Source organism: Somniosus microcephalus, chromosome 7 (assembly GCF_052327205.1).
Source record: "Somniosus microcephalus isolate GS21.2 chromosome 7, FLI_Smic_1.0, whole genome shotgun sequence".
In the NCBI taxonomy this organism is placed as follows: domain Eukaryota; kingdom Metazoa; phylum Chordata; class Chondrichthyes; order Squaliformes; family Somniosidae; genus Somniosus; species Somniosus microcephalus.
The window spans coordinates 77,139,500-77,427,857 of record NC_140993.1 but is presented as its reverse complement, the minus strand read 5'-3'; the positions used below and the strand labels follow the sequence as shown (position 1 = coordinate 77,427,857).

Sequence of the window (288,358 nt, the reverse complement as noted above, 5' to 3'; positions counted from 1 at the left end):
GTGAAGTAAAAAAGCCTGATAGACTTAATCTTTGAGTACAATGTAAAGCTTTGAAAATGTGTTGACTGTTTTGAAAATGTTTATGTTTATAGAGCACTAACAAATGTGTTACTGATATTATCTTTATTGTTTTCTTGAAAGTTGATTGATATTGATTTTGTTAAACCTCAAAGAAAGGGGGATGTAACGATCAATAACATGTCATTCTATAGTGGACACTAGGTGGAGCCGTAGAGCTGTGTATAGTTGTATGTATAAGACTACACTACCCAGCTGTATATATATTAAGATTACATTACCCATGAGGCACTAGGCTACCCAGAAGGCAACAGTCAAGATGGCAGCCTGCACACAGGAGCACACATGCTGCATCTCTACAGATACTGTACCTAGAGAACGTGTACTGAATAAATGACTAGCTAGAAGCTAGCTGTGTTCATAATAAGAATGTCTAGTTATTAATGAACATAATACATCTGATGTAAGATTTGCTACTGGTACTCTACTTGTAACAAGACTATCTGACTCATCAGAATAAATTGAATCATCCCAGCTTTCAACTCCTTCCACATCTGTAGGTAAGATATGATCAATGTGAACAAACCTAACCTTTCCATGATCAAACATCTTGACCAAATATGTGCGAGGGCCACATATCTTCACTACTCTTCCTGGTAACCACTTTAACCATTTATAGTGATGGTTCTTCCCTCTAACCTTCTGGTTCAACTTCACACTTCTCTCTCTAACTCTACCTTTATCATGACTCTCTTTCTGCCTCGATTGTTTCTCTTCTACGGACTGTGCCAAGTTTGGCTTTAACAATGAGAACCTGGTTCGTGGCTGTCGTCTGAGAAACAACTCTGCTGGTTTTCTACCAGTAGTGGCATGAGGAGTATTCCAATAGATAATCAGAAAATTTGCCAGTTTGTGGTCCAATGACAGCTGACGTTTCTTTGGATTTGGATCCAACATTTACTTGATGAGGGCACGTTTGACAATTGTACTGTGTGCTCTGCTGCACCATTTGAAGCAGGGTGGTACATTGGAACTTTGGTATGTTTCACACTGGTTCTGCTCATGAACTGTGTGAACTCTTCTGAATAAAATTGCAGCCCATTATCAGACACAATTTCTTCTGGAAGGCCGTATGAAGAAAACAATCTTCGCAAATTGTCTAGGCTTTTGCTTGTTGTTATTATCCACGTCGGAAACACCTCTACCCACTTCGAGTGACTATTTATCATTATGAACAATTGCTGTCCTTCTAGCTCAGCAAAGTCTACATGTACCCTTTGCCATACTCTGGGAGGCCATTTCCATGGCTGTAATGGTACTGATTGTGGTTTCTTGCTCACCAATTGACATGTTGTACACTGACTGACTATGTACTCTATCTCTTTATCTAAACCTGGCCACCATAAGTAACTGCGTGTAAAACTCTCGGTCAAGCACATTCCCAGGTGCTGGTCATGAAGATCTCCTAACAATTTAGACCTGAACCTATTTGGGATAACCACGCTTGCTCTCCACATGATACAATCATTATCCACTGACAATTCATTCATACAAATGAAGTTTGGATGGATATCTTCCCCGATACCTGGTTTGGCCATTCATTTGCTATGTAATCATACACCTTTGACATCATTGGGTCACGTTTGGTTGCCCTACCAATCTCTTCAACTGTGACTGGCAGTTCATCCATGTGTGAGAAATAGAACACTTCTTCCTTCTTGGGTGTAACTTGTGATGGGGATGGCAACCTGGACATAGCATCTGCATTACTGTGATCAGCTGATCATCTCTACTCAATGTCATACATATACATGGACAAAGTCAAAGCCCATCTCTGCATTCGGGCTGCAGCTAAGGTTGGAACTGGGGACTTTGGATGGAGGATTCCTGTCAGGGGCTTATGGTCAGTAGTTATGGTAAACTTACAACCAAACAAGTATTTGTGAAACTTCTTCTCCCCAAAAATCAATGACAAAGATTCTCTTTCGATCTGCGCATAATTCCGCTCACTGGCACTGAGAGTACGTGAAGCAAAAGCAATTAGTCTCTCCTCCCCAATATCTAGTACATGAGAGATCACTGCTCCAACTCTGTACGGAGAGGCATCACATGCTAGCTTGATCTCCTTAGATACATCATAGTGAACTAACATGGTACTCTCTACTAACTGACTTTTACGCTCTTTGAATGCTGTGTCACATTCTTTTGACCACTTCCAAGGGACCTGTTTTCTCAACAGCTCATTCAGTGGATGTAACAATGTAGCCAAGTTTGGGAGGAACTTTCTATAATAATTCAAAAGACCCAAAAATGATCGAAGTTCAGAGACATTCTTGGGAGTGGGTGCATTTCTGATTGCATCCAGCTTTCCCTTGGTTGGATGTAAACCATCTTTGTCTACTCTGTGCCCTAAGTACTCCACTGAGTTTTGAAACAACTCACACTTGTGAGCTGTCACTCGTACTCCGTGCTTCTCTAGTTGTTTGAACACTTAATTCAACACCTCATCATGGATTTGCCTGTTTGGTGCTGAAATGAGTATGCCATCCAAATAGCACACTACCCCTTCAATCCCTTGCAAAATTTGGCTCATCACCCCCTGGAATATGTCAGGGCAGAAGACACTCCAAATGGTAACCAATTGAACTGATATAGGCCTTGGTGAATATTTATAGTCAAACATGACTTGGACTCTTCATCTAACTCAAGTTGTAGGTAGGCATTTGTAAGATCGAACTTCGAAAAGATCTGGCCACCTGTCAGTGTTGTGAACAAATCTTCCACATTTGGCAATGTATTGGGTAGATTACACTCTAGAACCTGGTTTATGGTTACCTTATAATCACCATACAACCTTACCTTACCATCTGACTTAGGTACAACAACAATGGGTGTAGCCCAATTACTCAGGTCTACCTTAGAGATAATGTTCTCAGTTTCTAGTCTTTTGAGTTCTTGCTCAACTTTTTCCTTGAGTGCGTATGGTACGGGACGTGGCTTGCAGTAAACTGGTCTTGTGTGCTTCTGCATTCTGACACTCGCCTTGAAGTCTTGGATCGGACTGCCCATTTCACTGAACACCTTCGGATACTGCTTAATGACATCATCTTTTGATGCAAGTTTCGCTTCCACATGAAAAATCTCATTCCAATCCAGCTTCAGTGATCCCAATCAATTTCTACCTATTAAGGCAGGCTTGTCTCCTGCCACTACTACGAGAGGCAAGCTCTGACACTGACCCTTGTATTTCACTGGTATGGTGACACTTCCTACTACAGGGATTTGCTCTCCTGAGTAGCCTTGCAGCTCTACCTTCGATTTCTCTAGTTGATAATCACGCAACTTGTCGCGATATAGTGATTCCGGTACTACGCTCACAGATGCACCAGTGTCGATTTCCATGGGTATCCTGGTTCCTGCGACATCTACTTGGATAATGATACCTTGCGAATCGCTGTTAGATACCTTCATGCTCCTGATGACGTGAATCTCCAGAAACTCCTTGTCCTGCTGCTTCTCTTCAATGGTATGTAGTGTCTGGCGATTTCTACTTCTAGCATTGCCAGTCGGTTTACTCTTCTGTCGGCACGCTTTCGCAAGGTGCCCAGTTTTCTTGCAGTAGAAACACTCTGCCATCACATATGGACAGCTTTGAACGATGTGTTGTCCCAGGCACCGATAGCAGGACTTCAATGCACTGTTACCTTGGCCAGTTGCTGAGGCTTTGGGGCCCAACTGCCTTTTACTTTTAGTCTGCAGCCGATTCACCTCAGTTGTCTGATGACTGGAAATGATGCGGAATTCTCGGGAGTATCGGTCGGCCATATCCATCAACATAGCTGTCTGACAAGCTAAGTCAAAAGTCAAGTTAGAGGTTGTCAACAATGTACTTCTGATCTGTTCATTTTTCAACCCACAAGCAAAGCTATCACGCAAAGCTCGGTCCTGACAGTTTCCAAAATGACAATGACTGGATAGCTTTTTTTAAAGCTACAATGTACTCACTGATACCCTTGTCATTTAATTGATCATGTGTTCCAAAACGATAACTTTCAGCAATTTCCAGGGGCTCAGGACTGTAATGCAGTTCTAATTTGGTTAGGATCTCCTTCAGTGGTGTGTCCTTCGGATTGGCGGGAACAAGCAAATTTTTCAGGGTTTCATACACCTCGGGGCCTGCTTCAGTCAAAGAAATAGCCTGTTTCCTTTCTCCTTTCTAAAACCGCCTGGTTACGGTTTACATCATCGGGGACTTCGACGATACTATTTGCAGTGAAAAACATTTCTAGCCACTCCACATATGCTCCGAAAGTCTTTCGAACATGATGGAACTCACCCAAGCGCCCTATTATTCTCATAGGCACGGCCATCTGGACTCTGGCAACATTGACAGTTCAGCTACGTGTGCTCGAAATTTACCTCTGATTTTAAAGTTTTTCTGCAAAACGAAGAACCTCTAACAGTCCCTCCGTCAGTTGGCTGGATTATCCTCCAACAAAAATTTCAGCTAGGGAATCTGGAATCCCATCCTCATCGCCAGTTCTGTGATATCTTGAGACACAGCATATATATACAACAGCATAACATGGCTTCCGGTAAGAACTGTACTGCATATGGCTTTATTATTATATACATCAGTTGTCCACTAGGTGGCTCTATTACAATCAGGCAGGTTAAATATGATGATCATACACGCTGAGAGGATGTAGCTTGTCCTATACATTTCCTATCAGGATTGCTGCATCTGCAGTTCTGGTTGCACTTTTCTGTTTGAAGTTCCATGAAGAGAGAAGGTAAGAAAAGAGATACACACTAAAAAGGTTAAAAAGTACAACATTCTCTTATTGTGACCCAATTAACTTATTTTCACAAGGTAGCGTTAATACATCTTAGTTTCTGCTTGGGTGAATAACTAAAGGTCATAGATTCAAAATCATTGGCTAAAGATCTAGAGGGGAGATGGGCGAAATCTTTTCACTCCGATGTCGGGATCTGGAACGCTGTACCTGAAAAGGTGGTGGAAGCTGATTCCATAAATAATTCTAAAAGGGAGTGGGACAGGTCCTTGAGTATGAGGAACTTACAGGGTTATGGACAAAAAGCGGGGATGTGCGATTAAGTACGACTGCTCTTTCAAAAAGCCAGCACAGGCACGACGGGCCAAATGGCCTCCTTCTGTGCTGTAAGTTTCTATGATTTTATGATGACATTTACTGTTGTCAGGGTATCTTTTGAGAGAACTGTAAACAAGTAAAGGATAACTGGGTAGTTTTTCGTTACAATGACTGTGGAGTCGGGGAGAGCAGTCTTGCTCCTTGTGGCTCCACATAAAGGTTTTTCTAAAAAAAAATAATAACTTAGCTTTAGTGGTGGGCCGCTGACGAATTCTGAGTGGGGCATGCCTGTCTCACTCACCAGGAACAATTTTTGTAGAGGGGTCCTTCAACGGACTTAACATGTTCCTAATTAACATATTCAAGGGGTCCAGCGCCTGTTTTAGGAGGCTGCTGGGACACCTTAACAATTGGCCTGACAAATTTAGCCGTGGGCCCAACGCCTGTGCAGATTGGGCGCAGGCCATCCCATTGATAAATTGGTGTGACTTGCATCTGTTTTACACCCAAAGAAATGGGCACAATGCAAACCAACTTCTATGCCAACATGTCCATCCACAATGGTAGCATTCTCCTAGCCTGCCACCTTGTCAGCAGTGAGAGTCAACTCTGAAGAGTTAAAACACTTTGATCACTGGAGAGAAACTTTTGTTTGAAGATTATACTGTCTAAATTCTGCAACTGTTGAAAAGATCGTATGAGGGTCACAGTCCATCATCAGCTTGTGCTGCTTGTTTTCAATCAGGAGCTTCTGTTATCTAAATACACTCTTTCTCGCAAGAATATAGTGTAGTAAAGTAACTCCATCCAACCCACTCAGAAGACAAATAGTTGCTTTGAGTAACTGTGAGTTCAAATAATTGGGACTTGCAGGTTAAAATTTAATTTGAATAAGGAGTAGAACAATTCACAAAATGCTTGGTTGCTAGGTTAATTTTTTTTAAATTCCTTTGCAGGATCTATTACCACAACCCAGAGTTTTGATAGAGAGAATCAGCGAGAATACACTGTGTCAGTGACAGCAACGGACCAGGCTCAGGAGCCACTAATCGGCATTTGTCAGATGATCATACTCGTAGCTGATGAAAATGACAATGATCCAAAATTTGAGAACAGCCGTTACCAATGTAAGGATCAAACACTGGATGCTACCCACCAATAAATGGCTCCGTGATGTTTAATCTGATTTCTTTGATGTTATAGCGATGTTGAACTTCTGTGCAATAACCAGTGTTATGGTACTGTAATTTCCTATCCCCTGGTCCATATTTTCCTAGCAAGTGAACAACCTCTAATTCTTATCCCCTATGACTCACACTTGGCAAAATTAATTCAGGATCTGAAAACAAAACAGCCTTTTCATGCTGTCTCTCCTGTTTATGCAGTGAAGTAAATATTGACTGCCTTCAATAATTTTTAAAATTCCAAAAAAGGCATGTTATTGGCAAGAGTGCTGTCATTTCTCAATAGACAATGCTTTTCTCCCCTGCTGTACTGAAGGAGCTGACTCGTGCCGGGCTATGGGTCAACATGTACTGTCCCCTCCAGCATCTTCCCCAGGTGACTATTCTTCACGTGTGTGTGTGTAGACAGTGAATTTTTCCTCTCTGTGAGTCAGTGGTACTGAGCTAAATTGTTGCATCCCAACTGCTGCTCCGGTTGAGATCAGCACCTGCTTGGGATTGAACCGAGGACTTCCCTGGTCTGTGTGTTTCGGTTCGATGCTGGGAGATGCACCTACTCTTGGTCCTCTAGCAGCCCTTTTCTGTACTGACTGCCCAGAGGTTAGGAGAGTGGCCTTTTCCTCCCAATTTTTCCACCTTCCCTGTGGGGAATTACCTGGCCTCCACTTGGTGCCTTGGCAGCTTTTCAGAAATCTGGCACTCTCGCGTCAGGGAATCTTGCAACGGTTTATATTTTACAAATCCATCACGCAGCTCACTGCAGCCGTAACTCGCCATCTTATCACTACACTGCACTAGGGCATCTGTGTTGAAATGAATATAACCTAAGGATGTAATTATAAGTGAGACGAGGAGGAGCGATCAAGTTTAAAATACAATTTTAAAACATCAGCAAACAAATAAGTTGGATGAAATAATTTTCTTCTGTACTTAGACTATTTGCGTGAAGACACACCAGTTGGCACGAGTTTCCTACGAGCAGCAGCTCATGATGATGACCATGGAATCAATGCAGTCATCACTTACTCTATATCACGGCAGCAGCCAGAGTACTTCCAGATCAGTCCCAGTACAGGCTGGATTTATGTCAACCATCCCATTTCTCAGGTAAGGGTATAAGACCTGTAGTGTTAATAGTGGAATCAGACAGAAAATCTTAAGTCCTGCCAGTTGTAACACAGTCCCAAATGCATAACTGCACAGCCCTGAACTAGTCTAAATTTAACACATAATTTGAAAAGTCCATAGCTGACCGTGTTTATTTCTTGCATTTGCACTTTAGAAAGGATACTATGAATTCTAAATATATTGGCCTCAAAATCAGATTGCATTGCACTCATCTAAGAGTCCATATAATAGCAAAATACTGCGGATGCTGGAAATCTGAAATAACAACAGAAAATGCTGGAAATACTCAGCAGGCCAGGCAGCATCCGTGGAGAGAGAAACAGAGTTAACGTTTCAGGTCTGGGACCCTTCATCAGAACTGGAAAAAGCCTAACCCCCCTCCCTGTCTCTGCACCTGCTTAATATGTTGCATCTCCAGCTTTTTCCAGTTCTCATGAAGGGTCCCAGACCTGAAACGTTAACCCTGTTTCTCTCTCCACGGATGCTGCCTGGCCTGCTGAGTATTTCCAGCATTTTCTGTTGTTATCTAAGAGTCCATGTTGGTTAGGGCTCCTCCTGGGCATGTGCTTAAAAATAGGGGGCCTAATGCCTATGTGAGGTTCCCTTTGCAAAATTTGATTGCACATGATATGCGCTCTGCATGATGCAGTCAGATTCTTCAAGTCCTTAATGGGACCATTGGAGACTGCCACCGGAAAGGTAAATTTTAACTTTTTTTACTTGTGGAGCTGGGAGAAGCGGGACATTATACTGCTTGCCCACCTCCCCCCCCCTGATTGCCTCCTGGGCGCTCTCCAGAGACCCAATATTGGGTAGGGCCTACCAGCTAGGTGCATGGTTCGTGAGGTTCCCGTCATTCTAGGGCAAGAGACTGGTGAACCCCCAGGCAAATGATGGAGGGGGTCTCCACTGGTTCTGGGGAATTTCCCATGTCTTGTAAAAGATGGAACTTCTGTTTGCCCCTCACAAGGCAAATAACGGGCTGGGGGGCAGGGCCAAGGGTGAGGACTCAAGCACCCAACAATTCACTGTTGGTAGTTATGACCAGTCAGTGAGGCATACTGACCTCCACAAGGGTGCACGTGTGCCCCTTCAGTGGAGTCCAAACCAGGAAAGTGGCCTGGACCCAGAAGAATTTTTAAAAAATGTTTAAATAAAAATGCACCCAGATTGACCTCTTTGCTCAGGGGACCAAAAGGGCTATTGCCGACGTTGGGGGTGAGTGGGCGCCTCCATAGGGTGGAACAAGGTCAGAGTTTTGGGCTACATTGGGCAGGCAGGTGGCCACCAGAGATGTAACCAAAGTGGCACTTGCTCCTGCCTGACCTGTGCCAAAGAGGTGCCCTCTCATTGACCGTGCAGACTCCACAACCTGAGCAATGTCTAGGCCTATATTACAAGCTGGATAGCTGCAACATCGTACAATGTTCAGCTTAGTGCTTGGACTTTAATTTTAAGTAATTATTATAACTTTTTTTTAACAATACAGTCACTTTACAATGTCTTCACAATAAAAGGGAATAAAATCAGTTGTTTTCAGAATTATCAATGTGGGTTATTCATTTTACTTTTATTACATTTTCAATTTATGGGGCAATGGAGCTCCATTTTACACTTTTGAATGCATTTTTGTTGCTAATGTTATTTCTGCTGATTACACAGCAATAGCTAAATAAAATGTAAATGGATGAGTGAAATTGTGTCTCTGCCAAGGATTTTACAACTATTCCTATCAATCAGAAGATGCCTTCAGGCCTGCCCATAATAATATATATAATTTATTGGCATGTTTGGGGAACTGATTACATTTCCCAAGCTAAATAAAAAGAATCTCGGATTTGATCAAATCGTTGTCAGTTCTTGATATGTCTGTGTTCTAGATCGCTCATATCAGGCGTCAAATTATAGCAACTGACGGAGGCAATCGAAGCAGCAGCGTAGAACTAACAGTTACCATCACTAATATACATAACCAACCACCCCAGTGGGAGCAAGAAGAATATCGAATAACAATCCCAGAGAACACTACTCGAGACTTGAGGATTGTGGTATGTAATACATGTCAAATTATCTAGCTTAATGGGACTTCCAAGAATTGGTTCTGAGGATTTTAGTGAAAATAATCTCAGTACTGAAATGCGATACACTTTAAATTTTAATTAAAAACAAGTTACATTCAAGTTAAATTATATTAATTAACACTCCAAATTCTGCCCTGGCTGAGATCAACACAGACCTGGGATCAAACCCGGATTCCTCCTGGTACGTATTGCTCAGCTGTTGCCCTCTATGATATGAAAAAATGATCTTGTTGGAATTTTGGTCTAATTCTAACAAGATCATCTCGAGGGAATAATAGAGGACAAATCTAATAAACATCTTTCATTGGATGAGCATAAATTTGCTCCAGTTAAATATTGGGTTGACCGGAACCATTGTCTTTGGCCCCCGCCACAAACTCAGTTCCCTAGCCACCGACTCCGTCACTCTCCCTGGCCACTGTCTGGGGCTGAGCCGCACTGTTCACAATGTTGCTGTCCTATTTGACCCTGAGCTGAGCTTCCAACCCTATATCCTCTCCATTACCAAGAACCCCTACTTCCACCTCCGTAACATCGTCCGTCTCCACCCTTGCCTCAATTCATCTGCTGAAACCCTCATCCATTCCTTTGTTACCCCTAGACTTGACTATTCCAATGCTGGCCAGCTTTCCACCTTGCATCCTCTCTAAACTTGAGATTATCCACAACTCTGCTTCCCATATCCAAACTCGCACCAAGTCCAGTTCAACCATCATTACTGTGCTCGCTGACCTACAATGGCTCCTGATCTGGCAACAGCTCGATTTTAAAATTCTCATTCTTGTTTACAAATCTCTCCATGGTCTCGCCCCTCCCTATCTCTGTAACCTCCTCCAGCCCTACAGGCCTTTTGAGATCTCTGTGCTCTTCCAATTCTGGCCTTTTGCGCATCCCCGATTTTCTTCGCTTCTCCATTGGTTGCCATGCCTTCAGCTGCCTACTCTGGAATTCCCTCCCGAAACCTCTCTGCCTCGATACCTCTCTTTCCTCCTTTAAGTCGCTCCTTAAAACCTACCTCTTTTACCAAGCTTTTGTTCATCCGTCCTAATAGCGCCTTTTGTGGCTCGGTGTCTAATCTTGTTTGATAATCGCTCCTGTGAAAGGCCTAGGGACTTTTTAACTATGTTAAAGGCGCTATATAAATGCAAGTTGTTGTCCGCTTCTACCAGTTTTTGCTCCTCCTTTCCTCTGGCGTATAGTTCCACATGCACTCTTTGCCTGTCAGTACCTTGCCCAAATGGCAATTCTTCATATGTCAACCTTCACAGTGAGGATTAGCAGGCTATTCAACTAAAGCGACAGACACCACAATTGAGGCTGATCCTCATCTCAGCCAATGCCCATATCCTTTCAGCTGAGGATAGCAGCCAGGAATAGGAAATCTAGGAGATTTTCCATTCCCTAGCCCAGAGGGCTGAGGCCAATTGTAATGCTCCAATTTCTGCCTTGGTTGAGACCAATACAGCCCAGGAATCAAATCTGGGCTCTTCCTGGTCTCTACGGCTTATCTACTCATTGTTTAACTAGTTAAGACATCTGTTTATATAGATAACAGTTTCTATTTTGCTTTCCCTCCTCCTCTTCCAAATCTTCCCAGGCCATGAATGAAACACTTTGCCAAGAAGGCAGACATGTTCCTCTTTCTCTGCTAATGTTATTCTGTGTTATGTAAGGGTGACCTGAGATGACAACCTTTTCAAAAAATGTTATCCTCCTTTGGGAATATTCCTGGCGTCTCCTCGACACCTGCAACCAGTGCAAATGTAAAATGGAAGGCAAACATTCTTCACATGGCGTGCATGAGAATCAAACTCACCCTCGACTGTGTTAACATATCCTCTAGTGGCTGGCTGAAAAACAGCATTGACAGAGACAACATTCCTCTCCAGGAATCCAGGGAAAGGGAACGTAAGGGTACATGTGAATTTCAGATTTGCGGTATTACGATTAGGAGATCTTTCTGTGATGAAATATGCCTTCATCAGACCTGCTTGTATTTTACCTGCTTGTATTGTGTGAACCACACCCTTTTGTTCCTATTGTGTGTATTGGCTACGCCCCTGTCTTTTGCCATATAAAGGTCTCAGGAGCTGTATGAGTCACTCACTACCAGATGAACCCGATGTGGGAAGACCTGCTATGCTGCTATGTTCTTAGTGATTAAAAGCCTTCAGTTGAATCCTTGTCTTTGAGTCATTGATGGCATATCAATTTTAATCACTAAAACACCAAGATGGATCGACTCCTGAAACCAGAGCGCTTGGATCTGGACCCCCATGCCTCAGACGCAGCCACACAGTTTGGACACTGGTTCCAATGCTTCGAATTTTTCATTGCAAACTCATCCACTGCCATAGCCGCAGCCGAAACCGCTACCGGAGACATGAAACTGGGAATCCTGCGAAACTGGGTGAGCCATCGGGTCTCCCCTCTCATCCAAGATGCCACCAGCTACGAGGAGGCCTGCACCATCCTGAAGGCCCACTACGCGCGGCCAATAAACGTGGTGTACGCCAGGCATCTTCTGACTACTCGCACGCAGCGGCATGGTGAGTCACTAGAGGACTTTATACTAAACCTAAAAGTACTGGGCAGAGACTGTAACTGTAAGGCCATGTCTGCCATCATGTACACGGAGGAGCTGATTCGAGACTCCCTTATTGCGGGCCTCAGTTCAAATTATATTCGGCAGAAACTGTTTGAAAAGGAGGGACTGGACTTAAAACAGGCTATAGATATAGCGCGATCGCTGGATATGGCCCAGAGGAACTCTGAATCCTGTTCCCCAGGCCACGCGGCCCACTCCGCCTCGTGCGCGCCATGGGGGCCGCCATCTTGGAAGCCATCTTCACCTCCCAGGTCTCAGGCCAGCCCAGCACCATCGGAGCCCCAGCCTCCACCCAGGAGCCCCACAACTGCCGCGATGCATCGGGGCCCGAAATGCTACTTCTGCGGTCAGGACAAACACTCCAGGCATCTGTGCCCAGCGAAGGGCACCACCTGTTTTAAATGTGGGAAGAAAGGACATTTCAGCAAAGTCTGCAGAGGGAACCCCGCCTCCAACTCCACCACTGCCGCATGCGCGCCGTGGGAGCGGCCATCTTGGAAGCCATCTTGTCCATCCTCATGGAGTCCACCATCTTGCCCCGACTACACGGACCTCCAGGACCCACTGGTGGCCTCGATCACAGTGGATCAATCCAGGCCACATCCATTGTCTAAATCGATGATGGACATAGAGGTAAACGGGAACAAGGTTAAATGCTTGATTGACTGCAGGAGCACCGAAAGCTTTATTCATCCTAGCCTGGTAAAACGACTTTCTCTAACGATAGTCCCCACACAGGGCAAAATCGCCATGGCCGATAAGACTCATACCTCAAAAATTACAGGTTTCTGCACGGTTATGTTGTCGGTAAAAGGCAATGATTACAGAGATTTTAAACTACTGATAATGCCAGATCTCTGTGTGAGCGTGATCTTGGGTCTGGACTTCCAGTGCCACCACCAAAGTATCACGCTTACCTACGGTGGGTCCCAGCCGCCCCTCACAGTGTGCGGTCTGGCTACCCTGAAGGTCAAGCCGCCCTCTCTGTTCGCCAACCTCGCACCCAACTGTCGACCCATAGTGACCAAGAGTAGGCGGTACAGCTGGGAGGATAGACGGTTCATTGCGTCGGAAGTAGAAAGACTCAAGCGGGAGGGTATCATCGAATGCAGTACCAGCCCGTGGCGCGCCCAGGTAGTAGTAGTTAAGGGTAGCGAAAAGAAGCGGATGGTGATAGATTATAGCCAGACGGTTAATCTATACACCCAGCTAGACGCCTACCCTCTGCCCCGCATAGCGGATATGGTTAACCAAATCGCGCAATACCGGGTGTTTTCCACCATCGACCTAAAATCGGCATACCACCAGCTCCCCATTAGGCCGGGGGACCGTCCATACACCGCCTTCGAGGCGAACGGACGTCTCTACCACTTCCTCAGAGTCCCATTTGGGGTAACGAACGGGGTCTCGGTCTTCCAGCGGGAGATGGACCGCATGGTCGATGAGAACCAGTTAATAGCCACCTACCCATACCTAGACAACGTCACCATCTGCGGCCATGACCAGCAAGACCACGACTCGAACCTCGCGAGATTTCTGAAAACCGCCCTCAGACTCAATCTCACCTACAACGAGGATAAGTGTGTCTTTAGCACCACGCGCCTCTGTATCCTGGGCTGCGTGGTGGAAAACGGGGAAATCGGTCCGGACCCCGACCGATTGCGCCCCCTATGGGAGCTACCCCTACCAAACACTCCCAAGGCCCTGAAAAGGTGCCTGGGGTTCTTCTCCTATTACGCCCAATGGGTCCCCAATTATTCCGACAAGGCCCGTCCCCTCCTGAAATCAACGTCCTTCCCGCTCACAGCCGAGGCCCACGCCGCCTTCAACAGCATTAAACATGACATTGAGAAGGCCGCGCTGCGGGCAGTGGACGAAAACATCCCTTTCCAGGTCGAAAGCGATGCACCCGACTTCGCTTTAGCAGCCACCCTCAACCAGGATGGGCGGCCCGTAGCCTTTTTCTCAAGAACCCTCCAAGGGCCCGAGATCAGGCACTCCTCGGTAGAGAAGGAGGCCCAGGCCATAGTGGAGGCAGTGCGGCACTGGAGGCACTACCTAGCCGGCAAACGCTTCACCCTGCTTACCGACCAGCGGTCGGTAGCCTTCTTGTTTAACAACAAACAGAGGGGGAAGATCAAGAATGACAAAATTCTCAGGTGGCGGATCGAACTCTCCATGTTTGAGTATGACATAATATATAGGCCGGGGGCCCTCAACGAATCCCCCGACGCCCTATCATGAGGGATGTGTGCCAGCATCCAGGGGGACAGGCTACAGGGCCTCCACAATGACCTCTGCCACCCGGGGGTCACCCGGCTATTCCACTTTATAAAATCCCGTAACCTGCCCTATTCCATCGAGGAGGTCCGGTCTATGACCAGGGACTGCCGCACCTGTGCGGAATGCAAGCCCCGTTTTTTCAGACCCGACCGAGCCCACCTGATCAAAGCTACACGGCCATTCGAGCGCCTGAGCTTAGATTTCAAGGGACCACTCCCCTCCACCGACCGCAATGTGTACTTTCTCAACATTGTGGATGAGTACTCCCGCTTCCCATTCGCCTACCCCTGCCCAGATATGACCAGTGCCACGGTCATCAAGTGCCTCGGCAACCTGTTTTGCACGTTCGGCATGCCTAACTACATCCACACTGACAGGGGGGCGTCGTTCATGAGCGATGAACTGCGCCAATACCTGCTGTCGAAGGGGATAGCCACGAGTCGGACCACTAGTTATAACCCCCGGGGTAATGGGCAAGTGGAGAGGGAGAACGCGACAGTGTGGAAGGCGGTCACCTTAGCACTAAGGTCTAAAGGCCTCCCCACCTCCCGCTGGCAGGAGGTCCTCCCAGACGTACTCCACTCGTTAAGGTCGCTACTGTGTACTGCTACTAACGCCACTCCTCACGAGAAGATGTTCGTTTTTCCCCGCAAATCAACCTCAGGAGTATCCCTACCCTCGTGGCTCTCCACCCCAGGGACAGTCCTGTTATGGAAGCATGTGAGGGGCCACAAAACGGATCCCCTCGTGGAGGCAGTACACCTACTCCACGCAAACCCACAGTACGCGTACGTCAAGCACGCTGACGGGCGTGAAGACACCGTGTCCATAAAGGACCTCACCTCGGCAGGAAGCGACGACGACGACCCATCACCACCACCCCCAGAAGAACCTCCACCATCCCCAGAGGTATCCTCACCACCCCCAGAAGTACCTGCAACACCCCCGGCACATGGGTATGCCCAGGAGGGCACCACGGACTCCCGGTCGGAACCCAAGGTACTGTTGCGACGTTCAGGAAGGACTATCACACCCCCGGACAGACTAAATCTGTAGAAGGGGTGAATGTGATGAAATATGCCTTCATCAGACCTGCTTGTATTTTACCTGCTTGTATTGTGTGAACCACACCCTTTTGTTCCTATTGTGTGTATTGGCTACGCCCCTGTCTTTTGCCATATAAAGGTCTCAGGAGCTGTATGAGTCACTCACTACCAGATGAACCCGATGTGGGAAGACCTGCTATGCTGCTATGTTCTTAGTGATTAAAAGCCTTCAGTTGAATCCTTGTCTTTGAGTCATTGATAGCATATCACTTTCTATCACATTTAGCCCTGTAATCAGTCCATTTCCGTCACTACTTTCTTGTCTTTCTCTCTTTTATCGGTATTATGGTTTTGAACATCCCTCAATTATTCATTCTAAGCTGAAAATATACTATCATACACACTCTTCCTCCTTTCTGTATTCTCACTGTGTTGAAATCTAGATTCAGTACACTTTCTCCTACCTCAATGTATCCTTTCTCTGGACCTCAAAACTGTGGAACTCTGCCTTTCTATCCTTCCTTCTACAAATTTCGGACGTTTAAAACGTAGGTTTGGCTTCACCTCAGCATGACATAGTTTACCCCGTCTTCTCTCCCATTCTTTTCAACTCTTGTTGGCATCCTGCACTATGGATCTTAGGCCGCCACCCAGGTTGCTCAAAAAATCTTTTAAAATCTTCTAAATCTTGAATGTTCTGTGAGATTGGACTTGATTTGGGAAAGCAAGTTTCTCATTTCCGATTCCCCTTGGGTTGTAACCTGAAGTTAGACTTTTTGACAAAGGATCAAACGGTTCTTAACTTTGAAATTCTAGGTGCAGTCTTCAATCTGTACTTTTTGGTGTTCCAGCAAACCTTCCTGATTAGTGTTTTCCTCTTTTTTTTTGCTGTTCAGTTTAAATCACACTGTTTGTATATAATTTTTTTTGTCCAGAAATTAACCTCCAGAATTACAGCTGAGAATCTATGGCTATGTTTCTGATTTGACTTTTGCCTATTCTGTAATTTACAAAAGCGGTTTTCCCATGTAGGTTTGTCTGCATTGAAGCAATTTGGTTGCAAATTGTTACCAGCCTTGAAACTTAAGGAACAAAACAAACTGCACATTTTTGAAAGTGCTGAACCAGCCGTGCTCCTGTTTCGCAGTTGCCACGCACCCTGCAATATCTCTTGCAAGTAACCATTCTTCATCTGTGAACCAAGATTGTCAGCAGGCTACTTGACCATGAAGGAACATCCTAGCCAATCCCAACCTTATCCTCATCCAACCCTCACACAAGTGCACTTTCCAGCAGAAGACACTTGATAGCAAGAAGGAGTGGGGACTTTGGCTGAATTTTCTTCTAACTGAGTTATCTGGAGAGCTTGATTAACATTTTATTGAGTTTTGAAATAAAATGCATTAAGAATAATAAATTCCTGCAATCAAATAATGTAACACAGTGGGGGAAAAAAGACAATAAAAAATGTTAGCATACAAATTCTAGCAGTACCCTGCAGCTATAAAAAGCAGATGAGTACTTCAATCACCAAACTACATGTATATAAAAGCTATCACATTCCCTGAAAAAAGACAAGAGGAGCAGAGGAAAGAGAAATAACTGCAGGTTCATGCCCTGACTTAAGTGCCAGAACATAAGCTTTTAAAAATCCCAGTGGGAATGCTGATTGGAAAACCATTTGCATTAATGTATTTTTCACTTTTTTTCTGTCCCATATTTCATTGGGGGTAATTTTCACTTTGTCTGGGTAATAGCAAATCGGCAGCCCATTTTACATCTCTCCTGATTTTTTATTTCTATTGATATCGATGGAAGTTTATTTCCGTTTTGCACTATCGCACAGTCAAAATTTACCCCCCTTGTCTGTTCTGACTTTGGGAACTGTTTGCCCAAATAACCTGGTGGAATTTAGCTGTGTGTACAATGAATTCTCACGGGATTGTAGGAGTTTACTTCCACTTATTGAATAAATCCAAATATTGGGAATTTCTACCCTTGATAAGAAATTCTTTGATTTGGGAATAATGTGTTTATAGAATTCACCTCGCAAGTAGTTTCTGAATGGCAGGGTCTACTCAAACACTCTTTCCTTGTACTTTCAGACCTTTTGGCCTTGAAATTACTTTGTATAAATATTGGCCAAGATTTTGCGGTCAGTGGTGAATGAACAGCCCCAGCTGTTCATTACACTTACACTAGCCCACAGACTTTGGGCTTTTGCACTGGAACTTGTGGTAATTAGAAATCTATTTCATTGTGGCGCCCTCTACAGGAGATCTGGGACCTATGTGAATAGTCAAGCAACTGTGTATCTCCTTAACCAATCAGATTCAAGAATTTTTAATAAGCAGTGCAGAGTCCGAACCAAGAAGTGCAAGTTAGAATATTGAATTCAATGCCAAATCATGTATAGAAAGTGAAATAAAGAGAGGGAAAAAAGATAGGATTAAGAGAGATAAGAGACAGAGAGAAAAAGAAAAAGAAAATAATTTTTATTTAATTTTTTTTCTTTTTTTAAATCTCCAATAATTAAAATCTAAAGGAATGAGACTCCACACTTGTAAAAGTTAATTTTCAGTGCCACAGAGATTGTTTGGCAGTAATTAAGACTTATCACACTGTTAAAAATCCACCTACACTAGAATGGACAAGTCTTAACCTTTTCTGGCGAGTTTAGTGGGTATCGAGTGGGTAAGTACAGCAACTTCACGTGTTTCAGTGGTGAGTCTCTGGGCGAGTATAAACGTCTGGAGGAGCTGGGCAACTCAGACAGCACCTTCTGATTTCCACGTTTAACTCCGCACATGTGGTCGCCAAAGTTGCTTTCTGAGTTACTCTTTAGTAGCAGTGAGCACTGTTAGCCTCCCCATTATTTTTATCATATGAACACTTGGATAACCATCTTTTTTAATTGAGGTGTTAACCTGGTTATTTTAAGGCCTACATTTGAAAATTATTTTTTCCACCCTCACATTAGGTTATCATTTCTCCCACTTTGCACTTACCCTTCATGGACCGCACACTATTTTGTGGCTGTGAAGGTAAGCAGGCAACTTTCTTCCAATTGCCTTTAAGTTGCCTGGGGATGACTCTGATCTTTCTCCTCCATTTTTTGTGAGGACTGCATATCCCGAATATCCCAGTACTTTGGAAAGTTGGAAATCCTTATGGAATTACGGGGGATGTGGATGCCTCTGCTCTGAGGCACAGAACACTGAAGCACAAAACATCTGTATATTTAAATAGGGTAGTGGAAAAATCTTCCTCCTCCATATTTACAGGCAATCAGATTATGGCATACTTTACAAGAATTCAGAAGGTATGATGTTATTTCTTTTCATAATTACACCCCTGGAGGATTCACCTGTATGAAGTGTATCTTACTAAATAGCGATTTGAGCAGCATTTTAAAATTACAATTACTGTATTGTCTTAATGATCTACTAATCATGTGATTGGAGCACAGGCTCATCAATCTGCATAGAAATTAGTTTTTAAACATCTAAAATATTCCTTGTTAAAACTAATGAGGTACTTAGGGTGCTTCATGAATCTAATTAGACCATATCATGGCCGCATTTTAAATGAATCATTCATGACATATGTAAAGGTCAGAGTGCAGCATGAAACTCCCAAAAGTGAAGAGGAACGTGAGGAAACGATGAACAGCTTGAGAGATTATTTATTAATTCAAGGCAAAATTAGACTGTAGTTGTTAATATGCTGATGGCCTTCCCATATTTTTCATGTTTTTGCAATGACTGTAATTTTTCATTGTGAACATAATTAAAACAGTTGCAGCTGGGGCCTGTGGATGTCATCAAAGGTCGATGAGTTTAATTTTCAAAAAAATATGGAACTTCTAGATTGCAGGGTTTTCGCCTTTCAATTTTCTCTGCTCCTCCCCTGAAGGCACTGACTGATGTTGGGATGCAGTCTCCCAGGTGCAGGCTGCTCTCCATTACCTTGGCCAACTGGTTGTTCTCCATTTGTGAGCTTAGATAGTGAGTGTTAGTTGGCTATTCTCCAGCAAGGGCACCACAGCCAAGCCTGCTGCTGTCCTTACCTGACACCTCCAGAACATGCATGCTTTCCAGCACGGGTCACTAGGTCGCGATGAGGAGCAACAACCCTAGATAACTTTCGCAAGTCCAAGGGAGCTCAGTCCAATCATAGTATCCTAACCTCTGCCCCAGCTAACTCTGCACAGAATAGGGATTGAGTTTGTGATCTTCGTGAACTGTATGCGTCAGTTACAATCTAGGCAGAGATCAGGCTTTTGCCCAGAGGGAAGGGATCATCAGAAGATGAGTGGCTGCACATTGTTCTTGTTAACTTCCTAGCAGTTGGTTACAGAGTATCATTGAAAGGGACTAGGAGCAAGCTACCCGTCTTCCAACTCAACAGAAAAAGTGTGCTTGGACTCAGGGGAACCTGTAGGAAGGATGGCAAGAAAATATAAATATCGTACAATGCCACCTCCCCACCCCCCACCCCCCAACATATTAGGTGTAGCACTGTTGATGTTGCGTGTATTTTACTTTATTCAGAGTGAGATATGTAATTGTTTTCAATGCAGCCTGTTCTGATTAGTGATTATAGTGGGTTTAATGTTGAGTTTTCACCTTTTGTGATTTTAGACTATCAAGGCAACATCTCCTCTTGGGGATCCAAGAGTTACATACAACCTGGAAGAAGGTCAGGTTCCAGAAACAAACATGCCGGTCCGATTCTACCTGAAACCCAATCGTGCCGATGGATCTGCCTCAATTTTAGTGGCAGAACCACTGGATTTTGAGGGAACAAAGTTTTTCACACTTAGAGTCAGGGCTCAGAATGTGGCTGCAGTTCCGTTAGCCTCCTTCGCCACCATCTATGTCAACGTGACAGGTATGTTTAAGATATCCCAAATTTAGATGCTGTTTCCCAGGGCATCTGCCCATGTTCTTGGCCTCTTAGAAGGTTCCCCTCTATTGCTGAGGTGAGGTTCCCCTCAATATTGTTTTCCCAGTTTCCAGGAAAATAGAGAAAAAACTTATTGGAAGTAAGTGGGATAGAGTCTTCGATATGGCATATTGTACAGGACCTATGGGAGAAGCAGGCTTGGTTGGCAAAATGTTCTTTCCTCATTCTGCACTTTCATTTGAAATTATGTTTCTAAGCTCATTGTGCGGCCTGTGCTGGATGATTCTTTTAAAACTTAAAAAAAAAATACAACAAACAATGTTAATGATGACATTGGCCCTTTAACTGTGCAAGGTTCCTTCTTTTGTTGTGGTTCAAGATGAAGTACCCTTTGATCTTTTTGGTTGTTCAATTTTTCAGATGTGAACGACAATGTTCCTTTCTTTACCTCGTCCACATATGAGGCCATGGTCCCTGAAGGTGCTGCAGTCGGCATGTCAGTTGTGCAGGTATCAGCTACTGATCTGGATTCAGGATGGCATGGAAAGGTCAGAAATTGCTGCGGTTCTCCAAGTATTTCTATTTACATTGGGCTTATTCATGTAATTTTTTGAAGCATGTTGGATAACCAGCTTCCTCTCGTGATTCATGCTCATGGACTTGGGTGGGTAGGGGCACAGTGCGGGTCACAGAGGTAACACAAGGATTGTAGACATTTTTGCTGAATGATTCAAATATCATTAGATTCTTTATGTTGAAAGTTCACAGCCTGATATGTTTTTATATGCCAAATAAATGCTTTAAAAAAAAAGAATATATTGCAACTGAAAAAAGTGAGTGACTCACTGGAGTGAATTTTTATTTTTGGTCAGCTCGGTGTCTGACATGTACAGATCACATTGCTTATAGCTGTTTTAATATTGCACTTTGTGGGATGCTATGGTGCAGATCCTGACATGCGGATGTCGCATAGCCTGCAGTAACCTCAGATTCGCTAAGGGCAGCTACTGGGGAGACCTAGTACAAAATGCGTCTTCCCAGTAGTCAGGCTTAGCAAATCTGACAAGTTTACTTTGGGATTGCTGCTGGCTGCATAAGACCTGGACATCAAGAATCACTGGCCCCGAGCATCCGAGTAACACAATGTACTACTAACAAACAAGCCCACAATAAAGGCCTGTGACCAAGGACACTGCTTCAAGGCAACGGAATAAATTGCATTCTGTTTTATCACATTGGATTTCAGTATTTCAGTTGATGTTTTGGGATCACAGTTCCAATTCAGTTTGTTTTTCTGTGAAATCTGAAACCTTATAGCCTCCTTTATGACATACAAAAATCAAAAATAAATAGTTGCAGTGGGACTTGAACTTGTCATGACTGAAGCTGTAGCTTTATCCAATATTGCATCAGTTGTATTATAGGAAATTCTGGTTCATTTCCTACCACTAAATGGAACCTTTTAAGCTCCAGGAGCTGTAGGTCATCACATATCTATACCAACAGCATCACTAGAACATTGAGGGTAAACGTTACTGATTTCCAGAGATCCATGTTTTTGACATTTTTGAATACTCTTTGTTTCTTACAAATGCAACATTTGTTTCATATTCTATTGTGCAACCTAATACCTCGTAAATCCATAATATTGTGGTTCCATGATGCTGAAAACGAACATAACAAAATAGACATTACCTGACACAGAAAGCAGCAATTACAATGTGTAATACACCACCTCAACCTTAGTTGGGTCATGACGTTCTGTTGTAGACAGTGTTCAGACAGCTGCTGCAAAGATTGCAAATATTATCAAACAAGTGTCTTAGCTACATGGTAGAGGTAGAAAGGAACCTAGAAGAGTGTATTCAGTGGACTGTAAAACCTTTATCTGGATGTGCTTTGTATTATTGGGTTTGTCACTGTACAAAAGGGTATTGTAAAAATGGATATCCATCCCTGCAGTAAAATCTAATTGAATCAAAACCTTGTTTTCAATTCTGTGTGCAGTCAGCACCCTGCCGTACAAATCCTAAAACAACACTACAGGGAAGGGGGTGGTCTGACATTGAGGGTATGGAGGCAAACATCAGGTTGCACTTCAAACTATAGAAATCTACAGTACAGAAGAAGTCCATTTGGCCCATCGTGTCTGTGCTGGCTCTTTGCTAGAACAATCCAAAATGAATCCCACTGCCCTGCTATCTCCCAATAGCCTTCTAGACTTGCATGCATTAAGTCCTCGGTTAAGGTGCCTTAAATTCATTTCATATAATATCTTTACAGTTGACTGATGGAATAAAAGGAATATCATCTGTCTGTGCTGGTTTCAAGCCTCGTATTTAGAGGTCAAAGGATGATGTGCTAACTCATAACTCCTGGCTGCATCTCATTTCTGAACAAATTCTGCACATTGATATCAAATCAATTTGTAGATTTCAGAGAATGAGGTTATTGGAATATTGCCATAGTATATTTCTCTGTTATAGAGTAATACAGACCATATTTGTCAGACAAATAATTGAGTGCCTTGGTTGTCATACTGGACTCTAGAGGTAATTACTGCTAGTGCAGCACTGTGATACAAAGGACATTGCAAAATGTGATAAAGTACACACAATTATTTTGAATTTATTTCGAAGGAACCCATATGCCGTGATATAAAGTAACTGTCACTCTAAGCCTCACAGGGTGGAAAGATCTCATTCAAAGTTGAGGACTCACTTGCTTTACTTCCTTTCCAATCACAGACAAATTATGCTATCGTGAAGGACCTCAGTGGAGACTACCATTACTTCAGCATTGATTATGAAACGGGAGTAATATTCACTCAGACATCCTTTGACAGAGAGGTGAAAGGGTCCTACCTGATCGAGGTTCAGTCTCAAGACAACTCAGAGTCTGCTCGGCCTGGCATGCATGGACAGCCCAACACAGGTATAGACATCAGAATTATCATCTCTTCAAACAAAATGGGAAAATGAGTGGATGTGTTTGCCCACACATAAGCATGTACATTGTTTGGACGTTTAATTGGCTAAGATTAGTTTCAAATTATGCAACAGAACAAAATAATATCAGCAAGTAATATCAAAAATACATTTGCTTTCCATTCTGAGTTCTCATTCATTTCATGTGACTCACTTCGCTCTGAGTGATTTGTTTCACTCCATATGACTTGCTTCACTCCAGGTCATAGTTCTGCTCAATAATCACAGTAGCAGAGCTGAACCCTAAAGAACTGATCTACCAGGCCGTACCATACAGAAACATCCCAGCAGCAAATGCTGTCTGCTTGGCATTGAAAGCATACTTCAGCACTGTCCTGGGTTGACACGGGCTTCCTATTGTGATGTTTTTTACCCCTGAATTAATCCAGGATTCAACCTTCAGTAGGGCACAAATAATGGCCACATGTTTACATATGGCATACACTCTGAGTGATATTTCTATCAGCAGGAGTATGTTTCCACATTGCGGTATAGTTACTCTTTAACAGTGAGTGTACAATTTTTCTTTCTGTTCACAGACACAGCATATGTGAGGATTTTTGTCAGTGATGTGAATGACAACGCACCAGTCTTCCCACAGGAAACCTATACGATAAGTGTAGATGAAGACAAGGACGTTGGGTTTGTTGTTATCACAGTTTCTGCAAATGATGGAGATGAAGGTATGTCTTTATGTATCCTGCTTCTATTCTTTCACATGCAATTTCACAGAAAAAAAGGCGCTTACAATTGATCTTGGTGTTCCTGAATAAAATCAGTCAGGGATTGTGCTGCTGATTGCTGTCTAGTGACCCACACATGAACTAGACAAGAACAGGGTTGATCTTGCCAATAATCCCCCCTACACACCCTCACTCACCCACTTACTCTCTCTCTCGCTCCCTGTATGTATGTATGTATGTATGTATAGATGGAATGTATGTATGGGATGTATGTATGTGTTTCTTTCAGGAAAAAAAGAGGACATTTGTGAGTGGGAATTTAAAAATAATCAGGCAAGATGGGTATTGTTCAATCAACAAATGAATCCCTAATGATCTCTTAAAGAAGTTTGATTCCGCAATGTGGTGAAGCTGCAGATGTGCAAAGTGATTCCCAATTCATCATTTGCTCATCATGAATAAATGGACTGGTTACTAATATGCTACAGAGTAATCAATGTCAGAAAGTGAAACAGTACTGGGATAAACAGTCTGGAGAGAAACCAGAGGTGACTGTGTATCAAACATGACCTTAAAGTTGCTACAATGTATTTTGGGTTGTAACTAGTAATAAAGCCTCACTCACCAATTCTGCCTGTGGACCTCTCTCCTACAATTACCTTGAACTCTCTCACCCTTATATCCAGAAGTTCAAATGCAGATAATTTGCTGAGCCATAGGTGCTGGAGCATTTACTGGGTTAAGGGACATCTGTGACTCCCCTGTTTGTATCATAGCAGGTTTTTCTGTGCAGTTTCTTTGTTACAGTTGTCTTCCACTGTAACATGTTTTATGTCATAAACACAAAGGAATAAAATGACTGACCCTGATTTTTTTCATGCTTAAGCAAAAGTATTTTTTGCACACTTATAGGTGTACACAGTTAAAAATACATATGGACATATATAAGCCACATCTTCACTCAGTTTTTTTCACCTGAAAACTTGGGTACTGGAGCAAATTATCTTTTGCAACTTACTTTTCTGGCATAAATCATATTTGCACCTTTTATACCACATTTATGCACCTTTGACCCTTCAGTGAGCACATCATCATGTGTCATCGACATAGAGTCAGAATGGCACTCACCAGTGGAATAGAAAATTACCCAAAAGCCAAATAAAACTGTCCCTGCCAATGTTGCTTTGTTGCCTCTAGACTTGACTATTCCACTGTTCTCCTGCTGGCCGCCTTTCTTCCACCCTTCACAAATTTGAGCTCATCCAAAACTTTGCTGCCTGTATCCTAACTCGCACCAAGTCCCGTTCACCCATCGCCCCTGTGCTCGCTGATCAAATTGCCTAGCAGTCTGGCAACACCTCAATTTTAAAATGTTCATCCTTGTCTTCATATCTCTCCATGGCCTTGCCCCTCTCTATCTCTGTAACCTCCTCCAGCCCTACAACCCTTCCAGGTCTTTGTGCTCCTCCAATTCTGGCCTCTTGCGTATCCCTGATTTCACCAGTGGCAGCCATGCCTTCAGCTGCCTAGGCCCAAAGCTCTGGAATTCCTTCCCTAAAGCTCTCCGCCTCTTTACTTCTCTTTCCTCCTTTAAGGCGCTCCTTAAAAAAGGTTTTGGTCATCTGTCCTAATATTTCCATATGTTGCTCGGTATCCCCTTTTGTTTGATAACGCTCCTGTGAAGCACCTTGGGATGTTTTACTATGATAAAGGTGCTACATAAATGCAAGTTGTTGTTGCAGTACATCTATTAATATATTAAAAGTCTTGCATATAACATACATTTCCTGTATCACTTTCCTGTCACACGTTTGTCATCACTTGTCTACTGTGCCTGCCTGAAATGTATTTCTCTTGCACTTAAGCTTATTTACTTTCAATTATTTTTCTTCTACTGACACCCTCGTGATTTGCTCTGACCTCTAATTCTCCCAGCTACAAAATTCCGGTGTGATTATGCTGTTGTCATTCAGGTAAGGCCGAGGAATGTCAGATCTCAGGAGTATGGTTTGAAATTTTTCATGCCATTTTTAGCTCACCCTTTTCCTCAAATTCCTCACCTTGAGCTGGGAACAGCTTCTGTCTCTGATCATTAACTGACCTGCAGCAGAATTTGCCACCAAAATTGTTTAAAGCACATGAAAGCTGTGTAAATAGCATCTTACGATCACTGCTTCAATGTTCCAATATTGAGGTGCAGAGGTAAAGTGAATTGAATTTAGTTTTTACCCAGGTAGATTCACTTGTAGTTGTGCTGTAAATTTTAGCTTGTTTAAATATTCTTTAATAAAAATAAAATGACGATTTAACGGTGGAGTGTGTTAGTTCATAAAATAGGGAAAGAATACATGAAAACTGGAGCACATCAAAAAGAAAATCCTAATTAAAATTACTATATCATAACAAATGAACAAGTATCAAAGGAAGGTTGCATTTCATTGTCTTCATCTCATTACAGGGGCAAATGCTAAACTGAGATACCAGATCACCTCAGGGAATGTTAAAGGAATGTTTGATGTGGAGCCAGAAGTTGGAACAATCTTTATAGCTCAGCGGCTAAATTATGAACAAGAGCAACACTATGAGCTGCGGCTTGTGGCGTCAGATGGCAAGTGGGAAAACCAAACATTGGTGACTGTCAACGTCATCAACAAGAATGACGAGGCACCGATCTTCACACAGAATGAGTATCATGACAGCGTCACCGAGGAGCTGTTGGACCTGCCAGTTCTTGTCCTACAGGTGCGTGAATTCTTGCATAAACATGTAAATAATAACTCTTTTAATTCTAACAATATTTAAGTGAAAGTTATTTTATTTTTAAAAAGTGACCCATGGAGCTGGATGATGCGGTAGATTAAAACTTTGTTCTTTCATCTTTTTGAGTCCTGATTTGAATTTAGCCCGAATTCATGAAATAAAGAATTCTTGTCTGTCTGAGGTTCCCTCTACTCTCCCCATTCTCTTTTTCTCGCTCTATCTCATACAACCTTGCACATGCATTCTCTCCCTCGTGGCTGACAGGTGAAATGAGGTTGAGGATCCTCAGTTTTGTTTCAAGTGGGCAATTCAACAGAGAATAGTTTTCACAATTGGAATAATTTTAAAAAATAACAGTCAGAAAATCTTTCAGAAAGAGAGCAGTCAGAGAAGAGGGGAGAACAATGAAAGATGCAAATAGACTCAGAACAAATAATAGGCACAAGATAGTAAATACTCTGAATGATTACTTCCTCCAAATATTCACAAGGGAAGATATGAACAACATCCCTATCTCAAATAATTAAAATCAATAACAAATATAAATGAGATGGATTTCCTCAGACAGGATAAAAGTGATCAAAATGAATAAATGCTGAGGGATTGTTGATTTTTATTCCAAAATGTGGAGAGACTAGGAAAACGATTTGTGAGGCATCGACAAACTTCAAGTGGGAGCAGCTGGACATTGGGTAATACCAGTGGATTGGAGACAGATTAACATGATGCCTTATTCAAAAAGAGTAATAAAAATAGACACAGGCAACTACAGACTCATTAGTCTTACTTCAGTCCCATGTAAGCTGAACAACAAAGGAGAGATATTGGAGAAAGATAGTGTGGTCAAAATGTCAAAAGCTGCAGAAAGGAAAAGCATGGATAATGTACCGCAAACAAAATCACAATGTCATTCATGACTTTGGTTAGGGACATTTTGGTGCTGTGGGATGGGTGGAAAACTGATTGGAGGGATTCAAATAGGAAGATACAGAAGAGATTGACATAAAGCTGGGATGCAACAACATGTTCGCAGACCCTGGAGAGGAAAGATCATTTGAAGATGGGGTGGTGGTTAGTGAGGGCAGAGGGGTTGAGGATCAGGGGTGAATAGCATTACATTGTACTTTGGTTGTATAGGTTGTCTATCCAATATGACCTGACAAGAGGTAAAATATAATTTTTTAAATGGGAGCAACATAAGAACATGTCCAAATAATCCTCCAAATAAAAACATCTCCTAAACTTTCCCTTTGTTCATTTAGTGATGATCTTAAATGTATGCCTTCTAGTTACCAACTCACCAACCAACAGAAATTGTTTTTCTCTCACTACTTTATTAAAACCCTTCATAACTTTGAGCACCTTTATGAGATCTACTATTAACTTTTGGTGATTTAGTGAAAAGTGCTCCATTTTCTTTTTTTTATTCGTTCCTGGGATGTGGGCGTTGCCGGCAAGGCCAGGATTTATTGCCCATCCCTAATTGCCCTTGAGAAGGTGGTGATGAGCTGCAGTCCTTGTGGTGAAGGTACTCCCACAATGCAGGGAGTTCCAGGATTTTGACCCAGCGACGATGAAGGAACGATGTCATATTTCCAAGTCAGGATGGTGTGTAGCTTGGAGGGGAACTTGGAGGTGGTGGTGTTCCCATGTGCCTGCTGCCCTTGTCCTTCTAGGTGGTAGAGGTCGCGGGTTTGGCCGGTGCTGCCGAAGAAGCCTTGGCGTGTTGGTGCAGTGTATCTTGTAGATGGTACACACAGCAGCCACGGTGCGCCGGTGGTGGAGGGAGTGAATGTTTAAGGTGGTAGATGGGGTGGCAATGTAGTGGGCTGCTTTGTCCTGGATGGTGTCAAGTTTCTTGAGTGTTGTTGGAGCTGCACTCATCCAGGCAAGTGAATAGTATTCCATCACACTCTTGACTCGTGCCTTGTGGATGGTAGAAAGGCTTTGGGGAGTCAGGAGGTGAGACACTCGCCGCAGAATACCCAGCCTCTGACTCGCTCTTGTTACCACAGTATTTATGTGGCTGGTCCAGTCAAGTTTCTGGTCAATGGTGACCCTCAGGATGTAGATGGTGGGGGATTCAGCGATGGTCATGCCATTGAATGTCAAGGGATGGTGGTTAGACTCTCGCTTGTTGGAGATAGTCATTGACTGGCACTTGTGTGGCGCGAATGTTACTTGCCACTTTTCAGCCCAAGCCTGAATGCCGTCCAGGTCTTGTTGCATGGAATGCTTCATGATCTGAAGAGTTGCGAATGGAACTGAACACTGTGCAATCATCAGCGAACATCCCCACTTCTGACCTTATGATGGAGGGAAGGTCATTGATGAGGCAGCTGAAGATGGTTAGACCTAGGACACTGCTCTGAGGAACTCCTGCAGTGATGTCCTGGGGCTGAGATGAGTGACCTCCAACAACCACAGCCATCTTCCTATGTGCTAGGTATGACTCCAGCCAGTGGAGAGTTTTCCCCCTCATTCCCATTGACTTCAATTTTACTGGGGCTCCTTGATGCCACACTTGGTCAAATGCTGCCTTGATGTCAAGGGCAGTTACTCTCACCTCACCTCTGGAATTCAGCTCTTTTGTCAATGTTTGGACCAAGGCTGTAATGAGGTCTGGAGCTGAGTGGTCCTGGCGGAACCCAACTGGGCATCAGTGAGCAGGTTATTGGTGAGTAAGTGCTGCTTGATAGCGCTGTCAATGACACCTTCCATCACTTTGTTGATGATTGAGAGTAGACTGCTGGGGCGGTAATTGGCCGGATTGGATTTGTCCTGTTTTTTGTGGACAGGATATACCTGGGCAGTTTTCCACATTGTCGAGTAGATGCCAGTGTTGTAGCTGTACTGGAACAGCTTGGCTAGAGGCGCAGCTAGATCTGGAGCACAAGTCTTCAGCAGGACAGCCGAGATGCTGTCGAGGCCCATAGCCTTTGTTGTATCCAATGCGCTAAGCCATTGCTTGATATCACATGGAGTGAATCGAATTGGCTGAAGACTGGCTTCTGTGATGGTCGGGACCTCAGGAGGAGGCCATGATGGATCATCCACTCGGCACTTCTGCCTGAAGATGGTTGTAAACATTTCAGCCTTGTCTTTTGCACTCAGGTGCTGGGCTCCGCCATCATTGAGGATGGGGGTATTCATGGAGCCTCCTCCTCCAGTTAGTTTAATTGTCCACTGTGGCGTTGCCACATTGGGGAAACACTGTGTATGTAGATAAACCTGTATAATCCCCTTTTAACTGCTGTATTCCCCTCACCCCGCAAGACAGTTGCAAGCTGAGAGGAATAAGGCACGTTCAGACTTGCCTGCTGCTGAGAGAAGGAAAACCAATCAGGTTCCAGCAGGTGACCAATCCGTGAGTCATCACAGGTTTGCGGGCTTCACGAATTCAGTACTGTATTGTGAGAGTTGGAGTAAAGACCTATTTCTTGTAGCTCGCTGTGTTGCCTATTTCTTTACGCGGGAGACCGTAGTCCCCCACATTGGTGACCCCGAATGTCGCCGGCCGAAGCCCCCGACTCACGCAGCCCTACAGAGGCCAGCAATGACCCGATGGCAACCAGCAGCAGCCTGATGTCGGCCGGCGCCGCGTCCTTGAAGCTCCCCACCTTCTGGGAACACCAAGCACCAGCTTGGTTCGTGCACTCGGAGGCCCAATTCACCCTTCGCAGGGTTCAAGATGATGAAGAAAGGTACCTCCACATAGTCTCAGCACTAGCAAGCTCTACCGCCGCCGAAGTTCTCGACCTGCTGGGGAACCCACCACAGACCGGCAAGTACTCAACCATTAAGGGCCGCTTGCTGCAGGCTTACGGCCTGTCCAAGGAGGAGAGGGCCCGCAGGCTTCTCTCACTACCAGGCCTCGGCGATTCTACCCCGACCCAGTTGATGAGCCGGATGCTTGCGCTCCTGGGCTCTGAACCGCAGTGCTTCTTGTTTCGGGCCCTTTTCCTCAGCCTGCTTCCTCAGCAGGTACAGACTGCCCTCGCGGGGTCCCCGATCACGGACTGCGTACAACTGGCAGCCGCCGTGGACAAAGTTTTCGCTGTCGCCCAACTCGGCTGTGCAGCCGCGAGGCTCCCCGACACCACCGAGCGCGCGCCGCCACGCCAGGCCGCAGAGCTATGCTACTACCACGCGCGTTTCGGCCACAAGGCCCAACGCTGCAGAGCACCCTGCTCTTTCGATCAAACCAAGATGGCCGCCCGGCCCAACGCACCAGCCCCGCGCCGCCGCCTAGGCCCGCTCGACCGCACCCCCGCCGCCACGATGGCCATCGGCACCGCAGGTAAACTGCTGTATATAACCGACTCTTTCAGGGCGCAGATTCCTTTGCGACACCGGAGCCCAATGCAGCATAATTCCTGCCTCCCAGCTCGACATCCAGGCAGGCTGCAGCGGCCCACCCCTCGTGGCGGCAAATGGCGCAGCCATCGCTACTTTCGGAAAGCGACGGGCCGAGGTTTGTTTCAACGGCCAGCGATTTACGTGGGATTTCGTGACGGCCTCGGTGGCACATCCTTTGCTGGGCGCCGATTTTCTTTGCGCCCACTGACTCCTGGTCGACGTCCGCGACAGGCGCCTGATCGACGCAGCAACTTTCGCTTCACTGGCCTGCCAGCAGAGCAACAGCCCGGCCCTCGTCGGGTCCTGCTCCGCCCCGGCGCATGACGACTACGCCCGCCTACTCGCAGATTTCCCGAGGCTCACACAACCGACCTTCTCAGCTGCGGCTGCCAAGCATGGGGTCGAGCATCACATCGCCACTACGGGACCACCAGTGTTCGCTCGAGCCAGACGCCTGGACCCAGCCAAGATGACGGTGGCCAAGGAAGAATTCGCCACGATGGAAAAACTGGGCATCATCCGCCGCTCGAACAGCCCTTGGTCGTCCCCCCTCCACATTGTGCCCAAGCCAGGCGGTGGCTGGCGCCCCTGCGGCGACTACAGACGGCTCAACGACGCCACCATGCCCGATAGATACCCCATTCCGCACATCCAAGACTTCTCGGCACACCTAGCAGGAAAGTCCATCTTTTCCAAGGTCGACCTGATTCGCGGCTACCATCAGGTCCCCGTCCACCACGCAGACGTCCAGAAGACGGCGGTCATCACCCCCTTCGGACTGTTTGAGTTCCTGCGCATGCCCTTCGGGCTTAAGAACGCCGCACATGCCTTCCAACGGCTCATGCTACGGGACCTGAGCTTCCTGTTCGTCTATCTGGACGATATCCTCGTGGCCAGCACCAGCAAGGCCGAGCACATCGCGCATTTGCGCTCCCTTTTCCAGCACCTCAGCCAACACGGGCTAATCGTCAACCAGGCCAAATACCAGTTCGGAGCAGCCCAAATTGACTTTCTCGGCCACAGAATCTCGCCAAGGGGAGCCATTCCCCTACCTTCCAAGGTGCAGGCGGTGGCGGACTTTCCCCAGCCCACCTCGGTTAAGGCGCTGCAGCAATTTTTGGGGATGGTCAATTTCTATCGCCGGTTTGTGCCCAAGGCCGCCGCACTCATGCGCCCCCTCTACGAAGCCACCAGGGGCAAAACGGGCAAAAAGCAACTCACCTGGTCCAGCGAGATGGCGACAGCCTTTCACCAGACCAAAAGCGCCTTGGCCAACGCCACACTACTGGCCCACCCCATCCCGGGTGCCAAGACCGCCCTCACCATGGACGCCTCGGATGGCGCCGTCCAGCAACAGTGGGTCGAAGGCGCGTGGCAGCCACTGGCATTTTTCAGCCGACAGCTGCGCAAGAATGAGCAGGCCTACAGCACGTTCGACAGAGAGCTCCTGGCCCTGTTCCTGGCAATCCGGCACTTCCGTTTCCTTCTGGAAGGCCGGCCGTTCACCGCATTCGTGGACCACAAGCCGCTCACTTTCGCCATGGCCAAAGTAACCGAACCCTGGTCCGCGCGCCAACAGCGCCAACTCAATTTCATCTCGGAGTTCACCACGGACATCCGCCACGTCATCGGCAAGGGCAATTTGGTGGCTGACTGCGCCTCAAGACCCTCGCTCCACGCAGTGCACCTGGGCGTCGACTACGCCAGCATGGCGAGAGACCAGGCTGCCGACGCGGAGATCCAGGCCCTCAGGACGTCAACTACCAGCCTCACCCTGGCCGACATCCACTTCCACGCAGCCGGCACAACCCTCCTGTGCGACGTCTCAGTCCCCTCGCCTAGGCCGGTCGTTCCATCCGCCTGGCGCAAGCGAGTTTTCAACATCATCCACGGCCTCTCACATCCAGGGATGCGTGCGTCTCAGAAACTTATGTCCGCCAAGTTCGTCTGGCCTGGACTCCACAAGGATGTGAGAGACTGGACCAACACATGCGTGCCGTGTCAGCGCGCTAAGGTCCAGCAGCACACCAAGGCGCCATTGGAGTGTTTCCCGGTGCCCGAGAGGCGTTTCGACCACGTCCACGTCGATCTGGTAGGCCCCTTGCTGCCGTCGCACGGTTTTACACACCTGCTCACGATCGTCGACTGCACCACCAGATGGCCCGAGGTGGTTCCCCTCGCCTCCACCACCACGACCGACGTCGCGTGAGCATTTGTCTCGACATGGGTGGCCCGGTTCGGCGTGCCGACCGACATATCCTTGGACAGAGGCCCCCAGTTCACCTCCCACTTGTGGAATGCCATCATCGCCGGCCTCGGCACCAAGTTGCACAGGACAACAGCCTACCACCCGCAGGCCAACGGGCTCTGCGAGCGCTTTCATCGTTCTTTGAAAGCCTCCCTTCGCGCCAGCCTGGCCGACACCAGCTGGATCGACAAACTACCCTGGGTTCTCCTGGGATTGCGTACCGTGCCCAAAGAGGACCTCCGCGCCTCCGCGGCCGAGATGGTCTACGGCCAACCGCTCAGAGTACCAGGCGACTTCCTCCCCCTGACAACGGAGCCGTGGTCGGCCGCCAGACAGCTTTCCCTGCACCAGGACGCGGCCCAGCAATTCCGTCCAGTGCCCACTTCGCAACACGGCCTGCAGCCGTCCTACATGCCTCGAGACTTACGACATGCGGAGTTCGTCTTCGTGCGCCGGAACGCGCACAGAGGCCCGCTGCAGGCACCATACACTGGCCCCTTCCCAGTATTGGAGACGGGGGACAAAGCTTTTCTTATCGACGTCGGCGGGAAGCCGGACCTTATTTCAGTAGACCGCCTCAAACCGGTGCACCTGGACCTCAGCTTCCCGTTTTGGCCGGCTCTTCCCCCACGGTGGGGCAGACCTCCCGCGTTGGCGGCGGCCCCACAAGAGGACCAAGACACGCCAGAACCTTACTTCCCGGCTGCCGCCCCACCTTCGCCGGCAGCCCGTCCAACCAGCCCACCGGCAGACCAGCCGCCAGACCAGCCGACGAACCAACCGGCCGACCTCCCAGACAGCCCTCCTCACACGCCAGATGGCTACTACAGCCGCTACGGCCGCTTGGTCAAACCTCCGCAGAGACTGACTTTTACAGTTAACGAGGATTCTGGGGGGGCGTATGTGGCGTTGCCACATTGCGGAAACACTGTGTGTATGTAGATAAACCTGTATAATCCCCTTTTAACTGCTGTATTCCCCTCCCCCCGCAAGACAGTTGCAAGCTGAGAGGAATAAGGCGCGTTCAGACTTGCCTGCTGCTGAGAGAAGGAAAACCAATCATGTTCCAGCAGGTGACCAATCCGTGAGTCATCACAGGTTTGCGGGCTTCACGAATTCAGTACTGTATTGTGAGAGTTGGAGTAAAGACCTATTTCTTGTAGCTCGCTGTGTTGCCTATTTCTTTACGCAGGAGACCGTAGTCCCCCACACCACCACCATTCAAGACTGGATGTGGCAGAACTGCAGAGCTTTGATCTGATCCGTTGATTGTGGGATCGCTTAGCTCTGTCTAAAGCATGCTGCTTCCACTGTCTAGCATGCATATAGTCCTGTGTTGCAGCTTCCCCAGGTTGGCTCTTCATTTTTAGGTACACCTGGTGCTGCTCCTGGCATGCTCTTCTGCACTCCTGGCTTGATGGTCATGGTAGAGTGAGGGATATGCCGGGCCATGAGGTTACAGATTGTGGTGGAATATAATTCTGCTGCTGATGGCCCACAGTGTCTCATGGATGCCCAGTTTTGAGCTGCTAGATCTGTTCTGAATCTATCCCATTTAGCACGGTGGTAGTGCCTGACTGGATTGCTCTACAGAGAGCTGGCACGGACTCGATGGGCCAAATGGCCTCCTTCTGTGCCATTATGACAACATGATGGAGGGTGTCCTCAGTGTGAAGACAGGATTTTGTCTCCACAAGGACTGTGCGGTGGTCACTGCTACCAATGCTGTCATGGACAGATGCATCTGCGGCAGGTAGATTGGTGAGGACGAGGTTTTTCCCTCATGTTGGGACATTGGCTGAAAGGTATCATTCAGTGGGTGTGAATATGTCAGACAGCTCTGCCACTTTTGGCACAAATCCCCAGATGTTAGTGAGGAGGACTTTGCAGGGTTGAAGCCGGTGTCTAGGTTGTATTCTTATTATTGTTTCTTACAGCTGAATGGCTTACCCGGCCATTTCAGAGGGCAGTTAAGAGTCAACTAACGCTGTAGGTCTGGAGTCACATATAGGCCAGACCAGGTAAGGATGGCAGATTAGTGAAGCAGATGGGTTTTTATGGCAATCCGATAGTTTCGTGGTCAATATTACTGATACTAGCTTTTTGTTCCAGATTTTTATTTAATTATCTGAATTCCTCAGCTGTCGTGGTGGGATTTGAACTTGCGTCCCTGGATTACTAGTCTAGTAACATAACCACTATGCTACCGTCTCTCTTCATAAGTAAAGCCTCTCGTTCCTGATATCATCAGTGAATCTCTCTGCACCAGCTCCATGGTATTTACATCCATAAAGTAAATCCAAAACAGTCTATTTAACAGCCACCAAACCAATAATTTATAAAGGTTTAACATTATTTATTTGTTTTAGTTCACGATGCTACTATTTATAAAACACAGAATCCATATAAAGATAATCACTATCTAATTTAAATGTTACTTTCCACTAATTTAAATTTATGTCCTGTGGTCCTACCTTGGCTTAATTTAATCTTGTAAATCTAGGATTAATTGGGTGTTAATTTCCAATAAATAAAAATTGATCAGAAAGACTCATTTAGGAATACAGAAGCAAAATACTGTGGATGCTGGAAATCTGAAATAAAAACAGAAAATGCTGGAAATACTCAGCAGGTCAGGCCTTGCACCATCTCTTAATCTCTCCTGCCTTCCATCCTATCACAGACCTTCCCTTTTGTTCTTTCCTCCCCTCCCCCCTTTCCCCGACCCTTGCACTTGCTTAAAAACCTGTTCGATCTCCAGCTTTTTCCAGTTCTGACGAAGGGTCATCGACCTGAAACGTTAACTCTGTTTCTCTCTCCACAGATGCTGCCTGATCTGCTGAGTATTTCCAGCATTTTCTGTTTTTAGGACTAATTTAGGAAACCTGTCAGTACCACAATTTGTCACGAACAATGGAACCACATGTTAAAGGGAGAGCATAGTAAAGTTGCAAAACAAATGAAACTCTGAGGTTGAGGGATGCATCCATCTGATGAGATTGCTGTCAGCATATTGAAGTTCAAGCTGATATCCAAATTAGAACATTTATGATTTTTCAAAAAATGTTTCAGAGACTTTTACAAATGTCAGTAGCTGATTATTTAAAGCTAATGAGCAAAATGACAGAACATATGTGTGCCGGTGAGGAATCTATCAAGTTGTTGACATAATAGAAATGCCTTTGCACCCCATTTAATAAGTCACTGGTGGCAGTACAATGTTTTAGTGGTTACATCAAAAGCACTGGAAGCAACAAACTGTTAGAAAGCCCACAGTTCCCCACCCGGTGATTCCACAGCATTGCCATTATGAAGCACTGAGCAGAGAACAGATGTTTCCCTACAGAAGGGAAGTGAAATCAGTGGGCGAATTGCATCTTACACATGTCCTAGTAGGCAGGGTGGCTTTTGCAGAAGCCTGGAGTGATGTGTCCGCTTGCCTTTTCCTCTGGGGTCCAGTGGGTGGTGAGGAAGACCTAACAGGGAAAGGAAGTTGGAGAAAATAAAATAAAATGAACAAAAAACACTCTGAGATTTAAAAAAAACTTTTCCACATTTTGAACTGTTGGCTTTCTTCGGGAGATGATGCAAAAGATGGTTAGCAAGGATCGGGAACATATCTTTTTCTGTCACCAGTGTTTAAATAGCACTACACTGTAGTTTAGCTAAAAACATTACCAGATTTAATGAGTTCTGGGACTAATCTATATAGAAAGTGATCCTTATATTTTTCTTCCATTTCTTCAGGTCTCAGCTACTGACCCAGACCAGGAAGCAGACCAGAGCGCCTTACGTTACTCTCTCCATGGGCAGGGGGCTAACAGTGAATTTACCATTGATGAGCTCACTGGCAAAATCTACACAAGAAAAAAATTAGACCGCGAGGAACGATCCATCTGGCGCTTCCTCGTTCTCGCCACTGATGAAAATGGTGAAGGACTCACGGGTTTTTCTGATGTAATTGTTGAGGTGCATGATGTGAATGACAACCTGCCCTTGTTTCTATGTGCTTCTGATGGCTGCTTCATGGGATATGTTCCAGAAAATTCCCCAGCAGACACTTCTGTTATGGAAATGACTGCGACAGATTTGGACGACCCTAAGACTGGAAAAAATGCAGTATTGACATATAGAATTATCCAGAATGTTCGAAACGAAATCAATCTCAACCTGTTTTCCATCAGTTCTTCTACTGGCACTATATACACTGTGCTGGGTTCTCTGGACAGAGAGAAAGAAGATAAGTATCTAGTTGTGGTAGAAGCTCGAGATGGAGGTGGGTTGACAGGGACGGGGACAGCCACCATTTTTGTTTCAGATGTGAACGATCATGCTCCAGTCTTCACGCAAAGTGTCTTCAGAGCAAAGATTTCTGAAAATACTGAGATCAACAATGAGATTCTTGTTGTGTCTGCCGCTGATGTTGATGAGGGAGAAAATGCCCTGATAACATTCAGTATCATGGATGGTGACGAAGATCATAAATTTTTCATTGAAACAAATCAAATCAAGAAGTGTGGCACGATCAAGTTGAAGAAAAAACTCGATTATGAGAAGTCTCATGAGAGGAGGTTCAATTTAACTATTAAAGCAGAAGATGTGGACTTTTTCAGCTTCGCCACCTGTATCATTGATGTGGAGGATTACAATGACCATGCTCCAGTCTTCTACCCACAATTTTACGACGCTGATCCATTGCTGGAAGATGTCTTCATTGGAACTAGAGTTGTCCAGGTATCGGCGGTCGATTTGGATTCTGCCCAGAATGGAAAGTTTACCTACAACATCACAAAGGATTCAGATCCACTCGGGCAGTTCTCTGTTGATAGCAATGGTTGGGTTACAATAGCCAGTGCTCTGGATCGCGAGTTAATGCCACAGCACCGCCTGGTGGTGCTGGCCACCGACCTGGGAAATCCAGCTCTGACGGGGAGTGCGGCCGTCATTTTAACTGTGCGTGATGTCAATGACAATGGGCCAGAATTTGAGGTTCCTTATACACCGATTGTCTGGGAAAACACAGCTGCGCCCCAAGTAATCCAGTTAAATCAGACCTCAGCATTGATTTACGCTAAAGACAAAGATAGCCCAGTGAATGGAGCTCCCTTCTCATTCACATTAACTCAACACAGTAATTCTACTGGCTTTGCTTTGAAAGATTTTGGCAATGGCAGCGCTGGTCTCACAGCTCTCCGCATGTTTGACAGAGAGGACCAAAAGATCTTCTATCTGCTGATGATTATTACTGACAGCGGATCCCCATCCATGAGTTCCACAAACACTTTAACTGTCACCATTGGAGATGTGAATGACCATCCCCACTCAGCTGGCTGTATGGAATTTCTGGTTTATAATTACAATGGTAAGGAGTTATTCCATAAAAATGCAATGTGATCTCCAGAGAGGCAATATCCAGCATTCTTAAACAAAATATAGTTTATAAACCATTAGTGACACCAGGATGGACCCACTAATAGCTACAACTGCCATTTGGCTACTAATGCCTTTAATTGACCTTCACAGCCAAAATATGCTCGTGTGGAGCATAAACACTGGCATGGACCTGTTGGGCCGAATGGCCTGTTTCTGTGCTATAAATACTTGGTAATACTTTGTAAAATGCTTAACTCTGTTTTAAATAAGTTGCACCCAACTTCCCTCATGCCCCTTAATATCAATATTAAGATCCTCATCATGCTGCCAGTCCCTCCACAGACTCCGCACATCACTCCTGATCACTATCTGTGTGTCTTACTGTAAAGTTTGCATCTGGACATTAACAGCGGTGACAGTTATGTTACAATTTCATGACCACATTCTAAGTCCAGACTCTCACATGCAGAATAACCATTTTGGTGAGGTTCCAAAGGGCAACAGCCACCCATGCAATAGTATCCCAGCATGTGTTGGTCCCTTGAGGAGAGGAGGGTTAAGGGAAGAAAATCAGAGGGCGAATATATCAAATAATGCAGTTTTCCAAGAATGGTGGATGTGCAATGTCATGTCACTGATTCATTGGTTAACTTTTATTTATTTTGTACAGCTAACATTCCAAAGCTCTGGAAATTGAGACATGGTACATTAAATCACTGAATGTTCATCTTTTTGAAAACTATGTTATCTAAGTCATGAGCATATTTGAAATGCAGTATCTGTGATCTGCCAAGAGTTGTTATTGTAGAACACAAGTGATCATTGAAGACTGTGCTGTGTTGATTGTATTAGGTCTACTTGCTACCACTGAGCTAGGAAAGGTACAAGCTCCTGATCTCGATGACTGGGACGATAAAAGATACAGATTTGAAGGAGCATCTCCAAGGTAAGCAAATCTGGATAGTATTAGAAAAGAATGTGTACAGTGTGAATGTGTGTACGTAAGAAGATAAGAAATAGGAGCAGGATTAGGCCATTTGGCCCTTCGAGCCTGCTCCGCCATTCAATAAGATCATGGCTGATCTTCTACCTCATCTCCACTTTCCTGAACTATCCCCATATCCCTTGATTCCCTTAATATTCAAAAATCTATAGATCACTGTCTTGAATATACCCAATGACTGAGCCTCCACAGCCCTCTGGGGTAGAGAATTCCAAAGATTCACCACCCTCTGAGTGAAGAAATTTCTCCTCATCCCAGTCCTAAGTGGCTGATCCCTTATTCTGAGACTGTGACCCCTGGTTCTAGACTCCCCAGCCAGGGGAAACATCCTCCCTGCATCTACCCTGTCAAGCCCTGTAAGAATTTTGTATGTTTCAATGAGATCACCTCTCATTCTTCTAAACTCTAGAGGATATAGGCCTAGTCTACTCAATCTCTCCTCATAGGACAATCCCCCCATCCTAGGAACCAGTCTGGTGAACCTTCGTTGCACTCCCTCTATGGCAAGTATATCCTTCCTTGGGTAAGGAGACCAAAACTGTAGGTGTGATCTCACCAGGGCCCTATATAATTGCAGTAAGACATCTTTACTCTTGCTGTACCTGCATGTTAACTTTCAGTGTAGTCTTCTGCTGTTCTGTCAAGCACATAAAAAAATTGAACAAAGAAAAGTACTAATGGAGTGAAATCATAGCGTAGTATTACCATAAAAATGTGTTAGTGTTAGTGTGCTAATATCCCACAGTAGATTTCACACCACAAATACGAGAATATGTTACTGTTAAACTTATAGGGGGGCAATTTTTCCCTGAAAAAATGGGTGGGTTTGGACTGTGGGCGTAGTTAAATTGTTAAAGATCGGAATCACAATCTGAACCCCCTCCAACCCACCCACTTCCGGTTTTAACGGTGGTGGGGTTGGGGGGGGGGGTGGTTGCGGGACGTCAATTTAAATATGTCCACAGTAAACTGAGCAAATCTGTTAATGGGTAAAATGACAGAAGATCAGTGGGAGATGTTTTAAAAAGAATTTAAGGTGATACAGAACCAGTTTATACCCCTGAGGGGCAAGAGCTCGACTTGCCAAAAAAACCCAACCATGGACAACTAAAGAGGTAAAGGACAGTATAAAACTAAAGTCAAGGGCACACAAAAATACAAAAAATAGCACAGATCCTGGCGAATGGGAAAGATACAAAACAGCCAAAGGTCACAAAACAGAGAGTAAGAGCTACAAAAAGGGAGTATGAAAAGAAAATCGAAAGGGATATCAAAACCAATACGAAGAATTTTTACAGTTACATTAGGAAAAAGAGGGTGGTCAGGAGCAATGTTGGCCCCTTAAAAACTGAAAGTGATGATATTGTCAATGACAATGGGGAAATGGCAGACGTGTTGAGTAATTACTTTGCGCCAGAAGAAGAGGATAGCATACTGGAAATCCCAAAGAAACTAATATTGAATCGGGGACAGGGACTAACGTAAGAAAAATAACAGTAATGAAGAAAATAATGGCACTAAAGAGTGACAAATCCCGAGGGCCAGATGGTTTCCATCCCAGGGTTTTAAAGGAAATAGGTGAGCACATTGCAGATGCCCTAACTATAATCTTCCGAAGTTCTCTAGATTCAGGAACTGTCTTTGTAGATTGGAAAATTGTGCATGCCACTCCACTTTTTAAGAATGGCAAGAGAGGGAAACCAGGGAATTATAGAACAGTTAGCCTAACAACTGTTGTCGGGAATTTGCTAGAGTCTGTAATTAAGGGTGACTGAACAGCTCGAAAATGTTCAGTTGATCAGAGAGAGCCAGCATGGATTTGTGAAAGGTAGGTCATGCCTGACAAACCTGATTGAATTTTTTGAAGAGGTGACTGAAGTAGTGGACAGGGGAACGTCTATGGATGTTATTTATATAGACTTCCAGAAGGCATTTGATAAAGTGTCACATAAGAGACTGCTATCTAAGGTAGAAGCCCACAGAATTGAGGGCAAATTATTGACCTGGTTAGAAAATTGGCTGAGCGGCAGGAGACAGAGAGTAGGGATAATGGGTAGGTACTCAAATTGGCGGGATATGACTAGTGGTGTCCCGCAGGGATCTGTGTTGGGGCCTCAACTATTCAGAATATTTATTAACGGCTTAGATGATGGCATAGAAGGTCATATATCCAAATTTGTTGATGACACAAAGATAGACATAGACATAGACATAGAAGATAGGAGCAGGAGTAGGCCATTCAGCCCTTCGAGCCTGCTCCGCCATTCAACGAGATCATGGCTGATCATCCAAACCCTAGCACCCAGTCCCTACACCGACAGCCATCCCACCCAAGCCCTATCCCCGTAACCCCATAACCCCACGTATTTAATCCCCCCTAACACTAAGGGCCAATTTTTTTATCATGGCCAATCAACCTAACCCGCACATCTTTGGACTGTGGGAGGAAACCGGTGCACCCGGAGAAAACCCATGCAAACACGGGGAGAATGTGCAAACTCCACACAGACAGTCACCCGAGGCCGGATTTGAACCCGGGTCCCTGGCGCTGTGAGGCAACAGTGCTAACCACTATGCCACTGTGCAACATTGTGGGCAGAAAGCATAAAATTACAAAGGGATATTGATGGATTAAGTGAATGGGCAAAACTGTGGCAAATGGATATCAATGTAGGCAAATGTGAGGTCATCCACTCTGGACCTAAAAAGGATAGAACAGGGTACTTCCTAAATGGCGAAGAGCTAAAAACAGTGGAGGTCCAAAGAGACTTGGGGGTTCAGGTACATAGATCATTAAAATGTCATGAGCAGGCTAATGGAATGCTGGCCTTTATATCTAGAGGACTAGAATACGAGGGGGTAGAAGTTATGCTGCAGCTATACAAAACCCTGGTTCGACCACACCTGGAGTACTGTGAGCAGTTCTGGGCACCACACCTTAGGAAGGATATAGAAACATAGAAACATAGAAGATAGGAGCAGGAGTAGGCCATTCAGCCCCTCAAGCCTGTTCCGCCATTTAATGAGATCATGGCTGATCATCCAAATTCAGTACCCTGTCCTTGCTTTCTCCCCATATCTCTTGATCCCTTTAGCCTTAAGAAACATATCTAACTCCTTGAATATATTTAATGAATTGGCCTCAACTGCGTTCTGTGATAGAGAATTCCACAGGTTCACCACTCTCTGGGTGAAGAAATTCCTCCTCATCTCAGTCCTAAATGGCTTACCCCTTATCCTTAGACTGTGACCCCTGGTTCTGGACTCCCCCGCCATCAGAAACATCTTCCTGCATCTAGTCTGTCTAGTCCTGTTAGAATTTTATAAGTTTCAATGAGATCCCCTCTCATTCTTCTAAACTCTAGCGAATACAAGCCCAATCGACCCAATCTCTCCTCATACGTCATTCCTGCCATCCCAGGTATCAGTCTGGTGAATCTTCGCTGCACTCCCTCCATGGCAAGAACATCCTTCCTCAGATAAGGCGACCAAAACTGCACACAATACTCAAGGTGTGGTCTCGCCAAGGCCCAGTACAACTGCAGCAAGACATCCTTGCTCCTGTACTCAACCTCTCGCTATGAAGGCCAACATACCATTTGCCTTCTTAACTGCCTGCTGCACCTGCATGCTTACCTTCAGCGACTGGTGCACAGGACATATATTGGCCTTGGAGGGAGTGCAGCGTAGGTTTACCGCAATGATACCCGGACTTCAAGGGTTAAGTTACAAGGAGTGATTACACAAATTAGGGTGGTATTCCCTAGAATTTAGAAGGTTAAGGGGTGATCTGATCGAAGTTTTCAGGATATTAAGGGGAAACAGATAGGATCGCCTTCCTGGATCCCCACTCCCCCACTGATGATGCTGAGTCCAGCCCCGATCCTCCGATGGCCAGCCCTGATCTGCTCTTCCCTCTCACAATCCTCAGGACCACCCCGATCTTCATTTCCAACCCCCCCCCCCAAATCATCCAGAGTCCACGATCTTCATTGTTTCCCCCACCCCCCATGATCATCCGGAGTCTTCGATCTTCATTATCCACCCCCCCGCCCCCCCCCGCAGATCCACTGAAGGCCGGCCACCGGACCCCACTTGATCCCCCCTTCCTCTGTGCCGCAGGCCTACCTGCCCAGAGCCATTCAGCCTCTCCATCTGGCTGGCAGTGGGTGGGAAACAAAGGCTTCAGATGCAAATCAGGCTCTGCCATTAAAGTCGGCAGGGCCTGCGGGGAACCCATTCTCCCGGGTTTCCTGTCCACATCGGCGCCCCCAACCCACCTTCCCCATGAAAATCCAGACCATACTCTCTGTTTCTTCTGATTTGAAAAAAATATTTTTTCTCAACTCCCCCTATTTTTAGGCTACTATGCAACATTCTATAGAGGGCATCTATGCCACAAGCCTGTTTGAGGCCTTTTCCATTTTATGCTTGAGCCGGAAGTCGGATGGACACTCATCCAGTTTTGACCTGACATTCCAGTTTTAGGGGTGTTGGTCCAGTAACTAACTAAAATCCGCAGTTTTGCTGTCCAGTTTTCAATCATTGCATTTTGAAAATTGCTTGGACTCCGTCTGTGTCTCCGTGAATTCATGGGTGTTTCCATAGGTCCATGCACGTGCAAGCAAGGTTGTCCATAGCTTTGTACATGTGTGAGTAACACCTTCCAAGACACACAGAAACATAGAAGATAGGAGCAGGAGTAGGCCATTCGGCCCTTCGAGCCTGCTCCGCCATTCAATGAGATCATGGCTGATCATCCAAATTCAGTACCCTGTCCCTGCCTTCGCCCCATATCCCTTGATCCCTTTAGCCTCAAGAAATATATCCAACTCTTTCTTGAATATATTTAATGAACTGGCCTCCACCGCCCTCTGTGGCAGAGAATTCCACAGGTTCACCACTCTCTGGGTGAAGAAATTCCTCCTCATTTCAGTCCTAAATGGCTTACCCCTTATCTTTAGACTATGACCCCTGGTTCTGGACTCCTCGGCCATCAGAAACATCCTTCCTGCATCTAGTCTGTCCAGACCTGACAGAATTTTATAGGTTTCGATGAGATCCCCTCTCAATCTTCTAAACTCCAGTGAGTATAAGCCCAATCGACACAATCTCTCCTCATACGTCATTCCTGCCATCCCAGGTATCAGCCTGGTGAATCTTCGCTGCACTCCCTCCATGGCAAGAACATCCTTCCTCAGGTAAGGTGACCAAAACTGCACACAATACTCAAGGTGTGGTCTCACCAAGGCCCTGTACAACTGTAGCAAGACATCCTTGTTCCTGTACTCGAACCCTCTTGCTACGAAGGCCAACATACCATTTGCCTTCTTAACTGCCTGCTGCACCTGCATGCTTACCTTCAGCGACTGGTGCAAAAGGACACCCAGGTCTCTTTGCACTTCCCCTTCTCCCAATCTATTGCCATTCAAATAATAATCTGCCTTCCTGTTTTTGCCACCAAAGTGGATAACCTCACATTTATCCACATTATAGTGCATTTGCCATGTTTCTGCCCAATCACCCAACCTGTCCAAATCGTACTGGAGTTTCACAACATCCTCCTCACAGCTTACCCTCCCACCCAGCTTTGTGTCATCTGCAAATTTGGAGATATTACATCCAATTCCCTCGTCCAGATCATTAATATATATTGGGCCAGAAATTCGTGACCAAATGCGTGAGTACGGTCTGGGTACTCACGCATCTGGCCGTTGGAAATGCCGGCGTTCAGCATGCACAGCGCATGCGGGGAACGCCGGCATTTCCAGACCTCGGAACGAAGGGGTTCATAGGCACAGCGCATGCGACTGCACAGGCAGCGCTTGCGCAGTGAACTTCGTCGATTTCATTCATGGATTCAGTGAGGGTAAGTCCTTACAAGTTACACTTGAAAAAAGCATGTGTAAAGTTGTTCCAAGGCTGCGGAGGAAGATATATTTTATCGTGGAGCTTCTGAAAGGCAATATTTTTGTTTGGGAAAGGGAGGGAAGTTATTTTAAGAAATTTTAAGTAAGTTTTAAAGTTTAAATTTTTTTTTTTTTTAAACGGGTTTTCAGAACGGTAGGTAGAAGGAGCAATTGTGGCTGTGTGAATTGAATGTGAAAATGAGTGTTCTAAAATGAGTAATGTAACATTTCCAGCACTTTTAAGAAAGAAACTTTTCATCAGTAATAAGTAATTATGTATGTATGTCCGCATATATTCCTTTACGTATATGTATGTATGTTTTATAGTCCTTTACTTATGTGTATGAATGTATGTTTTTAATTATGATTTTCCAATAAGTTACTTTCTCTGAAAGTCATAATTAAATAATACATTCATACACATAAGTAAAGGAATATATACAGACATACATACTTTCAGAAGCTCCACGATAAGAAATATCTTCCTCCGCAGCCTCTGGAGCAACTGTACCCATGCTTTTTTCATGTGTAAGTTGTAAGGACTTGACCTCACTGAAAGCATGAATGAAAGCGGCGAATTTTACTGCGCACGCGCTGCCTGTGCAGTCGCACGCGTTCTGCCTCTGAACCCCTTCGTTCAGAGGACAGGAAATGCCGGTTTTCCCCACATGCACTGTGCATGCTGAAAACCGGCATTTCCTCCGGCCAGACGCGTAAGTACCCCGACCGTACTCGCGCATTTGGAAGGGAATTACTGGGCCAACATTTTACATGTCAATAAAATGAAAAATTTAACAATTGCACGATTTGCCCCCTCGCATCTGCGACTGAGGGTCCAAGGAGGTGCATTGCGCAAGAGGTCATCGTCGTACGTATCCTCACACTGTTCCCTTTCGGGAACTGTATGAAGTGGTGGAAGGATTTATGGCCGTGATTAACGCTCATTCCGTGACCGTAACCATCTTTGAACCAGCCATTAGGGTGGTTAGTCCTATGGTGTGAGGGTTTTACGGGCTCCCACAACCCATCTGAGAGGGGGGGGCCACCCACACCCACGGACGCAAGTATCCCGCTGGATGTCCACCCAGAATTTATAGTTGGAGCTCCGACTCCACTTGCCGGGACTGTCTGGAGTGGGGTTCGAAACCCTACTCCTTCTGGCCCAGCGGCGGGGATGCTTACTGCTATGCAAAAGGCCCACTCCGCACAAAAGGTGACACCCATACGTTTCCTGCGCCTTTTCCCTCCCCGTGACTGGAGCCCTATGCTGCCACTTGAAAGACCAAGCTATCATCTGCCCTTTTTGCGGCGCCTTTGACTTCTCATTACCAATGATGAGCAGGCGCTGCGCCTCCACCTCCTTGAGGAGATTGCTGAGGTCATCATCAGTTCAATTGTGAGTTCTTTTAATGCCGTGAATTGTGCTCATTCCAGCCATTTCACGTTGCTAATCGGATTGGGCCTTTGGCATAGCGGTAGGATCCCCGCCGCTGGGCCAGATCAGGGTAGGGTTTCGAACCCCGCTCCAGACAGTCCCGGCAAGTGGAGTCGGAGCTCCAACTCTAAATTCTGGGTTGACATCCAGTGGGATATTTGCGTCCGTGGGTGTGGGTGGCCCCCCCTCCTTGTATAGCTTGTGGGAGCCCGTAAAACCCTCCCACCATAGGACTAACCGCCCTAATGGCTGGTTCAAAGATGGTTACGGTCACGGAATGAGCGTTAATCATGGCCATAAATCCTTCCACCACTTCATACAGTTCCCCAAAGGGAACAGTGTGAAGACACGTATGACGACGACATTGCTAAATAAATAAATGTAATTTAAAAAAATCTTTTAGGGCTTTTAAAAGTCTTTAAATTGCTTTAATTCTGTTTAAAACTACTTCAGATTCTTCAAAATAATGTAAACGTTTTTAAAAGTTTATAAAAGTTACCAAAAGCTTCAAAAAACTTCCAAAAACCTATTTAAACTGCTGCTTTGCATGTAAAAATGCTTAGCAGCTTGGCAGAAACATTGGGGGCATGTCCTGTTAAACTGAGACCTCAAGGGGCGTGTCTCAGTTGCACAGCGCGCTCCAGGCTTCGCGCTGGCTGCACTCCTGGGCGGCGTGACGTCAAACGCTGCCCGGGATTCTTCAGATTCAAAATGGAATTCCAGGCGTCCCTGGAGGTGATCGGCAGGCGCGTCGGGTAAGTGCAAATCGGGACCTTGCACGCGCGGCAAGCCCCGTTCACGAATTTCTGGCCCAATGTGAACAGCTGGGGTCCTAGGACCGATCATTGCGGTACCCCACTAGTCACTGCCTGCCACTCGGAAAACGACCCGTTTATTCCAACCCTACGTGATTTTAGACTGGACAGTCCTACCTGGAGGTTGTGCAAGAGTCGTCTAGAGTGACTTATCTGACAATTTTCTCTCTTTTCCTATGGAGAAATGTCTAACCTCCGCTTGCTTTGAAACTCGGTCAAATCTGGTAACTCACCATATTGCACGAGACAACTTGAAGGCACAACCTGAGGCAATAAACGCCAGCTCAGAGTGGAGAAAGGGGAGAATACATGATGCTAAATTCTTTTGTTTTATTAATTAATCAATTATGCATGTTTGTTTCAGACATTTTGTCCTCAATGAAAGTTCCGGCTTACTGAGTATTATTGAAGGTGCACCCTCTGGTGTGTATAGCTTCCAGGTCAAAGTGGCAGATGGCACCTGGCCAGATGTAGTTTCAACAGTAAATGTTGTTGTCAAAGAATTGGAGGAGGCTGCCATATACAATGCTGGCTCTCTTAGACTGAATGGTGAGCATCTAACCATTTCCTTATACTATAGATTTCATTAGAACATTAATACAATTTTCTACACATTTCTTAAGAATGTAGGAATGCCAGGACAACATATATGCATCCATTAAATGTATAAGAAAGGGTGAAATGAGAAAAGGCCATTTGTCCCACCAAGTCCATTCCTTCCACAGATCATGTACAAACTATTGTATCGTGGCATCTACCCAACCTATTCAATCTCCTAAGGAAATATTCTGCAGAGATTTTCCTCCCCTCTTCCCAAAGATAAATCAAGCAAAATACATACAACACAATACATTATTGATAATTACTTTCTGACAGTACCACGGTCCTCAAAGCTCAATAACCATAATGTATTCAATTATCTCTGTATTTCGCCATGTACAGTCACCCTCCCCCCATCCTGTATCTTAGCAGATATTCACCCAGCTCATATTAAAGCAATTAATTAGCACTGAACTAATTGCTTCAGCTGGGAGTTTATTCCTCATATCTGTAGGGAAACATTAATTCATACAAATCTCAGATCTTACATGAGGTTCATTATTTAGAAGCATTGTGGTGCAGCAAGCCAATCCACTGTATCACAGACTTGGACACCAAAATCCAGCCCCTAGTTTCAAGTGACACTCACACCTGGATATTCCCCTAGACCATAGGCACAACCACCAGGGAGAAATGTGTCTTCGCAATTTTTTTTGGCGTTGCTTATGTTCCTTTTTCCCCCTGCTCAGAATGCAGAATTGCTCCCAATGTTCACCTCCAGCCCTTTACAACTGGTTCAGCCTCTGCCCTAAACAGATGGTTCTCAAATTTGTTTGGGCCGGGCCTACCAAAAAACACTCTTAGCCTCTCACGTCCAATAGCAGTGGATATAATGTTGGCAAATCAGACAAACCATAATAATCTGAGAGAATACAGAATTCCAAATTCTTCTATTACTGAATCAAGTATGAATACCCTATCATGTTGTCTTTTTATAATTTACAATCTATTGAAACCTATCCTGTGGCTTTTCAGTTAAAACAGAATAAAGTTTGTATTGAATCCTTCACTTGCTTGAATGAGATGAATGCCTGGCCAAGAATGAGCCATTTCAAGACCAGCTATGGAGCACTTAAGTTCTGAGGCTGACTACTGCTGATGTTTATTCAGCGATACTGTGAACGAGAAAATATTCTACGGCTCTTTGTTGCCTTAGCATCACTTTCAAAAAATTTTCAGCAGGAAATAACATTTGTAGTTATTATGGAATTATTGCACAAGTTTCAAAAGCCACGATGTTCAAAGAGTTAAGAAAGGTTCATGTTGTGGCACACTGGACAGGTTAACATATAAATGCACTCTTCAAGTAAAATGGATTTTTTTCCAAACAGATATCACAGCAGAAGAGTTTATCTCCCAGTCTGCTGCTGAAGAAAGCAAATACACCAAGCTAAAGAGGTTCTTAGCAGAAATTATTCCAGCACAGCTGGATAACATTGATATTTTCAGTGTTGTGAACGTCAACGGTCGAGTTAGAGAAGTAGATGTCTGGTATGCGGCACAAGGGTCTCTATTCTACAAGGCTGAGAAAATGAATGGCAACGTGGCAACTTCCAAAGCTAAGGTATGTACCTCTTGGAGCTTATGATGTGTTTCACTAAAAGTTGCACAGTTACTTTCCATAAAGGTTTCTCAAGATTAACACTTACAAAGCTAATCATTTTAGAGGATGAGTATATTCTACTGAATTGCCCTGTAAAACCTAAATATAATAAAGGGAGATATCAGTATACATATCAAAGCCTTTCAGTCACCTTTTGTTGACATATTCTATACTTTAAAGACATCTTGCTGGAGGAAGTCTCAGCAGACAACTATGGAGGTAATTTTCCGAGTTATTGCTGTCAATGGGGAACCTCGCCTACTGATAGCTCATACTGGGAAACAGCAATGCCCACAATTTTCCATCCATTAATTTTAATGGCACTCACCACGTTTTTCCTGTATGTGCTGCTAGTGGGTGTGGTTTCCTGCTAACACTGTAAATTTGGAAAATTGCCCCCTCTGTGTAGAACTCTCCATATATGATATCATAAGGTTCCAAACTACTAATATTATGAATGAGGACAATACACTGTGAGGCAATTCAGCAAAACATACTTTCCAATTTAATATTTTACATTCTGAATCAGATGATACCAATACAGCAGGCTCTCTAACTAAATGCTATTCATGGGGGTCATACAAAAGCAAGTTTTAAAAAGGAAGTGGGATGACTTTGTTTCTTTAGTGATAAAGAATTATGAAACTAATAATGCAGTCATTATTTATTGACTGGCTACTGCGTGTTAGTGGTAGTACAATTTCACAAGTAGCTCATTTTAAAGCCAGATTTTCATTTTCATTTCTACTGATGTCACTGCAGAATAATTGTGTTTGTGCAATACTGTCAGTTCTCCAATATGAAATGATCTCCACAAAACTTGGAAAACATATTCACGGAGATGTTTATTCATGTTTCATGGATGATACAAACAATATTCGTGAACAACTCTAACCTGAGAGAATTTGAAAACAAAGTTGCAACAAAATTCTAACGTGTTTGCCTCGCATTAATTTTTCCAATTTGTAAGACATTTTCTGCTCCTCCTTAAGGTCTCCTCCAATCATACATCGGTTCCTAACTTATAGGGAAACCAGGGGCTCTGTTCCTCGGCTCTTGCCAATGCTGTTCTGCAGCTGGTCACTAGGAGGTGCAGGAGAGCAGTGTGAGTTGATCCTCTCTCATCTTCATTATGAAAAACTGCCTCACCTCCACTTAACATCCCCCCACCTCCAACAGGGCCTCTCTCAAGACAGGGAGACAAAGGACGGAGACTAGTGGGTTAAAACCCATATCCTATCCTTCTGTGGTGCACAATTAGTGATAACAAAATTTCTTGAATTTTATATTTTGTGATGACTTGTGTCCATTTTGAATTCATTATATATTTGCATCATTTATTTCTGCCAAATGTTACATAAAACATACATTTAGCATCATGATTTTTTTTTGTTTACTTGCAGCTGGAAGTTACCTTAAATATAAGCGTATCTCAGGTTGCTGTGGACGAGTGTGTGAATGCAGACTGTGGGACGGGGACTGGCTGTACAAGCAGCACTGCTTTTAGCCCAATTCCAACAGTGCTGAATGCGGGAAATATTTCCTTAGTTTCCATAACAACATCTACCACTGCTCAGTGTATCTGTACAGCTCGGGAAGGGCGACATTTGACCTGTTCCTCATATCCAGTTAATCCATGTCTAAACGGTGGCACTTGTGTTGATGCTGATTTGGGCTACAGGTAATTCAGCAGCATGTTGCATATTAGCTTCTTTATTGGTTTAACCTCTGATCAGTTTACTTCCCTGTTTAAGCTATTTTACTGTCTACAAGTGCTGAAAATGCCTCAAATAAATCTACTACCGGAGGCAGTACTGACTGTGACAGCAGCACTGTGACATAAATGAGGACAACCTCAAGAAGTGTTTAGCCCCCCCATATTGCTGAAGGCAAACACTGTCAAAGTAAAATATAAATGGTTAACTTTGATGGCGCTGGACACTGCGGGCTGCCATTTCTCTGGCCACAGGTGTGCTGTAAGCTCGGGTTTTGTATTGCTGGCCTCTACAGAGCTCCCCTTAATATCAAGGAAGGTGCAGTGCCAGAAAATTAACGTTGGCATCACAACTTGTCAATAACTAAGTGCAACAAGTTTGCACCTGTGCAGTTGTTTCTCTGTTACAACTGCTGTCAGAGATCTCCCCTGCAGTGTAACTGGGGTGAGATTCAACAGCATATTGCATAGTTCAGGTAGTACCGATGAGGTAATATACCAGCCATTAGTTAAGGAAACAAACTGAAAACTTCAGAATGTTTTGGAAAGTTCTATATGACTTAAATCATTTCTGCTAGGACTGTGTACAGTAATGCTTTCATATTCTTACTGCTTACATCCTTTGGCATCAATCACTTTTAGCAAGTCTGATCCTTGTGCACAAAACAAACTCGGTTGTGAAATATTCATAGAGGAAGGCTTAAGCCCCAATTAAACCATTTGTTAAGGCATAATAACACTGAGCTAACCAGTCATTTGGCGCATTTAATACCCTTATTTGAATACAGTCACTTTAAAAGCTGTTGCATTTACTCACTTTTAGCCAATGTATTTAGTTCAGCATATGAGTGGAGTGTTCACCAATGGTTTACAATAGCAGAATGAGAAAGAATAAAACAAGGAGACAGTAGGAGATGTTATCCCTTCCAATGGGTCTACAAGCCAGAATCCAATTACGTGGCATTGACAGAGGAGCAGTATCTGCGTTGCTGCATCCCAGCAGATAGATGCGCATTGACGTCATCACCATGAATCACCTTCTGTTATGTCTTACCTGTGCCTGTGAATTTCTACAACAGATTTCCCTTTTGTAAACTTTCCTACCTTCTAAACTCCCATGTCATTCAAAATGCAATAATAAGCCTATGCATTTTTTGCTTTTGAGTTATGCAATTATTAATCTGTTCCTTCTTTGCACGGATAGGTGTCAATGCAATCCAATGTTTGATGGGCCAGAATGTCAGCAGACAAGGTACACATTTAAAGGTCATGGTTATGCCTGGTTTCCTCCCATCAAGCCTTGCTTCAAGAGCCTAATTTCTCTCGAGTTCCTCACTGAAACTGCCAATGGGCTTATGCTCTACGATGGACCACTCACGCATGTGCATTCTGGAGAGCTTGAAGACTTCATCGCATTAGGTATGTGATGTAAGAAAAAGGAGGCTTACCATCAAGTAACTTTAAAGTAAGCTTTAAGTAACTTATAAACACACTATATACAAGAGAGGTCTTTACCATGCCTCTGGTAGAAGCCTCTTACAATACTGAACAGACCAGTATTTATACCAGTCCAACAGGAAGTGACATGACAGGAAGTGAGGTATGTACACAGTTCATAGTTCACAGTTCACAGTTCACAGGAAGTGATGACATAACTTCCCGGAAGTTATTATTTTTATCACATTCTTCCCTCCTGCAGGTTTAGGAGGCTGTGGTCTACCTTTTGGTCCGCAGCCGCCGAACAAGGAAGAGTCGCACCCGTTTGGATTCCCGTCGTAGAGGGTCGCTGGTCCGCTTACATGCGGTTGGCCATTGGCCAGAGTCCGTGTGGCCTGGATTGCCCTGTGAAGGGTCGGGGAGATCATGGCTTCGAGTACGAGCCCCAATAGGTTCAAAGTCAGACTGCCTCTGTTCAGAGGGAGGTGCAGAGCTGGTCTGTGGCAGACCAGTACTTTCATGCGTGGTACTGGGAGGGTCGCAACCTTGAGCACGGGGTTCTACCGGCACCAAGCTAGTTGGTGTCCGATCAGGATCCTGGAGAGGGGTACCCGATAGGTCCCAAGAGTTTCCTGGTGAAATGCCATCACCCGATGTCCCACTAGGTCCTGGTGGGCAGGGAGCCAGATCCCGTAATGATACGGTAGATTCTCGGCCGTCGGAATATCGTATGTTTGCATAGGTGGGGTTGGCATCGGTTAGTTCGACCTCGTCTACAAGAGGGTCATTTTTAGACGTCCGAACGTATCTTCGGAGTAATACAGGTCCAGGAGTAGTTAGCCATGACGGGAGTGATGTCCCATGAGATGAGCGACGCTGGAATCCAAAGAACCGCTCATGAGGTGTAGTATTTGTGGCTGTAGAAAGCAGGGACCGTATAGAGTGCAATGCATCCGGAAGCACTGTTTCCCATTGCTGGTCTGGTAGGCCCCGAGATCTTAAAGCGAGACGTATGGAATTCCAGATGATACCGTTATACCTCTCTACCTGCCCATTTCCGATGGGATGGTATGGTGTTGTTTTGCTTGTAGCAATTCCCCGTTCTGAGAGGTAGTCCTTGAGTTCCCTCGACATAAAGGATGGACCCCGATCTGAGTGAATATAAGCCGGCATGCCACAGAGAGAAAATACCTGCTCAAGGCAGCAGATTACGGTGGACGCCAGCATATTGGAGCAGGGGAAGGCAAACGGAAAACGTGAATATTCGTCGATCATGGCGAGCAAATATGTGTTCCGAGTTGAAGAGGGCACTGGGCCCTTAAAATCGATGCTAAGTCGTTGCATCGGTTGGGTTGCATGTATGAGTATACCATCTGAGGGGCGGAAGAACTGAGGTTTTAATTCCGCACAAAGCCGGCATTCTGAGCATATTTTCTTTACATCTCCAGTGGAAAAAGGGAGATTCCGTGATCGTACGAAATGTAGCATGCGCGTAACGCCAGGATGGCACAAACCATTGTGGACATCCATGAGGGTGGAGGATGACATAGTGGAGCAGAATGCCCGTGTGAGGGTGTCCGGGGCCACATTCTCCTTGCCAGGCCGATAGAGAATGGTATAACCAAAAGAGGCCAGTTCCATCCTCCAAAGTTGTATTTTATTATTCTTAATTTTGGTTCGTTTTCGATTATCGAGCATGAAGGCGACTGATCGTTGGTCCGTGATCAATGTAAAGTGCTGGCGAGCTAGAAAATGGTTCCACTTCCGTACTGCGTCTATGATGGCTGTGGCTTCTTTCTCAACCGGAGGATAATGTAGCTCGGCACCTTGTAAGGTCCTGGACATAAATGCTACAGGACGACCTTCCTGATTCAGAGTAGCCGAGATCGCCACCTCCGAGGCATCACATTCAACCACGAAAGGGAGATTCTCATCAATGGAGTGAAGAGCCGCTTTCTCCAACTGTTTTTTGAGAAGGTTAAAGGCTGCAACAGCCGTTGTTCCCAGTGGAAATGATCTAGCATGCAGCAAGGGTTGGATTTTGTCCGAAAAATGAGGAATCCATTTAGCGTAGTATGCAAACAGACCGAGAGCCCGACGTAAAGAAGCCGGATTCTTAGGTGACGGGAGCTCTTGGAGCGGGCGAAGTCTTTCTGGGTCTGGCTTAATGATACCATTGCCTACGCAGTAGCCAAGGATGTTGATGGTCGGTTGCGACTCAACAGATTTGGATTCATTCAGGGTCAAATTACGGCGATGGAGGGCATCCCGAAATTTTTGGAGGTTGGAGTCGTGTTCCTGTTGATCGTGACCTGCAATGGTAATGTTATCAAGATAGGGAAAAGTGTCCCTTAGGTTTTCCTGCTTAACCAGGCCATCCATTGCCCGTTGAAAGACAGCCACTCCATTAGTAACCCCGAATGGGAGGCGACGAAATTGGTACAGCCGTCCATTAGCCTCAAAGGCTGTGTACTGCTTATCTGAGACCTTCAAGGGTAACTGATGATAGGCACTTTTTAAATCGTAAGTTGAGAACACTTTGTATTCGGCCAGTTTATTAACCATATCATCAATGCGTGGCAATGGGTAGGCGTCCAAGTCGGTATATTGATTGATGGTTTGCGAATAATCGATGCATAGTCGCTGTTTGTGAGGTTTTAGAGGGTTCTTGACAATGACGACTTGAGCCCGCCAGGGCGACGAACATGGTTCAATGATATCCTCTGCTAGAAGTCGAGAGATTTCAGCCGCAATAAAAGATTGGTCTTCCTGATTAAAGCGCCGCGATTTCGTTATTATCGGTTGGCATTGAGGCGGAATACTGGCAAATAATGAGGGTTCATCAAGTGAAGCTGCTGATAATGCACAAAATGGTAATTTAGACGGTATATTAGAAATAGTAAGTCCGGGTTTGGATCCACCAAACTCAATGGTGAGTTTCTTATGCTGTTTTTGGAAGTCCAGTCCTAAGAGGAGATCACTACATAAGTCCTTGAGCACCGAAAGTCGGGTGGAGGGATACATACGACCATGAAGTGTCATATCAACAACACAAAAGCCGGAGATTCTGGTATTAAGTGATGACTGGGCCATCGCAATTGCCTGGTCCGATGGGAAGACATGTAGTTTCAATTTCGCAACAATCTGTTCCTTAATGAAACTATCAGTACTTCCTGAGTCAATTAAGGCATCTAAGGTATGCCCTTTAATTGAAATTTTTGTGGCAGCATGAGACAGGTTCTGTGGGCAAGCAGCTGTAATTGGTGTCGTTGCACAGAGAGTGGCTAAAACTCTCGGTGTGCTTCTTCGGGAGAGAGCTCGAGAGGAAGCTTGATAGGTCCTAGCTGGAGCATCTTGATAGGCCCTAATTGGGGCAGTTCGGTAGGCCTTAGCTGGATTGGCCCTCGTAGAGGCCCTTGATAGGCAAACTTTAGCAAAGTGTCCTTTTTTCCCGCAATAACTGCAGATTGCATTGCGAGCAGGGCAGGTTTTCCTAGGGTGAAAAGCATCTCCACAAAAGAAGCATTCCTTCCTAGATTGCCAAGAGGCTGCTAAAGTGGGGTCGTCCTCCTCTTCTTCATCAGAATTATCAGAATTAGATTCCCCCATGATAGGGTTCACCTGAGACCGCTTGAATTGTCTGGTTGCAGCTACAGCAGCAGATCGAGATCTGGGCAGCTGATAGAGGTCTGCATTTCTCTTTGCCAAATCCAGTGAACAAGCTAGGTCAAAAGCTTTTTGTAGCTCAAGTGTTTTACTTTCTAGTAGACGCTGGCGTATAAATGGAGAGGCAATCCCGCAGATGAAAGCATCACGAATCATTTCTTGGCGGTACAGCTCAGCTGAGGCTGCCTGGAAGTTACAATCTATGCTGAGCCTGCGAAGTTCTTGCAGGAATTCGTCAATTGATTCCCCTGGCCCTTGTCGGGCTGTGGCCAGTAGATGTCTAGCATAGACCTCATTTGGGGTCTTGGCATACAGTTTCTTAAGTGCCCGAATCACCTCATCGTAATTATCCCATTCATCAACATATTCGAACACTTTTGGGGTCACATAATTGATAAGTATCTTCAATCTAGCAGGAGCATCCACTTCACATTCATCCAGAAAATTCTCAAAAGTACGGTACCAATGCTTCCATACCCTGCCAGCTGCTGGTGCATTCGGGTCCAAGTCCAGACGAATAGGTCTAAGGATTTTCTCCATGATGGGTGGTTCCCTGGATCCTTAATTCCGAGTTTGTCCGAAGGTCTTGTATTCGTGAGTGTAAATACTAAGTTACTTAAATTGATGTAAGAAAAAGGAGGCTTACCATCAAGTAACTTTAAAGTAAGCTTTAAGTAACTTATAAACACACTATATACAAGAGAGGTCTTTACCATGCCTCTGGTAGAAGCCTCTTCCAATACTGAACAGACCAGTATTTATACCAGTCCAACAGGAAGTGACACATGACAGGAAGTGAGGTATGTACACAGTTCATAGTTCACAGTTCACAGTTCACAGGAAGTGATGACATAACTTCCCGGAAGTTATTATTTTTATCACAGTATGAATGTCGGGCACAGAAGGAATATGAAATTCCATTTTATGAATATTTTATAATTATAGAACATAATTCAACCAGATTTTTTTTTTTACTAGCCTTAAACTTGATAACTTTTTAATATTTGGTTTCATTCTGAATTTCTCCCCATGCCTTTTCCTCCGAAAAGTTGTGAATCTTGATGGGTTATAGTTCCTTGGACAGCAGTGGTCCTCTAATTTCTGTTGTGTCATCCTGGACAGTGAATATTGAGGATCATTAAAGCCAAACCTGGCTCCCATCCTCACCTAGTGCCCTTTCATGCAGGCTTTCAGCAGCAATAATTGGCCAGTGATCGAGTGGGAGCCCTTTTTGCGCTCCCTAATACACAAGACATTTAGCAATGACTAAGCAATAGGGTTGGAGAACTGGACAAATTCTCCATTATTCATATAGTTGGAATAAACAAGAAAAGTTCATTTACCACTCGAACCTCAATGTCCAATTTAAAAACACGTCTCAATAGTTTAGGGATTTTATCTTTTATATTTACTCTTTAGCACCATTCTTATATTTTGAGTAAACTGAATATCTCCATTTTTAATTGAGGGTAAAGCTTTTGAGCAATCAGTATTTTCTTTTCAAAATCTGAGTTTTTAAGATCTATGTCCACTCACGTTCTAAGTTGTCACTTTTTCGCCCACAGAGCTCAGGAATGGAGTTCCTTCACTCAGCATTAGCCATGGTTCAGGATCACTCCATCTCCAGTTGCCACCTGATGTCTTTGTTGCAGACCAGCATTGGCACAGGCTGGACATAATAAGTGACGGAAAGGTATGTTTGATTGTACAGGAATATTTAGAAGCAGAATTTGCTTAGGCACCAACTGATTCCTTAAATATTCATCAGTGTTTGCTTATATGAGAAGGTATTCCTGGAATTATTACTACGATGCTGAACCTGAGAGAATATCAAGCGGCAACCCAAAATTTGTAGCAAGTGCTTTTGTCCTATCTTTGTTTGGAGAGGGTGTATTGCCTACATCTTACCTTCAGAATATTTGGAAGAAGTAATTATTCAGAATATTTACTGTTTTGTGCTCATATTCAGTTTCAAACCTGACTTCATCTTTTATGGTTTTCACCTCCTCTCTGACTGCCCTCTTACTGTTGTCATACTGAGAGAAAGTTTTACTGTTGTGTTTAGCATCTGCTGCTGCTCCTTTTATCTAGAACTCCTTTTGCCTCTGATCACCCTTTCAATGTGTTTCTACATTTGCTTCATCCTGGTGAACCCTTTTCCCATTTTCCCTGCAGAATTTGTAGAGGTAATTTTTCCTCCTTAAATTTGTTTGTGAATTTATTTGTCATTCCATTTAGGGTCACACTCGTTTAGTGTAAGTTTATTGATTTTAGGTATATAGGGGGCTAAATTCGGTTGATTTGTGTCTCCCGTTAGCACCCTAAGAGGGAGGTTAGCGGTGCCGCTAACCGTTAGTGGCACTGTGCCGCCGGCGATGACGTCATCGTCGTGCGCAGCGCCCTGCTCGCACCCCAGCTGTAATATTGGGTGGCGCCCCCGACTTACCGCCAGACGCTATGTCCGCCGGGGTCAGGGCGGCGCTAGTTAAAGGAGAGGTGGCGGGCAGCCATTTTTGTTGCTGGCCGCCTGCCAGCACCTGTCCCCGTTGCTGTCCCCGGCCCCCGTGAAGCCCCCCCGCGGGGTGCCGGCTGCTCTCCGTGAGCCCGGCACTTCTCTTGAGTGCTGGGCTCATTTGCCGGCACACTCGATTCCCTGGTGGTCCAACTGGGCGCCGGGACATGCTGCACCAGGCCCCTCCCCTTTAGGTTCGCAGCACCCCAAGAGGGACGCGGGGCACTTCCAGTAGCGCCCCTCTTCCCTCTCGGGGCGCTACCTGGGAAAATCGGCCACGGGGGCACTAAAATTAGCACCCTGGCGAGGGTAGCGCCCAATTTTTACCCCATATTTATCCTATATGGTCAGCATTACTCCTTTAAAGGTGTTCCACTTGTCTTCTACTGATGTGTTGTTAAACAACCTGCCCCAAAACAAATAAATCCTTCATTTCAGTGAAATTAGCCCCTTTCAATTTATATACTTGCCTCCAGGTCTTGGGTATTCCGGATTCCCAGATAACCTTTATCATTCTGTGGTTACTGACTCCCAAGGATGACATTGTTCCCATCAAAGACTATGTGCTATACAGTAGAACATTATTCAAATAAATCTTAATTTTGAATACCGTTATAGAGAGTGAAAATGATCCTTGACCATTGCACTGGTGCTGCTGTGAACGAGAAGGAAGGCACTGGCAGAGGCTTGTCAGAAATGGACCGCAATGTCTGTGAAGTTTCTGGAGAAACCCCTGGAGAAGCGAGGTAAACAATATGATCACGTATTTTGAAGTATAATAATCCTTGGTCTGTTAAATTAGCAAACACCCCTGGATACTAGATTGCAGCATTGTACATTCAATTATTATTACATATGATTCATTTCACAGTGAAATGTCAGTGGGCCGCACTGTTCTCCATTCTCTTGCTGGAACCTTTCAGAATATCTTTGTTTCTGACTAGGAGTTACTCACCAAATGAAGCCCCAAGTATGGAGAAGTTCATTTATCATTTTTAAGATATAAATATTATATCAAATTATTCCCTCTCTACACTTTTGTTATGTAATCACATAAAGGAGTGTTGTTGCAGTTTCATGCATCCAGACAAGTGATGAATATTCCATCATACTCCTGATTTGAGCCTCATAAATGGTGGAGAGGCTTTGATGGTCTGCATCTGAGCTGCTCATTGCAGAGTACTCACCCTGCTGTTATAGCCACGGTACTGATATAACTGGTCCAGTTAAGCTTCTCTGCTCTAAGGAAAACAACCCCAGCTTCTCTAGTCTTGCCATATAACTGAAGTCCCTCATCCCTGGTAACATTCTAGTACATCATCTCTACACCCCTCTCCAAGGTCTTGACATCTTTCCTGCAGTGCAGTGCCCAGAATTGGGCACGATACTCCAGTTGAGGCTTAACCAGTGATTTATAAAAGTATTCTAATGGAGAAAAAAAGGAAAAGTGGAAAACAGAAGGGAGCCAAGGAGAGTGAGGCAGCATCAAAGGAAACATGAGGCCAACTCACTATTACCCCTTCACAACAAGTATCCAGACACAGCAAATCTTATGGGGAACTGAGTGAGGTGCTCTGCCTTCTGTGACTTTGTTTCACTAAATAAGCCGTGGATGAGCTATACCACCATATGCACAATGACCTGATCAAGTAATAGAACAGCTCTGCACATGGTTGTAGGTAACTGTGGGCACCTTCCAAACAGCACAATGTGCACCACTTATCTGCTGTACCTCCAAAAAACTTGCTGCTATCTTAAGTTGCTTCATGCTTTTAAACTCTGCAGCAACAAGTTTCCTTCCATTCCGCCCCCCACCTCCCCACCAATAGTGCCCGCCCCCCGGCCCACAGTGATTTACTCCTGTGTTGCACAGGAGTTGCATTCTTCTCCCACTAATGCATATTAAAATGAGCTGACCCCGCGATTTTCAGCACAATTCACCAGCAAACACAGTCCTGCCTAGCTGGCATAATGGGGACACAATCCACAATGCAGAATTGTGTGGCCATTATCTTCATGGCATCATCTTTCTTAAAAGTCAAACTATTTTTTGCACTTGGAATTGTGCACAGCAGTATATAGTGGTGGCCCTACATAAAGGAAAATGGTCAAGCAGATGTACCATCTTCAGGACAATGATTTAAACACAAAGTTATGTTTGAACTGTCAAGCGAGTCAAAGGCTGGACAAGGTTGATTTGAATGTGGCATCAATTTTTTTTTTTAATGATTTTGAAACAAGGATTTTCTGTCCTGGTTTGCTTTATCCTTTCAATTTTTGTACTGTTGTTCAGATTTGCTGAGGAAACATCCTGAGCTGCTTTTTTCTCTGTCAGGTTTCTAAATGTTTACCAACCCCTTCAGTTGGGTGGACTCAAGGAGTCCGTGCCATATCGCAATGACCAAATGCGTTTCACAGGATTCATGGGCTGTATAAGGAATCTGATTGTTGATAGTAAGGTAAGCACTCTCTGCTGTGAATAGTTGCTGCTATCTCGTAACTTATTGAGGCAATGTTGGCTGAGGATTGAGACTTTCCACTTCCCTTAGGATCCTAAAAAATGTTGTGCTTTATTTGTATTTATATAAAATCAGTAATAATCTACCTTCATCCCTTTGAAAGGTACTTTTATATTACTATATATAAGGGTAGATTTTTATCTTGCCCTCCAGTCCTAAAACTGCTGTTGCGGATTAGCTGCCCATTATCGAAACTGCCTGATTTTCATTTAATTGATTTCAATGGAAATAAAATGCAGGTGGTTTGTATAAGAGGTGGACAATATGCAAGTTTAACACTCAGCTGGCAAATTGAAAATCTACCCCTGGAACACAAGAATTTTTGTGAAAAGGCCCAACAAACCCTGTCCCTTTTCCATAGATCTTCCCATCTGCTCATCTTCCCACTACACCACTGTAACTTTTTTCACTTCTCACACTAGTCATCCCAGTAACCTTTCTGAGTAAGATTGCTAATTTGCTACTGAATTGTGGACAGTTATTTTTCACTGTGGTTCAGTACTCACCAGGCATTGGATTATTGATTGCCCAAACTAACGTCAGCACTCAAACTCAAATGAGCCAATAAACAAAGGAGCTCTTTATCCCATCGGCATAAACTTGATAGGAACTTAAGCTCCAGAGATGAAAGGCGAGTGTGTTAAATTACTGGCAGCTAGCCCCTATTTTTCAAAATTGCTCTCATGCACGCTTAACCCAGCTGTTCCTAACCCCCTTCATATCAGTTTGAGTGACAGAGGTGATATTGAATCTGTCAGCTCTATCACTATACGAGCAATGGAGTCAGGCTGCAGGAGGGTGTGAGCATGTAGCTGCACTCTGCTCCGGCTGACCACACTTCACCTAGTGCTATTGTACTTGAAATTATTTTCCTTTTTAATTAGATTAGACGCTGTTCTCATTCACTCCCTCACAGGCAGTTCCAGGGTATCACTGGCAGAGACCTGGCAACAGGTCACATCCCTGCCCTCCGACTTGATGGAGAGATTGAAAGAGGGACAAGGGAGGAAAATCTAAGTTACAAAAAATTTAAATAATACCAACATCCTTGTTGGTATTCTAGAAATTCTACATGCTTGAGAGGTGAAATATTCAATCCTCGTCAATATTCATTCATGCTTATTGTAAGTGTCAATTACAATTATTTAAGATTAGATGATTTAATTTGTACCCTAAATAGTAACTGTGTTTTTAATTTGAAAAGTTTCCCATTTATATGGTGCTACAATAACATTCAAGCTTCATGTGAAAATCCTAAAGTGGCAATTTCTCTCTGACGCTAGGTGTACGACCTGGGAAATCCTGCAGAGTTCCTAAACAGCGCCCCAGGCTGCGCCGTGACTGATGGAGTCTGCCACAGCGCTGGAACATTCTCCTGTGGCATTCATGGGAAGTGTTTAGGAGAATGGGGTTCTTTCAGCTGTGACTGCAAACCAGGCTACGCTGGATACAAGTGCGACAAAGGTAACGACAGCGCTGGGAACAGCACAATGAATTATGCCATCCCTTTGTTCCTTGGGTATTGTTCCTGCTACCTGTTTCCTTTGCTTCAGTAATTTCTTCTGAAACTGATGGCCCAATTTTCAAACTGGGTGTGGATTTTTGGAGTGAGAGAAAGCAAGCAAATAATGTTGTTTTTCCAGTGCACTGTATATTAAAACACTATGCACAAAGCCTGATAATGGCACAATGCCTGGGCATCTGAAATGTTCAAGTGTGTTGCAAATCCAAACACCACCATGCAGTTTTTCTGACATCAGATTTGTTTTTGTGTATATGTGTGTGTTAGTTTATGATTTTTGTTGGAGCAGTTTAATTTTTGTGTGGATGTGTGTGTTATTTTATTATTTCTCCCCATCCCTACTCTTTAGGTCTTCCTGTATCGTACTGTGCCCAACATGACCTGTTCCCAAGTCTCTACCTGTAGCTGCCTGCTAGGAGGTGTATCAGAGCAGCTGAAATAATAGAATAATAGAAGTTTATGCACAAAAGGAGGACATACTACTCTATAGTTCTTGCACCTCTCTGTAATTTCTCTGCAAATTTGCTCCTCCATATCTATCCCGCTATTTGGTAGTCTATAAAATACACCTAGTAGTGTAATGGCACCTCTATTATTTCTTAACTCTAGCCATATAGATTCTGTCCTTGACCCCTCCAGGACATCCTCCCTCACCAGCACTGTAACATTCTCCTTAACCAATACTGCCACACCACCTCCTATCTTTCCTTCCCTATCTTTCCTGAACACCTTATAACCAGGAATATTTAATACCCAATCCTGTCCTTTTTTGAGCCAGGTCTCAGTTATTACCATATCATATTCCCATGTGGCTATTTGTGCCTGTAGCTCATTTACCTTGTTTACTACGCTTCGTGTGTTCACATACATACACTGTAAACCCATCTTAGACCATCCTGTATTCTCTCTTAGTTGTGAAAGGATAATTACTAGTCCTAGCCCCTTTAGGGCTACCCCGGATCAGGCGTATTCCTCAGATATTCACTTTCAACTAACGTTTGAGGTAGCCGAATCCTAAAGATGCTTAATTGGGTCTAAAGGTCCGGACTTTCTCTCCCTAAAGGAAAGGAACAACCTGAAAATGTTACCATCCTCCAGATAGCACTTTTAATAAGTTTAGCTAGACTGTAACATTCCGGATATTATGAGGGTCTGGAAAACTCCCCCAGAATTCTACAACTCCTCACCAAAGAGTGTACAGAGATTGAGTTTGTGAGTTTGATACAGAAGTATTATGTGAGACAATTCTAAAAATATATAGATTTATTAAAGAATCGGCATATAATTTACAGTCGGTGAGTCAATCGCAACATTAACAGTTCCAAAAAGAGAAAGCTTTACAATCTTATCAGAGATCCTTACTCTCAAATCTTAACTTTGCTACAGTTTTACAGTTCTTAAAGTTTATTCAGGATATCCACCAAAATCAAATACAGTACCTTGATCCCCGAGGTACAAAGAGTTGTAGACTTACAGAGCTAGCTCTGAAGCTGAGAATCGCTTTGCCCCTTTAAGCAAGTCTATTATCCCACTTGAGAGTTCAATATTTATACCCTTTTCCAGTAGTATTTCCTTTAAGGTTTTCTGCTGATGTAAGCTAATTATCTCTAGTCATTTTTCTGCTGACCCCTGCAGTTCTTAGTCACCTCAGCTGTAGCACTACGGAACCATGTCTCTTTGCTAGGTGTTCTAAATTTATCATAAAAAATGGTGTAATCAGCAGGTGCGCTTTACTTGGTATCATTTTTATGAAGGCAGATGTTTGTTACTTTTATGTGCTCCTTTACGAGGTGTAAATTAGAACACCTTGTACCGGGTAACTATTGTCTTGTTCCCAAAGGTTCAGACTTCAGGAGCCTTTAACCTTCTGTTTCAATAAGGTTATTGATTCAGTGTCAACAACTTATCTTATCTCAATAGTCAGAATGCTATCACAGCTATTTCATCGTTAGGTTTCTAGATTTCCAAACCCAGTTTGTCATGTTTTAATAAGGCCAGAATTCTTTCATAGAATGGTGTCTTTTTCTGAATAGGTTATATGGCTTATTCCTTCACCGTTGGACCTCACCTAATACCTTATTATTTCTTACTTTAGTGCTCTCTGCCTCTCCCAATTCTTTGAGCACTTTATTTCCCCTTTCTAATGTTACAGCATGGTGCCCATCCCCTGCCAAATGAGTTAATCCCTCCCCAACAGCATTAGCAAACCGTCCCGTGAGGATATTGGTTCCGGCCCTGTTGAGGTGCAACCTGTCCGGCCTATACAGGTCCCACCTCCCCCAGAATCCGCCTCAATGCCCCAGGAATCTGAAGCCCTCCCTCCTGCACCATCTCTCCAGCCACACATTCATCTACTCTATCCTCCTATTTCTATACTCACTTGCACGTGGCACCGGGAGTAATCCGGAAATTACTACCTTTTGAGGTCCTGCTTTTTAAATCTGCCTGCAGGACCGCATTGTTCTTTCTACCTATGTCGTTGGTACCAATATGGACCACGACCTCTGGCTGTTCACCCTTCCCCCTCCAAATGTTCTGCAGCCGCTCAGTTACATCCTTGACCCTGGCAACTGGGAGGCAACATATCATCCTGGAGTCATGTCTGCAGCCGCAGTAACGCCTGTTTGCTCCCCTAACTATCGAATCCCCTACCACTATTGCTCTCCCACTCTTCTTCCTCCCCCCCGTACAGCTGAGACATCCGTGGTGCCGCGGACTTGGCTTTGGCTGTACTCCCCAGAGGAACCATTGCCCTCACCAGTACTCTGAACCGAATACTGGTTGGAGAGCGAGATACACTCAGGGGACTCCTGTACTACCTGTCTAGTCCTCCTTCTCTGTCTGGCGGTCACCCATTCCCTCTCTGCCTGCGCACTCCTTATCTGTGGGGTGACCACCTCTTGAAACGTGCTAGCCACGAAGCTCTCAGCCTCATGGATACACTGCAGTGATGCCAACTTCTGCTCAAGCTCCAAAACCCGGAGCTCGAGCTCCTCCAGCAGACGATACCTCTTGCACATGTGGTTGTCCAGGACACGGGAAGTGTCCTGGATTTCCCACATGGCACAGGATGTGCATTCCGTGGGACTGAGCTGCCCTGCCATGCCTCTATTTAATAGACTATTAACTAACTTACAGAAACTTAAGACTAAGATGCATCTGATTCAAGTTATTAATATAATATAACAGTAACTAATTTAATATACTATTAACTGTTACTAATCTTCAAGTTCCTGCTTAATTCCTCGCCAGCTATTTAACCCCGGCCCCTAACTTGAAGAGCAAAAAAATCCGATGTGACCTTTACCAACCAATCAGTTACCAGCTATCCTGTGATGTCACTCCTGGATTTTATTTTTCTCTCTCCTCTCTGTTCCCGACCAGGTTCGCTGCTCTGCGAGTCTGGGGCTTCTCCCCGCCACTCCTTATATCTGCCTCTCCCATTAAAGAGGTTGTTTGGCGAACTGACCTCTACCATGCGGAGGCTGAATGCCAACTCTTTGACACCTCTTCTTACCTCCCCCTGGACCATGACCCCACTACCAAACATCAAGCCATTGTTTCCAAGACTGTCACTGACCTCATCTCCTCTGGAGATCTTCCCTCCATGGCTGTCAACCTCATAGTCTACCTCCTTCCCAAGATCCACAAACAGGGCTGCCCTGGTAGACCCATCATTTCAGCCTGTTCTTGCCCCATGGAACTGATTTCTTCCTATCTCGACTAATTTTTCTCTTCCCATCTACATTTGCGACTCTTCCGACGCCCGATGCCACTTTAACAGTTTCCAGGCCCCAACCGTCTTCTTTTCATTATGGATGTCCAATCCCTCTACACCTCCATCCCCCACCAGGATGGCCTGAGGGCGCTCTGATTCTTCCTTGAACAGGGGCCCAACTAGTCCCCATCCACCACCACTCTCCTCCGCCTGGCTGAACTTGTTCTCACATTGAACAACTTCTCCTTTGATTCCACTCACATCCTCCAAATTAAAGGTGTTGCTATGGGAACCCGCATTGGTCCGAGCTATGCCTGCCTTTTTGTGGGATATGTGGAACATTCTTTGTTCCAGTCCTACTTGGGTCCCCTCCCTCACCTCTTTTTCCGGTACAGTGATGACTGTATCGGTGCCGTTTCCTGCTCTCGCCCTGGACTGGAAATTTTAATTCACTTCCAATTTCCACCCTTCACATCGTCCATCTCCGACTCTTCCCTTCCCTTCCTTGACTTATCTGTCTACATTTCTGGGGATAGGCTATTGACAAACATTCACTATAAGCCCACTGACTCCCCACAGCTACCTGGACTACACTTCCTCCCACCCCGCTTCCTGTAAGGACTCTATGCCATTCTCCCAGTTTTTCCATCGCCGCCGCATCTGTTCTGACAATGCCACCTTTCACACGAGTGCTTCCGATATGTCTTCCTTTTTCTTCAACTGAGGATTCCTCTCTACCATGGTTGACACGACCCTTGACCGTGTCCATTCTATTTCCCGCACTTCTGCTTTCACCCCTTCCTCTCCCTCCTGGAACCACGATAGGGTTCCCCTTGTCCTCACCTTTCACCCCATCAGCCTCCACATTCAATGGATCATCCTCCGCCATTTCCACAACCTCCAGTGTGATCCTACCACCAAACAGATCTTCCCCTCCCCTCTCCTTTCGGCATTCCGAAGGGAGCACTCCCTCCACGACACCCTTGTCCACTCCTCTATCGCCCCCAACACCCCTTCTCTCAGCACCTTCCCGTGTAAGTGCAGGAGATACAACACTTGCCCTTTTCCCTCCTCCCTTTCCACTGTCCAGGGCCCCAAACCCTCCTTCCAGGTGAAACAGCGATTTACTTGTACTTCTTGCAATTTAATATACAGTATTCGCTGCTCACGATGCGGTCTCCTCTACATTGGGGAGACCAAACGCAGGTTGGGTGACCGCTTTGTGGAACACCTCTGTTCTGTCCGTAAGTGTGACCCCAAGCTTCTGGTCGCCTATCACTTTAATTCTCCGCTTCACTCCCACTCTGATCTCTCCATCCTCTGCCTCTTACACTGTTCCAATGAAGCTCAGTGTAAGCTCGAGGAACAGCACCTTATCTTTCGATTCGGCACTTTACAGCCTCCTGGACTCAACATCGAGTTCAACAATTTCAGATCATAACCTCTGCCCTTATATTTTTTTAAATATTTTTTTTTTCTCTCATGTTTTTCTCTCAGCTGTTGATGATTCTGCCATTGCCATTTACACCTCATCTAGAGTCATCTTTTGTGTCTTAACTTGTCCCATTACATCTCCTTTTGCCTTGCACCATCATCCCTTTTGTCTTTTAATCTCTCCTGCCTTCCATCCTATCACAGACCTTCCCTTTTGTTCTTCCCTCCCCTCCCCCCTCTCCCTGCCCCTACACCTGCTTAAAAATCTGTTACATCTCCAACTTTTTCCAGTTCTGACGAAGGGTCGTTGACCTGAAACATTAACTCTGTTTTTCTCTCTCCGCGGATGCTGCCTGACTTGCTGAGTGTTGCCAGCATTGTCTGTTGTTATTCTGGCTCTCCTCTCTGTTCCCAACTAGGTTTGCTGCTCTGCAGGTGATGGGCTCGATTCACCCCTTGCTGGCGGAGTAGTAGCAGGAAGGCACTTCTGCCCGCCACCCTGACCCCACCATAATCCCGACCCGTTCTTCTGGGTCAGGGCTCATTTGTCATGTGGGGTGGGCCCCCAGCAGGATCCACACCACCAAGAGCGAACACGCTGCTACCAACCCTGAAAATTCTGCTGACACCACCACTACAGCACCTGTAGAGGCAGCCGGGGACTTAAAGGGGTGGAGGAGCACCGAGAGGAAATTATTTTAGGCCTTGGCTGAGATCGAGGCCCCAAAAAGAGTTGGTGGTTAGGGTTGTTATGAAGGGGAAGTGTTGTGTATGTACCTTTAAGGGAATAACTGGTCTCAGACTGCAGTACCGGCAGTGACCACCCCTGTATATAAGGCGCTAGCAACCTTCTGTAGTTTCAGTTTCCCGATTATAACAAGTCTTTACTGAATGGAGACAATCAACTCCTGCTGTCCGTGTCTCAATTATACACGGACATAATATTGGCGACGAGCAGATACGAACTTACCTACAGTCTGCACCACCTCTTGGGATCCATTCCTGAAGCGAAGTGAGCAGAGGTCGAGGCCAGAAGGAAGAAAGAAGCAGTAGAAACGGACGTCGACCGTGGGCATCCGCCCCTGAGTCAGCGGAGTTGAAGATTGCAGGAGAAGCTGTCGAGAGCGGGGCTTGGTTCCTGTTGACGGTGCTTCAGCTAATCGGGCTGGTGGCAGGTAGTACACTGATCCTTCCTGGGCTGCGGCGGTCTAGAACTCGAGCGGGTGGCTTGCAACGGGGCCGAGCAGCGTTGTCGGGAAGAGGAGAGAGAGAGAGGGTGGAGCACACAGGGCGCGGCTGGTGCTACGAAGCCGGGCAGCATACGGACCCGAGAAGAGGGAGGCAAGAGTCCCACAGGGTTGTTCCACGACGGGAAAATAATTTAAAAAATATATATATATTAAACGCGCAGAAAACCGCGAGGAGCTGCAGGTTGCAATGGAAACCGCGGAAAGCAGCGCTAGCAACAGCGGAGAAGAAGGCAAAGCGCGGGAGGCGCCATCTTAATCCAGCGGGTAAGAAGGCAAAGCGCGGGAGGCGCCATCTTAATCCAGCGGGGAAGAAGGCAAAGCGCGGGAGGCGCCATTTTGTTAAATCGGGGAAGAAGGCAAAGCGCGGGAGGCGCCATTTTAGATTTCCAAGATGCCGAAGACTGGCTGTATCACTGCCTTTGATAATGCAATAGAGGACTGGACCACGTATGTGGAAAGAGTCGAGGTATATTGCGAGGCAAACGAAATAGCCGATGAAAAAAAGGCATCGGTACTGTTAAACTTAATGGGCGCAAGAACGTACGGCCTATTGCGGGACCTGATTACTCCAGCCAAACCGAAGACGAAGAGTTTTAACGAAATTGTTGCTATCCTACAGGAACACCTAAACCCTGCACCGCTACTGATAGCAGAAAGATTTAAATTCCACAGGAGTACTCAGCATAAAGATGAGAGCAATGCTGAGTACCTTACGGAACTACGCAAGCTATCAAAGCACTGCCAGTTCGGAGCAGGACTGGCAGATACCCTATGGGACAAATTTGTCTGTGGACTCCTGAATGAAGGAACACAGAAGAAGTTACTCTCCGAGAAAGAGCTCACGCTAGATAGGGCTTTCAGCGTGGCAGTATCGTATGAAGCAGCAGCCAGGGGAGCTGCGGAAATACAACAAAAGCCACAGGAATACGGCACCCACGAAATGACACGGGGATTTGCAAAATGTTATCGCTGCGGCAGAACTAACCATGACCAGAAGGACTGCTGGTCCAAGGACAAAATATGCAGGCAATGCGGAAAGATGGGACACATTGCACGAGTTTGCAGGTCTGGGAAGAAGACCAACAACAACAAAAAGGCTACTAAGGAACCATACAAGAAAGTACAAAAGATGACGGACAGTAGTTCCGAAGACCAGATGAGCGATAGTGAATCCGGGAACAAGAGACTAAGCTGTCTCAAACTTCACAGTGTAATCGCAAAAGAGGATCACCGAACCATTTGGGTCACCCTCACGATAGCAGGGTCCCAAGTTAAAATGGAATTGGATACAGGATCGGCGCTAACCGTCATGAATCGACGAGACTATGAGCGGCTATTCTCACACATACCCTTGAGAGAGACATCCATCGTCTTGACGATGTATACGGGGCAAAAAGTATACCCCAGAGGAAAAATAAGGGTGCCTGTCGAATACAACGGTAAGACAATACGGAAATTGTATCTCTACATACTGCAAGATGGTGGACCACCGTTATTGGGATGTGAATGGATCAGAAAGATAAGCTTAGATTGGCACTCCATTCAGGCAATGACGGTGGATGGTAAAATAGATGATGACGTCACTCCTGGACGATTGTCAACAATCTTAGCTAACGCCAAAGAGGTATTTCAACAAGAACTGGGCACTCTTAAAGGCGTAACCGCCTCGATAAAAATAGAAGAGAATGGAATTCCCAAGTTTTTCAAAGCAAGACCGGTACCATATGCAATTCGCCCAGCTGTCGAGGCAGAGCTGGAGAATCTGGAGAATGCAGGCGTGTTGTCTAAGGTAGACTGGAGCGAGTGGGCGACACCCATCGTTCCTGTCACGAAGAAAACGTTAAAACAATAAGTCTGAGGAGCCAAGGAAGGTTCGCATCTGTGGGGACTTCAAGGTGACGGTGAACCCAGTCCTTCACACAGTACAATATCCTCTTCCGAGGATAGAAGACATCTTCGCCTCACTATCTGGAGGGAAGCGTTTTACAAAAATTGACCTAGCACAAGCGTATTTGCAGATGGAGGTTGAAGAATCCTCTAGGAAGTATCTCACGATAAACACTCACAAAGGTCTTTACCAGTATAATCGACTGGTATTCGGAGTAGCATCAGCGATGGAACAAGTCCTGCAAGGGATTCCGGGGACTCAGTGTTACTTGGATGACATCCTAGTGACAGGTGAAGATGACAGTGAACACCTTAACAACCTAGAACAGGTGCTCACTAGACTACGGGAACATGGGCTACGAGCCAACCGCCCCAAGTGCGAGTTTTTTAAGAAACAGATATCGTATTGTGGCCACGTGATTGATGAAGAGGGGTTACATAAGTCCCCTGACAAAATTGAAGCGGTTGTTCAGGCCCCAGCGCCTGAAAATGTGTCGCAACTGAGGTCATTCCTCGGATTGGTGAATTACTACCATAAGTTTTTACCGAATTTGTCCACAATTCTGCACCCACTGAACGCCCTACTACGAACGGGAGTAGCATGGAAATGGAGCAATGACTGTAAGCGGGCCTTTCAGAAGAGTAAGGACTTAATCACTTCAAGAGAAGTATTGGCTCACTGCAACCCGTCGCTACCGATAAGACTGGCGTGTGATGCGTCTCCCTATGGCATTGGGGCGGTACTGTCACATAAGTTCCTTGATGGTTTAGAGAGGCCGATAGCTTTTGCGTCACGCTCGTTAACTTCAGCCGAGCGTAACTACGCCCAGATTGACAGTGAGGCCCTCAGCCTAGTGTGGGGGGTGAAGAAGTTCAATCACTACTTGCACGGTCAAAAATTTACTCTACTAACTGATCATCAATCTCTTGTCTCCATTTTCAACCCTCAGAAGGGCGTACTGATAATGACAGCACAACGGCTACAGAGGTGGTCCCTTTTCCTAGGGGCACACCAATATGACATTGAGTACAAAGGAACTAAACAGCATGGGAATGCTGATGGATTGTCGCGCCTACCGTTGCCGACGGTGGAAGAAGAACTTGCAGTGGATCCAATGGAGATATTCCACTTGACCATAGTCGAATGTCTCCCTGTGACGAATGCAAACATAGAAAAGGAAACATGAAATGACCCGACACTATCCCGGGTCTATGATTTAACGGTGAAGGGATGGCCAGCACATGGCGAACCACTGCTGCCAGCATTCTCGCCGAGAAGAGAACAGCTGTCAGTGTGCAGAGGAACCTTGATGTGTGGATCCAGAGTAGTAATTCCACCCAAATTGAAGGATAGAGTGCTCAATGAGCTTCATGAGGGTCATCTGGGAGGGGTAAAAATGAAGAACTTAGCCAGAGCGTTTGTGTGGTGGCTGGGAATCGATAGAGAAATCGAAGAGATGACCAAGAGCTGTACAGGATGCCAGAAGGTCCAAAACGCCCCACCACAAGCCCCTCTACATCCATGGGAGTGGCCCTCATCTCCATGGCAAAGGGTACACATTGATTTTGCTGGTCCCTTCATGGACTCGATGTTTTTAATTGCGGTGGATGCACATTCAAAGTGGCCAGAGGTAATAAAAATGTCCTCAACCACCACAGAAAAAACTATCTTACGAACCATATTCGCCAGGAATGGGCTGCCTGAACAGATTTGCTCTGACAATGGACCACAGTTTGTGTCTGAAGAGTTCCGGAGGTTCTTAAAGAACAATGGTGTTAAGCATTACACATCTGCCCCATATCATCCAGCCACTAATGGATTGGCCGAGAGGTTTGTTCAAACATTCAAGAAGGCTATCAAGGCAATGTGTAATGAAGATATACCCCTACAACACAAGGTGGACAACTTCTTGTTTGCCTACCGGAATGCGACACATGCGGTTACCAACCAAACTCCAGCCATGATGTTCTTCAATCGAAGACTATGATGCCGCTTGGATTTGGTTAAGCCAAACGTCCGAAGAGATGTGGAGAACAGGCAGTTTCAGAATATGAATGAAAGGCCGACCAGGAGTTTTAAGATAGGTCAACCAGTTTTGGCCCGGGACTACCGCACAGAGAAATGGCAGCCAGGAACGATTTGTACATGGCAAGGACCTCTCATGTATACCGTGGACGTTGGAGAGAGCATTGTAAGACGCTATGCTGACCAGATTCTAGAGTCACTGGAAAACGTCAACTCCACACCACGATCTGATACACCTGGCGATGAAACCGACGTACCAATTGCATCTACTGCAGAATCGGTGATATTGGACGCAGATGAACCAAACAACGACATTGATCCCGACTCAACCTTGCCAGAAGAACCTGATACCCCAAAGAGGCGTTATCCAGACAGAATCAGGAAGCCTCCTCAAAGACTGAACTTATAATTGCTTAACCTCAACCAATGTATCTAGCAACTGTAATTGTGATTGTAATTAGTTATCATTTAGTTGTTAAATGAATGTTATGTACTGTTTATCTAAAAGAGGAGGAATTGTTGTGTATGTACCTTTAAGTGAATAACTGGTCTCAGACTGCAGTACCGGCAGTGACCACCCCTGTATAAAAGGCGCTAGCAACCTTCTGTAGTTTCAGTTTCCCGATTGTCTCCATTCAGTAAAGACTTGTTATAATCAACTCCTGCTGTCCGTGTCTCAATTATACACGGACATAATAGGAAGGAGCCCACGACTATGTCCTCTCCCTCTGTGCAGTGACTTGGAGGCTTACTGCAGCTACCCCTGGGATCTTTTACCGCCACCTTTCTCCTAGTGTTCATGGAGATAATGGCAGTACACAGGGAAATGGAGTGGCTTGCAAGGACCTGCCTCCAAGCTGGCACTTTCATACAGCAAGCAGGAAAGAGGCAGCCGGCAGCCATCCTGGCAGAAGCGAGGGAGGAGATTGAGGTTGGGGCAGGGATATGGCATTCGGCCTCGCTGCCTAATTTTGCCCTGTTTTCCGTCCCTTTCCTGTCCGATTTCAGGCAGGGTGGCAGAGGAGAATTGAGGCCAAGTATCTATTCCATCTGTGTTTGTTGTATCAGGCTGACAGAGGTTACAGTGTCATCTCTGCAGCAAACATGAATAACAGCAGTTCTTGTACTGCTATTTGGAAACAGTGCCACCCTATGGAAAAAACTTGGAATAACAAGTTTTACAGCCGAACCTCTTTTAGAATAGGAAAGGGTAATGGGAACAAAAAAAATTAAGAAATGAGTAACAGGGCAGAAATTCCTGTTGACGGCAACGACAGCATAACTTAGGCAGGATGTAATGTTCACTTGCTCTAGACCTCCACCCCTGATCCCATCTGGTTTCCTGGGGTCAGCATAATTAGAATAAATTTGGTACTGTTTTCAGTGAGGCTTGGTCACCTTTGGGGGAAGTGGGGAGGGGGGAAATGGCTGTGGCATCTGTCAGTGTACTATGGCCCACGACACCAACAAAATATATAAGAAAAAAAGTGAAATACTTTTTCAAATCTCCTGCCTTGGTGGCCCTTTAATTTTTAAATCGCCCCCCCTGCAGTCCATAACAACTCTGGATGCCCGGAACACACAGTGTTCTAGCGCCCATTGTTACTAAGGTGCAAATGACAGGAAATTTGTTGTATAATGTATTGCTATCATTTGCGTATAATTACAATACACCCACAAATACTTGGGTGGATCCATTGAATGCCTGAAGTCACACGACACCAGGTTATAGTCCAACAGCTTTATTTGAAATCACAAGCTTTCGGAGCGCTGCTCCTTCTTCAGGTGAAGTGGAGAAATGCATAAAGACACAGCTTATATAGTCAGAGAATCATGTCAGATGTTTACAGGTAACCTTTCCAACTGCTATTTATCACACCTCGGCAGAGAGATAATCACAGCAGTCAAAGGTGTGAATGGTGTCCAAACAGGTCAGTCAGGGAAACATTACATCAAAGAACAATGAGGTGGGGTCACAAGGGGTCAAATATTGCAGATGCTGGGGTCTGTATGAAAAACAAAAAAACAGACAAAAAAAAATTTTTTTGGCTGGAAATCACAGCAGGAGAATCAGTCTCATTCCTGGACACACGAATCTCCATCAAAGACGGACACCTCAGCACTTCACTCTACCGCAAGCCCACGGACAACCTCGCGATGCTTCACTTCTCCAGCTTCCACCCTAACCACGTTAAAGAAGCCATCCCCTATGGACAAGCCCTTTCGAATACACAGGATCTGCTCAGACGAGGAGGAACGCGATGGACACCTACAGACACTGAAAGACGCCCTTGTAAGAACGGGATATGACGCTCGACTCGTCAATCGACAGTTCCGACAGGCCACAGCAAAAAATCGCATAGACCTCCTCAGAAGACAAACACGGGACACAACCAACAGAGTACCCTTCGTCGTCCAGTACTTCCCCGGAGCGGAGAAACTACGCCATGTTCTTCGCAGCCTTCAACATGTCATCGATGACGACGAACACCTCGCTAAGGCCATCCCCACGCCTCCACTACTCGCTTTCAAACAGCCGCCTAACCTCAAACAGACCATCGTTCGCAGCAAATTACCCAGCTTTCAGGTGAACAGCGACCACGACACCACACAACCCTGCCACAGCAACCTCTGCAAGACAGATACCATCATCACACGTGAGGACACCACCCACCAGGTACATGGTACATACTCATGTGACTCGGCCAACGTTGTCTACCTCATACGTTGCAGGAAAGGATGCCCCGGAGCATGGTACATCGGCGAGACCATGCAGACACTGCGACAACAGATGAATGGACACCGCGCAACAATCACCAGGCAGGAGTGTTCCCTCCCAGTCGGGGAACACTTCAGCAGTCAAGGACATTCAGCCTCCGATCTTCAGGTAAGCATTCTCCAAGGTGGCCTTCGAGACACACGACAACGCAAAATCGTCGAGCAGAAACTGATAGCCAAGTTCTGCACCCATGAGGACGGCCTTAACCGAGATCTTGGGTTCATGTCACGCTACATGTAACCCCACCTGATGCAGGGTCATCCAGACTCGAGTCGACATTGGCTTGTTCTCTCTACACTAATGCGGCCGGACCTGCTGTGATTTCCAGCCAAAAAAAATGTTTTTTGTCTGTTTTTTTGTTTTTCATACAGACCCCAGCATCTGCAATATTTGACCCCTTGTGACCCCACCTCATTGTTCTTTGATGTAATGTTTCCCTGACTGACCTGTTTGGACACCATTCACACCTTTGACTGCTGTGATTATCTCTCTGCCGAGGTGTGATAAATGGCAGTTGGAAAGGTTACCTGTAAACATCTGACATGATTCTCTGACTATATAAGCTGTGTCTTTATGCATTTCTCCACTTCACCTGAAGAAGGAGCAGCGCTCCGAAAGCTTGTGATTTCAAATAAAGCTGTTGGACTATAACCTGGTGTCGTGTGACTTCTTACATTTGTCCACCCCAGTCCAACTCCGGCATCTCCACACCATTGAATGCCTGACATCATTGCTGGTGAGAAATCCTGGAAGTGGTGTCTGAGAGCTCAAGGAATGGCTTCCCATCCAATTTTCGGTTCTTGCATAACTAAAGAGGAAATTTGGCCCTAACATCTTGACAACATCTAAACCCATATGGCCTTGCTAACTAGTGGTTCTATGAGGTGCCAGAGTGATTGTATGTGGGTTGATGCCAGTGATTTCCCAGCACCTTTGAATTTGAATTTTCAATCTCATTGTATCACTGTTAACAAATGCCAAGTGGAGACCCGGTGCTTTCCCATGGAAAGGGAAGGAACCTTGGTGGTAAGCCATCTCCAGATCACCATCTTCTATCTTCTAATTTCAGAACTGCAAAGGCTGCATTAAAATTTTAATGAGTGGAAAACTGGGAGCACCGCAAATTGAGCACAGTGACCACTGCACCCAGTTCTCTGATCTGCACTCTCATCAGCTTGCCACCATCTAGAAAGAAAGACTTGTATTTCTATACCACCTTTCATGACCACCGGACGTCCCAAACTGCTTTACAGTCAATTAAATACTTTTTGAAGTGTAGTCACTGTTGTAATGTAGGAACCACGGCAGCCAATTTGCATACAGCAATGTGATGATGACCAGATAATCTGTTTATAGTGATATTGATTGAGGAATAAATATCAGCCAGGACACCAAGGATAACTCCCCTGCTCTTCTTCAGAATAGTGCCATGGGATCTTTTACGTCGGCCTGAGGTAGGAGACGGGGCCTCGGTTTAACGTCTCATCTGAGAGATGGCACCTCCAACAGTGCAGCACTCCCTCAGTACTGCACTGGAGTGTCAGCCTAGATTTTTGTGTTCAAGTCTCTCGAGTGGGACTTGAATCCACAACCTTTTGACTCGGAGGTGAGAGTGCTACTCACTGAGCCACGACTGACACACAAAGCTGATGAAGTGAAGTGAGGTGCTGGGGGAAAAAAGCAGGAAGAGTAAATGTTAAAATATGTTTGCTTTATCTGAATTTTCCCCCCTCCCTGATCTTTGGGCGGCACTGACTAGGATACTGTTATCAAGTACCAGCACCCCTCTGTTACCTCACTCCAGCGGCCATTCTTCATGTGTGAGTTCAGACAGTGAGTGTCGGCAGGTTCTTGGACCACGGAGGTTTCGCAACCAATATTTTTCATGTGCTCACGTCCACATATGCGCACTTTCCAGCAGAGACCACTAGCTGATTTTGCTCTCCCTAGTCCAATTGAGGCCAATTAGCTTAACTTTACTGCTGCTCAGGCAGAGATCAATTAACTCTGCACAGACCAGGAATCAACCTTATTGGTTTGGATGACTGAATGCTACATCGGACAATACCTATTCCCATGAAGCCATCGGGGGAGCTTTTGTAAAAATGCTTTTAACTTAAAAATAAATGTAAAAATACAAAAAATGCTATTTAATGTTTCATTAGGTTTATTCTTTGTGCTGTATTTACTTATTGTGTTTTTTTTTTGCCTGCAGCTCTGCCTGAATGGTCCTTTGAAAAGGACAGTCTGATTCAGTACCAGCAAAAAGGAGCTCTTAGCATTCGCACAACACAAGTGCAGCTGATGCTTCGTACCCGGAATCCTAACTCTTCTCTCTTCAGCCTAGCATCCAAGGACACAAACGAATACATTATACTGGAGGTGGCAACCAAAACCTTTTGTTAAAAACTGCTAAGTGCATGAATAGAGTATACACTGGCCGTAGATATTCCCAGGAATTAACTGCAAAACTATCAGAGATTGTGATGCATCTAGAACCCTTCAGCGAGCATGTTAGTATGTCATAATTCCCAAGTATCCACGTAAATGAGTGCATTCACTCAGGGATGTATGTGGACCATTCTGTCACATAATTTATTGGAAACTGTAAAGAGAGACCAAAAATGACAGATGGGGGGGAAAAATTTAGTTGCTTTGCACCTCCTGTTAGTGCCCTAAGAGGGCGCTAACGGGGCGCAAAGCAACTAGCGCCCGGGCACGGCGCCGCCAACGCCTCCTGGAAAATTCAGCAGGTGGTTAGCAGCGGTGCTAACCATTAGTGCCCCGTGGCGCTGCACCGCCGGCGATGACGTCATCGTCGTGCACAGCACCCTGGCCGCGATCTTCAGTAGCGCCCCCTGACTTACTGCCCGACGCTATGTCCGATGGGATCAGGGGGGCCTATCTGCGGCCAGGGCGGCGCTATTTAAAGGCAAAGTGCCGGGCTGCCAATTTTGTTGCTGGCCGTCTGCCAGCACCTGCCTCTGCTCCCATCCCCAGCCTCATGACCCGCTCCCCCCCCCCGTGGAGTGCCGGTTGTGCTCCATGAGCCCAGCACTTCTCTTGAGTACTGGGCTCTTTTGCCGGCACTCTGATCCCCGGTGGCCCAGCATGGGCGCCGGGTCGCGCTGCGCAAGGCCCTTCCCCTTTAAGAAGAGGAAGGCCTGCAATACCGCAGCACGTCGCGCCGCGATATTCCCTCGCAGCACTCCAAGAGGGAGGCGGGGCGCTTCCTGTAGCACCGCGCTTCCCTCTTGGGCGCTACCACTCAATTTCAGCTGCGGGGGTGCTAATTTTTCGGCGGCGCTAAAAGGTTAGCGCCCCAAATGGGGCACAACTCAATTTCTCCCCCATGGGGAGCGTGAGGTCATACACGTTGGATCTGAGAAAGACAAATTGGAATACTTTTTTAATGGTGGGAGACTGAGAGCTGTGGAGGAGCAAAGGGATTTAGGTGTCCAGATACACACACAAGTAAAAGCTAGTGCACAGGTACAAAAATTAATCAAAAAGGATAATGGAATGTTGGCCTTTATCTCAAGGAGGCTGGAATACAAAGAGGTGGAAGTGATGCTTCTGTTGTAGAGGCTTGGTTAGACCCCATCTGGGGTGCTGGGTTCAGTTTTGGGCACCAAACCTCAGGAAATATATACTAGCTTTGGAGGGGCTATGGTGCAGATTCTCTAGAATGATGCCAGAGTTTAAAGGGTTAAATTATGAAGCCAGGTTGTATAAACTTGGTTTGTATTCACTTGAGTTCACAAGGTTTGAGGGGTGATCGAATTGACGCCTTTAAAATGATAAAGGGATTTGATAGGTTTGATACAGAGAAATTATTTCCTCTGGTGGGGGGAATTCAGAACAAGGGGGCATAATCTTCAAATTAGAGCTAGGCCATTGAGGAGTGAAATGAGGAAGATTAGTAGATTTTTGTTAGGTAAGGGTATCAAGAGATATGGAGCAAACGTGGGTAAATGGAGTTGAGGTACAGTTTAGCCATGATCTAATTGCCCTTCTCCTGCTCCTATGTCTCCATGGTAGGGATAATGACTCATGAAATCAAAGATATTCCCTATTGGGTAGGAGGCACATTTCTCTTTTTTTTTTAAAATGAGCATGTGGGACTTACTTGGGCATGAAGGTATCCCCTTAGATGTTTCTTCTCCTTTAAATTTGCATTTATTGTTTTCTAAAATGCTTTTAGATCATTATTAAAAGTTTCCATTTTTTTTTCTTTTCTGTTTTGTTTTGCTGCTGTGAAATAGATTGCCAGTGGATATTTTGGGATCCGTGTCAACCTTGGTGATTGGGAACATTTGTTGAAACTGCAAACAATGCGTGTGGACAACGGCCAGTGGACTCTCGTAAACATGGACCGTCACGACAATGAATTTACACTGCGCCTCAACAATGGAGGAGGAGCCCATGAGGTGACAGCTACTCTCGGCACCCACAGAGAAATCCTAATAGATCCTTCAAGTCTGGTGTTGGGAAAGAACCTTCCTGAGCGTCCACCAAGTGATTTCCAAGGTATGATGTAACACCTGGCACTGGATCAGGATAGCAAATTATTTAAAAGCTGCTGGGATGGACTAGGTGATGTTTGTAGTTGCAGCAATCTCCACGCATGGGCTTACCCTGAAAGCTGAAAAATAAATGAGCCAGACCCATTGTTATGAAGTGTTTGGCTTTTGCAAACTCAATTAGTGTTGGCATATTTGTTTAAATATCAGTGTGTATATTTCCCTTTAGACACTAATATGATTGGAAAAAGTCCTGCAAGTGTAAAACAGGAAAGCTTGTTTCATACTCGCACTGACATTAATTACTGAAAGAATATACCCACAGTTGAAGGGCCGGGGAATTGGATGTATGATGGGTTAGCATATAGTTCTTTCAGGGGGTATGGTGGTGTAGTGGTTATGTTACTAGACTAGTAATCCAGAGACCTGGACTAATGACCTAGCATACAGGAGTTCAAATCCCACCACAATAATTCAATTAAATAAATCTGGAATAAAAAGCTAGTAATGGTGACCATGAAACTGCTGGATTGTTGTACAAACCCATCTGGTTCACTAATGTCATTTAGGGAAGGCCATCCTTACCTGGTATGGTCTATATGTGACTCCTAATTGCCCTTTGAAATGGCCTAGCAAGCCACTCAGTTGTATTCAAGAAGGTGGCTCATCACCGCCTTCTCAAGGGCAATTGGGGATGGGCAATAAATTGGGGCCTTGCCAACAAAGTCCACAACCAGTGAATGAATAAAAAGATGAAAGCCAAATCTCCCTGAGAGCTTTCCTGTGTGAAGCAAGTTTATGTAATCTTAGTCCTGTTCCTACCTAGGAGGCACAATCCACAGTAAGAAACTGTCCGTCAATCTCACTCAATTGGTTGGTATAGGAAATGGAAACTTCACACTGCTGCAGGAGTTTGAGGGTGAAGCAGGTTGTTGGGGGAGGGTAGAGAAAGTATTATTTTTGTACTTGGTTCTGCTTTAATGCTGTCACTGGGTAGCTGATTTTTCAAATGTGGTCTCCTGACACAGCCTCACCCATGGGAACGTGCATTCAGGCAATTAGCCTTCAGATGCAAACAGTAAAAAATCGGTTCATTCTCCAAGATTGACAACTCTTACCCTCCTAAGCTCAGAAATTTATCACAAAAGATAGTGGCAACAAATTGATTAAAGGGGAGATCGCCCTAGGGGTACATACCAGAAATGATAAGTAACCAGAAATATCCATGGTATTCAGCTGTTTTACATTGATTACTTTTTAAATTTCAATTCACAGCATTCATTTACTGTCCTCCATTTCAGAGTGCAAAGAAGAAATAAGGCTTCCTAACAACGTCATCTGTGTAATTTTGGTTTGTCTGCCAACTGTCTTTTTTCTTCAGTTTTTATTTTTATAATTAACTGCTGGCCAGTGTTTTTGCTAGCTTAAAACATCCTGAGCCGTTTTTCATTGGGATGAATAGAACATAAGTGGTTGACTCACCTTGGACCACTCTTGCAGTTAAGCTAAAAATTAGCACAGAGGCAGAGCCCCAGCAATAGGAAACTCTCCCCCTCACTAACCAGAAAAGTGGAGCAATACAAGTTGGAAAATTAGCTGATTGGAGCACGAAGGCAATTGATCGTGAAGTGTTTTTTTTACTGAATATGTATTCAGAAGTAGTTGAAAGGCTGGAGTGATATGAGAGTTAAACAAGCTGTGTCTTTGCTTGAATTTAGGCTGCATGCGTGATGTTCGATTAAATGGTCATCTCTTGCCAATGGATGGAAAGAATACAATGTTAACTGCTACTCTGGAACGAAGGAGTGTGACAATTGGCTGCCGCTCGGATGCCTGTAGCAGCAGGCCCTGTTATATCCCATTTTATTGTATAGATTTATGGAGAAAACATGAGTGCAGGTACAGGATTATTAACACTTCATAAATACTTTGTATAATGTAACATGTTATGCAATGAATCGCTAGTTACTAGGGTTGCCAACTGTGGTTGGATTATTCCTGGCGGTTTCATTACCTGACGTCCCGCCCCCACACTCCCGCTATTGGCACACCATCTTCCCACGCCAATTGGAAAGCAAACGGCCTCTTCATGACTCAATTGGATGACCCTTGACAGACAAACAGCTCCCCCCCCATTCCTATATTTTTATAATTAATAAACAAAAGTGTTCAAAGAAAATATTTAAAAAACACAATTTTTTTAATGCCCCAATGATCTTTCTCCTGGATTTGCTCACAGCAGTGTCCTAGAGATTAATCTTCAATTCCGGGAGACTCCATATCAATCCTGGAGGGCTGGCAACCCTACTAGTTACAAATAGCATTCAGGAAACAGTGAATGTCAGTATATAGATCTGGATTTGCACTGTCTAAAATCCAGTCAAGTGTTTAGTTATTTATATCTATTACTGTGTAGTGTATATTGCCCAGTAACTGACTGCTGGAAAAATGTACTAATGCTGTGTTGTGATTTTACTATAGCAATGTTTTATGCCTTCATTCATGTTGCACCTACAATGCTCAATGCAATTGCCATATAAAGCACTTAAAAAAAAACCTGCATAATACAAAAAGCAACAAATGCCAGCTGCACGTTAGTGTCCCAACATGTATGATGACAATCTGCACACTCAATTTCCCAGCTGGCAACCTTCTGATTTCATACTTACCATCAAGAAAGTTGAGATCAGGCTCTTTCCCATAGGAAGCAAAAATTGGGGGTAGAATTGCTTTCTAGCGTATGATTCAAAATGAGCACGCTCAGTATAGCTTTGTGGAAGAAGTAGGAAAAATGTGGGGGGGGGGGACAAATGTAACTAATTCTGTTCTGGCAGGTTGTCATTTCTGTTCATTTCTAACGCAGGTGTCCAGCTGGTCAGGTGTCAGTGATAAGTAATCAGACAGGCCTCGAGCACTGTGCGATGTCACCATGTGGAGCGTGGACGTGTCGGAATGGGGGCACTTGTGTCGCACAAACACTGGACGTGTTTGCCTGCCATTGCGCAGAAGGTTACAAAGGACAGCATTGTGAGATCAGCATGGTGACTTCAGGAATCCCAGCAGGGCTGAACATCATCTCCATCCTGGGCATCAGCATGTGCCTCCTCCTTTTATTAGGTAGCTCATTAATTTTTTGCCAGCCTCTTCCTGCTCTGACCTGATCCGTCTCGTTTGGCATCTCTGCCGATGTCACTTTCCAACAGCGCGCTAATTCTTTGCCTGTCTGCTCTCTCCTTTTGTGTTAAACTTTCAAGAACCAGATTCTTTGTGTTGTTTCAAGTGTTTCAGTATCGGTCTTTCACCCCACTCTGATTTCCTTGTACTGCACCCAATTAGGGCAAGTGATTTGGTGCAAGCATCCCACAAGTTTCCACACTTGCCATACGTGGTATGATTTGCTGCCCCAGTACTGCCATTTTGTAGAGAAATGTTCCGGAGGCAATGAAAATGCTAACGTTTGAGCAGATGTTAAATCACTTACCACAATAACTCACTTCTCCTGCATGTAATCTTGGTTGGGAGGACAGGCAGGTGATCGACTCTCAGACGCCTGCTGATGTTACTCTGTAACCAGCCACCAGGATGAACACGGAAATGAGAATTTCTTCTGTTGCATTACAACAACATCGCCAAAGATTTTATAGGCTGGTTTTCCTGGTAGTGGAGACTGTCAAATTGTTAGAATCACAGATGCTTACAGCACAGAAGGAGGCCATTCAGCCCATTGTGGCTGTATTGGCTCTTTGTTAACACAATCCAAAATTAATTTCATTGCCCTACCCTAATCAAATATGTTGATGCACTGGTGGGTTATCTACTCTTCCACCCCAAGATTACGATGCATTGTTTCTTTAATGTATTTAAAGGAAACTGCAGTGTTACATTGTTTGTGAACTAAGTATTTATACTAAACAAGATCACCTGCATACGGTGATTTTCCATCCCACCCTTTTCCCCCCAAGAAAAGAAAAACCTCCCTACAAATGGAGTTATACCAACTGCACTTGTAAATTATTTTTTGCTTTAACTGGTTTTCATACAAAAATTACCCCCAAAATTGGTCACTGTTCTAGCATCTGCTTGCTTTACTATAAAGCGGTTGTATCTGTCTTCATCTATTGAGTAATTCGTTTGCACTGGTACTGCCTCATAGATGCTAGCCTAGATTTTGTAACTGGCATTATTTTAACACTGGCATTCACCCAATTATTTTAAAGGGGTTAATGCCGCTGTTTAAAATAATGGTGATTGGATAATGTAATGAAATCTGTTTGTCTTGATCCTGTATTCATTTTGCACTCATGTATATTACCCTCCCCCACTGTGTATAGTTTCACTTCCTCTTTCCCGACTAACCTGGGAGGTTCCAGGTCTTGGCTCTTGGCTCCGCCCCTGACTTCTCTTACATAAAGATCCCAGGATCTGTATGACTCATTCCTGTGAACCAGTCGGCGTGTTGAGATGTTAGCTCTGATCTTAGTGATTAAAAGCCAACTTGTTTAAGTCTATAACTTCTAGTTTTGTGGTTATTGAAGGCCCATCAGATAATCTCGGATGCTGTGTCCTTTTCACTGAGTAGTGGAATATCATTTACAGCCATAGAGCTAATTTTATGAACTTAGACTCCAGGTTACTGCTGGTGACTGAAGTCCTCTTGTACCTTTTGATGTTTCAGTTCTGGTGATTGGCTTCAGTATATGGGGTTTAAGTGGAAAAACCAAGTTCCAGAAAGGGGGAGTTTACCACATACCTGTCGAGCATGAGAGCTGGGAGGATGTACGGGAAAACATCCTAAATTATGATGAAGAAGGGGGTGGAGAAGAAGACCAGGTATGCAGCGTTGTTTCAGATTCCTTCTGTAAACTATAGAATTAAATGTATGTGCTGCTTTTATTTGATGATGATTCAAATCGTTTTCTCTGCTTTGCATAACATTACTGGAGAAGGTGGGTGCGCCGCTCTTTCACCCTCGGAGCTGAATTATAATCCAGCCCAGACTGATGGAATAAAAGTTTCCTCTGTGAGCTGGAAGTAAGCATCTTGTATAAACTGAATGTGGCCAGTTTCAATCCAGTTGGAGATAGGCCACAATACAAATACTTCCCAAACCTGCGGCTGAGAGGACAAGGGCAGCAGGCGCATGGGAACACCACCACCTCCAAGTTCCTTTCCAAGTCTCTCACCATCACGAGTTGGACATATATCACCGTTCCTTCATCGTCGCTGGGTCAAAATCCTGGAACTTCCTAACTAACAGCACTGTGGGAGTACCTTCACCACCTGGAATGTGGCTCGAGAAGGCTCACTGCCATCTTCTCAAGGGTAGCAAACAATGGGCAATAAATGCTGGGTTTGCTGGTGATGCCCATATCCCGCGAATGATTTTTTTTAAACTATTCATTTATTGGCAAAATTGGAAATCTCAATCAGAGGTCAAAAGAATGGTTAATAAGGGAAGTGTAAAAGTTTCACATTTGTGGAGTCTGGTTGTTTTCCGATGTTAGAGTGAAAGTACAGTGTTCGACAGAAAAATTAGAACTTTGCTGTGTGTTTTGCCCTTGCTCTACCTGACTGTGTGCTGAGAATGGATCATATTCCATTGCCCAGTACTAATAGGCTCCACCTCAATATGCAGAAAAGTCACCTAGAAAACATAAATTTAACCTTTTAAAAATGCAGTACAATTTTACCTTGTAAGAACACCTGTTCACCTTATGACCCTCTAATCATGTTTTGAAGTCCTAGGGCTGCCTGATGTGCTGCCCTTACCTATGCTGCTGGATAGCAGGATGCCTAGTTACCTTTACCGGTGTACTTCATGTCAAAGGTGCATTTTGTATTACACTCAGGGCTGGAAGATCTTAACTATGCCACTCGAGTCTGGCGCTATTAGCAATGAGGAAGCAGAGAAGTTGGGGGCAGGGAGGCCTACCACTGGATCCCCGCCCCTAAAAACACTGTTAGATGCTTTCATCCTCCCCCATTACTACTAGATATCTTGGCTGTCCGCCCCTTGACTGACCCGCTGCATTTAAAGGATGACGGGGCGGGGCTTGGGAAACAGGTCGATTTCACTGCCTTCTCACTGCGGGACCTCCAACCCCAGGTAAGACCAGAAAAAGGGCAGGGGGTGGCAGAACTGATTCTGGAAGTGGCAAGAAGGCCAGTAAAGGCCTTGAATGAGGGGGGGAGGACCAATAGCCACCACTCCTTCTCTTCTGCCCTCATTCTGCCTGCAGTGTCTGTTGCGGCTCATTCCAAGCTATTTGCCAAGATTTCAGGGGGCCTGTGCTCATTTTAATGTTCACTCTTTCCCTTTCAGGTTGTCCTGCTGAAGCACCACTTAATTTTTCTTCTGTTGACTGGAGGGCTCTCTCTGTCAGGCAGAGATAACACCATAGGCCGGCTCTGCATCTTTAACAAGGCCTCATTCTGGGAAAATGGGTCAGGGTTGGTGTGGTAGGTGTTATTCCTGCCACACCCATCACTGGCAGCAAAACTGTCCTGGAGGAAAATCTGGTCTTCAGTCTCTACAGGCTGCTGCATAGAAAATAAAGACTTGTATTATATAGTGCCTTACACGTCCTCCGGACATCCCAAAGTGTTTTACAGCCAATTAAGTACTTTAGAAGTGTAGTCACTGTTGTAGGAAGCGCAGCAGCCAATTTGCACACAGCAAGGTCCCACAAACAGCAATGTGACAATCAGCTGATAATCTGTTTTTAGTGATGGTGGTTGAAAGATAAATATTGGCCAGGGCACCAGGGAGATTTCCCTTGCTAGTCTTCAAAAAATGCCACGGGATCTTTCACGTCCACCTGCGAGGGCAGATGGGGCCTTGGTTTAACATCTTATCCGAAAGACAGCGCCTCCAACAGTGCAGCACTGTCTCAGTACTACACCGGAGTGTCAGCCGAGATTTTGTGCTCCATTCTCTGGAGTGGGTGAAGAGCTTCTAAAAGGGGGAAGTATTTGTCTGTGCCTGTGTGTATTTGTATATATGTGTATATACATGTGGCGAATAAGGGAAAACTAAAGAAACGGAGAAAATGTATTTGTTTTGATACTATAATGGTATGCAGCAGGTTGGATTACCAATGTGCAGCATCACAGAGTGGACACACTCAGCACCTCTCACACCAATGGCTTCTAAGATGTCGGGGAACATAGGGTCTAATGAAAGGGGGGAACTGATAGAAATCAGTATTTGTAGGGAAATGGTGTTAGGGAAATTGATGGGATTGAGGGCCGATAAATCCCCAGGGCCTGATAATCTACATCCTAGGGTACTTAAGGAAGTGGCCCCAGAAATAGTAGATGCATTGCTGGTCATCTTCCAAAATTCGATAGACTCTGGAACAGTACCCATGGATTGGCGGGTAGCTAATGTTACCCCACTGTTCAAAAAGGGTGGTTGAGAGAAAACGGGGAATTACAGACCGGTAAGCCTGACATTGGTAGTGGGGAAAATGCTAGAGTCCATTATAAAGGATGTAATAGCAGAGCACTTGGGAAAAAAGTGACCGGATCGGACAAAGTCAACATGGCTTTACAAAAGGTAAATCGTGCTTGACTAATCTACTGGAATTTTTTGAGGATGTAACTGGTAAAATAGATAAGGGAGAACCAGTGGATGTGGTGTATTTGGATTTTCAAAAGGCTTTCGATAAGGTCCCACATAAGAGATTAGCGTGTAAAATTAAGGCACATGGGATTGGGGGCAAGGTATTGACTTGGATAGAGAACTGGTTGGCAGACAGAAAGCAAAGAGTTGGAATAAACGGCTCTTTTTCCGAGTGGCAGGCAGTGACTAGTGGGGTACCGCAGGGATCGGTCCTTGGACCCCAGCTATTCACAATATATATCAATGATCTGGACAAGGGAACTAGATGTAATATCTCCAAGTTTGCAGATGACACAAAGCTGGGTGGGCGTGTGTGCTGTGAGGAGGATGCCGAGAAACTCCAGTATGATTTGGACAGGTTGGGTGATTGGGCAGAAGCATGGCAGATGCAATATAACGTGGATAAATGCGAGGTTATCCACTTTGGTGTCAAAAACAGGAAGGCAGATTATTATCTAAATGGCAATAGATTGGGAGAAGGGGAAGTGCAACGAGACCTGGGCGTCCTTGTGTACCAGTCGCTGAAAGTAAGCATGCAGGTGCAGCAGGCGGTTAAGAAGGCAAATGGTATGTTGGCCTTCGTAGCGAGAGGGTTTGAGTACAGGAACAAGGATGTCTTGCTGCAGTTGTACAGGGCCTTGGTGAGACCACACCTTGAGTATTGTGTGTAGTTTTGGTCGCCTTATCTGAGGAAGGATGTTCTTGCCATGGAGGGAGTGCAGCGAAGATTCACCAGGCTGATACCTGGGATGGCAGGAATGACGTATGAGGAGAGATTGGGTCGATTGGGCTTATACTCACTGGAGTTTAGAAGAATGAGAGGGGATCTCATCGAAACTTATAAAATTCTAACAGGACTGGACAGACTAGATGCTGGAAGGATGTTCCCGATGGTCGGGGAGTCCAGAACCAGGGGTCACAGTCTAAGGATAAGGGGTAAGCCATTTAGGACAGAGATGAGGAGGAATTTCTTCACCCAGAGAGTGGTGAACCTGTGGAATTCACTCATTAAATATATTCAAGAAGGAGTTGGATATATTTCTTAAGGCTAAAGGGATCAAGGGTTATGGAGAGAAGGCAGGGACAGGGTACTGAATTTGGATGATCAGCCATGATCTCATTGAATGGCGGAGCAGGCTCGAGGGGCCGAACGGCCTACTGCTGCTCCTATCTTCTATGTTTCTATATGTAATCACAGCTGCATTACTGTGAGGAAGGAATGTTGTGCTCACATTGGTCTCCTGGTAAACAACTCATTGGCAGTATTGGCAGTTGCCTTTCCTATCGCCCTATGTGGCTTGGGAGACTACAACAATAACATGCATTTATATAGAACCTTTAACATAGTAAAACATCCCAAGGTGCTTCACAGGAGCGTTATCACACAAAATTTGACACTGAACCACATAAGGAGATATGAGGATAAGTGACCAAAAGCTAGGTAGGTTTTAAGGTGTGTCTTAAAGGATGAGAGAGCGAGGTAGACAGGCGGAGAGATTTAGGGAAGGAATTCCAGAGCTTAAGAACTAGGAAAAAGACAAGAAAAAAACTGGAAGACAAGAAGAATCATAAAGGATAATCTTATGGCTATGTTCTGAATGGGGAACCTCATCGACCAGTATTGTAAATAAGAAATTCGGGCATGTGATGCCCATAATTTTCTGACCATTAAGCGACTGTTTGGAAAATTGCAGAGAGTGTTCACCCGAATTTCCAATTTTCATTGCTGTCTGGCAAGGCTCCTCCTGACAGTGCAGACTCATATAATTACTCCATACTTTCCACAAAAAAAAATCTGAAACAGGAAGGTTTCCTACTTATTTTGGATTTTATTTAAGGGAGGCGCAAAGCAGCCAAATTTCTAGCCCTTTGTCTTAAGTTTATTTCTGTAAGTTAGTTAATAGTTGAATAAATACAGACATGGCAAGGCACCTCAGTCCCGCGGAATGCACATCCTATGCCACGTGGGAAATCCAGGACGCTTCCCGTGTCCTGGACAACCATATGTGCAGGAAGTGTTGTCGGCTAGAGAAGCTCGAGTTCCAGGTTTTGGAGCTTGAGCAGCAGCTGGCGTCACTGTGGTGCATCCGTGAGGCTGAGAGCTACGTGGACAGCACATTTCAGGAGGTGGTCACCCCGCAGCATAAGAGTGTACAGGCAGAAAGGGAATGGGTGACTGACAGACAGACAAGGAGGACCAGGCAGGTAGTGCAGGAGTCCCCTGAATGCATCTTGCTCTCCAACCAGTATTCAGTGGTGAGGGTGCTGGCTCCTCTAGGGAGTACAGCCAGAGCCAATTCCACGGCACCACGGGTGGCTCAGCTGTACCGGGGGGAGGAGGAAGATCAGGAAGGCAATAGTGGTAAGGGATTCGCTAGGGGAAACCAGACAGGCGTTTTTGCGACCGCAGACATGATTCCAGGATGGTAAGTTGCCTCCCTGGTGCCAGGGTCAAAGATGTCACTAAGCAGTTGCAGAACATTCCGAGGGGGAAGGCTGAACAGCCAGAGGTCATGGTCCATATTGGTACCAACGACATTGGTAGAAAAAGGGGTGAGGTCCTGCAGGCAGATTTTAGGGAGCTAGGAAAGAGATTTAAAAGCAGGACCTCAAAGGTAGTAATCTCTGGATTACTTCCTATACCATGAGCTAGTGAGTATAGAAGTAGGAGGATAGAGCAGATGAATCTGTGGCTGGAGAGATAGTGCAGGAGGGAGGGCTTTAGATTCCTGGGACATTGGGACCAGTTCTGGGGGAGGTGGGACCTGTACAGGTCAGACGGGTTGCACCTCAACAGAGCTGGAAACAATATCCTCACGCGGGGTGGGGGGGTTAAACTAATTTGGCAGGGGGATGGGCACCAGGATGTAGCATTAGAAACAAAGCACACAAAGGATGGGGCAAGACAGACAGCACTAGAGTAAGAATAACTCCAGGTGGGGTCAGATTAAGAGAGAATACAAGAAGGTCTAACACAGGTTTACAGTGCATGTGTGTAAATGCACGTAGCATGGTAAATAAGGTAAGTGAGCTGCAGGTGCAAATAGCCACGTGGGAATATAATGTTGTGACAATAATGGAGACCTCGCTCAAAAAAGGGCAGGATTGTGTTTTAAATATTCCTGGATATAAGGTGTTCAGGAAAGATAGGGAAGGAAAGAAAGGAGGTGGGGTGGCAGTATTGGTTAAGGAGAATATTACAGTGCTGGAGAGAGAGGATGTCCTGGAGGAGATGACGTCATCGCGGTGGCGCAGCACCGCGGGGCGCTAACGGTTACCGCCGCTGCTAACCTCCTGCTGAATTTTGTGGGAGGCGTTGGCGGCGCCGCGTCTGGGCGCTAGTTGCTTTGCGCCTCGTTAGTGCCCTCTTAGGGCGCTAATGGGAGGCGCAAAGCAACCGACGTTTTCCCCCCAAAACTGTACACAATACTCCAGGTGTGGTCTCACCAGGGCCCTATATAATTGCAGTAAGATGAGTACTTTGCATCTGTCTTTACCAAGGAAGAAGATGCTGCCAAAGTCATAGTGAAAGAGGAGGTAGTGGAGTTACTGGATGAGATAAAAATTGATAAAGAGGAGGTACTAGAAAAGCTGTCTGAACTTAAAACTGGTTAGTCACCAGGACCGGATGGGATGCATCCTAGGATGCTGAGGGAGGTTAAGGAGGAAATCGCAGCGGTACTGGCGATAATCTTTCAATCCTCCTTAGATACTTGAGTGGTGTCAGAGGACTGGAGAATTGCAAATGTTACACCCTTGTTCAAAAAAGGGTGTAAGGATAAACCCAGCAACTACAGGCCAGTCAGTTTAACCTCTGTAGTGGAGAAACCTTTGGAAATGATAATCAGGGACAAAGTTAACAGTCACTTGGACAAGTGTGGCTTAATTAAGGAAAGCCAGCACAGATTTGTTAAAGGCAAATCGTGTTTAACTAACTTGATCGAGTTTTTTGATGAGGTAACAGAGAGGGTTGTTGAGGGAAATGCGGTTGACTTGGTGTATATAGACTTCCAAAAGGCTTTTGATAAATTGCCACATAATAGGCTTACCAGCAAAGTTGAAACCCATGGAATAAAAGGGACAGTGGCAGCATGGATACAAAATTGGCTAAGTTACAGGAAACAGAGAGTAGTGGTGAACGGTTGTTTTTCGGACTGGAGGGACCTATACAGTGGTGTTCCCCAGGGGTCGATACTAGGACCACTGCTTTTCTTGATGTATATTAATGACTTGGGAGTACAGGACACAATTTCAAAATCTGCAGATGACACAAAATTTGGAGGTATAGTGAACAGTGAGGAGGATAGTGATAGACTTCAAGAAGACATAGACAAGCTGGTGAAATGGGCGAACACATGGCAGATGAAATTTAACGCAAAAAGGTGCTAAGTGATACATTTTGGTAGGAAGAACGAGGAGAGGCAATATAAACTAAAGGGTACAATCCTAAAGGGGGTGCATGAACAGAGAGACCTGGGGGTATATGTGCACAAATCGTTGGAAGGTGGCAGGGCAGGTTGAGAAGGCGGTTAAAAAAGCTTACGGGATCCTGGGCTTCATAAATAGAGGCATAGAGTACAAAAGCAAGGAAGTTATGATGAACCTTTATAAAACACTGGTTCAGTCTCAACTGGGCACCACATTTTAGGAAGGATGTGAAGGCCTTAGAGAGGGTGCAGAAAAGATTTACGAGAATGATTCCAGGGATGAGGGACTTCAGTTTCGTGGATAGACTGGAGAAGCTGGGGTTGTTCTCCTTAGAGCAGAGAAGGTTGAAAGGAGATTTGATAGAGGTATTAAAAATCATGAGGGGTCTAGACCGAGTAGATAGAGAGAAACTGTTCCCATTGGCGGAAGGGTAAAGAACCAGAGGACACAGATTCAAGGTGATTGGCAGAAGAACCAAAGGCGACATGAGGAAAAACTTTTTTACGCAGCGAATGGTTAGGATCTGGAATTCACTGCCTGAAAGGGTGGTGGAGTCAGACTCAATAGTGGCTTTCAAATGGGAATTGGATAAGTACCTGAAGGAAAACAATTTGCAGGGCAGCGGGGAAGTGAGACTAGCTGAAGTGCTCTTGCAGGGAGCTGGCACGGGCTTGATGGGCCGAATGGCCTCCTTCTGAGTTGCAACCATTTTATGATTCTATGATTAATCATTAACACTGGTATTTAAACTACTTCAATCAGAAAATCTAGGCTTTTGTCTCTTTCACACACTTGATGATGTCACATTATAATTGTCAATTCAATTAAGTAATTGCTAGTGAAACTCTCTATATGTCAGTATTATCAGTAGAAACGGAGTTAAGTGAAAGAAATATTAAACTTGTTTTAATTAGGAAGTTGTGATATTAAACAGCACTGATGGGGGGAAAAATAGCAGTAATGCACAAGACCAGCAAAATGTATTTGATTTGCTGATTCTACAAAAAACTGCTCTCTTGTCTTAACCCAAGCACCACACTCTCAACACTTTACAAGTTGAGAGGTATATTGAATTACATTTTCTTGGCTTTTTAGATAGAAAGTGATTTGTGATATTAACAGGAATGGTCGTATGGGTGTTTAGTTGAATAGGTGGATGTAAAATAATATGGTATGTAGTGCAATCCTTAACAGCACCAGCAGAAGAGACTATGCACTTATACGAGGCACCATTGAAAGTGAGTTATCTCTGTCTTTTCACAAGAAAAATTAATCAAGATTCCAATTTTGACTCTTTCTCACATGTGTCTAAAAGGATTTAATTGTGGGTATATTGTGACAACACACCAGACTGAAATTTTCACTCTGCTGAAAACACAGGTTCTGTATTTTGACAGTATCAGCATCACAAACACAATGGAGTAAATGGATTTTTTCTACTTTTTAGAATGGTTATGACATCAGTGAACTGAAGAAACCTCTGCGAGCAAGTCTGTCTCAGTCTTCATCGACAACGACTGCTCCTCTGGTAAAGGCCTCTCCTGATTCACAAGAAGAGAAGCCGGTCAACCTGAAAGCTCACCCAAACGTGATCTTTTCTGAAACTATTCAATCCAATACCCTGGACTTCAAAAACTATGTGTCCCGGATTATTTGGGATGCAGATAATGACCTGAGAGCTATTCCTGAGGACACAGTGCATGTTTACTGCTTCGAGGGACGAGGGTCACTGGCAGGAAGCCTCAGCTCTGTGGACACGTCCAACGTAGATGAGGACTTGAATTATGATTATCTCAGAGACTGGGGCTCAAAGTTTGACAAACTGAGAGAATTTTGTGGCCAGAAATAAGACAATAGTGTGTAATAATAGAAATGTCGTATACAATCACTGGGACATTTTGAAAATCCTAATTGAGAAATCATTGGCATGATTATTTAGCAGTTTCCTTTCCAGATTTTTCTTTAAATAATCAAAAGGATTGAGATCTGATTTGAATATCTAATTCTAAATAATTGCAGGTCTGTATATAAGAGCAAGGTAACCTACAAGTTGTGCCTCTTCTGAAATAGATCTTGCTACAGCAGTATTCATTGTATTCTGATGCTTTCAGCCAGTCATGCTGGCAGTGAGGATTATTTTGATTCCGGATACTCACTTCAGCTTTACAAGGCAGCATTCAGTTTTACTGGTCTGGTGGCTTCCAGACAGTAATAATAAAACAAGAAGGTATATAATTACCATGGATTTTATATTTTTGTCTGTGGTAAGAGTTATGAGAAAAAGTAGCCAGAGATCATTTGCTCAATCCTGTATAAACAGTGAAGAATGATCACAAGGCATCTGATCTTCCAAATGATTCTAACTTGTATTCTACTCCTTTCAAAAGAAAGTTGTACAATACAAATTGTTTTTTTCCAGTGTTGGGTGCCCTGATGCCACTACTTGTGACCTTTAAATTATACCTATCTTCTTGATGAAGATTAAAGCAATCATCCTAGTTGGTGCTCTGCTCTATATCACTGCAGTAATAGGTATGTTATGTGAAATGTGAATGTCATTTTTAGTGTCAACCATGACTTGTAATCAAATACTTACTGTAATTCACTACCATCAAATTGTGCTGTTATGCATTTAAGACTGTTGTTCCTCAGAAAATCAGTATGAGTACCAATCATTAATGAACTCTTTGAAATGTTAAATTATTTTTGTACTATAGTACTTTAAATATTTCTTTGAGATGTATTTATTTTGTGCATGAATGTCTTCTGTATTGAATTGAACTGAATTTTATTGTATTATGATTGTTTTGTTACAACTGATGGGCAATGCACGGTGCTCTGACAGGCAAATCCAGCCTGAATATTAGACTCTTACTATTACTGAGATTTACTAAAAGGAATGCAAAGCCTTATCGTGATAAGCTTAATTGCACCATGGCGTTGAAGGAATAATTCTGGGGACGTAAAAGTGGATGCCTGTGATTCCTTTCTTGAAGACAACAATTGGGCAAGTGAAATACAGTCACCATGGTAACAATGGTAATTTTTTTTATATTTAAAGGAATGGAAGGTTAAGCAGAAGTTAGTGTTGAAAGTTAATTGGAACTAATATTTTGTTAACTTTGCTTGATCCCCTGGTTTGACAGTATATTAGCCTAATCATATTCATATTCAAAACTATTTTTATTAAATGAAATTTATTTCTATTTTCTCCCCCTTCTCCTCTCAGTATCTTAGCACACCATATACTAGAGACAGTAGGCTGGTTTCCTTCTCCCAGGCCTCGGTCAGTGCTACTCATGAGCCATCCATTAGGAGTCACACCTTCCATTTTGCCTCTCCCATTCTATAGGGATTTTCCAGGCCTTACCTGTCACCTCCCTCTGACAGTACTTAACCGAGGTATTGTGTAGGGAATCACAAATGCATAGCTGCTTCCGATCGCTCTGTGGCAATGTGCCAGAGATGCTACATCCAAAAAGATAAATAATTATAAAACCAATACCCTCAGGAGAAATGAGAATAAGTAATCATTCATTTTAAACAGATATATATTATATGATAGTGTGGTGGTTATGATACTGAACGAGTAATCCAGAGAATGTGAATTCAGATCCCACCATGGCAGTTTGAAAATTTGAATTCAGTTTTCAAAATCTGGAAATAAAAACCTCGCATTAGTAAAAGTGACCACGAAGTTGTCAGATTAAACCAACTGGTTCACTAATGTACTTTAGGAAAGGAAACCTGCCATCCTTACCTGGGCTGGTCTATAGATGACTCTAGTTCCACACCAAAGTGATTAACTCTTGTCTACTCTCGGAAGTGGCCGAGCAATCCATTCAGTGAAACCGCTACAAAGAATTTCAAGAAGGCGGCCCACCACCTTCTCAGGGCAATTGGGGATGGGCAATAAATGCCAGCCTTGCCAGTGATGCCCACATCCCGAGAATGAATTTTTAAAAATTGCAGAGTGGATTGTAACATTCTGTTCCTATTTTCAGCTCCACATACGGAATAAACTGTCGCAAAAGTAATCCAGAGAATGTGAATTCAAATCCCAGCATGGCAGTTTGAAAATTTGACTTCAGTTTACAAAATCTAGAAATAAAAACCTCGCATTAGTAAAAGTGATCACAAAGTTGTCAGATTAAACCAACTGGTTCACTAATGTACTTTAGGAAAGGAAACCTGCCGTCCTTACCTGGTCTGGTCTATAGATGACTCTAGTTCTGCAGTACCAGGAACCCCTGTAGATGGTGTTATAAATAGCTGATTTCCATTTTAAATCTGTCACAGTGATATTAAGTGGAAAAGCAGGATTTGATATTTATAAATCAACTTTTGTGAAACGTCCTGCACTTCCAGGCAGTGGCCAGCTGGTGGCTCTGGAACAACACCTTACTACAGGCAGCCTCCACGTCACTACCTGAAAAAGCCTAGCAGGCATTCCTATAACTAACAACTCCGCCCACAGCCCCCCCCCCGGGGTCATGGAAAGCCCAAACCCCATCAACATCTCAATTAGATGCTTTTAAGTTATCAATATCGCTTTAACATTTTTGCCTTCCTGTATAATAACCTTGATAGTTTTGGCCTCTCAGCTACTGTATTGGCCTTACTCATTGTGGCCAATTTGCAAGCAGTACATCACAGGAATTGCTGCCACTTCACCCTGCTCCCTTTCCCTTCCACTCCCTCTTTCTCCCTCCTCTACCTCTCCTTCCTCTCACCTTCCCCATCCCCCTCCCCTGCCTGGGTTCAGTTGTCCCATGACCTCTGACCCTGCTTGGCTTGAATACTACACTTGGTCTTGACCCCCCATCTCATTATCTCTCTCCCTCTGACCACAGAAAATTGACTAGTTCAATAACTTAAGCATCAAAAGGGGAAACAGAATGGGTGTAACAAGCAATGTAGCAACAAATTTCAGAAATACAGTCAATCCAGGCCACCAGCAACCTATAAGCTGTTGACTGAAGGGAGCAGAGTGTCAGTAAAAGGCACTGCAGGGATCTTGCAACAGGTACCACAAGGCATCTTTGATGTATACCTATTTTTATACTCAAATATAGAAAAAATTTCTAACATTGCACAAGCCAGAGCACTGCAGTGTCCTCCTTAAACCAGCAATTTTATTTTTGACAATTTTTAAGGGCAGCAAAGTGTAATTTCCACTTTGAGCAAACCTTACTTGTTTGTTGTTTCTGCGTTTGTGAATCCAGCCATGTTGTTACATAAAATTATAATGGAAAAGTTATGTGGAGATGAATTTGAAAATTTTAGATTTGTACAATATTTTATAAATGCTTGCAGAGTTCCAAAAGATGCAAACATGAGTTTCACTTCTACATCGTGATTTTTGAAAGGCCTTGAAAAAACATCTCTAAGTTACAACTACATGGGGCGTACCGAATCTCACAGTAAGAGAAAGGAATCTTTTTTTTAAAAGAAACTGTAAACTTAAACATCAAAATATAAGTTATCCTCAATTTTAGAAAAAAAAAATTCATTATTCCAAAATCCAGCATAGGAGACAGGGCAAGAATGATGTCTACCAATCTCAATTCAAAGATGCTTAATTAGAATTATCTGTTAAATTAAATTGAGTCTCCTGTGTTGTTTTACTAAAATTGCTTAATCTGTACTACAGTACTAGATAATTCATTTTGTTTTAGCAAAAAAAACTTTGAATTAACAGGAGTAGATTGTACTCCCTCCCGTCCATGTTAATAGTACAATATGAGTTGCTCTCAGTCTACGCCTTTCAAAGAGCTATTTAGTATGCTAACAATAATCAGCAGCTGGTGACTTTTATGTATTCAACACAGAAAATATGAGTTGGAAAAGTAAGAAGCTAGCCAAGGAATGCCAATGGTTACACCATATCTAAGCAATCAGATTGACCATCACAAAAATCTGTGCCATACTTTGTACTACTTTATATGTGTGACAGTTACACAGTAACGGGTTTTCAGACGAAAGTGGTTCGACTGGGTTGTAAATATAAATGTAAGCCTTTTTCTACACAATAAAATGTTCCTATTTCTTGTCATTCTTGAACATCAATGAAATGTCATTGTCAATTTATTTTCAGTGTTGTATGCTGGTTACACGTCACGCAACCAATCAATACACCTTTCTTGACGTAGAATGAACAAGAAATTTTAATTTTAGCATATGGCTATCTAGCTACAATTTTATTCAAATTGAATATTCCTATGTTATGACCACTAATTTACTGTGATTTCTGGATTTGTATTTTGCCTTTAGTTCTTTCTAGTTCACCTATTAACAGTTACATAAGAGACCTACCACTAAAAAGTAAAGTGTTTTTAAGTTTAACTGAACAGATTAATGGATGGCAATAACTGCTTATAAAAACAGGATAAGAGATATATCTACGCTGCCATGGTGAATGGATAGAAGACGTAGAATCATAAAATTATTTATACTACTTTGTCTATTACAGTTCTACTGGCACATGAAAAGCTTGGCTTGTAACATACTTGGCTGGGAAGTATAAAAGGCAGCAGTTCTTCAAGAATGAGCTCCAACTTGACCTTAAAGGGGAAGTTATGGTAAAGGCAGGAAAATGAACTAATTGTTCACAATGGCACAGTGGAGATATGTGGGTAACTCTGTTCCTTTTGATGCTGAAGGGTCTGAATCCTGTTGCAGAAGGTGCACCAAAGGACGGTGACCACTTCTGGGTCTGAAGGCCTCCTTCCAGTAAATGCACAGATGCCAGTTGCATAAAGGGAAGTTGCCAACCAAAACAATGAAGTCGTCCAAGTATCTTGGTCATAGTTGCAAATGAGGAAGAAGCTTGCTGGTATCAGTCGTGATGTAAAGTTTAGCGTGTTTCTCACTTTTGCACACATTTCTTGTGCAGCCCATCAAACGTGGCATAAACCTAAGTTGGAAACTCCTGCATTCTGAGAGGTAGCTCAGGTTTCCAGCTCAAGGCTCTCCTCTGCTGTTAGGTGGTTCCTTAGTAGGGTCACCGCCATGGATGGAGAGGTCATCCCCAGTCTGCTGACATCCATTCTCTCAGCACTTCTGAAAATGTGGGCACCATGGACTACCGCATAATGAAGGTGCCCTATATAATGACATGCATAATACTTTTGTGGTCAGATACTACATGAACATTTATTCAGTACAAACCCTTGTTGTTTACATAGGCAATGGGGTTGAAATGATACACACAACTTCTATCTGTGACACCTTGTACTCAAGGGAACCTTGTCACTGGTGAAGGATCTGCACCCTGTGCATCTAATGCCTTCTTTTCACGGGCACAATGATGAAGGTGTTGTCCCTTGCAAACAGTATCTGTTACTTTACCTGAAACGTTAACTCTGTTTCTCTCTTCATAGATGCTGCCTGACCTGCTGAATATATCCAGCATTTTCTGTTTTTATTTCAGATTTCCAGCATCTGCAATATTTTCTTTTTGTATTAGTATCTGTTACTTGCTTGATACATGTGTACACTGCAGACTGCTTGAGATGACAGGTGTCTCTTGGGTGTGGAAAGATCCAGTAGTATGACAGCTCCATGAGATAACCTTCAGTAGCATAGGATAAGAGTTATCCCTGCTGCAGATATTGTTTACAGGTCATCCTGAGCAGATGGCGCAAATATGTGACTGTCCTGAGAACCTGAATTGTGAAGTGTCGGTGGCGAATACAAGTCTCCTCTAACATATCCAGGTACAGGGGGAGAGGTCTATAAATGCACGGCTCACGGTAGTGATCTGTGCAAAATACCTTCGACTCAAGGAACTCTTGCCACCTGGTGACAGTTCTGCACCTTATCCAGCTGATGTCTCCTTTTCACAGGGACAGTGCTGAAGATGTAAACAGAACGTATGTCACTTTGATACATGTATACACTGCGGACTGTTTGGTTGCACTTGCACTTGTTGCCCCCGCCCAATTATATTTACATTCTCATTTAAACCATGCCACACGTTCGGAACGTGCCGTCGCCCAAAAAAAAGAGAATTTCCACCTTCATTACTTTGTAATGGCGCGACTCAAATGGTCGAAGCAACCAAAATTAATGAAGGAAAGTGTTGAGAGGAAACCAAAAGAAACAGAAAAGATGTAGCGCGCGGCAGGAAGGGGGCGCCGGTCTCGCGCGGGATCGGGGGAAGGTTCCACGGGCCGGCGGCGGGGATCGGGGAAAGGTTCCACGGGCCGGCGGCGGGGATCGGGGGAAGGTTCCACGGGCCGGCGGCGGGGATCTGGGGAAGGTTCCACGGGCCGGGGATCCGGGGGAAGGTTCCACGGGCCGGCGGCGGGGATCGGGGGAAGGTTCCACGGGCCGGCGGCGGGGATCCGGGGGAAGGTTCCACGGGCCGGCGGCGGGGATCTGAGGAAGGTTCCACGGGCCGGCGGCGGGGATCGGGGGAAGGTTCCACGGGCCGGGGATCCGGGGGAAGGGGTTCCACGGGCCGGGGATCCGGGGGAAGGGGTTCCACGGGCCGGAGATCCGGGGGAAGGGGTTCCAAGGGCCGGGGATCCGGGGGAAGGTTCCACGGGCCGGCGGCGGGGATCGGGGGAAGGTTCCACGGGCCGGGGATCCGGGGGAAGGGGATCCGGGGGAAGGGGTTTCACGGGCCGGGGATCCGGGGGAAGGGGTTCCACGGGCCGGGGATCCGGGGGAAGGGGTTCCACGGGCCGGGGATCCGGGGGAAGGGGTTCCACGGGCCGGGGATCCGGGGGAAGGGAGTCCACGGGCCGGTGGCGGGGATCCGGGGGGAAGGTTACACGGGCCGGGGATAGTGTTGGTGTGACCCGGCTGTGCTTGCTGGAGTGTGCAACATGTTTCTCGTGGAACAGAGGGATTGAGTTTCAGGTCGTTGTTCTGCTCGTCCTCGAAGTAAGTCGTTCACCATGCATTTGGATGGACCGTCATTTCTCGACGTTTGGTTAAAGATGGGGGGGGATGTCTTTCTTTGCGGAGGGAGCTGTGCAGAAGCGCTGCTCAGTGATTCCTTGTGGACTAAGACATGAAAATAAGCCGCTAGCGAGTGAAGAATATTTGGGATTCTCGGTTTTCGGGTGTGGGGTAAAAAAAATTGAGGGTTCAAAGCCCAGTCATTCGTTTTACTGCGTCTTTCCCAGGCAATGTGAAGAAGTGTGTTTGGATTTTAAAGCAATGATTTGATGGAGAATGACTGGGCTGCTATTTGCACATAGTTTACACAGAATCACACAGAAACCCCACAGTGCAGATAGAGGCCATTTCGGCCCATCGAGCCTGCACCGACACATATCCCACCCGTAACCCCTACACCAACACATATCCCACCCTATCCCTGTAACCCCACGTATTTAATCCCCCTAACACTAAGGGTCAATTTATCATAGCCAATCAACCTAACCTGCACATCTTTGGACTGTGGGAGGAAACCGGAGCACCCGGAGAAAACCCACGCAAACACGGGGAGAATGTGTGGAGTTTGCACAGACAGTCGCCCGAGGCCAGATTCGAACCCGGGTCTCTGGCGCTGTGAGGCAACAGTGCTAACCACTATGCCACCGTGAGCTATCAGAAGATTCACCTTGATTCAAAGTCTACAGCTAAATTTGTTGGGTTTCCAAACAAGAAAACAAAATGTTAACTTTATGAAGAGGGCAGTAATGGGGGAGGGCAGGTGTCAGCTATTTTGGGGGTTATAAAGAGAGAGTTTCTCATGGTTCCGACAAATGAAGTGTAACTCAGACTAATAACCAATTATTGGTCTGATGGTGAGTGGCTTTTGTCTCCTATTATGAACAGGCCGAGCCTTGGTTTATTTGGTTTTCTTTAAAAAAGCAAGTGTTTTGACTTCTACAACACATTCTAGAGCAGGGGTGTCAAACTCAATTTATATAGTGGGCCTGATCTAATATCTTGGTACTTGGCAGGGGCCACATTCAGCAAAAATTATTTGGACACTGGGTAGAAATTAGTGTGGGCTGTATATTCGATCCCTACGGGTGGATACGCGCTGTGTACACACCCGTAGGGACATCGGAAATGCTGGTTTCAGGCATGCACTGAAAACTGGCATTTCCGATCTGTCAAGAATGCTCTTGACAGATCGGACGCCTGCTCTGGAGAAGGGCCTCTGCAGGCGGATAGTCCGCTTTCTGGAGAACCTCCGCCTGCAGAAAACCTGTAGAAATCTTACGCCTGGTAAAAGCAGGAGTAAGGCCTGCTTTTACCAGCATAGGATTTGAAAAAAGTAAAAAAAAATATGTTTCACTCATTTATCATTTAAAAATTCTTTTAAAAAAAAAAGTTTATTTTTAGCCCGGTAAAAAACTAATTTTTTTCAAAAAATTAAATTTTTGCTTCCGCACGTGGGAAGCCTCCGATCAGAAAATATGGCCCATATGTGTTTCGCCTGTTATTTGGGCATAATCTAGGAACATAGGCACATAGGAACAGGAGTAGGCCATTCAGCCCCTCGAGCCTGTTCCACCATTCAATGAGATCATGGCTGATCTGCGGCCTAACTCCATATACCCACCTTTGGCCCATATCCCTTAACACCTTTGGTTAACAAAAAACTATCAGTCTCCAATTTAAAATTAACAATTGATCTAGCGTCAATTGCCGTTTGCGGAAGAGAGTTCCAAACTCCTACCACCCTTTGTGTTTAGGAGTGTTTACTCATTTCGCTCCTGAAAGGTCTGGCTGTAATTTTTAGACTAGGCCCCTTAGTCCTAGACTCCCCAACCAGCAGAAATAGTTTCTCTCTACCCTAACTTTTTCCCCATAATATCCTGAAAACTTCTAAATTCTAGGGAATACAACCCTAATTTGTGTATTCTCTCATTGTAACTTAACCCTCTGGGTATCATTCTGGTAAACCTGCGCTGCACTCCCTCCAAGGCCAATATATCCTTCCTAAGGTGTGGTGCCCAGAACTGCTCACAATATCCCAGGTGTGGTCTAACCAGGGTTTTGTACAGCTGCAGTGTAACTTCTACCCCCTTGTACTCTAGTCCTCTAGATATAAAGGCCAGCATTCCATTAGCTTTTTTGATTATTTTCTCTACCTGTTCATGACATTTTAATGATCCATGTACCTAGACCCCCGCCCCCGCCCCCAAGTCTCTTTGGACCTCCACTGTTTTTAGCTTTTCACCATTTAGAAAGTACCCTGTTCTATCTTTTTTAGGTCCAAAGTGGATGACCTCACATTTGCTTACATTGAAATCCATTTGCCACAATTTTGCCCATTCACTTAATCTGTCGGTATCCCTGTGTAATTTTATGCTTTCATCTACACTGCCCACAGTGCCGCCTATCTTTGTGTCATCGGCAAATTTGGATATATGACTTTCTATGCCATCATCTAAGTCGTTAATAAATATTGTGAGTAGTTGAGGCTCCAACACGGATCCCTGCAGGACACCACTAATCACATCCTGCCAATTTGAGTACCTACCCATTATCCCTACGCTCTGCCTCCTGCCGCTCAGCCAATTTCCTAACCAGGTCAATAATTTGCCCTCAATTCTGTGGGCTTCTACCTTAGATAACAATCTCTTATGTGGCACTTTATCAAATGCCTTCTGGAAGTTCATATAAATAACATTCATAGACATTCCCCTGTCCACTACTTTAGTCACCTCCTCAAAAAATGCAGTCATGTTTGTCAGGCATGACCTACCTTTCACAAATCCATGCTGTACACCAATTTCTGGGCGCGTGGTCCTGCGCCTAATCGCTGCTGCCATATTGGTCCACACTGTTTTTAGACGTACCTGATGGCTGCCTCAAATCAGCAATGGATCAATTTATTTAAATACTAGCTGGGGGGAGCCCGGCTTTGCCAGGGCTGTTTTGGGCCGGGCGGTTTAAATTGAGTGCCAGGCTTTGGGGCCTCTCTGTGTCCATCTGTGAATCTGGTGCCGGGCAACATTTTAAATCGAGTCCCAGGCTTTTGGGCCCTGTCTGTGACCCTTTGTGAATCTGCTGCCGGGCAACATTTCTACCTTTTAATACCTTGAAAGATGAAAGTGAAAGTACTTATAAAACGTTTTTGGTAAATCTTATGTTATTTTTAAAAGAGATACTAACTTTCAAAGTAGTTTGAGCTGGAAGCTGAAGTCATGGCAGTGAAACAATGGCTGCCACATCCCCGAGATGAAAACGATTAGTCCCGCCAACCATCAGGGGACCGTACTGTAGGATTGGTCAATCGTGACGGCACAGGATTGGTCGAACCTTGACGTCAGTCAATCAATGCTAGCAGATAATGAGTTTAATTTTGAAGGTTTTTTGCATAAGGCGCGAACAATTTTCGTCCGACCGAAAAGTAAATACGCTTACGAGTGTCCCGGAAGTGTAAGCTTTCTTCGGAGGTAACGCGCGCGTAGGTACGCCGTATAACTTTCGAGCGCATAGCCGGACAGACGCACACCCAAGGACAGACAGATAGACAGACAGACAGATCGATTCCTTTATATATATAGATAGATATATAGATATAGATAGATAGATGTATAGAAGGGTCCTGCGCCTGTTTTAGGACTCTTCTGCAAAATGCGTGAAAACTAAGTGGAGCATGTGCCATGCAAGCTCTGATTAGTTTTGCCAGCTCTACAGCAGCCTAAAGGGATTGCTGGAGGCTGCTGAGGAACTGGTAGGAAAAATATTTTTTGCAACCCTTCTGTGGAGCATGGAGGAGCAGGAGTGCCCCTCCCAGCTCCACAGCACTTCTGTGGTCTGCAGCCAGCCTGTACTCGTTCATCCTGCATCTCCTCCATGTATTGGAGCTTGCAATGTAAAATCAGGGCATGCAGCACCCCATTCACCCACCAGTAGATACAATCTTTGACTATTTACCCACTAAATCCCTTTACTGGCTGCTCCACTCTCAGCACCGCTCCCACTCACCATGTTACTACTGCTGCTCCAGGAAATGCTGGGCCCCATGCCCGCTGCACTCCATTCGCTTGTCTCCCTCTCTCCCCGATCCCTCATTTCCTGCCCTCTACTACAACAGCTTGCATTTATATAGCGCCTTTAACATAGTAAAACGTCCCAAGGCGCTTCACAGGAGCGTTATCAAACAAAATTGAACACTGAGCCACATAAGGAATAATTAGGACAAATGGCCAAAAGCTTGGTCAAAGAGAGAGGTTTTAAAGAGCGTCTTCAAGTGGGAAAGACAACACTGTTGTACTCGCACCATTCTGCCAGCCCCTTATTTCAGTAGCTCAAAGGAAGATGTGATGAGCTATGCATTTCCACTTTAAGAGCTAGATTTGGTTAGACTGGAATATTTATTCTTCACAAAACATATGGCCACAGAATTAATCTCTGGTCACCCTCTTCCAGTCCAGCCCAGCAAAACCTTTTCCCCCCCCCACCAGCTGGTCCCATTTCTGGTCAGCCCAAAGCGAGTGCTGGCTCTCTGTGCCATGGGGAGGGTGGGGCTGACGTCGCAGGGTGAGCGGCTGTTGGAAGTAGCACCAAGGGAGATTTGCCAATCCTGAGCACGTCACACTGTAGGTCGGATGAAATTGTTCAGCAGGCCGTATGTTTAGTTATTTATGTCTTTGTAAATAACTGGGAATCCTTCCAGAATCAAAAAAAAGTACAGGAAAGTCAGCCTACATTTAAACCAAGTTGGGATGAGAAGTCTTGCGAGGAACATTGCACAGCAACAGAATATAATTTAAAGTAGACAGGTGTTGGGGGGGTGGGGGGGGATCGCGGAGAGGGCAGAGAGGAAACAAGATCTCGAAGGAGACAGATCATAGGATGGAAGGTAGCCAACAAGCAGGTACAGAATCCGAAACTTGGAGAGACTCGCTTGAATCAGAGACCAGACATTAAGAGACACTGGTGAACATGAGAGGATGAAAATCTATAATAAGATGTAGATACATGAATGCTAGGAGCACTGGACATAATGTGCTAGAACTGGAATCTGTTGTGGCAGTAGTGCACTGTTATGTGGTGGGAATGTCACAAATAGCTAAATCCAGACAATGGGAATGAATTCAGGGTGTAGAACGTTTAAAAAAGACACGGACAAAAAAGGAGGTGGTGTAGCCCTGAATGTCAGACACTTGAAGATAAAATAAGTTGAACCTGTTGGAGGTAGAAAGCTACAAAATGAATTACGCTGGTTTCCATCTCTAGTACTAAAACTAATCCTAGCTAACACTAAGGATGTGCTACAGGCTACCGTGCCAGGATAAAAAGGAGGACAATTTGCTTGAGCAGGAGATAGGAAAGTATTGGAGAATAATAAAGTTAATGGGGAGCTTCAATCAACCTAATATAAACTGGGAAAACCCAAGTGGTTTAGAGTTAAGAGTTGGTAGATGTAGTGCACGACTGCTATTCGACCATGAGAGGTAGCCTCGGAAGGCAATCCTCATCTTGATCTCTAGTATTTGTTAATGACCCAGAAAATGTGCAAGACATTGAAGTTGTTGCACCTCTGGGATAGCGGCTACAAGTGATAAAGTGATCTGAAAGTCAGAAATACTGAAGACCAAGAGCCAGGTACATAACTTTAAACCGGCTAATTTCATTTAAATGAGGGAACAACTAAAACAATTAATTTGGGGTTGATTGTTCAACAACACTCAGTAAAAGATAAATGTTACCACGTGCTTAATATTAAGGACGTGGCAACAGGGCACTTAGAAAAAAATAATAGGATTGGGCAGAGTCAACACGGATTTATGAAAGGGAAATCGTGTTTGACAAATCTGTTGGAGTTTTTTGAGGTTGTAATTAGCAGAATAAAAAAAACGGGAACCAGTGGATGTGGTGTATTTGGATTTTCAGAAGGCATTCGATAAGGTGCCACACAAGAGGTTATTAAACAAAATTAGGGTTCATGGGATTGGGGGTAATATACCAGCATGGATTGAGGATTGGTTAACGGACAGAGAATAGGAATAAACGGGTCATTTTTGGGTTGGCAGGCTGTAACTAGTGGGGTACCGCAAGGATCAGTGCTTGGGCCTCAGCTATTCACAATCTACATCAATGATTTGGATGAGGGGACCAAATGTAATATATCCAAGTTTGCTGATGATACAAAGCTGGGTGGGAATGTAAGTTGTGAGGAGGATGCAAGGAGGCTTCATCAAGGGGATATAGACAAGCTAAGTGAGTGGGCAAGAACATGGCAAATGGAATATAATGTGGAGAAATGTGAAGTTATCCACTTTGGTAGGAAAAATAGAAAAGCAGAGTATTTTTTAAATGTTGAGAGATTGGGAAATGTTGGTGTTCAGAGGGACCTGGGTGTCCTTGTACATGAAGCACTGAAAGTTCACATGCTATAAAGGCCAATATACCAAGCAATTAGGAAAGCAAATGGTATATTGGCCTTTATAGTGGGGGGGAGGGTCCAGGTGAGTGGGAATTTAAAAAGTCAATGAGAAATGAGATAGCAATAGAACAGGATAGAGATGGGGGAAATAATAACCAGAGTGTGACAGGAAGGGACAGAATGTTTAAAAATAAGAGTGCAACAGAAAATGGGGCCAAAACAAGGAGAAATGGTAAAAAGACAAAGTTAAGAGCTCTATATCTGAATGCACGCAGCATTTGTAACAAGATAGATGAGTTGACGGCACAAATAGATACAAATTAGTATGAGCTGATCACCATTACAGAGACGTGATTGCAAGGTGACCTGGGCTGGGAACTGAATATTCCAGGGTATTTGACAATTCGGAAGGATAGACAGAAAGGAAAGGGAGGTGCGATGGCTTTGTTGGTAAAGGATGGGATCAGTGCAATGGTGAGAAGCGATATTAGCTCAGAAGATCAAGATGTAGAATCGATTTGGGTGGAGATAAAAAAAATAATAAGGGGAAAAAGTCTCTGGTGGGCGTAGTCTACAGGCCCCCGAGCAGTAGCAATACTGTTGGACAGAGTATAAATCAACAAATAATGGAGGCCTGTAAAAAAAAAAAGGTACGGTAATAATCATGGGTGATTTTAATCTCCATATTGATTGGACAAATCAAATTGGCCATGGTAGCCTTGAGGAGGAGTTCATAGAGTGCATCCGGGATGGTTTCCTAGAACAGTATGTAATGGAACCAACCAGGAAGCAGGCTATCTTGGATCTGGTACTGTGTAATGAGACAGAATTAATAAATGATCTCATAGTAAAGGATCCTCTCGGAAAGAATGATCATAGCATGGTTGAATTTCAAATTCAGTTGGAGGGTGAGAAAGTTGTACCCCAAACCAGTGTCCTGATCTTAAACAAAGGCAATTACAGTGGCATGAGGGCAGAACTAGCTAAAGTGGACTGGAAAAATAAATTAAAGGATGAGAATGCAATGGCAGACATTTAAGGAGATATTTCATAACTTTCAACAAAAATATATTCCCGTGAGAAAGAAAGATTTTAAGAGAACTGAGCACCTTCCGTGGCTAACTAAGGAAGTAAAGGATGGTATCAAATTGAAAACGAAGGCATACAATGTTGCCAAGATTGGTGGGAGACCAGAGGATTGGGAAATTTTTAAAAACCAAAAAAAAAGAGAGAAGATGAATTATGAGAGTAAACTGGCAAGAAATATTAAAACAGATAGTAAGCGCTTCTACAGGTATATAAAAAGGAAGAGAGCAGCTAAAGTAAACGTTGGTCCCTTAGAGGATGAGACTGGGGAATTAATAATGGGGAAATGGCAGAGACTCTGAACAAATATTTTGTATCTGTCTTCACGGTAGAAGACACTAACAACATCCCAATAATGGATAATCAAGGGGCCACAGGGAGGGGGGATCTAAAGACAATCACTGTCACTAAGGAAATAGTACTTGGTAAAATAATGGGACTAAAAGACGACATGTCCCCTGGACCAGATGGCCTGCATCCCAGGGTCTTAAAAGAAGTGGCTGCAGAGATAGTGGATGCATTGGTTGCAATATACCAAAATTCCCTGGACTCTGGAGAGATCCCAGCGGATTGGAAAACCGCAAATGTAACACCCCTATTTAAGAAAGGAGGGAGACAGAAAGCAGGAAACTATAGTCCAGTTAGCCTAACATCTGTCGTTGGGGAAATGCTGGAGTCCTTCATTAAGGAAGCAGTAGCGGGGCATTTGGAAAATCATAATGCAGTCAAGCAGAGTCAGCATGGTTTTATGAAAGGAAAACCATGTTTAACAAATTTGCTGGAGTTCTTTAAGGATGTAACGAGCAGGGTGGACAAAGGTGAGCCAGTGGATGTGGTATATTTGGATTTCCAGAAGGCATTCGATAAGGCGCCACATAAAAGGTTACTGCATAAGATAAGAGCTCACGGAGTTGAGGGTAATATATTAGCATGGATAGAAAATTGGCTAACTAACAGAAAGCAGAGAGTCGGGATAAATGGGTCATTTTCCAGTTGGCAAACAGTAACTAGTGGGGTGCCATGGGAATCGGTGCTGGGGCCTCAACTATTTACAATCTACATTAATGACTTGGATGAAGGGATCGAGTATAATGTAGCCAAGTTTGCGGATGATACAAAGATGGGTGGGAAAACAAGTTGTGCAGAGGACTCAAAGAACCTGCAAAGGGATATAGACAGGCTAAGTGAGTGGGCAAACATTTGGCAGATGGAGTATAATGTGGGAAAGTGTGAGGTTATTCACTTTGGCAGGAAAAATAAAAAAGCAAATTATTATTTAAATGGAGAGAGATTACAAAATGCTACAGTTCAGAGGGACCTGGGGGTCCTTGTGCATGAAACACCAAAAGTTAACATGCAGGTACAGCAAGTAATCAAAAAGGCAAATGGAATGTTAGCCTTTATTTCAAGGGGGTTGGAGTATAAAAGCAGGGAAGTCCTGCTACAACTGTACAGGGCGTTGGTGAGACCACACCTTGAGTACTGCGTACAGTTTTGGCCTCCTTATTTAAGGAAGGATATAGACATAGACATAGAAACTAGGAGCAGGAGTAGGCCCTTCGAGCCTGCTCCGCCATTCAACGAGATCATGGCTGATCATCCAAACCCTAGCACCCGGTCCCTACACCGACAGCCATCCCACCCAAGCCCTATCCCCATAACCCCACGTATTTAATCCCCCCTAACACTAAGGGCCAATTTTTATCATGGCCAATCAACCTAACCCGCACATCTTTGGACTGTGGGAGGAAACCGGAGCACCCGGGGGAAACCCACGCAAACACGAGGAGAATGTGCAAACTCCACACAGACAGTCACCCGAGGCCGGATTTGAACCCGGGTCCCTGGGTATACTTGCATTGGAGGCAGTTCAGAGACGATTCTAGGTTAATTCCAGAGATGAGGGGGTTGATTTATGAGGAAAGGTTGAGCAGGTTGGGCCTATACTCATTGGAATTTAGAAGAATGAGAGGTGATCTTATTGAAACATATAAGATACTGAGTGGGCTCGACAGGGTAGATGCAGAGAGGATGTTTCCCCTTGTGGGGAAATCTAGAACTCGGGGGCATAGTTTCAGAATAAAGGGTCGCCCTTTTTAGAACTGAGATGAGGAGGAATTTCTTCTCTCAGAGAGTCGTACATCTGTGGAATTCTCTGCCGCAGAGAGCTGTGGAGGCTGGGTCATTAAATACATTTAAGGTGGAGATAGACAGATTTTTGCAAGATAAGGGAGTGAAGGGTTATGAGGGGCGGGCGGGGAAGTGGCTTTGAGCCCAAGATCAGCCATGATCTTCTTGAATAGCGGAGCAGGCTCGAGGGGCCAAGTGGCCTATTCCTGCTCCTATTTCTTATGTTCTTATTACAAGAGGATTTGAGTATAAGAGTAAAGACGTCTTACTGCAATTATACAGGGCTCTGGTGAGACCTCAGCTGGAGTATTGTGTACAGTTTTGGTCTCTTTACCTAAGGAACGATATACTTGCCATAGAGGGAGTGCAACGAACGTTCACCAGGCTGGTTCCTGGGATGGGGGGATTGCCCTATGAGGAGAGATTGAGTAGACTAGGCCTATATTCGCTAAAGTTTAGAAGAATGAGTGGTGATCTCATTGAAACGTACAAAATCGTTACAGGGCTTGATAGAGTAGATGCAGGGAGGATGTTTCCCCTGGCTGGGGAGTCTAGAATCAGGGGTCACAGTCTCAGAATAAGGGGTCGGCCATTTAGGACTGAGATGAGGAGAAATTTCTTCACTCAGAGGGTGGTGAATCTTTGGAATTCTCCCCCAGAGGGCTGTGGAGGCTCAGTCGTTGAGTATATTCAAGACAGAGATCGATAGATTTTTGAATATTAAGGGAATCAAGGGATATGGGGATAGTGCAGGAAAGTGGAGATGATCTTATTAAATGGCGGAGCAGGCTCGAACGGCCAAATGGCCTACTCCAGCTCCTATTCCTTATGTTCTTATGTCCTGAATTAGCACTTCATAGCATATCGTCATACAGGCTTGATATTTTAAATTTGTAGATATTGATTTAAGTCACAGAAAGCACAAGAGAAGAGTACTACAATTCAATCAGTACTGATCATCCATAATAAATAAATACCGAGCACACGGTTACTGAAATCTAGACTGTAATTTCATGATGTCCTAAAGAGAGATATTTGAAGTTTCAAATTTTAATAATCATGACACCTTATAAGTAATTTCTAGGTGGAAATGAATTCCACCTAAGCTATGCCCATCTCTAACTAGGGTGTTGCTGTGTTCTTTGTTTGTTACAATTCCGTTCTGTGAAGTACATTACCAGACAAAATCCCTTTTTGCAGGCTAATGCAGCATGTAAATCTCACCCAATAAATCTAGAAATCAAGACCTTGCTATTAATTTATAAAGTGTAAAAATATAAAATATTCGTTATTAAACTTCATAACTGTATGAGAGTAACCTTGCAAGGAACATGAATGCGGATTGCTAAAGCTTCTACAAGAATGTAAAAAGAAAAAGATTAGTGAAGACAAATGTAGGTCCCTTACAGTCAGAAACAGGAGAATTTATAATGGAGAACAAGGAAATGGCTGAGCAATTAAACAAATACTTTGGTTCTGTCTTCACGGCAGAGGACACAAATAACTTCCCAGAAATGCTAGGGAACCAAGGGTCTAGTGAGAAGGAGGAATTAAAGGAAATTAGTGTTAGTAAAAAAATAGTGCTGGAGAAATTAATGGGACTGAAAGCCGATAAATCCCCAGGGCCTGATAATCTGCATCCCAGAGTACTAAAAGAGGTAGCCATGGAAATAGTGGATGCATTGGTTGTCATCTTCCAAAATTCTGTAGATTATGGAACAGTTCCTGCAGATTGGAGGGTGGCAAATGTAACCCCACTATTTAAAAAAGGAGGGAGAGAGAAAACAGGGAACTACAGCCTAACATCAGTAATAGGGAAAATGCTAGAGTCTATTATAAAGGATATGATAACAGGACACTTGGAAAATATCAATGGGATTAGACAAAGTCAACATGGATTTATGAAAGGGAAATCGTGATTGACAAACCTGGAGTTTTTTGAGGATGTAACTGGTAGAATAGATAAGGGAGAACCAGTGGATGTGGTGAATTTGGATTTTCAGAAGGCCTTTGATAAAGTCCCACATAAGAGGTTAGTGTGCAAAATTAAAGCACATGGGTTTGGGGGTAATATACTGGCATGGATTGAAAATTGGTTAACAGACAGGAAACAGAGTAGGAATAAGTGGGTCTTTATCGGGGTGGCAGGCGGTGACTAGTGGGGTACCGCAGGGATCAGTACTTGGGCCCCAGCTATTCACAATATATATCAATGATTTTGATGAGGGAACCAAATGTAATATTTCCTAGTTTGCTGATGACACAAAACTAGGTGGGATTGTGAGCTGTGAGGAGGATGCAAAGAGGCTTCAAGGCGATTTAGACAAGTTGAATGAGTGGGCAAATACATGGCAGATGCAGTATAACGTGGATAAATGTGAAGTTATCCACTTTGGTAGGAAAAACAGAAAGGCAGAGTATTATTTAAATGGTGTAGATTGGGAAATGTTGATGTACACAGGGACCTGGGTGTCCTTGTACACCAGTCACTGAAAGCAAACATGCAGGTGCAGCAAGCAGTTAGGAAGTTATGTTGGTCTTCATTGCAAGAGGATTTGAGTACAGGAGCAAGGATGTCTTACTACAGTTGTACTACAGGGCCTTGGTGAGACCACACCTGGAGTACTGTGTGCAGTTTTGGTCTCCTTACCTAAGAAAGGATATACTTGCCATCGAGGGAGTGCAGCAAAGGTTCACCAGACTGATTCCTGGGATGGCAGGACTGTCGTATGAGGAGAGATTGGGTTGACTAGGCCTGTATTCACTAGAGTTAGAAGAATGAGAGGGGATCTCATTGAAACGTATAAAATTCTGACGGGGCTAGACAGACTGGATGCAGGGAGGATGTTTCCCCTGGCTGGGGGGTCTAGAATGAGGAGTCACAGTCTCAAGATACGGGGTAGGACATTTAGGACTGAGATGAGGAGAAATTTCTTCACTCAGAGGGTGGTGAACCTGTGGAATTCTCTACCACAGAAGGCTGTGGAGGCCAAGTCACTGAATATATTTAAGAAGGAGATAGATAGATTTCTAGACACAAAAGGCATTGAGGGGTATGGGGAGAGAGCGGGAATATGGTATTGAGATAGAGGATCAGCCATGATCATATTGAATGACGGAGCAGGCTCGAAGGGCCGAATGGCCTACTCCTGCTCCTGTTTTTCCATGTCAATGTTCTATAACTTTTTTGCAAATTTACATACATCCAATAATCTTCTAATGTTTGTATCAAATATATACCATCAATTTGTCATCTTTCCCCAACACCATCCATAAGTAATACAATAACAAAATACTGCGGAATCTGGAAATCTGAAATAATAACAGAAAATGCTGGAAATACTTAGCAGGTCAGGCAGCATCCGTGGAGAGAGAAAAACAGAGTTAACGTATCAGAACTGGAAAAAGTTTGAGAAGTAACAGATTTTAAACAGGTGCAGAGGCAGGGCAAGTGGGGGAGGGGAGGAATGAACAAAAGGATGGTCTGTGGTAGGGTGGATCCATTAGTAAATCATTCACTCAGTATATTTTTTTTAATGAGCATTTAGGTGAGAGAATTTTCCACCACTTCTGCCTTCTAGGTTTCCTTAGACAGCACATTGATTCCTAACCAGCCACGTAGGCAAATGACAGTGCTGTTAGGCCCCTGCTGATGTCACTGTCGAGTTGTCCTCTAGATGGCGTGCATAAGCATGCTGGAGCAACTCAGACTCTTCCCTGCCTATGGACAAGCGTCTTGCTTACACATGGCGGCCGAGAATTTCCTGCATCTCTGGGTTATTTGCCCCCAGAGACATGCGCAAGTGGGGTGCAAATCCAATACCCGGCCTAAAATATCGAGGAATTTTGGCCGTAAGCGAGTTAGTGTGCAAGTACAATGTGCCCAAATCTCCTCAATATTTTACGATTGTCTTATCGATCCCTCGGCCCAAAAACATCACCTCCCATAGTAATAGCCCGGCCTCCCAAGTTACTGAGCCTTATACTAGGCTGGCCATACGGCCTCATTTTCCAGGGACAGTCCCCGGATGAGGTACTGTGCCCCGGTTCAGGAAATGCGTCCCTAATTAGAGCCATATCCATTCGTCCGCTTAAATGTCAATCTTCGTCATGCCTCAGATCGGACCAATCAGAGTGCGGCATTCGTTTGGTAGGGCTATTTTGCTGTGCTTCCACCCTGTGTCTCCCCGGATTCGGTTGAGAAAATATGGTCACCTTATCCTGTATGTGATTTTCTTGCAATTGCATTTGCTCAGAGGCTCTCTTCAAATTACAACTCGGTTTCTGGGAAATAGTAATTTTTCTGTTTTTTTAACTGACATTTTTAAGCATTTTAATTTTTTTATCCTCACTGAGACTTGCACTGTAGTTTTTGTCTCTTTGAATGCATTTTTAATGCATAAGTACATGTCGCATTAAAAATTGCAAAGCTTGCCGATTGCAGGCTCCCCCTAAACATGCTGTGCCTAATGTGCATGAATGATGGTTAAATCAGTTGAAACTTTAATTTTCATAGTTAAAAAAGAAATATACGATGTGAATTCAGTGCTTTCCTTGGGCCTGGGTTGTTTACGCTAATTTACTCCCATTTTACATTCAGTTCTATTCTAATGAGCAGGAAGTTTGTAGCAGCATGGGCTCTAGCACTAATGTTCATTTTTGTTTGTGAAGCTCCTTTTTTGGGACATTTTCCTATGTTACGAGTGCTGTATAAATGCACATTATTGTTCAAATGTGTTGATCTCCAGCAAGTAGACCTATATCACCTAATTTCATCTGTCATTTAAATCAGATCATGAGATGGAGCAATTTGTGGTGGCCAATGGGGAAGGGTGGGTGAATTAAATGGCCTGCCCTGTGGAGGGTTGCCAACTGTGGTTGGACCTGGAGGTTTTGTCACATGACCTCCCGCTGCCAACTGTCCCGCCATTGGTCACCTGACATGTCCATCCTCACGAGGTGCTGCTTTACCCAGCCAATTGAAAAGTGAGCAGACGCGTCGTTACCCGATTGAGAGTTCAGAATCAGCCAATCAGTCTATTTTCCCCCTCTTGATATTTTTATAACTAATAAACAAAATTGTTCAAAGAAAATGAAAAGCACACAATATTTTGAATTGCCCAGGGTTTTTGCTTGCAGCAGTGTCCAGGACATCAATCTTAACTTTGAGGGTTGCCAACACACAAAACATTAATGCAACCAGATATAAAAGCAGAGAGTAACTGCTCTATGCTGTACTGTCGCTGCAGGGAGATGTTTTTCTTTACCTTCAAGAATTGAAGGCACTCCTGGCTCAGGTCCTTGCAAATAATTCTCTCTCAATATGGATTCTTCTGTCTCCACGCCAGCCCTGACTCCCTCTCCGTCCTGCCACGTGCTGGAACTGCTCCAGACATATGCGCTCTGCACACCCAGGCAGCAACTCTGACTCAACCCAAAATACAAGCTTCCTGAAGTAAAGAAAGAAAGACTTGCATTTTAAATAGCGCCTTTCACGACCTCAAGACGTCCCAAAGCGCTTTACAGCCAATGAAGTACTTTTGAAGTGTAGTCACTGTTGTAATGGAAACGCAGCAGCCAATTTCTGCACAGCAAGCTCTCACAAACAACAATGTGATAATGACCAGATAATTTTTTTTTAGTGATGATGATTGAGGGATAAATATTGGCCAGAACACCGGGGATAACTCCCCTGCTCTTCTTCGAAATAGTGCCATGGGATTTTTTACACCCACCTGAGAGAGCAGATGGGACCTCGGTTTAACGTCTCATCTGAAAGATGGCAGCTCCGACAGTGCAACACTCCGAGTACTGCACTGGAGTGTCAGCCTAGATTTTCATGCCCAAGTCTCTGGAGTGGGACTTGAACCCACAACCTTCTGACTCTGAGGTGAGTGTGTTACCCACTGAGCCACGGCTGACGCTGACATGTGCGGCAAGCTGGCGCAGTGCGGCTGCGGTGAACAGCTGATTGGCTGCGACACTATTTAAAAATGTCAGCCGAGTTCTCCATCTAAATAAAATAATGTGCAGCAAAAGGTAGGTCACCTCCAAAGGAACTTTTTCCCCGAGTTGCCAGTGGCAATGCTCGAGATACGATCCATCAGTATCGGGAGACTCCCGTCAAAATCGGGAAGTTTGGAAACCCTAGCCCTATAGGAAATGAGCATGTTTGGGTGTTTGTGAAGCAGCATTGGCAATGGGCATGGCTTGGCGTCTAGATGGTCTTTCCTCCTAACTGATGTATAGTTCCATGATGGAGGACCGTGAAAGGGGAACTATTTTTAAGGGGGTGGAGAGAAGAGTCTTAAATTTTGACTCTGTTTAATTTCCTTTATATTTTCAGGACTAGCTCTGGAGCAGAATGAGTGCAGAAGCGGCTGATCGTGAGGCAGTGACCTCTAGCCGACCCTGCACTCCTCCTCAGACGATTTGGTTTGAGTTCCTGTTGGATGAAGGACTGCTCGAAAAACATTTGCAGAAGTCTTACCCAGGTATGTTCAGGCATTCTGCCTCCGAAGGATTGTGCCGTGCAGTTTGCAGCTACTGCATACAGTAAGCAAGTGTTCCAGTAATTACCATCACTGTCTTCTGTCGCGATCAAGTGCTGTTACTGCAGTCACGCTGTTTTTAAAACCACGACTGTCATTCTGCCTTTTTTTATAAATGAAACAGGAAGTACAACATCTGAGTTACTCAGCAGTAACATGTTACAAGAAAGAAAACTTGCAAAACAAGCTGCCATCCTTTAACTAAATATTTTGGTAGCTTCTTGGAAAAATATCACACAAGCTGCTAAAGAGACTGAGCAGAAAACATTTGATCTATGAGGGCAGCAGTAAGCATTCTGTATAAAATTTAAAAATGTACTTTTATTCTCCATTTGCTGATTCTTTGGATATCAGAATTTCCCCCTCCTTTCATCTGCCTTTGTGTTTGAAAATGAAATGGGAAAACTGAACTCAATGGGTACGACAGATGCCTGCAAGCTTGTAGTTTGTTGCTTCATGAGCGAGACATGCAACACCTGTATTATGAGTCAGCCAGTTCCAAATCTCCAGTTTAATAAAATTCAGCTCAGAAGGCACACTCACAAAGATATGAGACACTCCCATTCTAGGCATCAGCAAGGGTCCCAATATCTTTGTGAGTAAAGGTGCCATCTGGTGTAGCATTAAGCCATACAAACCAGAACGTGACCAGCTTGTTTCCAGTCTGTGCTAAGTTAACTGGTCTAAGCTGGGTCTCCGGCAAGAGTGCTGCAATTGGTCTCCATGCCCCTAGGCTACAGAGAAAAAGAAAACTCAGCCACGATTCTGGCGCCTGAATTCTGACTCATGCTTTCTGCTGGATTGTGTGTGTATATAGATGTCTGGTTGAGGGCAGGACCAGATTTGGATACTTATACCATCCATGATTGATACTTCTGACACTGTCCAGGATCACAGACTTGCAGAATGGCCTTTGGGACAAGGTATTGCAGGGCTGCTACACCTGCAGAACCAGCAAGAGTCTGTGCACTCTGGAGAAGAAGGGCTGAGAGATTCTAGATACAACGAGTAACACAGTTAGGCTCTATAAGCTGCTGCTTGTGCTTCATTTACAGTACAGTTCTGCCGCCTATAATTGCATGGATTTGGAGGCAGTGCTGATGACACCAGTGGCTCCAAGGCATACCTAAAAAAGATGGTTTTTGCTGGTGCCTTGAGTGGTGCCTCAATGGCAACATGAAGATTAGTGTAAAAGGAAGTGGGATGGCATTACGCAAAGCAGCTTAATTTGTCCTTAAGACCAGCGGCGCAGATTTTCCCTCGATAGGCTGTATGGGCCTCTCGAGGGTTTGGGAGTGGTATGGTAACCAGGAAATAAAGGAGCAAAACGTGCAGTTTTTCTGTTGGTGCCTTGGAATCCACCTTGAACTATAAACGGAGCAGATTCTGCAGTGCTCAAACTCTTGATCTTTGTTACGAGAAGTGATTGTGTTCTAAATGTAGCATTATAGCGATGACAACTTGCACTTGTATAGCACCTTTAACATAGAAAAACATCCCAAGACCCATCACAGATGCGTAATTAGACAAAAATGGACACCAAGCAAAAGAAGGAGATATTAGGAGGTGTGATCAAAAGCTTGGTCAAAGAGGTGGCTTTTAAGGAGGGTCTTAAAGGAGGAGAGGAAAATGGAAAGCTGAAAGGGTTTGGAATTCCAGAGTGTGGGGTTGAGGCGGGGGTGGGGGGTGCTGGTTTAGGGCTTGAGATTGCAGAGATGGGGAGTGGCAAGGCCTTTTATTGGGGAACAGGAGCCAATGTAGATTAACAAGGTGGCTGGTAAACAGGCCCTAGTAGAGGATAGGATACTGGCAGCAGAATTTTGGATGAGCTGAAGATGACAGAGCGTGGGAGACCAGCCAAGAAAACATTCAAGTGGTCGAGTCTGGAGGTGACAGGCATGGATCAGAGATTGTCAGCAGCAGATGGCTGAGACAGGAGCAGAGGGGTGGTAATATTATGGAGCTGGAAGTAGGTAGTCTTTATAATTGAAATGATATGGGGTCAGAAGCTCAGCTCGGGGTTGAATAGGATGATGAGGTTGCAAACTGTCTGGCTGAACCCGAGACAGTGGCTGGCGAGGGGGGTGGAATCGGTGGCAAGGGTACAGAGTTTCTGGCAGGGGCCGAAAACAATGGCTTCAGTCTTCTCTATGTTCAGCCGGACGAAATTGCAGCTTATCCAAGACTGGATGTTAGACAGCAGTCTGGCAACACGGAGGCAGTGGAGGGATTGAGCGAGGTGGTGCAGAGTTAAAGCTGAGTGTCATTAGCCTACCAGTGAAAGTTGACCCAATGTCTTTGGACGATGTCGCCAAGGAACAGCATGTAGATGAGGAAGAGAAGGGGGACAAGGATAGATCCTTGGGGGACACCAGAGGTAATGGTGCAGGAAGAGGAAGAGAAACTGTTGCTCGAGATGCTCTGAGTATGATTGTATAGGCAAGAGTGAAATTAAACAAGGGCAGTTGCACTGAGCTGGACAGTGGAGGAGAGGTGTCGGAGGAGGATGGCGTGGTTGATCTTGTCAAAGGCTGCAGAGAGGTTGAGGAAAGCAAATAGGAAAAATGCATCATAGTCAATCAGGGAGAATGTTATTTATTACTTTGATTAGGGATGTTGCAGTTCTGGGGCAGGGCTGGAAACCTAATCGGAGAGATTCAAACATGGGGAAAGATAGGAACAGATTTGAGAGGTGACAACACGATCAAGGAGTTTGGAGTGGAAAGGGAGATTGGAGATGGGGTGGTAGTTTGCAAGGACAAAGGTTGAGGGTGATTTTTTTTTTGTTAGAGGTTTACAAATTTGGTTGATCAATGCTGCTACCCCTTATGGCTCCTTTGAATTGTGTTTCTTGATAGTATTGAGACTTCCGAATCTCAGCAGTGGAATTTACCACTCTGCAGTTTTATGGCACTGTATCTTTTATGCTGCATGATGCTTTCATGAAGGAAGAAATAGAAGAAGCTCATTGCCCCTGCCCTGACTATTTCTCGCTCCTCATCACTGTCTCACTGTTCCACACAGTGATTTGCCCATTCCCTGGTTGCTGGTTCTACACTTGAGCTTTGAGTTTAACAAAATAAATCTCACACGCAGGTGTCTATTTATTTTAGAATAGACACATTATCTGGATCTCCTCACTGTAGTTTTGCACTCGCTGAAGTGATATACTTTTATCTCATGTATATTGCATGAAATCACTGCTCACAGGCCAGGCATTGGTACTTTGTTTTCTGTCAGCACCAGCTCTAAAAGTAGGAAGGTTCAAGGATTGGGCACTTCCACTTGATAGTTGATGCGCTATCAATTACTCATAAAAGACGGAGAGTTAGGAGAGTAACTAAAGGCTTTTATTAGCAAAGAACAGAGCATGCCTCTCGTGGTTGACTGGGTTCCAAGAAGGCAGGGGGCTGCAGAGCGGTCACCTTTATACCTGGGCCTGTGGGTGGAGCCAGGGGCGGAGCCAGCAGAGACATGCTGAGGCATGCATAGGTACAACAGTGTGCAACAACAACAACAACAGTGAACAACAATAACAGTGGTTTACCACATTCACCCCTTGTTTAAAATTGAGTCCGGCGGGGTGAAGTGTACTAAAGGTTCGTGTAAGTAAGTCTATCAGGTGGCCTTGTATGCCGTCCTGATCGTCGTGGTGGCGGCGGTGATGCTGCAGCATCCAACGTTGAATCAGGCGTCTCATTGAGTGGTTGGGTGGTCAATGACGGGTCCTGGGGCTGCGGCATGCCGTCTAGCGGGGTTGGGTTGTGGGTAGTGGTGGATGGCAATGGTAGTGTTTCAGGGGCACCCGAAGGTGCGAGATCTCGTGTGGAGGCTGTGTCCTCCCGCCCGCCCGGGTACGCTACGTAAGCGTACTGGGGGTAGGCGTGGGTAGTGGTGGGTGGCGAAGGAGGTGTTTCGGGAGCACCTGAAGGTGCGAGGTCTCGTATGGAGACTGTGTCCTCCCGCCCGTCCGGGTACACCACGTAAGCATACTGAGGGTTGGCATGGAGGAGGCTCATCCTCTCGACCAGGGGGTCCGTCTTATGGGACCTCACGTGCTTCCGCAGTAGGACGGGTCCTGGAGAAGTCAGCCATGTCGGTAACGAGATCCCCGATGTGGACTTCCTGGGGAAGGAGAACATTCTCTCATGAGGGGTGGCATTGGTGGCTGTACAGAGCAGTGACCGAATGGAATGGAGCGCCGCAGGGAGGACCTCCTGCCAGCGAGAGGTCGGAAGGCCCTTAGATTTCAAGTTTAAAAGGACTGCCTTCCAGACCGTCGCATTCTCCCTTTCCACCTGGCCATTCCCCTGGGGGTTGTAGCTGGTGGTCCTGCTTGTAGCAATACTTCTCGCGAGCAGGTACTGACGAAGTTCGTCGCTCATAAAGGATGAGCCCCTGTCGCTATGAATATAGCTAGGGAAACCGAACAAGGCGAAGAGGTCATTCAGACATTTAATGACCGTGGTACTGGTCATGTCTGAGCAAGGGATGGCAAACGGGAAACGGGAGTGATATACTCCCGATCACCCACGAGGGTGGGCTCTGTTATTTAGCCAATAAAATTGATATACCTATCAATTCATTCAATGAAAAGCGACGAGTTAAGAAAGTAACTATAGGTTTTTATTGGCTAAATAACAGAGCCCACCCTCGTGGGTGATCGGGTCCAACAAGGAGGAATACCAGCCAGTCGACCACCTTTATACCTGGGCAAGCAGGCGGAGCCAGCTGTGGTCAGCCCAGGTATAACAGCGTGACAAGAGGTGACCCTGTGTAGTGATACAACAGTGTAAACAGTGATAACCATAGTGTAACGCTATAAACAGTGATAACCATAGTGTAACGATAGTGAACGATAAAAGTGGTTTACCACAGGGAGTACTCGTCAATTATGTTGAGGAAGTACACATTGCGGTCAGAGGAGGGGAGGGGCCCTTTAAAATCGACGCTCAGCCGTTCAAAGGGGCACGTGGCTTTGATCAGGCTTGCTCTGTCTGGCCTATAAAAATGCGGTTTGCACTCGGCACAGATTTGGCAGTTCCTGGTCATGGTCCTGACCTCCTCGATGGAGTAGGGCAGGTTACGGGATTTGATGAAGTGAAAAAACCTGGTGACCCCCGGGTGGCAGAGGTCATTGTGGAGGGTCTTCAGTCTATCGACCTGCGCGTTGGCGCATGTACCACGTGATAGGGCATCTGGGGGCTCATTGAGTTTCCCGGGCCGGTACAAGATATCGTAATTGTAGGTGGAGAGTTCAATTCTCCACCTCAAGATCTTGTTGTTCTTGATTTTGCCCCTCTGCTTATTATTAAACATAAAAGCTACTGAACGCTGGTCAGTGAGCAGGGTAAATCGTTTTCCGGCCAGGTAATGCCTCCAATGTCGCACAGCTTCCACAATGGCCTGGGCCTCCTTTTTGACCGAGGAGTGTTGAATCTCGGGGCCCTGGAGGGTCCTTGAGAAAAAGGCCATGGGTCTCCCCGCCTGGTTAAGGGTTGCAGCTAGGGCAAAGTCGGATGCGTCGCTCTCCACTTGGAAAGTGATGGACTCATACACTGCGTGCATCGTGGCCCTCGCAATATCTCTTTTTATGAGAGTGAAGGCTGCACAGGCCTCTGCTGTCAGGGGGAAGGAGGTGGACTTGATGAGGGGTCTGGCTTTGTCCGCATAGTTGGGCACCCACTGAGCATAGTACGAGAAAAACCCTAGGCATCTCTTCAGTGCTTTTTGGCAGTGGGGGAGGGGGAGCTCCATAAGGGGGCGCATCCTGTCGGGGTCGGGGCCGATGACTCCGTTCTCCACTACACAGCCAAGAATGGCAAGGCGCTTGGTACGAAACATACATTTGTCCTTGTTGTATGTTAGGTTCAGCCGCTGGGCCGTACGGAGGAATTTCTCTAGGTTAACATCATGGTCCTGCTGGTCGTGGCCGCAGATGGTGACGTTGTCTAGATAGGGGAAAGTGGCCTGGAGCGCGTTCTGGTCAACCATCCGGTCCATCTCCCGTTGGAAGACTGCAACCCCGTTGGTGACGCCAAAGGGGACTCTGAGGAAGTGGTAGAGACGACCGTCAGCTTCAAAAGCTGTGTACTGGCGGTCCTCAGCCCTGATGGGGAGCTGGTGGTATGCCAACTTCAGATCAATCGTCGAGAACACCCGGTATTGTGCTATCTGATTGACCATGTCAGATATGCGGGGGAGTGGGTATGCATCTAGCTGGGTGTAGCGATTGATCGTCTGGCTGTAGTCAATAACTAGGCGCTGTTTTTCGCCAGTCTTCACTACCACCACTTGTGCTCGCCATGGGCTGGTGCTACTTTCAATAATCCCTTCCTTCAGGAGTCTCGCTACCTCGGATTTAATGAAGCTCCTATCCCCGGCACTGTAACGCCTGCTTTTGGTAGCGATGGGCTTACAGTCGCGGGTGAGGTTAGCGAACAAGGAGGGGGGGGGGACTTTAAGGGTGGAGAGGCTGCAAATGATGCACGGCGGGCGATTTAAAAGCTGCTGGCTGCAGACTGTGAGTGGGGGGAGGGGTCCGTCGTACGCTAATGTGACCCTCTTAAGGTTGCACTGAAAATCCAACCCCAGTAGAACGGCAGCGCAGAGATGGGGCACGACCAGGAGTTTAAAATTTTTGTATTCTGTGCCCCTTACTGAAAGGGTCACTACACAGTAGCCACCGACGTCCGCTGACTGGGCTTTGGAAGCCAAAGAGATCCGATGGCGCGTCGGCAGGACCGGGAGAGAGTAACTGCGCACCGTGTCGGGGTGGATAAAGCTCTCCGTGCTCCCGCTGTCAAAAAGGCAGGTAGTGGCGCGGCCGTTTACCGTAATGTCCATCATGGACCTGGACAGTTGATGTGGGAGAGACTGGTCCAGCGTCACGGAGGCCAGCGTATGGTCGAGCGAGTCGATGTGGTCGTCAGATGAGGCGGTGGTTGAGTCCGGGTCCCCCGTGGTTGAAGTTGGAGACGTCCAAGATGGCGGACAAAATGGCGGCGCCCATGATCCCGATCCCCACGCGGCTGGGGGAGCCCAAGATGGTGGACAAGATGGCTGCCCCCACAGTTCGTACGCGGCGCTGCTGGCGTTAGCGGTTTTACCTTTGCAGGCGCTGACATAGTGTCCTTTCTTCCCGCAGCCGGAGCAGGTAGCGTTTCTCGCCGGGCAGCGTGCTCTGGGGTGTTTTGCCTGGCCACAAAAATAACATTTCTGTGCCTTGGACATCGCAGCAGCCGTTGAAGGTGGCGGTCCCATGACCCAAGGTTGCGGCGTCCACGTTGCGGAGCGGTTAGGGGAGAAGGCGTCCATATTCCTGTGGGCCGCGTCGAGCGAGAGCGCGAGGGACACTGCCTTTCTCAGGTCCATTTCTCCCTTTTCCAACAGTCTCTGCCGGGAGTAGTCGGACCTTAGACCCGCAACGAAAGCATCTCGGATCAGTCCCTCCGTGTGTGCTGCGGCTGATACTTCTTTGCAATCGCAGCCTCGGCCGAGTATCCGTAGTGCCCGTAGGAAGGCCTCCACCGATTCCCCGGGCTGCTGTCTGCGGGATCTTAAGAGGTGCCGGGCATAGACCGTATTTACCGGGCGTGCGTATTGCCCTTTTAGCAGATCGATAGTCGTCGCGTCCTGGATTATTGTATAAACTTGGTGGCTCACCTTTGAGGCCAGGATTTCCAACTTGTTTTCGTCCAGGGTCACAGTTGAGGCTTGCAGGTAGGCCTCGAAGCAACGCAGCCAATGCGCGAATTTGGTAGCCAAACCCGCTTCTTGGGGGTCTAGGTCCAGGCATGTTGGTCTGAGGGCTCGCAGCAGCTCCTGCTGCTCAGCGTTTGGTGCAGCAGCCAGCTGCTCAGCGTTTGTTGTCGACATTTTGTTTTTGCTAATAAAATTGATGCGCTATCAATTACTCATAAAAGACAGAGAGTTAGGAGAGTAACTAAAGGCTTTTATTAGCAAAGAACAGAGCATGCCTCTCGTGGTTGACTGGGTTCCAAGAAGGCAGGGGGCTGCAGAGCGGTCACCTTTATACCTGGGCCTGTGGGTGGAGCCAGGGGCGGAGCCAGCAGAGACATGCTGAGGCATGCATAGGTACAACAGTGTGCAACAACGGGGAACAACAATAACAGTGGTTTACCACAATAGTTCTAAGTAGTCCTAATCTTGACTTGACCAAATAAGTTTTCACATTCAGTAGACACTTGCCCCCTTACGGCAGTGGTTTATTTCGTTTGGATTAAAGTTGTTTAGTAAATGGCTGCAATGGGCTTCAAATCATATACACCTGGAGGTTTCTGCTGCACGCGTTCAGGTTCATTCTGATTTGCATGACATTTTTAAAGGCTTTTCAAGGATCTTGCTTTTTGTTTATTCGTTCATGGGATGTGGGCGTCGCTGGCAAGGTCAGCATTTATTGCCCATCACTAATTGTCCTTGGAAAAGGCGGTGGTGAGCCGCCGCCTTGAACCGCTGCGGTCAGGACAGTGAAGGTACTCCCACAGTGCTGTCAGGGAGGGAGTTCCAGGATTTTGACCCAGCGACGATGAAAGAATGCCGATATATTTCCAAGTCAGGATGGTGTGTAACTTGGAGGTGGTGGCGTTTCCATGCGCCTGCTGCCCTTGTCCTTCTAGCTGGAAGAGGTTGTGGGTTTAGGAGTGGCTGCCGAAGAAGCCTTGGCGAGTTGCCGCAGTGCATCTTGTAGATGGTACACACTGCAGCCACGGTACACCAGTGGTGGAGGGAGTGAATGTTTAAGGTGGTGAATGGGTTGCTAATCAAACAGGCTGCTTTGCCCTGGATGATGTTGAGCTTCTTGAGTGTTGTTGGAGCTGCACTCATCCAGGGAAGTGGCGAGTATTCCCTCACACTCCTGACTTGTGCCTTGTAGATGGTGGAAGGGCTTTGGGGAGTCAGGAGGTGAGACACTTGCCGCAGAATACCCAGCCTCTGACCTCCTCTTGTAGCCACAGTATTTATGTGGCTTGTCCAGTTCAGTTTCTAGTCAATGGTGACCCCCCAGAATGTTGATGGTGGGGGATTCCACGATGGTAATGCCGTTGAATGTCAAGGGGCAGTGGTTAGACTCTCTTGTTGGAGATATATATCATTGCCTGGCACTTGTGTGGCGTGAATGTTACCTGCCACTTATCAGCCCAAGCCTGAATGTCGTCCAGGTCTTGTTGCATGCGGGCATGGACTGCTTCATTATCTGAGGAGTTGCAAATGGCACTGAACACTGTGCAGTCATCAGCGAACATCCCCACTTCTGACCTTATGATGGAAGGAAGGTCATTGATGAAGCAGCTGAAGATGGTTGGGCCTAGGACACTGCCCTGAGGAACTCCTGCAGCGATGTCCTGGGGCTGAGATGATTGGCCTTCAACAACCACAACAATCTTCCTTTGTGCTAGGTATGACTCCAGCCAGTTGAGTTTTCCACCTGATTCCCATTGACTTCAGTTTTACTAGGGCTCCTTGATGCCACACTCTGCCAAATGCTGCCTTGATGTCAAGGGCAGTCACTCTCACCTCACCTCCTTGAGTTCAGCTCTTTTGTCCATGTTTGGACCAAGGCTGAAATGAGGTCTGGAGCCGAGTGGTCCTAGCGGAACCCAAACTGAGCATCGGTAAGCAGGTCATTGGTGAGTAAGTGCTGCCTGATAGCACTGTCAACGACACCTTCCATCACTTTGCTGATGATTGAGAGTAAACTGATGGAATGGTAATTGGCCAGATTGTATTTGTCCTGCTTTTTGTGGATAGGACAGTTTTCCACATTGGCAGGTAGATGCCAGTGTTGTAGTTGTAATGGAACAGCATGGCTAGAGACGCGGCTAGTTCTAGAGCACAAGTCTTCAGCACGACAGCCGGGATGTTGTCGGGGCCCATAGCCTTTGTTGTATCCAGTGCGCTCAGCTGTTTCTTGACATCACGTGGAGTGAATCGAATTGGCTGAAGACTGGCTTCTGTGATGGTGGGGACCTCAGGTGGAGGCCGAGATGGATCATCCACTCGGCACTTCTGACTGAAGATGGTTGCAAACGCTTCAGCTTTGTCTTTTGCACTTGCATACTGGGCACCGTCATTATTTAGGATGGAGCCTCCTCCTCCCATTGGTTGTTTAATTGTCCACCACCATTCACGACTGGATGTGGCAGGAATGCAGATCTTTGATCTGATCCATTGATTGTGGGCTCGCTTAGCATGCTGCATGCAGTCCTGTGTTGCAACTGGCATTGAACCACTCCTCATTGAACCTGGCTTGATAATGGTAGAATGAGGAATATGCCAGGCCATGAGGTTACAGATTGTGGTGGAATACAATTCTGCAGCTGCTGATGGCCTCATGGATGCCCAGTTTTGAGCTGCTGGATCTGTTCTGAATCTATCCCATTAAGCACGGTGGTAGTGCCACACAACACGATGGCGGGTGTCCTCAGTGTGAAGACGGGACATTGTCTCCAAATGACTATGCGGTGGTCACTGCTACCAATACGGTCATGGACAGATGCATCTGCAACAGGTAGATTGGTGAGGACGAGGTCAAGTAGGTTTTTCCCCTCGTGTTAATTCTCTCGCCACAGGCCCAGTCTGGCAGCTATGACCTTCAGGAGCTTCATGGTCACCTTTACTGATACTAGCTTTTTATTCCAGATTTATTTAATTAACTGAATTTAAATTCCCCAGCTGCCGTGGTGGGATTTGAACTCGCGTCTCCGGAACATTTGACCAGCTCTCTGGATTATTAGTCCAGTAACATAACCACTATGCTACCATTCCCACTTGCTGACTAAAATAATTTTTGAGGGAGTAAAATTCAACTTTGGCAGGGCACAAATGGGCTGTAGTGGGTCACATGCCTGTTATACACCCCACCCGATCTTCCTTTCCGTTGAAGTCAGATGGGGTGTAAAACGGGCGGCAGACCCGCTACAACCTGCTTTGAGCTTCCATCGAAGTTTAATTTTACCCTCCTCCGTGTGAGTCTTCTGATTCTTCTAGTGGGTAAGGAGGAAGATGGTAATGATGTACACAACCTTCCCTCGAAACCTCCTGGCACTCCTGACCAGTTCAGTGCCCAGATCAGAACAGTTTAGGACATAACCGTATCTATTATCCTTGAAGTTTTGGGTCGCAGTTTGGTTCTAGATCTCTCAAAATTACAGGTCCTCCGACTTATAAAACAGATAAGTGTGATTGTTCTGGCCGGGTGAAATGAAAGAGAATTTAATTTGAGTATTTTTACAAAGTAATGGTAGATAAAAAATAATTTGAGGGTGTGGTGGTTTCAATTTGAACATGTGCCAGTGATCATGAGTAGTGAAATTGTGGGTATCAGTACACTAGTACTTTCTATATTTTAAAATGAAACCCCTGCGAAATTTCCTCCAGTAATTTAAGATCAAAGAGAGAGGTTATAATTGGAAGCTCTAAACGCATGTAAGCTACCTGATCAGCAGAGTCCTCTTTAAGCATAAGAAAATCTCCAGAAGCTGCTATAATATGTCAATTATTGTATTCTGTCTAAGCCTTACAAGGCCGTGTTCTTTTTGCTGAAGCAGATCCATCGCCAATTCAGCTGATAAACCAGTTTTTGGAACAGGCCTCCAAACCCTCTGTAAATGAGCAGAACCAAGTGCACCCACCGACCGACAACAAGAGGAACCGCACATTAAAGCTCCTCGCTCTCAAGGTAGCTGCACACTTGAAGTGGGATTTAGAGTTGTTGGAGAAAAGGTAATTTTGAAAAATTCTATTCATGGTGATGCCTTCTGTTTAAATATTTAAAATATTTTAAAAACTAAAACGTTCTTGAAAAGCATTGTTCACCTTTTACAAGTCCATGTTATTACCCATGGCATTTATTAGTTATACAATTATCTTTCACCAGTTTGACTGTGCCAGTGCTGAATATGCTTCTGAATGAGCTGCTGTGCGTCAGCAAGGTTCCTCCAGGTGTAAAGCATGTTGATCTGGACCTGTGCAGCCTGCCTCCGACAACCACCACGGCTGTACTGGTGTACAATAGATGGTAAGATCAGAATTTGTGTAATAATGCATCCTTTATCATATTACATATTTTTGTTCTAAACTGGGTAGGCCAGCAGCTGTGATCAGGTTGTCAGGTTTTGATACAGTTCATGATTTTTTTTAAAGTGAGGTGGAGCAATAGACATAAATTGTCAGTTTTCTGCCACTAGATGTTCCTTGTGCACTTTATAAAGTGGTGGAATTCATTATGCCATTTATGTCATGAAGGATAAAACAGTGTGAACTTTTGTGGAAAGTAATACATAAAAATATTTACAAATTAGTCTGATCTGCTGTGGCACAATAATATTTATTAATGAGTTTTATTAATTTTTGTTTTAGTTTGCTGCAAAGGTGATTGTGTTTTATGTGTACTGTAAAAGTGAATCATTTCCTGACTCTTTCATTCTGAAGGATCCTTTTCTTCTTTGAACAGGGCGGTTAGAACAACTGTCCAGAGCAGCTTTCCAGTGAAACAGTTAAAGCCTGGTCCTCCGCAATTAAACATGTGAGTTCAGTGCTCTGAACAAAATTTTATTTGCTGGCTTTAGAACACATTTTCCCCGTCTTCTCTTGCTGGGGTGCAGTTCTATACGCAGTAGCTACTCTAATTACTTTCAGGTAGCCTAGAGACCATGTTGTCGACAGGCACATTGACTATAGGAGATATTGCAGCTTAGCCCAGTCTGGTGTCACGTGACATCCACACACACATTCCAGATTAGTTGGAACTAGAGGAACATAGGAACAGGAGTAGGCCATTCAGCCCCTTGACTCTGCTCCACCATTCAATTAGATCATGGCTGATCTGTATCGCAACTTCATTTACCTGCCTTTGATCTATAATCCCTCGATACCCTTACCTCATAAAAATCTGTCGATCTCAGTCTTGAAACTTCTAATTGACCCAGGATCCACAGCCTTTTGAAGGAGAGAGTTTCAGATAACTACCACACTTTTTGTGTGGAAAAAATGCTTCCTGATTTCACTCCTAAATGGCTTCGCACTCATTTAAGCTTGTACCCCCTTGTTACTCCCCTTTTTTAATCTGCCCCCCCCCCCCGAGATAAAGGCTAACATTCCATTAGCCATTTGGATTGATTTTTGTACCTGTGCACTCGCTTTTAATGATTTGTGTATCTGGACACCCAAATCTCTCTGCTCCTAGTCTCTCAACATTAAACAAAATATTCTGATTTGTGTCTTGGATCCAAAGTGGATGACCTAGATATAAGGTCTTGTACAGGTTCAGTGTCACTTCCCTCTACTCCTGGGACATTGAGGTCCATTGTAAGAGTAAGTACTACTTAACTATATCTTAAGGTTCATATGTGGCTAGATTAATACCCTTTTTACTTTGCAGTGATTTGTCATAAATAAGGCAGCAACACCTCTAGCAACAGATGTAAACTCTGGTGGAGTCAGCCAACACTTTGTTTGCCATGATGTGGAGATGCCGGTGTTGGACTGGGGTGGACAAATGTGAGAAGTCACACAACACCAGGTTATAGTCCAACAGTTTTATTTGAAATCACAAGCTTTCGGAGCGCTGCTCTTTAGTCACCTGACGAAGGAGCAGCGCTCCGAAAGCTTGTGATTTCAAATAAAGCTGTTGGACTATAACCTGGTGTTGTGTGACTTCTAACTTTTTTTGACCATGGTTAAACTTCCTACTTAACCCACCAGCACCGGATAGCTTTTCCTTGTTGGGCAGTACTGAATCTTCCCCAGCCATCACAGGTCTGCTGGTAAGAAATTATGTTGCAGTTTATCACAAACAACCGCATGTGCTCAGTTGTTTGCCCTTTGCCACCAATGATGTGTTATCTATATGTCAAATCAAATCCCACAGTTTAAGAACGTTATAGATGCATTTCTAATTGAAGTAGTGAAAAAAAAGTAGTAGTTTCTGTGACTTGCAGTTTTATTTTCATACAGTAACCCTTAAAAGTAAGAAGTATTCAAACTGCAATCAGAGTTCAAGGTGCAAAAGATGAATCACTTTCCTAACAATCTGTACATGGGATCCTGAAAGTCGCCTTTAGTAATGACACTCAAATGTAATGATTTGTGTTGAACCTTATTTACACTACTGGGTTGTATCTGATGGCTAGAGGAATGCTATTAATGGAGTACCCAAAACGGTACACAATACTACAACTTCGACCTAGGTCTTGTCAGGTTCAACGTTACTTTGTTGCTTTTTTACACGCTGCCTCTAGAATTCCTTTTGCTCCTTTTTTGGCTTTATCTACTTGCATTTCCATCTTTAATGCTTTGTACAGTATATCTGCACACCATGGTTCACAAATTTACAGCTCAATTACAGGAGGAAGGCCAATCATTCCTTCTTAATTCATCCATTGAGCAATCCCAACCTCCCTCCCCCATGTAGCAAGCAATTAATTCCAGGGTTTCTGCCTCCACAGCTCTATTTCTAAGTTTATTACACTTTGATATCTGTTCTAAAGTTACCTTTTACTAGTTCAAACACCTGTCCTTTACTTAGACTCCCACAGTTTAATTTAAAGTGTACCCTTAACAATCTTGTATACATTAAGATCATCCCTCAGGTGCCTCCTTTTCAAGCTGAAAAGTCCCAGTCTAACCAGTCGTTTATCTTAGCTCATACCCCTAGCACTGGGAATTAGCCTTGTGGCTCTTCTCTGCACTGCCTCCAACCTTTGAATGCCTCTCTTATTTTTTTGGCAACCAGAACTAGTCGCAGTATTCAAGGTGTGGCCAACCAGAGCACTCTACAGTTTGATCATTATCTCCTCTGATTTATATTCTACTGTTTTGGCAATGCAGTTCAACAGCCTTTTAGCTTTGTTGATTACTGCTCTGCATTACTTGGACAGACTTAGCGTTGAATCAACGCAGTCCCCTCGGTCCCTCTCAACTTCATCCTAGGTCTCTCTCAACTTCATTCATAACTATTTCAACACTGTTTATGGAATGTGGATGTTGTTGATTTTTCATTTGTTTTTGTGGCATTTGCACTTGTCTGCATTAAATTTTATTTGCCATTGTTCTGCCTAGTCACATATTTTGTCCAATTCATTCTAAATTTCTGAGCTGCCACTTCTAATTCCATTATCCTTCCTAGTTTGGTATTCTCTGCAAATTTGACCGCTGCATTGAGTTTCTGAATCCAGGTCAGTTATGCAAATTAGAAACTGTAGTGTTCCCGGTACCAAGCCCTGAGGAATCCCACTCAGTACTCCCGCCCCATTCCCAGGGTTTACCCTGATTCCACTGCTCAATTTAAAATCTTACCATTTAAGGTGCAGTCCCCTTCCCTATTCTTGCTTCCTAAATGTATTGCTACATATTTTTCTGCATTGAACGCACCTGCCACCTATCTGTCCATCCTGCTAGCCTATTTATGTTCCCCTGCAGTTTTTCACAAACCTCAACAAAATTTGCCAGCCCATTTATGTATATACAGTAAATAAGAGGGATTCAAACACAGACTCCTGTGGAACATCCCTCATCACATTTTTCCAGTACAGAAACTTCAACCTCTATTCTTTGCTATCTGGCCTCCAACCATGTCTCTATCTACATGGCTATATTCTCCTAAAACCACATCACTACTTTTACTATAAACCTCTTGAATGGTACATTATCAAATGCTTTTTAAAACCATGGCCGTTTACATTTATGTTGTACTTTTAACATAGATTTACCGAGGGGGGCGAAAAAAATAAATAGGAATAGATAATCCAAGTCATGGAGGGAGAGATTGGGTGGCTATAAGCTTGGTCGAAAAGCTGGGTTTTGATGAGGTTTTTTTAAAGTGGAGAAAGGATAGGCGGAAAGGTTTGGGGGAGATGAGTTCCAGAGAGACGGGCCAAGGTAGCACCACTGTTGGTGGGGCAATGAAGGGGAGGTTCAGAAAAGGCCAGAGTCAGAAGACCGAAAGGTGTAGAAGGCTGGAGAAAGTTGTTGAGAGAGGGTGGATCAAAACAGTAGAGAGATTTGAAGGCAAGGACGGAGATGTTAGATTTAATGCATTGGGGACAGAGCCAGTGTAGGGTGGCAGAGATAGATCCTTGAGCAAATCTGAAGATGAAGGTGCAGAGACGAGAAGAGAAGCCATTTCTGGAGATGCACTGGCAGTATTCGTACTAGTAGGAGTGGAACTGTGCAAGGGCAGCCATAAGGATCTGGATACTGAGAAAAGATGATAGAAGAAGATGCCATGGTTAATTGTGTCAAAATTGTTATCAATTGCATTCAGTGCATTTCCTTTATCTGTCATTTCTGGTATTTCTTCAAAGAATGCTTTAAGGTTGGTCAAGAATGACTTGCCTTTTACAATTCTGACCTGATTAACTCAGTGCTTAATAGTTTACCAAAAACTGAGGTAAAATGAACTGCTTTTTAGTGCTGGTTTTTCCTTTATCTGACCCCCCCACATTTCTGAACTCTCTGGTGCTCTCACTCTGGTCTCTTCAATGCACCATTGGTTGCTGAACCTTCAGCTGCCTAGGTCCCAAGCGCTGGAATTCTCTTCCCCTTTGCTTTTCCAACTCCCTTTCTTCCTTTAAGACATTCCCTAAATCCCACCTCTGACCAAGCTTTTGATCACCACTCCAAATAGTTCCTTCATTGGCTTGGCATCCGTTTTATTTTAATATGAAAGTCTGAGGTTCCTTGGGGCATTTTTGTATGTTAAACACACTATATAAATGCAAGTTGTTGTAGTGATATTTGTTGATGACACTGTTAGAAAAGCTGAACAGCTCCTGACTTGCCATCAGCCTGGCTGCAGACAGACTGACCTCTCAACTTGTCTATATATATGCCAGCACGGTGTTTTCCACAATCCTTGCCTGAACAGACCTTCCCTGACATTGAGAAAGGTCTTGGCCAGAACAACAAAGTTGCAGTAATACCAGTCGAGTTTGTCACTTTGCAGCAAAAATGCATAGAATCATAGAATGGTTACAACATGGAAGAAGGCCATTCGGCCCGACGAGCCCGTGCCGACTCTCCGCTAGTCCCACTCCCCCGTCCTTTCCCCATAGCCCTGCAAATCTTTTTCCTTCAGATACTTATCCAACTCCCTTTTGAAAGATAAGATTGAGTCTGCCTCCACCACTCTTTCAGGCAGTACATTCCAGATCTTAACCACTCGCTGTGTAAAAAAGTTTTTTCTTACGTCGCCTTTGGTTCTTTTGCCAATCACCTTAAATTTGTGTCCCCTGGTTCTCGACCCTTCCGCCAATGGGAACAGTTTCTCTCCATCTACTCTGTCCAGACCCCTCATGATTTTGAACACCTCTATCAAATCTCCTCTCAATCTTCTCTGCTCTAAGGAGAACAACCCCAGCTTCTCCAGTCTATCAACGTAACTGAAGTCCCTCATTCCTAGAATCATTCTCGTTAATCTTTTCTGCACCTTCTCTGAGGCCTTCACATCCTTCCTAAAGTGTGGTGCCCAGAATTGAACACAATACTCCAGTTGGGGCTGACCCAGTGTTTTATACAGGTTCATCATAATTTCCATACTTCTTTACTCTATACCTCTATTTATGAAGCCCAGGATCCTGTAAGCCTTTTTAACTGCTTTCTCAACCTGCCCTGCCACCTTCAACAATTTATGCACACATACCCCCAGGTCTCTCTGTTCGTGTACGCCCTTTAGGATTGTACCATTTAGTTTATATGTCCTCTCCTCATTCAGTCTACCAAAATGTATCACTTCACATTTTTTGCGTTAAATTTCATCAGCCACGTGTCTGCCCATTTCACCAGCCTGTCTATGTCTTCCTGAAGTCTATCACTCTCCTCCTCGCTGTTCACTATACTTCCAAGTTTTGTGTCACCTGCACATTTTGAAATTGTGCCCTGTACACCCACGTCCAAGTCATTAATATATATCAAGAAAAGCAGTGGTCCTAGAACCGACCCCTGGGGAACACCACTGTATACCTTCCTCCAGTCCGAAAAACAACCGTTCACCACTACTGTGTTTCCTGTCACTTAGCCAATTTCGTATCCATGCTGCTACTTTCGCTTTTATTCCAGGGGCTTCAACTTTGCTGGCGAGCCTATTATGTGGCACTTTGTCGAACGCCTTTTGGAAATCTATGTACACTATGTCAACCGCATTACTCTCATCAACCCTCTCTGTTACCTCATCAAAAAACTCAAATCAGGTTGGTTGAACATGATTTGCCTTTAACAAATCCGTGCTGGCTTTCCTTAATTAATCCACACCTATCCAAGTGACTGTTAATTTTGTCCCTGATTACTTTTTCTAAAAGCTTCCCCACTACCGAGGTTAAACTGACTGGCCTGTAGTTGCTGGGTTTATCTTTACACCCTTTGTTTAACAATGATGTAACATTTGCAATTCTCCAGTCCTCTGGCACCACCCCCATATCTATGGAGGATTGGAATATTGTGGCCTGTAGGAACTGGGGTTCCTAGCCGAAGAATTGAGATCGACTCAGAAAATCAAAAACAATAAAATTTAATGAACAAACGAAACTGTAGGATATAATACAAATAGATCTGGTCTGCTTGAAAGCCTCTCTGGAACTGCTAGCAGGTTCCGAGCTCAACTGCGAGCAGGTTCCGAGCTCTACTGCTAGAAGGTTCCGAGCTCTGACGTCATGATGTCATCACGTTCTTCCCGCCGTTGAGAGATCACGTGACGGACAGCATGACGTCCTCACGCGGAGTACAGGAAAGAAGCCCTAGTACAGTTAACAGATACATTAAAGGTGCAGCCCCCAGCTGTACTACATTGCTGTAAAAGGAATTACATACAATTGTCCGTAATCCTCTGGTGGTTCCGCCACATGCGCCCCCCCAGAATTGCTTTTAACAGAGAAGGTAAGGCGAGAAGGGGGTCTGACGAGTCTGTCCGACCAACTGCGATACCCCGGCAGCTGGAACGGAGCGCTAGAAGACGAACTGGCCGTTGGCTGTGGTTGGGATGACGCCGCAGGCAGAGGAGAAGAGGAGGCCGGCTGTGGTCGACCCGGTGAGGCGGGCACTGGCGACTCGGCGGATGACTGTGGCTGTACTGGACCGGCAGTCGACGGTGGACGACCACGACGAGGCGGCTGAGCGGTGACGACTGGTTCGCTCAGATCCAGATGCGCCGGTTTCAACCGGTCGATGGAGATGTGGTCAGGCTTACCGCCGACGTCGACTGTGAAGGACTTGTCACCTGACGAGATGACGCGGAACGGACCTGTGTAAGGCGGTTTGAGCGGGTTTTTGCGAGCATCCTGCCGAATGAACACGTATTCTGCGCTCTTAATATCCACCGGGACATGGGAGCGCTGCAGGTCATGATGCGACGTAGGCACTGGGATGAAATTCCTAGCCGCTTCCTGGTGGCTGACGAGCTGCTGAGCTGGGGACCAGGGTTCCGTGTGAGGAGGAATAAAATCGCCAGGCACTCTGAGTGGTTGGCCGTAAACCAGCTCTGCTGAAGAAGAATGCAGATCGTCCTTAGGCGCCATGCGAAGACCTAGCAGCACCCAAGGGAGCCTGTCCACCCAACTAGGCCCACGGAGACTAGCACACAATGCGGCTTTAAGGGACCTGTGGAATCTTTCACACAGACCGTTCACCTGTGGATGGTAGGCGGTGGTACGATGAAGCTTGGTGCCCAAACAAAGCTCGGAGGTAAATTGAGGCCCCCGGTCGGAGGAGATGTCAGCCGGTACCCCGAACCGAGCTACCCACAACGAGATGAAGGCTCTGGAGACGTCTGCCGCTGTGGTGGCATCCAAAGGAATTGCCTCTGGCCACCTGGTGGTGCGGTCTACCACGGTGAGGAGGTGAGTGTACCCACGAGAGGAAGGGAGAGGACCAACCAGGTCCACGTGCACATGGTCGAATCGATGCTCCGGAACCGGAAAAGTGGCGACTGGGGCCTTAACATGGCGTTGTATCTTGGACTTCTGGCAACTCATGCAGGTATTGGTCCAGTCACGGATGTCGAGATGCATGCCGTTCCAGACGAATTTCTTTGCCATGAGTCGTTGTGACGCTCTCATGCCAGGGTGTGACAACCCGTGGATAGTGTCGAAAATTCTCCTGCGCCATTCAACTGGAACGATTGGACGTGGGACGCCCATCGAGATGTCACACAGGAGTGTGGTCCCTGCGGCCTGGAAACTGACATCAGCCACTTGTAAGCTGGAAGGTGCGGTCCAGTATGCCTGCACTTCAGGGTCTGCCTTCTGTTCTTTTGCCAAACCAACATAGTCGACTCCCAGGTGTACTGCGTGGAGCTGGGCGCGGGAGAGACAATCCGCCACCAGGTTGTCTTTGCCCGAGACATGTTGTATGTCGGTTGTAAATTCAGATATGTACGTAAGATGACGTTGTTGCTGTGCCGACCATGGTTCTGCTGTCTTGGCCATCGCAAAAGTAAGTGGCTTGTGGTCTACAAAAGCCGTGAATGGGCGTCCTTCCAGTAGGAAGCGAAAATGGCGGATGGCCAGAAACAATGCCAACAACTCCCTATCAAAAGTACTATACTTGCGTTCGTTCTTCCGCAATTGGCGACTGAAGAAAGCCAGTGGTTGCCATGTGCCATCGACCCACTGCTCCTGTACTGCCCCGATGGCATAATCAGATGCGTCGGTGGTAAGGGCAATGGTTGCGCCCGGAAGGGGATGTGCCAACATGGTCGCAGCAGCCAAAGCGTTCTTAGTGTCGAGGGAAACCTGGTCCATCTGGGGTGTCCAATCGATCGGGTCTTTGCCCGATTTACCTCTGAGGGTCTCGTACAAAGGTTGCATCAACAATGCCGCCTTGGGGACGAACCGATGATAAAAATTGACCATTCCCAGAAATTCCTGGAGGGCCCGGATGGTCTGAGGAAGAGGGAACGAGGTGACTGCTTCCACCTTCGTGGCCAGCAGGACGATGCCTTCTGAGGTGATTCAGTGTCCCAGGAAATCAATGCTGTGCAACCCAAACTGGCACTTGGCCGGGTTGATAATAAGGCCATGTTGGCTGAGACGAGAAAAAAGGGTGCGTAATGTGTTCTTTCGTGCTGTTACTGGCAATAAGAATGCCGTCTAGGTAGACGAAGATGAACGGCAGATCGCGCAACACGGAATCCATGAGACGTTGGAAGGCTTGTGCTGCATTCTTCAGCCCAAACGGCATACGAAGGAACTCGGAGCCCGAAAGGTGTGATGACGGCAGTTTTGGGGACACCCTGTGGATGCACGGGCACTTGATGATAGCCTCGGACGAGGTCTACTTTGGAAAAGATGGAATTCCCTGCCAGATGGGCCGAAAAATCCTGAATGTGAGGAATTGGGTACCGATCCGGTGTGGTAGCCTCATTCAGGCGTCTGTAGTCGCCGCATGGTCGCCATCCGCCGCCCGGCTTAGGAACAATGTGTAATGGCGAGGACCAAGGACTATTCGAACGTCGAATAATACCCAGGCGTTCCATTGTATGGAACTCCGCCTTGGCGGCCGCGAGTTTACCGGATTCCAGCCTTCGAGCTCTCGCATAAACGGGGAATCCTGTCGTGGTAATGTGGTGCGCCACACCGCGCCTCGCGACTGAAGAAGAAAATGTGGGCCTGGTGAGCTCAGGGAACTCACTGAGAAGACGAGAGAACTCATTTGGAGATGGGACTGCACAGGCAACTGACCAAAACATCGCGGTGCTTCGGTGGCAGAAGACCGAGTGAAAAGTGGAGGCACTGATTAGCTGGCAGTGTCGGACATCGACGAGAAACCCGTTTGCGCAGAAGAAATCTGCCCCCAGGATGGCCTGTGAGACTTTCGCCGTGATGAACTCCCAAACAAAATGTTGGCCGCCAAAACTCAACTGGACCCTATGCTTTCCGAACGTGCGAATGACCGCACCATTGGCTGCCTCGAGGGGGGGACCTTGACTGCCGGATTGGAGATCTAGCTTCGACACTGGTAGGAGACTGCACTGGGAGCCAGTGTCACAGAGAAAACGTTGCCCTGACAGGGAGTCTGTAATGTATAGGAGTTTCCCTGCGGACCCCACGGCCATCGCAACGTTGGCGCATCCCTTAGGCCTTATTGATCTTCTCAGAAACCGCTGATTTGAGGTAGGTTTTTTTTTTGGTGAGAAACTGCAGGGTGGACGGCAATTTCTGGCCTTCGCGCCGCAACGAGCGTGGTATGCACACCAGCCTGCAGGAGGAGTCGTCGGATTCGCACTTGTGGGGGATGGGCGCCTCGTGGCTGCACAACATGGCTGTGTGCAGGAGCATATTTTATCCGCCTCTGCGGCGAGTTCAGCATAGTTTTGGCACCTCGTGGCTGCACAAGATTGTTGTGAGATGGTGAATATTTTATCCGCTTCCGCGGTGAGTTCAGCACAATCCGTGATCGCGGAATTGGCCAAGGCCGTCTGTGCTGGCTTTGGTAGTTGACAGAGAAACAGCTCGCGGAACAGAAAACATTGCGATTCCGAGCCCAAAAGCGTGAGCATTTGGCTCATGAGCTCTGAGGGTTTTGAGTCCTCGAGGCCGGGCATGGAGATAAGTCTGCCAGCGCGTTCCGACTTGGACAGACCGAAAATCTGCAGTAAATGTGCTTTTAAAGCTTCGTACTTGCCATCGTTTGGTGGACTCTCGAGGAGGCTGACGACCCGCGAGGCCGTGGCGCTGTCGAGGGCGGAGACCACTTAATAATAACGGGTCGAATCCGCTGCTACTCCCCGGATTGCAAATTGGGCTTCCGCCTGGAAAAACCACGCGGCCGGTTGTTGCTCCCAAAATTGCGGCAGTTTGAGGGTGACGGCGTTCGTGTCCATGATGTAACTTCAATGAAAATTGTTCGAAGAAATCGGGGTCGCCAATGTAGGAACTCTGGTTCCTAGCCGAAGAATTGAGATCGACTCAGAAAATCAAAAACAATAAAATTTAATGAACAAACGAAGCTGTACAGGAAACTGTAGGATACAATGCAAATAGGTCTGGTCTGCTTGAAAGCCTCTCGAACTGCTTGCAGGTTCTGAGCTCAACTGCTAGCAGGTTCCGAGCTCTACTGCTAGAAGGTTCCGAGCTCTGATGTCATGATGTCATCACGTTCTTCCTGCCGTTGAGAGAGCACGTGACGGACGGCATGACGTCATCACGCGGAGTACAGGAAAGAAGCCCTAGTACAGTTAACAGATACAGTAAAGGTGCAGCCCCCAGCTCTACTACATTGCTGTAAAAGGAATTATATACAATTGTCCGTAATCCTCTGGTGGTTCCGTCACAGGCCAGTACCTCCGCGATTTCCGCCCTCAATTCCCTCAGCCCTTGTCGTCCATCTTGACTTTTCTGCAGCCTTTGGCATAATTGACCACACCATCCTCTTCCAACGCCTCTCTGTTGTGGGGATGCTCTCGCTTGTTTCCACTTTCACCTATGTGATCGTTGCCAGATCATCTCCAGCAATGGCTTCTCTTCCTTCCGACGCAATGTTACCTCAGGAGGCCCCCATGGATCTATCCTTAGCTCCGTCCTCTTTCTCATCTTCCACATGGTCATTGCCGACACCCAGCTCTACCTCTCCACCACCTTTCTCGATCTATCCACTGCTACTGTGTTGTCGGCCTGCTTGTTTGACATCCAGTTATGGATTAGCTGCAATGTCCTCTAGTTAAACATTGGGAAAACCAAAGCCATTGTCTTTGAGCCCCACCAGAAACTCCGTACCCTTGTCACCGATTCCACCCCTTGACAGCCACGATTCTATTTGACCCCAAGCCAGACTTCCAACCCCAAACCTTCTCCTCCACAAAGACTGCCTACTTCCACCTCCATAACATCGCCTGTCTCCATTGAGACCATAGCTCATCTGCTGCTGAAACCCTCATCCATGCCTTTGACACCTCAAGATTTGGCTATTCCCATGCTGTCCTGGTTTGCCTCCCATCCTTCACCCTCCATAAACTTCAGCTCATCTAAAACTCTGCTGCCCATATTTTATCCTGCACCAAGTCCTGTTCACCATCACCCCTGTGCTGCATTGGCTCCCAGTCTCATAACATTTCCAATTTAAAATTCTCATCTTCAAATCCCTTCACCCCTTCCTATTCCTGCAGCCCTACAATCCTCGATAACTCTGCGTTCATCCAACTCCAGCCTCTTGTCACCCCAAAATCTTTTCAACCCACCATTGGTGACCGTGTCTTCAGCTGTCTAAGGCCTAAGCTCTGGAGTTCCCTCCCTAAACCTCTCCACCTCTCCTCCTTAAAACCTATCTCTGACCAAGCTTTTGCTCACCCCCTACTAATATCTCCCTCTTGGTTCAGTGTCAGCTTTTGTCTGATTCCATTTCTGTGAAGCGCCTTGGTAAGTTTTTCTACATTAAAGGCGCTATATAAATGCAAGTTGCTTTTGTTCTTGTGAGCGTGGCTCCTCATTGGGGGTGCAGGATTCTGGAATCACCCTGATGTGTCAAGTGCAGGGATTCAAATGAAACTTTCAAACTTGCCATTTCATGAAAACCTTAGATTTTTCATTTCGTTTTTTTTTTAGCATGGCTCTTTTGAGTATTGATCATATGTGACTACAGTAAAATCTTTTGCTGTCAAGAATGTAGAATGTTGATTATTTCTCATATTCGATAAATGTGTTGTAAGGAGGATTTATTTCCTATCTTTTAACTTTTTTGTAGATATTTCATTATTTTCCTTTGCTTGTCAGACTGTGAGCGTAGGCAGTGAACCTGACCCAGGCCTCTGCATGTTCCACCCTCCAGGAGCTATGGGAGAGCCCTGAGATGGGAAACACACCCATCTTGTATTGAAGCATCTGACCTGTGTCCAGCAACACTCCGCAAATGAATGGCTGAAGTCAGAAATATAATTGGCCCAGAAATTCGGGTCGGGGGCTTCCCGCGGGTGTAAGCCCCCAACCTGCACTTACCTTGCGCACCGACCGTTGAGCTGTGGGCCCCCGTGGAATTGCGATCCTGGGCCTCCTCCAACTGCCGGCATGCAGTGCTTGCGTATCCCAGGGGCACAGTTAGTTCGATGTGTCCCCTGGGATCACGTGGGCCATGGAGAGCCAATGGTAGCAGGGAATGCTTCATTCATAAGTTTGACAGGAAGAGCTGTCAAACCTATAAATATTATAAGCCCCAAAACATCACTAAAACCTGAAATACATTTTTTTTTTAAATCACATTTTTAAAATAAACTATAAATTACATGAAATAACTATTTTAATCAATTTAAATTTTTGAAAAAATTAATTACTTTTTCTAACGGGGCTAAAAATAAACTTACCTTTCTTTAAAGTATTTAAAAATAATAAACCTGTGGAAAAAAATGTGTTAATTTTAATTAATTCACCACTTACCTTGTTAAAAGCAGGCCCTTGCGCCTGCTTTTTAAAAGTGTAACTGCTGGAGACTTACCCTCCCGGAGAACCCTGCAAAAAAAAACGTAAGTTCAATGCGCACATGCTGCCTCTCCGGCGCATGCGTTCGACTTCTGAACCCCTTCTTTCAGGGGAACGGAAGTGCCGGTTTCCCGCGCATGCACAAAACCGGCACTTTCGTTGGGCCTACGTGCGAGTACCCCGTGCGTATTCACGCGTTGGGACCCGAATTTCTGGGTCATTGTGGGAAAATTAATGGTGTGATGCTCTGTAGATTTTCTAGCTTTGTAAGATCCCTGCAGTTTTGTTTTCTCCTTTTTGGGTTGGTTGGCCTACAGAAAGTCTAGTATTTGACCTGAAAGTATTTATTATTGAATTTTTATGCTGACAAGGTTGGGATTGTTGGTGCTGGAAAATGGAACAGTGGTAGATTTTCTGCTTTGGGTGCAATCAGCGATCCGGGTGCAAATTATGCCCAAAATTGCGCTCGTTTTGAGAAGTGTTTTTTCTTGAGTTTCTTCGCAAACTCATTTGCATATCACCGAGCATAAAATCTGCCATGAACCAGCGCAATTACATAGGATCACATAGGATATACGGCCCAACCAGTCCATACTGTCGTTTAATGCTCCACTCTAGCCTCCTCCCGTCTTTCCTCATCTAACTCTATCAGCATAACCCTCTAGTCCCTTCTCCCTCATATGCTTATCTAGTCTCCCCTTAAATGCATCCATACAACTCCCTGTGGTAGCGAGTTCCACATTCTCACCACTCTGGTTAAAGAAGTTTCTTCTGAATTCCCTATTTGATTTCTTGGTGACTATCTTATATTGATGGCCTCTAGCTATGCTCTTCCTCACAGAGAGACATCAGTTGTTACTGGTCTTAAAACATATATAATCTAGGCTAACCCCAGAGCCGCATTGGCAGATGTGCCGATTTTCAAATGAAATGTTAAACTGTTCAGGTGGATGTAAAAGATTCCATGGCACTATTCAAAGAAAACAAGACTTTTTGCTCAGTGTTCTGGTCCAAATTCTCCCCCTAGCCAGCAGATTTTGAGACACCCCGAGGCCGTGATAGGGCACTATGTCAATGCAAGTTCGTTCTTGCATTTGACCGTACTCTTGGTTTTTTTTTGTCTGCTGCTATTTGGTTTTCTATTAAATGATTTGTTTTCTGTTCTTGTGCACAGAATGAGTCAGATGCAGCAAGAAAAGGAATTGACAGATAACATTTTAAAAGTGGTAAGTTTCCCATCTGTGCTACTTTTTGTTTTGAAAAGCTACTGTTGAGTCAATATTAAAATATTCTTAAAGCTTGTATTTTTTCGTGGAACAGTACTTCAGTCAAAAGCTACCTTTTGGTGAAGAAAATTAAATTTGTGAAGATGAGATGTCAAAGTTGTAGCTTTTTTGTGTTTTGAAGTATTCTTAGAGAATAGAAAAGATTCACATTTCAGTTCTCCCTCCTTCCTGTGATCTATATGCTTTTAAAACTCAAGGTTGACATTACCCAGCTAAACAACTTGATTTTTCTTCTATGTTGCTCAGTTCAATCTTGGACTGCATTATGGAGATTAGCCCTTTATCCTCCTGCAAAAGGTAGGGAATTCAGGGCCAGAGTGATCTCCTGGACTTGTTTTAATCACCAAGCTGGGTTGAAGAGGAATTTCCCAGATTACACCAAACTACAACAGATTGGTCCCACTGGTTAAACCAAACTACAACAAATTGGTCCCACTAGATAAACCAAACTACAACAGATTGGTCTCACTAGTTAAACCAAACAACAACAGATTGGTCCCACTAGTTAAACCAAACTACAACAGATTGGTCTCACTAGTTAAACCAAACAACAACAGATTGGTCCCACTAGTTAAACCAAACTACAACAGATTGGTCTCACTAGTTAAACCAAACTACAACAAATTGGTCCCACTAGATAAACCAAACTACAACAGATTGGTCTCACTAGTTAAACCAAGACTGTGTTGCATCTTTTGATCCACCCACATCAGAATAATGAAATAGTATTCCCATTTACAGTTAGTGAAGCAACAAATTTCCCAGATTTTTTCTCCCAAATTGGCCTGGGTTATTATCTGGTTTTTCACTGCTCCCAGGAGATCACATGGTTTCGGGTGGGGTGGAGAGTATATATTGTGATGCACAAAGTATCACAATTGTATAGGACAGGCTCGATGAACCAGAGGGTTCATACCTGTTCATATCTAGGTTTTTCAATTCAAAAGAAAACTGTTTCCACCACAGTAAAAGAAGCGATTTGATAAGGTTTTGTCAAAAATTACGTGTCCAGTGCTTTACAATAGTTTAATTTAACTAGTGGGACCAATCTGTTGTAGTTTGGTTTAACCAATGGGACCAATCTGTTGTAGTTTGGTTTAACTAGTGGGAGTAATCTGTTGTAGTTTGGTTTAACTAGTGGGAGTAATCTGTTGTAGTTTGGTTTAACTAGTGGGAGTAATCTGTTGTAGTTTGGTTTAACCAGTGGGACCAATCTTTTGTAGTTTGGTTTAACCAGTGGGTGTAATCTGTTGTAGTTTGGTTTAACCAGTGGGACCAATCTGTTGTAGTTTGGTTTAACTAGTGGGAGTAATCTGTTGTAGTTTGGTTTAACCAGTGGGACCAATCTGTTGTAGTTTGGTTTAACCAGTGGGACCAATCTGTTGTCATTTGGTTTAACTAGTGGGACCAATCTGTTGTAGTTTGGTTTAACCAGTGGGACCAATCTGTTGTAGTTTGGTTTAACTAGTGGGAGTAATCTGTTGTCGTTTGGTTTAACCAGTGGGACCAATCTGTTGTAGTTGGTTTAACTAGTGGGAGTAATCTGCTGGAGTTTGGTTAGCACAGCCCAGGTCTAGCCATTAACTCCAGTCATGTTAGTTTGCTTACTGGAGAACATGTCACATGCCAACTATATCCTCTATTGCCTTGGCTGGCAGAACATTCCACGCCATTGGGCCACCGAATACGGACTAAACAACTATTCCTGACTTTTTTAAATTACACGTTCATTGATGTACCAAAGCAAAAAAAGTTTTAGCCAAGATACAATACAGCACAATCATCATCTTTGGAGTATACAAAAACTAAGTTGACTGTTTTAAGATAGTGTTTTAGCTTCTCTCGGCTCTGCCTGTGGAGTTCTATCGCCCCTGTCTTATGTAAAGAAAGAAAAAAAAACTAGCATTTACTTAAATCCTTTTATGCCCTCAGGACATCCCAAAGTGCTTTACAACCAATGAAGTACTTTTTGAACTGTAGTCATTGTTGTAATGTAGGAAATGTGGCAGCCATTTTGTACACGGCAAAGTCCCACCAATAGCAATAAAATAAATGACCAGATCAACTGTTTTAGGTGTTGATTGAGGGATAAATATTTGCCAGGAGAACTCCCTCCTCGAATAGTGCTGTAGGAACTTCAACGTCCACCTGAGAGGGCAGACATGGTCTTGATTTAACATCTAATCTGAAAAACGGCACCTCCGACCGTACTGCACTGAAGTGCCAGCCTAAATTATGTGCTCAAGCCACTGGAGTGGGCCTTGAACCCACAACCTTTTGACTCTGAGGCGAGGGTGCAACCACTAAGCCAAGACCTTGTGTAGCAGCATAATGAATAAAAAACTGACGAACCCAAGAAGGTCTCTGGGTTATAAGGATATATTTCATTTGAACTTCGTCCATTAGCTTGACTACAGTGGTGTCTTGTCCCATGACAATTCCAAAACACAACTTAAAGTGGATCTCAATATGGTTAGCAATTATGGGAGCGAAGGGCTGTATGCATCCAGCAGTTAATTCACAAGTGTTGGAACATCCATCCCAGCTGACATTATGGGAACACCAATCTAAACAATCCTCTTCTCTGAGGCTGGCCTCAGAATAAGCATTTAAAATATTCACTTTCTTTAAAATGGCATTTAACTTGACTGATTTTTGATCAAAGCCTTCTGGGCTCTGATAGAAACCAACCATTTCCAAGCAGCCAATTCTTCAATGAGATGCCTTGGAGTCCATCTTCAGATTCCACAGCCAACATGATTTGTTTACAGTGAACCAGGAAAATCAGGTCTACACAGATTGATCCACTATGAGCAATTTGCATTATTGTTCAAATAATTAAAAGCACATGGATAACAGTATCTAATTTTCACACCAATAGCTAAAGGAACAAGCTGGAGACTCCATTCTTGTTTTGGAGGGAGCACTTCAGTTGACCACAGACCTGCATGTTCACACCATGAGGACCCTGGACCAGATAGTAGCAGAATCTTGCCTGGCGAATGGAGAGACAGAGAGTACAATATCTGGATTACAAATCAGTGTGGATGAAATGCATTGCCAGGTAATACTCTGCAAACATGTCATATTTCCTGTTAACTACTTGGTGGAAGTGGGGGTAGAAGAAATTGCAATACTACATTGTGCCATAGAAGCTCAAGTTTGCTATAGTTTTTTAACCATTTGCCTATATTATGGTTAAAGTAAAAAAAAAACTATAGTTTATATTGAAAATAACAAATGGTTGATGATGGGTAGCAATTCAGTATTGATCTTACGGTTTGTTGTACAATTTTATTTGTACATGGGTAATCCCTGCATTTAGACCACTCAAGCTCAAATTGCTCTTTGCTCTTCCCGTCCCAGTCATTTCTTGCATATAGGCTGTGCCCATAAGTTCATTTTTTTTGTTTAAGAAGTGGGGATATATTTGAGTAAATACAATAATAAGTATAAAAATAGAGAATTCCCTGTTAACCAAATTCATTCTGGATTAAACTTGCAGTATTAGCGATAATCATTCTGCAGTATAAATGTCATCCTGCGTTGAGAAGCCAAAGGGACCTGATAGTTATCTGCATTGGGAGCAGCTGTTGAGCTAAATAAAGTTTTAATGGAGTATTTAATGGATCATTCTTACTCTGCAAATGATGATTCCAGCCATCCATCAACGACTGCAGCAAGACCAACCAGTCCACAATTTTCTGGCCCATCCCAGGCTTGCTCCATAACCCTTCCTTGTGAAGTGGTGTTCTCCATCTGCCACCTTTCAACCCAACCCTCCTCTCAATAGATTTCAGAAAATCACATTCTGAGCCTCTGCCACCTCCTCACCTCTCCCAGTATCTCTAGATGTGAAACCACCACATCCTTTAGCCTGTCCACCCCAAGCCTAAGCAACCTCTTTGGCAACATCTTCCCCCAAATAACAACTTCCACAAACTGCTTCAAAACTCCCCTCACCCTCCAGCTCCACAATTGTAAAATACATAACTGTCCACATGAAAATGAAAGCAAAGCACTTGTTTAGTATCTCTGCCATTTCCCTTGCACCCCACCAGAAGCTCATTGCCATATCTCCCTGGGGCTCCACACAACTACCCTCCAATGACCATGTGTCCATAGAAAGCCCTTCCATCGCCCACCATGTCTCCTGTCAATCCCCTCTCACTCTTTCCCTGCCCTTGTATCTCCCTTCTTGTAACCTCCCACACTGCACATTTTACACAGTATTTACAGCACAGAAATGGGCCATTTGACCCAACAGGTCTGTGCCGGTGTTTATGCTCCACACGAGCCTCCTCTAACCCAATCAACATAACCTTTTATTCCTTTCTACTTAATGTGCTTATCTAGCTTCCCTTTAACTGCATCTATGCTATTTGCCTCAGCTACTCCTTGTGGTAGCAAGTTCCACATTCTAACTATTCTCTGGGTAAAGAAGTTTCTCCTGAATTCCCTATTGGATTTATTGGTGACTATCTTATATTTATGGCCCCAAGTTCTGGTCTCGCCTGCAAGTGGGAACATCTTCCCTTCGTCTACCCTATCAGACCCTTTCATCGTCTTAAAGACCTCTATCAGGTTACCACTCATTCTTCTCTTTTCTGGAGAAAAGAGCCCCAGCCTGTTCAGTCTTTCCTGATAGGTATAACCTCTCAGTTCTGGTATCATTCTAGTAAATCTTTTTTGCATCTTCTCCAGTGCCTCTCTATCCTTTTTATAATATGGAGACCAGAACTGTTCACAGTATTCTAAGTGTGGTCCAACCAAGGTTCTATACAAATTTAACATAACATCTCTGCTTTTCAATTCTATCCGTCTAGAAATTAACCCCAGTGCTTTGTTTGCTTTTTTTATGGCCTTGTTAACCTGGTCACTACTTTTAGTGATTTATATATCTGTACCCCCAGATCCCTCTGTTCCTCTATCCCATTTAGACACTTATTTTCCAAGGAGTATGTGGGCCTCCTTATTCTTCCTACCAAAATGTACTACCTCACGCTTATCTATATTGTTCTGGCCCTCTTTCTCATGATCTGCAAAAATCAAACAATTCCCATTTCAACCTCACAGTCAATGCAATCTCCCTCTACACGGCCCCATACTTCAATGCATACTCCCTGCGCATCCCACTGCAATAAACCCAAACCACACTCCTATCGCTTACCCGTACATTTCTGTCTACACTGCCATTGTAGTTTTTGTTGCACATGAGTTAACTTGTACAAGGAACAGCCAGAATTGCTGCTTTCAAAAGTAAAAACAAAAGCTGTACCAAAAATGTGTTTTGGTGTTTAAAGGTTGCTTAAGTATAGAATTGACCATTGAGATATGTGGGACTTAAATGAAGCTCAATTTTCTAATTAAACGTGCAAGTATACCACATGGTAACATGAACTAGGTGACCAGATGCAACTCAGTCAAGTTAGATTTTTCAACTAATATATATTCCAGTTAACAAACCACAAATGAGAAATGTATGGTTGCACATACTTGTTACTGTGATCGTCAACCATTGACCTCTGATCAAATTAGTACTCTGGTTAGTAGATCAGCAACCAATGGCCAAGAGTCCTCCACACACATCAAGAATATTTATTTTGCATACATTATAATCTATTAATTGGAAAAGGCTTAACTATAATGGCTTCTTGTAAAATTTGTATCTTGTCCCAAGTATGATGAATTCTGTGATTGTTTTTAAATGCAAATGTGATTCCAGAACTGTTTTTGAAAATGCTTTATTATATTAATATATCAGTAAATTGAAATTGTGTATATTTTCTTACGAATAGTATTGCAAAGAGTGTTATAATTTGCCACCAATTAATTTGATTGTAGGTTTGTTACGATCTGGGCACAGTATTCTTCAGTCAAGGCTCTTCAAACCCAACTGTCTATGAAAAAGCAAAGGAACATTTATTCAAAACCAGTGAACTGCTCTCAAAGGTACTCTGCAAAATACCTCACTGGCAAGTATGACTGTATGGCTGCTACTTGCTGTGTTCAGTAAGTTATTCATAGCTATGAGCTGTGACTCGGTGTCGGCAGACTATTTGACTGCGGAAGCCCATCAAAGCTAAGTCTGATCGTATTCTCTTCCGACATCCACGAGTGCATTTCCATTGGGGCAGGAACCCTCTGCTGAGATCAGCTCATGCAGCACAGACCAGGAATTGAACCTGGGACCTACCTGCTTTATATTCCTGAGCCGGTCACTGTTTTAACTAACTGAACTATTAAGAGACAATACCAGCACCTTTTTAAACTGCATTCTCTTAATTTTAAAAAAATGTTATTTTTAAAACTGTTTTTGATGGAGGACACTGTTAGTTGTAGCACGGTTGTAGATCTAGGACGGTCAAGTAGGAAACCCAAGTGAAAACCCTGATGTCCTCTAGGTCCTAAGAGATGAGTATGTTAGGACATCTGCACAGATAGAGCAGGAAGAGAAACTAGGGAGCAGCACTGATTGTGCTTGTGGGTGCTATTTGCAGGTTAGACCTCCATAGAAGAGCAGCACAGACTTGAGAGAGAATGTGATGGGAGGGAAACTTTGAATTAAATCTAAAAATAATTGCTACATATAGAATTGTATGTGTGTGTTTTTAAAAAGTAATATTCCTTTGTTTGTTTTTGTCTTGCCTCACTTTTTAAAATTCTGTTAGATTGGACCTGAGTCTGTTCACTGTCGAATTGACCGGAGGAGATTAGATGGTTACTGCCAGGCTTGTGCAGTGCTAACAACTCCATCTGATACGAATGAACTACAGTTGACAACATATGGCCGGGTTCACCACTGTATTAAATCCAGTAACTATCAGGTATAGTAATTCATAGAGTTAATTTAAGCATTTCACACTCCACTGCAATATGATGGTTTTTTTTTATTCGTTTGTGGGATGTGGGCGTCGCTGGCAAGGCCAGCATTTATTGACCATCCCTAATTGCCCTTGAGAAGGTGGTGGTGAGCTGCTGCCTTGAACCGCTGCAGTCTGTTGTGAAGGTACTCCCACAGTGCTGTTAGGGAGGGAGTTCCAGGATTTTGACCCAGCGACGATGAAGGATTGGCGATATACTTCTAAGTCAGGATGGTGTGTGACTTGGAGGTGGCGGTGTTCCCATGCGCCTGCTGCCCTTGTCTTTCTAGGTGGAAGAGGTCGCAGGTTTGGGAGGTGCTGCTGAAGAAGCCTTGGCGAGTTGCTGCAGTGCATCTTGTAGATGGTACACACTGCAGTCACGGTGCGCCGGTGGTGGAGGGAGTGAATGTTTAAGGTTTTCCTTTATATAATATCACAGTATAACTGAAATAACTTGCTGCTCCAATACTGCTGTAAAATTAATGCATTCATGTGCTTTAATGCTCTTTGTGGCTCCTCGTATGGAACTGAAGTAATGATAGTAGCAGTTATTTACATAAAGGGGAAAATTATGGATTTAGCATAAGTCTTATTTTTGTAGAGATCCTGTGAAGTAAATGATAGCCCAGTTCCTTGACTAACTCATGAAACATCTTTTTTGGGGCTGAGGTAACCCTATGGATTCCATATTTCTTCCGTTTTCAATATGGCAGCCAGTCACTTCTAAAAGAACTTTGATAACCAAATGGGGAGTGCATTAAAGTGCTTGCTTATTGTTTTAAAATGAAAGGCAGAAAACCATTTAATTTTTACAACAACATCATCTCACTGAATGATAAATGGGTTGTGGTGTAAAATCCAGTTTTCTCCATTCATGAGGAATTGTGAAGATTGTTTTTACTGTTTCATCACTTGTGAATTATTGGGTTTAATTGTGATATTGGGTGTTGTGTTGTTCCACATCGTCCATTGCTTATGCTATTTGTGTTACAGACGTAGTGTTCAGTTACTCAAATTTATCTCTGCTGTTAATGGGGATTAAGTTGAACGAGAGGATGGGCTGTTTCCCAACTTCAGTGTACCCTTTTCCATACTGTTCAATAATGAGTGGGTGGTAACGCTGGTTCTCCGCACTCACTAAGCGACACTACCTGCCACTGAAGTTCCATGGCATACGAATTTTTTTTTTATGTTGGGTTTTTTGTTTACTCGCATCACCACCACTAGCAATCCACTGAATTTTGTGTTCATCAGATGAGCGATGTTAATGTTGAAAATTGGAGCACTTTCCCATTTTTCAACCTCCAGTGACTGCGTCAGACACTCTCATGTTTGGGTTAGCATGGTTGCTTACAAAGTAAAGCTTTGCTCTGCCCCAGCAATGTGCCCCAACTCATTATCAGAGAAGCGTCTCATAGAAACATAGAAAACCAGGAGCAGGAGTAGGCCATTCGGCCCTTCGAGCCTGCTCCGCCATTCAATATGATCATGGCTGATCCTCTATCTCAGTTCCATATTCGCGCTCTCTCCCCATACCCCTTGATGCCTTTTGTGTCTAGAAATCTATCTACCTCCTTAAATATATTCAGTGACTTGTCCTCCACAGCCTTCTATGGTAGAGAATTCCACAGGTTCACCACCCTCTGAGTGAAGAAATTTCTCCTCCTCAGTCCTAAATGTCGTACCCCACTTCACCATTCTGACATTTTTTTTCTATTTTGAATGTCAATAATAATAATCAACTTTATTGTCATTGTTAGTGCACAAGTGCAGTACAACGAAATGTAAGCTTGCGGCTCCCGAGAGTGTACATTTTGAGTGTACATCCTATGGTTTGTCTGCATGGGACTACTAATTAGTGTCAAATTAGGACTGTTTTGTTCTTGTGGCTCCTGCCCATTGGGCTGGATTGCGACTGACCCAAGTAATTTCATATCTAGGACCTTTATTCACTGTGAGCCATTGTTTTTTTTTTTTAATTCCTTCTTTTGGTTTCACTAATTTATATTTTTTCATTTTTCTTTATCCTTGCGTATCTCTGGTTGCCTTCCTTAAATTTTTCTTGTGCTGTATTTATATTGCAGAACCACTTCCCAAAACAATATTGACTGTACAAACCTCCTTGTTTTGTGGGATGATTTCTGTAGCAGCTGGATTTCTATTCAGTTGTTTTAAAATTGCAAACAGGGCTCTACCCTCGCCTGTAACTCAACAAGTCTGTCCAGTGAGTATAGCTGAGCCATACAGACCAGGAAAGCTCCAGGTTCAATTGGCAGTCTCTGCTGAGCTAGCTGATCTTGGATGGGGCAGTGCTAGAGGTGCTACAGTTGGGACTCTGCACCCCGGGATAGTGAATGGAAAATTACCTAGGATTCCCGCTGCTGCTCACAATCCAGTACACCCCTGCAGAAATGCGCACGTGTGGACTTTGGGTGAGAACAGAATCAGGCGCAGCTGTGATGTCTCCTACAGTTATTAGCGGAGGTAATGATAGACTACTGACAGCACAACTACTTGTATGGCCTGTATGGAGTAGGTGTGAGTGACCACCAGCAGCCATAAATTATGGCTGCCTCCAGCTTTCAATTTACATTGCTGTTGGAAGCACTGGCTACAACCACCTCTTGGCATGCACTGCCTTCAGTAATGTTGGTGTCATCCTGTGCAGTCTGGCTGACCTCAGAGCTGCTGCTCATGTCAAAGCAGCAAAATAAATACGCCACTGATTTTTTTTCCATTTCTTCCATGTCCAGCTGGATCCCTCTCCATTTTACCCTCTGCACAATGTTTACATGCCCCTATTCATCGGCAGACTACTTTACAAAATGGAACGAGGGATAGAGTTGGGGGCTATGACAGTCAAGTTCAAAAATAACACTGGTGTGACCCCCGACCTTGAGATTGGTTTGCCACCATACTTGCCATGTATAATGTGACCAGTTCACACACTATGTAACAAGAATATTTTTATCCATTTTTTTCATGTATATGTAATATTCCAGTATAAACTCAGTGTCTGGCACAAATGAGCAGGCCTAATTTTCAAGGAAAAATGTTTGAAATTGTGGAATTTGATCCTAGCATCCCATATAAAATTGGAGTTTTGATTATTTGGTGACTGTCATTTTGTAATAAGCTGAATTTTATTTATTCAGTAACTGCAAATCAGTCCTGCTTGTAATTTATTTTCCTTTTCACACTCCTGAATTAAGACCCATTAAACAGTGTGGGGAGAATACAGTTTGCTTTGTGCATTATACAGATGAAATGTACTGAATACTGGTATATGCTAAATCATGCTTTTCCAACTTTTGCAGGGATTGATTGAGATCTTTCTTGATGACAACATAACCTTTAGCTTGTTGTCCCACTTCAGACAGTCTGTCCTGAGAGAGCTTTATCAAATGGCTCAAAATGGGTAAGATTGTTTGCAATTTCATTTGTGTGGTCAGTATTTAGAAAGGTTACTGATAAGTTGTACAGTAGCAATCATTATTTGTGGGGAGGGAGAAGACGGGGAGAGAAAGAGTCAACCTTTATGCTTATCGGCATAAAGGGCATTAGTGCTGGGGGAATAGAATGCATTAGTAGTATCAACTGTTCAAATGAATATGGTACAGACCAGAAGTAGAGCAAAGCTCCTACTCGCGAACAGTGCTCTTCAACCCCCAACTCACGAGCAGTCCCTCCTACACCTGCATGAATTTTCCATTTCCCATATACCTTGTATCCTGTCTCAAAAAGGCTACCAATTTAGGCTAAATATTGATGAGTTATTGGTAGTTTTTTTTGGTGGGGTCCCAGGTGTATTGAGGGTTGAGTTGAGATTATCAAAACTCATGATTTTCATCCTGTTAATCAGGATTGATTTGAGCCCAATTTCTCTATGTGCTCTTGTATACAGCATCACCCATTCTCCCTTTTTTTAAAGATTGCGCTCACTATCATTACCTGATTCATGTGGCTGGCAGAGAACTTGTGCTAGCCAATTGGTAACGGGTGCATAAGAAATTGATTTGCATTTTGATACATTTTTAATATTTGAAGTTCTGTTTTTTTCTGTCTCCTCTGTGTTGAACATGTTTCCCAAATGACCCAAGTAAGATCAGGAACTTGCAATGTGCAAATACCAGGTGTGAACTTGCATCCCACTACTCCATGGCACCGAGTGTTGGTACACTACAACCAATTCTCTTGGTTTGTTCTATGGTAACAGCGCAATATCAATGAGAATTTTAATGCTGAATATTGCAGATCAAGGTTTTATGTTATCTAAATTCCCTGTTCCTGGGACTAGGGACAGGGTCACTGGCAAGGCTTGGAAGTTAAGCAGAGCCAGGCCTGGTTAGTACCTGGAGGGGTGACCATCAGGGAAGACCAGGTACAGAAGGTCACGGAAGGAGCCCCGAGGAGGGGCGGTTGGTGAGAAGGTCACGGAAGGAGCCCCGGGAGGGGCGGCTGGTGAGCAGGCCCGGGCGTTGGGCTGAAGATTGTCGGACAGGAGGAATGGTGGAAATGGAATGGCGGCGCGCACAGACGCAGCGGCTTTGCTTCTCCCAGGACGGTGCTATTTACGTTTAATGTTAATGTTATTTGTACTGGACTCATGGGAGCTTGCAAGATCACATTTCGTTGTTCATGTACTTGTGCATTGTACAATGACAATAAAGTTGAATTATTATTATTTAAAAAAAAAATCACATCTGATGAAAAATGTTGCTGTTTCAATTGAGAGATTTTAAAAATCTAACTTCAGGAATTAGTGGGAGCTTTGTTCCCATCAAAAGTAATATATAAAGGAGTATTATATTTTTTCAAAACTGTTATTTCCTGATTTAACACCCCCACATCTTCCTGTTAGTTGAACTAGACCGTTGGTAATCTCAGAGCCCTATTTAATGCTGAGATGAGCTTCAGACCCCATGGCCGCGATTTTCTCGATCGATGCGGCGTGGGAGTGGGTCAGGTGGTTTCCGGGTTCCAGTCCCGCCCCCAACTACATCCGGCCCACAGACTTGATTTTACGTCAATTGGCCTTGTTAAACCTGCCCTGCGGGCTTGCCAGCCAATTAAGAGGAAGCCAGTCAGATATATATGCCTGGATACTGGAAGAACTTCCCTGCTCTTCAGAGTAGTCCCATGGGATCTTTTACGTTCATCTGAGAAGACAGATGGAAACGTCGGTTTAACGGCTCATCTGAAATACGGCACCTCTGACCGTACTTCTTCGGTACTGCACTGGAATCTCAGCCTAGATCCTGTGCTCAAGTCTCTGGAGTGGGACAACCTTCTGACTCCGAGGCAGGAATGCTACCACTGAGGCACGGCTACCACCTAAAACGAGGAAGGTTGCAATAGAGAGGTAGAGGATTAGAGAGGATTAACTGTGAGATGATGAGCCTTTTCTTGTGTCCCATTTGAGAGTATATAAGGTTATTAAAATTGTCGCTATGGGAGCAGTATTCAAATTTTAGTGGGCTTTATCTTTATTAGAGTTAAGAGTTGTCAAGAGGCAAAGAAATATTTAGCATGAAAGCAGAAGTCAAGCTTTTTGGAGGCAGCTTTAGTGATGGAAGAAGCAGTAAGAGAAAATAGGGACTCCGGTGAATCTAATACATGGGTAGTTTTGATACATAAAAACGCAAGGTAAGGGCTCATGGGGTTGGGGGTAGTATTAAACATGGATAGAGGATTGGTTAACGGACAAAAAACAGGATTGCACATTACAGCTGACTGAGTCCGAGGTCCGGAGAACCTTCAGGAGGGTGAAAGCACGGAAGGCAGCCGGCCCAGACGGGGTTCCACCCCGTGTCTTCAAGACCTGCGCAGACCAGCTGGCTCCTGTGTTCACGGACATTTTTAACATCTCACTGCAGCAGTCTGTTGTACCAGACAACCATTGTGCCGTTACCTAAGAAGACCAAGGTAACAGGCCTCAATGACTATCGACCCGTGGCTCTAACACCTATAGCCATGAAGTGCCTGGAAAAGCTGGTCATGACGCACATAAACAGCATCATCCCCGACTCCTTGGACCCGTTCCAGTTCGCATACAGGGCGAACAGGTCTGTGGACGATGCCATCTCCCTAACATTACACACTGCCCTGGAACACCTAGACAGGAGGGACACTTACGTCAGACTGTTGTTCATTGACTACAGCTCTGCATTTAATACTATTGTTCCCTCCAAGCTGGTCCTGAAACTGAGGGACCTAGGCCTGGGCACCCCCATCTGCAATTGGATTCTGGATTTCCTGACTGGCAGGCCTCAAGTGGTGAAAATAGGGAACAACACCTCATCCACTCTGGTCCTCAACACCGGAGCGCCACAAGGCTGCTGCCTCAGTCCTTGGCTGTACTCTCTGTTCACACATGACTGTACAGCCATACGCAGCAACAACCGGATCATCAAGTTTGCCGACGACACCACAGTAATTGCCCTGATAAGCAACGACGACGAGACGGAGTACAGAGATGAGATAGTCCAGCTGATGAGATGGTGCAATGACAACAACCTTGTCCTGAACGTTGGCAAGACTAAGGAGCTCATTGTGAACTTCAGAAGCCACCGAGGGAACCACCGTCCCATCAACATAGATGGAACACCAGTGGAAGTCGTCAGTTGCTTCCGATTCCTGGGACTGCAGATCTCCGATGACCTGGCCTGGAACCACAATACTGAGGCCATGCTGAAGAAGGCACACCAGCGCCTCTACCCTCTACGGTGCCTGAGGAAATCCGGCATAAGCACACAGTGGCTTGTGAACTTTTACCGCGGCACCATAGAGAGCGTCCTGACGGGTGGTGTCAATGTGTGGTATGGTAACACCACTGCACAGGACAGGAAAGCCATCCAGAGGGCTGTGAGGACAGCAGAAAAGATCATCGGGTGTGCACTTCAGTCCATCGAGGAGATCTTCCAGACCAGGTGTCGGAACAAGACCCGCTCCATCATCCAGGACCCCAATCACCCTGGGCACGAACTGTTCTCCCTCCTGTGGTCCGGCCGTCAGTACCGCAGCATCCGAACCAGGACCAGCAGGTTCAAGAACAGTTTCTACCCACAGGCAGTGCGCCTACTGAACTGCTAACCACACTGTCCCACATATCATAGTCACATTCTCCCCCCCACCCTGGAACTGTATATCACATGAACCGTGAGCGCACAAGAACATTCTTGATCACTAGACTGTGTGCACATAGGACTCTTGTACCTCAACCTTAACTTATAACTTATATAACTTATAACTCATTTGTACATTGCACACTGCATTTTAACTTATACTTATTTACATATAAATATATTATTATACTTATACTACCATATACTTATCATATTATATTACTATTACTTCCAGTGGTAATAGAGGCTTTTTGCACTATTCATCATATCCTGCAACTTGGGCTGTCATTGCTATACTTATTTGCTTATTGTTTCTATATTTATACTTGTTTTTACTTTTGCTTTTTATATTTATACTTATATTGTGGGAGTGAGTGGGGAGTAAGCATTCCATTGTACCAGTTACATATGGCAATAAAATAATCTTGAATCTTGAGTAAGGATAAATGGGTCATTTTCCAGTTGGTAGGCTGTAACTAGTGGGGTGTCACAAGAATCAGTGCTTGGGCCTCAGCTATTTGCAATCTACATTAATGACTTAGATGAAGGGACCGAGTGCAATGTATCCAAATTTGCTGATGATACAAAGCTAGGTGGAAAAGTGAGCTGTGAGAAGGACACAAAGAGCCTGCAAAGGGATATAGACAGGTTAAGTGAGTGGGCAATAAGGTGGCAGCATATAATGTGGGGAAATGTGAGTTTATTCACTTTGGTAGGACGAATAGAAAAACAGAATATTTTTTTAAATTGTGAGAAACTATTAAATGTTGGTGTGCAGAGAGATTTAGGTGTCCTCGTACAGGAAACACAAAATTAGCATGCAGGTACAGCAAGCAATTAGGAAGGCAAATGGCATGTTGGCCTTTATTGCAAGGGGGTTGGAGTACAACAGTAAGGAAGTCCTACTACAATTGTACAGGGCTTTGGTGAGACCACACCTGGAGTACTGTGCACAGTTTTGTTCTCCTTATCTAAGGAAGGACATACTTGCCTTAGAGGCGGTGCAACGAAGGTTCACTAGATTGATCCCTGGGACGAGAAGATTGTCCTATGAGGAGAGATTGAGTAGATTGGGCTTATACTCTGGAGTTTAGAAGAATGAGAGGTGACCTCATTAAACATGTAAGATTCAGAGGGGGAATTGACAGGGTAGATGCCGAGAGGTTGTTTCCCCTGGCTGGAGAGTCTAGAACTAGGGGGCATAGTCTCAGGATAAGGGGTCGGCCATTTAAGACTGAGATGAGGAGGAATTTTCTTCACTCAGAGGGTTGGGACTCTTTGGAATTCTCTGCCCCAGAGGGCTGTGAATGCTGAATTTTTGAGTATATTCAAAGCGGAGATAGATAGATTTTTGGACTCGAGGAATCAAGGGATATGGGGATTGGGTGGGAAAGTGGAGTTGAGGTCGAAGATCAGCCATGATCTTATTGAATGGCAGAGCAGGCTCGAAGGGCCTACTCCTCTTAATTCTTATCAAATCAATCTAATCAACTTTTATTGTCATTGTTAGTGCACAAGTGCAGTACAACGAAATGTAGTTCTTACAAAATAGTACTGACACGATATAGAACGAACGCCATTTATATATCTACCTAATAAATGTTGTGGATATGGTGGCGTGTCCATTTGGTATGTGAAAGTATCCCGCATATTCTTAGAATGCAAATAATTTACAGGACAAACGTCGCTCCTTGACCTTACCCTATTTCCTCTTATTTTTATTTAACTATTACTACATTACAGGTGGAGCCACCGGCAAAAATCAGGAGCCGTTTTTTAATTCTTTTCGTTTCTTTTCTTTGCTTTTTTTGAACAGTCAAGCTGTGCAAGGTCTGTAGCTAAGCAACAGCTTCAGCTAGAGACGCCACAGAGACGCTTGCCGACTGTTTAGAGGATGTTGCTAAGCAACAGGGTTTGTTGATTCATATGGAGATGAAAATCTCCGTATGTTTCAACATTAGCTCTGGAGTGTACGGCAGTTTGGAGGGAACGGCAGCAGCTCGGTGCCGGATAGCACAAAGTTTCCTGTACTTGCCCCTGCCATGGGTAGGAATAACCGGGAGTTTCCTGGAATCGGGGGTTACTATCCCGAGCAGTGCCTCAAGCAGCCCAGAATATGCAATTTAAATCTCCCGCCGCCATGCACCCACATGAACAACATACACTGTGTGAGGTAATGTAAATAACTACTAACTTAGCCTGGCACTGGGAATTAGAATGAGGTTGAACTGCATTAATTTTAAACACAGTTACTTCCCAGGCTGTTCCACGGAGCACGTCACCGGCTGCGGCTCAGTGCCATCATCCGCAGAGAGCTGCGACCGGTGTTGGGAATCGGGAGCAGGGGTGCTCTGTAATCCGGGGTGGGGGGAGTTCTGAAATCCGGGGACTCGAGATTGGGGTGGAGGAGTCAAAGACTGGGCAATGGGGGTTCAGGGACGAGAGGAGGACTGAGGGCTCGGGGAGTGGGGGGATCTGGGGCTGAGAGGTCCGGGGAGTACTGGGGAATGGGGATTAGGCAATTGGGGCTCAAGCAGGGGTGGGGGGGGAATGATGGGGCAGGTGTGAGCATTTCCTGCAGAGCCAGGAGCAGCAGCAGCAACAAGGTGGTGAGTGGAAGTGGCACTGAGAGGGGAGCAGCCAGTAAAGGGGTGAATGAAACCCAGGGACCTTATTGTGGGTAAATAGTGAAAGATTAGTTCCACTGGTAGGCAAATGGGGAACTAGGGAACGGAAACCAAGGATACTCGCTGGAAGAAACAAGTGGGAAGGGAGGAGGAAGGTTCTTGAACTGAGGGCTATTAGACCATGGGATCCTTCACCACATGTGGCTGTTGAGATAGAGACTAAATCTTCATTGCAAAGGGAATGGGATAAATATTTGATCATGTGATCTGATGTCTTTGTCATGTGATTTGGCATCACGTGCTCAGATGTCATGTGGTCAGAATGTCACGTGATCAAACCTCCAGGAATGCCTCCAGCCAGAACTGCCAACCCTAGTCATGGGGTTGCCCATCTCGAGGTGCTTAGGCTTACTTTCTACTCCATTCCTATAGCTGTATCTCTCGGATAGGCCTTCCATCCAGTGTTCTCCACTTAATATATGTATATATGGCCCCACTGCCCCTTAGTGCTGTTTTTTTCAAACTTCATGTATACAAGCAATGTCAGTCCCACTGTTTTTGGGCCTCCATACATGTGTGCAGAGACATTGCAACCAACCTTACCTCAAACTAAGAGATGCAATGAAAAAGAAAGAGCGGCCAGAAATTGAGAAGCAGAATGAACATGCAAAGAGGAGCAGAGAGAAAATGGAGAAAGTAAAGGAGGCATGGGGAATTGAGAAATTAATGGAAGAGTCACAGGAAGAGGAATAAATGCAACATAACGTATGAGGAGGAAATAGAAAGATGCAAAGAAAGATGCGCTGAACAGTGAAAGCAAACTGCAAAACAGTGTAGGAAACAAAGAATTGCAGAGAGAAAGTTACAGGAAGAACGAGACACAATTTATTTTAAAAAAATGTCCATTAGCAAAGTGACAGGAGACCAAATAGTACAGTACTAAAAATCTTGCCAATGTTTGTAATATTGTATGTTAGTGTAATATTCTGTCTAATATATCAAGCCTCTAATGTTGCTGTTTGGTCCATGCCAGCGCAAGACATCACGGACCAATCAGAATCACAAGGCTTTCATTTTTTTTATTTTCTACTTTCATTTTTAGCTTTCAGTTTTTAGCGTTCTACCTCGTAACTTTTTTTTTCTCACATGACCAAGTCCTGATCCCCCCTCCTTAAACTTTCTGCTCTGCCTGACTTCAATCTCCAATCTCTCCAAGGTCCCAGCCTTCTCAGTCTCTATATCTGGCCTAGCCTGTTCCATCTGCCCTGCCCAATCTGACCCCACTTTCAGGCAAATACAGACCCCACCCAACCCTGTTCCCAGAAGGTTCCCGATCTGATCTGACCTGATCCTACTCTCAGGCAGAACCTGCCAAAACTCAGCTGTCAGCCAGAAATGCTGGTAGGTGTTGTATCCGTGTGTTAATGGAGACACGGAATGCAGGAGTTGGTTTAACAGGTGTTTACTGAACAAAGTCTGGAGGTGAACTAAAAGATACAAGACGCTATACAGGCTTATATACCCGAGTGGTCACTACCGGTATTACAGTACACAGGGGCTCTTAAAGGTACATACACTACAGTTCCTCCCCTTTTAGGTAATTAGTACATAACATTTTAAGTAATCATTAATTAACATGTTTACAAGAACAATAATCTACACATTTGCTGCAGTTAATCAATTATAAGTCAGTCTCTCTGGAGGCTTCCTGACTCGGTCCGGATAACGCCTCGGTGGCGTAGTAGGTTCTTTTGGCAAGGTCGATTCGGCTTGAATGCCAGTGTCGGGTTCATCTGGTTCCAGTATCACCGGATCGGAGGTAGATGCTATGGGTATCTCTGCTTCATCATTAGGCGTATAGAGTTGTGGTGTAGGTTGTCCCTTTTCGGATGACTCTATGATCTGGTCAGCATGGCGCCTTATTATGCTTTCTCCAATGTCCACGGTATACATCAGCGGTCCTAGTCGTGTGCAAATAGTTCCAGGCTGCCATTTCTCGGTATGGTAGTCCCGGGCCAAAACTTGTTGACCTATCTGGAAGGTTCTAGTTGGCCTTTCATTCATGCCTTGAAATTGCTGGTTCTCTACGTCCCTTCTGATGTTTGGCTTGATCAAATCCAGCCGGCATCTTAGTCTTCTATTGAAAAACATCATGGCGGGAGTTTGGTTTGTAACCACATGTGTTGCATTCCTGTACGCAAACAATAAGTTATCTACCTTATCACAGAAACCCCACAGTGCAGATAGAGGCCATTTCGGCCCATCGAGCCTGCACCGACACATATCCCACCCGATCCCCGTAACCCCTACACCAACACCAACACATATCCCACCCTATCTCCGTAACCCCACATATTTTAATCCCCCTAACACCAAGGGTCAATTTATCATAGCCAATCAACCTAACCCGCACATCTTTGGACTGTGGGAGGAAACCGGAGCACCCGGAGGAAACCCACGCAAACACGGGGAGAATGTGCAAACTCCACACAGACAGTCACCCAAGGCCGGATTCGAACCTGGGGCCCTGGCGCTGTGAGGCAACAGTGCTAACCACTATGCCACCGTGCTGCCCTTTATGTTGTAGATTTATGTCTTCATTACCCATGGCCTTTATGGCCTTCTTGAAGGTCTGGACAAACCTTTCAGCTAATCCATTGGTGGCGGGATGGTATGGGGCGGACGTGTAGTGCTTAACCCCATTGTTTTTTAAGAACTTCCTGAATTCTTCGGACACAAATTGCGGTCCATTATCAGAACAGATCTGTTCAGGCAGCCCATTCCTGGCAAATATGGTCCTTAATACTGTGATGGTTTTTTCCGTGGTGGTGGAGGACATCTTTATTACCTCCGGCCACTTGGAGTGTGCATCCACCGCGATTAAGAACATTGAGTCCATAAATGGACCAGCAAAGTCGATATGTACCCTTTGCCATGGAGATGAGGGCCACTCCCATGGATGCAGAGGGGCTTGTGGTGGGGCGTTTTGGACCTTCTGGCATCCTAGACAGCTCTTGGTCATTTCTTCGATGTCTCCATCGATACCTGGCCACCATACAAACGCTCTGGCTAGGTTCTTCATTTTCACTCCACCCAGATGCCCTTCGTGAAGCTCCTTTAGCACTTTATCCTGGAGTTTGGGTGGAATCACCACTCTGGATCCACACATCAAGGTTCCTCGGCACACTGACAGCTGTTCTCTTCTTTGCGAGAATGCTGGCAACAGTGGTTCGCCATGTGCTGGCCATCCCTTCACCATTAAATCGTAGACTCGTGGGAGAGTCGGGTCATTTCTCGTTTCCTTTTCAATGGTAGAATTTGTTACTGGTAGACATTCCACTATGGTTGAGTGGAACATCTCCACTGGGTCCACTGTAGGTGCCTCTTCTACCGTTGGCAACGGTAGGCGCGATAAACAGTCAGCATTCCCATGCTGCTTTGATCCTTTGTATTCTATGTCATATTGGTGTGCCCCTAGGAAAAGGGACCACCTCTGTAGCCTTTGCGCTGTCATAATGGGAATGCCCTTTTTAGGGTTGAATATGGAGACGAGGGGTTGATGGTCAGTCAACAAGGTAAATTTTTGTCCGTGTAGGTAATGGTTGAATTTCTTCACTCCCCACACCAGGCTGAGTGCTTCCCTGTCGATCTGGGCATAGTTACGCTCAGCTGAGTTCAATGAGCGTGATGCAAAAGCTATTGGCCGCTCCGAGCCATCAGGGAATCTATGCGATAATACCGCTCCTACGCCGTAAGGGGATGCATTGCACGCCAGTCTGATTGGCAGTGATGGGTTATAATGAGCCAACACTTCCTTGGACGTGATCAAGCCTTTGCATTTATGGAAGGCACGTTTACAGTCTTCGCTCCATTTCCAAATTACTCCCGTTTGTAGCAGTGCGTTAAGAGGGTGCAGAACAGTTGACAAGTTCGGTAAAAATTTATGATAGTAATTTATCAATCCCAGGAACGACCTTAATTGTGAGACATTTTCAGGTGCTGGGGCTTTTATGACCGCTTCAATTTTTTCAGGTGACTTATGCAACCCTTCTTCGTTAATTATATGGCCACAATATGATACTTGTTTCTGGAAAAATTCGCACTTGGGGCGATTTGCTCGTAGGCCCCGTTCTCTCAGCCTAGTGAGCACCTGCTCCAAATTGGCAAGGTGCTCGTTGTCATTTTCTCCTGTTACAAGGATGTCGTCTAGGTAGCATTGAGTCCCCGGAATCCCTTGCAGGACTTGCTCCATAGCTCTTTGCCAGATAGCTGGAGCTGATGCTACTCCGAAACCCAGTCGATTGTACTGGTACAGGCCTTTGTGTGTGTTTATCGTGAGATACTTTTTAGAGGCCTCCTCAACCTCCATCTGTAGATATGCCTGTGCCAAGTCAATTTTGGTGAAACGTTTCCCTCCGGATAGTGAGGCGAAAATATCTTCTATCCTCGGAAGAGGATACTGTACCGTGTGAAGGACCGGGTTTACAGTCACCTTGAAGTCCCCACAGATGCGAATTTTTCTCTGTTCTTCAGATTTATCATTATTCAACGTTTTCTTCATGACCGGGACGATGGGTGTTGTCCACTCGCTCCAATCTACCTTGGATAACACGCCTGCCTTTTCAAAATTCTCCAGCTCTGCCTCGACTGCTGGACGAATTGCGTATGGCACCGGCCTTGCCTTAAAAAACTTGGGAATTGCCGCATCTTCCACTTTTATTGAGGCGGTGACGCCTTTCAGGGTTCCTAGTTCCTGTTGAAACACTTCTTTGGCGTTGGCCAAGATGTCTTTTAATCGTTCAGGTATGACGTCATCATCATTTGTTTTCTTACTGGTCACCGTCAGTGCCTGAATGGCGTGCCAGTCTAAACGTATCTTCCTGATCCATTCACGTCCCAACAGCGGTGGACCACCATCTTGCAGAACGTATAAATACAACTTCTGTATTTCCTTGCCGTTGTATACAACAGGCACCCTTATTTTCCCTCTGGGGTATACTTTCTGCCCCGTATATGTCTTCAAGATAATGGATGTGTCTTTCAAAGGTATATGCGGAAATAGCCGCTCGTAATCCCGTTGACTTATGACGGTCAGAGCTGATCCTGTATCTAGCTCCATTTTAACTGGGGACCCCGCTATCGTGAGGGTGACCCAAATGATCTGGCAATCTTCTTTGGCAATTACATTATGTAATTTGAGACAGCTTAGTCTCTTGTTTCCGGAGTCGCTATCGCTCTTCTGGTCTTCGGAGCTACTGTCCGTCATCATTTGTACCTTTCTGTACTTTTCCTTATTGATTTTTTTTCTGTCAGTGGATTTTTTTTTTCCAGATCTGCATACACGTGCAATGTGTCCCATCTTTCCGCATTGCCTGCATGCTTTGTCCTTGAACCAGCAGTCCCTCTGGTCATGGGTGGATCTGCCGCAGCGATAACATCTCTCAAAACCCTGTGTCATTTCATGGGTGCCGAAGTCCTGTGGCTTTTGCTGTATCTCTGCAGCTCCTCTTGCTGCTGCTTCGTATGATACAGCCACACTGAAAGCCTTGTCCAGTGTCAAATCTTTCTCAGAAAGTAGCCTTTTCTGTGTTCCTTCACTTAGGAGACCGCAGACGAATTTGTCTCGTAGAGAATCTGCCAGTCCTGCCCCGAATTGGCAGTGCTTTGACAGCTTTCTTAATTCGGTGAGGTAATCAGCGTTACTTTCATTCTTGTGCTGATTCCTCCTGAAGAATTTGAATCGTTCCGCTATCAGCAGCAGTGTTGGGTTTAAGTGCTCCTGTAGGGTATCAACAATCTCCTTAAAATTCGTGTCCATCAGTTTGGCTGGAGTGATTAAGTTTCGTAACAGCCCGTATGTCCTTGCGCCCATCAGATTTAGAAGTACCGATGCCTTTTTATCATCCTCTACTTCATTCGCTGTGCAATATACCTCCACTCTTTCCACATATGTGGTCCAATCCTCTATATTACTATCGAAAGCAGTAATATTGCCAGTCTTAGGCATCCTGAAAATCAAAAATGGCGCCTCCCACGCTTTCCTTTCTTCCCTGCCGAGAAAAAAATGGCGCCTCCCGCTGCTGCTGACAACGCTGTTCTCCGTGGTTTTTATTTACACAGATATTTTTAATAGTTGGAGACTGGTTCCCGCCGGACTCTCTGGGACTTTTCCCTCCCTCTGCTTGGTCCGAACGCCGACGTGCTTTGCAGCGCCGGCCGTCTCCCGAGTGCTCCACCCTCCGTCTCTGTTTGCCTCCGCCTTCCGACTCGCTGCTCGGCCCCGCTGCAGAGCCACCCGATCGAGCCCCAGCCCGCCGCCCAGGAAGGATTAGTGCAGTACCTGCCACCAGCCCGGCTAGCTGGTGAAAGCGCAGTTTTTTTTTTCTTCGACCTTCATCTGAGGAATCGATCCCCTTGAGGTGCTGCCGAATTGCAGGTAAGTCCGTTTCGAATTCGTCGCCACTGTTGTATCCGTGTGTTAATGGAGACACGGAATGCAGGAGTTGGTTTAACAGGTGTTTACTGAACAAAGTCTGGAGGTGAACTAAAAGATACAAGACGCTATACAGGCTTATATACCCAAGTGGTCACTACCGGTATTACAGTACACAGGGGCTCTTAAAGGTACATACACTACAGTAGGCCTTCTACTCCAGCAGCTGTTGACGTTGCATGCTGAAGCTTGTCTGGTTAGAACAGAGAACTGTAACTCCCACTGATCCTTTTCCCAATTTTATTCAGGAACAAGTCATGGGAGATCAGCTGGTACTTTGTAAAAATAGAAAGATGTTTGAGACCATGTTCCAGGTTGTAACAGCTTTGCATTCAGTTATTTTCTGAACCCCTTGAGTGTAGTTCCAACAGTCATTTATCAGCCACCTATTGACTAGTCATTATTTGTAAATTGTTAGACAATAAAAAGATATGACTGGTGTCAACTTATTTTCCATTTGTTACAGGGATAGAAACTTGGAAGAAATTTGTTTTAAAGTCTGTGCATGCAACACTGTTCGGGATGTCCTGGAGCAGCAGGTGATTGGAGTAAGATTCCACCAACTACTGCTAAAACCTACCAAAGAAAGAATTGACTTCCTACTGGAGGTAAGGCCATAAGTGAATGTTTTGGTATTTCTGAAATACAAGATCAACTGTCAAAATGTAGACTTGGTTAATAATAACTAAATTTTGGGCATTACTTGGCCATTTTGATTCTATTCCACCCCCCCTCCCCCCCAACACACACACACGCTTCCTCTGACTACTCCATTTTATAAGTTATTTTACTCGTGAAACAACTGACCAATGATACTCTTAAACCTACGACATGTTTTAGTATTGGACAGATTCATGGATTTCGCTCCCTCAGAGAAGATTCCTCAGGTACTTGATTCCTCGTTTAACCTGAGATTCAGAATGATCTGTTTCGTCAGAGAATCATAGAATGATACAGCACTGAAGGAGGCCATTCGGCCCATTGTGCCTGTGCCTGCCCTTTGAAAGAACTATCCAGTTAGTCCCATTCTCTTGTCACATAGCCCTGTAATTTTTTTCCCTTCAAGTATTTATCCAATTCCCTTTTGAAAGTTACTATTGAATCTGCTTCCACCACCCTTTCAGGCAGTGCATTCCAGATCACAACAACTCGCTGCGTAAAAAAATAAGTCTTTGTGTTTTGCCAATCATCTTGAATCCGTGTCCTTTGGTTATCGACCCTTCTGCCACTGGAAACCGTTTCTCCTTATTCACTATCAAAACCGTTCATGATTTTGAACACCTCTATCAAAACTCCTTTTTCTGAATCTTTTCTGAAATCAAATCGGGTAATGTCTAACTTGATGTGTGAGCCTCGACATTTTAAGTACTGCAGTTCTAGTTGTATGAAGCATTTTTGTTTTCAATTTTGACCTGTTCTCCCCTCCTCTCTTTGTTGGAGCGCAGTTCCATGGGTACTATTCACTGTCTCACTTCACTGAAGTGTTCATCTTTTATGTGTGAGCCTAGAAACTGAATGTCAATTATTTGCTTGTGGGGGTATTAAAGCCAAGCTCGATCCTGATCTTGTCCTGTTGCTATGGTGCTACACAAAGGATAGTGTTACTGTCTTAAAATTATCCATCTAGCAACTACAATTGGGCAAGGAGAGTCAAATCTATAACAAGTATGACAGTCCATTGATGGCTAATTGCAATCTTAGGATGCGATCAAGATATGATGCCAGATCCTGACTGTCCAAAAACACAAGGAACTGATTGAAATTTGATTGAAAGTTACTCATAGAACGCTTTAGAAAAGAGTAAGTTTCATACAGATTTGCCTATGTATGGAGCATTAAGCACAGCTAAATAATCATCATACTGACTTTATCTAATTAAATGTCAAATGACTGCCTAAGACGAATGTATGACATCGTAATTTTATAAGGGAAAAAAAATCTTTGAGTGAGATTATAATGTTTGATATCTTAGGCATGTGCACGGTCATTAAACCTGGATCAAGCTTCAGAAGATTCCAAAAGAAAGTTGGCTGCTTTCTTAAAGTAAGTATGCTTTTTAAAAATGTACTTATCAATGTTTCCTTTGTCTAATTTCTATCTTACTTCGTCTCAACAAACTGAAAGGCTGAAGTATTATAGAATAGTCTACTTCTTCAATCATTATTTAGAATTTTTTAAAAAGGTATTATTTTTTCCTTTTCATATCTTGCTGTCTCTGCTCTTCCCAAGTGATGTTCTGAGGCTAAATGCCAAGGGCAGCACAAGAGTACTCTGTGACAACAACTCTTTTGAGACTATTTTGTTGCTCAGATCCTATGGAGAAGTGCCTTTTTTCTGCTTGATTCTTCTCTCATGAGTGCAGCTGCAACTGGGGTCTCCTGAAGCAGAGGGATTAAACCTGCATCCCACCACATGTTGGTGCTCTAATGTGCTGTGCCATGCTATCTTTTGGATTTTTTTTTTAAGTTCCTGTGCGTGCATCCTGTGAAAATCCATTTTGGGCAGTAGCTTGGGGAGTAGATGAGCCGAGGTAACATCCTGGTGAATCTCCTCTGCACCCTCTCCAATGCAATCACATCCTTCCTATAGTGTGGCGACCAGAACTGCACACAGTATTCCAGCTGTGGCCTAACTAGCGTTTTGTACAGCTCCATCATAACCTCCCTGCTCTTATATTCTGTGCCTCGGCTAATGAAGGCAAGTATCCCATATGCCTTTTTAACCACCTTATCTACCTGTCCTGCTGCCTTCAGGGATCTATGTACATGCACACCAAGGTCCCTCTGATCCTCTGTCCTTCCTAGGGTTCTACCATTCATTGTGTATTCCCTTGCCTTGTTAGTCCTCCCAAAATGCATCACCTCACACTTTTCAGGGTTAAATTCCATTTGCCACTGTTCTGCCCATCTAGCCAACCCATCTATATCGTCCTGTAGCCTGAGGCTTCCCTCCTCGCTATTTACCACTCCATCAATTTTTGTGTCATCTGTGAACTTACTGATCATATCTCCTACATTCATATCCAAATCATTAATGTACACTACAAACAGCAAAGGACCCAGCACCGATCCCTGCGGTACACCACTGGACACAGGCTTCCAGTCACAAAAACAACCTTCGACCATCACCCTCTGCCTCCTGCCACTAAGCCAATTTTGGATCCAGTGTGCCAAATTGCCCTGGATCCCATGGGCTCTTACCTTCTTGACCAGTCTCCCATGTGGGACTTTGTCAAAAGCCTTACTGAAGTCCATGTAGACTACATCAACTGCACTACCCTCATCCACACACCTAGTCACCCCCTTAAAAAATTCAATCAAATTGGTTAGACATGATCTCCCCCTGACAAAGCCATGCTGACTATCCTTGATTAATCCTTGCCTCTCCAAGTGGAGACTAATTCTGTCCCTCAGAATTTTTTCTAATAATTTCCCTACCACTGATGTTAGGCTCACTGGCCTGTAATTCCCTGGTTTATCCCTACTACCCTTCTTGAATAATGGTACTACGTTAGCAGTCCTCTAGCACCTCCCCTGTGGCCAGAGAGGTTCTGAAAATTTGTGTCAGAGCCCCTGCAATCTCCTCCCTTGCCTCACAGCAGCCTGGGATACATCTCGTCTGGGCCTGGGGATTTATCCACTTTTAAGCCTGCTAAAACCGCTAGTACCTCCTCCCTCTTAATACTAATTTGTTCAAGTATATCAAAATCCCCCTGCCTGATTTCTATGCCTACATCGTCCTTCTCCATAGTGAACACAGATGCAAAATATTCATTTAAAACCTCACCTACATCTTCTGGCTGTACACAAAGATTGCCGCTTTGGGCCCTACTCTTTCCCTGGTTATCCTCTTGCCCTTAATATACTTATAAAACACCTTGGGATTTTCCTTTATTTCCTTTAGCTTAATCCACCATTCTGAAAATGTCATAATACAAAAGCAACAATTGTTGGGCTGAATTAAATAAAGTTTGAATAAAGAATAAAAATTGAATGAACATTTGTTTGCATCCTTGTTTTTATTTCAAACTGCTACTATCTTAACTTCTAAATATCCAGGGAAATGTACTACTGTGGCCTGTGCTCCCCTTCCCTTCCTGCATCCGTACTGTGTTGAGATTGAGGCTTATTGCACTGTTTACAATTCTAACTCTTCTCGGAGAGGCGTCGAAAGAGTCTCTCCAGATATGGGAACAGAATTGAAATCTTGGATGAGCATTCGGTTATTAGATAGTGTCATGAGCCAACTGGGTGATTAGTTAGAATGGCATTAGGCAGTAAATATGATGTAAAATTTTACATCTTAATTCATCAGCTTTTGTTAACACTTCTGCAGGAATTTATGCCAAAGTTTGGACCCTCAGTTTGTTTTCATGATTTCCTCACATGATATGTGTATGAGACTGTTGAAGGATGAAGAGCGGAAACTACTACTTGATCAAATGAGAAAGCGATCACCTCGCGTTAATCTCTCTACGAATCCTTTGACTGTTTTCTATGATATACCAGGTGAGTCTGCTACGGAATCTATATCAAACTTCAAAATATTGCTGAATATAACAATAGTTGTTCAAATGTTTTTGACTTCTTTGAATTCTTTGACTAGTTAGTATAGTTCTATATTTCACAATTTTTCTCCTGAGTGTGAGGGTACAGTTTCACAGGTGCTGACAGCCCTTTGATTCCACACCGGCCCCCTCTCCCCAACTTGGCTGTTCTTCATTTGTGAGCCTAGTCAATGAGCATCTGTTGGACTGTGTGAAGGGAGGCTTCACATCTGAGCCTAAATCTGTCCTTTCTCGATGCCCAGAAACTCTGAAAAATTAGCCAGCAATATCGGAAAGTCATTCAGTTAGCTTAGGGACGGTGAGACCAGATGTAGTTCTGACATCTCTGCTCTCAGATCAAAAACCTATGCACAAAGCATGGAGTGAACCTGAGACTTTCCTGCTCTCTCTGGCTCAGAACCATACGTGGCAGAGCATTTATCTACTGAAACATTTGGGAAAGCTTTTTTTCAACTTTCTCTAGGTGTGTCTTAAAAACAAATTGAAATTGCATTGCTTTGTGGACTTTTATTTCCCTCCAGTTCTGCAAATTGCCTGTAGCAGTAATTGAAGCTAACTTATTCGATAGATTCAATTGTTCATCCAACTAAGCTGTTACTGAATGTTTGCTGAAGTACCAATAAAGGTTTCATACACTTTTGGTATGATGAGTTGGTGGGAAAAAAGTAGAGGGGGAGAAAATGATCTGTTTGGTATCAAATGTGTTATAACAGTTAGATGATGTATAATGTTCCACTCAACTGAGAATCTGGTAAGGATTCTGCATTGCTGAGCAATATTTAAATGTAACTTTTTTTTTGTTGATTTTGTTTTTGTGACTATCAAAGTGAGAAACATCAGTGTAGAGGAAATGAACTTATTTTTAATATTGTCTTGTCTTCCAATGTCACCGTTGTCAGCTACAGCATGGCCACATCTTATTTACAGAGTAAAGCTCCTTCCTGCCCCAGCCTCAGAAGAGCACCCTATATCACATTACAGGTACAACACCGGTAATCCGGCACCTCCAGTTGTCCGGCACGAGGAAGGTCCTGCTGTCACATTCCCTCCCTGGGATGGGTCCGGCTCGGGTCCCGGGACTGCCGCCGGGTCAGGATCAGCGCCTGGACCGCGCAGCATCACCGACGGCTCGGCGGAGCGATGGAGCCCGAGCAGCCTGTGGGCGGCGGGGTCTGCGGCGGCACAGGGAGGGCAGCAGCAGGAAGAGGAGGAGCAGGTGGTGGCGGTGTTTGTGGTGACTTTCGACACCTTCAGTGGTTCGGAATTTTCAGTGGTCCGGCGCCGGCCTGGTCCCGAGGGTGCCGGATTACCGGGGTTGTACCAGTAGTATGAATTTTTCCAAACCAGCCATCATTATAAGATTACAGTACTAATTTTGTGGAAGCTTATGGCCAATTTTGTGTGCCCACACCCTCAGTTCTGATTTGAGACTATCCAAACTAATTACAAGTAGAGCCCTTGCATTAGGCAAAGAGAAATAAGATCCCAGATAGGAGGAAAGAGCAAGAACCACGATGGAGTTGTTTCTTGGTGAGACCACATCTTGAGTATTGTGTGCAGTTTTGGTCGCCTTATCTGAGGAAGGATGTTCTTGCCATGGAAGGAGTTTTGCGAAGATTCACCAGGCTGATACCTGGGATGGCAGGAATTACGTATGAGGAGAGATTGGGACGATTGGGCTTGTACTCGCTGCAGTTTAGAAGAATGAGAGGGGATCTCATTGAAACTTATAAAATTCTGACAGGACTGGACAGACTAGATGCAGGAAGGATGTTCCCGATGGTCGGGGAGTCCAGAACCAGGGGTCACAGTCTAAGGATAAGGGGTAGGCCATTTAGGACAGAAATTAGGAGGAATTTCTTCACCCAGAGAGTGGTGAACCTGTGGAATTCTCTACCACAGAAGGCAGTAGAAGCCAATTCATTAAATATATTCAAGAAGGAGTTGGATATATTTCTTAAGGCTAAAGGGATCAAGGGGTACGGGGAGAAAGCAGGGACCGGGTACTGAAATTGGATGATCAGCCATGATCGCATTGAATGGCGGAGCAGGCTCGAGGGGCCGAATGGCCTACTCCTGCTCCTATCTTCTATGTTTCCGTCCCCTCCCCCTCTCTCTGTAGTACAGGAGAAATAAGGCTATTTGTAATAGCCCCACTGTTGTCCCAGCAGAAATCAACCAACTCAACACAGACCATGGAGTGAACCTGGGGCCCTAATAGTCTAGGCCCTTGCAATCTGGTCTTCGAAGTCCAGCCAACACAGTCTTATTTGGTAGTTCATCCTGTTTAAATTTTGTGGGCCTGGAATTTTGGAAAGGCTGTGTTTAGAATGTTGCTTTTTTTGATGAATCCTGAATTAGAATGTCGTGATCTATTAGTATCCACAGTTTGAGATGCAAATTAATGGGCACATGGATTTACACTTTATATGAGGCATCCAAGACTCTGTGCACACCAGTTCAACTCAGGAAAACAAAAGCTTAGGCACCCATGGTCTGTATGGTTCAGTGTGACATTGAGTGATACAGTTGCCATTATGTCACCAGCAGAACCATCCCACGAGATCGTCTGAGTAACATTGTGACACTCAGTTTAATTTTTCAACTGCTGATTCCTGATTTACATTTATCTAACACTTAATTACCTAAAATCATAATCGAGCCTCCTCTACCCCACATTACAACAGTGACTACACTCCAAAAGTACTTAATTGGCTATAAAGCACTTTGAGATGTCCGGTGGTCGTGAAAGGCACTTATAAATGCAAGTCTTCCTTTTTCTATTTAAAGGTATTTTTTAAATAAATAATAGTAAAAGCTGTGTACTTAGAAATACGTTGAACTTGTGATTTGGGTGAGTTGACCTTTGCATGCAATTATATTTTCTAGCATCAGCCAGTGTCAGTATTGGTCAGCTGGAACACCAGCTCATCCTAACAGTTGACCCAGGGAGAATTCGACAGATTCTAATTGAGCTACACGGAATGACATCAGATCGGCAATTCTGGACTGTTTCCAACAAGGCAAGTAATTGACCATTTCCAAAGTGGTGCTAGACCATTGTAAATAGTCTGCAAGCTGTGATCTGCAATGTTTATCTTGTAATATTTAGCTGAAAACATTTTTGTTTCAGTGGGAAGTGCCAACAGTTTATGGCGGAGCTATTCTTGGAATCAAGGATAATCTGACCAGGGATTTGGTTTATATCTTGATGGCTAAAGGTCTGCATTGCATTGCGATTAAGGTTAGTCTTGAATTGCATAACTTCGTGCTTAGCTTGCAAACACTAAGAAAGAAAGAAAAACTTGCATTTATATAGCGCCTTTCACGACCACCAAACGTCCCAAAGCACTTTACAGCCAATGAAGTACTTTTGAAGTGTACTAAAATAGCACAAACTCACTTTGTGAGTCCAAAAAAGCTCTCAAACTTCTTAGTGCTTTTACTTTGCATTGACGTTTCCATGCATGTATTTACATTCTTCTGGTGACACTTGAGCTTATTTTTAAGATTATGTGCAACTTGCCAGAATCAATCCACATTTTTCATGGTGGGTAAAGGGAGCATTTTTCATGATCATTGCTCATATTTCTTGTTTACAGTTATTATAACGGGCTTCAAAATTGTTTTAACAACTGCTATAGATATTAGGGCAAAAATAAAAAAACAGGGCATGAAATTACTTTTCCAGTTGTCTTGCCAGTGTTACAAGCCAGTTTCAATTGGAATTCTAGTCCAGCCACTCCTGCATGGAAAACTGCTTGACCTGCATCTTTCTAACAACATGTATTGCTTCATGTGCATCAGGCTTGTCATCTACATCGTGCATATTGAGCTGTTTGTTCATTTTTTTTCTTCCTTGTTGCTTTCTGTTTTTCATTTCTGATTGGTTATTGTCTACTTTTTATTGTTCACCAGTCATACTGTGCAAACATTTCTTCCCAATCACATTCCATCAAAAAAATTACATAATCACATTGCAGCAAAAAATGTTGAGATGCAAGCGCAGTGATAGTTCACTGTATATCCCGAAGAATAAAATTTGGCACATAAGCAACTCCGAAATGAACACACAAAAAAATTCAAAATTTACTCAAACATAGTTTAAACAAATTTTCCTCTCTTCTGCCAACAGCATGATGAATCAAGATGAGCTTCTGAATATACTAGATACCCTCACATAAGAACATAAGAAATAGGAGCTGGAGTAGGCCATTTGGCCCTTCGAGCCTGTTCCGCCATTCAACAAGATCATGACTGATCTTCTACCTCAACTCCACCTTCCCGCACTATCCCCATATCCCTTAATTCCCAAAAATTTATTGATCTCTGTCTTGAATATACTTAACGGATGAGCATCCAAAGCTCTCTGGGGTAGAGAATTCTAAAGATTCGCAAACCTTTGAGTGAAGAAATTTCTCCTCATCAGTCCTAAATGGCCTACCCCTTATTCTGAGACTCACCCTCTCCCCATCCCCAATAATTCATGATCTTCACCTGCCCACCATTTTCAGAGCCTTCCTAATGCCCACCTCCAGGTCTGGTTCTTACCACAGTTACATTCACGTCTCACAAGAAGGGTTTCAGAGGCCGAGGAGGGGAATCATTGTTGAATGTCGCCTCCAGCAGTATTGTCTATGAGCCGCCCAACAGCATTTTAACTGGGCTAATCCTGGAGGATCACTTCGCTGCTGCTGGTGTGAAACTGAGGTGGCTCAAATGTTAATCATCTCCAACAGAAATAAGAACGTGTTCAGTTACTGTATCATATGATTAGAACTTGTTAAATCACTGGTTAGGCCTCAGCTGGAGTATAGTGGACAATTCTGGGCACCACCCTTCAGGAAAAATGTCAAGGCCTTAGAGTACAGAGGAGGTTTACCAGGATGTTACCAGGGATGGGGGAACTTGAGTTATGAGGAGAGGCTGGAAAAGTTAGGACTATTCTTGGAACAGAGAAGATTAAGAGGCGACCGAGTAGAGGTTTTCAAGTTTGAGAGGTTTGGATAGAGTAGATAGAGAAAAATAATTCCCTCTGGCGAGTGGGTCGATAACTAGAGATCATAGATTCAAAATCATTGGCAAAAGATCTACAGGGGAGATGAGGAGAAATATTTTCGGAGTGTTGTCGGGATATGAAACGCTCTACCTAAAAATGTGGTGGAAGACGATTCCATAAATAATTTAAAAAGGAAGTTGGACAGGTACTTGAGGATGAGGAACTTGCAGGGTTACGGACAAAAAGTGGAAATGTAGGACTAAACACGACTGCTCTTTCAAAGAGCCAGCGCAGGCACGACAGGCTGAATGGCCTCCTTCTGTGCTGTAAGATTCTATGATGAACAGATGAAGTGCAGCAAGTCATTGTTACTCTGTTGTGGGTAGTGGAGAAAGAGTACCTATTGAGAGATGAATACCCTGATGAATTGGGGCAAAGAGAGTCTGTGTTGGGGAGGAGAAAGACACCCTATGAGCATGGAGAGCGGTAGATAATGGGAGCAAACTCTTGAGTGAGGGCATCTCTTGAGTTCTGCTCGAACAGAATGGGCAATTACTGCTGGGGCACAGCAGTGTGAAACAACATAGCCTCTACCTTTTCATGCCATGAGACACTTGTACCTTGTTTAGTTGAAAAAGCTATGGGATGGGCCAAAGCCTGTAGCGCAGTTGAAAAGAGTAGTCATAGAGTCATAACAGCACGGAAGGAGGCCATTTGGCTCATCGAGTCCGTGACGGCTCTCTGTAAAGCAGTGGGAATCTTTCAGAAAGGAAATGGAGAGAGTACAACGCCAACATGTTCCCGTAAAGGTCAAGGGTGGGACCAACAAGCCCAGGGAACCCTGGATGTCAAGGGATATACAAGAATGGACTAGGAAAAAAAGGGAGGCTTTTGGCAGATACAAAAGACTAAAAAACAGTGGAAGCCCTAGAGGAATATAGAAAGTGCAGGGGGGTACTTAAAAAAAAAAAAAAAAGAAATTAGGAGAGCGAAGAGGGGGCATGAAAAAACACTGGCGGGCAAAATAAAGGAAAATCCCAAGGTGCTTTCTAAGTATATTAAGGGCAAGAGGATAACCAGGGAAAGAGTAGGGCCCATTAGGGACCAAAGTGCCAATCTGTGTGTAGAGCCGGAAGATGTAGGTGAGGTTTTAAATGAATATTTTGCATCTGTGTTCACTATGGAGAAGGACGATGTAGGCATAGAAATCAGGCAGGGGGATTGTGATATACTTGAACAAATTAGTATTGAGAGAGAGGAGGTACTAGCAGTTTTAGGGGGCTTAAAAGTGGATAAATCCCCGGGCCCAGACGAGATGTATCCCAGGCTGCTGTGTGAGGCAAGGGAGGAGATTGCAGGGGCTCTGACACAAATTTTCAGAACCTCTCTGGCCACAGGGGAGGTGCCAGAGGACTGGAGGACAGCTAACGTAGTACCATTATTCAAGAAGGATAGTAGGGATAAACCAGGGAATTACAGACTAGTGGTCGGGAAATTATTGGAAAAAATTCTGAGAGACAGAATTAGTCTCCACTTGGAGAGGCAAGGATTAATCAAGGATAGTCAGCATGGCTTTGTCAGGGGGAGATCATGTCTAACCAATTTGATTGAATTTTTCGAGGGGGTGACTAGGTGTGTGGATGAAGGTAGTGCAGTTGATGTAGTGTACATGGACTTCAGTAGGGCTTTTGACAAAGTCCCGCATGGGAGACTGGTCAAGAAGGTAAGAGTCCATGGGATCCAGGGCAATTTGACACATTGGATCCAAAATTGGCTTAGTGGCAGGAGGCAGAGGGTGATGGTCGAAGGTTGTTTTTGTGACTGGAAGCCTGTGTCCAGTGGTGTACCGCAGGGATCGGTGCTAGGTCCTTTGCTGTTTGTAGTGTACATTAATGATTTGGATATGAATGTAGGAGGTATGATCAGTAAGTTCGCAGATGACACGAAAATTGGTGGAGTGGTAAATAGCGAGGAGGGAAGCCTCAGGCTACAGGACGATATAGACGGGTTGGTTAGATGGGCAGAACAGTGGCAAATGAAATTTAACCCTGAAAAGTGTGAGGTGATGCATTTTGGGAGGACTAACAATGCAAGGGAATACACAATGAATGGTAGGACCCTAGGAAGGACAGAGGATCAGAGGGACCTTGGTGTGCATGTACATAGATCCCCGAAGGCAGCAGGACAGGTAGATAAGGTGGTTAAAAAGGCATATGGGATACTTGCCTTCATTAGCCGAGGCATAGAATATAAGAGCGGGGAGGTTATGATGGAGCTGTACAAAGCGCTAGTTAGGCCACAGCTGGAATACTGTGCGCAGTTCTGGTCGCCACATATAGGAAGGATGTGATTGCATTGGAGAGGGTGCAGAGGAGATTCACCAGGATGTTACCTGAGCTGGAGCGCTTCAGCTATGAAGAGAGACTGGACAGGCTGGGGTTGTTTTCCTTCGAGCAGAGAAGGCTGAGGGGAGACCTGATTGAGGCGTACAAAGGTATGAGGGGTATAGAGAAAGGAACTTTTCCCTTTAGTAGAGGGGTCAATAACCAGGGGGCATAGTTTCAGGGTAAGGGGCAGAAGGTTTAGAGGGGATTTGAGGAAAAACTTTTTCACCCAGAGGGTGGTTGGAATCTGGAACTCACTGCCTGAAAGGGTGGTAGAGGCAGGAACCCTCACAACATTCAAGAAGCATTTAGATGAGCACTTGAAACACCATAGCATACAAGGCTATGGACCAAGTGCTGGAAAATGGGATTAGAATAGACAGGGCTTGATGGCCAGCGCGGACACGATGGGCCGAAGGACCTCTTTCTGTGCTGTATAACTTTGACTCTATGACTATGAGAGCAATCCAGTCAGTCCCATTCCCCCGCTCTATCCCCATAGCCCTGCAAGTTTATTTCCCTCAAGTGCCTATCCAGTCTCCCCTTGAAAACATTGAGTGTCTCCGCTTCCATCACTTCCGTCGGCAGCGAATTCTAGGTCATCGCCATTCGCTGCGTAAAAAAGTTTTTCCTCACATCCCCCTGTATCTCTTGCCCAAAACCTTAAATCTGTGTCTCCTAGACCTTGTATCATCAACTAGTGGGAACAGCCTTTCCCCGTCTAGCCTATTCAAACCCGTCATAATCTTGTACACCTCTATCAAATCACCCCTCAACCTCCTTTGCTCTAATGAAAACAAATCCAGCTTCTCCAACATGTCCTTGTAGCTAAGATCCCCCATCCCCGGAACCATTCTGGTAAATCTCCACTGCACCCTCTCAAGGGCCTTCACATCCTTCCTAAAGTGCGGTGACCAGAACTCGACGCAATACTCCAGTTGTGGCCTAACCAGCGCTTTATAAAGGTTCAGCATAACTTCTCTACTTTGTACTCAATACCTCTACTTATGAAGCCCAAGATCCCAGATCCCATATGATTGAAGGTCAATCATCACAGCCCCAGGACACCGCTGCAGGAGTTCCTCAGGGCAGTGTCCTAGGTCCAACCATCTTCAGCTGCTTCATCAATGGCCTTCCCTCCAACATAAGGTCAGAAATGGGGATGTTTGCTGATGACTGCACAGTGTTCAGTGCCATTCACAACTCCTGAGATAATGAAGCAGTCCATGCCCGCATGCAACAAGACCTGGACGACGTTCAGGCTTGGTCTGATAAGTGGCAGGTAACATTCGCGACAAGAAGTGCCAGGCAATGACTGTCTCCAACAAGCGAGAGTCTAAACACCGCCCCTTGACATTCAATGGCATTACCATCACCGAATCCCCCACCATCAACATCCTGGGGGTCACCATTGACCAGAAACTTAACTGGACCAGCCACATAAATACTGTAGCATCAAGAGCAGGTCAGAGGCTAGGTATTCTGCGGTGAGTGTCTCGCCTCCTGACTCCCCAAAGCCTTTCTACCATCTACAAGGCACAAGTAAGGAGTGTGATGGAATACTCTCCGCTTGCCTGGATGAGTGCAGCTCCAACAACACTGAAGAAGCTTGACACCATCCAGGACAAAGCAGCCCGCTTGATTGGCACCCCATCCACCACATTAAACATCCATTCCCTCCACCACCAGCATATCGTGGCTGCAGTGTGTACCATCTACAAGATGCACTGCAGCAACTCGCCAAGGCTTCTTCGGCAGCACCTCCCAAACCCATGACCTCTTCCACCTAGAAGGACAAGGGCAGCAGATGCCTGTGAACACCACCACCTCCAAGTTCCCCTCCAAGTCAGACATTATCCTGACTTAGAAGTATATCGCCGATCTTTCATCGTCGCTGGGCCAAAATCCTGGAACTCCCTACCTAACAGCACTGTGGGAGTACCTTCACCACACGGACTGCCGGCGTTCAAGAAGATGGCTCACCACCATCTTCTCGAGGGCAATTAGGGATGGGCAATAAATGCTGGCCTTGCCAGCAACGTCCACATCCCATAAAAAAGAATTTTAAAAAAATGCTTTGTTAACCACTCAATGGCCTAGAAATTCAGTTGTTTGTGCCAGCGGTTAGCGCCTAAAGAGACCGAGAATTGGGGCGTTACCTAATGTTGGGGCGGGCGCAATGAAGATAGCGACAACTCGCATATTGACTATACATTTAACGCCTGCGCTAAGTGTTTGCGCGCGCCCACGAGCGCAAGCACATAATGACGTCATTTCATGGTGCAATGCCTTTTAGGGGCGCCTGAGCAGATACTGGGTGGCGCCTGGAGCCTTAATAAGAACATAAGAAATAGGAGCAGGAGTAGGCCAATCGGCCCCTCGAGCCTGCTCCGCCATTCAATAAGATCATGGCTGATCTGATCCTAACCGCCAATCCACTATCACAGAACCATCTCCTGAATCTAACAGAATTAGACACACAAAATAGGAGCAGGATCAGGCTACACGGCCCCTGGGCCCGCTCCGCTACCCACAGGGCCATGACCGATCCGAACCGAGACTCATGTCCAAATTCCTGCCTGCTCCCCGTAACCCTTAATTCCCTTTACTTCTAGGAAACTGTCTATTTCTGTTTTAAATTTATGTAATGATGTAGCTTCTACAGCTTTTTGGGGCAGCATATTCCATGGACCTACCACCCTTTGAGTGAAGTAGTTCCTCCTCATCTCAGTTTTGAAAGAGCAGCCCCTTATTCTAAGACTATGCCCCCTAGTTCTAGTTTCACCCATCATCGAGAACACCCTCCCCGCATCCACCCGATCCAACCCCTTCACAATCTTATATGTTTCAATAAGATCGCCTCTCATTCTTCTGAACTCCAATGAGTAGAGTCCCAATCTGCTCAACCTCTCCTCATATGTCCATCCCCTCATCCCCGGGATTAACCGAGTGAACCTTCTTTGTACTGACTCGAGACGCCTAGCGCTATTAGTGACAGTTCGAAGGAGCGTTAGTAGGCCCTTCTCGGAGTCGGGGGGCGCTATTTAAAGGGGACAGCTCTAGTATAGAAGCTTCAGCCACTTGGCCTGTTCATTGCGATCGTTGGTGGAGAGAGCTGTGGAGCAGAGTTTTTGGATTTTAGCATTAGAGTACTTGGGACCCTCAAACCTGTCCGGAGCAGTTGGAGCACTAGACCTAACAGCCTTTTGACCAACTGGCATCGGAATGGGAGATGCTTTGGAGGGCGACGGGCTCCTGGCCGAACACTATGAAGGGGCAGAAAGACGGCGGGAGAGAGGGCCGGGATTGGTCAGAAGGAGGAGGGGCAATGGAGGTTGCCCAATCCGAGGGTATGCTGCGAGGGTCTTTAGGGGTCATACCTTGACATGTCGGAGGAGCAGTGTGTGCGAAGGCTCCGAATCGGGATGGACGTTGTTACTGAGCTGTGCCACCTGCTTACTGAGGATCTGCAGCCGCGTCAACGGTGCATGACCTCTGTCGGTGGCTGCTAAACTGACTGTTGGCCTCAATTTTTATGGCAACGGATCCTTTCAGTGAGCCATTGGGGACATCGCGAATATCTCTCAGGCTGCAGTCCACTGCTGCATCCGGCAAGTTACAGCAGCCCTTTATAGGCGAAGGCGTTAATTCATCACCTTCCCTCTGACCCTGGAGAAGCAGGCGGAGGAGGAAGATGGAAGGGCTCCTGAAAGTGGACAGGCCATCCGTCACTGGCTCATGAGGAGTCGTCTCGAGGCCCCTCTGGCGGAATGAGAGTGTCTTAACTGCTGCGCGCTTTGGATGTTTGAAAGCATCTGAAGGCCAGCATCACTGTAATTATTCACGTACACCATAGCACATTTAAACTTCTCTTTATTGTCACAAAAGTCTTTCATTACAGCAAAACAACGTCATGCCAACAGAAACCATAACAAACAAAATAACAGTAAACTCTTCGGCAAAGCCGCCAAACTGAACAAACTATTTCCAACAATTCCAACAGGTGAGGGTCTCCTTGAGTTTGGCCAAAGAAACGTCTCAGGACCTCCCTCTACTGCTGGCCCCTTGATGGAGAACGACTTCTCTTTCGCGCTCGGCCCCTTCCCTCCCTGCTGCTCCTACGTAATTGAACCCCAGTGGCGGGGTGAAGGCTGGGGGACGCCTGCTGACTGTCTGGAAGCGCAGAAGCCCCTGAGGGACGGCCTGGCCGACCTCTGGGCTTGGAGGGTGCGGACGCAGGATGCTTGATCTGAGCATGGCTGGAAGCAGTGTGCACTGCAGGTGGTGGCAGCTGCACTGCAGACGTGCCAGCGCTGGCATGTGGAATGTCACCTGCCGAGAGAGGACACCTGCACCATTGTCGGACGACACACTGGCTCTCTGAGGGGACCGGCTCGGCTCATCTGCCACAATCGCATGCTCCACTGATTCCTGGCCTTGTATGGGACTGGAAGGGCCCGGGGTGATCCTAGCTGATGCAGATAGGGTGGCTGCAGTGAGAGTTCGCGTTGCCTCAATCTGGGTGTGGATGAGGCCGGCAAGTGACTGCGTGGCAGCAGTGAGGACCTGTGAGCCAGGTGCCAGTGCTTCGGAGAAACCCTGGACAGTTCTTGCCATTGCTTCGGACAAGGCCAGTGCTGACCGCTCCATTGCCTCGGACAAGCCCTGGACAGACCTTTCCAGGGATTGTCCGAAGCCCTGAACAGTCCTTTCCATAGCGGCCTCGAAGCCCTGGACAGTCCTCTCCATTGTTGGTCCAAAGCCCTCGACAGACCTCTCCATTGTTGCCCCGAAACCCTGGAGAGTCCTGTCCATTGTTGCCCCGAAGCCCTGGAGAGTCCTGTCCATTGTTGCCCCGAAGCCCTGTAGAGTCCTCTCCATTGTTGCCCCGACGTCCAACACACTCTTTGCCAGTGTATCTATTGACTGAGGCATCCTCCCCACTGCAGCCATCAGCTCAGTGTGCCTGAGCCGGGCCTGGGTGCTCATTTCAGCCAGGCGACGCACCTCCTCTGCACTCTGTGCAGCAGTCATCACTACCTGCCTTGCCCTCCGGGGAGACGGTGGCCGAACTTGCCTACCCCCCTTGCGTTGCTGCATGCCGCTTGGTCCGGCAACTGCCTGATCATCAGAGCCCCCCCCCCCCCTCCCCTCCAGGGAACTACTATCCCCAGTCTGTACATGTGTATGCTCCTCTGAGATTGAAGCGGATGGTCCGGCTTCCTCCTGATCCTCACCTCCGGAGGCACTGGCACTGGCAGCTTCAGGGCGTGGAGCCCCAGTTGGTGATGCATCATCTGAAAGCAGGGAGGTGGAAGAGTGGCTTTAGCAAAAGGACAGGTTGGCGGAAAGGCATGGCAGATTGCGGCACACTGAGGAAGCATGCTGGCGGATCAAGTGGAAGGAGACAGTTGCAAAAGATGAGAGCCTTACCCTCGCTGTCGAGAATGGGGTCGGCAGTTGCAGTGGTAACAGGACCAGACAGACATCCTCCAAGAATCTGGTGCACTCTCTCCTCGAGATCCGTGAGAGTGACCACTTGTGGAGGTCCGCCACCGGTTCGACGCTGCTCCTTCCGCATCGTTGCCAGCTTGGACTGCAGGGGAAAGAAGGGGAAGTTCTGTAACATGATGCCTTGAGAGATCATCTCATGCCCCCCATGGTGCAAGAGCCCTTACATGATGCCTTGAGAGATCATCTCATGCCCCCCATGGTGCAAGGGCCCTTACATGTGGCCTTGAGAGATCATCTCATGCCCCCCATGGTGCAAGGGCCCTTACATGTGGCCTTGAGAGAAATGTCCATGTGTGTGCCCAGAAAGGGCCATGGGTGCTTGCTGACAGATGGCCATTGGGGCATCATGGCAACAGGGTCCTCGAAGTTAGGTGCAGATGGAGGGAATCAGAAGTTTGCAAAACCAACACTCACCCTAACGACCTGAGTGAGGTCGTTGAATTTCTTCCTGCACTGAACAGGGGTCCTGGTCGCCAAGCTGTTGGAGTTGACCCTCTGAGAAACCTCCCTCCAAGATCGCCGGTAAGCCTTTTGATTCGGCCTCTTGCCATTGTCAGGATACCGAACATCTCGACGGCGCTCAACTGCAGACACCAACTGGTCCAGGGCCTCAGTGCTGAAGCACTCTGCTCTCTCTCTCACCTTCTCCATCCTCACCAAGTTTCTTGCGCCAGAGAAGGGCGAGCGCCGATTCTGAGGCCTACAGGGCGTTGAGTGTAGCAGCTCAGGCTGACTGACCCACCCCTTTAAGAGCCGGCCGGCGCCTGGAAGTCTCGTGGTTTCCGGTAATTGAGATCACCTGCGCTGCGCCCGTCCGTGACGATACTGGGTAGCGCCTGAACTTTTGCGCCTTAGGAGCCCCGTGCAACGTCTGAGTTAGCGCCTCAATCCCCTTTGGGGGCGATGCAACCCAATATCTCGCCAGGCAACGATAAGTTTCGTCTGGCTATAAACTTTGCGCAGCGCCAGTTCTAACGCCTCAAGCGGGGCTATACCCAATTTCTAGGCCAATATGTCCTGCCACCTTCAGGGACCTATGCACATTAACTCCCAGGTCCCTCTGTCCCTGCACACTCTTTAAAACTGTTACATTAAGTGTATATTGCCTCTCCCTGTTCCTTCAGCCAAAATGCATCACCTCACACTTCTCTGTATTAAATTCTATCTGCCCATTCTGCTAGCGTTTCTATGTCCTGTTGCAGTCGATTGGTATCATCCTCACTGTTTGCAACACCCCCAGTGGTAGCAAAGTATCCCAGGTAATGTGCATGCTGTGTATTTGTATAAATAGAACCATACTCCATTGCTGAATTTTGGGTAAATGAAGTTGCACAAAAAGTATTTAATTGGCTCCATGTCTATATTTGATTCTCAGCAAACATTTTACATGATTAAGGAAGGGCAGTTAGGCATATCTACTACTTTAACTACTAGTAAGTAGTAGTTAATTGGTTTTACGTCAAAAGTACATGAGCAGCTATTTAATTTAATTTTGTAACTCATATTAGGAATGACATTTGTTTTACACTTTTTTCCATTCCTAAAGATGAAGGAACAAAGATCCCTCTACTCTGTTGCAGTATCATGCCTTTATACCAACCTCAAAATAGCATATATTGTTAATTTTCCATTTGCCAAATCAACACTTTAATTCTAATAGCTCATGATAACCGAACTGGGCTGAGACTGTCGCATATATTTCATTGCGAATCTTTTTAGTCAATAGAGAAGATTCAAAGCTTCAAGAGATGACGGCACGTAAACTCGTTGCTGCCAAATACCACTAAAGTTTACTAAATTATGATTCAGTTACTCGAGAGTTATGACAGACATGTTTGAGATGTGTACTGTAACACGTAATCCATAAATAAGTGTTAGAATTTAGGACTTTTGAGCATCCTAGCCCACCTATTTGAGACCACAAATGTGTTTTAATACTGAATGAATAGTGATTAGTTAGCTTTAAAAAGCTGTTTCAGGTACATCCATCACATTCTTTTCTGTCTTTCCTCCTACCATAATAGATTAAAAGAATAATCTTCAACTCAGATTTAAATAAGGTCTTTGGTGCCATACAATCAACTTCCAGTTAAGTCTGGCAGCATAGTGCTTGCTGTGCACAGTTGTATCAGATAGTTAGACAAAGGTATCTCAGCAACTTTTCATTGTCACAGAAAAACCCCAAGGTAGAGCTATTTAATCAAATACCGCTTGAGATGAAGATTGTCTGGCAAATAGTAATTGATTGTACAAGGGCTCCACCGTGTTATCAGATATGTGAAGAGAAAAAGATTGGTGAAGTCAAGTGTAGGTCCCTTGCAGTCAGAATCGGGGGAATTTATAATGGGGAACAAAGAAATGGCTGACCAATTAAATACATACTTTGGTTCTGTCTTCACAAAGGAGGACACAAATAACCCCCCAGAGATGTCGGGGAACATAGGGTCTAATGAGAGGGAGGAACTGAATGAAATCAGTATTTGTAGGGAAATGGTGTTAGGGAAATTGACGGGATTGAAGGCCGATAAATCCCCAGGGCCTGATGATCTACATCCTAGGGTACTTAAGGAAGTGGCCCTAGAAATAGTAGATGCATTGCTGGTTATCTTCCAAAATTCTATAGATTCTGGCACGGATCCCATGGATTGGAGGGTAGTTAATGTAACCCCACTATTTAAAAAAGGTGGTAGAGAGAAAACAGGGCATTATAGACCGGTAAGCCTGACATCGGTAGTGAGGAAAATGCTAGAGTCCATTATAAAAGATGTAATAGCAGAGCACTTGGAAAACAGTGATAGGATCGGACAAAGCCAACATGGATTTACAAAAGGTAAATCGTGCTTGACTAATCTACTGGAATTTTTTGAGGATATAACTGGTAGCATAGATAAGGGAGAACCAGTGCATGTGGTGTATTTGGACTTTCAGAAGGCTTTCGATAAGGTCCCGCATAAGAGATTAGCGTGTAAAGTTAAAGCACATGGGATTGGGGGTAAGGTACTGACTTGGATAGAAAACTGGTTGGCAGACAGGAAGCAAAGAGTTGGAATAAACGGGTCTTTTTCTGAGTGGCAGGCAGTGACTAGTGGGGTACCGCAGGGATCGGTGCTAGGACCACAATATATATTAATGATCTAGACGAGGGAACTAGATGTAATATCTCCAAGTTTGCAGACACAAAACTGGGTGGGCGTGTGTGCTGTGAGGAGGATGCCGAGAAACTCCAGTATGATTTAGACAGGTTGGGAGATTGGGCGTCCTTGTGCACCAGTCGCTGAAGGTAAGCATGCAGGTGCAGCAGGCGGTTAAGAAGGCAAATAGTATGTTGGCCTTCATAGCGAGAGGATTTGAGCACAGGAGCAAGGATGTCTTGCTGCAGTTGTACAGGGCCTTGGTGAGACCACATCTTGAGTATTGTGTGCAGTTTTGGTTGCCTTATCTGAGGAAAGATGTTCTTGCCATGGAGGGAGTGCAGCGAAGATTCACCAGACTAATACCTGGGATGGCAGGAATGACGTATGAGGAGAGATTGAGTCGATTGGGCTTATATTCCCTGGAGTTTAGAAGAATGAGAGGGGATCTCATTGAAACGTATAAGATTCTAACCGGACCAGACAGACTTAGATGCAGGAAGGATGTTCCCGATGGCGGGTGAGTCCAGAACCAGGGGTCACAGTCTAAGGATAAGGGATAAGCCATTTAGGACTGCGATGAGGAATTTCTTCACCCAGAGAATAGTGAACCTGTGGAATTCTGTACCACAGAAGGCAGTTGAGGCCAATTCATTAAATATATTCAAGAAGGAGCTGCATATATTTCTTAAGGCTAAAGGGATCAGGGGATATGGGGAGAAAGCAGGGACAGGGCACTGAATTTGGATGATCAGCCATGATCTCATTAAATGGCGGAGCAGGCTCGAGGGGCCGAATGGCCTACTCCTGCTCCTATCTTCTATGTCTTGTTCTTTTGCACTAGCTCTTGTTCTTGGAACAGTCCCCTTGAGAGGATTAGTTTCAGATGAGTGAAACATTTAAATTGCCTCCTTTTCTTTTCAGGATTTCACTCATGCACAGCAGCTCTATTCCACCTGCCTAGAACTGGTTACAGAGTTTTCTCCAAAGCTTCGGCAGGTTATGCTCAATGAGATGCTACTCTTGGACATCAGTGCTCACAAAGCAGGGTCGGAAAGTGCAGCAGAGCATCCACCAGCTGACCTTGTGAGCCGGGTTCGAGGTTACCTTGAGATGAGGCTACCAGGTAGGGGAAGACTTTTTTTTTAACTTTAAAAATGTAAAAATTCAACTTTATGTAGGATGACATGGTAACAGATGCTGTGCCTAGGATTGTTCGGATGTGGATTCAAACCAGTGGTTCTTCACATGGCAACTTGAAAATCTCAGCTGTCTGTTGTAAGAGAAATGCTAAACTGAGGCTAGTTGCCTCCAATAAAGAGGAAAATTCTGAGGAAAAATTGCCCTCTGGCCACTTTATGGACCTCCTAATAGTCAGCTCCAGAATGACATTTACGGAGATCTGTGACCAGACCACCAGTTCTTCATCTTGATCAGTGATGGTTTGTGGTTTAAAAAAACTTGGAGGGGGAAAGAATGGTAATTATACAAAACTTTTTATCTTTTTTTTAAAAAAATAATTAAAATGCACACTGGCAAACCATTGCATCTAATTAAATCTTCCCTTATGGGTGTAAGGATAAACCCAGAAACTACAGGTCAGTCGGTTTAACCTCAGTAGTGGGGAAACTTTTGGAAACAATAATCAGGGATAAAATTAACAGTCACTTGGACAAGTGTGGATTAATTAAAGAAAGCCAGCACGGATTTGTTAAAGGCAAATTATGTTTAATTAACTTGATCGAGTTTTTTTTATGTGGTAACAGAGAGGGTTGATAAGGGCAATGCGGTTGGCGTGGTGCATATGGACTTCCAAAAGACGTTTGATAAAGTGCCACATAATAGGCTTACCAGCAAAGTTGAAGCTCATGGAATGAAAGGGTCAGTGGCAGCATGGATACGGAATTGGCTAAGTGACAGGAAACAGAGTAGTGGTGAACGGTTGTTTTTCGGACTGGAGAAAGGTATACAGTGGGTAAACTAGCGAAGCTGGGGTTGTTCTCCTTGGAGCAGAGAAGGTTGAGAGGAGATTTGATAGAGGTATTCAAAATCATGAGGAGTCTAGACAGAGTAGATAGGGAGAAACTGTTCCCATTGGCGGAACAATCGAGAACCAGAGGGCACAGATTCAAGGTGATTGGCAAAAGAACCAAAGGCGACATGAGGAAAAACCTTTTTACGCAGTGAGTGGTTAGGATCTGGAATGCACTGCCTGAAAGGGTGGTGGAAGCAGACTCAATCGTGGCTTTCAAAAGGGAATTGGATAAATATCTGAAGGCAAAAAATTTGCAGGGCTGTAGGGAAAGGGCAGGGGAGTGGGACTAGCTGAAGTGCTCTTGCAGAGAGCCAGCACGGGCTCGACGGGCCAAATGGTGGCCTCCTGTGCTGTAACCATTCTATGATTATCATCTGGACCCTCTCCCCCATCATTTAACTTGTGCCTTCTGAGCTTGGTTTGCAGTATGAATGCTGTGATTAGGAAGACTGTGCTTCTGTTGTGCATCTATGCCATCTTGAAGCCGGTTTTGAATGTTTAATAAAACTTGGTTTACCAGTTTCTTTTGCAATAATTGTCCTGCTTGTCTCCAATTAAAATATGACTATTGTTGACCAATCACATAATAGAGTTGATCACAGTTATAGAGCACTCTGTGGTGTTCTGTTCAGTCTTAAATGGATGGAGACAGTAAAGTAAATCACAATGTGCTTCACAAAAATAGATTGTGTAAAGTAAAAAATATTTCATTCTGTTCTTTTGTTCTGAGGTCTGTCTCAACCTTGTTGGACAAATTGAGTTAAATGATTGTAGCTACAGCAGGAACAACAACCTGCATTTATATAGTGCCTTTAACATAAGAAAATACCCAAATCACTTCACAGGGGCACAATCAAAATATGGATGATGAGCCATATTAGAAGGCGTCAAAAATGTTTGGTCAAATGGATGGATTTTAAGAAAGGTTAAAAGGAGGAGTGGAAGGTGGAGAGACGGAGAAGTTTAGGGAGTGAATTCCACAGCCTGGAGCTTAGGCAGCTGACGGCTCTACTGCAAATGGTGGGTGAGAGGAGAGATTCACAAGGTTAGAGTCAGAACCGAGTTCAGGGATCGCTTTTGGGCTAGAGGAGGTTACAGAGATAGGGAGGGGTGAAGCTAGGATGATTTTTTTCTTGTTTTTGGTGTTTTCAAAGCCATGATGTATTATTTTCCTTCATCTATGAGTTGTGCATTTTGATTAACATTAGCTTTAGTTTTCTGATGTTCAAAATATCTTCTGTGATTAACAATTTAACAGTGTTAAAAATGTATGTCCTGCTGCTGGTATTGCAATCCTGATTGGTGCCAACAATATCATTTTGCATTAAATTCCCTCTGTGCATTAAGATCTGACTCCGTTTTTGCACAGGAGGCCACCATTTTATTCTCTTTTACAGTGTACCCTCGTGGTAAAATGTCATCGCGTCATTCAGCCATGCTAAGAGAAGGTAAACGGAATACTTGGCCGGCTGTTTATGATCTACAGAAAAAGCACTTTTTTTTGCTTTGCGTTTGCACTGTAGTTAAAATTTTGTAGAAGTGAAAATGACACTGAATATTTTTGCAGCTTCCAGCGCATTTTATTCACAGTTGGCATCTGCAAAATTTATATTCTGAACTTGTAAAATGTTTTGATTTTAATCCAAAATTATGTTTGGCTCCACAAAACATATTTTCTATTTCCCCACACTATCTTTCCTTTCTGTTCTCTCCCCAACCCACTCTGACACTGAGGTTAATACTAGCTACTGCACCAGAGTTAAGTAGTTTCTTTGAATTGTGAAATCGTGTGCAAAGTTAGCTTTATTCTATAATCACTTTTATTTTATTGGTATTAGTTGAATAAACCAGATAGCATTTTGCAAATATGGTACAGCTGTTTATATTAATTATTATATGTTTTGTCTGAGCAATTAATTATACACTATCACAAAGGCAAGCAGTGTTACTAGCACTTGTAACTTGCAGAAGTTTTTTTAATGCATGTGATTCTCAAAGAACATTTAAACTTAGCTCTCTAAATATTTGAATTTTCCACATGAGTTGTGACCATTACAAAATCATCCCTGACTTGAGTGAAGCATCAGTGTGTGCAATGCTAGGAAAGTAACAGAAGGAATCAACCGTTGGTACGATAATATAGATGTTCCCAACATTTTGGAGCAAAGGACTGAATCCATCTACCACAGCCAGTAAGAGGGCCACATATGACTGAAACACTTTGGGGTCAGAATCAGGATCAAATGCCAAATTTAACATAATCAATTGCTTCTCTAATAACCCATTTATTTATCTATTGGGCAACTAGCCGTACATACCTTCAGAACCTGTTTTCATGCAAGATCTGTGTTTTATATTTGCAACAGAAGATATTTACGTTCATTAGACAATCATTTGTTGCACAGCACTATTGGTTTGTTTCTCCAGTGCAAGATCTCGGCTTGCTTCTGCTTCACCAGATGCTTTATTAATGGTACCAGCTTTGTCATGGACAACTGGAAGACATCCTGCAGATGAGCTTTTAGCAAAAACAAATGATTCTGTAAGATCATTTGTGAAAAAATGTGTTTGCGCCTTATGTGCTGTTGAATAATGGCAACACACACTGAGCACGACACAGGCCTCCAACTCCTCTGGTAGGAACTCTGAGAAAACCGACGCACCCACATCAACCCTGCTCTTCAGCTGCTCATTGCATTGACACTTATTCAGTTCTGTTTGAATCTATGGTGGGGCACATGCAATGTTGACAGTAAAAGGATTTCCAAGCATCTCCAGTTCTGGCCGTCTGTCACAGAAGTCTTGAAAACGACTAGCAAACTTGCAGGTCATGTGCCTTGAAGTGTAACGTACACAGATAATAGGCCTCTGCAGTGTTTTTCAACAACAGAATATGAAGGTTAGGGCTAACTATACACCAGCTGACTTGCAAGCATCAGAGCTTAGTCTCCTGAGCACGCATATGGCTGAACGGTCCTGTTACAACCGCTTGCAGCTTCTTATAGAGAAGATTCAAGTGGCTTATGAAGTACACTAAAAATGCAAAGTCCATTAACCTTGCCTCGTCACAGAGATCTGCTAAGGGTCTTCTGCTCCATGAAGAGGTGTATTTTATGACAATTCAAAGAACTACTTCAGCACCATCCCACAACTGAGCCAATGTACATCATTGTGGTACAGCAGATCCTTGTGTGGTGTAGTTAACTTCTCCAGTGGATTTTGAAATTGGCTTTGGTGCAAGCTTCATGCTTGAATGAAGTTGATCATCTCGATAACCGTGGCCATCGATGACTGGCTGTAGATTGACGATTGACCAGAAACTTAACTGGACCAGCCACATAAATATTGTGGCAACAAGAGCAAGTCAGAGGCTAGGTATTCTGCGGCAAGTGTCTCGCCTCCTGACTCCCCAAAGCCTTTCCACCATCTACAAGGCATAAGTAAGGAGTGTGATGGAATACTCTCCACTTGCCTGGATGAGTGCAGCTCCAACAACACTCAAGAAGCTCAACACCATCCAGGACAAAGCAGCCTGCTTGATTGGCACCCCATCCACCACCTTAAACATTCACTCCCTCCACCACCGGTGTACCATGGCTGCAGTGTGTACCATCTACAAGATGCACTGCAGCAACTTGCCAAGGCTTCTTCGGCAGCACCTCACAAACCCGCGACCTCTTCCACCTAGAAGGACAAGGGCAGCAGGCGCATGGGAACACCACCACCTCCAAGTTCCCCTCCAAGTCACACACCATCCTGACTTAGAAGTATATCGCCGATCTTTCATCGTTGCTGGGTCAAAATCCTGGAACTCCCTACATAACAGCACTGTGGGAGGACCTTCACCACACGGACTGCAGCGGTTCAAGAAGGCGGCTCACCGCCACCTTCTCGAGGACAATTAGGGATGGCCAATAAATGCTGGCCTTGCCAGCGACGCCCACATCCCATAAACGAATAAAAAAAAGTAGTGGTGGCTGATGAGTTGGTCAGTACACCTGCAACACAAATAATGGCAATTTATGCAATGCTGTCTCCATTTCTGTGGATAATGGTAACTTAAAAGGCAGCATATGCCTTAATTGGTTCCCTTCGTAACAACAGCCGAACAGCATGGCTGCAGCTTCGTCAGTGGTCCACAGGAGATTCAGATGGGTTACAATGCAATGGGTTACTTTTAAATATGGTAATTCTAGACTTTTCTCTTTTGTGGCCCCTGGGTGCTCTCCAAAGCAATGAGTGCATGAGTATTTCTAACATATTGAAGGAGTTATTAACTCCTCTCTCAAAGATGAACAGTTTCCCATTGAGTGCTTTCATATATAGTAAGGCTGTTCTATATAAAACCATAGGAAGGCTGCACCAGACACAATTTGGAGCCTTTTGAATCAGTTGCTCTGAGACATCTTTTGACAAATGTTCCATCTTTCACTGGATTGTGTTGCACAATGAGCTAATACTGGCAGAAATATGTCTTCTATGGACAATTCTGCCATGGTCTCCACACAACTCTTCACAAAAGCACCATCAGAGGAGGACTTTGCGCACCACAACAAAACTAGGTAGGCTAGTGTATTCATATCGCACTTTGCGTGCAGGAAAACATGGCACTGTCAAAGGAGCTGCTTTTTCAGTTCACCAACCATCTCACTGTACAAATCTTTCTTCCACCAAATTTTGCTTTGTGTTTGGTCTTTTCGTGCCACTTCACAGATTTGACTTTCTTTAACAACCTGCATAATTTGTGACATTCATGTTTAAAGGCCAGGTAAAAGAGCTTGCAGGTGAAATTCAGCCCACTGGCCGTGTCCTGGACACCTCTACATCAGGTGGTAACCACACTACTCTGTATGTGATACTGAGCCATATAGACCGAGAATATCCTGGGTTCAGTCTCTGGTCTGCTGACATTACTGTTACCAGCCAAGATAGCTGAGTGTATGCTATAATTCATCTCGGTACCACTGGGTTAGGGAGACTTCAGAAGTGACTTTTGACTCCTGATGGAAAATGCACTTATGGATTGAGAATTGGCTTTGCTGTGATGTGTCCTATAGTTGAATAATCTGCTAATGCTCACTGTCTTCTTGCACATGGAAAAAAAGCTATATGACACTTCCTTAGATTTACACAAATAAAGATATGTAATCTATATATACATTTCATTAAAGTAATATATGCACAATAATTTCAGTACTTTATTTGCCACATGGTCTTATATAGTATTTTGAAGATGTCAAAGCTAACATTTAGTAAACTGCATCATTTCGGTTACGCTGTTTTGAATTGTATACATTTTCAGCCTAATTCTCAAAGTATATATGTATATATATATTAATCATTAGTATGACATTTTATTAAATAAAAGCATAGAAGCATTCCTCTTTTCAAAGTTGAGAGTTTCAGCAATGCACAATGAATAACTCCTACTTCCTTCTCACCCACCCAAAGTAGATAATCTAACCACACTGGCTAAGGGTACATCTTTTGCTCCCAAAATACCATGAATGCAAGTGCTCTTGCCATCTAGAAACTGACACAGGTTGCGAGTGTACCGGGGTCAGATTATACCCTATATACGTAAACCTTCAGTTTGCTGTTCATGTGCAGAGATAATGTATAAGTACTGCACCATATTCCATGCAATTGATGTTGACAATCCCATGTCTCGTAGCAGCGCGCAGTCTCCCCTACTGCACCCGAGACCTCCACTCAGACTAGCAATTCATTGCTTTGTGTCCCACCTTGCTCAATTTGTATCATTTATAGTCAGTAGAATTGCCTCTATGATTTTCTGAGTTCATTCAGGCTCACAGGATCCAAAGACTTGCATGATATGGGGTGCAGTCTGACCAGGTACACCCACAACCTGTGTCTGTTTCTTATAGGGCAGGAGTGTCTGCATTTATTGTTCTTTAGGGATATAAGATGTACCCTTAGCCAAAGTGGTTTGATCACCTGTACTGGACATGTGAGAAAGTAGTAGGAGTTTTGCCATTGCAGCCGATTCTGTCTCGCATAAAATTCGTCCATGGGCATTTCCAGCATGTTGCTGCATAGACATCAGGAGCAGGCACATTTGCTGATTATTCTATCCCTTACCTGGTGAGGGCCAGCCATAACACCCCTACTGACGCAGCAGTTCAGATAAGGTAACTCCATACAGACCAATTTGGAATTCTCTACCCCAGAGGGCTGTGGATGCTCAGTTGTTGAGAATATTCAAGGCTGAAATCAATAGATTTTAGGACTTTTAAGAGAATCAAGGGATATGGGGATCGGGCGGGAAAGTGGAGTTGAGGTTGAAGATCAGCCATGATCTTATTGAATGGCGGAGCAGGCTCTCAAGGCCATATGGTCTACTCCTGCTCCTAATTCTTATGTTCTTATGAACCAGGGACCTTCCTAGTATGGATCAGCTAGTCATGGGGTAAACACTGGGTCATCAGAGTAGCTGTTAAGGCTCTTCTAATTTCCAAGCACTGACATCTACACTTTCATCAGCACAATAATTCACTAAAAAGTGTATTTTTTTAATGTGGTTTTTATTACTAAGGTAGTGTAGATTTAAAAGCGATTGAAGAATATATGAAATCATGGTTTAACTGTTCTCTGTTTATAGATGTTCTGATATATTAATTTCTTTCAAATGTTTCAGACATTCCACTCCGGCAAATTATAACCGAAGAGTGCGTTGCTTTCATGCTGAACTGGAAGGAGAATGAATACCTGACACTTCAAATTCCTCCAGCGCTTGTCCAGAACAATCCATATGTGAAAGTAACCACATTTCTGTACCTTACCTAGAGCTTGTTGAACCAAAAAAAAAGCTGCTCTGTTTTATGTAAAGGAAAAAGATTTGGGTGTGATTGTTGATTGCTCTCTGGAAGTACCCATTCAGTGCGTAGCTGATAGCAAATTAAATCTCAGATTGGAATTGTACCACTTAACAAGTTAGTGAGTAACAATGCTTTTGAGGCTGTAATAACCAGTAGATAAAGTAACTTTAAACAATTAAATATTATTAGGCCATATATCTTTAGTAATGAAATAAAAACAGAAAATGCTGGAAATACTCAGCCGGTCAGGCAGCATCTGTGGAGAGAGAAACAGAGTTAACGTTTCAGGTCGATGACCCTTCATCAGAACTGGAAAAAGTTGGAGATGGAACAGGTTTTTAAGCAAGTGTAGGGGCAGGGAAAGGGGGGAGGGGAGGAAAGAACAAAAGGGAAGGTCTGTAATAGGATGGAAGGCAGGAGAGATTAAGAGACAAAAGGGATGATGCGAGGAAAAGGAGATGTTAATGGGACAAGTTGAGAAACAAAAGATGGCTTTAGATGAAGTGTAAATGGCGATGGCAGAATGATCGACAGCTGCCATGTGAGAGAGAAAAAAATGGGGAAAAAAAGATAGTGGCAGAGGTTATGGTCTGAAATTGTTGAACTCGATGTTGAGTCCAGAGGGCTGTAAAGTGCCTAATCGAATGCTGCCTGACCTGCTGAGTACTTCCAGCATTTTATGTTTTTATTTCAGATTTCCAGCATCTGCAGTATTTTGCTTTTGTATTAATCTTTATAATGCTCTGGTCACATTTTGTTGAGTAGCAAAGCTATAAATTTGTAATCCATTAAAATATGCACGACAGAACATAATACTTGGAATAATTTTTTTTCTCTTGTGTATCCTGCAGCTGGGACAACTGTTGGCTGCAACTTGTAAAGAGCTTCCTGGCCCAAAAGAAAGCAGAAGAACTGCTAAAGACCTCTGGGATGTAGTGGTTCAGATCTTTTGTTTATCTAACCAGCACAAGCGAGTCAATGATGGAAGAATCAGTTTAATTAAACATCGGGAATCCACACTGGGGATCATGTATAGGTAACAACTTTTGTATTGCAATGAGATTTCTATGTAGTTTAAGAGACCTATCTTTTTAAAGACCTATTTACACACTAAGTTTATCAAATCTACTCTATCCGATTTAAAACATTACATACTTCATTAAGAGCTCTAGGTCATTTTAATTGTTCACAAATTAGCACAAAAGAATCCAAGTAATAAATCTATTTGTTGACCTGTTCAGCAAGATATTCATGTTCAAAAATGTTTTGTGCTAACCACTACGGACAATATCACTTTTCAAATTGTGAGAAATAAAAGTTGAAAAGTGTTCTCAACCCGAGCTTGAGAAGGTTGCTTGCCATTTTGCACTCAAGCTACTGAAGATCACTTGTGCTGCATGCTTATTATGTGTGTAATAACCCCAAATAGGTTGCAATTTAGTAATTCTCAAATGAAGCACACTTAGTTGGTGTTGCATGAACTATAATGTCTATTGTATATTAATTTTCTTTCTTTCTTGGCTTTAGGAGTGAGCTGGTTACATTCATCAAGAGGTTGAGCGTAAGCATCAAGGCTGTTAAAGAAATTGAATCAAATGCTATTTGACCTCATTTCCATTTCTACGTCGTGATGTGGAGGCATTAGTTATTGGGGTTTTATTAAGCAGTAATGCAAATAGCTTTAGAGCCATGATCTCCTCCTCTGCTCCATGCGTACCATCTACAAGATGCACTGCAGCAACTTGCCAAGGCTTCTTTGGTAGCACCTCCCAAACCCATGAGCAATACCACCTAGAAGGCCAAGGGCAGCAGGCACATAAGAATACCATCACCTGCAAGTTCCCCTCCAAGCAAGTCACACACCATCCTGACTTGGAAGTATATCGCCGTTCCTTCATCGTCACTGGGTAAAAATCCTGGAACTCCCTCCCTAGCAGCACTATGGGAGTACCTTCACCACACGGACTGCAGCGCTTCAAGAAGGCGGCTCACCACCACCACCTCAAGAGAAATTAGGGCTGGACAATAAATGCTGGCCTGCTACCAAGATGGTACAGAATGATGAGAAATGGTGCTTTCCCAGGACAACAGAGCTGAACACTTAAGTGAAGGCTGAGCACTTCCCCACAAGAAGGAAGAGCCAGCACTGGGTTTCTCTTATACACCTCTCAGCAGTTGGTTACAGAGTGTCTTAGGCAGATGCATAGAAGCAGGTTGCCCAGGTGGGGTAAGGGGAAGAAATATATAGTTTTTTTTAAAAAGGAGAGTTACCCCCCCCCCCCCCCGCCACAAGAAAAGAAATTGGTTTGGAATAATTTTTTCTTTTTTGTTTCCATATTTCATGCCTAGTTTTGTGATGCAGTTTGTGTATTAAGAAAAGTCAAGGCAAAGAAGAATATCAGTAAATTTGAAAAGCTCATTTTATATTAAATTTAAAATGTATGACGACTTGTTTTATGGCACTTCCTTGCAGAAATATGCATATACTTGAACAGATTGATCATTTTAACAGAAAGAAATCATGAAGTCTTTGTTTTGTTTTATAGGATCCATTGGTTCTGACAACATTAATCTCCCTTTTTGTGAAGTTGCACAACATTGTCCGGGTTTGTACTGGTTAATGTTTTAGATAAGGACGTATTAACAAATATTATAATGCTTATGTTAGTTCAGTATTTTGCAATATTGATTTTTAGAATAATTTTCAATAGTAACTAAGCTGCTGATCTTTCTGTTTTAGGATGACATTGTAAATGATGTCACTGCAGAGCATATGTCTATTTGGCCAACGTCCATCCCAAAGTAAGTCGGTGCTTGGGGACAATTTTACCCTGTCATTGTATTTATTTAAGTAGTTCTGGTATAAATTGTGTGCGCGCGCATGTACATGTGTGTGTATACATGTACACAGGCGTACTATTTTAATCTCTCTTCATTTAACCAAGTAGTTGGTTTTGTCTCAAACATTTTTTTTTGCATTTGATTTGTAAGCTTGCAGTCAGTGGATGTTGAGGCTGTTGCTGTCACAATGAAGGAGCTGGTCAGTTATTCACTAAACATCAACTCCAGTAATCACTTCTGGTTAATTACCCAAGCAGATATTTACTTTGGTAAGTATGACACATTTTAAACCACCTGATCAAATTATTTATTCATTTAATCAATGTAGTTTTGATTAAACGTCTATGTGGGAAAAATTAAATATGCCTTGAGGACTTTTACAATCAATGAAGTACTTTTGAAGTGTAGTCGCTGTTATTCTATATGAAGCACAGCAAGGTCGCACAAACAGCAATGTGATCATGACCAGATAATCTGTTTCTGATATAACAACAGAAAACGCTGGAAAAACTCAGCAGGCCAGGGCAGCATCCGTGGAGAGAGCAACAGAGTTAACGTTTCAGGTCAATGACCCTTCGTTAGAACTAGAAAAAAGCAGGAAAGGGAATAGATTTTAAAGAAAGTTGGGGGCTGGGAAAAGGGAGAGGGGATGAAAGAACAAAAGGGAAGGTCAGTGATAGGATAGAAAGCAGGGGAGATAATGACATTAAGAGATATTGAAGGCAAGAGGAGGTGGTGATGGGACAGGTAAAGCAACAAAGGATGGCTCAAGATGAAGTGTGAATGGTGCTGGCAGAATGAAGGACATCTTGAGCCATCCTTTGTTCCTTTACCTGTCCCATCACCACCACCTCTTGCCTTCAATATCTCTTAATGTCTTTATCTCTCCTGCTTTCTGTCTTTATCTCTCCTGCTTTCTATCCTATCACTGACCTTCCCATTTGTTCTTTCATCCCCTCCCCCTTTTCCCAGCCCCCAACTTGCTTTAAAATCTATTCCCTTTCCTGCTTTTTTCTAGTTCTGACAAAGGGTCATCGACCTGAATCGTTAACTCTGTTTCTTTCTCCACGGATGCTGTCCTGGCCTGCTGAGTTTTTCCAGCGTTTTCTGTTGTTGTTTCGGATTTCCAGCATCTGCAGTATTTTGCTATCGTAATCTGTTTCTGATGTTGGTCGGGTGGGAAAGTGTTTTTTTTCGTCCCGCTGTCAACCCACCGCCACACGCCTTTCGCAATGTCGGTTCTGTCAGCGCTGAGCAGACCCAACAGGCAGCGGCGAGGGACCCATTTAAGCTCATTATTGCCTTGTTGACAGATCATTAACAGGCTTTTTTAACTTACCTTTTCGCTTTAACTCCATGGCCACGGGAACCACGCTGTTCTGGGACCATGGCTGTTAACCTGAGGTGGGAGTTCTGTGGCCATTGCTCCAGCTGATTCCTTGACAGCTTCAATTGTACAGTAAAAGCTCCCACCTGACAGATCATCACTTTCCTCAGCCACAAGCTTTTTCTCAGTCCATTTCCAGCACAGATTCTGCAGGCTTTCCACTTTCCACTCTCCATCCAGTATCACCTCTTTGGAAGAACTCTCTCACCATTGACGCAATGCTTCTGTCATCTTACTTCACCTGCCATCTATTCCATCAACATGGGTGCCCTTTATACTGTCTCACCTTGGTCATAGAAGATAGGAGTAGGCCATTCGGCCCCTCGAGCCTGCTCCGCCATTCAATGCGATCATGGCTGATCATCCAATTTCAGTACCCGGTCCCTGCTTTCTCCCCATACCCCTGGATCCCTTTAGCCTTAAGAAATATATCCAACTTCTTCTTGAATATATTTAATGAATTGGATTCTACTGCCTTCTGTGGTAGAGAATTCCACAGGTTCACCACTGTCTGGGTGAAGAAATTCCTCCTCATTTCTGTCCTAAATGGCCTACCCATTATCCTTAGACTGTGACCCCTGGTTCTGGACTCCCCGACCATCGGGAACACCCTGCATCTAGTCTGTCCAGTCCTGTCAGAATTTTATAAGTTTCAATGAGATCCCCTCTCATTCTTCTAAACTCCAGCGAGTACAAGCCCAATCGTCCCAATCTCTCCTCATACGTCATTCCTGCCATCCCAGGTATCAGCCTGGTGAATCTTCGCTGAACTCCTTCCATGGCAAGAACATCATTCCTCAGATAAAGCGACCAAAACTGCACACAACACTCAAGATGTGGTCTCACCAAGGCCCTGTACAACTGCAGCAAGACATCCTTGTTCCTGTAGCCAAACCCTCTCGCTACGAAGGCCAACATACCATTTGCCTTCTTAACCGCCTGCTGCACCTGCATGCTTACCTTCAGCGACTGGTGCACAAGGACACCCTCGTTGCACTTCTCCTTCTCCCAATCTATTGCCATTCAGATAATCTGCCTTCCTGTTTTTGCCACCAAAGTGGATAACCTCACATTTATCCACGTTCTATTGCATCTGCCATGCTTTTGCCCAATCACCCAACCTGTCCAAATCATCCTGGAGTTTCTCGGCATCCTCCTCACCGCACACACGCCCACCCAGCTTTGTGTCGTCTGCAAATTTGGAGATATTACATCTAGTTCCCTTGTCTAGATCATTAATATATATTGTGAATAGCTGGGGTCCAAGGACCGATCCCTGCGGTACCCCACTAGTCACTGCCTGCCACTCAGAAAAAGACCCGTTTATTCCAACTCTGCTTTCTGTCTGCCAACCAGTTCTCTATCCAAGTCAATACCTTGCCCCCAATCCCATGTGCCTTAACTTTACACGCTAATCTCTTATGCGGGACCTTATCGAAAGCCTTCTGAAAGTCCAAATACACCACATCCACTGGTTCTCCCTAATCTATTTTACCAGTTACATCCTCAAAAAATTCCAGTAGATTAGTCAAGCACGATTTACCTTTTGTAAATCCATGTTGACTTTGTCCGATCCTGTCACTGTTTTCCAAGTGCTCTGCTATTACATCTTTTATAATGGACTCTAGCGTTTTCCCCACTACCGATGTCAGGCTTACCAGTCTGTAATTCCCTGTTTTCTCTCTACCACCTTTTTTGAATAGTGGGGTAACATTAGCTACCCTCCAATCCATGGGTACTGTTCCAGATTCCATCGAATGTTGGCAGATGATCAGCAAAGAATCTACTATTTCTAGGGCCACTTCCTTAAGTACCCTAGGATGTAGATTCTCAGGCCCTGGGGATTTATCGGCCTTTAATCCCATCAATTTCCCTAACACCATTTCCCTACAAATACTGATTTCTTTCAGTTCCTCCCTTTCATCAGACCCTATGTTCCCTGACATCTCTGGGAGGTTAATTGTGTCCTCCTTTGTGATGACAGAACCAAAATATGAATTTAATTGGTCTGCCATTTCTTTGTTCCCCATTATAAATTCCCCTGATTCTGACTGCAAGGGACCTACGCTTGACTTCAATCTTTTTCTCTTCACATATCTATAAAAGCTTTTACAGTCAGTTTTTATGTTCCCTGCAAGCTCACTCTCATTCAATTTTCCTCTTCTTAATTAATCCCTTTGTCCTCCTTTGTTGAATCCTAAACTGCTCCCAATCCTCAGGTTTACTGTTTTTTCTGGCCAATTTATATGTCCTCTCCTTGGATCTTATGCTATCCCTAATTTCCCTTGTTAGCCACGGTTGAGTCACCTTTTTTGTTTTATTTTTATGCCAAACTGGGATGAACAAATTCTGTAGTTCATCTATGCGGTCTTTGAATGTTTGCCATTGCCTATCCACCGTCAACCCTTTGAGTGACATTCCCCAATCAATCCTACCCAACTCGCGCCTCAGACCATCGTAGTTTCCTTTATTTAAATTCAGGACCCTAGTCTCTGAGTCAACTACTTCACTCTCCATCTTAATGAAGAATTCGATCATATTATGATCGCTTCGACCCAAAGGGCCTCGTACAACAAGATTGCTAATTAATCCTTCCTCGTTACATAATACCCAGTCTAAGATGGCCTTATCTCTGGTTGGTTCCTCGACATATTGGTCCAGGAAACCATCCCGTAAACACTCCAGGAATTCCTCCTCCACAGTATTGTTACTAATTTGGTTAGCCCAATCTATATGTAGATTAAAGTCACCCATGATGACTGCTGTGCCCTTATTGCACGCTTCTCTAATTTCCCTTTTAATGCCATCCCCAACCTCCAACCTCAGAATCTGACCATAATCAGCCTCAACACTAGCAGCACCAGCAGCACCAACGACAACACCAACCTTCTCCGCGATCACCTGATGCTACACAGGGCATCAGCACCTGAGCACATTGCTGCCTGGGAGGCCAGCGATGGCCTCACCATGGCCAGATTTACTTCACTTGATGCTGTACACCTGGCTGCCACATGATGCGCCAGGTTGGCACCACCATAAAGCATCCCTACAATGTCTGATCCTTTCCTTTCCCACTCACCACCATTGCTGGAGGTACCGTTATGTCTCACCATTCATTGCAACTCACTAAGCCACTTCCAAAGGTGTACACAAATCGGTCCAGGATCGCAAAGTGTTGAAAATAAAGGTTTCAATGTTTGAGACCACATTAACAGAAACTTTACATGAACATTGGATAAAACACCCAAGTGGCTACCTTTGTGTGTTGTTAATTGGTATGATTACACTAGGATGAGGGTGAGTGTGAGAGGTGGCTAGTGAGATGGGGATGTGATAATGTAGATAGAGAGGGTGGGTGGAGGTGCAAGGTAAGTTGGTGTGAGTAAGGATGTGCAGGGGTAGAGTAGAGAAGGCAGAGTGATGGGGATGTGATGAGAGGCACAGCAGGATGAAGGTGTTTGTACTAACGTTTCGTGAGCTACTGAGATCATTGAATGGTTTGCGCCACAGCACCCAGGTCCTCCTGACGACATCCCTGCTTGTGTCCTCCTGTGCAATGTGCAACAAGGCTGTCTTAGTCTCCTGGGGAGGTCTATTCCGCCCATTGGAAGGGAAGAGGACCTCCTTGCATGCACATGGGAGAACCTGGGTGCAGCCCTGCACCTATGTGCAGTGATTGTCAGTGTTTGCAGCACTTCAGTGCTGTAGAACACTGACCGCACAAATGTCAAAATAAAGTTGGCCATGGTCCTTTTAAGGAAACCGGCTGATGACGCATCATGAAATGACGTCACCAGACCCGCTTCCTCTAATTGGGCTGGGAAACGCGCTGGGTGGGCTTAACAAGCCCCATCAGCGGAAAGTCATTTTGCAGCGTGGGATGGAGCCAGCCGCCGGGTCGGGACCCGCTGCCGACGTCTCCCGCCACGGACCCACCGAGGCAAGTAAAACCGCAGCCCTTGTCTTTCTTATCTATATACTGTCCCTCAATGATATCATCCACTGGCATGGGGTCAGCTGTCCTGTGTATGCTAAGGATACCACAGCTTCTGTTGACTGCCTTTGTGTTGTGAGACTGCTTGCCCAATATCAAGTCTTAGATGAGTTGCAACTTCCTGCAACTCAACATTGAAAAGATAGAAACCATCATCTTCGGTTCCCAACCTAACTCTCTTGCGAGTGATTCCAACCTCTCTCTTGGTCATTTGAACATGGCCATTTGTAATTTTGTTATCCTGTTTGACCTTGATCAATGCCTCACAGCCCACATCTTGTCCATTACCAAGACTGCTTACCTTCACAACACTGCCTGCTTTCAACCCTATCTCTGCCCCTTCACCACTTGTTATTTTTTTTCACTTCCAGTCTTCACTATTCTAACTCTCTCGTTGCTGGCATCCAATCTTCCACCTTTCATAAATTCCAACTTGCCCAAAATTCTGCCACATGTATCCTGTCCTTCTCATCCGCCACTCCCATTCTTGCTGATCTATATCAGCCCCCTTGTCCCCAACACATCAAATTTGAAATCCTTGCCTATAAACCCCTACATGGCTTTGCCCCACCTTATCGATGAAGTCTTCTCCAGCCCTGTATCCCCTTCCAAGTGCTGTTTTCCTCTAATCCCAGCTTTCTGCACGTTCCCTTCCTTTGTCTTACTATTGATGGCAGAATGTTCAGCTGCCTCAGTTATACGCTTCGCAATTCCATCCCTAAACTTTTTACCTTTTTTAAACCTTCTTTGACCAAGCTGCACCCTGATTTCTTCCATTTTCTTTGCACCCATTTGTGAAGCACGTTGGGATTTAAAAAAAATATTAAATATACTATATTAATGCAAGTTATAGTTTTGTATTGGAACCAAGCTAAATATCTCAAACAAGCTCCACACCCTAGACCTGCCTGTAAGCAAAGTCACAAAAGGTCTTTTTAAAAATGTATTCTTGGGATGTGGGCGTTGCTGGCAAGGCCAGCGTTTATTGCCCTTGAGAAGGTGATGTTAAGCTGCCTTACAACTGAGTGGCTTCCTAGGCCATTTCAGAGGGTAGTTAAGAGTCAACCACATTGCTGTGGGTCTGGAGTCACATATAGGCCAGATCAATAAGGACAACAGATTTCCTTCCCTAAAGGACATTAGTGAACCAGATGGGTTTTTATAACAATTTTTTTATGTCACCATTACTGATACTAGTTTATTCCAGATTTATTTAATTAACTGAATTTAAATTCCCCAGCTGCCGTGGTCGGATTTGAACTCGCGTCTCTGGATCATTGGTCCAGGCCTCTGAATTACTAGTCCACTATGCTACCGTACTCTAGTACAAAGGTTACCGAACATTTTTTGCTGAGCCCCCCCCCCCCCTTCAGAGATTGGTTGGAGCACATGTTGCTGTGTTCCCATTGTGTGGTTGCTATCAGTGTGCCTCTCTCTGCAGAGATGTGTTAGGTTGATGAAAGCGATTTGTCATTTGTAACCATTTTGTTCCCTTAGAAATACAGCTTTATATCCTTTTACATACCATATTTCTTTTGGTGTCTGCTGAAGGTTCAATGTTTTTTTTAAACTAGGGTTTTACCAACTGAAAAGCTGTCTTTAAAGGCCAGATTTTCAGCCAATTGAAAGTCCAAACTTAGTAGGTTGGCATGTAAACAGCTCAATTAATCTATTTTTATCAAAACTGGAAGAAATTCTGTCAATAAGTAAATTGTTAGCAACCCCCTCCCCCCCCAGACCCTGAAGGCATCCAGATGAGAGAAATCTTGTTTTCCGTGCTTGAAATGTTAAATATGGACATCATGCATAAAATGTGTAACTCTTAAGATTCTACTATGAATCATTTTATGTACTGTTCCTGTGTTGTGATTTGAATACCAAACTACTTGAATGTAGAATTTCATGTAACATTTTTATTTTCTAACCTTCTAGCAACCAATCAGTTTTCAGCAGCTCTGCATTTTTACCTTCAAGCTGGTGCCATTTGTTCAGACTTTTTCAATAAAGGCGTTCCTTCCGATGTGTACACAGACATGGTAAGAGGGATCAGGAAAGGGAACTACAGATGGAAATTCCCATTGGCCTTTGTTTTATCTGTTGTGCTTTGCCGGCCTCAAGACATTTCATTTTTGAATGAGGCTTTTGACTCCACTCCAGTGCATTAGCGATGTATGGATGTTTTACTGTCTTCAAGTGAAAAAGCTGACTCTAGCAGTATTCTGCAAAATCCAGTGCAATAGCTGTAGTAAAGTGTCATGTTCTCTTTTTTTTACTCCAAAAATGAATGCTGGAAACTGCTACCCAGTGACTATGCTGGAAATGCATGGGAAAGGACAGGATTGGGTTTGACTGTGATAGCCCAACAGTTGAATAGCCTGCCAATACTCAATATTAAGATGCACATATATAATAGCCCCTTGTACAAGGTTCTAGAGATTCAGTTCTTCTGTCATCATACCCTAGCAAGCAAATAATACTTTTAGGAGAGGGAGGAGGAAATTAGTACGTCTGAAAACTTATGTTTTCAAAATCTGTTGCCCTACTTTGCTTTAATGGCTTTGGCTCTACCTCACCTTCAGTGTGTTGTAGTGTCCATCTATATAACACACACATATATGTACATCTCCAATTCTTTAGCCATGATCAGCCATGATCTCATTAAATGGCGGAGCAGGCTCGAGGGGCCGAATGGCCTACTCCTGCTCCTATCTTCTATGTTTCTATGTTTACTTACAGTAAAAATCAAAGTATTGATTAAGTGTGACAAAGCGTCAGCTTACTAGGAAAATGTTCAAATTCATGTAATGAAGTTTTCTCATCTCCTGGTTTGTTGGTGTGATCTAAATGCTAGCTTTTATGGTATCTGACTTATTTTAAGCAGTTTTTTAAGAGCATTAACACGGGTTCAAGTTATTATAGAAAAACATTACATGTGAAACTTTAATCATATTATACTAGAGCTTTTGCTTCATTCTGAAGTGGTTTTCGATGCACAGCAATTTAAAAGCAGCATTGTAATTAGTCTCAGATTAGCAATCTGAATCCCCATTGTACTTGAGGCAAGTAATGTGAGATCATCTCCATGAGTCTGTAGTACAACCCCAGCCCAATGCAAAGCCAAGTGTTATAAAGAAATTCCAATTGGTTGACTTAATTTTCAATGTTTTGTAACGTTAAAAGAGAATCCTCACTTCTGTTGTCACTAGGCAGAATCCAGCTCACGGCTCGCACCATAACTCTGATCCGCCAGCTGTGACTGAAGAGCAGTATTTATAATATAAAACCATAAGATTCTTGGTGGATGAAAAGTGTCAAAAAAATTTGCCGAATGTCCCAGTAACTTTTTTATTATTTGTTCTTGGGATGTGGGACGATGCTGGCAAATTCACTCTTATTGCCCTATGGTCCCATGGTCAGACAGATGCATTCACAACTGATTCTTTCTTTGGGTTTGATCTTCAACTTCACAGCAGCTGACACAAAAGTCCATAGTGTGTTAATGGCAAAAAAAAACTCAGGAAGATAGTCATGATGCATAGGAAATGATGTTGCTTCTCTAGGGGGAATGTATACTGGAACCACCTGAGTATTGTGTGCAGTTTTGGTCGCCTTATCTGAGGAAGGATGTTCTTGCCATGGAAGGAGTTCAGCGAAGATTCACCAGGCTGATACCTGGGATGGCAGGAATGACGTATGAGGAGAGATTGGGTCGATTGGGCTTGTACTCGCTGGAGTTTAGAAGAATGAGAGGGGATCTCATTGAAACTTATAAAATTCTGACAGGACTGGACAGACTAGATGCAGGAAGGATGTTCCCGATGGTCGGGGAGTCCAGAACCAGGGGTCACAGTCTAAGGATAAGGGGTAGGCCATTTAGGACAGAAATGAGGAGGAATTTCTTCACCCAGAGAGTGGTGAACCTGTGGAATTCTTGACCACAGAAGGCAGTAGAGGTCAATTCATTAAATATATTCAAGAAGGAGTTGGATATATTTCTTAAGGCTAAAGGGATCAAGGGGTATGGGGAGAAAGCAGGGACCGGGTACTGAATTTGGATGATCAGCCATGATCGCATTGAATGGCGGAGCAGGCTCGAGGGGCCGAATGGCCTACTCCTGCTCCTATCTTCTATGTTTCTATGTGTTGACCAACAAGATAACTGCACAGCTCATTACTTTCTTTTTATCTAATTTTATTTTTTTGTGCTACATTGATATTTTTAAGGTTCTGAAGAGAATGATCAAATGCTGTTCAATGTTAAATTGCCACACCCAAGTAAGTAAAAAATATTTATTTAATAATGTTTGATTTATCGCAAGCTCTAATATAGATGACCTATTCTTCTAAATTTGTATAAGCCAAATGCTAAACTTCCCCATAGTGGATGGAATGTACCCTCCTGTGTACAGGAAACTTTCTGGTATCCGGCACTGACTGGACCGAGCTGGTGCCATACCATCAAAACTGCCGTAGAAACCAGCGCTAATGTTAAAACATACGGAGCTTTTCAGCTCCGTGTGAATCAACAAACCCAGCTTCAAAACAGTCGGCCGCAGCTTAAAAGCGTCTCTGTAGCTAAGCAACAGCTTCAGCTAGACCTTGCAGAGCCTGACTGGAAAAAAAAAAAAGCAATGAGAAGTAAAGAAACTTATAGGAAACGGCTCCTGAATTTTGCCGGTAGATAGAGCTTTCCGGACATTTAACCTCTGGTTAAACGAAAGTTTCCTGTATATTGAGGGCTGAATATATGATTTGTTCTATTTGAGTGGGAATGAAATATGGCTGCTTGCCTATTGAGTATTACTCTCTGTGGAGAAGTACTTGAATGTAATGGCTGACAGTGAGAATATGCTGCAGGGGGACATGGTGCTAACCCTTATCCTATTGGGTTGTGGGTTAGCATGTTCTTCCCTCTATTTCACTTCATTCCCACACTCACTATTCACCAGATTCTGCTGTGAGGAGACTATTCCATGAATATTCCAATGGTTTGTGCCTAACATAGCTATGAGGATATTTGGAAAAAGCAATCCAGTTGAGCCAATAGCGCCATTAGTTTCAATGGTGCTTTGGTCCAAAACACTGGGCTTCTGTATATGTAAACACTGGCATAGTTGTGATTTAAAGTGCTTTCCCTGCTACCACTGAGCAAAGAATTAAGGGCGTCAATCAGTATTTGGCTAAGAGTATAATTTCTTAAAGGTCGAGTGTCCCTACTTAACTTTTCTTTTGCCGTGTGGATGTGAATGATGGCAGTCCCCATTTTTTTTTTTTGATGCTGAACTTTGTTTAAAGCAGCTTACTGCTCCCAACCAGGTGAGCAGTTGGAGCACTACCATTGTCATTACCTGGGAATATGATCTTCATGGTTCAGTTGCACGCTAAGCAACAAACTTATCAACTAACCCATGTGGGGAGCTCTTTTTAAACATTCATTTGTGGTGTGTGGGCATCGCTGGCAAGGCTGGCATTTATTGCCCATCCCTACTTACCCGGAGATGGTGTCAGTGGGTCGCCTTCTTGAACCGCTGCAGTCCATGCGGTGAAGGTACTCCCACAGTGCTGATCTTATTCTTTTTAACAGTTTGATATAACTGAGTGGATTATTAGGCCACTTCAGAAAGAAGTGAAAAGTCATTCACATTGGTGTGGGACTGGAGGCAGACCAGGTAATGACAGCAGGTTTCCTTCTCTAACGGACATTAGTGAACCAGTTGGGATTTTATGACAGTCCGACAGCTTCATGGTCACTTTTACTGTTACCAGCTTTTTATTTCCAGATTTGTTTTAGACTGAATTTAAATTCATAATCTGCAATTGTTCTCTGTAATGTAGCCAGTCCAGTAATGTAGCCAAATAACTTATGCCAAATGAGATGAGTTTGGGAGCAGTTTTGTGCTGCAGCTTCATTTACACTAGAATCTCTTTGAGATTGCTTAACTCCTATTGATCAGGTGTCAAAAGAGAGGTAATTTATATTGGCCCAGAAATTCGGGTCCCAACGCGTGAGTACGGACGGAGTACTCACGCGTGGACCCGATGGAAGTGCTGGACGCATGCGCGGGAAACCGGCACTTCCGATCCTCTGAACCAAGGGGTTCAGAGGTCGAACGCGTGCGCGCGGGAGTCTGCACGTGCGCGTTGAACTTTTTTTTTTCCAGGTTTTAACGTGCGGGTAAGTCTGTACATTTTAGAAATGTAAAAAGCAGCTGTAAGGACTTCATTTTCAAAGGTAAGTGGTCAATTATTTAAAATTAAAACATTTTTTCCACAGGTTTTTTACTTTTAAATACTTTAAAGCAAGGTAAGTTTATTTTTAGCCCTGTTTTTTTATAAAATTATTTTTTTCAAAAATTTAAATTTTTGTTTAAAATAGTTATTTAATGTCATTTATAGTTTATTTACAAAGTGTGATGTTTTTTTAAAATTTATTTGAAGGTAAAGTACAGTTTTACAGCCTCAGCATTTATACGTTTTGACAGGTCTATCTGTCAAGACTTATGAATGGAGCATTCCCTGCTCCGATTGGCTGCCTGTTGCTCACGTGATCCCAGGGGACGCTTCGCACTAACTACGCCCCTGGGACACGCCAGCATAGCACGCCGGCCTCTGGGACAGGCCTCGGAGAGGAATTCCACGCAGGCCAAGAGGTCAACTGCCGGCGCGCTAGGTAAGTGTAAGTCGGGGGCTTGCAACTGCGGGAAGCCCCCGACCCGAATTTCTGGGCCATTGTATCTTTCTGTGCTGGATTAGAACCATGGTCCCAAAGGTGAAAGGATATTACAATAACAGATTTAGCTACATAGTCCCCTACAAGATGACATCAGAAAGGAAGATTTTAAAAGTAAATACATCAAAACAGTACCAGTAAGAAATGTCAGTTTTAAATGTCAATAAAATATTGAAGGTGCTTTTCCTTTTAACAGGTGGCAATTTTGTGTCAATTCCTCAGAGAGGTGGATTATATGACTGCCTTCAAAGCTTTACAGGAGCAAAACAGGTACTGTATACCCAAATACAATAATAAATGATCTTCTCACTTGTTATCAATAGATTGATGAATAAAGTCAGGCAAAATTTTTGGCTCGGTGTCCTGTAAAATGTTTGGATGCCATGGTTACAATGCCCTTTTTTTGCGTACTGTATGTAGGGTTGCTACTTTGTTCTTTTCTCTAATCTTCAGTGGTTCCACATCTGAAGCTAATTATGAAGTTTTTCATCATGCCAAGCAATGCCATAGTTTTCCAGACATCATTTAGGTAAAGCATTGTCAGTTGCCCTGCATTTTCTTTTTGTTCCCCTCCACCTACTATATTTTCCTTTTCTTTGCTCCTCCCCTGAGATGGCACCTCATGTTAGGGTATAGTTCCATTGGCTTTGGTAGCCCTTTATTAACCCATGTTGGGGTATAGTTCCATTGGCTTTGGTAGCCCTTTATTAACCCATGTTAGGGTATAGTTCCATTGGCTTTGGTAGCCCTTTATTAACCCATGTTGGGGTATAGTTCCATTGGCTTTGGTAGCCCTTTATTAACCCATGTTAGGGTATAGTTCCATTGGCTTTGGTAGCCCTTTATTAACCCATGTTAGGGTATAGTTCCATTGGCTTTGGTAGCCCTTTATTAACCCATGTTAGGGTATAGTTCCATTGGCTTTGGTAGCCCTTTATTAACCCATGTTGGGGTATAGTTCCATTGGCTTTGGTAGCCCTTTATTAACCCATGTTGGGGTATAGTTCCATTGGCTTTGGTAGCCCTTTATTAACCCATGTTAGGGTATAGTTCCATTGGCTTTGGTAGCCCTTTATTAACCCATGTTAGGGTATAGTTCCATTGGCTTTGGTAGCCCTTTATTAACCCATGTTGGGGTATAGTTCCATTGGCTTTGGTAGCCCTTTATTAACCCATGTTGGGGTATAGTTCCATTGGCTTTGGTAGCCCTTTATTAACCCATGTTAGGGTAGAGTTCCATTGGCTTTGGTAGCCCTTTATTAACCCATGTTAGGGTATAGTTCCATTGGCTTTGGTAGCCCTTTATTAACCCATGTTGGGGTATAGTTCCATTGGCTTTGGTAGCCCTTTATTAACCCATGTTAGGGTATAGTTCCATTGGCTTTAGTAGCCCTTTATTAACCCATGTTAGGGTATAGCTCCATTGGCTTTAGTAGCCCTTTATTAACCCATGTTGGGGTATAGCTCCATTGGCTTTGGTAGCCCTTTATTAACCCATGTTGGGGTATAGTTCCATTGGCTTTGGTAGCCCTTTATTAACCCATGTTGGGGTATAGTTCCATTGGCTTTAGTAGCCCTTTATTAACCCATGTTGGGGTATAGTTCCATTGGCTTTGGTAGCCCTTTATTAACCCATGTTGGGGTATAGTTCCATTGGCTTTGGTAGCCCTTTATTAACCCATGTTGGGGTATAGTTCCATTGGCTTTAGTAGCCCTTTATTAACCCATGTTGGGGTATAGTTCCATTGGCTTTGGTAGCCCTTTATTAACCCATGTTAGGGTATAGTTCCATTGGCTTTGGTAGCCCTTTATTAACCCATGTTGGGGTATAGTTCCATTGGCTTTGGTAGCCCTTTATTAACCCATGTTAGGGTATAGCTCCATTGGCTTTAGTAGCCCTTTATAACCCATGTTGGGGTATAGCTCCATTGGCTTTAGTAGCCCTTTATTAACCCATGTTGGGGTATAGTTCCATTGGCTTTGGTAGCCCTTTATTAACCCATGTTGGGGTATAGTTCCATTGGCTTTGGTAGCCCTTTATTAACCCATGTTAGGGTATAGCTCCATTGGCTTTAGTAGCCCTTTATTAACCCATGTTGGGGTATAGCTCCATTGGCTTTAGTAGCCCTTTATTAACCCATGTTGGGGTATAGTTCCATTGGCTTTGGTAGCCCTTTATTAACCCATGTTAGGGTATAGTTCCATTGGCTTTAGTAGCCCTTTATTAACCCATGTTGGGGTATAGTTCCATTGGCTTTGGTAGCCCTTTATTAACCCATGTTAGGGTATAGCTCCATTGGCTTTAGTAGCCCTTTATTAACCCATGTTGGGGTATAGCTCCATTGGCTTTAGTAGCCCTTTATTAACCCATGTTGGGGTATAGCTCCATTGGCTTTAGTAGCCCTTTATTAACCCATGTTGGGGTATAGTTCCATTGGCTTTGGTAGCCCTTTATTAACCCATGTTGGGGTATAGTTCCATTGGCTTTGGTAGCCCTTTATTAACCCATGTTGAGGTATAGCTCCATTGGCTTTAGTAGCCCTTTATTAACCCATGTTGGGGTATAGTTCCATTGGCTTTGGTAGCCCTTTATTAACCCATGTTAGGGTATAGCTCCATTGGCTTTAGTAGCCCTTTATTAACCCATGTTGGGGTATAGTTCCATTGGCTTTAGTAGCCCTTTATTAACCCATGTTAGGGTATAGTTCCATTGGCTTTGGTAGCCCTTTATTAACCCATGTTGGGGTATAGCTCCATTGGCTTTGGTAGCCCTTTATTAACCCATGTTGGGGTATAGTTCCATTGGCTTTGGTAGCCCTTTATTAACCCATGTTAGGGTATAGTTCCATTGGCTTTGGTAGCCCTTTATTAACCCATGTTAGGGTATAGTTCCATTGGCTTTGGTAGCCCTTTATTAACCCATGTTAGGGTATAGCTCCATTGGCTTTAGTAGCCCTTTATTAACCCATGTTGGGGTATAGTTCCATTGGCTTTAGTAGCCCTTTATTAACCCATGTTGGGGTATAGTTCCATTGGCTTTAGTAGCCCTTTATTAACCCATGTTGGGGTATAGTTCCATTGGCTTTGGTAGCCCTTTATTAACCCATGTTAGGGTATAGTTCCATTGGCTTTGGTAGCCCTTTATTAACCCATGTTAGGGTATAGTTCCATTGGCTTTAGTAGCCCTTTATTAACCCATGTTGGGGTATAGTTCCATTGGCTTTAGTAGCCCTTTATTAACCCATGTTGGGGTATAGTTCCATTGGCTTTGGTAGCCCTTTATTAACCCATGTTGGGGTATAGTTCCATTGGCTTTAGTAGCCCTTTATTAACCCATGTTAGGGTATAGTTCCATTGGCTTTGGTAGCCCTTTATTAACCCATGTTGGGGTATAGCTCCATTGGCTTTAGTAGCCCTTTATTAACCCATGTTGGGGTATAGTTCCATTGGCTTTGGTAGCCCTTTATTAACCCATGTTGGGGTATAGTTCCATTGGCTTTAGTAGCCCTTTATTAACCCATGTTAGGGTATAGTTCCATTGGCTTTGGTAGCCCTTTATTAACCCATGTTAGGGTATAGCTCCATTGGCTTTAGTAGCCCTTTATTAACCCATGTTGGGGTATAGTTCCATTGGCTTTGGTAGCCCTTTATTAACCCATGTTGGGGTATAGTTCCATTGGCTTTAGTAGCCCTTTATTAACCCATGTTGGGGTATAGTTCCATTGGCTTTGGTAGCCCTTTATTAACCCATGTTGGGGTATAGTTCCATTGGCTTTGGTAGCCCTTTATTAACCCATGTTGGGGTATAGTTCCATTGGCTTTGGTAGCCCTTTATTAACCCATGTTGGGGTATAGTTCCATTGGCTTTGGTAGCCCTTTATTAACCCATGTTGGGGTATAGTTCCATTGGCTTTGGTAGCCCTTTATTAACCCATGTTGGGGTATAGTTCCATTGGCTTTGGTAGCCCTTTATTAACCCATGTTGGGGTATAGTTCCATTGGCTTTGGTAGCCCTTTATTAACCCACCTGCTAATGTTGCTTAAATATGCAAATATATAGATTTGCGAGGGGGGGAGGAGAAGCAGGAATCTTGACCAATTCTCCTCTTTCTAGAATGAGGGGCCTACCACTCCAAGCTGAGATTGGCTATCTTGGCACAGTTCACAGATGGAGCCAGCAGGTATCTTCAAGGGAAGCTAATCCTCTGTTTCGGACTACTTGCAGTATTTGATGAATCTGAGGTTAAAGTCTGGCCTGCCAAGTTCCATCCAGCATCATAATACAGCTCTTAAAGCTTTCTTTCAGCCGCTTGTCAGCCAATTTAAGATTCACTTGTGTAACAACAGGAATTTGAGATGGTGTCCTGCGAACATGTTAATATTTATGATAGCAAAATACTGCGGATGTTGGAAATCCGAAATAACAACAGAAAATGCTGGAAAAACTCAGCAGGTCAGGCAACATCCGTGGACAGAAATTTGAGTTGACGTTTCGGGTCGAACCCTTCTTCAAAACTGGAAAGAAAAGATAGATCGGAGGCAGGGCTGCGATCGGACAAAAGAATAAAAGAAACAAAAGAAGTAAAAAAGAGACAATAAAAGGTGTTAGAAGCTAGACGAGATGGTAATAGGCTGAGATTGGGTGTAAAGTGTACTGGCAGGGCAAGGGATAGCTGCCAGGTGTGAGAGAGAAACAAAAGGAAAGGGGGAGGGGGGGGGAAAGGAGTGGAAAAATTACAAGAAAAAATGAAATAGGGGCCGAGGTTATGATCTGAAATTGTTGAACTCGATATTGAGTCCGGAAGGCTGCAGAGTGCCTAATCGGAAGATGAGGTGCTGTTCCTCGAGTTTACGTTGCGCTTCTGTGGAACAATACAAGAGGTCAAGGACGGTGAGGTCCGAGTGGGAATGGAGCGTTGAATTAAAATGACAGGCGACCGGAAGCTCGGGGTCACCCTTACGGACTGAACGGAGGTGTGTATGATTTTTTAATGATTTTTTTTCCTCATTAGACAACTAAGCTTATTGATCAATATGCAGAAGATGGTGTCATTTGAAGAATGAGGAAGAACCTGCTAATAGACAGAAATCAAACTTTAATGTGAAAGTTATATGTACAGTTCCTAACTTATGTTTTCATTTCTAATTTCAGTCACGATGCAATGGACTCCTACTATGACTACATCTGGGACATCACTATCTTGGAATATTTGACACGTATCTTTTTATAATTGTCTTAGTGTAATTGTTTTGTGAGATCACTAACCTTTATATAACCCAGCAGGACAGCCTTCTCCACCACTTGGAAGAACTGCTTGGAATCCAAATTAGTCCAATTTAAGCACCTGAAATCTAAAACTTCCATCCTTTCCTTTATGGTGCAGTGTGTATACATATACATGTGTACACATATGTCGACATCTCGTGTACATGTACGTTCCCTGATGAGGGCAGGGGAGAAGGGAGTGGAAAAAGAAACTTAGTTGTGATTTTTTTTTAGAAAGGGATGTGTTTAATTGCTGTTTGTTTATCCACGCAAATTTTGTAAAGTCCTCGTTGTTAAATTTTGTTTATCCAGATGTTTTCAACAGGAAATACTTGTTGGGTCACCAACAAAATTCATTTCTTTACTTAAAACCTCACAGGATTTCAGTATTTATTGCAAAATCTAAAATTTTAGTCACTCTTTCCTAATTCTAATTTTGATTTTCAAATGTAAGACACAAAAGCAGTTGCCTGCTTACCTGCAGTTTCATTTCTGAGAATTTTCTTGTTTTTTTTTCAGATTTTTTTTACCATGCAGGCACTGGAAGTTCTTCCACTGTCAGCAGTCATATCATCACACCAAATAGTTTTTTAAAATGTCAAGGGGGAAAAGTGAGTTTAGGTTTATATAAGTTTTCAACTGTAAATTTCTACACTTGACTGTTAAAATAAGACATTATTCGTTATAACCAGCATGCACTAATACACTATTGGAAACATCATGCCTTGCATGGTTGATGTTATCTGTGATTCTTTCTTCCCTCCTTGCTGGAACATGGAGATTTTTTCCCCAAAAACTATGTAACTGCTCTTGTAACTCAGTTAGTATGCAAAAAGGATATCTGATTTTTATGCCATTTCATCCATTTCCTTCCATTTTGCTGTTAAGTCCTTTGGGATGTCCTGAGGATATGAAAAGTACATATAAAGTTAATTCTTTTTCTATTTTATACACTGGATAAGCGTTACCTAGCAGACTCTCAAATCATCCATTCATTTTTAGCTCTTGTTGCACAGTCTAGGTCATTAGAGTTGTAGAGTAAACAGGCAGCACAGCTTCATTGAGAAATCCCACTTGCTCAAGAACATGACCAACTTTGTCCTGACTGCTCTTGCCCTTTCTTCTGCTTACCTTCTGTGGTGTCTTTTTCCACTTGACGTGCTCGCTGCTACTTTACTAGCTAGTGAGGTTTTTAAATAAAGAGCAGGGGAGAATTTTAAAAAAATCTCTACATGTCCATTTTGTTTCTCCTTTAGTTCAAATGTTGCCTGTCAGTACTAAAGCGGGTTGTGTACTGGGTGGGTTGCATAAAATCCACTCTATAAAAGGAAGAGCTGGATAAGGGAGAACAAGAGCAATTAGACAGTGATGGGCATTTATTTTTTATTCATTGATGGGATGTGGGCATCGCTGGCTGGCTAAGCCTGCATTTAGTGCCCATCCCTAATTGCCCTTGAGAAGATGGTGGTGAGCCGCCTTCTTGAACCGCTGCAGTCCATATGGTGTAGGTACACCCACAATGCTGTTAGGAAGGGAGTTCCAGGATTTTGGCCCAGCGACAGTGAAGGAGCGGCGATACAGGTCCAAGTCAGGATGGTGTGTGGCTTGGAGGGGAACTTGTAGGTGGTGATGTTCCCATGCGTCTGCTGCCCTTGTCCTTCTAAGTGGTAGAGGTCGCGTGTTTGGAAGGTGCTGTTGAAGGAGCTTTGGCGAGTTGCTGCAGTGCATCTTGTAGATGGTACACACTGCAGCCACAGTGCGCCGGTGGTGGAGAGAGTGAATGTTGAAGGTGGATGGAGTGCCAATCAAGCGGGCTGCTTTATCCTGAATGGTGTCGAGCTTCTTGAGTGTTGTTGGAGCTGCACTCATCCAGACAAGTGGAGAGTATTCCATCACACTCCTGACTTGTGCCTTGTAGATGGTGGAAAGGCTTTGGGGAGTCAGGAGGTGAGACACTCGCCGCAGAATTCCCAGCCTCTGGCCTGCTCTTGTAGCCACAGTATTTATATGGCTGGTCCAGTTCAGTTTCTGATCAATGGTAACCCCCAGGATGTTGATAGTGGGGGATTCAGCGATGGTAATGCCATTGAATGTCAAGGGGAGATGGTTAGAGTCTCGCTTGTTGGAGATGGTCATTGCCTGGCACTTGTGTGGTGCGAATGTTACTTGCCACTTGTCAGCCCAAGTCTGAATGTTGTCCAGGTCTTGCTGCATATGGACACGGACTGCGTCAGCATCTGACGAGTCTCGAATGGTGCTGAACAGTGTGCAATCATCAGCGAACATCCCCACTTCTGACCTTATGATGGAGGGAAGGTCATTGATGAAACAGCTGAAGATGGTTGGGCCTAGGACACTGCCTTGAGGAACTCCTGCAGTGATGTCATGTGATTGGGATGAATGACCTCCAACAACCACAGCCAACTTCCTTTGTGCTAGGTATGATTCCAACCAATGGAGAGTTTTCCCCTTGATTCCCATTGACTTCAGTTTTGCTAGGGCTCCTTGATGCCACACTCGATCAAATGCTGCCTTGATGTCAAGGGCAGTCACTCTCACCTCACCTCTGGAATTCAGCTCCTTTGTCCAGGTTTGGACCAAGGCTGTAGTGAGGTCAGGAGCTGAGTGGCCCTAGTGGAACCCAAACTGGGCGTCAGTTAGCAGGTTATTGCTGAGTAAGTGCCGCTTGATAGCACTGTCGACGACACCTTCCATCACTTTGCTGATGATTGAGAGTAGACTGATGGGACAGTAATTGGCTGGATCAGATTTGTCCTGCTTTTTGTAGACAGGACATACTTGGGCAATTTTCCACATTGCCGGGTAGATGCCAGTGTTGTAGCTGTACTGGAACAGCTTGGCTAGGGGCGCAGCTAGTTCTGGAGCACAAGTCTTCAGTACTATTGCCGGAATGTTGTCAGGGCCCATAGCCTTTGCAGTATCCAGTGTCTTCAGCCGCTTCTTGACATCACGTGGAGTGAATTGAATGGGCGGAAGACTGGCATCTTTGATGCTGGGGACCTCAGGAGGAGGCTGAGATGGATCATCCACTCGGCACTTCTGGCTGAAGATAGTTGCAAATGCTTCAGCCTTGTCTTTTGCACTCACGTGCTGGGCTCCACCATCATTGAGGATGGGGATATTTTTGGAGCCTCCTCCTCCTGTTAACTGTTTAATTGTCCACCGCCACTCACGACTGGATGTGGCAGGACTGCAGAGCTTTGATTTGATCCGATGGTTGTGAGATCGCTTACCTCTGTCTATCGCATGTTGCTTCCGTTGTTTGGCATGCAAGTAGTCCTGTGTTGTAGCCTCACCAGGTTGACACCTAATTTTTCGGTATGCCTAGTGCTGTTCCCGGCATGCTCTCCTGCACTCTTCGTTAAACCAGGGTTGATCTCCCGGCTTGATGGTAATGGTAGAGTGAGGGATATGCCGGGCCATGAGGTTACAGATTGTGGTTGAATACAATTCTGCTGCTGCTGATGGCCCACAGTGCCTCATGGATGCCCAGTTTTGAGTTGCCAGATCTGTTCGAAATCTGTCCCATTTAGCACGGTGGTAGTGCCACACAACACGGTGGAGGGTATCCTCAACATGAAGACGGGACTTCGTCTCCACAAGGACTGTGCGGTGGTCACTTCCACCAATGCTGTCATGGACAGATGCATCTGCAACAGGTAGATTGGTGAGGACGAGATCAAGTAGGTTTTTCCCTCTTGTTGGTTCCCTCACCACCTGTCGCAGACCCAGTCTGGCAGCTATGTCCTTTAGGACTCGGCCAGCTCGGTCAGTTGTGGTGCTACCGAGCCACTCTTGGTAGCATGCTTTCTTTCTCCTTCCTGTTCAATAAAGGTACTGTGCAGTATAACCGCTCTGGTTTCATGAACCAAAAATAAAGTGGATGCAGATTAAGTTTGCATGAAAACTGATGTCATTTTTTGTTTGATGCTCAATAAATTATGAATAGTGTTTTTGCTATAACTAACTGGGACTGAATGCTGAATAGCAACCCAGAGAGTGGTGAGAATGTGGAACTCACTACCACAGGAAGTGGTTGAAGTGAATAGTATAGATGCATTTAAGGGGCGGTTAGATAAGCATATGAGGGAGAAGGGAATAGAGGGTTATAGATTTAGATGAAGAAAGACTGGAGGAGGCTCGAGTGGAGCATAAACGCCGGCATGGACTGGTTGGGCTGAATGGCCTGTTTCTGTGCCGTATATCCTATGTATGTATGTAATTTTGAATGGAAATTCATTCTGGGCTTTACTATTTCAATTGTTGCCCGAGTTCAAAGTCAATTTGAAATCATCTTATTTCTCAAAAGATCCCAGAATTCTTTAAAATTAGGGTGTGTTCAAGGCAGGTTGTTCCCCATATAAAGGAATATAATTGCCACAGTGTTCTATTTTGAAGTAAGACTGTTAATTTTTTTGCCTGTTGTTAATTCATGAGGGTTAGGCACTTCAAAACTGACTTCAATTTGGCTATTACACATGGTTTACGTAAAATATTTATTTTGATGCTTTGTTTGCATTATTTGCCCTAGAAGAGAGAACCTCTAATGGGTCCATTAGGCAAGTATGGGTCTTTTCTCTCATAACTATCAGTGGAATAAAATTTTAAAAGGCAAAATAGAATAAATTGCCCAGAACAGTTCCATTCAAAAGGGATGTCAGGTACTTTCAGTTACAGGCTTTTATGTATGAGTTTGTTTTCTTTAGAATTTTGCACCAGTTTTGGTTAATTTTTTTTAAAAACACACAAGTATGATTAAGTGAGTAGATTACCAAATAAGTTGTGCTTCGTATTAATGTATTGAACAGTACCAATGGATTTCTCATGACAGTGCTCACGGTAGGGAGGAGGACACGATGCTTCATAAGGGCAGGAACATTGTGCCATGTAACGCACAATATATTATTCTGATACTGAAGCGTGTAACTTGGTGTGTCGCTTTAAGGCCATTAAGAGTAATTATTGTGCTTTCTTTGGGTCAGTTAGAGGCTGATGTCAGCTGTGGCTCAGTGGGTAGCACTCTCACTTGAGTCAGAAGGTTGTGGGTTAAAGTCCCACTCCAAAGACTTGAGCACGTATTCTAGACTGACACTTCAGTGCAGTACTGAGGGAGTGCTGCACTGTTAGAGGTGTCGTCTTTTGGATAAGACATTAAACTGAAGCGAGAGGGTAGACGTAAAAGATCCTATGGGACTATTTCGAAGAAGAGCAGGTGAATTCTCCCCAGTGACCTGATCAATATTTATCCCTCAACCAACATCACTAAAACATTATCTGGTCATTATCACATTGCTGTTTGTGGGAGCTTGCTTTGCGTAAATTGGCTGCCACGTTTCCGATATTTCAACAGTGACTACACTTAAAAATTGCTTCATTGGCTGTGAAGTGCTTGAGGTTGTGAGTCGCAATAATAATGCAAGTCTTTGTTTTTTGAAGCTCTTTTTAGACCCTTGGGTTAATTAGAAGTTAGGCTGGTTTTCATTTATGTGCTTTAAGGATGACACAGAAATGTGCATGTGATATAGGTGCATCTCAAAACTTTTTAAATATTTATTTTATAATTTTATATATATGTGTTTAAATGTAATAGTTTATATATGTGATGTAAAATGAAAGATAAGTGTCTGCTCTCTCCTGCATTTTCAAAAGATTCAAAATTTAAGCTAGTTACAGATTGCTGCTCCCAATATTGTTATAAAGCTTCACAGGATTTCAAGCCGCCTTGGTATGGAACATACAGTATTATTTATATTGAAGAACTGCTTCCTGAAGCAGTTACCATTACCACCTTCTGTGGAAGCCGTCCAGTTTATATTAGGGTGATTTATATTCATTGTTTCCACTGACTTTGGAGGTGCCTTGCCATCCAGTAGCAACTTGAATATAAGTAATTAATCTTTCTTTAAATTTAAACTGTACTTAAACGGGTGAGAATTTGATTCACAATCTGTGCATAAGAAAATAAGAATTAGGAGCAAGAGTAGGCAATACGACCCCTCGAGCCTGCTCTGCCATTCAATAAGATCATGGCTGATCTTTGACCTCAACTCCACTTTCCCGTCCGATCACCATATCCCTTGATTTCTCTTAGTATCCAAAAATCTATCTATCTCAATGACTGAGCATCCACAGCCCTTTTGGGTAGAGAATTCCAAAGATTCACAACACTCAGAGTGAAGAAATTTCTCCTCATCTCTGTATTAAAAGGCCAACCCCTTATCCTGAGACTATGCCCCTTAGTTCTAGACTCTCCAGGCAGGGGAAACCATCTCTCAGCATCTATCATGTAAATCCAATCTTATATGTCTCAATGAGATTACCTCTCATTCTTCAAAACTCCAGAGTATAAGCTCAATCTCTCCTCATAGGGCAACCCTCTCATCCCAGGAATCATTCTAGTGAACCTTCGTTGAACTGCCTCTAAGACAAGTATATCATAGAAACATAGAAGATAGGAGCAGGAGTAGGCCATTCAATGTGATCATGGCTGATCATCCAAATTCAGTACCCGGTCCCTGCTTTCTCCCCATACCCCTTGATCCCGTTAGCCTTAAGAAATATATCCAACTCCTTGAATATATTTAATGAATTGGCCTCTACTGCTTTCTGTGGTAGAGAATTCCACAGGTTCACCACTGTCTGGGTGAAGAAATTCCTCCTCATTTCTGTCCTAAATGGCATACCCTTTATCCTTAGACTCTGACCCCTGGTTCTGGACTCCCCGACCATCGGGAACATCCTTCCTGCATCTAGTCTGTCCAGTCCTGTCAGAATTTTATAAGTTTCAATGAGATCCCCTCTCATTCTTCTAAACTCCAGTGAGTACAAGCCCAATCGACCCAATCTCTCCTCATACGTCATTCCTGCCATCCCAGGTATCAGCCTGGTGAATCTTCGCTGAACTCCTTCCATGGCAAGAACATCCTTCCTCAGATAAGGCGACCAAAACTGCACACAATACTCAAGATGTGGTCTCACCAAGGCCCTGTACAACTGCAGCAAGACATCCTTGTTCCTGTACTCAAAGCCTCTCGCTACGAAGGCCAACATACCATTTGCCTTTTTAACCGCCTGCTGCACCTACATGCTTACCTTCAGCGACTGGTGCACAAGGACACCCAGGTCTGGTTGCACTTCCCCTTCGCCCAATCTATTGCCATTCAGATAATAATCTGCCTTCCTGTTTTTGCCACCAAAGTGGATAACCTCACATTTATCCACGTTATATTGCATCTGCCATGCTTCTGACCATCACCCAACCTGTCCAAATCATCCTGGAGTTTCTCGGCATCCTCCTCACAGCACACACGCCCACCTAGCTTTGTGTCGTCTGCAAATTTGGAGATATTACATCTAGTTCCCTCGTCTAGATCATTAATATATATTGTTAATAGCTAGGGTCCAAGGACTGATCCCTGCGGTACCCCACTAGTCACTGCCTGCCACTCGGAAAAAGACCCGTTTATTCCAACCCTTTGCTTTCTGTCTGCCAACCAGCTTTCTATCCAAGTCAATACCTTGCCCCCAATCCCATGTGCCTTAACTTTACACGCTAACCTCTTATGTGGGACCTTATCGAAAGCCTTCTGAAAGTCCAAATATACCACATCCACTGGTTCTCCCTTATCTATTTTACCAGTTACATCCTCAAAAAATTCCAGTAGATTAGTCAAGCACGATTTACCTTTTGTAAAGCCATGTTGACTTTGTCCGATCCTGTCACTGTTTTCCAGCTATTACATCCTTTAAAATGGACTCTAGCATTTTCCCCATTACCGATGTCAGGCTTACCGGTGTGTAATTCCCCGTTTTCTCCCTACCACCTTTTTTGAATAGTGGGGTAACATTAACTACCCTCCAATCCATGGGTACTGTTCCAGATTCCATCGAATGTTGGAAGATGATCAGCAATGCATCTACTATTTCTAGGGTCACTTCCTTAAGTACCCTAGGATGTAGATTATCAGGCCCTGGGGATTTATCGGCCTTCAGTCCCATCAATTTCCTTAACACCATTTCCTTACAAATACTGATTTATTTCAGTTCCTCCCCTTCGTCAGACCCTATGTTCCCCGACATCTCTGGGAGGTTATTTGTGTCCTCCTTTGTGAAGACAGAACCAAAATATGTATTTAATTGGTCTGCCATTTCTTTGTTACCCATTATAAATTCCCCTGATTCTGACTGCGAGGGACCTACGTTTGACTGCACCAATCTTTTTCTCTTCACATATCTATAAAAGCTTTTACAGTCAGTTTTTATGTTCCCTGCAGCTTACTTTCATATTCTATTTTCCCCTTAATTAATCCCTTTGTCCTCCTTTTGTTGAATCCTAAACTGCTCCCAATCCTCAGGTTTACTGCTTTTTCTGGCCAATTTATATGTCCTCTCCTTGGATCTTATGCTATCCCTAATTTCCCTTGTTAGCCACGGTTGAGTCACCTTTTTTGTTTTATTTTTATGCCATACTGGGCTGAACAATTTCTGTAGTTCATCCATGCAGTCTTTGAATGCTTGCCATTGCCTATCCACCGTCAACCCTTTGAGTGACATTCCCCAATCAATCCTACCCAACTCGCGCCTCAGACCATCATAGTTTCCTTTATTTAAATTCAGGACCCTAGTCTCTGAGTCAACTACTTCATTCTCCATCTTAATGAAGAATTCTATCATATTATGATCGCTCCGACCCAAGGGGCCTCATACAACAAGATTGCTAATTAATTCTTTCTCATTACATAATACCCAGTCTAAGATGGCCTGATCTCTGGTTGGTTCCTCGACATACTGGTCCAGAAAACCATCCCGTAAACACTCCAGGAATTCCTCCTCCACAGTATTGTTACTAATTTGGTTAGCCCAATCTATATGTAGATTAAAGTCACCCATGATGACTGCTGTGCCCTTATTGCACGCTTCTCTAATTTCCCTTTTAATGCCATCCCCAACCTGCGCATTACTGTTTGGAGGTCTATATACCACTCCCACTAACGTTTTCTGCCCCTTGGTATTTCTCAGTTCTACCCATACAGATTCCACATCATCAGAGCTAATATCCTTCCTTACAATTGTTTTAATCCCTTCTTTAACCAGCGATGCTACCCCACCTCCCTTTCCTTTTTTGCCTATCTTTCCTGAATATCGAATACCCCTGGATGTTGTGTTCCCAGCCTTGGCCACCCTGGAGCCATGTTTCCGTAATCCCAATCAAATCATATTCGTTTACCTCTATTTGTGCAGCTAATTCATCCACCTTATTCCGAATGCTCCTTGCATTAAGACACAAAGTCTTCAGGCTTGTTTTTTTAACGCTCTTAGACCTATTAGAATTATTATTTACTGTGGCCATGTTTTATTTAAACCGTTGATTTCTCTGACTGCCACTTTTGTTTTTCTCCTTCCTATCTTTTGCTTTTATCCTTCTTTCCCTTTCCTCTGTCCCCCTGTTGAGGTTCCCAACCCCCTGCCATTTTAGTTTAAACCCTCCCCCAGAGCACTAGCAAAAACTCCCCCTAGGACATCGGTCCCGGCCCTCCCAGGTGCAAACCGTCCGGTTTGAACTGGTCCCACCTCCCCCAGAACCAGTTCCAATGTCCCAGGAATTTGAATCCCTCCCCCCTGCACCATTCCTCTAGCCACGTATTCATCTGAAATATCCTTCAATTTCTACTCTGACTAGCACGTGGCACTGGTAGCAATCCTGAGATTACTACCTTTGAGGTCCTATTTTTAAATTTACCTCCTAACTCCCTATATTCAGCTTTTAGGACCTCATCCTGTTTTTTACCTATATCGTTAGTACCTATATGCACCATCACAACTGGCTGTTCACCCTCCCCTTCCAAAATGTTCTGCAGCCGCTCTGAGACATCCTTGACCCTTGCACCAGGGAGGCAACACACCATCCTGGAGTCTCGTTTGCGGCCGCAGAAACGCCTATCTATTCCCCTTACAATAGAATCCCCTATTACTATAGCTCTCCCGCTCTTTTTCCTCCCGTCCTGTGCAGTAGAGCCACCCCTGGTGCCAGGAAGTTGGCTGCTGCTGCCTTCCTCTGATAAGCCATCACCCCCATCAGTATCCAAAGCGGTATATCTGTTTGAGAGGGGGATGTCCACAGGGGACCCCTGCACTACCTGCCTGCGCCTACTACTCTGTCTGTTGGTCACCCCTTCCCTTTCTGCCTGTCCAACCTTTGCCTGCGGTGTGACCAACTGCTCAAACGTGTTATCCACGAATTCCTCAGCATTGCGAATGGTCCAGTATGAATCCAATCGCAGCTCCAGCGCTGCAATGCGGTCTGCCAGTAGCTGCAGCTGGATACACTTCCCGCACACATGGTTGTCAGGGACACAGGAAGTGTCCCTGAGTTCCCACATAGCGCAAGAGGAGCATGCCATGAGGCCGAGCTCTCCTGCCATGACTTACCCTTTAATTGCAATTAAATTAAATCAAATCAATCCCACCAATTACACGACAGTTAAATGATATACTTAAGGGGCCTGGTTTACCAACAGTCTGCGCTACACCACAGAGACCGTAAAAATTATAAACCACAGAGTTAAAGTTTAAAAAGAAATACTCACCAACCAATCAATTACCTGCTTTCTGGTGATGTCACACTTTGATTACTTTTTACTTCTCTCCCTCTGAGCTCGGAGACTGGTATGCCTCTCGAGCCTCGCTGCTGCTTTTATTTACCTCCGGTGCTGCCTCATTCCAGTCAGGTCCGTTAGATAAGGAGACCAAAACTGTGCACAGTATTTCAGGTGTGGTCTCAATTGTAGCAAGACCTCCTTACTCTTGTACTCCAACTCCCTTCCAATAAAGGCCAACATGCCATTTGCCTTCATAATTGCTTGCTGTACTTGCACGCTAACTCTCAGTTTCTTGTACTACTACACCTAAATTTCTCTGCACACCAACATTTAATAGTTTATCACCATTTAAAAAATATTGTTTTCCTATTCTTCCTACCAAAGTGAATAACCTCACATTTTCCCACATTATACTCCATCTACCACCTTATTGCCCACTCACTTAACTTGTCTATATCCCTTTGCAGGCTCTTTGTGTCCTCCTCACAGCTTACTTCCCCACCTAGCTTTGTATCGTCAGCAAACTTGGATACATTACACTATATTCCTTCATCTCTGAGTCATTAATATAGATTGTAAATAGCTGAGGCCCAAGCACTGATCCTTGTGGCACTCCACCAGTTGCAGCCTGCCAACCTGAAAATGACCCGTTTATCCCTACTCTGTTTTCTGTCCACTAACCAATTCGCTATCCATGCTAATACATGACCCCCAACCCCATGAGCCCTTATCTTGCGTAACAAACTTTTATGTGGTACCTTATCAAATGCCTTTTGGAAATCCAAATATACTACATCCACTGGCTCCCCTTTACCTTGTTACCACTTCCTTAACAATGGATTCCACCATTTTCCCGACAGCTGATGTCAGGCTAACTGGCCTGCAGTTCCCTGTTTTCTCTCTCCTTTCTGTAGATTGCAGGTTTGCTGCAGGGATGACTGACTCTTCTTACCATTAGTTCTTGATTTGGACACGAAATTGGATGGCAGCAAAGAATTTATCTGGACAAGAAAGGCAGGAGGGGTCTGGAATTGTGTAACTGCAAAGGCGTCCTTAAAATTGCATTTTCACACCACTTTATTTTAAATTAACAGCTACAAGTACACTGAAGGAGTAATTGAGAGTAAAACATCTTAAATGTTTTCCATTGAACTGTAACCAGTTAGTTTCAGTGTTTTGGAGGCAAAGATGTTGGTCTAAATTGAAACAAAAAAATTACATTTGAATATTTTTGGAAGATTACAAAGTCACTGCACAGATAAATGTCTAAGTGACCCCAGGTTGTGATTGCAGTTTGGTTTTAACTTTGAGACAAAAACAAGCTGCAAAAAAAGTCATTACTAAATTTAGTTAAAATGTATATACTGTATAAAGTTGTCCTCGCTTTGTACTTGTGTTTACTTTTGCTGGTAGTGAATGATTATTGAAAGTTAACACAGCCCTTAAAATTGACTTAGCCATGTGAGTACTGATGTTTGTAACCATCTAATGGAAAACCTCCTTGACAATTTTCATAGACATCCATCACAAAAGAGGAGAAACTGACAAACGGCAAATAGCAGTAAGTTGGAAGCATGACTGGTGTATTGCATTCTTCATTCTGATTTCTCCACACACCATAACTTGACTTACTGGGTTCTGTGGACAACATGCACAAACAATTATTGCAAGTTGCAGATAGGAATTGTTGCATGTGGTTTACCCTGAATCCCCATACTTTGACTAGTAGCCTTTTGTATGGAACTTTATCAGAGGTCTAGGTACAACATGTCCTAGGACTTTCCAGTCCACTTGGGTTGTCACTTCCTTAAAGAAGTCAAGGAAGTTGGTAAGACAGGATCTTCCCCATCTGAGTCATTTTTTTCAATTGTTTACAAGGTTATTGTCGATAGTCCTCATGTTTGCCCCTCATTGATTCTAACATTTTGCGCAGTATGGAAGATTAATAGGTCTTTAGTTGCCAGTGTTGTCCTTTTTGAATATGGGCACCACATTGTTTCGGATCTACTTCTAACTTTCCAGTATCCAATGATTCCCTCAATAGTTGTCAGTGCATCGCCAATCTCCCTAGTTTCTTTTAGCACTCGGATAAATAACATCAGTTCCTGGTGATTTGTTGTAAGCCCTTTTATTTTAAAGGTATTGATTTTACTTGGGCTATGTCTGTTTAGGGAGAGCATATTGTTCATGTCTTCTGTTGTGAATACTTGGAGGAAGTAACTATTCAGAATATGTGCAGCCTTGTGCTCATCCTGTTTTGCATCTTTAATGGTTTTCAACTCTTCTATGACTGCCCTCTTACTATTATAATATAGAAAGATTTGTTTTTAACTATGTTTAGCTTCTGCTTGCTATGCTTTTTTCTAGTTCTCTCTGATCATACTTTACTGTGTTTCTGCATTTTCCTATATTCATCCCACGGAACCCCTTGCATTCTGCACCAATGGTTTAGCTTATACAAATGTACTTCTAAGTTTTTGAACCTAACTTATCCTAACTGTCATGTGAACCCTGGTGATGCTTTAAAAAAAAAAAAAAAAAAAGTTTTGTACAACATGTTTTATATTGAAATATAAAAACAGAAAATGCTAGAAATACTCAGCAGGTCAGGCAGCATCTGTGGGGAGAGAAACAGAGTTAACATTTCAGGTCAATGTCCTTTCGTCAGAACTGGAATAAGTTATAGAGATATAGCAGATTTTGAGCAAGTGCAGGGAAAGAGGGGAGGGGAGGAAAGAACAAAAGGGAAGGTCTATGATAGGGTGGAAGGCAGGAGAGAGTAAATGTCAAAAGGGATGATGGTGTAACGCAAAAGGAGATGGTAATGGGACAAGTAAAGAAACAAAAGATGGGTTTAGAAGAGGTGTAAATAGGAATAGCAGAATCATCAACAGCTGCTGTCTTGGAAAAAATGGGGCCGAGGTTATGGTCTGAAATTGTTGAACTCGATGTTGAGTCCAGAAGGCTGTAAAGTGCCTAATTGAAAGATGAGGTGCTGTTCCGCGGGTTTCCGTTGAGCTTCGGTGGAACACTAATAGGCTGAGGACAGAGGGAGTGGAGCGGAGTATTAAAGTGACAGGCAACCGGAAGCTCGGGGTCACGTTTGTGGACTGAACGGAGGTGTTCTGCAAAGCGGTCACCCAATCTGTGTTTGGTCTCCCCAATGTAGAGGAGACTGCATTGTGAGCAGCGAATACAGTATACTAAATTGCAAGAAGTACAAGGAAATCGTTGTTTCACCTGAAAGGGGTGTTTGGGGCCCTGGACGGTGGGAAGGGAGGAGTTAAAAGGGCAGATATTGCATCTCCTGTGCTTGCATGGGAAGGGGAGGGGAGTCAGGGGTGATTGAGGACTGGACCAGGGCTGAGGGAACGGTCCCTTTGAAATGCTGAAAGGGGAGATGTGCTTGGTAGTGGGATCATGCCGGAGATGACGGAGGATGATCCGTTGCATGTGGAGACTGGTGGGGTGAAAGGCGAGGACAAGGGGAACCCTATTGTTCTGGGAGGGAGGGGAAAGGGCAAGAGCAGACGTGTGGGGAATGGAATGGACACAGTCGAGGGCCATGTCACCCATAGTAGAGGGGAATCCTTGGTTGAGGAAAAAGGAAGATATATCAGAAGCACTAGTATGGAACATGGCATCGTCAGAACAGATGTGACAGAGACAGAAACGGGGAGAATGGAATAAAGTCCTTACAGGAAGCGGGGTGGGAGGAAATGTAGTACAGGTGTTCCCCAAGGATCAGTTTTGGGTCCACTACTCTAATTTTTATAAACGGCCTAGACTTGGGTGTAGGGAGCAGCATTAATAAATTTTGCAATGATACGAAACTTGACAACGTAGTAGATAGTGATGAGGATAGTTGTAGACTTCAGGATGATGTAGACATCGGCAGAAGCATGGCAGATTTTTTTTATTCATGGGATGAGTGTTGCTGGCAAGGCCAGCATTTATTGCTCATCCCTGATTGCCCTCGAGAAGATGGGGGGTGAGCTGCCTTCTTGAACCGCTGCAGTCCATGTGATGAAGGTATTCCCACAGTGCTGTTCAGTAGGGAGTTCCAGGATTTTGACCCAGCGACGATGAAGGAATGTGATATATTTCCAAGTCAGGATGGTGTGTGACCTTGGAGGGGGACTTGAGGTAATGGTGTTCCCAAGCGCCTGCTGCCCTTGTCCTCCTAGTTGGTAGAGATCATGGGTTTGGGAAGTGCTGTCGAAGAACCTCATGGCCTCTCTGATTTGAGCTGGTCAGTTCATATCAGATTATAAGCAGTTTTGTGCTGTGGGCTCTCGCCCATTAGGAAGTGGTTCAAGACTTCAAACACATCTCGTAGATCAACAGAGGAAATTGAATATTTTGTACAATAGAATGAGTAAATAGTCCCAATACAACTCAGGCATTCAATATCAATACTCAGTCTGGATCTATTTCTCTGCCATGCTTTTCTATCTTTTTTTAACTTTAAATACTTAGCTCTGAGAAAGGAATGAAAAATGTTTTCTTAGTGGTATGGGTTCTATATCAAATAAGTTTGGGTGACTTACCTAACTTCCTAGTACACATGTGCACACAAAATAAAACCCAGAATTTACTAGAGGCTCTAAGGATGGCTGGTGTGTGAAATGGAAACATCACCTCTGTGCAGTAGATGTGTTTTTGGTCAGGCTTGGATCCTGCTCTGCATCAATCCCTCATACTATACCTCAGAAAAGTCCCTTGCTTTAGTACTGATATATTTCTCACCTTTAATAGCAAGAAAAATCTACACACAAGTCAACAGCATCTAAACTTATTTCCTTCAGTTGAAGCTTCATCAAATTAGTAATTCTACATCCAAGAATTATTTTAAAATTTACTTTGACGTTGCAAATTTAAAATGTCCTGTAAATAAGCCTCCATTGTGCAGGTGTGCAATGACATATGGCACACATTTTCTTGCAGTGAGGCTGAAATAACCTGAGCATCATTCACCGCACATTAAGTTGTCTGCTATTTAATGATATAGCATCTTTACATTTTTCTTCTTTTTAAAAATCTTTCCTAGATCAAAGCAATTGGCCAATCTGAGCTCAACTCAAGTAACCCCGAAGAGGTTTTACATCTAGCAGCTCAGAAGAGGAAGAAGAAGTTCCTACAAGCCATGGCAAAACTTTACTTTTAACACCATAAGTTAGGTGCAAACCCTGGAAATATCCATAGGTAATATGTTCAGAAGATTTGCTATCATTTCTTTTGGTATTTATGAATAATTCAGTTAAGATATTTGGCTGGAGCAAGTTTGTTGTTAAGCAATATTTGAAGGAAAAATGTTTTCTTGGTCAATATGAAACATGGTTTTGCTTTTGGCTGTCTGTAGACAGAAATACTATACAGAACGAAAGTCACCAATGTAGATGTGAAAAATGCAAATTAAACAGTTCAATTGCAAATTAAAATTTTTTTAATTTCACAGCACCGAGTATTTTTTTCATAGTTCTGGTCTTAACACATGGGCATGTAAAGATATCCAACTGGTATGTAGCTTACACTTTGTTCATATTTTCGTAGACCATTGAAAATATTATATTGTATTTTTATAGTGGTGTTGGATAGCTATGCATCAGTAGCCATGTAATTTCCTGTACATTTTTACAAAGCTATTTACAGTAATACATTAAATTCATGTAAGTTTCTCTTTGGCAGTGAGATTTCATTTTTTTAAGTTGTATAATCCAGCTCGGTGAGGCATGAATTGCTGTGAACTGCTTAAAGTTTATATACTAACTATATAACATCTTATTGTACATGGTCCCATTTAGACTGCAGTATATACAAACCAGAGCCCAAACTAAGAACTCCCTGTTCACTTATCTGCACAGCACGTTTGCAGATTAAGGCTCCGACAACAAGAGCTCACTACCCCATTTGATCATCTGGTTAGTTTAGGGTCCAGGATTTAACCATCCTGAAAGAGGAAAACAGCACCAGTGCAGGTCCAAAGACCATAGCTCTGCATTTAAAAAAATAAAGTACAAACTGTTCACACTATGTACAGTTAACTACAATGCCAGCATGCATAAAAATTGTTTCAAGTTCCTTCTGTAAGTCATGGAATGTGGCGGAAAAGTAGATTTACTTAAGGTTTGCCTATATTTACTGATACTGCATGTAAGTGAGCATTTGTGTCATTCACAGTGGTAGCTTAAGATTGTATGTAAAGACATCCATCAGTGATGAATGGGGTTCTTCTACAACGTGCTTAACTGTTAAATATTGGGAAGGGAAAGATGGATGAAAGCTAGTCTGTTGTAGAATGTATCTTCGTCCCCCACCCCATTTTAAACTTGAAAGGGCAACATGTGATCCCTCATTGTTTTAATCATGTTCTCATCTACAGTGCATAATTTCACAGCAGTTGAGTTTCATGCAACTTTCTGCCAAAAGTAATGGCTTTCTGATGAAATCACATCTTTACTGGTCTTCCCACTCCAGAACAGAATTAATAGGCATGCACATTTCTTTCTGAATAAAACCACTGTATTTTAAATGGATTGGCACAAGCTGCCTTTCTTACTGTGCATCTGAACAGAAAATCCGTTATCAATAGACTTCTCTGGCTTTTGTTAAAAAGTGTACATTTCCCTTCCCCCAGATAGTCCCAACACATTGGTCTCTTAGGCAGAAGTGAAGTGTTGTTCTGGAGCCAGCTCCCAGCTTGCTCACTCTTTAAAACAAATCCAAAACATTACATGATACATTGCTGTAGGTTTTTTTTCCAAAATTAAACTTTGGTCTGCTAAAGTTTCCAGTTGCATCTTATGGTAGTAATACAATCCCTGTTCTCAGAAATTCATTCCACAGTTGTCTGGCATTTTCTGTCCTCTCTGTTCCAGCAAATTCACTCACTCAGTAATGTTGAGCTAGACAATGGTTTTTCGGTGCTTTTAGGTGGAGTCAAGATCCCTCCTAAGGACACAGGAGATAGCCTTGTTGTACACTCTGTTTTCCTGATGTGTACCTCCTCCTGAAAATAAGCAAGTTGGTTGTAGGTTTTTGAATAAGCAGATAGCATTTATAACATCAAGGGTAAAACAACATTTATTGATCTGTGAATGCAAAAGTTGTGCTAAGTAATCTCAATTTATCATTCTAAAGCTAGCAAAATGAAAAAAAAAAGATTATGGGTGGTAAACAAGTTAGAATTATTTTCACCAGAAAGGTTGTACTGCCAACTCGCTAATTAATCGCGAGACACATGTTTTTTCATGAAACTTAAATTGCAAGACGGGTTAAACAGCAAAATCTCGTGTCTTCCCCCCCCCTTCTCGGGGAATGACGTTGGGCGGGAGTTGAATAGCACGGCAGTACTCAGATTGGTTACGGCTGCTGTCCATCAGGGATCAGCTGCTCAGATTGGCTACAATGCCACCTCAGAGGGTGGCATGCTAAAAGGTGAGCGGATCCTCGGGGCCGGCAAGCCCTTTCACAAAGCTTTCAAATCAACACAAATGGTGAGAATATATAAGTGCATTTTCTAAACACCCAGCCAGTTATGGGCTGGTGTATCCTGCGCCGATGGAAAGTGTCTCCATTGTAACAACATTACAGCTTCTGCCCTGAGAGACATGAGCAACGTGGATGGGAGGCGAGGGCCTGTGCGCTTTCTTTGAGTCAGTGCGACTATAGGATGGGGCAGCTGAACTGACTGCCCCACTCCCGGAGTTGAGCTCGAACCATGGAGCTACCTGAAGGTGAGCCGGGAGGGCAAGGCCCAGGGTGGGTGGGGGGTGCGCTGCTTCTGTTGACACTCGGCCCAGCCCAACCTGTCTCCTCCTCCTCCTTACCCACCAACATAGAATCATAAAAATTTACAGCACAGAAGGAGGCCATTCGGCGCTTTTTGTCTGTGCCGGCCAAAAAATAGCTATCCCACTTTCCAGCTCTTGGTCTGTAGCCCTGTAGGTTACGGCACTTCAAGTGCATATCCAAATACTTTTTAAATGCATTGAGGGTTTTTTCCTCGACCACCCTTTCTACCAATTACTTTAAATCTATGCCCTCTGGAGGGAAATAGGTCCTTCCTATCCATTCTATCTAGGCCTCAATATTATACACCTGAATTAAGTCTCCCCTCAGCCTCCCCTGTTCCTAAGAAAACAACCCCAGCCTATCCAATCTTTCCTCATAGCTAAAATTCTCCAGTCCCGGCAACATCCTCGTAAATCTCCTCTGTACACTCCTAGTGCAATCACATCTTTCTTGTAATGTGGTGACCAGAACTCTGCACAGTACTCTTAACTGTGGCCTAACTAGTGTTTTATGTAGTTCAAGCGTAACCTTCCTGCTTTTATATTCTATGCCTTGACTAATAATGGAAAGTATCCTGTATGCCTTCTTAACCTGTTCCCTTCAGGGATATGTGGACGTGCACGTCAAGATCCCTCTGTTCCTCTATATTTCTCACTATCCTACCATGTACTGTTTATTCCCTTGCCTTGTTATCCCTCCCCAAATGCATTACCTCACTTCTCAGGGTTGAATTCCATTTGCCACTTTTCTGCCCACCTGACCATTGATATCTTCCTGCAGTCTACAGCTATCTTCCTCACTATCAACCACACGGCCAATTTTTGTATCATCTGCAAACTTCTTACTCATGCCCCCTAAACTGAAGTCTAAATCATTGATAAATGCTCGTCAACCATTAGCCTTTGCTTCCTGCCACTGAGCCAATTTTGGATCCAACATGCCACTGCCCCTTGGACCCTGTGGGCTTTTACTTTTCTGACCAGTCTGCCATGTGTCCAGCATAGATTTGTGAAAGGTGGGTCATGCCCGACAAACCTGACTGAATTTTTTGAGGAGGTGATAAGGTAGAAGCCCACAGAATTAAGCGCAAATTATTGACCTGGTTAGGAAATTGGCTGAGCGGCATGAGCCAGAGTAGGGATAATGGGTAGGTGCTCCAACTGGCAGGATGTGACTGGTGGCCGCAGGGGTCTGTGTTGGGGCCTCAACTATTCACCGTATTTATTAATGTCTTAGATGATGGCATAAAGTCATATCTAAATTTGTTGTTGATAAAAGATATGCAGCATTGTAGACAGTGTAGATGAAAGCATTACAAAGGGATATTGATAGATTAAGTGAATGAAATCCATTTGCCACAGTTTTGCCCAGTGTAAGCAAATGTGAGATCATCCACTTTGGACCTAAAGGATAGAACAGGGAACTTTCTAAATGGTGAAAAGTGAAAAACAATGGGAGGTCCAAAGAGACTTGGGGGTCCAGGTACATAGATCATTAAAATGTCATGAACAGGTACAGAAAATAATCAAAAAGGCTAATGGAATACTGGCCTTTAGAGCTAAAGGACGAGAGTACAAGGGGATAGAAGTTTTATGATGCAGCTATACAAAGCCCTGTTGGACCACACCTGGAGTACTGTGAGCAGTTCTGGGCACCACACCTTAGGAAGGATATATTGGCCTTGCAGGGAGTGCAGCATAGGTTTACCAGAATTATATCTGGACTTCAAGGGTTAAGTTTCAAGGAGAGATTACACATATTAGGGTTGTATTCCCTAGAAGTTAGAAGGTTAAGAGGTGATCTGATCGATGTTTAAGATATTAAGGGGAACAGATAGGGTAGATAGAGAGAAACTCTGTCCGCTGGTTGGGGATTCTAAGACTGGGGGCATAGTCTAAAAATTAGAGCCAGATATTTCAGGAGTGAAATTAGGAAACACTTCTACACACAAAGGGTGGTAGAAGTTTGGAACTCTCTTCAGCAAACGGCAATTGGTGCTAGAGAAATTGTTAATTTTAAATCGGAGATGATAGTTTTTTGTTAACCAAAGGTATTAAGGGATAGGGGCCAAAGGCAGGTATATGGAGTTAGGTCGCAGATCAGCCATGATCTCATGAATGGCAGAACAGGCTCGAGGGGCTGAATGGCCTACTCCTGTTCCTATGTGGGACCTTATCAAAAGCCTTGCTAAAATCACGTAAACTATATCCAATGTGCTACCTTCATATTGACCCTCGTTACCTCCTCAAAAAATTCAAATCAAGTTAGTCTAACACATCCTTCCCTTAACAAATCCATGCTGACTGTCCTTGATTAATCCGTGCCTTTCTAAATGACGATTAATATTGGCCCACAGAATTTTTTCCAATAATTTGCCCACCAGGTTAGGCTGATTGGCCTGTAATTACTGTCTATGTCTTTCTCCCTTTTTTAAAAAAAGGGTACATTAGCAGTCGACCTGTAGCCGGAGAGGATTGGAAAATGATTGTCAGAGCCTCCGCCATTTCCTCCCTTGCTTCTTTTAACAGCTAGAGATACATTTTATCCAGGGCCTGGCGATTTGTCTACTTTCAAAAATGCTAAACCCCTTATAAATCTTCTCTCACTATGTTTATCTTACCTAATATTTCACACTCCACCTCTAACTACAATGTCTGCATCGTCCCTCTTTTGTGAAGACAGACGCAAAGTACTCATTAAGAACCGTACCCACGTCTTCCGCCTCCACGCACAGGTTACCTTTTTGGTCTCTAATAGGCCCTATTCTTAGTTATCCTCTTGCTCTTTATGCATTTATAAAACATTTTTGTGTTTTCCTTGATTTTACTTGCCAATTTTTTTTCATGCTTTCCTAATTTCCTTTTTAATTTCACCCATACACTTTCTAAACTCATAGGCTTTCTGCAGTATTTAGCTCTCAGTATCTGACATAAGCTTTCCTTTTTTGCCCTATCCTACCTTGTATGCCCCTTGACATCCAGAGGCTCTAGATTTGGGAGTCCCACCCTTTTTTTTGTGGGAACATATTTGCTTTGAACCCACACCATCTCCTCCTTGAATGCCTCCCACTGCTGTGACACTGATTTACCTTCAAGTAGCTGTTTCCAGTCCACTTTTGATATCACATCTCAGCTGAGTAAAATTGGCCTTTCCCCAATTGAGAACTTTTACTCCTGGTCTATCTTTGTCCTTTTCTATAACTGCACTAAATTTAACTGAATTATGATCACTACCACCAAAATGCTCTCCCACTGATACCCCTTCCACCTGTCCAGCTTCATTCCCTAAAATGATGTCCAGAACATCTTAATTTTGCAGAAGTCAGGGAGTCCTCATTCTCAAGTGGCCGGCTTCGGCCTCCGTAAAGTTTTAGAACTAGGGGGCATAGTCTCAGGATGTGGTCGATCACTTAGGACAGAGATGAGAAATTTCTTCACTCAGGGTTGTCAATCTTTGGAATTCTCTACCCCAGCAAGCTGTGGATCAAGGTTCCCGCCCGGCCACGCAGCACTCCGCCGGTCTCGCGCAGCCCGGGACTGGCTTTTCCCAGGTTTGATTCGTGAAAGTGCTGCACAGCCACTTAAAAGGGCTGCGCACCCCAAAAAAAGTTAGGGGGAACATTGCTGTGGGTGCTCAGTTGTTGAGTATATTCAAGGCTGAGATTGTTAGATTTTAGGACTCTTGGCAAATCAAGGGATATGGGAAGAGGCAGTGAAAGTAGAGTTGAGGTTGAAGATCAGCCATGATCTTATTGAATGACAGAGCAGGCTCGAGGGGCCGTATGACCTAATCGTTACGTCAGCAATCAGTTAGTGAAGGCCGAATGCGCTTCCTGTCTGGGAGCAAAGGTTAAGTGAGGGGTTGGGTCGGGAAAAAAAAGAGCAAGTCATGATTTCTGCACCTAATCTCATGATTTTTAAAAAAATTTTTTTTTTAAGAGTTTGTCTCCTGATTTGAGGTGGTAGGGTTGGCAATACTGGGTTATTCAGCTGAATTTGCCAACACGAAGACCCAGCTACTGGCCAAAGACCCAGTACTTTATGGTCATACCATCAAACTAATTCATGTGGTGACATTACTATCCTAGAAATCCATCTCCACAACTTGTATTTATATAGCGCCTTTAACGTAGTAAAACGTCCCAAGGCGCTGCACGGGTATTTGAAGACAAATTTGACACCGAGCCACATAAGGATAAATTAGGGCAGGTGATCAAAAACTTGGTCAAAGAGGTAGGTTTTAAGGAGGGTCTTAAAGGAGGAAAGAGAGGTAGCAAGTCGGACAGGTTTAGGCAGGGAATTCCAGAGCTTAGGGCCTAGGCAACAAGAGGCACGGCCACCAAAGGGTGAGTGATTATAATCGGGGATGCTCAAGAGGGCAGATATCTGAGAGTTGTGGGGCTGGAGGGGGTTACAGAGATAGGGAGGGTCGGGGCCATGGAGGGATTTGAAAACAAGGATGAGAATTTTGAAATTGAGGCGCTGCTTGAGGAGCCAATGTAGGTCAGCGAGAACAGGGGCGATGGGCGAACGGGACTTGGTGCGAGTTAGGACACGGGCAGCCAAGTTTTGGGTGACCTCAAGTTTAGGTAGGGTGGAATGTGGGAGGCCAGCCAGGAGTGAGTTATTATTTGTAGGAGTTAATTATTTGTAAAACATCCCCAATCTAAGTAGCGAGGGAGAATAACTGAATTTGTATACTGAAAGTTCTTAGAGGCTCAACACAGCGTATTAGTGTGGTTTCGGGCAGCAGAAGCAAATTGCAATCCTACCTCCTCCAGGAACTGGTACATCACACATCAAAATAGTCCATGCTTTCTACATTGTTCCTGCTGTTGCCCTGGTTCTCTAACCATCTGAAGCAAAAGACTATTCTCAACTGTTATGCAACTTCCTTCCAGACACTGGATTACTCTTTGGTCTCCATGCTGACTTTAAACTACTCAGAACACCTTACTGGCCCTGGTCATGGGCATCTGTGATCCTGGAGTTCTGCAACTTCCCAAGAGTTGCCCTATTCATTTTCTACTGTATCTTCCTGCTGGTCACTTCCCCAAGCCAAATCCTCTCTTCTGCCTGGCATATTGTAGACATTACATCACATCACAAGGTGTCTCCTCCTGTACTAGCATAGCCACCTCTGGTGTAAACCAAGAATGGCTCAGGACAATGGACTCATGAGACAGTAGGGTTGGTATTTTGAAAAGAGTCTTGTGATCTTGGGCAAACCAAAGCAGAGTTTAATAAATTGAGAGGTCGAATAAATCTCCTGGTCATTTTCTGGCTAGCCAGAAATCACCAGGGCAACTCGAGACTTCCTTCTACTCATGCTTTTGTTAACTCCAGACTTGACTATTCCAATGCTCTGCCACCCTCAGTTTACTTTAACCAAAATTCTGCTGTCCATATCCTAAACTCATACCGTTCACCCATCACCCGTGCTCGCTAACCTACCATCGCGCCTAATCCAGCAACAGCTCAAATTTAACATTTTCATCCTTGTGTTCAAATCCCTCCATGGCTTTGCCCCTTCCCATCTCCAAATTCTACCACCCCAACAATTCTGGTCTATTCTGCATCCCCGATTTCCTTCAACCCACCATTGGCAGCCATACCTCGAGAATTCCCTCTCTAAACGTCTCTGCCTCTTTCCCCTCTTTAAAGATGCTACCTACCTCCATTACCATGCTTTTGGCCAAGTGTCTTAATACTTCCTTATGTGGCTCGGTGTCAAATTTTCTCTGAACACTCCTGTGAAGCACCTAGGGACGCTTTATCATAGAATTATAGAATGGTTACAGCACAGAAGGAGGCTCTCATCGAGCCCGTGACGACTCTCTGCAAGAACACTTCAGCTAGTCCCACTCCCCTGCCCTTTCCCCATAGCCCTGCAAATTTTTAGCCTTCAGGTACTTATAAAATTCCCTTTTGAAAGCCATGATTGAATCTGCCTCCACCATCCTTTCAGGCAGTGCATTCCAGATCCTAATCAGTCGCTGCGTAAAAAAGTTTTTCCTCATGTTGCCTTTGGTTCTTCTGCCAATCACATTAAATCTGTGTCCTCTGGTTTTTGACCCTTCTGCCAATGGGAACAGTTTCTCTCTATCTACTCTGTCCAGACCCCTCATGATTTTGATCATCTATCAAATCTCCTCTAAACCTTCTCTGCTCGAAGGAGAACAACCCCAGCTTTGCTAGTCTATCCACGTAACTGAAGTCCCTCATCCCTCGAACCATTCTCTTAAATCTTTTCTGCACCCTCTCTAAGGCCTTCACATCCTTCCTAAAGTGCGGTGCCCAGAATTGGCCACAATACTCCAGTTGAGGTCAAACCAGTGTTTTATAAAGGTTCATCATAATTTCCTTGCTTTTGTACTCTATGCCTCTATTTATGAAGCCCAGGATCCCGTATGCTTTTTTTAAACACTCTCAACCTACCCTGCCACCTTCAACGATTTGTGCACACATATCCCCAGGTCTCTCTGTTCATGCACCCCCTTTAGAATTGTACCCTTTAGTTTATATTGCCTCTCCTCATTCTTCCTACCAAAATGTATCACTTCGCACTTTTCTGCGTTAAATTTCATCTGCCACGCATCCGCCCATTCCACCAGCCTGTCTATGTCCTCTTGAAATCTATCACTATCCTCCTCACTATTCACTATACTTCCAAGTTTTGTGTCATCTATAAATTGATATTGTGCCCTGTACTCCCAAGTCCAAGTCATTAATATATATCAAGAAAAGCAGTGGTCCTAATACCGCCCTCTGGGAAACACCACTGTGTAGCTTCCTCCAGTCCGATAAACAACCGTTCACCACTACTCTGTTTCCTGTCACTTAGCCAATTTCGTATCTATGCTGCCAGTCCCTTTTATTCTATGGGCTTCAACTTTATTGGCAAGCCTATTATGTGGCACTTTATCAAACGCCATGTACACGTCAACTACATTGCCCTCATCAACCCTCTCTGTTACCTCATCAAAAAAACTAGATCAAGTTAGTTAAACACGATTTGGCTTTAACAAATCCGTGCTGGCTTTCCTTAATTAATCCACACTTGTCCAAGTGACTGTTAATTTTGTCCCGGATCATCATTTCTAAAAGCTTCCGAGGTTAAACTGACTGGCCTGTAGTTGCTGGGTTTATCTTTACACCCTTTTGAACAAGGGTGTAACATTTGTAATTCTCAAATCCTCTGGCATCGCCGTATCATAGGAGGATTGGAAGATTATGGCCAGTCCCTCTGCAATTTGCATTTTTACTTCCCTCAGCATCCTAGGATGCATCCCATCCAGTCCTGGTGACTTATCTACCTTAAGTACAGCCAGCCTTTCTAGTACCTCCTCTATCAATTTTTATCCCATCCAATATCTCAACTACTTCCTCTTTCATAATGACTTTGGCTGCATCGTCTTCCTTTATAAAGACAGATGCAAAGTACTCATTTAGTACCTCAGCCATGCCCTCTGCCTCCATGCGTAGGTCTCCTTTTTGGTCCCAAATTGGCCCCACCCCTCCTGTAACTACCCATTTACTATTTATACCTATAGAAGACTTCTGGATTCCCTTTTATGTTAGCTGTCAATCCATTATTATGCTCACTCTTTGCTTCTCATTTCCTTCGTGCATTCACACACATGCACTGTAAACCCATCTTAGACCTTCTTATATTCTCTTAGTCTGACCCCACCTAATACCGTACTATTTCTTACTCTAATGTTGTCCATCTCCCAATCCTTTGTGCACCTTGTTTCTCCTAATGCTACATCCTGGTGCCCATCCCCCTGCCAAATTAGTTTAAACCCTCCCCAACAGCAATAGAAAACCAACACCCCTCCCCCACAACGACAGTGGCCCCAGCTCTGTTGAGATGCAACTCGTATTACATTAAAGGCACTATATAAATGTAAGTTGTTGTTGTTGACCCCACTTTGAGTTTCCTCAACAATATTTGCAAGAAGCTACACAGTAACAACCTATTTTCGCCAAGCAAGGGCAGCACGGTGGCATAGTGGTTAGCACTGTTGCCTCACAGCGCCAGGGACCCGGGTTCGAATCCGGCCTCAGGTGACTGTCTGTGTGGAGTTTGCACATTCTCCCCGTGTTTGCATGGGTTTCCTCCGGGTGCTCCGGTTTCCTCCCACAGTCCAAAGATGTGCGGGTTAGGATGATTGGCTATGATAAATTGACCCTTAGTGTTAGGGGGATTAAATACGTGGGGTTACGGGGATAGGGTGGGATATGTGTTGGTGTAGGGGTTACGGGGATCGGGTGGGATATGTGTCGGTGCAGGCTCGATGGGCCGAAATGGCCTCTATCTGCACTGTGGGGTTTCTGTGAAGTCTGTTAATCAGATACCTTAAAATGAGACTATAGTGCTTCAAGATGAGCGGATATTGAGGGGCTCAGAAGACTAGTTGCTGCAAGATAGTCCTAACCTTGTGGAGGGAAAACTGCAAGATTACCTTCTGGCAGAAGAGGTGCAGGAAACCCCCCAAAAAATCAACAGTTTCCTCTCTCCACCCCCCACCAAAGGTATCTGCAGCTCTACTACCAAAGTTACAGCAAAGAGGGAGAATCCTCTGCAGAAATTCACCCCCACAGGTTTCATTCTTTGAAAAGAAGCTGAAGTTCCATGCAAGCCTCCTGCACAACCCAACCACTTCCCTTCCCTCTTAACACTTCAGCTTGGTGCTGCTTGAGGTCATTAGGCTTGAATTTGTTTTATGTGGGTTGCCACTCAAAATCTTTCGTACCTCCCGTAATCAGAGAATCAAGGGTACTGCCTGGAATATAAAAATCAGACAGGAACTGGGAGGGGGCAGAAAAAACAAGAGGAGATTTGATGGAGGTCTTCAAAATCATGAGGGGTCTAGACAGAGTAGATATAGAGAAACTGTTCCCATTGGCGGAAGGGTCGAGAACCAGGACACAGATTTAAAGGTGATTGGCAGAAGATCCAAAGGCGACATGAAGGAAAACTTTATGCAGCGAGTGGTTGTGATCTGGAATGCACTGCCTGAAAAGGGTGGTGGAGGCAGAGTCAATCGTGGCTTTCAAAAGGGAACTGGACAAGTACCTGAAGGAAAACAATTTGCAGGGCTACGGGGAAAGGGCGGGGGAATGGGACTAGCTGAAGTGCTCTTGCAGAGAGCCGGCACGGGCTCGACAGACCGAATGGCCTTCTACTGTGCTGTAACCATTCTACATCACTCCTAAACCAGCTCCTCAAGGGCAAAGGGACAATGTCCTTAGATGATTTTCCACCCTCCCCACCCTAAGAATGGATAATATAAGTTAAAATAACTCACCAGCATGTCCAGATACTTTGTATGCGTCTGGATGTTATGCCTGTCCTCATCTGCCACTTGCTTGAAATTTTTTAATTTTAATGGATCGCTTTCACTCAGTGTCTTAGCAAAAGGGACCATCCAGTTAAAACATGTGGAAATGCTCTCCCATTCCAGACCTAGATACACAGCAAGGCAAGCAAAACAGAACATTCAGAAGTGTATAAATTAACCAGTTTATGCATCTCCAACAATCAAAATTAGAAGCTTCCTGGTGCCATCGAGACAAATCAAACCCTTGTGAATACGTTAAAGCAAGTAAATTCGTTTTAAACGGAACCCCCTCCATTGTGGGTACCATTAAGCAATAGAAAAGTTGAGTAAAGTCTAAAACAATTCAACTGAAGCACAGTAACTCAGGTGCTGATATAAAAGTACATTTTAAAACTTTACACAAATTTTGCAGGAACTATATAAAAATGGGACAAATAATTGATGGTTCACCATAAGCTCAGTATCTGAAATATTTCAACACAATTCCTTAAGCTCACTGAAATCAATGTTCTATAAATTTTAAAACAAAAAGAGCAAAATTGATGTCAATTCAATTTTATCAAGCTTTGCCATTGTATCACTGCATGACTGTTTTGGGAGGTTGGGGCAAAATGTTATATTGATGTGTATTTATGAATTAAGTTCAGAAGGGCCAAATTTGAGCACACGCAGGGTCAACCGTTGAACTGGCATGCAGTGCTAGCTATCCCAAGCTCTGCTCGTTTAAATACATTTTTCACATCCCTGTGCACATCAGAGCAGGTGCTGGGAGTAGATTGATGGAAGGGACAGAATTTCCACCAAAGCAGTATGTCTATGAAAAGCACGCAGACAAACTTTCAGCTCTTTCACAAGTAACATCATCTTTACTAGCATAAGCATATGGTACACAACAGCTCTTATGGCACATCACCTCTATTAGAAGGGAATCCTGTCATCATATGAACATACTCCTTTTCTTATTCTACAGGGATGTCCCAACTAATTTGCAGGCCCAATTGCCAGGAAACTTAGCATCTTGCAGCCACCCACGTTACTCATTTCACTGGGTGCAGGCACCAGCCTAGTTACACTGAACCCAGGGGATTTACCAAATGTGTGGGAGGGAACACAGTGAAGCATTCAGCAAGATCAAAGGAAAGCAATTGGAGGTGACAACAAAGTAACAGGAACCAGATGACTGGAAGGGCTGGTGAGGAACTGAGTGCATACATGGGATTAGGACTAGTGTTCCTGTAGGGGATAAACACAAACATAAACTGGTTGGGCCGAACGGCCGGTTTCCATATTGTAATTATCTATGCAATTCTATCCAGGTCCTTCCTCAGCTGCAGAGGCCAGGAAATGGCATATCAGAAGGTCTGCATACTGAACAAGATTGCTATCTGAGCACTCATGCTGCAAGTCATTTGATCATTTGCAATGTGTTGGCAAGTTGGGAGTAGACGTCTGCAATCTGCAAGATGGCTCAGACTACGATGGAGCTTGTGGCATCCCATGGCCATATGCAGCAGAGATTCTGGAGATAGAGATCCAAAGTACAGGTCCACAACCCCTTATCCGCAATTCCGAAAAGCTCTGAAAACCGAAAGTTATTTCGTGGAGCATCACTCGTGTGCACGACATGACCTGAGTGGCGCCAAACATGAGCCGACGCGGCCGATGCTTGACCCACGCAGGTGTGAGGCGTCAGTTGTGTCTCAACGCTGCTACCAGCCACACGTGCGTCTGCTGCTCTCTGATATTTTTTGTTATTTTGTGATTTTGAGTTTAATTTCACTGTGAAAATGTCAGAAAGAGCTGCAGATACCCCTATGGGTAACAGTGAGAAGAAGAAAAGGAAGCATCTCTCATTATCGATATCGCAGAAAGTGGAGTTATTGCAGAAGCTTGATCGTGGTGTGTCTGTGCAGCGTCTTACTGAAGAATATGGTGTGGGAACTACCACCGTCTATGACTTAAAGAAACAGAAAGACAAGTTGTTGAAGTTTTACACTGACAGTGATGACCATAAACTAATGAAAAATAGGAAAACATTGCATAGGGCAAAAAATGAAGATCTTGACCATGTGCTGATTGAGTGGATTCGACAACGAAGAAGTGAACGTGTGCCACTGACTGGTTAACATAAGAACATAAGAAATAGGAGCAGGAGTAGGCCAATCGGCCCCTCGAGCCTGCTCCGCCATTCAATAAGATCATAGCTGATCTGATCCTAACCGCCAATCTACTATCACAGAACCATCTCCTGAATCTAACAGAATTAGACACACGAAATAGGAGCAGGATCAGGCTACACGGCCCCTGGGCCTGCTCCGCTACCCACAGGGCCATGACCGATCCGAACCTAGACTCATGTCCAAATTCCTGCTCGCTCCCCGTAACCCTTAATTCCCTTCTAGGAAACTATCTATTTCTGTTTTAATTTATGTAATGATGTAGCTTCTACAGCTACATGGTCATGAAACAAGCTAGAATATACCATGAAGAACTGAACATTGAAGGTGAGTGTGAATATTCAGAAGGTTGGCTGCAGAAATTTAAGAAGCGTCATGGTGTAAAATATCTGAAAATCTGTGGTGAAAAAGCTTCTGCTGATCATGAAGCAGCTGAAAATTACATTGACGAATTTGCCAAAATAATATCTGATGAAAACCTTGATCCTGAACAAATTTACAATGCTGATGAAACAGCTCTGTACTGGCGCTACGTTCCTAGAAAAACATTAACAACGGCTGATGAGAGTGCACCAGCAGGTTTTAAGGACGCTAAGGACAGGTTGACTGTTCTTGGGTGTGCCAATGCTGCAGGCACACACAAGTTAAAGTTGGTAGTGATTGGAAAAAGCCAACATCCGAGATGTTTGAAAGGTGTACGCTATTTACCTGTGCATTATTATGCGAGCAAGAAAGCATGGGTAACCAGACAAATATTTTCTGACTGGTTCAATAACCACTTCGTACCAGCGATACGAGCTCATTGCAGGCAAGCTGGACTGGAAGAAAACTGCAAAATTTTATTGTTCCTGGACAACTGCTCCGCACATCCCCCTCCTGAACTTCTTGTGAAAAGTAATGTTTTCGGCATTAACTTTCCCCCTAATGTGACATCTTTAATACAGCCTTGTGACCAAGGAATTTTACGCTCCATGAAGAGCAAGTATAAAGACATTTTTTTGAACTGTATGCTTGATGCAGTCAACAGAGGCATAGGAATCCAAAGTTTCCTGAAAGAGTTCAATGTTAAGGATGCCATTTACGCAGTTGCTAATGCTTGGAACGATGTTCATAAACCAACATTAACAAATGCTTGGCGCAGACTTTGGCCTACAATGATGTTTAATGAAGATGGACCTGCAGATGAAGATTTTGAAGGATTTCGTGTCACTGAGAAGATGATATCAAACCTCCTTACTTACGCCAAAGGTTTATCATCCGAAAGTGTAAATAAGTTAGAGGAAGCTGACATTGAAGTGCTGAACATTGACAATGATGCACCTGTTGTGCATTCGTTGAGTAATGGGGAAATTGCTGAAATGGTGTTAAATAAAGACAAGCATGAGGATAGTACTGATGATGATGACATTGTGAACACAGGTGAAAAAATCCCCATAGACAATATGGTGAAAATGTGTGATCAGTTAATTGATGGCCTTGAACAACGTGCATTTATCAGTGAGCAAGAGATTATGGAAGTTTACTCAATTAAAGAGAGACTGCTTAGACAGAAACCAATGTTAATGAGACAGATGACACTGGAAGAAGTCTTTAAAAAGGCCGTCTGTCATAGTGCTGCTTCATCACTTGAGAATCCTGTTCCTGGCCCATCTTCAGATGTCCGACTCCAACCTGATGACGACGATGACAACACTGATGTACCCTCTTCTCCAAGATCCTCAAGCCAGATGTAATGTACCGTTACTGCATGTACAGGTATTTAGCTTAGTTTGTACCTGTATATGTTTGAAGTTTTACTGAATGTTTTCCTCACAAATAAACTGTACTAGAGTATTTATGGTCTATATTTATCCCACTATTTAATTTACCAAATTATTACTGTACAAATAAACTGTAATACTATTTATAGTCTTTATTTATCCCACTCAGTGTGAATATTCATAAGGTTCACTGCAGAAATATTAATGTGTTTGCTTACGGGGTGCTGCCCAGACCCCCGCTAGGGTGTTCCCGTAATACCGTTCTGAAATCCGAAAAATTCCGAAACACATCTGGCCCCAAGGGTTTCGGGTAAGGGGTTGTGGACCTGTACTTGGTTTCCCCAGTGAATGTTCCGATTTTGACGAGAGACTTCTGTCACCAATGCACTGGAGTCCGATTCAAGATTCAACTAGAAAATCCTGAAATAGGGCTTCACACCCCTCACTGCTGGCCAGTGGTCTGTTTAGATACAGATCCCCAGACATGCTCAGAGTGACCAGCAGTTGGGGGGTGTTAGGAGTAGGCATGGCTGAGGCTACTGCCTCTAATCTTCATCTAAATCTCAGTGCCAGAGAAACAAAAATGTTCCTATCCTCCAAGATAGTTACTGCAAGTACAATTGTAGCTGGCAGCAGTAGGCTGGTGGGAAAGGAGAGAAATTATAAAAATACAAGAGAGCTTATCAAAAATCACTCTGAAATACAATGATAAATCAATTCCTAATGCAACAGCAAAAATAGAATACCAGGCTGAATCGGATTCTGCTGCACCACTAACTATGGTGGAGTAAGAGCCACACCCGCCAGTGACTCAAGCCTGACCCTCCCAAGCCATTACGGGCACCCACAGTCTGGTGGGTAAAGAAAGCGAAAAAAGGGGGGAAATCAGGAAATCCACCCAAGCAGCAAAGCTGCAACCCATTTCTTTTTTTTGAAATGATGCAATTGGCAAGATCGGTTCCTCTTATCAGAGGGCCGATGGAAGTAATGTGGCTGTTTTTTTTCTGGAAACCCCTATGGGAGCCATTTCCATCACTCCATTGACCTGGGCTCACAATGCTGTCAGAGCATCCCCAGTAGAGAGAACAAGAATTTGTCAGTGGCAGCTATCTAGAAAGAACTTGCATGTGTACAGCCATCAATCATATTCTCAGGATACTCCAAAGCACATTAAACACAATGAATGACTTGACGTAGTTGCTTATGTAGGAAAAAAAATTACATTTAAATAAGTTTACACGAGATGTACGCCATTAATTAGTCTCACGCTTAGTAGGTGAGGTCGCATTGTGCATTTTGGAAGTCCTGCCAGAACAGACCAAGATTAGCAGTCAGGTTAGATTCAGACCTAGTGTACATGCCAAATATACCACCCCATTGTGTGCCCATTGTACGCCTACGGAACCAGGTCCTTACATTTAGAATATTTAACCCATTTATATTGCAACGGTTGGGGCTGAACACTAAATGGTAGGGGGCTGGGTGGCACCATCATTTCACCTCAAGAAACTGGGTTCCAATGTAGCCCAGAACCGATGGGTGAAGATCTTCGGTTTTATGCAAAATGGGTTTGGCCAGCTTTGACCTGGTTCCTAATTACAAACACATTAACAATGATGGACTGGACAAAAACCCACTGGCCCATCCTGCAAGTCCCACACAACTGCGGTGCATCACACTACATACACTCCCCACCCCACCAGAAAACCATATAATTTCCAGGGAGAGGCAACATCAGATTAAAAACCCAGGCCAATTAGGGGGACTGGGGGGAAAATCTGGAAAATTCCTGAGCCCCTTAGGCAATTGAAACGAGTCTAGGAGACTACTCTGGCCCCGATTAATGCTACAGTACCTACCTTTAGTAAGAGGTGATCTCTGCCCCAGCCAGAAACAGGTATAGCTTTCGCTTGAAGCTTCCTGTAATTTGCGCTCACTGACTCAAGACACTACCTGGATGGTAGGAGTGTAAATGGAAGTGCTCTTCTGATGCTGGGGTTGGGAATTTACATACAATGAAACCTAAAATTGCACATATGCAATCAACTATATATCTCAAGCAACAAGAACCTCCATACCTGAAGCTTTAAAAGTATCTTCTATAGAAGTGTAGTAGCACACAGCAGCAGCTGTCAACACCCCATACGAGAAACTCAAACTCTCAACATCAAGGATACACAGATCTAAAAGCTGTACAAAAAAAGTTCAAAAAGATAATGAGCAACAAGATTTGCACCATTAATGTAGAATTATTTACAAAACCTGCACTTTAAAAACAGTAGACCATGTGGTGCATTTTGGTGTCTTGATTCTAAATTAAGATCAACAAAGTTTAAAAAAAAATGGATATCATTGCAACATAGTGTTATCACCAGCAAATCTCTTAAAATGCTCCTGATTGAAGGTGGAATATCAATTGGAGAGTAGGATTTCCCATAAATGGAGGAGAAAAGTGATATCCAATAAAAAGTCACCAACAACTTACAACAGTGAAACGCTTCACGATGCTTCAGAAAAGGGGTGGGGTATAATGGGCGCAGAGCAAGAGCTGAGGGAAAATTGAGGGAGGCGAGCAAAGGCACGTTTGAAGAGATGGGTTTGGAGGAGACTTTTGAAGGTGGAGTGGGGATTCCAGAGCATATGGCTATGATATATCCAGGCTCTGCCATTGATGGTAGAGCCAGGTGGGGGAGGAAAGGGAAGGATTCAGATTTAAAAGATCAGAGTCAAACTGAGATCTAGGGCTGGAGGAGGCGACAGAGAGAGTGCAGCAAAGTCATACCCAGTCACTCCACCTTGCAGCCCAATACACAGCAACATTGGAAGGCTTAAAAATTAGTTTGGGGGAAAAAAGATATTTTCCATCTGGAAGCATCAGGACCACTTCAGTTAAAGCCACTCGATAGATATTGCTATCCACATCACTGAACTATTGCTTAGTGAAATGTAACTTATTTTCAACAAAAGCGTAGTTTAAAAAAAAAGTATATTAGATGGGAAAACCATCAAGCACTGGTTAGTCTCAAATTAAATGTAATAATGAAGTACAAAAGACCAAAAACAATAAGTAAAGCAATTAAATAGAGTACAGAATTAAATAAAACTAGAGACAAGATCCCCCAGTGTTCACTGATAGCTTCTGGCCAATCATTTTCTAACCATTTATGTAGTAACTTCACGTTTTAAGTAATTTTGTCCACACAGCAGTTACTGGGTGTGAAGAGACATTCTCAGGATTTGTAATCTGCAATACTGCCACTTGCTTCACAATACTGGAAATTAAGTAATTACCTGAGCAATCCGTATAAAGGTGTCTTGAGAATACTGAGGTAGCGACATGTTGGGTATTTCTTTTAAACAGACTATTTGAAGATAAAGGTTCAACCAGCAAATAATAGTCACTGGACACAGCTCCCAATTTAAGGCCTAAAGAAAAAAAGAACCATCAGATAGTACAAGCTAATAATTTGTAATTTTGTCAGCACCCTCTCTCCAGCACTTTTTGTTCTATTGATGTAATTGCAAAATTGCAAAATCCTCTTTTTCCAAGAAAAAAAATAGCTTTCTTCAGCTACCTGAAAGTCAGTTAAATGGTCCAATTCACAAAGACAAGTACAAATGAGGAAGGCCATTCAGCCCTTCCTATGGTTCCTCCATCACAGCATCCAACTGCATCTTGAATGGTTCAGAGTTTTTGCCTTCACTCAGAAGGCTATTCCTGGTATTAATCACTGTGTGAAGACCTGCTTGCTGACATCAGTCTTCAACTTGCATTTAACTAGTTTGTACCTATATTCCCACTACATGGAATCGTAGAAGGATACAGCACAGAAGGAGGCCATTCAGCCCATTGTACCTGTGCCAGCTCTTTGGAAGAGCTATCCAATTAGTCCCACTCCCCTGCTCTTTCCCCATAGCCTTGTAACTTTTTCCCCTTCAAGTATTTATCGAATTCTCTTTTGGAAGTTACTATTGAATCTGCTTCCACCACCCTTTCAGGCAGAACATTCCAGATCACAACAACTTGCTGCATAAGAAATGTTCCCTCATGTTGCCTCTGGTTCTTTTGCCAGTTACCTTAAATCTCCCTCCTCCAGTTACCAACCTATCTGCCACTGGAAACACTTTCTCCTTAGTTCAACTAGCAAAACCCTTCATCATTTTGAACACCTATCAAATCTCCTCTTAACCATCTTTGCTCTAAGGAGAACAACCCCAGTGTAATGTATGTACCTTTAAGGGGGAGAACTACTTTTTACAGCTCCTGTATACTGTAGTACCGGCAGTGACCACACCTGTATATAAACCCTGAGTAGTGATCTGTACAGTTAGTTCTAGAGTAGCCCTCATTCAGTAAACACCTGTTGATCGTTCCCTGCAGTCTTTTGTCTGATTATTGAAGGACACAACATTAAGATACATGGATCTAACATTGGCGACGACGCAGATTCGAACCTACCTGCAACTCTGCATCACCTCCCAGGGATTCGCTCCTGGAGAAGCACGGGCGTCGACCACGGGCAACCGCCCAGTCATCCAGCGGAGATTTGAGCATCGCAGGGGAGGCTGTCGAGAGCCAGGCTTGGCTTTCCAGTCACGGTGGTCCAGCGAAACGGGCTGGCAACAGGTACTGCGCAGACCCTTCCCGGACAGCGGCGGCTAGAGCCCGACCGAGCGGCACAGAAAAAGGCCGAGCAGCGTCGACGGCGGAGGGAGAGAGGGCAGAGCGCACAGGGCACAACTGGTGTTCAGGGCCGAGCGGCGTCAACGCGGAGAGAGACGAGAGAGAGCAGAGCGCAGCCGGTGTTCAAGGGCCGAGCAGCGTCAACGGGGGAGAGAGGCGCGCAGGAAAACGCGAGGCGCTGCCATTGCCACGAGGACCGCAGAGAGCGGCATTGGCAGCAGCGCAGGAAACCCACAGGGCGTCGCCATTTGACACGAGGACCGCCGAGAGCGGCATTGGCAGCAGCGCGGGAGACGCCATTTTAAGCCGCAGTGGGGAAGAAAGGAAAGCGCGGGAGATGCCATTTTAAGCCGCAGCGGGGAAGAAAGGAAAGTGCGGGAGACGCCATTTTAAGCCAGTCTAACCACACCCAAAAATGACGAACAGTGGCAGTATCACAGCGTTCGACAATGAAGTCGAAGATTGGACGACATATGTCGAACGCATAGAAGTATACTGCAAGGCGAATGAAGTGCCAGATGACAAGAAAGCACTGGTATTGTTGAATTCAATGGGTGCAAAAACGTATGGCTTACTACGAAACCTAGTAACCCCAGAGAAGCCAGTAGAAAAGGATTTTGAAAACATAGTGTCAATCCTACAGATCCACTTAAACCCCACACCGCTGCTGATAGCAGAAAGATTTAAGTTTCACAAAAGGAACCAGCATAAAGATGAAAGTAATGCTGAGTATTTAACGGAACTGCGCAAGCTATCGAAACACTGCCAGTTTGGAACGGGACTAGCAGATACTTTAAGGGACAAGTTTGTGTGTGGGCTTCAAAGTGAAGGAACCCAGAAACGGCTTCTATCAGAAAAGGATCTTACGCTGGACAAGGCTTTCAGCAATGCAGTATCACACGAAGCAGCCGCACGGGGCGCTGCAGAGATACAACGGAGACCGCAAGAATATGGCACAAATGAAATGTCATACAGAACAGTGAAGTGCTATCGCTGCAGCAGAACAACACACGGCCACAATGATTGCTGGTTCAAGGACAAAGTGTGCAGACAGTGTGGAAAAGTAGGACACATAGCAAGAGTCTGCAGGTCGGGAAAGAAAACCAGCAGCAAGAAATCTCCACAGGAGAAGTACAAGAAGGTACATAAGGTGACGGAGAGTAGTTCAGACAAACAGAAAAGTGATACAGACTCCGGAAGCAAGGAGCTGGGTTGTCTGAAACTACATAATGTGATCAAAATGGAGGATCACCAAACTATCTGGGTCACGCTCAAGATAGCAGGAGTCCAAGTGAAAATGGAATTGGACACAGGATCAGCCCTAACAGTCATAAACCGAAGGGACTACAAGCGGCCATTCTCACATATACCCTTGAGAGATACAAAGATTGTCTTGAAGACGTACACGGGGCAAAAAGTCTACCCCAAAGGAAAAATAAGGGTGAACGTTATATATAACGGCAAGGAAACATCAAAAATGGACCTATATGTATTGCCAGATGGAGGACCACCACTACTAGGACATGAATGGATCCGGAAGATACAGCTAGATTGGCATTCCATACAAGCACTGACTGTAGATGCCAAAAAGGATGACGACGTCACACCTGGACGACTGTCAAAAATGCTAACTGACGCACAAGAAGTGTTCCAGCAGGGACTCGGAACACTAAAAGGCATAACAGCGACAATCAAAATAGAGGAAAATGCAAGCCCAAAGTTTGTTTTAAGGCCAGACCGGTACCTTATGCGATCTGCCCAGCCGTCGAAACAGAGCTGGAAGGTTTGGAATGTTCAGGAGTACTGTCCAAAGTGGACTGGAGCGAGTGGGCCACATCCATCGTTCCTGTAATGAAGAGGTCGTTGAGTAATACGCCTGGGGAACCAAAGACGGTTCGCATCTGTGGGGACTTTAAGGTGACAGTGAACCCAGTCCTTCACACTGTAGAATATCCGCTTCCGCGGATTGAAGATATTTTTGCCTCGCTATCTGGAGGGAAACGCTTCACTAAGATTGATCTGGCCCAGGCGTACCTGCAAATGGAGGTAGAAGAAGCCTCGAAACAGTACCTCACGATCAACACTCAAAAGGTCTCTACCAATACAACCGGCTGGTGTTCGGGGTAGCATCAGCTCCGGCTATTTGGCAAAGGGCAATGGAACAAGTCCTGCAAGGGATTCCAGGGACCCAGTGTTATTTGGATGACATCCTGGTCACGGGCGAAAATGACAGTGATCACCTCGCCAACCTGGAGCAGGTGCTCACTAGATTGAAGGAATATGGGCTCCGAGCTAATCGCCACAAATGCGAGTTTTTCCAGAAGCAGATCTCGTATTGTGGCCACGTTATTGATAAAGAGGGGTTACATAAGTCCCCTGAAAAGATTGAGGCAGTAGTCAAGGCTCCAGCACCGGAAAATGTGTCACAACTGAGGTCGTTCCTCGGGCTGGTGAACTACTACCATAAGTTCTTGCCGAATTTGTCTACCGTACTACACCCACTGAACACCCTACTGCAAACGGAGGTACCATGGAAGTGGAGTGACGAATGTAAACGAGCTTTCCAGAAGAGCAAAGCATTGATCACATCAAAAGAGGTGTTGGCTCACTTCAACCCAGCACTACCAATTCGGTTGGGGTGTGATGCATCACCCTATGGCATTGGAGCGGTGCTGTCGCACAAATTCCCGGACGGCTCGGAGAGGCCAGTAGCCTTTGCGTCTCGGTCACTAACCTCAGCCGAGCGTAACTACGCCCTGATTGACAGGGAGGCCCTCAGCCTAGTGTGGGGAGTGAAAAAGTTCAATCACTATCTGCACGGGCAGTTCACCTTGCTGACTGACCACCAACCACTTGTCTCCATCTTTAATCCAAAGAAGGGCGTTCCGGTGATGACTGCGCAACGACTACAAAGATGGTCCCTTTTTCTAGGGGCACACCAATATGAAATCGAGTATAAGGGCACGAAACAGCATGGAAATGCTGATGGGCTATCACGCCTGCCACTGCCTACTGCAGAGGAAGCACCAGCAGTGGATTCTGTCGAAATATTTCATTCGACTATAATTGAATGCTTGCCAGTAACTAACGCTGGTATAGAGAAGGAGACCCGAAATGACCCGACACTGTCTCGGGTATATGATTTGACGGTGAAGGGATGGCCAGCACATGGCGACTCACTGTTGCCAGCATTCTCATCCAGAAGAGAACAGCTGTCAGTATGCCAGGGGACCTTGATGTGTGGATCCCGAGTGGTAATTCCACCCAAGTTAAGGGAGAGAGTGCTCAATGAGCTTCACGAAGGTCATCTGGGAGGGGTGAAAATGAAAAGCCTTGCTAGGGCTTATGTGCGGTGGCCGGGGATCGATCAGCAAATCGAGGACCTGACAAAGAGCTGCTCAGGATGCCAGAAGATCCAAAATGCACCACCACATGCCCCTCTACACCCATGGGAGTGGCCCTCATCTCCATGACAATGGGTGCATATTGATTTTGCTGGTCCATTCATGGACTCAATGTTTTTAATAGCCATGGATGCGCACTCAAAATGGCCTGAGGTGATCAAAATGTCCTCCACCACCACGGAGAAAACTATTGCAGTCTTACGGACCATTTTTGCCAGGAACGGCTTGCCAGAGCAGGTTTGCTCTGGTAACGGACCAGTTTGTGTCCGAAGAGTTTCGAAGATTTAGGAACAGGAATGGGGTAAGGCATTACACATCCGCCCCGTATCATCCAGCCACAAATGGATTGGCCGAGAGGTTCGTACAAACCTTTAAAAAAGCAGTAAAGGCCATGTGCAATGACGACATTCCACTGCAGCATAAGGTGGACAATTTCCTGTTAGCCTACAGAAATGCGACACATGCAGTCACCAACCAGGCCCCGGCCATGATGTTCTTTAACCGAAGGTTGAGATCTCGTCTGGATTTGCTCAGACCAAATGTACGAAGAGATGTTGAGAGTAAGCAATTCCAGAACATCAATGAGAAGCCGACAAGGAGCTTCAATGTAGGGCAACCAGTCTTGGCCCGCGACTACCGAACAGAGAAATGGCAACCAGGAACGATATGCACACGGCAAGGGCCACTAATGTACACAGTGGATGTTGGGGAGAACATTGTGAGACGCCATGCTGACCAGATCCTAGAGTCACAGGAACGAGTCAACCCCATGTCTCGCCCATACGTACCTGGTGAGGAACCCGACGTACAGGTCGCATCTACCTCAGAAACAGTAGCATCGGAAGCTGATGAACCAACCGACGACAGGGGGCCAGAATCGCCTCCGCACCAAGAGCAAGACACTCGGGAAAGGCGCTATCCAGAAAGGATCAGGAAGCCTCCCCAAAGACTGAATTTATAAATAGACTATTTTCAGCTAATGTTGCATGTTAAAAGTGTTAATTGTAATTAGTTTGATATTTAATTGTTAAATGAGTGTTATGGTACTGTTAATCTAAAAGGGGAGGAATTGTAATGTATGTACCTTTAAGGGGAGAACTACTTTTTACAGCTCCTGTATACTGTAGTACCGGCAGTGACCACACCTGTATATAAACCCTGAGTAGTGATCTGTACAGTTAGTTCTAGAGTAACCCTCATTCAGTAAACACCTGTTGATCGTTCCCTGCAGTCTTTTGTCTGATTATTGAAGGACACATTAAGATACACGGATCTAACACCCAGCATCTCCAGTCTCTCCACATAACTGAAATCTCTCATCCCTGGTACCATTCTAGTAAATCTCTTCTGCACCCTCTCCAAGGCCTTGACATCCTTCCTAAAGTACGCTGCCCAGAACTGAACACAATACTCCAGCTGCGGCCTAACCAGTGTTTTATAAAGGTTTAGCATATCTTCCTTACTTTTGTGCACTATGCCTATACTTTTAAGGATCTCAAATGCCTTTTTAACAGCGTTCGCAAACTGTCCTGCCATTTTCAAAGCCTTGTGTACATACACCCCCAGGTCTTTCTGTTCCTGCACCCCCTTTAAAATTGTACCATTTAGCTTATATTGTCTCTCCTCATTCTTCCTACCAAAATGTATCACTTCACACTTCTGTGTTAAATTTCATCTGCCATGTGTCTGCCCAATCTACATCCCCCTCATTGTTTACTACATTTCAGAGTTCCGTGTCACCTGCAAATGTTGAAATTATGTCTGCTCAAGTCCAGGTCATTAATATATATATTAAAAAGAGCAGTGGTCCCAACAATCACTGGAAATTTCCCTCCAGTTTAATAAACAACCGTTCACCACTACTCTCTGCTTTTTGCCCCTTAAGCCAATTTCTTATCCATGCTCCCACTGTCCCTTTAATCTCATGGGCTTTAATTTAGCTAACAAGTCAATTATGTGGTACTTTATAAAAGGCTTTTTGAAAGTCCATATACACAACATCAATTGCACTACCTTCATCAACCCTCTGTTACCTCATCAAAGAACTCAATCAAGTTAGTCAAACACAATTTGCAAACGTGTGTGGGCTTTCATTTATTAGCCCATACTTTTCCAAGAGCCAATTAATTTTGTCCCAGATTATTGTCTCTAAAAAAGTTTTCCCACCACTGACGTCAGGCTGACTGGCCGATGGGTTTATCGCTCTCCCCTTTTTTGAACTAGGGTAACATTTGCAATCCTCCAGGCCTGCTAGAATATGCCAGGTCATCACGAGAGACAGAGTTGGACTCATTTGTGGTGCACCCCATGATTGAATAGCCCGCCAATACTTATTGCCTTCATCAACACAAAAATAAAATAACCACTTGGACAAGGCACTGACGGGCTGCCAGCAACCTTGAAACCGCAGTAGTCAGCACTTTCGGGGGAGAGGGAGAGGAAGAGAATGGAATACTTAATTTAGATCATACACCAAGGGTTCAAAGATAACACGCAGGGTACAGTAGCTTAGTGGTTATGTTACTGGACTAGTAATCTAGAAAACGGTGAGCTCAAATCCCAAGGCAGTTTGAGACTTGAATTCAGTTAAAAACTATCTGGAAATAAAATGCTGGTATCAGTAAAAAGTGACCACAAATCTGGCAGATTGGCGTAAAAACCCAACTAGTTCAATAATGCCCTTTAGGGAAGGAAACCCGCTACTTAGTCTGGCATATATGCAACTCCAGTCCCACATCAGCATGGTTGACACTCAACTTGCCTCTGCAGCGAGGTGGCAGACATGCCCATCACCACTTTCACAGGGCAACTGGGAATGGACAATTAATGCCAGCTGTGCCAGCAATGGCTCAGTGTCAGCTGTGGCTCAGTGGGTAGCACCGCACAAAAAAAAAAATAATCTAGGCTGACACTCCAGTGAAGTACTGAGGGAGTGCTGCACTGTCAGAGGTGCCGTCATTCGGATGAGACGTTAAACCGAGGCCCCGTTTGCCCTCTCAGGTAGACATAAGAGAGCACGGGAGATATCCCCGGTGTCCTGGCCAATATTTATCCCTCAATCAACATCACAAAAGAAATTATCTGGTCATTATCACATTGCTGTTTGTGGGAGCTTGCTGTTTGCTACATTACAACAGTGACTACACTTTAAAAATGTCAATGGCTGTAAAGCAGTTTGAGACATCTGGAGGTCATGAAAGGAGCAATGTAATGCAAATCATTCTTTCAATGTCACATCCAGAGAGTGAAAAAAAATCATCTTGATCAACATCAATAAATGCTTGGCCAGATATAAATGTGATGCCACTGCCCTTAAAGAACTGGACTCTATTCTGTGCTGTTGACAAATGTGACAATCAATGTCAGACTGCTTACCTTTAGAATAATCAACTCCATATCAAGTATTTCAGTTTCTGTACATGCCCCATCTGTGACATACGCAAATTCATTCAATTTTGGAGGGTAGATTTCCTGAAACAAAATGTCAATAAATGTAAACCCAAACTTTGTGCCAAGCAAGTTAAACTAAAAGTTTTCCTGGTCACATCTTATAAAAAGACTTCATTTTTAATTATTATTACATGCAGCAAAATGCATGAATCGGTTAGAATCGCTATTTCCCTTTTTAAATTTTCTCCAATCCTACACTTAAAAATACTAACTAACTGGATTACAGTTCCATAGGCGCCATCAGCTGAGACACTAGGGGGGGGGGGGATTTTAACCCAAAATAACAGGTGGGTTGGGGTCGGGTGGGAGGTTAAAGAGTTAAAAATCTGAATCCTGACCCCAAAGTGTCCACTTCTGGTTTTAACTGAGGCGGAGGAGGGGGGGGCACGCCCAGAGTTGGGCAGCCAACCCGCTCCCAGGAGGTTGGTTGACGTTTTAAATATAATGAGACCTCGTGCCTCATTTGGAAGTTCCATTTTAAATTCAACTCTGGCTAGCCGGGTTTCCCAGGCCTTGGCGAACCCAGCAGCTATAGGAAGGCGAGACTGCTGGATCCAGGGGGTAAGTGCCTTTCCACTTACCTGTTGGATCCAGCATTCCTGCCTTGCCAACAACCCCAATCCGGCCTTCGGCCCCCCACCCCACCCCCTGCAGCCTGGTGCCACAGGCCTACCCAGCCAACAGCCAGCCTTTCCAACTGCCTGGCTGTGGGGCAAACAGAATCAAAATGCTAATCAGGAGGAAACCCGTTCTCCCAGGTTTCTGACCACACTCCAGCAACACCCCCCCCCCCCCCCCCAAATTAAAATTCCGGGCAATGTCTTGGCAAAATATTCGACTGTAGTGGTGGGCCATTTCAGTCAGTTATTCTGTTCTCACCATCATTCACTCACTTTCTTGCAGGGTTCATTGGATCCCAGGAAACCCTGCCCCTCCCCCTCCTAGCACAGAGGCAAGGAGCCTAATTACAGTGACTCAGAGATTAACTCAGTCAGACTGGGACTCAAAGCTGGATCTTCTGCTCTGTGTGGCTTAATGTTTCACGAAGTGATGCTTTCACCTACTTGACTATCAAGAGAATTATCTATTTTATTGAACCTAGCTTTCCATTTTAACAAAAAGCGCTAATAATACAGAATCAGAAAATAGATGCAATTTGAAATATTTTCTAAAAACTTAGCTGAACTATTAGAATTTTATGCTAAAGTGAAGGCAGAAAGCATGAAGTTCATTAAGAACTTGTTTAGCAGCATACTTCCAAAGATTTAGGGTGACAGGTTAAAACTGTTCAATATAACGTGTATCCTCCCCACTAGTCCAGTGGATGCGTGCTTACCTCCAGCTTTGCAGCAATGAAGAGCGAGGAGATGCCTATGAGTTGCAGCTTGCTTTTATGAATATTTTCTTGAGTAAACATGAACCGATCAAAAAAATCCTGAGCCAGGTAAAAGGTTTCTCTATGGAGCATGTACACCTCACAAACCTAAAAAAGATCAGTTTTAACAGTATTAAACCCATTTGTTTAGTGTCATTAAGGCCTTGCAGCTAGCAAATAAATAGTTACAAAGCTTGCTAGAAATTTGCTCTGTCTAGAGTATAGAGAAGGGATGAATATTCCCCTTTCCCATGGTCATGAGAAGCGATCACAAAAACTAGATTGGGGAGGAAGGAGGATCCAAATATTTGGTTAGAAATGTAACTGTCATTCAGCACAAATAAATGTTGAAACATCAAACTATGTTTGGCAAGTCACTGCATAGGTTAAAAGGGTTGCTAGTTATGTGAGATAAGAAGGGGTTAAAATGAATAGAAATTATAATGGCTGCTGAATTTAACATGGGTGGATCAGGTTTAGTGCCCGCTGGAGTAGTGTTGCATCAGGTCAGGTTTCAACATATCCCAACTCTATTTTCTTTCCTTCACCCCCCCCCCCACATTATAGAAAAATATTAAACTGCCGCAAATTCTCATCTTGAATCTAAATATCAACGCCAAGAACCGAGCTGAGCAGTTACAGTTGGGACGAGCCATGGCTAGCCATTGAAACCTTGTACCTGGAAACTTTTTAAAAAATTAATTCTTGGGATACGAGTGTGTCGCTAGCAAGGCCAGCATTTACAGCTCATACCTAGTTGCCCTCGAGAAGGTGGCGGTGAGCCACCTTCTTGAACCACTACAGTCTGTGTGGTGAAGGTACTCCCACAGTGCTGTTAGGTAGAGAGTTCCAGGATTTTGACCCTGCAACAATGAAGGAATGGCAATACATGTCCAAGCAAGGATGATGTGTGACTAGGGAGGAGAACTTGGAGGTGGTGGTGTTCCCATGTACCCGCTACCCTTGTCCTTCTAGGTGGTAGAGGTTGCGGGTTTAGGAGATGCTGTCAAAGAACCCATGGCGTATTACTGCAGTGCATTCTCTAGATGGCACACACTGCAGCCATGCTGCGGGCGGTGCAGGGAGTGGATGTTTAAGGTGGTGGGTGGGCTGCCGATCAAGTGGACTGCTTTTCCCTGGATGGTCTCCAGCTTCTTGAGTGTTGTTGCAGCTGCACTCATCCAGGCAAGTGGAGAATATTCCATCCTGAAACGTTAACTCTGTTTCGCACTCTTTCTTTCTACAGATGCTGTCTGACCTGCTGAGTATTTGCAGCATTTTCTGTATTTATTTCAGATTTTCAGCTTCTGCAGTATTTTCCTTTTGTTTTACTATTCCATCACACTCCTGACTTGTGCCTTATAGGTGGTGGAGAGGCTTTTGGGAGTCAGGAGGCACTCTCCACAGAATCCCCAGCCTCTGACCTGCTGTAGTAGCCATGGCATTTATGTGGCTGGTCCTGTGAGTTTCTGGTCAATGATGACCCCAGGATGTTGATGGTGGGGGATTCAGCAATGGTAATGCTGTTGAATGTCAAGTGGAGATGGTTGACTTTCTTGTTGGTCATTGCCTGGCACTTGTGTGGCGTGAATGTTACTTGCCACTCATCAGCCCAAGCCTGGATATTGTCCAGCTCTTGCTGCATGCAGGCATGGACTGCTTCATATCAAATGTAGTGCACAATAAAGCATTTTCCAAGAGTGGTTTCATTCAAAGCATATCACATATCATTCAGACATTGCGGGGCATCAGGGATGGGGCGAGTTACCTGGACACTTTGATCGCGGAGGCAGTCACACCCCTTAGTTTAGGTAGTGGTACAGGTCTGGTTAGTGGTCTGGGACAGGAGAGTGTGACTGCAACTCAGGCAGGTAAGGGGACCCCAGGTGCAGTGCTGGAGGAGCCTCAGCCTTTGTCCTTGTCCAACAGGTAGGAGGTTCTTGCTCCCTGTTTGGAGGAGGGAAAAGGCTGCAGGATGGATGAGCAAACTGACCACGGCACCATGGTGCAGGAGGCCATTCAAGTGAGGGGGAGTGAAAGGGAATGTAGTTGTGGTAGGCGACAGTATAGTCAGGGGATAGATACTGTTCTCTGCAACCGCGACCAAGAGTTCCAAAAGTTGTGTTGCCTGCCCGGTGCCAGGGTTAAAGACATCTCCTCGCGGCTGGAGAAGAACTTGGAATGGGAGGGGGAGGATCCAGTTGTCGTTGTCCACATAGGAACCAACAACATAGGTAGAACTAGGAATGAGGTTCTGCTGAGGGAGTTTGAGGACCAAGGATCCAAATTAAAAAGTAGAACCTCAAAAGGTAATCATTTCTGGATTGTTACCTGAGCCACACGCAAATTGGCATAGGGACATACAGATTAGAGGTTTAAATGTGTGGCTCAAAGAGTGGTGTGGGAGGAAGGGGTTTCAGTTCATGGGGCACTGGCACCAGTACTGGGGAAAGAGGGAGCTCTTCTGTTGGGACAGGCTCCACTTAAATCGGGCTGGGACCAGTGTCCTAGCGAACCGAATAACTAGGGCAGTAGACAGGGCTTTAATCTAATAAAGGGGAGGGGGTTGGTGGGAGGATTCAGGAAAGAGTAAAGAGTAAATTTAAAAGCAGTGAGAGAAATGTCTAGGCTCTAGGGCAGAGTAGAGTTTTGGGTAAAAATAAACAGAATGGGCCAGGAAGCGACAGAGAGAGTAACAAAGGTAATGAGGCATCAGTGACTAAGGTGACATCAGAGAAAAATCGAAAGAAGTCAAAGCTAAAGGCACTATATCTGAATGCGCAAAGCATTCACAACAAAATAGATGAATTAATAGCATAGATAGAAATTAACAGATTTGATCCAATAGCCATAACGGAGACATGGTTGCAAAGTGGCCAAGGTTGGGAATTAAATATTCCAGGATACTTAACTTTTAGAAGAGATAGGCAAAATGGAAAAGGAGGAGGGGTAGCCCTGATAATAAAGGATGGGATAAAGACAGTAGAGAGAAAGGATCTTAGCTCTGAAAATCAAGAAGAAGAATCAGTTTGGGTGGAGCTAAGAAACAGCAAGGGGCAGAAAAGATTGGTGAGAGTTGTTTATAGGCCCCCAAACAATAGTTGTAATGTTGGGTAGAGTATAAATCAGGAAATTAGAAGTGCATGTAACAAGGACAATACAGTAATCATGGGGGACTTTAATCTACATATAGACTAGGCAAACCAAATTTGCAGCAATAGTGTGGAGGACGAATTATTGTATTGTATGCAAGATAGTTTTCTAGATCAGTATGTTGAGGAACCAACTAGGGAACAGGCTATTTTAGATCTAGTATTGTGCAATGAGAAAGGGTTAATTAATAACCTCATAGTAAAGGGGCCTTTAGGGAAGAGTAACCATAATGATAGAATTTTATATTGAGTTTGAAAGCGATTTAGTTAAATCCAAAACTAGGGTCTTAAATCTAAACAAAGCAAACTACGTAGGTATGAGGGGCGAGTTGGCTAAGGTAGATTGGGAAACTACATTAAAAGGTATGACAGTGGATGAGCAATGGCTAGCATTTAAAGAATTAATACACAATTTACAACAAATATACATTCCTTTAACGCACAAAAACCCCCACAGGAAAAGTGGCCCAACCGTGGCTAACAGGAGAAGTTAAAGATAGTTTTAGATCAAAGGAAGAGGCTTATAATGTTGCCAAAAATAGTAAGCCTGAGGACTCAGAGGATTTTAGAATTCAGCAAAGGAGGACCAAGAAATTGATAAAGAAAGGGAAAATAGGATGAGAGTAAATTAGTGAGACATAAAAAGATTGTAAACGCTTCTATAGGTACGTAAAAAGGAAAAGATTTGCAAAAGTAAATGTGGGTCCCTTACAGGCCGAGACAGGAGAAATTATAATGGGGAATAAGGAAATGGCAGAGAAATTAAACAAATACTGTGTCTGTCTTCACGGAAGAAGACGCAAAAAAATTCCCAGAAATAGTGGCGAACCAAGGGTCTAGCGAGAATGAAGAACTGAAAGAAATTAGTATTAGTAAAAAAAAGTACTGGAGAAATTAATGGCACTGAAAGCCGATAAATCCCCTGGACCTACATCCTAGGGTTTTGAAAGAGGTGGCTATAGAGATACTGGATGCATTGGTTATCATTTTCCAAAATTCCATAGATTCTGGAACGGTTCCTGCGGATTGGAAGGTAGCAAATGTAACCCCACTATTTAAGAGGGAGAGAGAAAATGGGGAACTACAGACCAGTTAGCCTGACATCAGTAGTAGGGAAAATGCTAGAATCTATTATTAAGGGCTTGGTAACAGGGCACTTAGAAAATATTAATAGGATTGGGCAGAGTCAACACGGATTTATGAAAGGGAAATCGTGTTTGACAAATCTATTAGAACATTTTAAGATTGTAACTAGCAGAATAGATAAGGGGATCCAGTGGATGTGGTGTATTTGGATTTTCAGAAGGCATTCGATAAGGTGCCACACAAGAGGTTATTAAACAAAATTAGGGCTCATGGGATTGGGGGTAATATACTAGCATGGATTGAGGGTTGGTTAATGAACAGAAAACAGAAAGTAGGAATAAACGGGTCATTTTCGAGTTGGCGGGCTGTATCTAGTGGGGTACCGCAAGGATCAGTGCTTGGGTCTCAGCTATTCACAATCTGCATCAGTGATTTGTATGAGGGGACCAAATGTAATACATCCAAGTTTGCTGATGATACAAAGCTGGGTGGGAATGTAAGTTGCGAGGAGGATGTAAAGAGGCTTCAAGGGGATATAGACAGGCTAATGGAATATAATGTGGAGAAATGTGAAGTTATCCATTTTGGTAGGAAAAATAGAAAAGCAAAGTATTTTTTAAATGGTGAGAGACTGGGAAATGTTGGCGTTCAGGGGGACCTGGTGTCCTTGTACACAAATTACTGAAAGTTAACATGCAGGTACAGCAAGCAATTAGGAATGCAAATGGTATGTTGGCCTTTATTACAAGAGGATTTGAGTATAAGAGTAAAGACATCTTACTGCAATTATATAGGGCCCTGGTGAGGCCACACCTGGAGTATTGTGTACAGTTTTGCTCTCCTTACCCAAGGAAGGATATACTTGCCATAGAGGGAGTGCAACGAAGATTCACCATACTGGTTTCTGGGATGGGGGGCTTGTCCTACGAGGAGAGATTGAGTAGACTGGGCCTATATTCTCTAAAGTTTAGAAGAATGAGAGGTGATCGCATTGAAACATACAAAATCCTTACAGGGCTTGACAGGGTAGATGCAGGGAGGATGTTTCCCCTGGCTGGGGAGTCTAGAACCAGGGGTCAGAGTCTCAGAATAAGGGGTCAGCCATGTAGGAGAAATTTCTTCACTCAGAGGATGGTGAATCTTTGGAATTCTCTACCCGAGGGGGCTGTGGAGAGTCAGTTGTTGAGTATAGTCAAGACAAGATCAATAGATTTTTGAATATTAAGGGAATCAAGGGATATGGGGATAGTGCAGATGAGGTAAAAGATCAGCCATGATCTTATTGAATGGCGGAGCAGGCTCGAAGGGCCAAATGGCCTACTCCTGCTCCTATTTCTAATGTTCTTAAACTCCTGAAGGCAGAAGCTTGAGTCCTTAAATCCAGGCTTTGTTAAAACAAGTGCAGCAATACACATGTTATGTCAGAGTTACTTAGGCTTTTAGCTTTAGGCAGCTAAGAATGCTGAAGGATTCTGGTCCAGGATCAAGTGATGATCATACAGCAACATCTGCACATAAGGGATTGTAATGATAACTAACCTCTATGAGCCAATCCAGTAAAATTGCTCTCATTTTTGGCTGTAAGGATGGGTGTAGCGAGAGGACATTTTTGTCGTGGGTATACTTGATTTCCTTTTTCAACATATTAGACCACACATCTTCAGAATTTCCCCAGCTACAAATAAAAACATTTAAAATAAGTTATGAAAACAGCAGATGACGTATCAGTATTCCTAGGATAGCATTTGATTTGGGTGCTGATATTTCAGAACCTCAAAGGAGCTGCTGACAATTTTTTCACATTCTAAGCATTCTCCAAGTGTTTTCTATTTTAAAAAGATGGCTGCCCCCCCCCCCACCCTTGCTTTATATCAGAGATCCCGCACCACCCCCCCCCCCGGGTCAGTGGAAATTCTGCCATCTCTGCAATAGTTTGGGTCCTCCCCAGCCTGAGGGACTGGGTATCATGGCGTGTTTGAAAACTTTCACTTCTGCAAACGGAGTTCAAATGTCAGCCGTGGCTCAGTTGGCAGCACACTTGCCGGAGTCAGAAGGTTGTGGGTTCAAGTCCCACTCCAGGGACTTGAGCACAAAGCTAGGCTGACACTCCAGTGCGGTATTGAGGGAGTGCTGCACTGTCGGAGGTGCTGTCTTTCAGAAGAAACGTTAAACCGAGGCCCCGTCTGCTCTCTCAGGTGGACGTAAAAGATCCCATGGCACTATTTTAAATAAGAGCAGGGGAGTTATCCCCGGTGTCCTGGCCAATATTTATCCCTCAATCAACATAACAAAAAACAGATTATCTGGTCATTATCACTGTTGTTTGTGGGAGCTTGCTGTGTGTAAATTGGCTGCCACATTACAACAGTGACTACACTCCAAAAGTACTTCATTGACTGTAAAGCGCTTTGAGATGTCCGGTGGTTGTGAAAGGCGCTATAGAAATGCAAGTTTTCTTTTTTCAATGCTGGGATAAAATGATACCCGTTTGCTGTAACGGTTTCATACAAAATAGGTGGGACAGTTTCAGCCCAGTTCCTACAATACAAACTGCTCATGTGTCAGCATTACATTGGCACTCTAACTCAGACAGACCAGAGCAAGCTAGTAATGGAAATGTCATAGGTTCAGTGAGGGTATTTATCCAAGGTAGGAGTTACGTACTTTCTTAGGGCTGAATAGTTATGCTTTATTTAACCTAGCAAAGCACAATATAGCCCTGGGTGCCAAAAATATATTGTGCATATATTATAAATATATAAAAATACACACAAATCTGGCTGGTTCCTAGTCCACATGGGGGGAGTGAGGAATTTCCAACAGATGGAAAATTGAATGTTGATAGCAACCAGTTTATAAATATGTATAAAATGCAAAAAAAACTGATAACTTAAAAAAAAATAAAACAGCATATTAAATTAGAGATTAGATAACCATGACATTACTCACTAGTATATTTAGAAATTCCTAGTCATTATATTGGAGAATTGGAGAAAATCCTAAGGGTTTGAAAACATACCTGCATTCCCTAATAACTTAATGGGTAAATATGCTACATGATGGGATATCAAGCCATACAGAGCAGAAGGTCCCAGGTGCAATTGCTGGTTTGTGCAGTTACCTGCTGTAGCAATTGGATAACTACAAATGACCTCAGCTCTCAAGCTAAGGAAGTGAGAGCGTGGGGGAAAAAAGTCAAGAGTTCCTATTGCTGATTGTCATTGGATACTGTTGTGATGCCCCAGGATGAAAAAGCCTGTAGACACTCACCCATTTGGTGAGGTAATGGAGGGTTGCCAACACTGATGAAATACAAATATCTCAACATAAGTCAGCAATGTCAGGAGAGGGGGGGGGGGGGGAAGAGAACTGGGAGGGGAGGAAGAACAAATTCATTGAGCTGCCTTCCCGTCAGGACGCTTTTCTTCCATTCAGTCATTTAAGTACAATGTTGTCAAGAAACATCTGGCAATGCCACCCTTTAAAGCCACCTGCAAAAAGACCAGCAAGGATAGAATGCCATCCAATCTGCTCATCCAATGAGAAAGTGCTGAGCCTGTGCACAGCACCTCCACCTAAAAACAAGCTTACTAAAATCAGGAGCACAAATCTACATCCTACCTCAACAAAACAGGGGACAAATAATAAGTGTGGGAAAACAAAGTTTTGGTTGTATCAGAATTTAATCTTCATACCTTGTTTAATGGAGATCATTTACTTACATTTCCATATAGAACACGTGTACACTTGGTGAACAAACATTGGGATAAATACCTAAATGGCTGGACGCTCAAATACTGCACTCGATCTGACATGTTAAGATACTCACCTGAGAGGTGGTAGTGGTGATTTGGTTAGGAACAGGTTTTTAAACCTGTATTTTGTGAACCTGGAGAAGTCTTCAGTGATATCAGTCTCTTTGTGTGGTGTGGGGATAAGGATGCAAGGACCAACTCCTCCAGGTACTATGGGTGTCCAGCAACTCTGTCATTATCATAATTAAAATGAATGAATTAGAGCTCTGACCATATGACATAGCACCCATATAGAAGAACCAAACTTTACTTTCATACAGATTTTTAAGAAAGTGCTCCCTCTGCAGGTCTCAGTAGATGATGCAATACTGTTAATTTATAAAGGCAAAAAATAATACTACAGCATTCATTTCCCCTCCATGGTGAAACTAATTCGACTACAGATTAAAAATAAGTTCAATAGCACGCACTAACCCGCAATGCTTAGTTTACTGCAAGTCAGAATTAGAACTCAAAAGCTCTTGAAGTATTTTTTTTTAAAGTTACTGCAGAATATGTCAGCAAAGCTACATAAAATTATGGGTCCTTTTAAAACTGATTAACAGCAATAACACTTAAAATAATGGAGTAATCTTCAAAAAGCAAATAGTGTAGCATTACTAGGTCCAAGATTTGACTGGGCCAGCAGCGATCTGGAGTGAACAAACCCCTTCGCAAGGAGAGCCCCCTCCCCTAGCCATGGCCAGAATTTCAGTAAGTTCAGGCAGATTCCACTGCCTTTTTTTAAACACGTTTGCGAGGGAAAACTTCCCGCGTTTATTCATTTCCGTCTTAATTTAACACGTAAATTTAGACATTTCAACCCCCGATTTCACCGTTTCATCCAACATTCACACGGATTACCCTTGCAGTGAATAATGTATCATTTTGCAGACTTTTACTAGGCAGGAAAGTCAGCTGCAAGAAACCTTGGCGACACGTCCGACAAAACGCCGATTTCTAATGCCACGTCTTAAATTAAAATCCTGGGACGCGATGAACATTTTCCCCAATAAATACATTTCTGCATTTCCTGGACTGCACGAAAATGTAAAAGCCCTTAGTTATCCTGCACCCAAAGCTCAGTCTGAATTAACACGACTGCTCAAAGGTCAGCCACCAGTAAGCAATCACAAAAAGGATGCAGTGTGTGTATTTCTGGCTATTTAAAAAAAAAGATTTATATAGAGATTGTCTGGTTTCTTGATTTTCTTCATTTTAAATTCTAGTGGCTATAATTGAAACAAAAAGACAGCGTTCATACAAGGCGGGCGCGCCACGAACAAGCACCTCCCACAAGAAGCAGGAACCGGCATCTGGCAGCGCGCAAACTCCGTGCTGCAGCCAAGGACACTTCATTTACCACACAGCCACCAGCGAGCAGCAAATTAGACCGCTACTGAGGCCATTCATGGGAGATTCATTTACTTTGTCATTATGTTGTAGCAAAAATGTTAAGAATATTCAAATACAGCAAAATATCAATTGTTCCAGTGAGGTCCTCCCCTCTTCCCAAACTCCACCACTTTTTTTGGAAATGCTGTTATCTGTTACAACAGTAGACGGGATATCCCCGAATACCGCCTGCTCATCTTCAATATTCAAAGACTTATTTTAAAGTCACCTGGCATTATCTACTGTAGAATATAAAAGAAATGCTAACTACAATCAAAAGGAATATACAAGGTGAAAAATTTAATATCAATAATACCAGATTACACACACAGACAGAAAGTATATGTCATAGATTGGACACTGCCTCACTTTGCCCAGCCCCCAAACCAACAAAAGTGATGTGTATATATGTATATACATAGTAACATTTTCCATCTATACCAGATTCTTACTATCATAATCCCCAGTTAATATGGACCATCTACCTGTATCTGGAACTGTCGCCTTCTCTTGCTCACTTCTGTTTCATGGCTATGAATACATTCCTGAAAAATATCAATTATCATTGTATTAACCAGTTACCAGAATAAACTTTGCTCAAAATATTAATAAATTTACACTGCTCACTTCATGTTTCCTTCTCTTTGACTGGATAGTGTCATCCTTTTGTTCTTCTGTTTTTGCTTGCTTGGCTTGCAAACGATCACTGTATTAATACATACAAAATTGCTTTTAAGTATAAACTCTTCATCATCCCCCCCCCCCCCAAGTACATGAACATAATAAAGGAGCATGTCTCACCTGCGCCTCGACATCCTCTTCACTGATGTAAAGCCCTTAAAAAATGAATTGTAAAATATTACACACTATATTGATACTTGTAACGAGGCATTGAATAAACCACATGACACTGGCTTCCTGCCAGCCTACCCAGACCTAGTGTCATATTTTAAAAATCCACGGTACAAGATATTGATTAAAATTAAGTTTCAATAAAAAGCAGCATTTTTACAAAACGGATTTTTTGGAACTGCCATGGGCGCATGGGCAGTCAATTTCAACTTTTAGATTATATTCGTAAAAATGCCATCCCGTCGCAAACTTCTGTTCCTATCTATGCCCTTTATATTTTTCATCAATTAGGTTGATATGAACATATGAAAAGTATGTTCCTTGCAATTTTAAAGTTAGTTTATCTCCCACCCGGTTCCGCGCCAATTTACACAGAGCGGGTAAAGCCTGGATTGGACACTTTCTCACTTCTTCTCTGCCCAGCCGCCAAGCCAATAAAATACTGATCTTCCACAAAGAAAACCAAGCAGAACTTTACTAGCAAGTTTCCTAATTGTCTTCATAGAATGTACTCAGAACTATCTCTACCTAAAGCTATTTTAATACAGATATACACACCCAGTGTATAAAATGCGTGCAGTTCTGTAAAGTAATCGGCGCTAGTTTCCACTAATAGAATTTAAAAAAAAATCTGTCATGCGCATCGATCCATTTACTTCCTTTTCTCCTCCAGATTCATTAATATTATCAACATTTAAAAAAAATGAGAAGTCCTTATATTCTCACAGATGCTGAGCCTCCCTGCTGCCCTTACCCTAGTTGCTGATCTGCTCAGAAATATCTCAGCTGGCGCCGGCGCCAACAGTTTTAACAAGGGAACAAATCAAATGCGCATGTGTGCACTGTGTCACCCAGGTGAACACAAATAGAACTTTTTTTCCCAACAGTACTATTTCTTAATATAACTGAATCAAAATATCTTTATTAATCCCAAACGTGGTTCGCTTTGCCAAATTACATTTTTGAAATGTTTTAATTTGGTCAAATTGCAGGCTTTTTTAAATAAACGCCTCCCACTCCTTGAAGTCCCTCCTTCGGGGAGGAGATTTAAAACCCACCAATAGCTACAACAAACCGGTCGTGCAACGTGATTTGGCTCCAAATGTAAACAGAAATTCAAGCAGATTGTCAGAAGTAGAGTTTAATCTACGTGTTAACGTGTACCGTTACATGTAAACATTAATTTAAAATACTCCTTAAATAACCATGCTCATTTTCAGTATGTACTTAATTTGTTGTATCAGGAAAAGTTTTCAACCAGAACATCCGATGGTAAAGGAGAAGTACAGTCTCCTGAATTGCCCCATAATCTTAAATGTTATAATAAAAGGGACGCGTATCGGTGTTTCTCAGTGTTTAATTGTAACCGTGTTTTATGCTTTAAGCTGGTGCTTAGAAGCAGCCTGGGAACAGAAGTTTTTCTGATGCGAACCATATGAAATCCATTGATATCGTGAAGAGAACAGTGGATTGTCAGCTGCATCACTAATTTATTATGAAATTGCAGTGGAAATCATGACTGCACAGGAAGGTGTTTTACAGAAAATGTCTGCTTGCAGGCAGCCCCCAACATTCTGTTGTAAAACATAAAAACAGGTGAACAAAGAAGGAAATCACATATACTCAATAAGTATAAAGGTAGGATAGTGATCAATTCAGTAAAGCATATACCCCCTATAATCAAAACACTTATTTGCTTCAATTATTGTAATTAAACAATCAACTTAGCAGGAAGCACAAATATCAAATCTAGAGAATAAAAGAGCTGTTCGGGCGCACAGCACATAGGACAGCAAATAGATGGGAGTGTCTTCAAGGCAGTAACACGTTGAGGGGTTCAACAACAACAACAACTTACACTTATATTACACCTTTAATGTTGGAAAACATCCCAAGGCGCTCCACAGAGACATAATCAGAAAAGAAGCAAAGAAAGAGATATTGGGAGGAGTGACTAAAAACTTGGTCAAAGAGGTAGGTTTTGAAAAGGGTCTTAAAGGAGGAAAGGAAGGCAGAGGGGTTTAGGAAGGGAATTCCAGAGTGCGGGACCTTGATGGCTGAAGGCACAGCTGCCAATGGTAAGTACTGAGTTTGAGAAATATAGAGGGTGGGGGTTGAGGGGCTGTAGGGCTATAGGAGGTTACAGAGATAGGGAGGGGCAAAGACAAGAAGGAATTTCAAGACAAAGATGAGAATTTCAAAATAGGGGTGTTGGGAAACCAGGAGCCAATGCAGGTGAGCAAAGACAGGAGTGATGGGTGAGCAAGGTTTGATGTGGAACAGGATATGGGGAGCAGAATTTTGGATGAGCTGAAGTTTACAGAGTGTGAAGGATGAAAGGCCGACTCGGAGAGCATTAGAATTGTCGAGTCTGGAAGTTACAAATGCAGGAATAAGGGTTTCAGCAGCAAATCAGCTGAGGCTGAGGTGGAAACGGGCTCTGTTAAGGTGGTGGAAGTAGACAATCCTTGTGATGGAGAAGATTTGGGGTTGGCAGCTCAGCTAGGAGGCAAATAATATACTGAGGTTGTGAATAGTCTTGTTCAACTTGAGACAGTGGCCAGGGAGGGAATCAGAATCGGTGGCAATGGTGGGGAATTTGTAGTGGGAGCTGCAGACAATGGTGTCAGTTTTCCCAATATTTAACTGGAGCAATTATGGCTCATCCAACACTGGATGTCAGAAAAGACTGAAACATTTGCAAACATCTTCAGCTAGAAGTGCCGAGTGGATGATCCATCTCAGCCTTCTCCTGAAGTCACCACCATTACAGAAGCCAGTCTTCAGCCAATTCGACTCACTTCACGTGCTATCAAGAAATGTCTGAATGCACTGGATTCAGCAAAGTCTATGGGCCCCGACAACATCCCGGCTGTAGTGCTGAAAACTAGTGCTCCAGAACTAGCCGCGCCTCTAGCCAAGCTGTTCCAGTACAGCTACAACACTGGCATCTACCAGACAATGTGGAAAGTTGCCCAGGTATGCCTTGTCCACAAAAAGCAGGACAAATCCAATCCAGCCAATTTCTGCCCCATCAGCCTATTCTCAATCATCAGCAAAGTGATGGAAGGTGTCGTCGACAGTGCTATTATGTGGCACTTACTAATAACCTCACTGATGCTCAGGCTGGGTTCCGCCAGAACCACTTGGCTCTAGACCTCATTACAGCCTTGGTCCAAACATGGACAAAAGAGCTGAATTCTAGAGGTGAGGTGAGATTGACTGCCCTTGACATCAAGGCAGCATTTGACCAAGTGTGGCATCAAGGAGCCCTAATGTCAATGGGAATCGGAGGGGGCGGGGGTGGGGGGGCAAACTCTCAACTGGCTGGAGTCATACCTAGCAGAAAGGAAGATGGTTGTATTTGTTGGAGGCCAATCATCTCAGCCTCAGGACATCACTGCAAGAGTTCCTCAGGGCTGTGTCCTAGGCCCAACCATCTTCAACTGCTTCATCAATAACCTTCCCTCCATCATAAGGTCAGAAGTGGTGATGTTTGCTGATGATTGCACAGTGTTCAATGCTATTTGCAACTCCACAGATATTGACAGTATAAAGGCAGTGGAGGGCTTGAGAGGTAGTGACAGGTGTCATCAGTGTACATGTGGAAGCTGACCCCCATGACTGTAGATGATGTTGTCAAGGTACAGCATACAGGTGAGGGAGAAGCCAAAAATTGAACCTGAAGGAAGCCCAGAGGTAACAGTGCATGGGCAGAAAGAGAAGCCAATGCCGGAGAGGTTCTGGTTACAATGTAAGAGTGGAACCAAGCAAGGGCAGTCTCACTAAACTGGACAATGGAGGAAAGCATTTGAGGGAGAATGGTGTGATCAGCCGTTTCAAAGGCTGCGGAGTGGTCAAACAAGACAAGGAGGAAAAATGCACCACAGTCGTAGTAACAGATTATGAAATTTGTTTAGGGCCATTTCAGTGCTGTGGTAGGGGTGGAAGCCTGATTGGAGATTCATTCATGGAGTTGAAGGAAAGATGGGCACCGATTTGGGAGGTGACAACATGCTGAAGGTAAGCATGCAGGTGCAGCAGGCGGTTAAGAAGGCAAATGGTATGTTGGCCTTCATAGCGAGAGGGTTTGAGTACAGGAACAAGGATGTCTTGCTGCAGTTGTACAGGGCCTTGGTGAGACCACATCTTGAGCATTGTGTGCAGTTTTGGTCGCCTTATCTGAGGAAGGATGTTCTTGCCATGGAGAGGGTGCAGCGAAGATTCACCAGGCTGATACCTGGGATGGCAGGAATGACGTATGAGGAGAGATTGGGTCGATTGGGCTTGTAGTCGCTGGAGTTTAGAAGAATGAGAGGGGATCTCATTGAAACTTATAAAATTCTAACAGGACTAGACAGACTAGGTGCAGGAAGGATGTTCCTGATGGCGGGAGAGTCCAGAACCAGGGGTCACAGGCTAAAGATAAGGGGTAAGCCATTTAGGACTGAGATGAGGAGGAATTTCTTCACCCAGAGAGTGGTGAACCTGTGGAATTCTATACCACAGAAGACAGTTGAGGCCAATTCATTAAATATATTCAAGAAGGAGTTCGATATATTTCTTAAGGCTAAAGGGATCAAGGGATATGGGGAGAATGCAGGGACAGGGTACTGAATTTGGATGATCAGCCATGATCACATTAAATGGCGGAGCAAGCTTGAGGGGCCAAATGGCCTACTCCTGCTCCTATCTTCTATGTTTCTATGTTTCTACTAGGGCTCCTTGATGCCACACTCGTTCAAATGCTGCCTTGATGTCAAGGGCAGTCACTCTCACCTCACCTCTGGAATTCAGCTTTTTTGTCCATGTTTAGACCAAGGCTGTAATGAGGTCTGGAACCAAGTGGTCCTGGCGGAACCCAAACTGGGCATCAGTAAGCAGGTTATTGGTGAGTAAGTGCCGTTTGATATCACTGTCGACGACACCTTCCATCATTTTGCTGATGATTGAGAGTAGACTGATGGGGCGGTAATTGCCCGGATTGGATTTGTCCCGCTTTTTGTGGACAGGACATACCTGGGCAGCTTTCTACATTGTCGGATAGATGCCAGTGTTGTAGCTGTATGTAACAGCTTGGCTAGAGGCACAGCTAGTTCTGGAGCACAAGTCTTCAGCACGACAGCTGGGAAGTGAATCGAATTGGCTGAAGACTGGCTACTGTGATGGTGGGGACCTCAGGTGGAGGCCGATATGGATTATCCACTCGGCACTTCTGGCTGAAGATGGTTGCAAACGCTTCAGCCTTGTCTTTTGTGCTCATGTGCTGGGCTCCACCCTCATTGAGGATGGGGATATTCATGGAGCCTCCTCCTCCCATTAGTTGTTTAATGGTCCATCACCATTCACGACTGGATGTGGCAGGACTGCAGAGCTTTGATCTGATTCGTTGATTGTGGGATTGCTTAACCTTGTCTATAGCATGCTGCTTCCGCTATTTAGCTTGCATGTAGTCCTGTGTTGCAGCTTCCCCAGGTTGGCACCTCATTTATTTTTAGGTACGCCTGGTGCTGCTCTTGGCATGCTCTTCTGCACTCCTTATTGAACCAAATTTGATCCCCTGGCTTGATGGTAATGGTAGAATGAGGGATATGCTGGGCCATGAGGTTACAGATTGTGGGGGAATACAATTCTGCTGCTGCTGATGGCCCACAGCGCCTCATGGAAGCCCAGTTTTGAGCTGCTAGATCTGTTCTGAATCTATCCCATTTAGCACAGTGGTAGTGCCACACAACACGATGGAGCGTGTCCTCAATGTGAAGACGGGACTTTGTCGCCACAGTCACTGCTACCAATGCTGTCATGGATAGATGCATCTGCAACAGGTAGATTGGTGAGGACGAGGTCAAGTAGGTTTTTCCCTGTGCTGGTTTTCTCACCACCTGTCGCAGGCCCAGACTGGCAGCTATGTCCTTCAGGACTCAGCCAGCTCCGTCAGTACTGGTGCTACCGAGCCACTCTTGGTGATGGACATTGAAGTTCCCCCACCCAGAGTACATTCTGTGCCCTTGTTACTCTCGGTGCTTCTTCCAAGTGGTGTTCAACGTGGAGGAGTACTGATTCATCAGCTGAGGGAGGGTGGTAGATGGTAATCAGCAGGAGGTTTCCTACCCATGCTTGACCTGAAACCATGAGGCTTCATGGAGTCCGGAGTCAATGTTGAGGACTCCCAGGTCCACTCCTTCCCGACTGTATACCACTGTGTTGCCACCCCTGGTGAGTCTGTCCTGCCGGTGGGACAGGACATACCCAGGGATACCCAGGGTGGGAGCTTTTACTGTATATTTGATGCTATCAAGTAATCAGCTGGAGCAGTGGCCACAGAACTCCCGCCTCAGGTTGACAGACGTGGTTCCTGAGCTGCGTGAATCCCGAGGCCGTGCAGGGAAATTTAAAAAGTAAGTGAAAAAAGGCTCTTAAGTGCCTGTAAACTACCTGATAATGATTTCAATTGGGTCGCCCGCCGCTGCCAGTCGGGATGTCTCCGCAATGACAGATGAGCCTGGGGGAAAGGTGCGTGGGAGCGAGATGACAGTGGGTTCCCAACCCACTGTCAAAACTAACAACTTTCCCACCCGACCTGCCACCAATCACTCCCGCTACCACCCCAGGAAATTCCGGCCCATGTCTCCAGATCATCAGTCCAGGCCACTGGATTACTAGTCCAGTAACATCACCACTGTGCTACCATACATTAGAAAACTCAAGTGTGATGCTCATATAACATGAAGTGTGCACAGAGGTACCATTTTCATCATCATAATAATATACAGATACATAGATGTAGATAGAGAGATAAAATTTAGAAAACAAATTTTATTGTGAACATATTAATGATCAACTCAGTTTGAAGGTTCTGTTTGGCCATATGATGACGATGATGGTTTGTCCATCATTGTTGATGACAGCCTAAGATTCATCTTCAATTTAATACAAGTTGTCGATTCTTATATAACTGTAAAGTCCAATTTTCAAGAGGAATGTTTTTCCACACACAGGACATTGGATGTCAAATTGATCTTTCCTTGATTTCCTTTGGCCTCTCTTTTCTTCGGCTAGCTGAATATGACTTGCTTTAAGGTTTGTCCTCCTATCGCAAATCACTTTTTGCCACCTTTTTCCTGTCACAAGCATCTTGCTCCCATGTGTCAGTTGAGATGCCACATTATTTTAGATTGATCTTTAGGCAATTCTTATATCTTTTGAACTGACCACCACGAGAACATTTGCCAACTTCAGCTCACCATGGAATACCTTCTTAGGTAGTCTAGTATCAGGCATTCGGACAAGGTGACCAGCCCACCTTAGCTGCCCCTTCATTATCTTGCATCTATGCCTGCCATATTTGCTCCTCTGAGGACCTCAGTGTCTGGAATCTTGTGCCACCATCAAACCTCAGCAGCCTACCTGACCTTGAGCTGTGCTTCTGACCCCATATCAGCTCTATCACAAAGATTGCCTACTTCCACCTCTGCCCTACCTCATCCCATCTGCCACTGAAACTTTTATCCATTGTCACTTGTTTTATTAAGATTCATCATAGGAACATAGGAACATAGAACAGGAGTAGGCCATTCAGCCCCTCGAGACTGTTCCGCCATTCAATGGGATCATGGCTGATCTAACTCCATATACGCGTCTTTGGTCCATATCCTTTAATACTTTTGGTTAACAAAAAGCTATAAATCTCCGATTTAAAACTAACTATTGATCTAGCATCAATTGCTGTTTGCGGAAGAGAGTTTTACCACCCTTTGTGTGTAGAAGTGTTTCCTAATTTCACTCCTGAAATGTCTGGCTCTAATTTTTAGACTATGCCCCTTAGTCCTAGACCCTCCAACCAGTGGAAATAGTTTCTCTCTATCTACCCTATCTGTTCCCCTTAATGTCCTGAAAACTTCAATCAGATCACCCCTTAACCTTCTAAATTCTAGGGAATACAACCCTAATTTGTGTAATCTCTCCTCGCAACTTAACCCTTGAAGTCCAGGTATCATTCTGTAAACCTATGCTGCACTCCCTCCAAGGCCAATATATCCTTCCTAAGGCGTGGTGCCCAGAACTGCTCACAATACTCCAGGTGTGGTCTAACCAGGGTTTTGTACAGCTGCAGCATAACTTCTACCCCCTTGTATTCTAGTCCTCTAGATATAAAGGCCAGCATTCCATTAGCCTGCTCATGACATTTTAATGATCTATGTACCTGAACCCCCAAGTCTTTTTGGACATCCAGTTTTTAGCTTTTTACCATTTAGAAAGTACCCTGTTCTATCCTTTTTAGGTCCAAAGTGGATGACCTCACATTTGCTTACATTGAAATCCATTTGCCACAGTTTTGTCCATTCACTTAATCTATCAATATCTCTTTGTAATTTTATGCTTTTATCTACATTGCCTACAATGCCGCCCATCTTTGTGCCATTGGCAAATTTGGATACATGACTTTCTATGCCATCATCTAAGTCGTTAATAAATATTGTGAATAGTTGAGGCCCCAACACAGATCCCTGCAGGACACCACTAGTCACATCCTGCCAACTTGAGTACCTACCCATTATCCCTACTCCCTGTCTCTTGTCGCATATTGGGATATTTTACTATGTTAAAGGTGCTACTTGAATGCAAGTTGTTTGTTTTTTAACCAAATAGCTTTCAACTTTGTTGCAGTTTCATTGGCCTGCAGTCCTTCTGCTTCTGCATTCCACAGGCATGTCTAATGGTTCCTCTCCCAAGCCTCCACTATAAACCGCTTTGCTGGCCACATGCCCCACAAACTTCTCCCCCCAACAAAGCCTCTGCTCCCCAGGATCACTTGCTCCTTGACCTCACCTGTACCTCTCATTTGACCCTCCAACTGTTCTGTTTCTCAAATAGACCTTCACCATCACCCAGCCCATAAACATGTTCTCCACCCACAGCCTGTCAACCATCCTGCTCTGCAATAAAAGTCTATGGGCTAAAATTTCGGGGGTTTAGCGGCACCTGTTATCGCCAGATTCGGGGAGAAAAATGGTGACCGCCACTCTTCTGCCCCCTGCTGGTGGATCCCGCAGCGGCCGTCATTTTCGTATGGGCGGCAGCGCTGCCAATGTCGGCGCTTGCCAAAATTATGGGGATGATGCAGATCGTGACGTCAGTAGGGGTGCAACCCTCACTTGACTCCTGATCTGCGAATTTCGACTTCGCCGCTCCACTTAGCGGCATGCGTTAAGTGCGACCAGCTGAGCAAGCGTTGAGAAGCAGGAAGGAGGCTCCAGCAGCTGCATTGAAAGCAACAACTTAGCTGGCTGACAGGCAGCGGCAAGGGCAATGTTGGAGCACAGATTGCTGGACTGCTGCGACACCCTGCAAGCCTTGGTCGACAGTGGGTAGCCCAGCCACAATGGCAGTAGTCTGAGCTTGGTTGGCATCAAGCTGAGACTGCATGAGGGCAGTCTGTGCTTCCGCTGCAGCACTAAGACATTGGGTCGCTTCTGCCTGTGCTGCAATGGCAGCTGCGACAGCGCCCATCACATGCACCATCATGTCTGGATTGACACGGTCTCTTCGGGAGTCTTCCATCATTTCCAGTCTGGAAATCCTGTCTCCACGCTCTGCGCAGAGCCCTGTGCAATGTTGGAGGCGGACTCCTCCATGCTCCTTGACTTTGCCAAGAGGCTCTCTAGCAGGCTTGCTATTGTACCTAGCAATTTGGTGTGCATGTCCATCACCTTTCTTCTGAAGGCTGCCCCATCGAGGTCCTCATCTGAGTCCTGTGCAGCAGAACTTGCACGCGAACTCGCTCTCTGGGGAGCTGGCCGCCGAGCTACCCTTTCCCCCTGGCCTTGCTGCAGCCCACTCGTGCCCGGTGCCTCACCCTGTGCAGGTCCCGCTTTTACACTAAACTCTAAAGTGCCAGTTTCTGAGCTGGTGTGTGCGAGTGACAGATGCAGTGACGCTGTGTCTTCTTCTTCGTCTTCTCCCCCCTCGCTCACCCGCATCAACTCAGAGACAGGCTGCTCAGATGCTTGGTCTTGATTCGCTGAAAGCAGAAAGGCACAAGAATCGGGTTATGGTGAGGGGTGGGGGTAGGGTGGGGAAGCAGGATATCCATGCATACAGCATCAGCAACTTGAAAGTGAGAAGAGATTGTGGGATGAGGGGAAATGGGATGTGAGAAGACGGATTAGGAATGGGCATACCATTGTTGTCCCCAAGGGTGCCAACCTCAGCCGGTTGCTACGGCCTCCATGATCTGCCGCCCAATAATCTCCAGCACTCGCTCCTCCAGTTGGCTGAGGTCCTGGATGGCAGCTTATGCCCTGCCTTTTTGCCGCTGCTCACTCCTGTTGTGCGCGACCTTGGCCTGCAAGAGAAAGGGAAGTGTGTGAGTGGGTGCAGTGTGTTTGGGTGATGTGCCTGCCATAGTGAATAGTTGTCAGTGTGTTCAAGGTGTGAGATGTAGGTGTGAGTGTTGCAGCAGTGGTAAGGTTATGAGGGTGAAGTGAAGCTATGATTGTGAGGTGTGAGTGGTGATAGGTAGAGATTGTTGGTAGGTTCTTGATGTATATTAATGACTTGGACTTGGGTGTACAGGGCACAATTTCAAAATTTGCAGATGACACAAAACTTGAAGTATAGTGAACAATGAGGAGGATAGTGATAGACTTTAAGAAGACATAGACAGATTGGTGAAATGGGCAGACACATGGGAGATTTAAATTTAATGCAGAAAAGTGCGGAGTGATACATTTTGGTAGGAAGAACGAGGAGAGGCATTATAAACTAAAGGGTACAATCCTAAAGGGGGTGCATGAACAGAGAGACCTGGGGGTATATGTGCACAAATCATTGAAGGTGGCAGGGCAGGTTGAGAAAGTGGATAAAAAAGCATACGGGATCCTGGGCTTCATAAATAGAGGCATAGAGTACAAAAGCAAGGAAGTTATGATGAACCTTTATAAAACACTGGTTCGGCCTCAACTGGAGTATTGTATCCAATTTTGGGCACCACAATTTAGGAAGGATGTGACGGCTTTAGAGAGGGTGCAGAAAAGATTTATGAGAATGATTCCAGGGATGAGGGATTTCAATTACACGGATAGACTGGAGAATCTGGGGCTGTTCTCCTCAGAGCAGAGAAGGTTGAGAGGAGATTTGATAGAGGTATTCAAAGCCATGAGAGGTCTAGACCGAGTAGATAGAGAGAAACTGTTCCCATTGGTGGAAGGGTCGAGAACCAGAGGACACAGATTTAAGGTGATTGGCAAAAGAACCAAAGGCAGCATGAGGAAAAACTTTTTTATGCAGCGAGTGGTCCAGCTCTGGAATGCACTGCCTGAAAGGGTGGTGGAGGCAGACTCGATCGTGACTTTGCAGGGCTACGGGAAAAGGGCAGGGGAGTGGGACTAACTGAGAGTCAGCACGGGCTCGACGGGCCGAATGCCCTTCTTCCGTGCTGTAACCATTCTATGATTCTATGATTCTAGGTGAGTGACGGGGCTGAGGTGCATTGAGCAGTGTGTTCGGCTTGTGGTGCAGAAGGTGGGATATGGCATTTGCTGAAGCCTTCACTGGCATGATGAGGATGTGGTTGATGGGGATGTGATGAGCAATGGGGATCTGGGTTATCATTCACTTGAATCAGAGTCTAATGAGGCTTTCATGGACAGCCCGTGCTGAAGGGAGATTTGCTGCCTGCCTCCTGCCTTCTTCCTCTTCCTCTTCCTCTTCCTCCTCCTCTTCCTCCTCCTCCTCCTCTTCCTCATCCTCAGGTGGTCCCTGTTATGTATTGTGTGTTCTATTGTGTGTTCTCCTCCCACCTGTGGTGGCGCTGTCACAGGAGATAAATGGTTGGGTATTCTCTCGGTTAAGTTTAGCTCTCTTTGTTCGGAACTTGCCAGAACTTCCTTTCCTTCCAATAAAGCACTTCATGTTTGAATCTCTGAGTTCTGAGTCCTAAATTGTGTCTAGGTAGAAAGGTACCGACACAACAAGTGGCAACGAGGAGCGGATGAATCTGCGTACGTTACGGGTGCAGTGAGTAAACAGAAAATTTAATTTGAAACGTGAGATGGCTACTATATTAGGAAACATCAGTGATTTTGATGAAAACGTGGAGCAATGGAGCGCATATACGGAACGTTTTGACTATTTTGTATTGGCGAATGCGGTGGCAAATGAAAAGGTTGTGGCGACACGCCACCACTGGACATAATCCGCTCACGGCGGCACGGACAGTTTAAGCAGACGCCCCCAGCCGGGGGCCCTCTCCTCCAGCAACTTGTTTCCCGCAGGGACAGGCTGCCGGGAGCACTTCCTGTCTGGGGAGTATTTAAGTGGTTGCGCGGGCTTTTCCAGTTTCTCTTTGCCATGAGGTTGATTAAAGCAGTTGTGTTTCACTAACTCTGGTCTCGACTCCCACGTTTGCCGTGGTATCTCAACACTGGTGACCCCAACGCTCAGGACGAATCCTAAGCTAGCATGGCGGATACAAACGCAGTCACGGTTAAACTACCGGACTTTTGGGAGAACCTGGCTGAAGCCTGGTTTGTTCAAGCCGAGTCCAGATTCCGGCTGAAACACATTACAGTCGACGCCACGAAGTACGACTACCTCGTCGCCTCTCTCACCTACGCCACAGTCCCCAAGGTTTGGGCAGCGCTGCAGGAGCCACCAGCGGAAGGCAAGTACGAACATCTGAAGGCTGCGCTCCTTAAAAAATTTCAAACGTCCTCTTACCAGCGCAACTGCCAACTCCTCGACCTCCCCGGCCTTGGTGACGCTTCACCGTCGGATCTGCTTTCCCACATGCTGTCCCTCTCGGACGACAAAAACACCGGCGCCCTCTTTCACACGCTTTTCATTCGACAGCTCCCCGCCAGCATCCGCCCGCTCATTGTGGAATCTGGCTCTACGGACCTGAATGAGATAGCCGAAAAGGCCGACCGGCTGCTCTCTGCGCAGTCCGCCCGCGACGTCGCGCCCGACCTCACGGCAACGACCACGCGGTCTTCCCGGCCCACTAGGCCCGACCGCCCTACCACTCCGGGTCACTGCTACTACCACACCCGTTTTGGCACTAGGGCCCAACGCTGCACGCCACCGTGCACTTTCAAACCCCCCCCCGCACCGGCCCCCACGATGGCCGCGGGGCAAAAGGGGCCTCTACTGTACGTCACCGACGACAGCACCAACCGCCGATTTCTGTGCGACACAGGGGCCCAGCACAGCATCACCCCCGCCTCCGCCCTCAAAATCCAACGCGGCGCACGGGGTATCACGCTGGCCGCAGCCAATGGCTCTGACATCCGCACATATGGCACCCGTATGGTCACGCTCGACCTCGCAGGCCGCCGCTACCGCTGGGAGTTCCTCACAGCCAGGGTCCTCTGCCCACTCATCGGCGCCGACTTCCTACGCGCCCACGGCCTCCTTGTCGACATTCCGAGGCACCGCCTCGTCGACATCAACACGATGGCCCCCATCCCTAGCGCATTTACCCCGGCCCGTTCGGCCGGCCTGACGACCTACTGCCTTGCCATAGCCACGGACGACTACTCGGCACTTCTAGCCGAGTTTCACGGCCTCACTAACCCGACCTTTTCGGCCAAAGCCACCAAACACGGTGTGGAGCACTATATCCCCACCACCGGCCCCCCGGTTTCTGCCCACGCCTGCAGACTCAACCTGGCCAAGCTGGAAATCGCGCGGGCCGAGTTCACCACCATGGAACAACTCGGCATCATCCGCCGCTCCAGCAGCCCTTGGGCCTCGCCCCTCCACATCGCCCCCAAGCCCGGCGGAGGCTGGCGCCCTTGCGGGGACTACCGCCGCCTCAACGACGCCACCACCCCCGACCGATACCCGGTGCCGCACATCCAGGACTTCTCGGCCCGACTGGCCGGACGAACCGTCTTTTCCAAGGTCGACCTGGTGCGTGGTTACCACCAAGTCCCCGTACACCCCGCGGACATCCCCAAAACAGCCGTCATCACCCCATTCGGCCTGTTCAAGTTCCTGAGGATGCCCTTCGGCCTCAAGAATGCAGCCCAGGCTTTCCAGCGCCTTATGGACTCAGTCCTCCGGGACCTGAACTTCCTATTCGTCTATCTAGACGACATTCTCGTGGCCAGCTCCTCCCAACAGGAACACCTCGAACACATTCGCATCCTGTTCGGGCGCCTAGCCCAACACGGGCTCATCCTCAGCCCGGCGAAGTGCCAATTCGGCCTAACCGAGATCGATTTTCTCGGTCACCACATCACCCCCTGCCCAACAAGGTGCAGGCCGTCCAGCAATTCCCCCGCCTCAAAACCATCAAGGGCCTCCAGCAGTTCCTCGGGATGTTGAACTTCTACAACAGGTTCGTCCCCAGCGCTGCAGCCCTCATGAAGCCCCTATACGACTCCCTCCGAGGTAAATCCGGCAAGATGGCCGTAGCCTGGACCACTGACACGTCAGCCGCCTTCGACGCCACCAAAAACGCGCTCGCCGACGCCACCCTGCTCGCGCACCCGAGGGCCGATGCCCGGGTCGCGCTCACCACCGACGCCTCCGACCACGCGGTCGGAGCCGTGCTCGAGCAGTGGGTCAATGGCGCGTGGCAGCCACTTGCCTTCTACAGCCGCCAACTGCACCCCCCGGAGGTCAAATACTCTACTTTCGACCGCGAGCTTCTCGCGCTCCACCTGTCGGTCCGCCATTTCAGGTTCCTCCTGGAGGGCCGCCCCTTCACCGCGTACGTGGACCACAAGCTGCTCACATACGCGATGGCCAAGCACACCGAACCCTGGTCCGCTAGGCAGCAGCGCCAGCTCGCGGCCGTGTCCGAGTTTACTACGGACATCCAGCACGTCTCCGGTAGAGACAACGTTGTCGCCGACTGCCTTTCCCGTCCTGCCATCTGCGCGAATCACCTCGCGGTCGACTACGCGCAACTAGCAGCGGCCCAGCTCACGGACCCAGACCTCCTCTCGGCGGCTACCAGCCTGCCAGGGCTATGCCTAGCCAAGGTCGCGCACGGGCCCGAAGCCACGGCAGTCACTTGCGACGTCTCACTCGGCCAACCCAGGCCGGTCGTCCCTGCAACCTGGCGCCGCCGCATCTTCGACGCGCTACACGCGCTCTCCCATCCGGGTGCCTGCGCATCCGTCAAACTCCTCTCCCAGCGTTTCGTCTGGCGCGGCCTCAGCAAAGATGTTCGGACTTGGGCCACCTCCTGCCTCGCCTGCCAATGGGCTAAGGTACAGCTACACACAAAAGCACCCCTGGGAGACTTCGAGGTACCCAGCCGCCGCTTCGACCACGTACACGTCGACATCGTCAGTCCTCTGCCGCCATCGCAAGGCCAAACTTATCTCCTCACGATGGTCGACCGCTACACACGCTGGCCTGAGGCAGTGCCGCTGCCCTCCACCACCACAGCCGACATCGCCAGGGCGTTCGTTAACACTTGGGTCGCAAGGTTCGGCGTACCAGCCGACATAACCTCCGACAGAGGCGCCCAGTTCACCTCCGAACTCTGGACGGCCACAGCACGCAACCTCGGGGTGACGCTCCACTGAACCATGGCGTACCACCCGCAGGCCAATGGGCTGTGTGAACGCTTCCACAGGTCACTCAAGGCCTCACTCCGCGCCGGCCTGCAGGACAGTACCTGGGCTGACCGCCTACCGTGGGTGCTACTAGGCCTACGCACCGCGGTCAAGGAAGACCTCCAGTCCTCGG

At 44.7% G+C, this 288,358-nt stretch overlaps 6 protein-coding genes across 12 annotated transcripts in view; 5 read left to right on the top strand and 1 right to left on the bottom strand.

The window, feature by feature from the left end:
• LOC147114744 (protocadherin alpha-4-like) overlaps positions 1–9,112 on the top strand; it is a 12,585-nt gene extending 3,473 nt beyond the window's left edge. The window contains exons 2-4 of the mRNA XM_085993944.1: positions 6,089–6,259; positions 7,251–7,423; positions 9,107–9,112. Of these exons, the coding sequence (XP_085850070.1) occupies positions 6,089–6,259; positions 7,251–7,423; positions 9,107–9,112 (350 nt within the window). The remainder of the gene's footprint in view (positions 1–6,088; positions 6,260–7,250; positions 7,424–9,106) is intronic.
• An 18,410-nt stretch (positions 9,113–27,522) lies between these two features.
• LOC147114743 (putative neural-cadherin 2) lies at positions 27,523–39,748 on the top strand. Its single transcript, XM_085993943.1, has 3 exons — positions 27,523–27,684; positions 37,155–38,769; positions 39,633–39,748. Exons 1-3 carry the CDS (start codon positions 27,523–27,525, stop codon positions 39,728–39,730), a joined length of 1,875 nt encoding a protein of 624 aa, XP_085850069.1. The 3' UTR covers positions 39,731–39,748.
• An 8,541-nt stretch (positions 39,749–48,289) lies between these two features.
• On the top strand, positions 48,290–53,338 carry LOC147114742 (putative neural-cadherin 2). Its single transcript, XM_085993941.1, has 4 exons — positions 48,290–48,491; positions 49,874–50,106; positions 51,549–51,826; positions 53,064–53,338. The coding sequence occupies exons 1-4, from the start codon at positions 48,290–48,292 to the stop codon at positions 53,284–53,286; spliced, it is 936 nt and encodes a 311-aa protein (XP_085850067.1). The 3' UTR covers positions 53,287–53,338.
• A 5,197-nt stretch (positions 53,339–58,535) lies between these two features.
• Positions 58,536–99,252, top strand: LOC147114741 (neural-cadherin-like). The gene is made up of 10 exons (XM_085992634.1): positions 58,536–58,655; positions 60,093–60,220; positions 61,810–61,933; positions 63,277–63,457; positions 78,825–78,991; positions 80,875–81,139; positions 82,851–83,031; positions 83,996–84,249; positions 85,808–85,962; positions 94,632–99,252. The coding sequence occupies exons 2-10, from the start codon at positions 60,102–60,104 to the stop codon at positions 95,031–95,033; spliced, it is 1,848 nt and encodes a 615-aa protein (XP_085848760.1). The 5' UTR covers positions 58,536–58,655; positions 60,093–60,101; the 3' UTR covers positions 95,034–99,252.
• A 2,199-nt stretch (positions 99,253–101,451) lies between these two features.
• ints8 (integrator complex subunit 8) lies at positions 101,452–272,424 on the top strand. Of its 7 annotated transcripts, XR_015078982.1 has the most exons (33): positions 101,452–101,475; positions 101,980–102,076; positions 118,060–118,207; positions 129,832–130,009; positions 130,164–130,304; positions 130,740–130,811; positions 144,857–144,908; positions 147,850–148,032; positions 150,813–150,920; positions 151,640–151,795; positions 155,149–155,249; positions 168,542–168,683; positions 170,048–170,118; positions 172,411–172,583; positions 175,532–175,665; positions 175,776–175,886; positions 189,595–189,796; positions 192,103–192,153; positions 197,364–197,485; positions 198,396–198,580; positions 199,072–199,105; positions 200,091–200,150; positions 200,285–200,346; positions 200,536–200,654; positions 207,699–207,802; positions 209,991–210,041; positions 212,693–212,766; positions 217,649–217,713; positions 229,899–229,942; positions 233,432–233,586; positions 233,840–233,900; positions 246,838–249,453; positions 271,633–272,424. XR_015078982.1 is itself a non-coding variant. In XM_085992630.1 (31 exons), the coding sequence occupies exons 3-30, from the start codon at positions 118,078–118,080 to the stop codon at positions 233,546–233,548; spliced, it is 3,042 nt and encodes a 1,013-aa protein (XP_085848756.1). In that variant the 5' UTR covers positions 101,452–101,475; positions 101,980–102,076; positions 118,060–118,077; the 3' UTR covers positions 233,549–233,586; positions 233,840–234,059. The 7 variants fall into 7 exon arrangements, 5 of the variants coding, with proteins under 5 accessions (XP_085848756.1, XP_085848758.1, XP_085848757.1 ...); XR_015078983.1 differs by lacking the exon at positions 246,838–249,453; XM_085992630.1 differs by lacking the exons at positions 246,838–249,453; positions 271,633–272,424 and having other exon boundaries at positions 233,840–234,059.
• On the bottom strand, positions 233,805–272,713 carry ccne2 (cyclin E2). Its single transcript, XM_085992635.1, has 11 exons — positions 272,600–272,713; positions 272,426–272,504; positions 272,284–272,343; positions 270,439–270,593; positions 268,149–268,284; positions 262,333–262,479; positions 260,922–261,017; positions 252,750–252,884; positions 251,537–251,648; positions 245,489–245,646; positions 233,805–235,390 (listed from the first exon to the last, which is right to left on the bottom strand). The coding sequence occupies exons 1-11, from the start codon at positions 272,611–272,613 to the stop codon at positions 235,265–235,267; spliced, it is 1,218 nt and encodes a 405-aa protein (XP_085848761.1). The 5' UTR covers positions 272,614–272,713; the 3' UTR covers positions 233,805–235,264.
• Between the last annotated feature and the right edge of the window lie 15,645 nt (positions 272,714–288,358).

Excerpts from the sequence above, each read along its gene's own strand:
- LOC147114743 (XM_085993943.1), top strand. The coding sequence starts at position 27,523 with ATGATGCCTTATTCAAAAAGAGTAATAAAAATAGACACAGGCAACTAC. Across the intron at positions 27,685-37,154 it reads AAAGGAAAAGCATGGATAAT|GTCTCAGCTACTGACCCAGA; the intron begins GTACCGCAAACA and ends CCATTTCTTCAG. Across the intron at positions 38,770-39,632 it reads TCTGGTTTATAATTACAATG|GTCTACTTGCTACCACTGAG; the intron begins GTAAGGAGTTAT and ends TGATTGTATTAG.
- LOC147114742 (XM_085993941.1), top strand. The coding sequence starts at position 48,290 with ATGCATGTTTGTTTCAGACATTTTGTCCTCAATGAAAGTTCCGGCTTA. Across the intron at positions 48,492-49,873 it reads TGGCTCTCTTAGACTGAATG|ATATCACAGCAGAAGAGTTT; the intron begins GTGAGCATCTAA and ends TTTTCCAAACAG. Across the intron at positions 50,107-51,548 it reads TGGCAACTTCCAAAGCTAAG|CTGGAAGTTACCTTAAATAT; the intron begins GTATGTACCTCT and ends GTTTACTTGCAG.
- LOC147114741 (XM_085992634.1), top strand. The coding sequence starts at position 60,102 with ATGATCCTTGACCATTGCACTGGTGCTGCTGTGAACGAGAAGGAAGGC. Across the intron at positions 63,458-78,824 it reads TGGATACAAGTGCGACAAAG|CTCTGCCTGAATGGTCCTTT; the intron begins GTAACGACAGCG and ends TTTTGCCTGCAG. Across the intron at positions 85,963-94,631 it reads GGGGTGGAGAAGAAGACCAG|AATGGTTATGACATCAGTGA; the intron begins GTATGCAGCGTT and ends TCTACTTTTTAG.
- ints8 (XM_085992630.1), top strand. The coding sequence starts at position 118,078 with ATGAGTGCAGAAGCGGCTGATCGTGAGGCAGTGACCTCTAGCCGACCC. Across the intron at positions 130,010-130,163 it reads TTAGAGTTGTTGGAGAAAAG|TTTGACTGTGCCAGTGCTGA; the intron begins GTAATTTTGAAA and ends ATCTTTCACCAG. Across the intron at positions 130,305-130,739 it reads GTACTGGTGTACAATAGATG|GGCGGTTAGAACAACTGTCC; the intron begins GTAAGATCAGAA and ends TTCTTTGAACAG.
- ccne2 (XM_085992635.1), bottom strand. Across the intron at positions 272,344-272,425 it reads CAAAGAGAAGGAAACATGAA|GAATGTATTCATAGCCATGA; the intron begins GTGAGCAGTGTA and ends GATATTTTTCAG. Across the intron at positions 245,647-251,536 it reads AGATACTTTTAAAGCTTCAG|GTCTGGAATGGGAGAGCATT; the intron begins GTATGGAGGTTC and ends CTGTGTATCTAG.